Below are 259968 nucleotides of genomic sequence, written 5' to 3'. Positions count from 1 at the left end.
GTAACGGTTATAAAGTAGGCTATTTGACCCTTAAAAAAAAAAAATGGAAATATATGTATGTTTCTTGTTATGCCCAATTTTCGACCACAAACACAAGCGATGCCAGTGTTTTTCTAATGTTCAGAAACTTCACAGTGCACGTGTCATGCGGTTCTATAGCTAATCTGATATTCAGTGTGCTCCATAGGCCTATCCATAATTAGGCTACATATTTCAGTGCCGCACAATGCTCGAGCGCAACATTAGGCCTACAGCTACCAGAATGATGGCATTCTTTGAGATAATTTTATTTCTAGAACACGGATTAATTTTGAGATTAATGGATAAATAATTAGGCTACCGTCATTATTATTATTTAAAACTAATCCGCCAATGAGACAAAATAATAATTGGTCTTATTATTTTTTATTATTTTTTTCTTTTTCTTTTGGTATTATTAGGCTATAATTCGGTAAGAGATTAAGTAGTGGGTTCTCTAGCTGCAGTTTGTGAGTGACATCGTGAAAAACAATTTGTTTAGAATGGACGTATCCTCAAAATATTTAGCAAAAAATTGGATTCAGGAAACATCTTTTCTTCCGTGACTCGAACTGCTTAACATTCAGTATGTTCATGATATTAAAAGATTGCGTACAACAGTTCTTCAGAGGTCTGTACGCAAATATTATCAGTTATAGTCAAATCTGTTCACACATATCCAAAAGGAGATGATGGTATTTTTCTTCTATTGGTGCACATTCTTTTTTACAGGGTTAGTATTTTCGTAAATCTACACGTTTATAAACGGTTTATTTGATCTGGTAGGCTACTTAATTACTTTTTGCGTAGCTTACTTTAGTGTACGAAGGATCACAACAGTCCTGTGTTCACGCAAATTATTTCTCTTTTAAACAAGGTGGTAGCAATTATTCTGAAAAGGCTTATTAACCTACGACACCAAGTTTGTTGCACTAGCATTTTAAAAAACAATGTCTGTATCTCCAGAGAATTAAGTAGCCTACAATGTTGTTTGTGTCCTCTTTAGGACACAACAAATGCCTAAAAACGCTGTATGTTACCGAGTCTATGTATGCTGTAAGAGAGACGGATAGGTCGTAAAAACTTCGGGCAAAAGATGTTAAGAAAAGCTCTCTCAGTAGTGAGGCTAATACGCTATAAATGCAATCTTATACGCTGAGTTAATGCTGGAAAGCTTGTTTATGAGGAGATGACGTTTAACAGTCTTGCAATTTTGCGTTAGTTGCATTCCATCACCAGTCTCCTTCACTACCTCTCTCACTGCTTCTATCTCTTTCTTTAAATAAAAAAAAAAAAACTGGGTCTGCAACCAAATGCAACAGTTTTTTGCACTGTGACTTCCCACAGAGCTCCATTTTTGAGGGGGCTTGCTCTGTCCAAAAAAACGAATATATGCATGAAACAAATCAAACACGTTTATTGGTACATATAATATTGTTGCTATTCAAAACTGTTGCTCTAAACTAGAGGCATAAATTATGCGTACTGGTTATATTCTTTACATGTTAAAAGACTAAAAAACGACTTTCCTTTCTTCGTTGTTTTTACCTTCAAAACTATTTTATTTTAGTCAGCTTAAAGCTTTTTTTTTTTTTTTTCATTTTGCTACAGGATTTTTAAAATTAATTTTTATTAGGTAAAAATGATTGTTTTGAGCTTGACTCGAGACAATTAATTTAGGAAGGACTGAAGACTAAAGCTAAAAAGTTTCAATATAAACATATAGCCTAGCCTATAGCTATGTGTTTATATTACATTGCTTTTTGTATAATTCGGAAAACATTTTTATATTTTGGGCTTCAGTAACCTGATCAATATTAAGTGCTGCTAACCTGAATACAAGAACTGGATAGCTATAGATTCATGACTCTCTTAGTCCATAAATTAATGAATAGGAATACATTTAGGCTAAATAAACGAACAATGATACAAATACATAAATCACGCTTAACCACGGATAGCTATTCATTGTTCTGTCGCTGTCATTCTCACGAAAACAAATTCCTCGTATGTGTAAACATACCTGGCAATAAAGCTCATTCTGATTCTGATGACTCCAAATGAATGAAAGACATATAAATTAATGAAGGAATAATGATACAAATAAATAAATCATTATCAAACCATTATCATGAAAAAAATGTAGATAAATAGGCTATTACAGAATCATTCTTCATGTTTTTTATGGGGTACAGCTCGCTCGTAAATATAGCCTATGCAATGTTAGTAATAACGTCCTTGGAACACATTTTAAATTATTTTCCCCCCTAAAAATAGCTATTCATATTCATGTTAATCATTAGCTTACTTTCATTAAACGTTGCTTAGTGACATTAAACAACGTATGTCAGCAGACTAGGCTACTATATTTTATTAAAAGCGAATATTGTTTGATTTAGCAGACGGTCTGATGAAGAGTTATCACATTACGAAATTCTGTATCCAGCGTGTTCCTGTTATTCATCGGAAATACATGGCAACTGTCAACTCGGCGTTATTTAGGCAAATAATTCAGGTATGTTCATTTATAAACTTTTGAAACCAAGGAGAATGACTGCCTGTAATGGTAACCAAGGTAAGCTTTTCTGGTCCATAGGTGTCATGATGCAATAACACGTTCCTTGTTTGTCTCTATGACAAATTAGGTCGCAACTGTAGCATCGTGTTATTTGATTGAGCCCGTTTTATCCCAAATAATATCCCTAATTTTTCAAAAATAAGACATGAATCATCTTCACTTGTTTGGAACATCAAATATTATTTTACGCACATCCTGCATTGGTGTTATTTTAACCCACTATTTATTAAAAGTTCACTGTTGGCCTACTTTTATATGAAATGCTCGTACTACTTTTAAGGAAAGCATACTGCATTTAATACTTATTCAGAGGCTGAACACAATTCTATGACTTTTGAAAACACAACCAACCTCTACATAACTACATAAAACCAGAAATTGCACGTGATTTATGCAATTAGTTTAGTAAACTGTTTTAAATAACGTTAGCCTATGTGTTGGTAAGGTTGACTTATGTACTGATGAGGTTTCAAAACCAGGTTGATCAGGAATGTTCAGATACAAAGTGGCCTTGCTATTCAATGGAAAGGTGTACAGGTTTATATTATGGTTTATGAGGACACAAATGGTTACAATTATAGGTATTACAACGTGAAAATGGACATGGACACTTCCTGTGTCGTCGTAAACCAAATGGATTAAAAACGTAGAATTTTTTTTTTTTTTTTTGAAAATATTAACATGCAGAACGTTTTCTGTGATGGGTAGGGCTAGGATAAGGGGATATAATGTTTGTACATTACAAAAACCGCGTAGACTAGAGAGTCCCCGTAAACCACATATACCAACGTGTGTGTGCCTTCTTAACCATATATTTATTTATTTTTACCCAGAAATGAACTATGACAAATTTCCCAAACCTCATTTTTGGGTACACCCCCATTAAAAATAAATAAAATAAAATATATTAACATTTGTAAAAATTTGTACATTTGTCATTTGTAAAAATGCAGAAAGATTTCGGTTAGGATATGTCGTAGAATTAATCAAGGTACATGTAAATAGTAGTATAAGCCAGCTAAACTAGCTGAATATAAAAACAATACATTTTAAACAGAAGCTAAATAGACTAACTATAGACTACTATCTATGAATGTCCCCATATAGATAGCTAAGTAAACGTGTTGAGGGGGTTGCTTTGCTACAATCTACAATTTACAAACAACATTGAAAGTAGCAGGGACTGCACAGCAAAGCATGAATGAAACTCTTCATGTTGTGATCTCATTGACGCCCTCTATTGAACAAATGAGTAGCTGCAGAAAGATTGTTGACAATCTCTGAAACATAGCCTAGTTGTGTCAGGTTTACGTCATAGCAAAACGATTAATTCTAGGAAAAAACCAATAATAATAATAATAAGAAGAAGAAAAGACGTCTGTTGGCCTCTTATGACAATATATGTATGAATTTGTTTCCCAGGTATTTCATATATAAGAGTTATCCCATGGTCAGTGTTGGGAAGGTTACTTTGGAATTGTGATGGGTTACAGATTACAAATGACCCTATTTAAAAGGTAATAAGTAGTGTAACTATTTCAGTTACTTTATTAAATTAATGTATAGCTGATTACATTTGATTACTTTTTGATTTAGATTTTTTTTTTTTTTTATGTTTTATAAATTTTTTAATTCATATTTTTTAAATTTAAATTTTGAAGCACAGCCACCACAAAACCAGACTATAGCATTTCTTTTGGAATAGCAATGCATTGGGGAGAAAAAAAAACTGCTAATCCTAAAAAGTAACCCAAATAAAATAGTTATTGAATAAGCATGTATCCTATTCTGTGTCTTAAAGAGCAGTCAGTGCAATTTGGGAAATAATTCAATTAAGTGTGTGTGTGTGTGTGTGTGTGTGTGTGTGTGTGCGTGCATTTTGGGGAAAAGTCAGGACATAGATTTGTATAATGACAAAGGTATGACATAGGTATTACAAGGTGAAGGTGACATCTCAGGACATTGACCCATGTCCCCACTTTTCACAACGCTTATAAATCATACAGAGTGAGGTTTTTTTGGGAAAAGTTGAAATGCACAGTCTCATGTAAGGGATAGGGTTAGGTGTAGGGTTGGTGTAGGGCAATAGCACATACAGTCATTACACTATAAAAACCATTACGCCTATGGGATGTCCCCACTTTTCACAAAAAACGAACGTGTGTGTGTGAAAATATTCAGATGTAACCTCCTTTGTAATTATTAACATTTTCATAAGTAACTGTAATTTATTTACATGTGTTTTCTCAGAGATTAGTCACATTTATTTGTAATTAAATTACTTAATTCCATTACATGTAACTAGTTACACCCCAACACTGCCCATGATTATCCCATAATGACACATATAAAACAAAGTGTGAATATAAAAGAAATCTAAAATATGTATTCTTCCACCACCACTATGTGCCAAGCAAAAATGTATGAGGGAAAAGGGAAGATAAGACTCTTCTTTCTATTCACTGGGATAACTGTTGTGCCATCCAGAGATTGACTGGCCATCAGAGAACCCAAGCAGACCTATTGTCTATTGTGAGAATATCAGCAGTCTGAAACTTTCGGTGAGAATGCAGAAAGTGGAGGTCATTCTTAGAAAAAGAAAAAAGGCTAACTGTACATTAGAATGCATTTGAACTAATCATATATTATAAGAAGGCATATAATACCATGCTATTGAAATACTTGACAAAAAAAGAGGTACAGTCTGCCTTATGTTGAAGCTTACTTAAGAGCCAGGTCACAGGGTAAGTTGAGTGACCTGCACACTATATAATTACAATTAAATATAAATTACAGAATAAAGGACCAAAATATTTTTATTTCATATAGATATAAATCTAAAAACCAACAAATATGTTTGTTTGAAAGTGGACACAAATCTAGGCTACTTTTCATCATCAGCATCTCATCTACATCTCTTACTTTAATGAGGTAATAGTATAGACATGTTGTTGCATAAAGATCTGCTGCTGCAGCACTTCTGCTTTTCACCTTCATAACCTCTTTATTACATCTCATCTTTTCTATTTAGTGTTTTCTTTACTGAAACTAAAAGAAATTTAGATTTCACTTCATGAATTGTGAAAAAAGAAGCTTCACCATCTCATTTATTATAGATTTTGACTTTTATTGTTCACTACAGTTTAATATCAATCACCTTCAGTCGCCTTTAAAGTTTCTCAGGGAGACCTGAAAAATAAAGGCACAGCCAGTGATTTTAACGAAGTGTTCATGACATCTAGAGGGTCAGCAGCGGTATTGCAAGGGGTCCACCAATTATATATAAAGCAATATTAAGTTAACATAAAGACATTCAGCTAAATGTTTCTTTGTGCCTCCCACATTAAAAAGTGAAATTTAAAATATGATGTAAAAATAGCCTATATGATTATGATTAAAAATGCTGTTGTTTAAACCTTATCTGTTCTAACAGTAGGCATATAGCAGCTTTAACACTGTCAGAAAACATGGATATTAGGCAATTTTATATTTTATACTTTTTAAAAAAATCAGATACATGAATCAGATAGGCCTACAGAGTTGGAGGTTTCGTATAAATTTGTACTTAATCCTTACTTAAAATGTAACAGGTTGCTCAGGCACCAGCCTTTTTGGCCACTGATAGGTGTTGTTTTTGCAAGATAATGTTTATTTATTTATGTATTTATTCACTTATTTTATTAAAATTTGGCTCGTGGCATCAATTAATCTTGTGCCCAACAATTGCATTAAGGTTATATTTGCCCCTACTGTCTTTGACATTACCACAGGTAACACACGCAAATCGTGCGCGCTCTGTGGAACAACATCCAAGTCTCTCTGTGACTCCGTCCAGTATAGCTTTTCTCCCGGACCTGCCTTCATTGGTGACAGCAAGGTAAGCAGCAAGCAAGTCTGGCCTAAAATAGCGCCGAGCAAAATGCCCCCTAAATGTAAGATAGGCCTATGAATTGCCCCTGTACTTGTTTTATGTGTGTGTGTGTGTGTGTGTGTGTATGTGTGTGTGTGTTTGTGTTTATAATCATAACTATAGTTAAGCAATATTACACGAGCAAGACTATTTTCCTGAAATTTCAGCACGATTGCAAATTTGATACAACCTGAATTCCAGAAATGTTGGCACATTTTTTAAATTTGAATAAAATGAAAACTAAAAGACTTTCAAATCAGATGAGCCAATATTTTATTCACAATAGAACATAGAGAACATAACAAATGTTTAAACGGAGAAATTTTACACTTTTATCCACTAAATGAGCTCATTTCAAATTTGATGCCTGCTACATTTCTCAGAAAAGTTGGCACGGGGGCAATAAAAGGCTGAAAAAGCAAGACATTTTGAAAAGATTCAGCTGAGAGAACATCTAGCAACTAATTTAGTTAATTGACATCAGGTCTGTAACATGATTAGCTATAAAAGGGATGTCTTAGAGACGCAGAGTCTCTCAGAAGTAAAGATGGGCAGAGGCTCTCCAATTTGTGAAAGAGTGCGTAAAAAAAACTTTAAAAACAACGTTCCTCAACATCAAATTGAAAAGGCTTTGCAAATCTCATCATCTACAGTGCATAACATCATCAAAAGATTCAGAGAAACTGGAGAAATATCTGTGCGTAAGGGACAAGGCCGAAGACCTTTGTTGGATGCCTGTGGTCTTCGGGCCCTCAGACGACACTGCATCACTCATCAGCATGATTCTGTCATTGACATTACTTAATGGGCCCAGGAATACTTCCAGAAACCACTGTCGGTAAACACAAACCACCCTGCTATCTGCAGATGCCAACTAAAGCTCTATCATCCAAAAAGGAAACCATATGTGGACATAGTCCAGAAGCGCTGTTGTTTCCTGTGGGCCAAGGCTCATTTAAAATGTACTGTTTCAAAGTGGAAAAGTGTTCTATGGTCAGACAAGTCCAAATTTGACATTCTTGTTGGAAATCATGGATGCTGTGTCCTCCGGGATAAAGAGGAGGGAGACCTTCCAGCGTGTTATCAGCGTTCAATTCAAAAGCCAGCATCTCTAATGGTATGGAGGAGCATAAGTGCATACGATATGGGAAGCTTGCATATTTTGGAAGGCACTATGAATGTTGAAAGGTATATAAAGGTTTTAGAGCAACATATGACGTCTAATAAAATATTGGCTCATGTGATTTGAAATTCTTTTAGTTTTCATTTTATTCAAATTTAAAAAACGTCCCAACATTTCCGGACTTCTGTTTTTTTTCATATTTATTTTGTACTTTATTTATTTAGTTCAATAAACAAGTTTTTATAGCCTATATAATAACTGACGATTTGTAGATTTTTAGCAAATTTTGGACTGTTTTAGCTGTTTTTGCCAACAAACAAAGTTCCAAACAAAGCGTCTAACAGCAACAAAGAATGATGTTTGGTTCATCCTCAATAATTGATTGACCCATTCATAAAGACAGTCACTTGCTTCGTTTATGAATGATTCAGCCGGTTTGAAAGAATCGGATCAATAAACGATTCTATGGTTAACTTTTTGAGACTTGCCGCCACCTATTGGTGGTTTTAGTTTCATATACGGGCCATTCTACAGAATTGGTGCAAACTGCTGTCCCACAACCAAAAACACATTTAAAAAGCATTTAAGTTGGCTATTCAAATCTTAGATGTTTATTAAGATCCTTCTATTATACATTGCAACCCACAATAATATTTAAAATATAAGTAAGCTTAATATAGGCTATATAAAATCATAATTTATTGGGTACTTTCAATTGGGAGGTGGCTGTCCTGAACCCTAACCCCTATATTTCAACTTATGAAAATGATATTGAAATAATTTTTGAAAAGTTTTTAAAAGTATCTTTTTGATTCTTTTAAAAAGTTGGTTAAAGTAAAAAAAAAATATTTATTTTATATTTTCTTTGTAAATTATGAAACTATGTAAAAAATTGTCCCGCATTTTTCATGTCACTACTGAAACAGTGTATGTTTTAGTCTATTGGCCGAGACTGATTTGAACTAAACCCATAAATTTATGATGAGGAAATATTCATGTGTCCCCCTCTCTTATAGCCCACAAGGTGTGAGTAGATGGGTCTCATCATTTTGAGGTAAATGTGTTCAAAAGTCTGAAAAATCTGTGTGTAACTTTAAGGAACGTCACTACCGGACACCTTTTTCTGCAATTAAGCACACTTTTTTTGGGAGTTATTCCATAACATTTAGTTTTTATATGTATATCACTATTCAGAACTGTGCTAGCCAACCACGTGCTGATTAGCATCTTTGAGCTAGGTTCAAAAGTATCTAAAATTGTCACTACTGAAACATGTCATCATTGTTTCGGTAGTGACAAAAGGGAACACATAATCCTCATATTTGGGGGAAATAAACAAAAGTTTAGTATAGTTTTGCATTTTTAATATTTTAGTATGTTTTAGTAGTGTTTTAGTATGTGAGTTAAAATTCTGTAATGTGATGTGGTTGCTACCAAAGCGTTACTGTAACTACCGAAAACGTGCTGTCACTACTGAAACATGGGATGTTTTGTCAAAAATAAAGTATACTGAATTATCAACTATAGATATTGTGATAGTTTTTGGTACAATGTTTATTCAAACTAATGAATCCTTAACTTTGAAATCAGTATGATCAACATACTGGATTCAAAATACAACAAATCTCCTAAATTACACTTGAAATATTGTTAAACATTTAATTATGAATTTACCTCTTATAAAAATTTTAATAAAATAGCAAAAATATATATTTACAATCTAGATCTAAGCAAAATCTTAAGTCAAAATATATCCCTTCTAATTAAATTATTATTACTGTGTTTCGGTGGTGACAAATTTGGGGAGAGGACAAATATTCCAAAATTTCTGAAAATACAATATGAGAATTAACTGCACAATTACTAGAAATGTGTACCTTGGATATTATACAATTTACATACATATAATTTTTTTGGAAAAATACACTTTTTTTTCAAGATGTTTCCAACTCTGACTTTGGACCAATTCTGTAGAATGGCCCATATAACAGTAGGCTACCATTTCACTTTACCCAACATTTCTATATTTATTTGTGCAATTGTTGTTGCAGAGTAAATTAATTTAGATTAAGATGAATTTTGAACTGCACTGTACAATAATCTGTCTCCGCCCCAATCACAATGTTCTTATTATTCCCTCTGTTATTTTTGCACATTGCTCTGATATTTTGCACATTCCCTTGTACATTTCTACCTCCTGATGCCATTTGCACTGTGGCCATTGGCCATGTATAAACATATGCTATTTTACATACCTCACTGTATAATCCACCTTCTGTATATACTTCCTCTGCAGCTTACGTTGTATTTACAGCTATTTGCATTGAGCAGGTCTCTACCCTTCTACCTCATAACTTGCACTAGTTGTCATAAAGCTTAATGTATATACACATATTTTATACTTGATATATATTTATTTATATACTTTGTTATTTGCACTTCTGGTTAGATGCTAACTGGATTTCATTGGCTCTGTACTTGTACTCTGCACAATGACAATAAAGTTGAATCTAATCTAATCTAAATATGAAGATTCATTTCAAGCTCTGCCTGATTTTAATTTTGTCCACCCCTGAAATGTGTCACACCATTAACATGTCTCTCTCCACAGGAAAATCTGCAGTATGTTACTCCATATGTATGAATGTATGAATAATCATAGCCTACATTGTTAAAAACAAGGACAAGGATCTGTGACGTAGGCCTAAGACCCATTCTAACCTACCTGGATGCATTTAGAATTTCGATTTGAAGTCTATTTTGGGTCACTGATGTTTTATTTAACAAAACACATAATGGTGCTTTTACATGTGTAATGACATTATGAACCAGTTAGCCTATATTATCTGAAGCCCAATATAAGGTCTACTTTGCATTGATTTTAATTAGTCAGTTAAACTCAAAGTGACACCCAGCGATACCCTAAGCTTCATGTGTATTTCTCAGCAAATGTAAATATTTTCTTGAATGTTTGATTCGCACGTTTGGCCAGTAGGTGGCCTAAGTGACTAACGTGACAGGGTGTAGAAGTTGAATTAAATTAAGTGGATATGAAAGATATCTTTAAAAAAAAAATACTAGCCTAATGATTGTGTAGCAGTTGTAAACTGCGACAACTACCTGTATTAAATTTCTCTCTCTCTCTCTCTTTTTTAAAAAAGCCTATAACTTTTAAGACAGTGTCACTGAGAATTGAAAGGCGAGCGGAGAAAGTGTTATGCGATCATTTAAAGCCCAACCTGGAAAGGTCCAAGAAAGGTATCATAGATAGGCTACGAGTGTTTTACTCTCCTTTATCAGCATGGTTCGTCAACACTTACCTTGTAGTTTAACGTCGAAAGACCGCGCTCCAGCGGAGCCCATTACATTTTTACATCAAGTCCTCTAAGAGTATGGGTATCAGTGGTGAAAAATTAAGGGAGTCGGGATTCCATTACATTCCGAGTTGTCCAACTCTGTGATCTAGCACAAATGGAAATCCAATTCAGTTTTTAAACATCATTTGGCTTACAGCTGATTAATTATTGATGTGCTCGCAGTGCGCTAGCTCAGAGTTGTCTCCTGGTGATGGGCATGAAGTGGAGAGAGACACGACCCAAAGCTGGCTTAACTAAAACCAAAAAAAAGAGTTTTTAGAAATGTATTTTAGAGCTATACCAGTTTGAGCTCCAATTTAATTTCAAATAGGCCTACCTGATATGAAATCCAAATAGGCCTATATTTTGAAGCTTTTTCGTTCATCATTTAGTCGCAATTTTATGTTCATGTGAACTGGACACATGCAATGTATACATAACAGCTGAAGACGTGAGCTTCAGAAGAAGACGGGCGCTTCCAAACGTTCTCCACAAGATGGCGTAACTCGCCTACGAGATCAACGAGCACATACGAAAAGCGCTTTCATCCACTTGAACACGGTTGATATTGGACCTGGTTTGTGACTGCATTCACATATTTTATGTGTAATCCATTCTACTGTTTAAAGCAGAAGTGAAATCCATCTTTTGCTTTCATGATTCAGAATAGTATGCAACACTTTAAACTCAACGACAATCATGTAATTCGCCCCCACAACTTTGTAAAAAAAAAAAAAAAATTAAATAAATAAATATATTAAAAAGTTCAACTATATACTGATTAATAAAATTACGCCTACCTAGGTCGACAAGTCCGTGCTCTCTCTGGAGGCCTAAGCTATAGCTATGTCTTCACGTAGCCTATTAATTTTTAGGCGTTTTAGCAAGGCAGGTGTCTGTAAATTAGTTCTAGATAATACATTTTAATTCTATAGCTTTTTATAATAAAAAGACAGATTGGAGTATATATAACCTATTTTTCCCCTTATCCTCCGGAGTATGACTGTGGGTAAAAACGCCAGTTGTAGTTCATCTAAATGATGTGCGACCAATACACCAGCAGCTAACATGACATCTGTTTAAATGCTTTCATGCTAATACACTCCTCTTGAATGGCGTCTTTGTTAGTGCGTCAAAGATTATTTACAGAATGAGTCAATTGCTAAATGGTTTCATGATTGTTGAGCGAAATCGCCGTAGGAGGCGGTTAGGACTATTGGAGGCTGTGAGGTCGAGCTCTGGCGCGCAGCGGGGCTCCAGTAGGAGCGGCGCTAATTGAGGAGGCAGAGTCGAGGCGGGCCAGTAGAGCACGGGAGCGCGAAGAGCTGGGGCAGGGCATGCTTCTTGGAGCTGAGCGTATTGTTTAGATGTACAAACTATGAGACCAAAATTTCTCATTCCTATCCCCTCTTTTTCTCGAAAATAGATCTTTCACGATGTCTATTGGCCTCAACTAGTCAACCTAGACTCACATTATTAGGCTAATATTCTTCTGTTAGCCTATTGTTGTGGATATTTGTCATATCTCATCGATTTTGTCTTTATGTGCACATATATCATAGCCTTTTGTATAAATTGCCCTTCTCCACTGAATCACACGTGGCTATGCAGAGAGCTGTCCAGAGCTAAATATTTGTTAGTTTATGGTTAAGGCCGCATATTAGGCTATTATTATTTTGGGCTAATTAATGTTGTTTTTAGTACAATAGTGATGCCAGTACGCGAAGTGTAGTACTTTATTAAGGGCTTTTGGTAAATTAACATATTGCATTACAAATTAATAACTATAGTGTAGCTTGATACCAATTTAAAAACACAATAAATTACAATAAAAGTTTATTTTATGTTTTTATATTTTTGATTTAGTCTTTTATTTATTTGTTTATTTATTTATTTGTCATATGAGGCACTGGTAGGCTAGCCTATCTTGTGGGCTACTTGTTTTAATTTGAGTTAGAATGTGAATGCAGGTGTAGGCTATATGTTTCTCATAGTTAGGCTATATATTGTCTCCGGTATCTTTACGAGACGCATGTCTGCTCACTCATCACCCACCCACAAGTGAGAATGTTTCGGGAGAGACTTGGGTTTTCAGACTTATGTAACTTTGCAAGGTGTTGTGGTGAAACAAAATCTGAATATTTCTAGTTTTTCCACAGTTCATAGGATCTCATCCGAATTAACCTTCAAACGGGCTCTTACACTCTGATCTTACTGCTGATCCTGTATCATAGCCTCTTGTGACCTCTAAATTACTCTGTAATAGAATTACAGTTTTTAATCCTGCTTGCCAGAACGCCTCATCACAGGCTGCTGGGTCGAGAACAACACTCGCGGTGCTCCTTTATAAATGAATGCAGTCACATATTTTTATGAAATTTGTAATTGTTAACCGACTTTACAAAATGAACGTCATTGGTAATTCGTGAACTGTCTATCAAAAAATAATGTGCCTGTCTCTCCAAAGCCAAGTAGGCTAGTTTTTCAGATCAAAGTATTGCTCTTATTACAGTTTTGAACCGTGCATGGCGGGGAAAGGAAAGACACCATTAGTAATAAATAGTAGCCTATAGAACTGATACGAATGTTCAACAATAGGCTGCCAGGTAAAATAATAAGTCTAATGAAGTGATGTAACATAACATTTCAGATGTGAGAAGTTTTAATAATTAATATTTTAAAATACATCATTATTTCAGAAGCAGCTAAAGATGTAGCCTATAGTGAGGTTGGAAATTCCCGTCAACATGTTTTTATTTTTATTTTTTTATTATTATTTGTCGCATTTTATAGGCTACGTTATTTGAAACAGCTTTTTAAAAACTTTTTAAAAACTTTTTAAAAAACTGTTTATGGTTGTTGTTGGTTGATTTATTACCCCATTATGGGATAACATGAACTCTATAAAGTAAAATGATCACAAAATGTGTATAATAAAAATAATCATGTGAATCATGAATTGAAATTTTAATAACTCGTTTGGATGATGTTTGTTTGTTTATTTGCTTGTTTGTTTGTTTAATTATTTATTTATTGGGCATTTAGCCGACCGTTTTCATCCTATCATCTGCCTAATGCACAGCTTGCCACAATCGCGATAGCCTGCTAATTCACGGTTCGGATTCTAGCTTCACGTACCTTGTTCTGTGCTTTTTTTTGTGAGAAGGGGACTGTTTCGGGAGGGAAAAGGCCCGGTCTTGCCAAGAGTGGTTGCACTGACAGGCTATGCCGAGGCTCCACGCTTTCAATCCGGGTCAGAGGGAACTGACGCTCATTGAGAACTGCATGAATACACACGAATAGAAAAGTTGTGTTCAGTTAACCGATGAAATCAGAGAAAAAACAGGGCTGTACAATCTTTTCTTATTGCCGTCTGCGGTCCAATTGCGTTCATTTGTCTCTGTGCTACGAAGGTTATGGGAACAGGACAAAAAATCTATTCTGCCTTTTTGACACCCTCGCCAGTGATCATAATATACACGGGCTTCGGGACTGGATGTGTATGAAAATGTTATGTATTGTTGCCGTTGTCACGTACTTAGATTCTGTAGGTTACTTCGTGTATTCATATTGCAAGGGAAAAAATATCTGAAATTGTGTAACTGAATTATTAGACACTTTGCTACAACACTTTGAGTTTAAGAGAGCAGTGTCTTTGCAGCTCTGCGTAAAAGCTGTCTGTAGGCATGGGGCCACAAATTTCAAGATATGTTGCTGGCAAATTACTTTTTATCTTTTATTATTATTATTATTATCATTTAGCAATATCTTATGATGTCTATAAGCAATAAGTGATTCTAGTAAATTAATTTCCTTCACACACAAATTACGAACGCGCTGTTTACCACCTGTTTATCTTATTCTTAAAAAGCAGTATTGATTTAAAAGAAAACTCTTCTTCTCATAACCAGTTTATCAGTAGCCTACTAAACATATTTGAGAGGAATATATGCCAATAAATGAATGTAGTCTGAACGATAAAGATAAGTGTGAAGTGATTTGAGAGCTCTATCAGTCCATGTCTGTCACTGCAGATGAACTTAAGAGGTAAAAAGTAGTCTCTCGCGATCAACTAAATGAATGCAAATCAAAGTTTTCTTTATTTTAGCGCATTTGTGTAATCAAGTGTCATTAGAATCAATGGGTGTTACCTTATTGTCGCGCAGATTTAGACTTGAGAGGACGTACAAGACATACACGTGCGCCCTACATAATTATGAACGTGAGTGAAATAATAAACGCAGCCTTATTTAGCATTGCCGGTTGTGAGCTGAAAGTTTCGTCTAGTCTTTATGTTATCTGTCGTGAAACGGACACCCATGAATGGGAGGAATGGAGAGCGATGATAAGGGGCAAACTTAACAGGTGTATAGGCTAAACAAATCCATTTAGCCTATAAAACAAGGAAGTCTTAACTAATTAAAAAAAGAATTAGTTTTCTTGTTACAAGTATCTAAACTCATCTTTAATAATAGTATTTGTTACATCGACAAATTAAACAAGCTGATTAGGCTATTTGTCACATCTACAAGCTGTTCCTCTGTTTTTGGCAGCTAAATTAGAAGTGTGCCAAATCGGAGACGCACTAAATTAGGATATGTCTTCCAACGTTATATTGTTTAGTGAATGACTATCCTCCACAAGATTTACCCACAGTAGCCTATATTTTACGTCAGCAAACTGTTTGTGTTTTTTAAAGTGCGCTGAATAAAATTCTGGAGCAAGCTAAGTAAACTCCTAAAGGAAGTGCTTTGTACGGGTTTCTGTTTGTGCATGCGAGTTAGGGCTACTCGCCCAGAGGGAGCTTTCTCCTTGCATAGCTCAATTTTGAAAGAAACGCCGTTTCGTTGACTACAATGGGACACTGGGCCAGGGGAGGAGTCCTCCACGATTAGTCAATTTAATGGCGCCTTCACTTAATTTTTGCATTGTGTTCTTTAGCCACTGGTTATTAACAAAAAGGAAGACGAATGTTCACCGTCACAGCGAATTTTATGTGCAAAAAACTTTCTGTAGCCTACTACAAATTGTGTTTGTTGAAGAATTTTGTTGCGTATGTGGCTTATTTCATGCTCTCCGTGAATTGGAGAGAAAACTACTATGTTGTTGCATAGAAATTAGAAAATGTTTTGTGGAAATGACACACATAATGCAGTTTTATAACAAAATTGAATACTGTATTTTCAGTTTAGAAACGTATACATTAACAGAAACACGCAAGAAAGTGACATTGAATTATAAGCGCTGGACTGGAAACATGAAATAGACTTGGTCAGTCGATGATGATATCCAATATTTTGTCTTTTGCATTAATCTCGACTGATAATTCATGGTCACTAGCGTTCTTTTCATGGCATAAAACAGAGAAACAAAACGCTTAGAGCACTTAATATTTACGTTTTGACGAATAGTTTATGTAGGGACACCAAGCCAAGAAAAGTGAACAGGGATAGAAAAGAGAATGGGTATAGCAATATTATTTACAGACTTATTTCTACACATATATTACAGACTGGGAGAATGATCGCATTATTTAAGATATACATAATTCAATATAAAATCTCGAAATAAAAATAAAAATCTGATACAGTCATAACGATTCAGTTCCACATTTGACCAGTACCCCACACAGGCAGTGACAGAAGTGTAGTAAAAAGGTGCTTACGACTCAAATGATTGTCTGATGAACATAAAGGAAAAGAGGATTGCATCCTGGCTGCTCGTCGTCACTCGGACTAAAACAGAAAAAAAGGCGATGGACACCGGTTTCTGGTAATTCCCTCTTCACGGTGGTCCTGGTAGACATAAACTTGGGGCATTTCCCCATATACAAAAAAGAAAAGAAAAAAAATATATATATATATATTCAGATATATATATCATGCAAGTGAAGGGGTAGGGAAAGGTGTGGGGTCCATTGAAAGCGCTTGAAAAAAGACGTGCTTTTATTGTTTTTCTTTTTATAATAGCAATATCAATTGGTCCTTTTTCATCTTCCCCGATAATTATTAAAGTTTTTTCAGGTCCTTTTCCCTGTATAGATTTCTCTTTTGCGTATCATACGTCGCATTCCGAGTCACTTGACGTTACTGAAAGAATCGACGTGCCCGTGTCGACTCGCTCTGTCATACTCGAGACACTGGTGGTTGGACTAGCTGCAGTCGATGGCGACTCCGCCGAACTGCGTGGGGTGCAGCCGGATTCTGAAAGGGACCGCATGCCATTCTGCCCTATTGCTTGATGCTGGAGCCTATAGCAGAAAAGTGAGAGAATGGTATGCCGTTAGATATAAAAGTCGCAGGCCATTTTCACTGAAAAACGCGCCTCCATTTTCACGTATACATTATTAGGCTATGCTAGGCTATATTAACATAGTTCTTTAGATAAAAATATCTAAAATAGCTAGATGGAAAACAACATTTGCTTACATGGTAAAATAAATACTACAGCTGTTGTTTTTGTGGAAAACGATTACATAAAGCATGGCGCTACAGGATTAAGTCCTGTATAATATTATCCTCGAAATTTGATTGACTTCTCATGATATCTAGTAGCCTATTGATAGAATTAGTTATTGTAATTTATTTGTATGTTTATATGTTCAAATTAGGTGTGATTAGTTAAAGATGTCAGTTTTAGTATGCTGCATGACCAGAACGTCATAGTTCTTGTTTAACGGTATGTAATCATCCAGTCAAGTCAAATTTGTAGATTTATCCATTAAATAATATAAATCACTTACACCAGTCAAAGTGTGTGCTTAGTTTCTGCTGCTCTTTCATTCCCTAGACGCACAGTAGCCAAATATTTAGCGTTTAGGAGGAAAAATAATTTGACTAAATCACCTGAAACAACTCTCACTCTTAACTAATTTACGCCATGTTATCTGTAATATAATTACGAAGTAGCCTACACTGGGAAGTGGAACAAAGCCTAATAATTTGCAAGATGTCAAATATACCAAACGTTCAACCTTAGAATAATTTGTAGCCTAATAATGATTTATTTCTCAGTGCATGAGTGAGTGTCCGCAGAATAGGTTTACAACTATTTTTATTTACAATGTCATGTTGCAAAAGTAATTAAGCATGTCTGTCATAAACTACTTTCTAGAATTACTTTGAATATAGATGATTTGGATAGATTTTACTTTTCCAAATATAGCAACAGAGAAATTTTATTTTTTAGACGTAGCCTATCCATATTTGTATTGTTATTGCTAGTATCTAAACATTGAAACAACTGTTAAATTAAGATTTAAATACTTAATATGTTAAAAACGACAAAAATACTACTTTTTTTTTTTTTGTCACACAATAGCTTTGCTGTAAAGAATATACACATTTGATTACATGCTCTTTTTGCTATTTCAGGTTTCATCGATGAATCAGGAGAATCTTCTCCTTTGCATCATTTTTTTCACGTGTTAATAAAATTGATACCGGTATGTTTTATCTACTTGCTTTTATATTCTGGTTGAGACTTTCGAAACATCTTACACATGGCACAAATAAAATGTCGTCGTTCTCCCTCCCTCGTCTCTAACGTTTGATTGTTTTTACTGCAGTGTTTCCTACCTCGTGTTCACATATTTCACAACATTTCATTTATAAAATAATAGTAGTAATGATTAAACACTGAAAGCGCAAATGTCCATGGAAAGTTAAACATGCCTAACATGACTGACCTGTTTTTTGCTGCCGCTGCCCTGTCTCGTTGTCTCCGGTTTTTAAACCAATTTCCGACCTGTGTAGGAGTGAGTCCAGTGGCTTGAGCCAGTTCCCTTTTCTTGCTGGGGTTTGGGTAGGGGTCCTGAAGGTACCACTCCCGTAACAGACTCCGCGTCCGCTCTTTGAAACAATGCGTCTTCTGCTCGCCGTCCCAGATGGTTCTAGGCAGGGGAAACTTCTTTCGCACCCTGTACTTATCAACCGGTCCTAGGGGACGCCCGCGTAATTTCTCGGCCTCCTGATAGTGAGCCTCGAGCCACATCGCTTGTAGTTTACCATGCGAGTCCTTGGTAAACTTGTGGTTCTCCAGAATGTGATAGAGATCGCGAAAATTGCCTGTGTGAAAGGCAACAACAGCCCGGGCACGTAGGATGGATTCATGCTTGTTGATCGCCTCGCAAGCACCCGGTGCCACTGGAAGCGACCATAGGAAGCGACCCAGCCGCTCGATGTCCCCGGTCTCCTCCAGCGTCTCGCAGACGCTCGCCACTTGCTCCGGAGAGAAGTTTAGGGTCGGTAGCTGAAACATTGACAAGTCTTCGGGAGACCTGGTGCTGGGCGCACTGCTCGCCAAGAGCAAAGGGCGATCAGCAAAGTTTGGCAGGAAGAAATGAGAGGGATAAAGCTCTAAAGGCGATCTGAAAACCATGGAAATGACCTGAGAGAGAATGAAATTTGCGAAGGAAAAAAGAACGACGAATTCAGATTGAATGATTCAATAGCTATCGCCTAATGACACCAGCCTCATAATATCTCCCCCTAAATCCACCGTGAGTGTAGCATTGAAATATTTTGTTTCGCTTTTCTATTGGTCTTCTTGGTGTCGTTGTAGGGTTGTCATGGCAGCCCTGCCAATCACTGTCAAGCGTGCCAATCATTAGCCAGTACGTAGAGGCTTTCACCACTTCGGCTGCACGCACGGGGGGTTATCAGGAACTCCAATCTCAACAGCACCCTCCCTCCCTTGACTCGTGTGAAGTCGAAGCAGAGTCTCGCCTATTTGTTGAATGGAATGAGCAATTAGTGGGTGGAATATTATTGTGATCTTAACGAGGCTCGTTAAAGTTAAGAAGATATGTAGGGAGAGAAGGCAGGGGTGGGGTCTCGGGATGACAGTCACGGACACGGGAATTTAAATGAAGCGCTAAAACGGAATCTACGACAGGGTACACAGATAGGCTATTTCATTCTTTAGCGCCTTGTATGAAGCTGGAGAAGATACGATGTTGCGCCGGCTCGCTTAACCCATGAACACAGTAGCCGTAAAAGCATGTATTGAATTTTATATTTAAAAGGATCATTTGTTCGCTTTGCATATGCAACGCTGAAAACTCCCGGATCGTTTTTGTACTTCGATCGCATTTCGGTACGATATGACTGCTATTCTCGCACAGTGACAACCGTTTAGCCTACTTAGTGGACGGCGCATCTCTGTTGCTCCACAGATGCTTTACTATGCGCTCAGAGACCGAACACTGGCCCATTGCCCATGCATGTTGAGAAAAGCACTTGATCGTTGATGCATATTTGGTTTTATTTAATTAAACTGTTCGCTTTTTTAGTTACAGCTATAGGCTATTGTTATTCTGTGCGCTATTTATGGTCGTTCAAATTAGAAAGCCCGTTTCCCGAGAATGAAGGATATAATCTAGGCTATATGTCACGAGATTGGGCTTCCAATGGCATGTTGGTATAGTCTGGGTCTGCATCAAAGAGTTTGTGCTGCATTATATTTAGACAGTGCTTAGTTGGTGTTAAAAATGTACGCGTCCACTCCATAGTGATAGAGGCTAATGATACGCAGCATCCAGACTTTTTCTAAACTAATGCTGAAATAATTTAATGCATTTTCCAGAAGTGTTCAGGGATTCAGAACGTGTATGTCTCCTTCAGATATTTAATTCCATCTTTTCAAATAATTATGCATGTAAGTGGGCTACAATTTATTTGTATTAACTTTCCTATTCCCTACTTTATCATTAGCCTTTGCACAAGCTCGTGTGTACTTAGCAAAATGAGGGGCGGGGAACAGATCCTAATAGATGTATTGGGTCACGTTGTGTCTCCAGGATCAAATCTGTTTGTTCTTCTGTCACAGGAAACCTAAGTGAAGTAATTCCAAGAGGCACTTGAAGTGGTCCCTTTGGAAAGATTTATGGACTGGAAATAACCTGTGTTATTTCATTGTTGACCGTATTTTTGGCCAAGCTGTTTTACATTTAGAAAAGCTCTTGATTGTGTCGTACGATACAGGCCTCGTTTCCTAACATGATTAAAATAATTACATTTTGGAGACATCAGTGTTTGCATGACACGGCTCAAAGATGATTTGCAAAAAGTACTCGCATGTAATAGTGGAAATGACTTTAAAACAGAAAAAAAACGTGCCAAGTTGTCGTAAATTCACTTTGTTTAACATAGCCTTTGTTTTCGTTAAGCAAGTCATTAGCATCTCCAAATAAGTTCATTCACCTGGTTTAATCGTCTGTTTATCCCCTAGCTTTCATTGCTCTGTTCTATGCCAAAATCAGCGGGGTGCAAGTTCCTCAATACAGATGAACGTTTAGCTCCGTCTTTGTTTATTTACTGACAAAAACTATGAAACAAGAATGTAATAGACAGTGGATTATTTCGCAGAACATAATAATATGTGTTTCTTTAATACTTTCAGTATTTTTGAGTGAAGTGACATCAGGGGTTTGAAACTTAATACGTAATTTCGGCGTTCACTGTCTCTCTGAGAGAGCCATATAGCTTAAATAAAGCAAAGTGTCGTCAGCATGCCAGAGATCATTGGGAAGAGCTCGGTCGTATGAGAAGGTAAGCAAACCATTCTTAGCTCTCTATTCAAACTTGCTCTCACTTCTTATCACACAAAAATGTGTCCTCCCATACTCTCCCCAATGTTGGCAACTACGCGGTTAACATGCATGAGTAATTTTGTGCATTGTGTGGTGAGTCGGGGACTTGCAAGTGTTTGAGGAGGAAAGGGCACGGGACAATGCCTTCTCGTTAAAGGTTTTATTTCATTTTAAACACTTATTCTGTTTTTTTTTTTTGTTTGTTTTTTTTTGTTTTTTTTCTGTACATCCACTTAGGTCATAACACATTGCCAAACAGGAAATCGATCTTCAGGTGACGGCTGCAGAAACACAGAGTTCTATCAACAGACATCTTCTCGGAAGCGGTGTGGTTTGAGTCTTTCAGTTTTTTCTCTTTTCTTAAACTAACTTATGGGTTGTAAAACTGGAAGTGGTTCCATCGATTTTGATTCATTGCTCACTCTTTTTTTTTCTTTTTCTTTTATGTCACGTCTCTTTCTTGTCTGTCTTTTCCGCAATATTTTCCCTGGTTTCATCCAGCTATAAATTATAGGCTATTATGAGGCTGTTTTCTGGTGCTATACCGCAACAGTTCCATCCAAAATGGACTTGATTTAAATGTGGCCATGAGGTCTGTGTTGTTTGTACAAGAGTGGACATCTTTGCATCATTTGAATTGTATTACTTATTTTTAAAATAGCTAATTGTTCCGAGAGACTCACCAGAGAGTTGGCCAAGTTCTTAAGAGTGTTTAGGGCTTCGTAAAAGACACCAAGATGAAGTTCATAAAGCGAAGGCGGTAGAATAAACAAAAAGCATCGTTCAATACCAATTATAGCCATGCATATTCCCAGATTATCGCTGGTGAAGTTGTCATCCTCTGCCGGGACGTTGCTCTCACTCCGTGAATCATGCGAGACAAATGCAGCTTGCAGCGTTGTGGGGCCGTCGTAACGGGGCGCAAATGCCCCTTTCTATTCTCTGCGCAGGGTCTTAACCTCGGCTGTATTTTGAATCCGCGTGGCTTGTTAAATGTAGGTAGCACAATGGATGCGTTTTATTACTTCTGCCTGTATGATGTAACACCTAATTATGTAGGTAGCCAAGATACCATTCAGAATAAAAATATTTTTGGGAAAAAAATGTTTAGAATGACAAATGTTTGATATGTGTTATTTGTAAAAGGAAATTGGGTAATTTTATAATGTTGTTATATGCTGATCATCGAACTCACTCTGTGAAATTCTCTATATGATTGATTTGAGCATTAATTTTTTAAACCATTTAGCCTATTTGCATTGGCTATAGTATAAATATTTTTTAGTTAGGCTATTAGTTATGAGTCCCTGCAACCTCAATGATAAGTAACTTTTTTTTTTTTTTTGGCTGGGGGAGGGAGGCGATATTCGAGCACCATTTTCAACAGAGATGCCCCCCCTCCTCCCCTTTTTTTTGTGTGGTCTCATTAAGTGGGCATCCTGCTAGGTCTGCGGAGTTATACGGGAGCTGTCCAATCACTGCATTTGCACGGCTTGTTAGCGACATTTAATGAGGGTTCTCTGCGAACCAAGTGAATGGCGCTTCAATGTTAGATTTACCTTGTGTCAACTCGTTACTTCTAATGAAGCCATTGGAGGTTTCGCTTGTGAATGGAGCCGGACGCCTGGAACTGCAGGCCCTCTTTCTTCCGGTTTCTCTTAGAGCTTTGGCTTGGCCCAAATCCATAGTGTGTGGTGTGGGTGGTGAGGACGTGCACAGTATTTTGGGGGGTCGAGCGGAGTAACGGGGATATTCATAAATAGATAGCTACGTTGTATCCATTCTATTGTGCGTTACGTGATTATGTTGGTTTTAGGACCTTATTCGGGATCAACGTCTTATTCAAGTGATAAACGAACTCCTATAGTTCCCTCCTCGAGATAAATGTAGCCTACAACCACAAACATACAACGCACTTCAAGATCCACTACAATCACATTTTCCACTGTTTGGACATTTAGAAATATTTTGTGTTTAAAAGGGACTAAAGGAGTATAATCACTTACTCAAAATAATAAAGTGGCCTAATAGTGATGATTATTAATGTGTACAGTATGACGACTGTATATGGAATGAATTTCTTTTTGTATGAACCCTTTGAATGTATTTTTAGAAAATCGTCTGCATAAAGAGTGTGGTCAGACTAACTAAATTGAGCCATTTACGCCCTAATTAGGCTAGATGTTAGGTATATGATGTTTATGCTTTTACGAAACTGTACAGTTTTCATTAACAAAATAAAATATTTAAAAAATGTATATTTTTAATAATTAGAATAAATAATAGACTAAGCAAAATTGTTTAAAACTTCAAAGAACCAAAAAAAAAAAAAAAAAAAAAAATTAGACCATAGGAATTCGGCGTGGTTAAATTGGATTTTTTTTAGCCTACATCATGTTGTGATTTACTCAGGTGGGGTTGTTTTGTCAATCTTGCAGGTGCAAAATGACACGATATAGCCTAACCATTGAGGCTGCTGTCATAACGACCCGGGGCAACCCGACAATAATTCATAAAGGCTGGCAATCTGTCACTTTGCATTTACGAGGAGTTTTATATTAGAGGTTTTAAATAGGCAGAAAGTGAAACACGGATCTGTGCCTAGTAAGACAACCCAAACTGGAACAAATCGTCAACATGGGCAAATTATTAGCGCTTCAGTTGAGCTACTGCTGAAAGGGCAGACCCATTCATGAATTTTACTCAGTCTCTTCGTCCATTCCCCCTTAGTCATTCATGCTATATTATGATTCATTTAAGAGATTACTTATTCTAATTATAGGCTAGTATTTCAATAGTTTTATCATTTGTGTATCTGATTGATTTGTGGATTAGGACACTTTTTATCCACTTTTTATTTTTAAAATATTTTCCCCTCCACCATATAACTGTACTTTGGATGTATATATAGCCTACTGTAGACGTGCTGAACTTTAAACATAAGTTCGAGGTCTGAATTTTCAAAAATGAATTAAGCTACTACATTCTTTGAATGTATAATTATTCATTCGTTCATAATAATACACTACATAACATTTTGAGAAAATACAGCGACAAAGATTGCATTTTGTGTTTTGTTATTATTCGACTCACATATTAAGCGAATTTCAGTGAACACAGTGCTTAATAATGCAAAATGCAGCCTGTCCTTCCCTACTGCCTAAACTGCTGTATTTAACATAAGCCTTTTCCTCGTCCTTCATTTGACAGGGAGTCAAGTGACTGAAAAATTACACGACTGAAACCAGCATATTTAAATGGGACAAGCCCTGCTATTGTAGCTTGACGTGTTTTTGTTCCTGTTATCGAGAATGACAGTAATTGTTGCTCGAGATTGATAAATAATAATTGCATTTTGTTTTGCTCACATCAGGTGTTTTTTTTTTTGTTTGTTTGTTTTTTTGATCTGGACACTGCCTAAACTGCTGTGTTTAACATAAGCCGTAATACACATTTGAATGTATTAGTTGTGTATTGGTATTTGATTGATACGTCAAATAAGGCCGCTGGTTCTTAAATTCTGTATTGACATCGTTATATTCCCATGTTTTTGATCGTTTTATTATTAAAACTGTTTCATCATCGATGAATACTTGTTAAACATTAAATCTAAAAACATTGACTTAGTGTGTCTGCATGACCTGTGCTGACCCACAAAATCTCTCATTTGTAAAGGTTACCAGGAAGTCCTTTGGTAAACATGTCGTATTAAAAGTGCTTATCTCTGATATCAATTTACGGTAATTCCAGCTCACTTGGAAAAAAAGAAGAAGAAAAAAAGACTTAGGCCTACGCCTAAATTCAACCAATGCAAATTATTTATTATTGATGCCCTGCCCTGGGACAATTCTTTAACATTTGTAATAAAACGTTTAACTTTTCATTTAATTTTAGCAGTTTAAATATGAACTACGTACCTTCTCAGTAGTTTAAGTCAAGGAGGTGAATACTGAGATGTTTAGGCCTACTTACTTGGCATTAACTTGGCAGTGACTGAAAGTGTAGCATCTAGAACTTGTTATTCATGGGTGAAGAGCATCTGTCGAATAGGATTTCTATCTAAAGAAGAGTTTGACCACAGCGATCAATAGAGGACGTCTGGATTGCTACAGGAGATGCAATGCGCTACATCGCTGTGACAGGTACAAGGCGCTACTTTGAGGAGATCCTCCGAACATCAACAGGTAGATCTAGGCCTAACGAAAAGCTAAAGGCAAATTCAAAAAAATAAGAACACCAAGTGATTCAGGATGAAGCAAGGGGTCACGGTGGGGTGGGGTGGGGGGTATTGTAGTATGCATGTATCACCTAACACTATTGTTCTACGTAGGCCTCTTGTAAAATAACTTTGATCAAGGAAAATGTGAACTTTCTTGATCACACATACAGCAGAACTAATGTTTTTAAACGGGATATTACCGTCAGGAAGTTACAAACAAAGAACTCTCTGGCGTTTTGGTCTGTTCCTCACGACAGCCGGACGTATTTTTACTCTTTTGACGTTACGTTGATATAGACAGATCAACGAGGAAAAGAAAGAGGCAATTTCTGATCTATTTGTTTATTTTTCAAATTTATATTACTCACAACAGATGCTGCAAAATTGCCATTTTGTTTCAATTAATGTTATTTGAAGAGGTTTTGAAAAATTGCAGAATTTTGTTATGTTTGTCATCATGTTTTCCGATCTTCATAAAAGTTGCACATTTCGATAAATAGACTTAATTAGGCTAATTTTAGATTTTACGTGAATATATATGACGAAGCAAAGCTTGTGAGAAGGTTTCAGCCAGGGGTTCATAGTCTGTCTAATCAGTGTCTTATATTTGTGTGACTAGTGACTAGTGTCTTCAATTCACAATGAATTATTTCCTTTGGAAAACTGTCCATGACACCCAATGATAATGTTTCCCTCGTGTTTAATTAGCAACCACTTAAACTTTCACAGTTGCTGTTTATTGGAGTTGACTAGAAGAAAAAAAAAAAAAGAAAAAAAAGAAAAAAAACTGTTGTTCAGGCGAAATACTGAAAGACAAATGTAATTAGATGCAAATCTATAGCTTCTAAAACATTGTTTTATATAGCGCCTGTAGCCTAGCCTACTTGATCACAATTTTTTCACATTTATTTTCTTGATCACAAATTAACGCACATGCATTTTTTATTAGATCACTTAACTAAATTATTAGCAGATACTCAAGCAGATGTCAAAACGTCTTAAAAATGTTTATGAGTGAGTGACTGAGCCCAGTGCGCGACGAATTATCATGTGCCCAAATGAAAAATTAATGACTGACAGCTGTAACCTGTAGCCTGCCCTCGGTCTTTCAATAGCTGTGATGGTCATCACATCCACCGGTGAAGCATCGTCTCAGACTATTTCCTCAAATACGAGTTTGTTATTGATTTATGACCTCTTATTCCCTGATATGGATTGAGAAATACAAAGGGAGAACGAAACCCCAAATCATCTAAATAATTCTCTACGTTTTTGGATTTGGGTAGTCTCTTTTGCCGAAATAACAGCAACCATCTGTAAGGCTTTATAAATGTGTTTGTAGTTTAGTTTTGGCCTTATAGTGCAAGGGTTCTATGCGCAACTATGCGCGCGCACTCAGACAAGGTGAATCTAAAGGCAAAATGTCGCGCAGAGGTAATGGGAAGTTATTGGGAGGTTGTCCTACCATATTGTCCTGCAGGTCTGTGGTTCACGGCGGGGTTAAAGAAACTGTTGATATCTTTGTTTGCTCTCTCCGCAAATCCCTTTCCTTCCTAAAAGAGGATGTGTCCTGTCCAGCAGCGCTGCGCTCACCGGCTTGCACCCCTGTTTGTTTTTATAGGTTTACAACATTGACCAAAACAGGAACACAAATAATATTTCGACGTCATAAACTGCACGGTTTGGTCTCGTCTTTGTGAAAGCAAACACCCGTCCTCGAACTAAAGCGAATTCTTTGTCGTTGGCTATTTTTGTCTGCAATAACCCAGCAAATCCTTCTGCATGTTTCCGAGTAACCTGCTATTGTGCGAAACAAAATCTCTCCATCAGTATTTAACCTTATTTATCAATAACCCTTTCATATGAAAGTAAATGTGTTTTAAAATGTAGATTGGGTTGTGATAATGTATGCTAATGGACTACTCATTTAAAACAATAAAAGTTCACATTTCAAATCGTCTATTGTTGTTGTTGTTATATGTTAATGTAAAAATTGACTTAAGTATATTTCATGATCTTTGAAATTATGGGGTATGATCAGTTGCATACATGTTCTCCTTTCCTTACTCAGTTAAAAAAAAAAAATTCTCTACATTGCAGTTATATGTCGTCTTTGAATGCTATGGTTCATATTACTGAGGAGCTTGCAGTATTTGACCCATCAGAACAATAACATTGTTTGTCAGCCTGTCACTACTCGGATGACTGAGCTGCTAGCAGTGTGTGAGTGTGAGAGTGTATGTGAGAGTGACTCTGAGTGTATGAGATAAAGAGACAGAAGGGGAGGGAAAAATATTATGTCCTCTGTATTCCAGAACATGACTTGAGGCTCTTAACACTTTTTCATTTTTTTCTGTGTGTGTGTTTGCATGTGTTGATATTGCCTCCATTAGCCTCATTAGATCTGTTTAGCTGCAGAGCATCACAAACAAGCTGAACATCATTAGAGCTCACATCTCTCTCACTCTCTCTCTTTCGCACTTTTCCATTCTCCTCGTCTCTCTAAGTACTGCTATCAGGCGGTGTAACATGTAACGCGACCTGAAAATCCTAATACTGTTGTGCAACTTATGTTATACTGTTATGCAAATCAAGACACTGTTTTTATTAAGAACACTTTGGGATAAAAATATTATTACACTACTGCAAGGAGTATTTTAGTTTTCAAGAAAGTGATACTATTTCACAGGGACACATTAAATCGATCCCAAAAAAAAAAAAAAAAAATAAATAAAAAAAAAAAATATATATATATATATATATATATATATATATATATATATATATATATATATATATATATATGTATATATATTTAAAATAAATGCTGTTCCTTAAACTTTGTGTTCATCAAAGACTCCTGAAAAAAACACTTCCATACCATTCACACTTATTAAACAGCACAACCATTTTCAACTAGAAATAATTATAAGAATAATTGTTTCTTGAGCACCAAATCAGCATATTGATTTGAATGATTTGAAGACAGACTTATTAGCTGCTGAAAATTCAGCTTTGTCATTAAAGAAAAAATAAAAATGACAAAAAACAAACAAAAAAAAAACAGAAAAGAGATTTTTTTACATTGTAAAAATATTTTTTCAGCATTACTATCTATGAAAGTTTTGATCAACTAAATGCAACTTTGGTGAGTGTAAGATACATAAAAAAAAAAGTAAAAAAAAAAAAAGTAAATCTTACAGACCCCAAACCTTTAAACAATCCAATCTGAATGAACCATCACTGTCTACCCAGGTCAGAGTGTCCCTTAGAAACCCTGTTAAGGTCCCAGACTGTGTGTATATTGTATAACTGTTTGACAGAGGACAAAAAAACAAACAACAACAACAACAACAAAAACATACAACAATGGCATTTTATTAATAATAGTTAGTTTTGTTTTTTCAGTGGGTGGTAACTTTTTACACTTTTTTGTAATAGAATATATCTTTCAGAATTAAATACAGTGAAATATTAACATTCAAGCCTGTGATACTGAAATTCTAGTACCTGAACTGTAAATAAATGAGGCTGGAATGTGCTACATGACTCCACTGGACAAATGTGAACAATAACAAAATGTAGTGCTGTGTAATCCTGTATCTAAAGTATAAATCCTAAATGAAATTCCATAAAAGGATTAGCAGAGTGTCACAGAGGAGCCGGTTAAGAGTACCAAAGGTAATTTGTAACCTTAGCAACTACTGGAAATGGGGATTATCACAGCCATGTGGGCCGCCTTTGTGGATTGGGCCTGAGTGAGGTTGCCCAGGCTACAACCCGGATTCCTAAATCATCATAAAGAGTCACAGACAGATTTATAAATTCTCATTTATATAGAGGAATTAATTCTAGATACCATCACACCTTTATTGACATTTAAAAAAAGGTAACTAAATTGTACGGTTTAAATGTGTTGATATATGTTGTTTGTTAATTAAGGAAGATCTGTACCAGGCTGATAAGCATTGCTGCCACCTTTTAAAAATGAAATGACACGTTTATTGTTGAACGTCCTTAAAACCAGAGCTGATCTAGTAACTGGATTTAACTGGGTTTTACCAAGCTGTTGTCCAAAGCTCCAGTTCAAAGCAAGAAACTCGCAGTCTAACGTTTAATCACAGAGGCATTATCCAGCAAGTTTAACCACTTTCTTGTTGGGACTTCTCAAATGTCTTATTGCTTAATCATGTGGAAGTGACAACAGCCAAACCCTCTCTATCTCTCTCTCCTCTCTCACTCTCTCTGTCATTCTATTTTCATTTCTTTGTAAGTTTGGGGAAGCTATTAAAGCAACAGTAAAAGGCTTCACAAATGACATTTGCTGACATTCAAGGAAGTGCATTTATCAGCCAAGTACAGTTCACCTTGGTGAATGAAATCCATTTGTGCCAGTGTCTGCCTGGTGGCCTCTCTTTCTCTCGTTTGCTCTTTCTTTCTCTCCCTTTCTCTCTCTCTTTCTCTCTCTAAATTGATGCCCAGCGAATGGGGAAATGGCGAGGTGGCGCACGGTGCGGCAGCTGCTCTCAAATGTCACGCTGGAAAATCTTTAATGGGCTAAGTGTAGCCTTTCCGGCCCCAACTTGTCAGGTAATCAGAAATCTCTGTGACTCCTCTCCCTCCTCTCTCCACTTCCCACATTTCCAAGCTCCCCAGGGCCACATCCCAACATTAATTACACGTTATTCTGTTCGGAACTCCACCGCCGTGAAACAGATAGACTGCTTTTAAAAGTCAAGACACTGGAGGAAAAATCTTCACTGCTTGGTTATACATTTATTATCTACAGGGAAGCTTATCGTATTCTTCGCTTGTTTCAAAGACTTGTGCCATAACTGTGAAGGAACTCAACGTAATGGTTACAGGACAAGAGGACAGTATTTCTTCAACTTATACACATTATGCATCTTCTATAGCAGACAATACAATTCTTGAGAAAGGATTTCTGATTTATTAACAAATCATTTTTTTTTTTTTTTATTGCGGTTTGCCTGACTTTATATGTGTAGCTTGTCAATTTAATCTGTTATGTGATTTATGGTTGTATAAACACTGGATACAAACAATAAACAAGAGTATTTTCTACATTATTATCGTTGATGTGATCTTTATGAGAATACTTATCACTAATTTAAAGTGCAAGACACTATTTAAACCCCAGCTAGTTCATTTTGTGTTTTGGCCCATCTGCAATCAAAGAGGTTTAGCTTTTCATGTTTTGAGTATGATTGTGACATTTCATGTTGAATGCAACATGTATAGTATAAATTTATTGTAATGCCATTTTTGAAAACGTTTCAGCTAAATAATTAAAGAATACCTTTTTTTTTTTTTTTCCATAAGTTCACTAAAATGTGTAAACACACATACCTAGCATTTAGGCCTAGCATTAGAATATTAGCGTATAAGCTACTGTTGTATGAAGGAGATTAAAATGCTAATGCAGGAGCAGCCACCACTCTTCAGGATGCTTTGTCCTGCTCAATAGCCAGGTCAGGACAGGCGATGTACAGACACGTCAAGTCATTGTTGAAAGAGCTAGAGAGAAGTGGCTTGCCGTTGCTTAGCCACCAAACCACCAGCTCCATTCACCAGAGTTAATAACTTATTGTGAGGAGACCTTGCAGCACTGATGTATGATAACATTTATATACGTAAGAGGACGATATAGGACAGTGTTGGAGTAAGTGATTTAAAGTTGTGCATTAATCTTTCTTTAACTTCATATTCCAACCAATTGTGAACTCGGTTCCATTCTTACCTTTAGTACGCAAAACTGTGCCGTGCATTTTCAAGTTTCTCGGATAGTCTCTCCATTAAAGATCAGAACATGTAATCATAAGGACATAGCTTGAAAACAGAGGCTTCTGAATGGAGCTGACCTTTTGTGTCAGAAAGCTTTCCACAGTAATAACTCTATTTCCAGCACATTCAGGTACAAGATGGCTGATTAAGTTTCTCCTAAAGGCCGTCTGGGTGTAGGTCCTGGAGTTGTGACTCTTGTTCTCAACCTCAAGGTGGTGCTGATGGGGAGAAAGGTGGTACTGTAGTGTGAGTACAGTAAATATGCACAGAGAGAGTATAAGAATTTGAGAGCGCAGACACACATATAATGTATTGCTGGAGAGATGCACAGCACAACACAGGCGCTCTCACGTTGAGGGATCAAAAACGTGAAGAGGTTGTTGTCAGTGTCACGAGGGCTGTGTAACACACACACACACACACAAAAGACACAACTGCTGTCACCGAGGGAGTGGACAGGCTATTTGGATACGTGCAAGCTACTCTCAGCAGTGGATGTCCACACATCTCCACTGGCAGCCTGTCTGAAAAGTGCTTTTCCGTGTTGGAAAAAAAATAAGAATGATTTTTTTCCTTTCAATAAACTCCCTTGACAAGAGCTGCTGCTGACAGAGCACCGTGTCTGAAAATCTCTTGCTGTTATGATATCATGCCATGAAAATAAACTGCCATGGAGTCACTGCCTTATCAGTGCACACCTCTGAATAAACCATGTGCCTGGGACAAAGCACAGTCTGCATTATAGAATGGTGCAATCGTTGGGCATTATCATTGCTGTTAACTCTGTGCTACTTTTAAATGTTTTTTTTTTAATCATAACTAATTAATTTAGTACCACACAAAAGCACCACGCCTGCAAAAGAGCGTGGAGAACAGCAGCGAGATAAGATTTCTATTAAATAATTTGCGTTAATAGTGTCAGTGACTGTAGCACTTCACATGCCATCAAGGCTGCCTTGCTTTAAACGAGAGGACATGCAGTAATCATTATTCTTTAATTTTACTTCAAGGAGCACATAATTAATTCCCCATCTTGAACTTCGAGGGAAAAGCGGAATTCATTTAGAACCATGCAAGATAATGTGAAACCCCCTACTATGGTCTGATGTAGGGCAGCAGGGCTGTGCTATTGCCGTCCTGCTGTTCCAAAGCAGATGCTGCAACAGCAACATTGTGGAATTATCATTTCTATTTCACTTCAGGAGTACTTGATGGGGTCAAAAATATATACTGGGTCATCTGTCATAAGTTAATGCATTGGCTGGGGCATAAATAATTAGGACTATTTAAAAAATAAATTGCACTGTGATGCAGACATGTCATGTCTTGTTTATTATAGGTCACTATTGAATCATAAAGAGTTTTTGTAATGATTTTAAAAGAAGTTTCTTATGCTCACCAATACATTTATTTGATCAAAAAATACAAATAAAATAAAATACAAACAAAAACGGTGAAAAGGGTAATGCAAAGTAAAATATTAATACAACTTAAAATAACTTTTTTTATTTTAATGTATGTTAAAATGTCAATTTTAATGTTCCTTCAAAAATCATCTAATATGCTGATTTGTTGCTCAATTATTATCAATTATTGTTTGTGCTCAGTTAAATAATAGTTCTTATCAATGTTAAAGAATGTTTGAAGAATGCCGTTTATGTGGAAAAGTTTCGTTTCTTTTCTTTTCTTTTCTTTTACTCCAAACGGTTAGGTTTTCAAACATATATTAAGCAGCAAAAACTGTTTTCAATATTAATAATAATCAGTATATAAGAATGATTTCTGTAGGATCATGTGACATTTAATATTGAAGTAATGGCTCATGAAAATTCAGCTTTGCCATTACAGGAATACATTAAAAATATTTACATTTCAAAATATATTGAAATAGAAAACAGTTCTTTTCATCTGTACTGTATTTTGATCAAATAAAAATCAAATCAGATCAGATCAAATCAGCCTTAGTGATCTCATTTTGACCTTTCTGAATAAATGAAAAAATAGGGAAAACAGCAAGTGTTGGAAACTACCACGTTAGAAAGTCCCTTACTGGGATGTCCTGCCTTTCTCACGCACAACTGATAGGCTGCAGATAAATTATAGTGTAAAGACAGTGACACAAGAATGAATGCTGTCAGTTGTAATACAACACCAAGATCAAAGGTTTCCCAGGGTAACAGTCAGTACAAATCTTCATTATTGCCTTAAAAGATAATGATGATGAAGATGCAGGTGTTTAAAAAACACTAACACCTTCATTGTCTCCTGATTATGTCGGCGATTTTGTTACACATCAGATAACTTGTGAATCAGTCATGACAACAGCTTATTGACCCCTGCAATGTTAACTATGCAAATTACATGTGAATTATGAGCATAAATGGCATTTGAAAATCTTCTTTTATGACACAGAAGAACACTTTGTGCTTAATCTGACTTGGAATGTGAGGTGTTAGAAATGACAGCACACACACACACACACACATACACAGTGAATTCACATACAAGTTCCCAGGGCATATTAACCGCACAGTTTCCTGCGAGAGCTGTCAATCTGAATCACAAACCAAGTCCAGACGGGTCGTGTGCATGTGTGTGTGTTTACAAAAGTTGATCTGAGCCTGTGCACGAATTTGAGTGCCAAGTGTGTGAGGGTTTCACCGATATTTTGACATGCACAGGTGCCCTGGATCGAAGAAATTAGAGAAGCCTTGTGTTTGTGTGTGCATGTGCACCCTGAATAAGAAGCCGACGTGCCTGGGCAAAGGAATTGTGTTTTCTGCTTTTAGAATCTCTTATTGCACAAAGGCTAAGGATTGAGTTTCATCAGTCTTCAGTTTACACAGACACTAATGAGCAGGCATGAAATTGGCCGCTGCGATTACTTTCTAAACCCATAGCCTGTTGGAGCAAGACCTGAGGGCCTGCCTGGAGCCTGACTGCCATCGAACTTCATCGCAACGAGACATTAGCAATATGAATGATAATCTGACAGCCTGACACTTTAGTTAAGATCAACAAGAAGGCGGAAGAATCAGCTTTAAAGCCCTCTGTAACATGATAAATATTTCTATCGGCATGTAAGCAGCACATAACATCATTGCTATCATTTTCTCCGCTAATGATGGTTATGTCGGCGAGCGCGCATTGATGCCCGCGGGCTGATTGTGTAAATGAAACAGAAAACGTACAAATTACATTGTCAATTCAAATTTAAGCAGGCAATGCAGCGCGTTCAATGCACCGGCCCGCGGTCCCCCTAGTTATCTGTGACAGAACGACACGTCGTAGGCCTGCTGGAGGAAAAAAAAAAAGCGACAGGCAGCAGCAGCAGCGCCTCGAGTAGGCTACACCAGAGAGGAGACGCGCTACGACATGAAAAATTCATCGTCTCTGCCTGGTAAATCACTGGGCTGTTTTAATTTACGTAGGAAAGAGGCCGTGTCGAAGGCCAGTTGCTGTTCTAATTAAACTGATACAACTCTCAGAATTGGCGCGCTCGTCAACGGCGGTATCCGCGGCGGCTGTCATCGCCCGCCTCGCGCATCTTCAGACTATTTGAAAATCAATTATCTCAACAAACCAGCTGTAAGGACTGCGTGCCAGCCACTTATTCCTGAAGTGAATAACTTATTTGAAATTCATTACGGCACGGAGGGACGGAAGTCTCGGGTATTTCTTTTTTTCTTTCTTTAATTCCACTATTTATTGGCATTCTTAAACAATACACAATCTCGTTTTCATGTTCTCTTAACCTCCATGACTATTACATGATTTCACCCAGCTCACCTCCGTCATCGCCTCTGTCTACAGATTGTGGTGGAGTAACCTCACCGGCTCTTTTCATTTATTTATTACATGCAAATCAAAGCACTCATGGAGGTGCTCTCCCGTTTTGCATAAATATTTATGGGTATGGTGCAGCCTGTGTGTTTGTTTGTGCCGGGGGGAGGGCGCCGAGGGGGCCGGGCTGCTCAAAACATTATCTTTGCACCGTCAGATTGACCTAGCGTAAGAACCCACTGCACATTTTGATGACATCCTTTTTTGTCACCTCTTTTGCAGGGTAGATGACAGGCCAGGGATGAGCTTCAAACAGCGGCGTGTATATGTGTATGTATGTAACAGGCCTGTGGAGTGTTTGTGTGTCAAGGACGTTAGCGGGGTGGACAGCTGATGGACACCGGCGTGGAGGAGATGTGATAGTGAGTTGATGCAATGTCACTCGCACTCAGATCTAACCTGAGCGCTCCCTCCCAGTCGCTCCTGTGCCTCGGTTCCTCCCTCTGCAACTGCTTTCTCCCTATCACACTCCATTCCACACCCCCTTGCTATATCTCTGTCTCTCACGATGTTCGTTCCTAGCCTTGCTTTCCTTAAGCCCTTCACACAGGATCAGGTCGCAGGCGTGAAGGGGGGGCCGAGAGAAAACGAGAGAGAGCCAGAGAGCGCTTTATCAGCAAGTCTGCTCGATGGGGTTGTCAGCCGTGAGTCAAGAAGGGTCACCGTGGTGACAGGAGGTGTCACTTCCCTGCATCGCCGCCTTTTGTGCCACCAGCTGCAGTCTTGAGCACGCTTTTCACAGACCTGACTGGAGCTGTGGACACAACATGTGTGTGTGCAGCGTGTGATCGAGATACTACTGCTTTTCCATTTATTCCTCTGCCGGTGTAGTGAGGCTCTGCTGTAAAGGTGGTGTGCATAGCAACAGTGTTCAACAGTTCTTGTAGGCTGAAGAAGGTTACGGTATCACATGACCTAAGACTAAGCGTACACACTCACTTGTAGAAAGCATTTCTTTTGTATATTGATCCATGACTAGATCTTATGCACTTCTTCAGCCTGCAGTGAGAAGGCGATGGCAACAAGCCTTTTCAGAACATGAAGGATGTGTAGCAGAATGAAGCGAGCTATTGAGCTGAGCTACTGTGAGATTTCATTTTTAATTTCTGTTATTTTCAGTTTGTCAGTTTAGTTTTGTTTTCTTTAGTTGCCACTCTATTATTATTTTTAGAATTTTATACAGTGGTTTTTTATATGCCAAAGTTCTATAATATATTTTATAATATATCAAGAACTAAAACACAAATTAATTTGTGGATATTTTTAGTTAGTTTTGGATCCATGAAAGCCTAATTTTTGTTGTTTTAGTTGTAATTCAGTATATGAAAATGTTTCATTTGTTTTTCATTAATGGGATAAATAAATATTCTTAAATGTATTTGAAATAAATTTTATTTCATATTAAGTATACTACAAATACATTTACATATTTATGTACTTAATAAAAATACCCTGCAATTGTACTTTTGGTATACCTAAAGTCTGCTAAATTGGAACAATTAATTTTGTACTTAATGCATTTTAATTGTGCGGAAGTAGCACTGAAGTCCAACTGAAGATATACTGAAGTATATCTGATTGTGCTGAAGTGGAACTACTGCAAGTATACTTCAGGTACATTTGAAATATCTTGCATTTAAAGACCGATATTATTCAAAGATCATACAATCCTTAAAACACATTTTGAGCTTGACATTAAGAAATGTGCACTGTATTTTTGACTTTCATTGTACAGGCAAAACCAGAAACATTCTTCAAAATATCTTCTTTTGTGCTCTTCAGAAAGTCATACAGTTTTGGAAAGACATGAGGGTGTGTAAAGGATGACAGAATTTTTATTTTTGGTTGAACTATCCCTTTAACAATAACACTGGTGTAAGGTGCACCGTGAGTGTATGTGTACGGTGTCCATTGCGCATTCTCAGTACAGTAATGTAAGATTAAGTAAAGGTGTTCTGTCATTCAGTCTCAGGCTAGGGGCTCACAGGAAATCAAAAAGCAGAGCAGAAGGAAAATGGGGTCAAATTGCCTTTCAGCCGCCGTAATCTTCAAATCGTTGGGAAATTACCTCAGGAGTGAGCGCTAGCAATTTGTTTCTATTCTGAGTTGTGGGATGAGAAGGCCACTTGAATTACTTAATTTCAGAATTTGACGAACACACAGACATGCTATGCACCATGTGTGCTCAGCACCACTGAAAGGGAGTTGTTTACATGCAAAAAGAGAATGGGAGCTGCAATCGATGGCCAGGCCATTACAGGATATGCTTAAATGTGGCAGAAACGTTTTAGCAATTTGCCAGTGTCCAGATTCTGCAGAAGGAATTATTTGATCAATATCATTGCTGGCTAATAGACAAGAGTAAATTATATGATCAATGTTTGTGCAGGACAGTGATATACCTTTGTACACACTTTGTCCTTGTGCATGCTTGTGCATGTATGTGGCCAGTGCTTGCATTTATTATTTCTTTAATGTACCTCTTTAAGCGTATTGTGGCCTAAATGTACAATAGAGGCTATATTTGTACTGTACAGGCCATGTTGTATTGAATTTGTTCACTATTAATCTTTGATGTTGGGATTTCCATTACTACATTCCAAATCATCAGCTTAACCCTAAATATTAAGCTCTACATTGAAAAAATAAAATAAAAATAATAATAATAAAAATGGGGCACAATGTACTGTATCAATATGAAGGAATTTTTCGTATGTATTTATATTTATTTATTTCTTTTTACAAAACCTTTTACTTGTATTTTGAATTTTGCATTTAATTGGGTTGTGCTTTAGGGTCAATAGAAATGTTTAGGAAACTTACCTGTAAATTTTCCCTCCCCCCACTAGATTAGTACTGTTTTGGACCCAACTGACCTTCAATGTACAGACAAACACAGAAACATTCTTCAAAATATCAAAATGTTTTTTTTTTTTTTTTTTTTATGAAAGTCACACAGGTTTGGAAAGACATGAGGGTGAGTAAATCTCCTTAATCGCTGTTTACTGTACAGACAATGTTGTACTGAATTTGTTATTACAATTTATTTTTTCCATTACTACATTCAGTAACTCATCATCTCAACTCTAAATATTAAGTTCTGGCAAACTTGAGAAATGTTATGATGGCGTATTAACTTTCCCCTGATCTAAAATGATATGTGTTTACGTGTCTCACCCGTGGTTAGATACACAGGAGTATGTTTAGTTATCTGAGATGACATGTTAGGGACCCAGAATTTGCCAAAACAAATGCGATGATGCAACTCTGTCTGAAGTGCGCACGGCGCTTCGAGACATCACTCTCCTGCAATGAGTGATCCTGTTTTGCTCTGTCTTCAGGACAGAGGGAACGCTGAGGTCTTTTCATTAGATGATGCCATCATTTCTTTCTTTTTTTGAGTTAGATTTATTTTTCTGATTGTTCACTTCTCATATTCATCACATGACAAAGCATGGTGTGCTTGCTAATGCTAAGCAAGTGAGACGAGAGAGAGGAGGGAGCGAGGTCGCAGGAGGGAGGGTGCGAGTGGGAGAGTGACACAAAGAGAGCTTGTCATACTTGCTTAAGGATGAAATATTAAGTGTGCAGCCAGGTTGTAATTTTCTCCAGCAAGTGCAGAAAGGGTGTGGGGGAGGAATCACACCATGACTTTCCCTTTTATTCTCCAAGCTGCATATTGCTATTTAAACAGCATTATTTTAATTACAGGTGCAATAAAACCAGAGCTGTTTAAAATCCAGTGTTCTGCTTCTAATACACCGAATAATTAATCGATAAACACTGTGCCACTCTGTCTAAACAAAGGACGTTCTCCAATAAAAAGTGAGCTTTACCTGCGAAGTGAGTTGCACTTTATAGAAATCATTTAATCGACCAAGTTAATTTTATTATTAATCTGTATATTTTAATTTTTTGATTATTGTGTGTATGTTTCTGCACTTTAGACACACTCTTGAATAATGTCTTTCATGCAGTGTACTTCTTTACTTACTGGAGTGGACTCATCTTTGTGTGCTTGCATTTGTGTGCGTGTGTGCGTGCGCGTGATATTCTACCTTTCCTGGCAGGAGTGTGTGTGGAACTTTTTCCTGATGTGATAAAGAGGGACAGGTGAGGGTTTCATCTCGCTTTCACTAAGTCAGGTCGCTGGCTCATCTCACTGTCTGTGTCTCTCTCACTGTCCTGGGAATATACCCTTCTCTGACCCCCTTTCGTCATCCTCAAAACACACACACATGTTTGTTTTTGTGAAAAGTGGGGACATCCCATAGGCGTAATGGGTTTTATACTGTACAAACTATATGTGCTATTGCCCTACACCAACCCTACACCTAAACCTACCCCTTACAGGAAACTTTGTGCTATTTCAGATTTTCAATACACTCCATTCTGTGTGATTTATAAGCGTTTTGAAAAGTGGGGACATGGGGTAATGTCCTGAAAAGTCACCTTGTCCTTGTAATACATATGTCATACCCTTGTCATTATACAAATCTATGTCCTCATTTTCACAAAACCGCGCACACACACACACACACACGCGCGTTTTTCTGTCATATTGGGTAATTTTTATTCCTATTTATACTGAGGTGAGAACATTTTATGTCTTCATATTTGTAAGGACATTCATGAGAACATGAGCTCAAACAAACAAACACACTCAAGCTGTCAGACAGTAGAGGAAGATTCAATCCCTAAACTATGCTTGATTATTTCTGCACATATTATAAATAAATAAAATTGCTACACTTAGGGCAATTATGTCATTTTTGCATTTTTTCTCAACATAATTTGAGTAATAATTTATATTAATAATTTTTACACAATAAATAATATGTTTGCTTCACTCTTTGCTTAGATTATTATCATTTTAAACATAACATTTCTATTTTTAAAGATTTCATGTTTTAGGTTTGAAAGTCTGGGTCTGGGATAGACAAAAAATAAATAATAAAGGCATGACAAAAAAATGTAAAGGAATTTTAACGTGCCCTTCTTATAACATTTTATAAAATCAAATATTTTAACTAAAAAGATCTTTAAAAAAATATATTGTCCAGTTTTACAGTTTCAGTATTATTTATTTTCTTGTAAGTTATTTTATTTAAAACAATTACAAAACTTATACTTTCCTTGCATAATCTTTCATACAGTGTAGGGTACTGAAATAAATATATGATGTGCTGTATGTGCTGAAATGCACTAAAACATACAGTTCAGACTAACTAAAACAAAATTATTATCAATGATTCTCAATTAATCATATAAAAGGCGACCTGACTTGCTCAAGACAGTCAGCCTTCGCCATTTCTTTACATTTAAGAAATACAACACAGCTAAATCTAGGTGTGTTTTAGACATGTTTTATAAGATGTGATTTATGAGATTATGCATTGGCCTGATTTCTGTTTATGCCATGCAAATGATACCTAGCTGTAGAGATTTGTTTCATGATGATGATTATTGTAAGACAATCAAACATGATCCTTTCTTTGTAATCTTGTTTTACGGTAGATTCATCAAAATGAGTTTGTGTCTTATTCAATCCAGGAGCAATGCTGTCATAAGTTCATGACACATCTTATATTATTGCACTAGAGCACCTTTATGTGCAGTGTACAGAAAAAAATGAATCACAGTAAAATATTGCAGTCCATTTCCCAGGTCAAGCTGTATGATGCAAAATGTGTGTGTGCCTGATCTCTAAAGGGGATGGTGGAGGAGTGACCAGTGGAAGAGTTAACAGGATGAGTAGGGTTAAGGAGGTGTGTGTGTGTGTGTGTGGTTCAGCTTAGCACCACTGATTAAATCAACTTCATTTCTCATTCAGTGCAGAGCTATAGGTTATCCTCATCCATCATTGAGACTGAAAATCACAACACAGGATGGAGGATGAAAACAGGACATTTGTACATTCACTCATAAGAGTTTTTTTCTGTGAGACTAACATAATTCAAGCATAATCACTCGATTTCCCCAACACAGCTCATCTACCATTAATCAGAGTTGATCAGCGATGGTTTAAATTCATCTCAAAGACATTTAGATTTGTGTGACGCAAAAAGAGAGAACTTAAATGCATAATACAGACTTTTCTATACGTGTGAATAGGGAAAGTGTTATAAAAGAGGTGAGAGTAAAAGGAAAATCTTATCGTGCCTCAATCTTTCCCTCTATTTTCTTTCCCCGGCTCGCTTCTTCTGTCTTCAGTGCTGATGAAATATCGCTATTGTTTATGCTGAAGATTAGAATGAAATTGGGCTGAAACTGGTTGTTCTGAGGAGATGGAGATAAGGCAGAGGATTTGTATGGGGCCGTGTGCGGGACCCTCTTATCGGGGCCCCTGCCACAGGCACCATATGAAGTTGTTCATGCTAATTAGCCCTGGCAGGAGCCCAGCCCTCACTATGACGGCAATTCAGCGAGGCCCCCACACAAACACTCATAAATACACATCCTGTTCATTATCATGACTTTTATCCTTTCTCCTTTCCATGACATGATAAGAAATTTAATTACAGAAATTTACATTTCACAGCAATGAGTCTGGACAAACAAATAGTTTTCATCAATGCCGTTTTTGAAAGAGAATGCCAGACACTTATTTCACCAAGACATTCCACAGCTACATGCGCATTCACCCAAAACTAAAGAGTGTGAAATCATGTTTGCTCGGGTCTTTGATGAAGAATGCTTCATTTGATGAAATAGTATTTGTAACACATGAATTGATTAAAACTCTTTAGATGATTTCTCTGTTGCCATAAGACACAGGTGTTGTTTCTTAGTCTCGGAGAAACAGTACAGTCTAGTTTATTAACACTCTCACCTTGACACATCCTACCTTGTGTGAGCACCCACTAGAATCATCTGACCTTTGCAGAAAAATGGAGTGGTTTTCAATATGTGCCGACCCCAAGGACTCCTATTTGTGCTTCAAAATTACATGTATTAGGCATTTTACACATCTCCAAGCTTTTTTTTGTGTGCGTGCGTGCGTGTGTGTGTGCATTCGTGCGTGTATGTGTGTGTATTTGTGTTTTATCGTGAGTGCTTTTGGATGGACTGTAGGCCACCCATTACAGCAATACACAACTTCTGGTAACTGCAAAAAATGTGGATGTGAAGCATCTACTTCTTTTACCAGTACATTGTATATATTAAAAGAGAATGGAGGGCGGAGTGTAATATTTGGTAAATCTATCAGACAGGGTAAAAGGCTCTTTCTTCTTCCTTACCACCAAGTATTTATAAGTAGTGTGTCAGAATTTGTGTAAACATTTATATAACTCTTTTGTGTACAATAAATATGTTTGTGTCACTCATTTATGTTTTATATTATTTTGTAATTTATTTTCATATTTTAAGGTAAAAGTGTGTCTGGGACCAGGGCTAAACAATTTATACATATGGCATTTGAAAAGTAGTAAATATGTTGAAAGAATGGAAAAGAGTTTACAAGACCGTTACGTGACCTTCATATAAAAAAAATAAAAACAATTTGGGTTTGGTAAGATTTTTTTATGTTTTTGAAAGAATGCTCTTTTGCTCATTAGTAAAACAGTAATATTGTAAAATATTATTTTAATTTTAAATTATAGTTATTTTATTAATTTCTTTTTTAAAATGTTTTAGATTTATTTTCAAATATAATGTATTATATTTTGCTTTGATGACAAAGATGAATTTTCAGTAGCCATTACTCCTGTCTTCATTGTCTTAACACAATATTTCAGAAGTCATTCTAAAATATTTGGTACTCAAGACACATTTCTTACTTTTTATTTATTTTTAAATTTTTTTCGGAAACCATAATACATTTCTTCCAGGATTCTTTGACGAACAGAAAATTCAAAAGAACAGCTTTTTTTTTGTAACAAGAAAAATAATCTTTACTGTCACTTTTGATCAACTTAATGTGTCCTTGATGAATAAAAGTAATAATTTCTTTTCAAAAATCTTACTGACCCCAAATTTTTGAATGGAATATTGCAAAAGATATCAAGAAAGGAGGACAGGGTGTAATATTTGGTAATTCTGACAGGTAGACAAAAAGGCTCTTTTTACTTCCTTTTCAGGTTCTTATCTATAGTATGTTTCTTTATCTACCTGGTGTTAACAGGTCAGCCCACAGTGCATTACAGTGAGTCAGATGTTAATTTATACAGCAATTAGCACGCTATTAACTCCTCTTCTGATATGCTAATGCTGTGCTAACTGGCTATGCTAACAAATCCCAGATGCAAGCATGCTAAAGCGCTCGGCAGGTGAAACCACACTTGTGTGTGTATTTGCAGTGTGATTTGTATGAGATTTAATGGAATGTGATGCTTTTTTAGAAGGCTTGCTTTAAAACCTCTCTTCCATCAGTTGACCACATAGTAGTATGAATGGCATTAGCACACAAACAACTTCATTCAGGTAGAAGGTAATTAAATTAGCGCACTTAGCTGAAGGTTAGAGCGCACACAAAAAGAGTTGATTCCATACTGCACAAATCTTTTGGTGTCTTTCAAGAGGGATAAAATACATTTATACATCTACTTATACAGGTGTCTTAATGTCTGAAGAAGGCAAGTCACCTTGAACTGCAGCAAGTAATGCTAATTCATTTGGGCAATAGAACACACTCTGCATTCACAGGGCTGGAGCATATTGTGCCTGCTTGTACCGCTTTCTGAAAACAGCAGACAGAAGTAAGACACCAAGCGAATGAGTTTTTGTGGGAGATAAAGAGGGAAATGAAGGTTGAGAGAGAGTTTTTCCGCAGGCTTCAGGCGTACTTGTAGTTCGACGGTTTTCTAGCCAGTGACCCTGTGCAAGAATATATTTGAAATCTCAAGGTAAACCAACAGAGCAAATCAAACACAAGAGACAAATCTTTGTTAATAGAGAGAAACTTCCTTCATGGTTTCTATTCCCATTGGTAAAAAAGAAATTAATTACAAACACTAAAAATAAAGGAAAAGCCCTAGAAAAATACATAGGCCAAAGAATTTAAGTATTTTTCCTTGAAAGTGCAAAGCTTAGGTTTTGGCTCTCATTATCTTCATGTCAACATCTGACACAGTGGGCATAAGTTGTGGGTGTGGGTGTTTGTGTTCACAACACAAAGTTGGTTTCCTTCCAAGAAGGACACAGCGTTCTTCATCTGTACCGTGATATGCAGCAGTATGTTTGTGCGAATGCATCTGACAGCCATTGCTAATTAGGCTGGAATGTTTTGGCCCGGTTTGTTAATCCCCACCCTCACGCCAAACCAAAAATTGCCCAGCTGCTCTGAACAGGATCACCTCTAGATGATATGAGCGGGACTTTCTCTGATCAACTGTCACTGTTTTTTCCATAGACATAGTGTCAGGATGTCATTGGGTCTGCTTAGACACGCACACACAGATCCTCTGATCATACAAAGATTAGAAAATGCCGCACTGAGCCAGAGACACGTTTTTAAAAGGACTGGAGTGAGTTTTTAATGATAGGCTACTGATGCTCCTCTACATCATTGGTCCACAGAGACAAACTCGCACTGAATCTGAGCCTCAAAATTGGCCTCCAGGTTTATATGGAGGATGTCAACATTTAAGTGCCCTCGCTGCTGTCATACAATATTCAGAGCAAATTCCCTTAGGCAAAATCCTGCTGCTTAATGGATGGAACCGCTCAATGCATTTACAGGAATGATGGAGTAATAAGACGTTCATTAAGTGAATGTACAGGTGAACCTGACTAGGAGTCCCTTGGTGGTTCCTGGTTCGCTGAAGACCTTGTATAACAACGCAGATGAAAATGTAACTGGGCCTCTGCTGGCTTCTGTTTATCAGATTGCATCACACACTACACCAATATTCTGCTCAATATGCAAATTATCTGCAATATTTATTCTGCTTTGTCCATCTGGGAGAAGGTACGGATGCGGCAACCAATCCCACTGATTTCCCTCATCACTTAAGCTATAATGGAAGTTTCATGTACTGCGAGACACTGATCAAAGTGGCCAATGGATTGACTGGGAGGAGACCAGAGGAAAAAGTTCTGAAAAAGGTGATGTGTTTATGTATGTCCGTTGCACACTACAAACATAAAGTGGGTCCTTTTTTCAGTGTTAAAATATTTTCGACGACTGTGTCATCTGTTGATTGATTCCCTTCAAAAAGTTGTTCTGTGACACTGTCCACATATTGATCTGCTTGTTTAAGCAGACCAACCAATGAGGTGAGTTTGTGGGCAGGGCTATCTATTTGCCTGATAAATGGCAGATGGAAGTGTTTTTTTGTGCAATTCTGAGTTAACACTCTAATGTTTTTGCTGTTTTCACTGTTCCCATTTGTTTATGTATTTATTTGTCGTTTTAAATTTACTATGAATACGCAAGAAATTCCTTTAAACAAACATTTAACATTTTATTTAATTAAATGTTTAGTTTTAGTAAATATCTTTTAAAATATCCAAAGTTCGTTAAAATTGTAGAAATTTGGTGGAGTGTCTGATTAAAACACTGGAAGAAACACCAGTCCTTTGCTCTCTTTTATTCCACTGAAGTGAAGAATCATAAATCTTTAGCAGTTGACATGACATGCAGTTCACAAATTCATATGGAGCAGGACTACCTCTTGATGATGAACAGGATGGTTTTAGGTCACTACAAAGAGTATAAAAAAATAAATCTTTACTTAACGCATCCTAAAGAAAAGACTCAAAGGACATGGTTGGATGCCCATTCAAACACCCACACTTCACCAATGCAAAAGGGACAAAGGAAGGAAGTGAGGTCTATTTATAGACCTTAACCAGGGGAATATGGGTAATGTAGTGCACCGTATATGGAGTTCACCCTAAACTGTGTTGTTTAAAACATTTCATTTTTAAAGTTCATGAATTAAATAATCAAATTTGAATACACCAGTTTAATTTGATGAATTGAAAACTAGTAATGCATATAAAATTACAACACAGTTTATCTAATCTTTCAGTTTAAAATAAATATGTAATATTTTTCTGTTTTGTAGTATTTAAAATAACACTTTGCCCTCCGCCTGTGTTCACTGTGTGTTTAAAAACCATCATCAAATGTGTAAAATCACAACCACAGACTGGGTGATAAAATTCCCACTGTGATTAACTCTGTTTGTTCATTTAGCCTAGTTGAGCTGCTTGTCTTTGAGTTAATACCCAGGCATTAGTAGAAAATGTAAAGAAGGATGCGGCCCGCTATGTCCCAAAGGGCAGGTGATTGTGAGTGATGATGTCATCAGAGAAGTTTTACATAAGCATTGCAATTATGCTGATTTGTATGGATGGTGCTGGATGAGCAGACGTTGCCTGAAGCTGCCTGGCTGGATATACCTGAGATCAGGATCTGCTGCTTTCCGAGGTGTGTGTTGCTTGGGTGGTGCACCACTGAATGACATTCACACTGTTTTGACGCCTAACTGCCGATTTGACTAAGCTAAACTAAGGCGTTGTGCTGCTGTCATGGAGCATGGGTACGCTCACCATCACTGTCTCTGTGTCTGTAAAGCATCTGGCTCCAGCTTCAGGCTTCTCTGTACTGATCTCTCCCTTAGTTTAACCACAAAAATGTCACGCTGGCATATCTACAAGTAAATCCTGGTCATGTTGTGTCTTGATTTGCCTATGAAAGAGGAAGTGAACATGATTAAGAGTGAACATCAGTGCCCTAAGAGGACCGTATTTATTCAGTAGTGATCAAATAAGTCCGCTATTCATTGTGGTTGCAGTGATGCACAAGAACTTGAAATAAAAATGAAATATCATATTGTTCAACATGGACAAAGCGGTGTTCAGTAAATGTCTTCTCTAGTAAGGCAACGGTACAGTTTGATACCCAGGTTATAAACATTTGTTACAGATGCAAATAGGGAGTGACATATCACTCAGTCGCCCGAAGGCAAGTTCAGATTTTATTTGACTGGTGTTGTCTAATTGATACAACGATGGTCTGTCTGACCACAGTCTCAGGATGATGAGTGTGCACAATTGTGTAGGCATGTTAGGACAGTGCAAAATCTCACTCTTGACATATAAAAACTCATATAAATCTTAAATGTTTTATATAGCAACGTTTAACGTGTGACCTGCTCCATTATTTTGAGTCGTTTTGACCCAGAAACACGCTTTGAGTTTTATGAGCTGGATGAAAAAGGAAAATCTCTTTTAATCATTTAAATGGTAGTTGTTATGAAACTGTATTTCTTTTTGTTAATCTAAACAAAAACGGCCTTTAAATAATAGAATTTGACAAAAAAAAAAAAAAAAGGTTAGATTTTTTTTTTTTACTAACTAAAACACTGGACGTTTTATGAACGTCATGCTACATGTTGTTGACAGCAATACAGTGAAATGTCACACCTGTCACTGAGCCTCAAAGCGACATTTATTGTTTGAATTTTCTGATAAAGCTTGAAAGCTAAGATTTATTTTGATCAAAAATAACAACGCACAAACCTACAGTGCACACGACATGCAGAAGAAGAAATAGATATTAAGAAGCCAATTCGTTCCCTCATTTAAGTTAAAGCATGGTCAACGTTGTACTAATTCACTGTGATTTAGTTAAACGTAACTACAGTGAGGGAAGGAAATAATTTGCGAAAATGTAATCTTAATTTGTGACCGTCATATTTTGTTATCAAGGTTCTGTTTCTTATAATCAAACGACTTGTTCCGACTCAAAATGACACATACACAAAATGAGCACATGTGTACCACACGTCAAAACACAACATGCACCAATGTGTACAAACAAACGTGTATTGTAACATGCTTGTGTACAAAATGTAAATCTTCTAGCAGATGCACCCAGCACAGCTAACAATCCCCGCACAATGTGGCGTTGTGCACTGTGTGCTTTGGCAGCAGCTGAATGACAACTCTGAAGCCCCCATCCACCCCTCTCATCCCTCCCCTTCACACCCACCTCCCCTCAGCTAGGCTGCCAGTCTTTATCTCACTTGGTTGGGTACAGAAAAAAGCAGCATGTGTGTGCGTATTGGTGTGCATGTATTATATCGGAGGAATTGAGAGTGGCTTGTGGCCCTTATAACATGCTTGTGTCCAGTGGGGGCTGTTTACATGAATGGAAGGGTTTGCTTCTTTTTGGTGGTGGTGGTGGCGATGAAGGCGAGCAAGGCCCTACCCAGCTCAGTGCTGCTGAATGGAACGCCCTTTTACCGGACACTCCCTGCCAGCCTGCCGGGTTAATGGAACTGTCATGCGGGGGTCAAGCACAGACACCTGGGTCTCCGTTAATATGCTCACAGCGATTACTGTGCCAAATGGGCTGACCTCCTCTCTCTCGTTTGCTTTTTCTGTCTTTCTCCTTTTCTCACTCTCCTACGCTCTCTCTCTGTCTCCCTCGCACCTGCCATCTTGCTCTGGCATTGTGTGGCTGTGAAAACGTTTAACCGACGCTGAATGAGGAACCCCTGTGTTAAAGGGGAAGGGGGCAGGACACAGAGAGAGAGAAAAAGAGGCCAGAAAGGGCATGTCCTCCCTCCCGCTCTCTCTCTCCACTCGTCCCCGCCGCACGAAGGGCACGTCTTTGTTTGTTTTTGAATGAGAGATGTTTGGGATGTCTCCTATTTTCTAAATGAGCAGCACCGTCACAAATATGAGCGGCACAACATGGATAGACACACACCACTCGCTCTTTGCCCGGCTCAGAAATAACAGACGCACCTCGAACATCGGCTGGACGTAGCTTGAGGGTGTGTGGCTGGAAGGAATGTTCGATCCCCCCTCCCTTTAATTCTTCTTTGTAGCTTTTAAGCAGTTGCATTCCTGTTGGCTTTTGTTTTGGGGGTGGAGATGAGGCTGCTAATTGCTAATTGTTGTCCCTCTTTTGGCCACTCAAACGCTCTGAGAGCTGTTAAAGGATCACCTGGGTGACAGGTCGCTGTGGGCACTTCCGCTGCACATGCTTAACCCTTGTTCCCTGTGTCTTCAGCCCACCTCTGGACTTGCAGATCATGACCTCTGACCTCTTACCTGTCCCAGCATGGGGTCAAATTGAAGGCTAGCCTGGGGTCAGATCTACAGGACTCAAGTTGTCTACAATAAGTTCTTACGTGCTTTTTGAGATGAAAACTAATTAACATGTTGCACTTATCAGGGTCGTGCACTGTTCAGGACTTAAAAATTGTCTCCCTTACAATTCGTGAGTGTGAATTAGAATTGAATTTACCACAACCCACAGGAAGTTGGATTGGAATGTTAGGGCTCTGCAAAATCCATTTTATTTTTTTTCACACTAATTCCTTGTTTTCCATTTAGTTCATTCTGGATTCTGTTTTAATGGTTTCCTTTAATGCAATTTTAATAATCAAAAAGTATGTGGCAGAGGCTATTTGCACTAAGTGTAAATAGCGATAGATGCCATTTACACAAATTTATACAACTAGATGCTATTTACACTAAGTGCAAATAGCAATGGATTCTTTTTACACTAAGTGAAAATAGCAATATTTTAGCGATATGCTATTTACACTAAGTGCTAATAGCTAGATTCTATTTACTCTAGGTTTTTTCTGCTATTCATACTACTTACTGCAAATAGTTGCAATTATCTGCAACTCAGTATTGTAGTACATTATAAAACAGTATGCAATAATTATGTATTGAGTGTAAACTATAATGTTAATTCAAATTATTAAATTTATGCCACCTTATTGAGTCAATAAAGCCCCCCCTACACCTACCCTAACCCTACCCGATACTTTATTTTCAACTTTTTGGTTATTTCCTTCATTTTTGTTCAAAATAAATGCCTCTCCGATGTGATAATAGATTTGAAAAGGTCGGAAAAAAAGTTTGGCAAAAGGCGGATTAGAACTCGTGTCGATCGCGTTAAAAAGACTACAGTATATGCTTTAATATCTACACCACTGGAGCTGATTATTGATGGTCATCTCTTGTAGTGTTGACTACCCCAAACACACATTGGTGGGAGGAGTTAGCGTAAATAGCCTCTGCCAACAAGGCAGGCTATTTGCACTTAATGTAAATAGACACTCCAAATGTTTAACAATTTTATAATTTATTACAATTTTAACAATAAATGTGCCCTAAACTGCATTTTAATTGTTCTTCATTCTGTGTTTTATGAATTAATACAAATGAAATATGGTGCTAATCAAAAGAATATATAAAACTTTTACAATTTAATTAATTTTTCAAAGTAAAATCAAATCAAATTCAAACAATTCCTTTCATTTTTGGCAAACAAAGTACTATACGAAGAAGGTTACTGAAATGAAATTGTACATTCTACTGTATTATAGTAATATATATCTGATAATAGTTTTATCAAATGAAATGAGCTGCTCTGGAGATTAAGTTCATGTGTTCATGTCCTCATGCAGCGAGACGGCAGTGTCCTACATTTTTTTTCATCCAAATTTAACTGAATTCCATAATATTCTACATCAAACAGTTATTCTATTTTTATGACTGGATTTCATGATTCTGTTTATATTTTCATTGGAAATTATAGGGCCCCTGAATGTGAATTGGAATGACAGGAGGAATCATCTGCTAAATTGTAATTTTAATAAATTCATCACATGTAATTCATTCTGGAAAAGTCAAGTTGGGAAAAGTGAAAGTGTCTGGAAAGTGTCCATTCACAATGGTCCACAAAAAACTCATTTCTTAAATATGATAAGATACATAAACCACAAACAACTGTCTAATCTATCAGTATTGCCCGTAAATCTTTAAACTTCACATTTTTTAAAGCTAATAAAAGTCCTCACATTAAAATTTTAATTCTGCACCCTGTTCGCTGCCTTCAGTTCGGTTTAAATTCAATCCAGGAATTGAACTGAAAACTACAAGTCTTTTTAAATTCAATTCTAAATTGGCACACAACCTTGGCATTTATATCGGTGTAGGTAGTGAAGTGATTGTTCAAGTGAGCTAGAAATTTTGACATTACTCCTGACCATAATTGTTTTATAATCAAAAGAGTGAAAGAGAAACAAATGAGAAACATGTTATTCACTCATTGGATAAGAACAACTCTCTCACACACTCTCAGACACGGCACGTATCCATGGAGCGCACACACACACACACACACACACAAAGAAACAATTACAATTTTTCATTAAAATACTCTTAATCCTTTTATACGAAACATAGTTACACAAGTCCACACAATGAGGGGCGAAGAAAGGAGGAGAAGTCGCGGGGAATAATTACACATATCATGGAGCCAGGCTTTTATTTGGGGTGTCACTTGTGATGTCACAGGCTGCCGGCACTAATTTGAATTCAGACCTTTATCTCTGGCCCGCAGCAGATTTGAGTGACGGGCCACCAAACGCTCGCGCCACTGTCCTATTGATTTCTCTAAATCCCCAACAATGGCATTTGCATGCTTGTTTCTGTAATAATACAGATATGCCATTTGGAATGAAAGGCTGCGCAGACCAGAGGTAACTAATTGTGTGGCGTGTAATGAGTGCAGTTTCAATTTGATATAACCCACAGCTCCACTCGCCGCAGCCCCACGCTAAGTACTTTCAAGTCTTTGTGGGGAAATAATTGATTTTTTGTGCTTTGGGCGCGAGGAAAACTATTATGATCTTTTTGAATAATGGCAGCGGAAGGCCCGTGAACGATTTAAATTGGTATTAGAGGAGGAAGCCGTGGTGGGAAGATAGCAAAGCTGTTTGACTGACAGCTTGCAAATGGAGCCCAGGCTGCTTGATTAGTCATTCTCTTAAGGTGGAGACGAGGCTTCGTTTCGAGCGCCCGTGGTGGACCAGCTTAATGGAGAACAGCGACGCTGGTTTCTTGCTTCCACGAGTGCACACTTTCACCGAGGGAAGGGACATTCGAGGGGCCGCTCCATTTGACTCTGGCAGCTCCTTCGGGGTGTTTTTGTGGGCTGAGATTGTCCACACTCTGAGGGCAGATGACGGAGAACACTTTTCCACATACCTCCTTTTCAGAGTAGCCAGTGGACGGTCTTAAATGAGCTCTACCTGTGCCAGCTACAGGGATTTGAGGCAGAATGTGATTATTCTGGGTATCAGTGAGCCTTGGCACTGCTCTCTCAAGGTTGAAAAACTCATTTTTTCCCCAAGCTTTTGTTTCCTCAGGAACAAAAGCGCTTTCTTAGTTAACGCAGCATGTTCAAATTTCATGCTTTTAATTGTGCCCATAGATAAATGTGTCTGCGGCTCCGGGGGGATGTTGGCTGCACGTGTACGTGCGGCATCATTGTGAAGGAAACAGTGTGTGTGTTTGCGTTCAGAAGTATGGCGTTCTTTCAAAGGCACTTGCTCATTGCAAGAAATCCAGGGGCTTGTTTCCAGTGCGGTAATCCAATTCCACCGTCACTTTCAACAAGAAGACTTAATCTGGTTGAAAATGTGACTAGCTTGGATAGCTCCATGTACTAGTGTGAGCACAAGTGTCATCCCGTGTCACGTCTGTGAAGTTATCTTGCAGAAACACAGCGCCCGCTGACGGACCACATGTGATAGCTTTCAAATTGATGGTCGTGCGAATGTGTATTTAAGCCACAGTGTGTATGAAGATTGAGGATTTTGAATGCACGTCGTCATGACTAATGGTCCAGCGATTGAAATCCCATGCTCTACTCTTTCGATTTACTGATATGACGGAAAACGCTTTCACGCAAATCTTCACACACTGCATTTGAGACAAATATATTGAGTCTCGATATCATATCAAGCACTAAAGAGAAGTCGGAAAGAGTGAATGAGATCGAGAGAGAGCCTGAGGCATGGGGTGCAGTCAGATTTAAGTTTGTAAGGATCACCTCATCACATCTCTTGTCAGTTCGGCCCTGATGTGATGGCTTAATATGTTTAGCTCTGCCAGTGGTGACAGTGTATGTGCGTGCGCTGAGGGAAACCGTACAGATAGAGAGGCAGTGGGCTGTACAGCACTTTACCCCCCAGCCAGAGCGTGGTTATCTCATCTGGAAGCAAACACACACACACACACAGCCCTTTTTTCTGGCTGGGGCCTGCTCAACATATTGTCTCTATCACATTATTGCTTTGACCCCTGTCAAGAGCAGTGAGCTCAGACTGCAGGCAAATAGAGCCTCTGCATCCACTGCCACACTGACACGCTCACATCCCTCTTTTTTATCCACGTCTTCTGCAGTTTCTACAGTTTCCTCACATTTTCCCAGCCTCTGATTACAGAAATAGGCAGAAAATACTCCTGAAGGCAGAAGATACACACTGTATAATGCATACACAGAAAACATTATTTTCTGGTTTTGTACATAAATTACAATCATTTAAGGATAGTATGGACAGTTAATATATAATATACAATATACTGTATATAGGAAAATAGCAATTACATTTTTTTTGCTTATTTTTGCTTTATTTATTATATTCATTACATTTATTCATTATATTTATAATTATATTTACCATTAGTGCGTTCCTCTGTTTTTTTCCTCATTTATTCATTCAGTCATTCAAGGACGGATTGGATGATTAATATGATATCACATTAATGAATAAGCTACATATCTGTATATAAAGTCATTTGTGTGTGCATTTTCAATTTTTTTTTCATCTTGTTTGTTTTATGCCTTCACATTGCCACTGGCATCTTTTTTTCTGTTTCAATATATAAATGAATACATAAAACTCAGATAAAATTAATTGGAGGAAAATAAGTCAGTTACACATATTTCTTAAACTGTATAAATCAATTATGATTAGAAATATAATCTCACACAATAATTGTTTTTCCTGTAAGCATTAAGCAATATTTTAATGATTATTCCAAATCAATTTATAGAAGTACCATATAAATTAGAATTAAATGGAACTGTTTTATTTATTTATTTATTTACACAGATCTTTGTTGACTAACAAGAAACAGTTGAATTGTAAAGTATTTAGAGTATTTTACGCTTCATATACAGTATATGTTGAAATGCAAGGCAAGGAATTGTGGTTATCTATAGACATGCAAATCTAAATATAAGCACATATTAGTGAATATGCATATGCAATACAATATAATACTAATTTGTTTCCCACTTAAAGGCCACTCCTACAGCCATACACATATGAGCTGTGCATGACCGGTCCTCTGTCTCTTTCCTGCTATCTGTCTTCCTCTCTCTTTCTTGCTCTCCGTCTAGAGAGGCGAGAGCTGTTCATTTAGTTAGTCATAACTAATAGTGTCTAATCTGAGAGAGGGAGTCTCCAGAGAATATTGGACAGTGTAAAGGTTAATCACCACTGCCTGGTTAGCCAAGGAAGACGGGCTAATTCCTCGGAAGGCAAATGGCATGCGCTCGTTATCTGGACCAGCGATAAGGAGTGTTAATGTACCAGGCAGAATGGATGCTCAAGGGCCGGGTTCGCTTATCAGCAAACTTTACAACAGGAGCCCCGGAAAGCGCACAACCCCCCGCGCCAGACAATAAGCACCTCAGTTTACCTCTCAAGCAGAACTATCACAGACCCCCCCGATACACAACCTCAGCGATGCGCACACACACACACACACACACACACACAGTGCCCCCAGATCCTGGGGTATTATGAACGTGGGCTAATTGGAAGATCACTCTAATACATTAAGAGATAAAATACTTTGGCCAGTCGCCTAAAGCGTGGATCAGGACAACATTGGACAGCTATCTAGCCTTGTCACACACTCAGAGATTTCCATACAAACACAGCACGAGCAATTACCCAAAACACATCTCTGTTTGTGCTACAACATACTCCCTGCCAGTGTGGCGGCCCAAGGAAAATTAGAGGAGCTCTGTGTATGTGTGTGTGTGTGTGTGTGAATTAGTGGGGCTGTGAAGGGGAAATTGGCTCACTGTTTGTCTGATTGTTTATGTATTTATTAGGTGGGGAGGAGAACTGCCTCCAAACCTTGTGTGTGTGCCAAAGTATTTGTGTCTTCAGGGAGGTGAGAACTATCACGCCTTCTTTAAAGAAACGCATCCTCAAAAACAAAGACACTGAGGTAGAATTGTAACTGAAATAAAAGCTGACATACACATGCTTCGTTGTTATTGTCTTTTTAATTACTGAATGGCGTCTCGATCCACACTGATGTATGCATTTCATCATTAGTATCTCATTCTCTGGCCTTTAGTTACAACAGCAGGGGCAACTTCACAATACAACACTGGTTTCCCCAAAAAGAGATAGAAGTCTGTTCATATGGCAAGCATATAGGAGCATTTTCAGTTCTCACGGTAAAGGTAAAGACATTTTGTAGAAATAAGTCTAGACAAACTGCTAATTCTTTATCAATACCCGGCACACATCTTTTTGTTGTTTTGAGAGGTTACTTAGTCTAAATCCTTTTTAAACCCAATTATTATTTTTTTTCTCTTGGCATAGGACAAAAGAGGATAAAAAGAACTATTTCTGAAGGCAGAAGTGCAAAAGTCAGAAAGCTTTAGAATAGTCTGGGTAAAATTTTCACTGTCCTTCTTCTTCAGAAAGATTCTCTTAAGAACCAACTCCAAAAAAGAGAGGTCTCTTAGCAACCACCTGAACTTTGTTTTCATAAATACAAATTGAAAATATTACTGCGGAAGCTATAGTTCTGTAGTCTAGTAGCTTAGTAATGTACACCCTATTATATATTCTACTTAATAAATATGCATGAAAAATTAATCAGAAAGTTATTTAAAGGACCTACCTTCACAGAATTGCAGTAATAATTTAAAGAAATGAGAATTAATACCATTTCAAACTTATTAGGTCTTTCTTCTGTCACACAAAACTATAAACTACATTGTACCTCAGTGACTCTAATTGTATGGATGGGGAAAAAAACAACAGAATATCTCTTTTTATGTTCCACAGAAGAAAATATAAACACAGGTTTAGAAGGGTGAGTAAATGATGACAGAATTTAAGCCTTTAAGCAATGATGGGAGTCGCAAATAATGCTTATTTTCTAGTGTCTTTAGAACAGCGGTAGTCTGGATGTGGGCCACCTTGTAGCACAAACTAATTCTACAAACTGATCTCCATCAGTGGTGATCACATCACATCCATAGCATCCAAAACATGGTCAAAGAAGCCTTCCAGCTATGCCATGTTATACATGATGCAGTACCCTAACTAAACAATGGAGCCGTGGCTTTTAAAAGTCAGATCAATTTCATACTCTGTAAAGATGAATCTGTTTGGGATATTGGGCCTTTTGTGTTGGCAAAACAACATGTCACAGTGTACTCAGCTATTGTTGTGGTGATGCGCCGTTAAATCCGATTTTCTGCCCGTATGGAAATTTCGTGTCACCCCTGCTGAATAAGCCCCTTTTTACACCTCCTATCCAGTTCTTCATCCGCTACGGTGCGGTTCTGGGAGTTAATATCGCCTGGAGACACATTCTTTACACAACGGATGTCTTCACTCAGTCTGTAGGCCTTTTTCATACCACCCACCACTTCTGATAATTAGCCGCAAGTGATGACTCAGTTCACTGCTAACCCAAAGCAGACTTGTGAGGTATGATACTGTTAAGACAGCTTTGAAGGTGATCGTGTTTTATTTTGTGCATGTAGTTTTGATAAATGTGTTTTTTTTAAACAGATGAGCTCTCCTGGGTCCAGAGCTGTGCACAGCACCCCCTGCAGGGAGACACAGCTGGACAGAGCAGTTCACACATTACAAACACTGGAACATAGACACAACAGAAAAAGAATTTAATAACTATTATCTCACATATGATGATTACAAAGAGTGCAGACAATTATACTGATATCTGATGTATGCCATATGACTTCTTTCAAAAATGTATATACATTTTTTTATTTATTATATATGAGGTATATTATATATGATTGACATATATATGCACACAATATTTATATGGGTATATACAAATTATATTATGTATATACATTTTTTAAACTAAAAGCTTTTAAGTTTTTAAGTTTTAAATAATTATTATAAGCTTACATTCCTTATTCATAACTGTAATTAACAATACAAAATTAATAATACTTTATTGATTGATTGATTGATTGTCGGCACTTGTTAATATTTTAGTTATATATGCTATACAACACAGTTTGTAGTTCCAGTTGCCTGATATAAACTGATGCAAGTCTGGAAATATCTATTTGAATTGGCATTTCTAAAGCTTGTCTAATGATTAAATTGCTTATTATTATGATTATTTTTATATTTATTTATTGGCTTACACACCATTGAAGAATAGGCCCTCTATAAATATGCAATTTATACTGATTAACAACACCGATTATTGGTCTAGTTGCCTGACATAAACTGATGTAAGTCAGGAAATATGATATAATAATAATTATAATAATTGCATATTATTAAAATAATTATATTTATTTATTTTCTTGATTTATTTGATGATACAATAAATGCTTTTATCATCAAAGAATAGGCCCTCTTAATGCTCTTTTTAAATTTTGCAAAACAACACTGGAACCAGTGGCCTGACATGAACTGACGCAAGTCAGGAAATATCTATTTGAGTTTGGCTTTACTAAAGAAGCCATATCTTTATTGTTCCAGCTCAGCACAGACCCTTGGAAACGTGACTCCGACAACAGTTCCAGGAGCCAAGCTCAGGTTCATACCCCGCTGAAAACAAATGCATGGAATCCAGTACATGTGACAGGCCTTGATAGCGATGAGGAGGGATTTCAAAGAGCCTGGGGGAGTTTCTGCTCACCCTCTCCTCTCTCCTCCCTGCTCTGAAAGCACCAACAGTCGCTCTGTTAGCAAGCTTCTGCATCACTGTCCAAGAGCCAAAGCTGTCTTCTTTACATTGTAAGAAGGATGCCATATTCTTTCTTGCTCTCGCTCTCTCTCCCTCTTGTCTCCATCCTATTTTCTCCTCTTCATTGTCTTCATGAAATTGGCAGATATAACATTTAACTAAATGCAGTATCTCCTCAGGGCTGTCTGGCTGTAGTTCACTTTGTGAAGGGGGTCGCATTACAATTTGCTGAGGAGCTCGATTCGAGAACGGCAGACAGAGAGAGCAGGCAGGGGGGGAAAAAAAGGAAAAGTAATTTCTGGATCCTTGTTGAAAAAAGGTCAAATGCTTTTTAATGACTGTGTTTTCCGATAATGGCAAACGGGGACGGGCAATAATAAACTTGCAGATTGGTATCGTGCATCGTGCACTTAAGCGGCGCGTGGCATTGAGGACTTAATTTACTGCCGTAGTGCTAGGCGACTGTCACCAGGTGTTATTTCTCTATTCCAGATGCTAGCCCTGTTTGCCACAGGCCAGAGCCAATTTAAAGAGAGCAAATACAGAGGTGCGAGTGTCTGTGTGCAGATACGGCTATTGAATGATGAATTGTAACTGCAAGATATGAACAACGAGTGGACTGCATTCACTAATGAAAAACCTTGTTTTGGATCCAAAACATGTTCAATTAAAGAGAAACAAAGAGAGTGATATAGACAGGACAGCAAGAGAGATCACAACCATAATGATTAGCTATCAGAACGCACTGTTGTCTTTGTTTAATTAATAGTGAACTTCTGGTGTCTCATTGACCTAAAAGCAGTTCAAGGGCATATTATTTTTTGCATATTGCATTATGAACCGATTTGATTGGTAAGCCTAATTATAGGCTTATAAGATCAAAAACAAGTTCATATTAGAAGAAGTTAAAGTAGTATTGTCATATTTTGTTGTTTACCTCTATTATATGGACTCTTTTATTAAGAAACCCATCAGTTGTAAAATGCTGCTCCAAAAGTGAGTTATTATTTGTATTATCTTTTGAGAGCATAGTTAAATTAAATTGCATATTTTTCTTATTGATGAAACAAAATAAATAATTTGCTAAAATTCTCGAAACATGGTATTAATGACGTCGTCTTCTGCAGTTCTTAGAAAACAAATTTTCACCCAAACTAAATAAAGACACTGACATTAACATGCATTTATTTATCAGTGGAGGCTTCTTAGCATTAAATTTGTCTTCTGAGGAGCAGGCTACTAAGTGCTTGAGGGATTTTTGACTGCTACAGCTTGCGGCAGAATGTTTCAGTGTAACGCTGGGATTTTCACTTCGCTCAATGCTTCAGTGTTCAAGGGAGTTTTCATTCTACTAAACACTACAATGTCTAGAAAATCTCCACTCTGACAGGCTAATTAAAGAGAGAAATCTGTAGTTAGTGTTCATTAAGCTTCACCCATCACATTCTATATTGACTTAAGATTGCATGTACAAATTCTGCTGAATGTGTCATATGATAAATCTAAACAGATGTGATTGTTTCTGTCATAGCAATGAAATACTGTACAGTGTTACGAGATTAAATATATGAGATTAAAAATTATTCAATATAATTTTCATGTGTCAGGTTTATTATTCTAAAACAAGCAAGATCATGGCATGCTACATTTAAAAAGCTGAAATTTCGAAGGGAACATTAATTTATGTTGTCTAAAGGACAGACATGTTTAGTAAAAGATCTGCAATTCATGTAGTTGTGTAAAGATCTCATATTTGTGTTAAATGTGTGTATTTATGTATGTGTATATATATATATATATATATATATATATATATATATATATATATATATATATATATATATATATATATATATATATATATGAAGAATTTATTTGCAAAAACAGAATTTAATTTTTCAAAAATCATGTTTTTATTATGTTATCATGTTTTTATTGTGTTAGTTAGCTGTATTTCTTTAGCTATTTTTAACCTAATCAAAATAACTCAACTGCAGTTTGAGATTAATTGGAATGCACAATGAATCTGTTTTTGCAAAACATCTCTCTATAATATATATATATATATATATATATATATATATAAATATATAATAGAGAGCTACACTGTATTTGATGAGAAAGGTAAATATATATATATATATATATATATATATATATATATATCTTAATCATTTTAGTTTTAAATTATTTAAAATTGACACAGTTATAAGGATTTTAAAATAACAATTGGTACTTTAAATATTTTAATAACCTATCAAATTGTTAAAAGTGCACTATTCTTCTGCTAAACATGAATCTTTTAAATACATTAGAATATGAAAGATATATTTAAAAGTTTTATAAAAAAGATCAGTTTAATTGCTCATTGTATTTGCCATTTGCCATCCTTCACTGCTAAGTAAAAGACATTTATTACGAGCTGTCAGCCTTTTCACATCAACTCCTACATTGCATTGAACCTGTGCGATGATCAATGGTCCGAATGAAAAAAAGCACATTTTTAATGACAGCAAAACATTTATTTTTATACGATCTTAATCCTCTAGGAGCAGTTAAGTATTAATAACTGGAAAGATCTGCAAAAGGAAACGGACTGAAAATGCCTGAAAACAGACAAAGCATGACGGAAGTCTGGCTCCTACGATTGTTTTCATGACCTCTACCAAACAAGAACTACCGCATGTATTGCAGGATTTTGAGAACCATACGATTTTTACATCTGTATTAAAAAATACAGCAGAACACTGAGTCAGTCATTAGCCTTGCTATCATGTTTTAAAAATATATGGAAAAGGCTTTTGCTCTTTAGACTGAGCGTATAATGTCAGCCTGAGATTCACACCAAATATTTCTATTTTGAACATTTTGATTGTGAAGATATGTGACTTAGGAATGTGACTTATGAAAACAGTGAATGATTCTTTGTCTTTGGATCATTCTTACGAGCGTTTTTGTGAATTACTGGCAAAACACAAACACATTCCTTTTTGTCTATTTAGACCTTGTTCCAATTGCGGTCGCCTTGTTCAGAATTTTCTTCTTGTCGCCGTATGCCAAAACAAGCATTTGTTTAGCTGAGGAGGAGGAGGTTTAATTCAGCCAGTCATCTGAAAGCGTCGGGTTCCTCCTTGAGCTTTTGACAGCGTACTACACTAACATTCTTGGCGGCCTTAGAGGTCTAGTGCATTCCACAGAGAGTGAAATCTGAAGCCAACCTTACAGATCCGTCTATAGTGACGTGCAATTTTTTTTTTTTTTTTCTCCACCATTATTTTTCTTACAAGCATGCACCCCCGTCCCCCCACCCACCCACCCACCTACCTACCCACCTACCCACCTCACCCCCCCTTCCTTTAGTCTCCGCACTGTTGTTCCTGTCCTGAGAGAATTCTCAGGGACGGACAATGCATCCCAAGCAGACCCACTGGACCTGAAGGGCACAACGGTTGGGATGCAAAAGGCCCATCGCCACCCCGCTTCAAGCAAGAGAGCACTTCTGTGTCTCAAAGGTGCATTTTGGGGATTTTTGAGGACTCCAGGAGTGGGGAGCTTTGGACAAGGTAAATAGATGCACTCAGGAGGGAGAAGAGCATCTTCGCTCTTAATTGGGGATCGGGGAGGGGGGTGCTCACTTTGGCACTGTTGCAAGTTGCTAGCGAGCCTTTAGGCGCATCCTCACAATGTGAGGTAATTGGGATTTCTACCTTTGCGAAAGCTGCTAATTTTCCATAGGAAGTGCTAACAGGACCTTTGTCCAATATGTTTTCCTTTTTCCTTCCTCAGAGAGTTACAGGACTGAAGAGCTGGGAATGGCTGGGGCCACTACCTGAGTGGAGGAGAGCCTCCGTAATGAACCACTTCACATAGTGGTTTACAGGGGGAGAAAAGAGGGAGAGAAAGGCCACAGAAAAGGAAGCCTAATTCTGTGGCCTGAGAAAGGCTGGGGCCACAAAAGGTCTTGTTTAAGGACGTTATTAAGGGTATTCTTCAACCATGCTTAGTCTTCAGCACCAATGGGCCACTTAGGACAAGTGTACCAATCTCAGTCCCCAATGGAAACAAACTGACGCCATCTGTCAATGTTTACCATTATGGATTTCATGTACCACATCCCATATGCATGGCTTCAATACCACTTCGGCATTGTCTGAGACCAAGATGTGTTGACCGACTCCGTCGCCGATCGTGAAGAAACGGAGCTGAATGTCTCTTCGATCTTAAGGCGGGACGGCTTATGTTTGGCTGATTGTCTTTGTTTGTCAAGTGACACTATTTTCTTTCGCAATGTTGTCATTAAGTGCAATTCACATTAAAGTCTTACCGAACATAATCAAAACAGGTCAAACACAACTTGTTTGTGATTTCCCTATCATTGTAGTAATTCCTGAAATGGCACTTATTAGAAAAAACTAAATGTCTTAGCAGACTATTACAGTTTTGTACTCAGAAATATGTGCTTGTTGACTTCTGCATTAAAATTTGTCCCGAAGATGCAGAACTTGCAAAAGCCATTTATTTAACACAGAAAGGAGACCAAAGGATTGAGAAATACATTTTGTTCCAGAGGCTAGAGAAAGAAGCTGTTTCTTTTCTACTTCTTTCTCCCCCTTTAACCACCCCTGTCTCTCTCTCAAACAATAGCCCCCTACCCCTTGCCCTGAGTCAGTCTTTTGCCCTATAGGACATTAGGCATTCCTTAAAGTTAGCCCTTCTTCCGTTGTGCTTTTGTATCTTGATGGCTTGGCTCCAAACGAATGTGAACAGTATTGTGGAGGTTGGTGGCCTTTGGTTCTTGGCTGTATTATGTTCTGGATGCTTTTTCATACCGTCTAAAGCGGTTCTGATTGGGCTGCACGGATTCTAAAAGCCAAAACTTCAGGAACAAGGAACTTGTACAAGGTTTGTACAAAATAGCAGTAACGATTAGCGCTCAGACTGATGCCCTGATAAGGATGTGAAGTATAAAGTACAATATTGAACGTACAATTGAATCAACCCCGTATCTGGGTATAGAAGATAAAAATGGAGAAGAGAGGTAATTTTAGATTACCAGAGTAAAATTGAGCTATTATTACAGTACATGCTGCAAGCAATGAGACATGGCAGTCAGATAAGATCTTATTGTTAAAAATTAAAATACCACTCCGTGGGGGGAAAAAAAAAACGCTAATGTAGAAACAATGTTTTACTAGTAAATTGCACAATTAATTGTGAAAACAAACAAACAACAGGCAACACTGAATTAAATGTGAAATTTGAAAACATACTTCTTTGTATTATTTAATTTTTTTTTTTACAGCGTATTAAGATGAACGATGTAGCTGTGTATATAGAAAAGGCATGATGCAATAGCACTGTGAAGTAAAAAGTCTGTATTTTTTGACAGTCATGAGTTACATAGTGCTAGAGATGTTGCGGTAATGATTGTGTAGATCTTAGAAATGGCTGGTATGACTGCATGATTCTATTCAGCAGTGGAATATGATGATTGTAATTTCACACTGTGAGAGACAGACCGGCACACAGATTGACGGCCAGTGTCACGGTTCCATTAGACTTACTTCACTGTGAACTGGCGAGATGCTCTGTTCTAGAAACCACTGTCACCACGCTGCTGCAGAAATGACAAGCGCTCCAAAGAGAACACGGAGATCGGCTGTGAATGTGTGTCATCTTTTCTTCTCCCCTTGCAACGTCTTCCTCAATAAAGCAGCAGCAGAGGGAACAAAAGGAACAATGAGAGGAGAGAGAGAGCATACTGTATTATAGAGAGAGAATCTGCGTTGACATCTGAATTACATTTCAGACATGTGGAGAGAGAGAAAGCGAGAAATAACTGCGTCTCAAATGTTTATTTAACTCTGGCTTTGTCTTGTCACTCACAACTCAGAGCCACAGCTCAAATAGGCATGTATACATTCACTGGCTCACTGATAACTGACAGACTATCTGTACATATTGCAGGTTTGGACGCAAAAGTGGCATAGTTGACATTTATATCATTTAACTTCACTGACATTTTACCCTATTGCTCAGTATAAGGTACTATCTTTGTATGACATGACTGACAATGTGTCAAAAATGGCACGTTCATACATATAGAGATGTTTCATGTACACATATGGAAAGATGCTATCCATAATACCATGTGAAAGGTGCTGTATTACATTGTTTTAAGTAAACCTGCCAAAAAAAGATCATTTTTGTTAGCAAAGATAAATTTTGTAGCAAAAAAAAAAAAATGGTTTTAATGATATAAATATATATATATATATATATATATATATATATACACACACAAGTTTGATATTGTTTTACAGTTCCATTTTCTTTTTGGTTTTTATTTGAATCTCTTTAAATAAATTAAATGCTCAAAAGAGGAGAAGACTATTTTCAAATGTGGTTTTAAGTTATTTGCTAATTGCAAATTTGACATGGTTCTCTTCTGTTTTTACTGCATGAATAAAACAGATTTCAAGTTTTAATTGTTTTCTATGGTTTCTCATCTGTAAAATTGTTTTGTTGGCCTTTGAATTCATGTTTTAAGCTTAAACCTCTTAAATGTAATATTGTTAAATGATGAAAAGAAGAGAAAACTATTTGCAAACGTGGTAGGAAACGTAAAGTTATTTTAAGTTATAGTCTATACAAATAATTTGTATTACCCCATGAGGATTTGCTTTTAAAGTAAACATATCTTTTTAAGGATGGCAATATATTTGTGGAGGGGAGGGATTAAAAAAAAAAAAAATATATATATATATATATATATTATAAAATGATTTTTCTGCAGATTGTTTTCATAGAACTTTGCCCAAATTGTGCTCTAATTTTTCTTGGAATTTTAAATTTGAAAAAACATTTCCAAAAATTTGGGGAAAAAAACACTGATTTTAAGTTTTAATAAAATTGTTTTCTCACCTTTGAAATTCATTACTAAATGAAGTTGCGCATGTCAGCGTTCCTCTTCTTGTTAAAGAATAACATTTAATAAAATGATAATCTCACTTTGTGCACATATACATGTGCATGCGTCTCGGCAGTGTGAGCCACCCTGACTAAAATGGCAGGTTTGGTGACACTATATCACAGCACAGCAGGGCCAAATTATCCTCTAAATGAATAGGGGTTATGAGTGTGGTACGCTGACAGTCAAACCCTCATACACACACGTGCATGCATACTCTGAATGCCAAAAGGAAACAGAGAGACCTAATGCCTGACACCTCACCCTCATATAACCTCATTACAACCTTTCAACAGAGGTTAGAGCCCCAAAGCATACACTTAGTGTGCTTTGATGGTTCTGGATCTCAAAGTGACAGTCAAACACCCCCTCGCCATGCAACTCGCGCTTCTCTTCTCTCTCTCTCCCTTGTGCGCTTTCCCTCCACACTTATTTGGGAGTAATTTTATGTGCCAGCGTGGCACATAATACACTTTTAATGGACAACTAATTCTCTGCCATTAATTTGTCAACATGATTACTGGATCTGCCGTTTCAGCTCGCAAAGTCTGGGTTCCTTTTAAGTATATACAAGACGTTAATGTGTTTCTATTCAGGTTTACATCAAGGGACGTCAGAGATTTACATAATGCGACCATTGAGGTCCATGACAGCCTGCTTTCCCCCCCGAGTTCACTTTTCTCACTTGATTCCCATAAAAGACCGTGACGTTTTCAGGCTTCACCCTGCTGAATACTGTCATTTTTCTGAAGTTAAGATGTCACTGGAGGTTGGATTGCTGGGTTAAAAGGAATAAGGCACGAGAGAATAACCCGTTTGGTTACAACAATAGAAATAGGTGTGCATACTATTTTTTTAGGAGGTAGAAAAATTCTGAAATTCAAATGACATGGTAATTTTACTCTTTTGAAAATATGCCAAATGTGCGCTGACCCACAGTTTTCTGTCAAAGACATCAGATGCAGTTTCGGGTCTCCTTCCTCCAAAACAGTCACTGTGACTAAATGAACTCCACGTAAACACCAATTCAAACAACAGCACAGCACAGGGAAAGGTGTATATGTGACCCAGACTTCTGTGGACAGGTCACAGCTACATACATACCCTGAACTCTTCACCACCCAGCCTGGGAAACACAAGCTCCTTCTGGCAGGAAGCTGACGAGGCAACAGACTAAGAGATCAAAAAAAAAAATCCTGCACTGAAGTTCTGGCACTGCTCCATAGTCACATACTGCATGTGTACAGTAGTCTGTCATCAAAGGACACAGGATTGTTTTTGCCGGTTGTTGGACATTTCCTTATGAGCATTCTTTGATGTATGAGGGCAGTCTGGAGTTGACAGACGGGTCATACAGAGGAAAATCTCTCCCTCTTTTCTTTCAAAACAGTGGGGAAAAGTGTATTTTAGCTGTTGTTTCCCTAATAGTTTGTAATATTAAGTGTTAACCATTGGATAAGCATGCAAATGTAAAGATGTATATTAGTTATGCATACAGATACACTGTAAAAAGTGATAAGTTGACTTAACTTAAAAAAATTGAGGAAACCCGTTGCGTTAACTTGACAATTCACTTAACTTATTTTTGTAATTATCATTTACTTAAAAATTTTAAGGCAACGGGTTTCCTCAATTTTTTTTTTAAGTTAAGTCAACTTATCACTTTTACAGTGTACTTATATGTTAAAAATGAACACATTTAAGACTTTATTTTATAATTACTAAAGAATAAGTCAAAATAATTATGTATAATATAATATAATATAATATAATATAATATAATATAATATAATATAATATAATATAATATAATATAATATAATATAATATAATATAATATAATATAATATAATAAATAAAAATATTTTACTGAAATGTAGTTTTAGATAAACACTAATATGACGTTTTTAAAAGTTTTGTTACATAAAACCCTGTAAGACCATTTGGATCACAGTCAGAAATGAGCTTACTCAAAATGGTGCAAGAATTTGAATTTATAAATTAAGAAACCAAAATGGCTCATAATACACAGCGAGGTGGAGAAAACTGAAAAAAAAAATAATAATTTTATATATATATTTATTTTATTTTTTATTTTTTTTCAAATAGAGCAGTTTATAGGACTATATGTTTTACAAGAAAATACAATTTCATTTTTTCTACTTCAAAAGTTCAATGTATAATTGTTTCTTTGTAATTAATTTTGAAATTTACAAGAAATTTCTAAATGAAAATTGTTTCTACACCCTGTTTTTCTTTTTGTTTTTCAAGGTGTAGCTGTTTCTTTATGATCCCATATTTAATTTGTGATGAGATATTAATTCAGAAACGTGTATCCAAAATTGAAATTGAATTATAAGTAATTATTACTCTTACATATCATTTTTTTTTTAAATTAATAATTATTATTCCACTAAAGGAACAACAACAACAAAATACTACTAAGTTTTCACTGTGTGTGTAAATCAGAGTAATTTTGAGAATGATAGAATCATTGCTGCCAGTAAATGTGTCACGGTTATTTTGATAAATTCACACACATCTGGTCACAGGCTGCCTGATAAGAGAATCCTAGACTCATTTGTTTTTCTTCAGTCTCTGATTCACTCTCTCTCTCCTTCTTTGAAATACAGCTGTTTATTTAGGGCTTATAAATTGTATATGCCATTCAGCGCGTTATTTAAAACGGAGTTTGCTGGAAAAAATCTGCAGAATTTGGTGGAATTGATTTAAACGTGCTGAAAGCTAAGAGTACTGCCAGCTGAAAGCATAATCAGATTGGATAAAAATATCTAATAAATTAAAAGGGACAGAACTTTGAATGAGAACTTGGACATTCAAATTCTGTGAACATTTGTGGAGATCTGCAAGCACAGATTTTATGAAGACAAAGTTATGCAATAGATTATTAGGAAGAGGCAATAGAACAGTGTGACAGGCAAAAAAAAAAAAAAAAATGCAGCTCTACTCTTGTTGAGAGTGGTTTGACGTTATCAATTTGAAAAGCGGTGGGAACCCAATTAACAGCATCAAACACCTAATTAGCATGAGCTGTGTGAGTTAAACTGCAATAAGACCTGGCTGTATTTTATGAGTTAAGTCTGGATACATTTTCTGTAATCCGAGCTTCGAAGTGTGGCGTAATCTGCTTAGAAAAATACCCAAGCAGGAATTCATGAGCCAGACAAAGGGCTCGAATTCAGGATAACATTACAACCTTACGACTTGTACATCCAACAACAGCTGCAATAGAATAAAATGACACATATCTTGGACATTTTTTCCCCCCCTGAAAACGGAGATTTTAAAAAGTTGTTTTTGTATGAAATGCAATTATAGTCAGATTTAAAGCAAGTGTACTATGCGAAAAAGAAGAAACAATGCTCTGTAAGCTCTAAGTCTGAATATTGAGACCAAGTACCGTCAAGCATGAATCAAGCTAAAAACCACAAGCAAAAGCTCACGTAAACTAAAACTCCTCTAAGAGAGCTAAGTAAAGCGTATTCACAGTGTTGAATTAAGCAACAGCTTAATCCTAGTAAAGTCCACTCAAATATAGCCTACTACACTAAACTTCCTGGAAATAAATGCATGCAAAAGTGTGTTCCAGTATAAACAAGAGCTATGCATTACAAGCAGTTTCTTTTGAGAAAATACTACACATTCTGACCCAGCATATGTCATCAAAAGAGATTTCGGTCTGTGCAATATGTCGATTTTCCTTGTATACACTGTATACTGTGTGTCTGTCTGGGGGTAAGTGGTGCACATTGCTGCTTCATTGACCTCCAGTAAAGAAACTGACCCTCTTAGTGCTTAGCAGGCCACTTGTGAGAGGAAGAAGCTTGTTGACCAATCGCTGCGGTTGAAAGAGATGAGAGAGCTTTAGAGGCGTTCACACAGTCGCCTTGACGACCAAGAGAAGCCCAAAGAACTTCATGGCACCAGATCCAGTTCAGGTTGTACGGAATGAAACAAACTGCCCATTTAGGACACACAGAACCGTTGCCATACAAGAAGCCCTGTCAAAACTGCCCACCCTCTTCTTCATGCAGACTGCATACTAATTCAACATTATGTGCCACCAATCAGCTCCACAGAGTGCATTCACTTTCACAAAGACTCTACCTCTCGAGCGCTTTGGATCTTTTCCAAAAGGCTTAATGTCAAATCCAGGTGGAGGATAGGATAAGTCAGTTTGATGGAGAGCTGGCTGATTCTGAGACTGCTCTTTCAAATGGCCACTTCCTCAATAAACGGAGCCAAGAGGTCGCTCTTATTGTGCGGCGTGAAGTTCCAGTTTAGCATGATGGCAGCATGTTCAAACAGCAATCTGTGAACCGTTAAACAGTGCATATATGCTTTTTGCTTTGTAATCAGCAGCATTTAGGGAGCTGTAGGATATGCACTGATTTTTCGGAGTCATTCTCAGCTTCAAACAACAAAGTCATGGTACAATTTCCTCTCCACAGGGCATCTGGAAAAGGTATAACTGACTGATTAGTTTTATTCTTATAAGGCTGCATGTCAGTAAATTCACAGAAATTATTTAGGCGAACAATGCTAAAATCGTACCATTAAATCTAATTTCAGGCACCGCTCAAAATGTTCCTGGAACGTTCTCAGAGATACAACGTTTAAAGTGGCACCACGCCGCAGAGATGCCGGTGCTCAGAAACAGGCCGAAGGGTCCACGTTTATCTTGACTTCACTTAGCATTTCGGCTCTGTCTCTGCAGAGAGGGTGGAAATGAAAAGGTAATCCAGGCCCCACAGGGCCGGTAGCAGGTGTTGGAAGGGAAAGCATTCCAACTCCTGCTGCTAACACACTCAATGGCTCTCAGTGGAGAAAATGCTTTCAGGAGCTATGCACTCACTTCCCTTGATTTACTCTGCCCGTTAAAGGGAAACCTTTTTAAAACCCAACTGCGGAATTAAGGACAGAGACTTTAAAATCTACTTCTTCAATGAAAGCAACATGCCAAAAACAAAACAAACAACACAAAAAAAGCTTTTCTGAAGGAGAGGAATTTTAGGGGGGACCTTTTATTGGTTTTAAACTCAAGGTCAAACCATGTGGTTTGCACGTTGGTCAAAATTTTGGATGGGAAAACAGCAATATAATGTCTACAGAGTGCAACCAGCACATTTCAGAGTTTGCTATTAATGGAGTTCAGGTGGAAACAAGCAAAACATATGTGTCCCAGTCTTCACACAGAAAATTGATTTGACAAAATACTGATAAAAGGCAAGGACAGATGGCCCTGCAAAAGCTCCCCATTCAAATTAAAGTCAGCTAGAAATTAAAATTCTCTCTATTAATTTTCTAACTGCACACTGTGTTCATATTTTAAAAAATGTTTTAACCTTGCAATTTGTAATCAAAATGTCATAACTAGAGCTACTGGTGAAAACGACAGATGCCCCTCTTGTGATGTATCCAAATTAGTCCACTTAAACCCACCCTTGCAAGTTCACACTTATCTGCCCTTAACGTTTGTGTGCAACGCCCACATTTCAAAATACAATCAATACCCGATGGATAGAACTATATATATATATTTTTTTTTTTTTTTTCACAATCCGTTACACTGCATGTACATCACAATACAGATGTTTCTGTTTCATCATGATTTTAACATTCAACAAACATGACTTTATTTTTCAAAAATGCAATCTTAAATTGTATTGTCTTGAATTAAAAGAGTTGAAATGAAAATATTTTTGTTAAATGCAACTTAAAAAAAAAAGTGTATCTCACATTCTTATTATTTATTCCATGATTAACTTGACTTGAATTTTAATTTTGGGGGTACACAATCAAGAGCGTTTTTTTTATTTTTTACATGTTCCATTTACAGTGTGTTTTCTGGGTGTCAGGCCAGAGTGAGCCCCACAGCGCAAGGCCTGTGGCAGTCAAGCCTGGGCCATAATCCATCCTTGGTAAGATGAGAAAACATGCTCACCTAAAACAGCTCAGTACACCATCAATGTCAGTTCACCTCCTTTTACCCTGACGATGCCAACCAGCCTCAGGGAGATGGGCATAACCACAACAGCGTGGTGCATTCAATAACAACATGGCTTCTATTCGAGTACAAAACATGTTTTAGAGACAGATGCCAAAGCAAATTTGTGCTGTATCTTATTTCAGAACTAAAACGATCAAAACACTCTCTTCATTAAACACATTTTCTCCTGTGCCCACACACTCACACCAGCACCACAAGAACAATAAATAAATAAATAAATATGGACTATGTCAAAATTATTTACCATTACATTAATAAACTTAATAAAATTGTACAAATAAGATGATCTACTTTGTAAAATGTTTTAAAGATTACTTTCAATAAACTTATGAATAGTTGTAGCCTGCTAAATATACCATAATAATGATTATATTAGCATTAAGATAAAATATACAAAACATTCAAATATAAATACATATTTAAAAATAATATCTTACAGCAACATACAATTTGTTAAAGCATTATCATTAAAAATGAACAATAATGCTTACCGTATTAATTCTGTTTTAATGTATTTATTCATCTAGATTAATGCTAATTTATAAACATGATTATTGTCATGAATATTATTGTAATTTATGTTTGTTCATAATACATTCGTTTTAATTTATACAACTTGAAACCAGTGCAAACATATCCTACTCTAAAATATCCAGTTTGGTTCCTAAAGCACCACATCTCTGCGCTACAAAACAGCAAACAATGTATTTTAGACTGCCTGTACTGACAGACAATAAGCCAAACTACAGGTAACAGGCATGCAGTGCCTTTTAATAACTACCCTCTCCCTCCGTTTACAGAGTATCTCGACTCTCTCTCTCTCTCTCTCTCTCTCTGTCCCTCTGCATCTTGACACAGCACACTGAGCTTAATCGCACATAATTGGGTGGGTGGGACAGTGGGCCGGCCCAGGCTTTGTGTGCAAAGGGCAAGTGGTCAAGTTAATGGAGCCCTTGTAGTGAACAGGGAGCTCTCTCCCTCTACTGGGACAGAGGGAGGGGACAACGGACCTCTTTCAAATCTCAAAAGACAGAGTTGGGTTCCTTTTTACCCCTCCTACTCCTCCCCCCTCTCGCTCTCTTTTCCATAAACTGACTGACAGGATTAGCTGCATAGCGACTCTACAGCTGAGCTTCAAGTTGGCTATCAGAGCATGGGAAATGAAGAGGCCTAGAGTGACATTCAAACTGTGAATTGAGGCACATGTGAGGCCATCCGCTAGTCAAGTGACATTGCAGGACATAGTCAGGTCAGAAAGTTTTCCGCATTTAATACAAATGTTTTCATAAGTATATTAGCAGCATAATAATTTGAGTGAGAATTGAGAATTCGTCAGTGTTTGATTTGAACAAATAGCAAATGCTTATTTGATTAATGATCTATAAATGGTGCTGACTTGGTTAAAATGTCTGAAATCCTTAAACTTTCTAGGCTTAAACTGGAAAAATAAAATCATATTTTTGGTCCCAATATTTGACCCGACTGTTTCTAAAAAAAAAAAAAAAAAAAGAAAAGAAAGAGAGAGAATGATTCAATTGTACAATTGATGCATTAAATACAATGAAACAATTTTGGCATTAATCACTATAACGATGAGCCACCACACCACAAATCAATTACACATTATGTGACACAAAAAAATTTGCGGGACACAGAAGGATTCAAAACAATGATTTAATCACAGTCGTTACAAGCACCTGCAGTGTCAGTGAGAAACAATCACTTTGGACTCATCTGTGTTTTGTACAAATGTAATCACAGTGCAGAAGCACACAGCCCTGAACAATTCGCAACAAACCAAAGAGCTCTGAATGAGGCGTCAGCAGCTCACCATCAGGAGAAAACAACAGTGGGGACAAAAGGGCTATAGTTTAGGGGAAAAAATTAAATCAACCAAAGATTTATTTGTTAAAATGCATAAAATAGTTTAAGAGTTTAATATTTGGGTGTAAAATTATTTTCTTCTGAATGTACACCAAAAACCAACATCTGTATGCCCCTTAATTTACAAAAACAGAACTATTGAAGCTTGTTTCCACCATAATATTAAAATAAAAGGTAATTGTGACTTTTTATATCATAATTCATACTTTATATTGACTTTAAGTTTATAATATTGCAATTCTAAGTTTGGATCTCACAATTCTTAGAAGAAAAGTTTAAATTGCGAGATATAAACTTGAATTGAGTCAGAATCATGAGAAAAAAAGTCATAGTTACCTTTTTTCTTTTTTATTCTGCAGTGAAAAAACCTGCAGGATGTAAATGTATAGCTAAGAGGAAAAAAGTCAGAATTGCGAGATATAAACTTGCCACAAATCGCAATTACATTATTTATTTATTAACTTTTTTATTCCACGGTGGAAAGGGGCATCTAAACAGAACTCCTATGAACTGTATCTATTAATTAAATTTAAACTTGAAAATCATCATTTACTCACTCTCATGTCATTTCCAAACACATTTTCTTTCCTTCATGGAACATAAAAAGAAATGTTTTGCAGAATGTCCAAGCTGCTCTTTTCAATACAATCAAAGCGGATGAAGACCAGAGGCTGTCAAGCTTTCCAAGTCCAAGTCCACCCAGCTTTCACATTATTTCAAGTCCTCTGAAGCGTTTGTGTGCAAAAAAGACTGAAACTTAAGTTGCTATTCTCTGAAAATGATAGTTATGATCACCATTCACTTCTATTGTATAGAAATGACCAATTTGGACATTCTGCTACAAACAACCCGTTTTACATTCTATGGTTCAAAGAAAATCAAATGGGTTTCAAAAGACATGACAAATGATGACACCATTTTCATCCCTTTATGAGGCCATTAGTCCAGCATGCACAGAGAGTGTGCTCTAAACATACAGGAGAACAGTGCTGCAGGTCTTACCAGTGGTAGTGTGACGCTGTCAAGACATCAATTCAGTCTTAGTCTGGCCTAATCTGTCATATCTTGTCAGCTCTTCGATAAAAAAAAAAAAAAGCCAGGTGAGAGCATTTCACAGTGAAGCAAATAACATTCAGCGCAGCAGCATCCATCTCAACCCCTCATAACCTTTGGTGTCAGAATGAACCTTTGAATGTAGATACAGAATCAGTAGCTAACTGAGAGCTGGTGTTATTATGATAACAAGATCTCATGATCAAGACGACCCTGCGGCCTCATTTACGTCTTTGTAAAGAGGCGAAGATAGTCCTGCGAACCTGATTAGCTGTATCAGCCTCTAGAGTCATAAATTCACAACATTCTGCCCTGAAACATCATCTTTGATATCACGCATACTCACAGGCATTGAATGAGTTCATATCTGAGCGTCACATCCGCAGTGTTTGTAGGATGAGAGGGAGGGATGTGTTCTCCATTCCCATTTAATGCATTTCACACTATTGTTGCACAGTAAACAGGTCAAGTACACACACATGGCAACTCACCTACATAGTCTGTTTTCACTGCACACACACACACACACACACACACACACACGGTAGTTAAAAAAAGTTATCCAAGTTGAGGAGTGTGATTAGAGGCTGTTTAGGAGCTGAGGACACAGTGGCAAAGCCGGGGTGGGCGGTACAGAAAGGCAGCCTGGCATGAGATGGCTTTGCCCAGCTCAGATCAGGGCTGGACTGGATCCGTGAGTGAGAGTGAGGAGAAAAGGATAATGGATGTTCTCATCGTACACTTCCTTTCCTTCTCTCTGCATCTGAAAAACAAGATTCAAAAGTTCAGAAGCAGGAAAAAAAGATGGGGAAAAACAACATTACTGAATCAATAACTGAGTCACTCAGATATATGCATGGATTCACAGCATGCAAATAAACATTAGAATTAAAGTACTATACAAATAGCCATACCAATGTGGTGACATTAATTCATTTAAAAACATTTAAAGTGCACTTCAAACATACAATGACTTCTATGAAAATCATATTTTAAAAATCATTTTAATATTTTTACAAAGTATGTCAGAGTTATTATTTGAATGATATCAGGACTGATCTCATATCACAATTTTAAAAATTGTGCTCACTAAAGGAATGACATTCCTGAAAAGAAAACCTTAAATAGTTTGGCATATTTTATCATTTAATAGAAAAAAATATTTTAACAAAATTGCACTGCTTTCTAATATTGTTCTAAATGAAAGGTGTGACCAACATGCAGAAAAAATATGAAGAGATATCATAGAGGAGACTATCGTGACAAAAAAAAGTCAAGTGCAAAAAAGTTAATAAGTCTCATAAAATAATCCAATAATTTGACATTTTTAATGACAGAGCATGGGTTAGTTCAAGTAAATGTCATCTAGTGTGACAACAACGGTGCTATTTTAGTATGATCTATATAGTATTTATTAATATTTAGAATTATTTAATTTATTTAATTTTCATTTTAAGTTTTAGCAATATAATGTGCTTTTGTTATTTTTACAGTTTTTTTATTGCTATTTAGTCTTAATTTTATTTCAGTACTTTTATTTTTATTTTTTTTTTTAGATTTTTTGAAAACTTGAAAACATTAAAATGTTGGCTTACTAACTGAAATAAGTTGTTTTCACATAATATTTATATTTACTTAAATGACCAAAAACCATTTGAATCATTGTAGTGTGTTACAGTAACGACAATGCCACCCAAAAACTTACTATTGATGAATTTTACATATAAAAATTAAACATACTTTTATTTTGAGAAACATATTTAAATACTATTTTTTATAATGATTATATATGATTAGGATATGGGATGATAGGGTTTGAGGCACAGCCTCAATGTTCAAATGAAACTTACTCTACTGCTTTCACAACCGCTCTGACAAATTAGAGTAAGAACATTCTATTTCTGCTGCATTTCATTAAAAAAAGCTTTCTGCGATATGCCCTTCACTATTCATATGTGCAGTGCAAGAACTCCCTCTAACAAACAAGGACAAGCGGCAAGAATCCCACTAACTGCTTCATAATGGCCTGCTTAGAGTAGAGGTGTCTGCAGAGGGAATGTCACGCAGCCTTGCTGTACAATATGCCCTGTGGGTCTGCTTTTCTGCCACTGTCTGAGCTCTAGAGTTGTGGCAGTACACTCAGTGCACCGCCAGTCTCTTCTGCCCTGGAGATCAGCCCTGTCCCAACCAATCAGATCCTCCAAAATCCCACACACTCCGCCAGTACTTAGAAAGAGAAACGTGCAGTTCATCTATGAAAACAAGATCCCTCCAAACAGCAAACACAGCTGAAGTGTGAGTAGATTTTCAGAATGATTCAAATGTAATCAGGGCAGAATTGGTCACATACACAATCACTACCACCACTTTTTATTTTATTTGTGGGATATTTAATGCAAACGCCATTCAAACAGGACCGTCATATACAGAGCTCACCAATTCTTCCATCCGTCTAAAGTTATATCATTCACATGTGAAACTGAAGGCAGAGCTTTAAAGGCAAAGTTATAAACAGTATCACTGATGTAACTAAGCATCCTCCATTGACTACAAACTGCGAGAATAAACCATTACCAATGAATGTTAAATCAGTATGAGCACCATTAAGTGATTCCCAAATGGATACACATGCTCCTTCTGTCTTACTCTAACATTCACCTCATCATCTCTGTGGCCTGAGATAAAATAAAAACAGATAAAAGGCCGCTCTCTTGCCCTTGATGTGTGTTATCTCTCTCTCCACCCCTCGACACAGCAGCCAATGTTTGAACCCGTGACCTCTCTGTAATCGGGGCAGCCAGCCGACCAACACTAAGCCCAATGTGAGGACCGACACATTCACACCAACCCAGACAAGTGAGAGTGCAGTGCAAGAGAGGGTAAGATCAAATCACCTGACAGTACCCTGCAACATACACTTAAAACCATAGGGAGCATACAGTATATGTTCCGTCTGAAGGCCACTGTAAACAGCACACGGAGCAAGAGTTCACTGATACTCTCACACGATTTGAAGAGAGAAATTTACCAGCCACTGAGAGAAATGTAACATTTATTAGTCATTTCACATCTTATATTGTTATATTGAGCTTAATTCTCCACAGGGTTTTGCACTATTGTTTGCAGGTATAAAGAAATGCGACTGTTATAATGTCATATTATGATCAAATATCACAAAATAGTTAATAGAAGATACATACTGTAAAATTAACAAATCATTTATTTCCTTATTTATTTTTATAATCATATCATTTGGGAATGATGAACTATAATAATGTAAATATTTTTATTTAAATCTATATTTAAATATTAAACAGCGATTCATTCTCCTGACATTTGGGGATTTCAGGTCAGATATATTAATATACATAATTATACAGACATTTTACATTAACTCTACAGTTCAAGGGTTTGGGGTCAATAAGAAAGAAGGCTCTTATGTTCACAACATTTAATTAATAAACTTCAAAAACATAGTGAAAAGAGTATCATTTTAAAATTGTATTACAATTTAAAATAAAAATCTATTTTAATACCTTTTAAAAATACTATTTATTTCTGTGATGGTGAAGCTGAATTTTCAGCAGTTATTACTCCAGTCTTCAGTGTCACATGATCCTTTAGAAATCTTTGTAATATGCTGATTTGCTGCTCTAAAAAAAAAAAAAACACTTCTTATCATTATAAATGTTGAAAATGGTTGTAATGTTTAATGTTATTGTGGACACTGAGATGCATTTTTTCGGGACTCTTCAGTTCAACAGAGCAGCATTTATTTGAAGTTGAAATTTTTTGACAAATGTCAATCATTTTTGATCAATTTAATGTGTCCTTGCAATCTATCTATATTTATACCGAACACTTCTCATCTGCCATGACTGAATTACTGCAGGGTGTTCCATATAAATGAATTTTGTCAAGTTAGATGACCAAAATATATACACATGCTTCAAGTGAACACTGCATAGGGAGCTTATGCATTAGAACACAGGTTTGGAGCGTGCACGTGGAAGTTAGGATTGAGAGAGGCCAGAAGGAAAGAGAGAGTGCGCAATAAAAGTGTTAGAGAGTGATATAGCAAAGAAGCTTAGAAAGAGAGAGAGAGGAAGGGGAAAAAGGCAGCGAGCTTGCAAAGGTGAAAAGTTTAACAGGCAAAGCTGTTCCTCCTGATCACAGCCTGCTAATCAGCTTCATGGGTGGCTGGATAAATCGGCTCCTACTTTTTAATCGCACGGCTGCCAAGATGCAAGTCATTTATTTTATTGCTGCTTTTCCCTCCCTCTCCTCGTTCCCCCTCAGCCTGCTTTCTGCATCCAGGAGAGCGAGAGGCGTTCTTTAGAAAGCACAGGATGAAACGGACAACCGGATGCTCGCGCTACAGGCCCCAGAAATGGATAGATTCGGGTGTTAAACGCGCTGAGAGCAGATACGGCCAGACAGACAGCTGGAAGTTGGGAGGATGTAGAGAGATTAAGTTAATATGTGTATGTATATGTGTGGGTGTGAACGGGGGATGTCTGAATTAAAATTCATGACTCTCTTCACAACCATTTGAGTAACAAGATTAAGATGGCCGAGTAGAAAATAGCTGCATTATCAGGCGGCTTGCAGTCCTCCAGCTGCTGGTGCTCTATTCCAGAACAGTGGGGATAAGAGGATAACACACAGCCCCCTCGCCAGGTCCCCACACCGCTGAGAGCCCCATCCGCGGCTGGCCTGCACATGCGGGAGGGAGGGAGGCAGGGAGGAGATTTAGGGTCTTAAAGGAAACACTTCAATCTCCAAGACATCAGAGGCTGGCTGGAGGTGAGGAGCGACAGACGACCGTAGGTGTAAGTCCGGGAGGGGCCCGTAGATGCTGCTATAATAGAAGACTGTGATTTGGGATTCTGAAGGAGGTGGGGCATGTGATCTATTGTCTGCTGCGCGTTTCTTTGTGCACTTCCTTTCTTACGTTCTCTCGCAGGGGGCAGGGTGTTCATCAGAAGATAAGAAAGAGGAATTAATCACTTTGAGATATGATGAGGGCACTTCAGCTCGCCCCTCGTATCACACACACAGCTGACGGCAAACCGAGAGTAAAGACGCACGCACACGGGCGCGAACAGCGGGACTCTTGACTCAGCTATCTCGGCCCCTTGCTGCTCATGTCATTATCCGCACAGAAACACAGCAGGTGGTCGGGCTCAAAAAGATCCCGTTAGACTTCAGGTGCATCGGGGCAACACGAGGAAAAGGTGAATGCATTAGCTAGTTGTGTGTGTGCAAATGGGCAAGAGTGGCACCGTTTTGATTCGACTGGACAATACTTAAAGGCGCTGTGAGCGATTTCACACATTTCGCTCGCTTCCAACACTGAATACATTCACTGCCTGTAGTATCAGCCATGTGGCCAAAATGGTTCACAGGTAGAGAGGATTACTGGTTGGTTACAAATAAAATCACAGCTCGCTCACCTAAAAGCTGGAACACACTATACTAATTGGAATAGATTTTAAAACATGATGCATCCTACGCTTGCCAACTTTGTAAATGGTTACAGATAAAAACTAAGCATCATACACTAAACGAAACTACAGATTTTCCAAAGTAATTCCAATCCAAACACAACAAACTTATGTAACAGAGTAAAGAAAGGAAAAACAGAAACTAAATGTGAAGTGTGTCAAAATGCTTGTTTTAGTTATAAAATATTTGTTCTTGTTAAATTAACCTTGTTCATAGGTTATTTAAATAATGCATCTTGGAAAAAGGGAGACACCTACAGGCAAGAAGGGTGTACTAAGGGTTGAATCAGCCACCTTCTCAGTTCATGTGAGCTGTTGAGAAGGATGGTAGGTAAAAGAAAGTCTCTGGTCGATTGGTCAAGAAAATATTGGAAGATATTGTTTTAGACAAAAATAAAGTAAATTGCATTTGTCTAGAAATGTATTTGAGAGAACTTTATTCCGTATTTCCTGTTTAGAATAGTAAATCAGTGTGTAGCAGGGTCTTACGTGCCTTACAGGTGGTTGTGCACGCCACGTGCTAATGGCGTCTGCTTTTTATCTCATTTGGTATATTTGTTTGATTATTTTATTATTTTCTGACAGTTTTATGACCGGACCAGCAGTATTTATTGTCTGTTTGGTGCTCTTCGTGTCTTTTCCAGGTACGATGTATTACTTTTCTTCTGTGCAAGTTTTGTTCTATATTCATGAAAGAAAGAGAAGAGACTGAGTCATATTCGTATGTAACAAAAAGTGTTTAAGTATTCAGTTCATGTGAGCTGTTGAGAAGGATGTTTTATGACCGGACCAGCAGTATTTATTGTCTGTTTGGTGCTCTTCGTGTCTTTTCCAGATTTCCTCAGTTGCAGTAAACACTAAAGTGAATGTGCTCAGCAAAACTGCTTTCGCGTGGTCATTATTGAAATAAAAGAACACACGAATCAAGAGGGGTTACACTTACACAGAAACATGTGCCTTGTTGCTAGAAGACACATGAAAAACGGAAACGATGTTTTCTAAAATAGGCTCAATATATCAAAAATAATCATAGTCTGAAACTAGAAAATTGGAGTACACTACTCCGACTGCCCAAAATCTGCAGACTGGCTCTGACTTTTGACAATGTGTGTTCTCACAAAAATCTGTACAAATCTGAATTTAAAATGAAATTACTCTTTCTAATGTTATGCATTAAAGTGGTGGTTGTTATGCATTTAAGTGTTCCGCTAGATAAGAAGAACATTGTAAGAAAAAAATCATTGAAAAATGGAAGAGATACTGGTAATTTTCTACAAGGACATTATCTGTTACAAACATTTATTTTCACCTTATGCGTAAATCAAAATATGGGTAAAACACCTGTGAAAAATCATTACGGAAAGTTTCTTCATATTAACACAGTACATCGGGCCGCATTTTTATGGACTTTGTGTAAGGGCTTAAAACTTTCCACTTTAGCTGCTCTATTAGGCCTGTTCATGCTTATTAAGGGGAAATTAAGAAAAAAACACTTATTTTTCCACTCTATGGCTTCTATGTACACCATAATTCTGCATTTCTCTTTCTCTCTCCTTCTGTCCTCTCGATTGACGGCTCTAAATTCAAACACTCTTTCCTCGGTAGTCACAATGACCCCTCAGCGTTTTTCTGCCCAGCCATGTCCATCACCTCAGAAATAAAGTTCCAATCACTCAGCTCTAGAGTCCCGCTGACAGGCCCATTTTCCTCAGGCATGGGTAGGGCCGCCACTGTTAGGCCTGTGGGGCATAATGGGTCCTCACAGCTTCTTCGGTAACCAAAAATGGCAGCCGTGGCTGTGCTATCGGTGCCAGTTAACCAGCTGGACGGCACTGCTGCTTTGACCTGGGTACGGTATTTGTGCTTTCAGGCAGGGGGAAAGGAGTTGCACCCTGTCCCATTCATTTAGAGTTTCTCAGAAAGACAGCTTTTGAGTTCTAAGAGTCCATTTAGAGCTTAAGCTTTCAGACTCCCTGTTCCTGTTCCTGCTGACATAGCATACTGTACTTTAGTGAAACATTCAAAATACAAATTTAGAGCGCAGACAAAGGCGGCGGCAAATGCAGTCACACTTAAAACTTTGATTCTCAAGTTTCTGACACTTTAAAACATTTACACACATATACAATACACACCTTCAGGTGAAGGTCCCACAAGTGTGAGTCGTAGTTGTCATAGCGACACACTCTTAGGCCTGTGCTTTCTGCCAGTCTGCAGAATTCTGCCAGCGTGTCTCCTCTGGTAGGGGCAAATACTAGAGCCGTGCCCTAAAGAGACAAAACACAAATATACACAGTGTAGAGACACTTTACTAGTGTTTCACTTCACTGACGACAAATTGTGCATCTAGTAGCATAAAGTAAAGGTAAACAATATGTATGTTTGAAGACCACATTAAAATACTTTCTCATTAACCAGATTACTTTTTTGGTATAGAAACAATTTTCACTCAGAAATTACTAGTACACTTCACAAACAATTACAAAGGAATGGCGAGTAACACATTGAATTAAATGTTAACATTTTTAAGAAGAAAGGCTGAGATTTTTTTCTTTGTTAAACATACTGCAATAATCTAATCTTTTATTTACCTGTTTTATTTGCAATTATTATTATTATTATTATATGAAACAAATTTTATAAACACACACGCACACATGTCTGGTTTGCTATCCTTGTGAGGACTCTCCATAGGCGTAATGCTTTTTCTACTGTACAGACTGTATATTCTATTGTCCTACACCAACCCTACACCTAACTCTACCCCTTACAGGAAACTTTCTGCACTTTTAGATTTTCAAAAAACGTAATTCTATGTGATTTATTAGCTTGTTTACCCGTGGGGACCTCAATTTAGGTCCCCACCGTGACACGAGTCCCCATGAGTCTGTGTGTATTCAGGTTTAAGTCCCCACCTGAATAGAAAAACAGGTACACACACACACACGTTGGTATTTGTGGTTTACGGGGACTCTCCATAGGCGTAATGGTTTTTCTACTGTACAAACTGTATGTGCTATTGCCCTACACCAACCCTACACCTACACCTAACCCTACCCCTTACAGGAAACTTTGTGCATTTTTAGATGTTTGAATATGTTTGAATATAAAATCCTTCTCTTTTAAACAAAACTACAAAAAACAAACGGCTATAAATGGCCTAGTAAATTACCAAATAAAGAAAATTTTAGCAAGCGGATTTTAATCCTTCAAATGAAAAATTGTGGTAGACTGGTAAGCTTTTAGTGTGGGGGTTGAGCTCTTTTCTCCATCTGGCCCAGCTCATCTTCACTACGTCTCAAAGCCCACTTGCCGTACGTGGCGGTTTGCATCATTACATTCTATTTGATTTCTCCCAGGTATTATATTAGATAATAAACAAAAAGATTAAAGCTCACCTAATCCAATCAATGGCTGGAAGCGCATCCCCTCTCTTTATAGATCAACAAGCCCAGACCAACCAGGCAAGCTAAGAGGATTACCCAAAGGTTCAAAGTTTCTTTGAAATCCTTCGGTTTTAAATATTATTTCATATTTTGTTCATATTATTGCTTTAATTAAATGGGCAACGACACAAATGAAACAAACAACTACTAATATGAGAACAGGATCATCTCAATACAACAGATGTTTTCATTTTTTCATAAGCTCCATGCGGGACGTACGCTGAAAGCATACACATACACAAACGAGCATATCTACAGATGTGTTAATCAGCTGTGTATGCTGGCCGGATGGTCTGCTGTCATTTTAGAATAACAAATTAGAGTCATTAGGAGGAAAATTAATTGGTTTTAATAAATCGGCTCAAACATTTGGTCAGAAGGCTATGGGGAAAATCACAACAATAAATCTGTTTTACCCCTTCTCGACTCAACAATGAACAATGAATGAGTTTTTTTTTTTTTTTTTTGACATTATTATTACCTGATTAGGAGAATTAATACTTTAATAAAAAGTTTTAACAATTACTAACAGCTTCCTTTTTGTTATATGGAGGTCACATTAAAACTTGTCTTGGAAATAAATTTATTGCTGAAACCTTACTGCTAAATACTTTGTACGGATTTTGTGTTAGCCTTTTACAGACCCTAAAATATGCAAATCTTAAAAAAAATTATAATCATAAAACATTGTATTTTAAAAAATATATAATAATTTATAATTAATAAAAACATATATATAATTATTTTTTTTATTACCATGAGTATTATTTTCATTGGAAAAGACCAATTTTCCTGTGATGCATGTATGTCCATTTTTTTTTTTTTTTTACAGTAAACAAATTAAATAAACAAGAATTTAGTTAATCAAGATTGCTTGAAAAACACCCAAATATAATTTTTGTCTCTCACGCACGCACACGCACACGCACACGCACACGCACACACACACACACACACACACACATACAGCACAGCCCTTTACATAAAGACATCAAATATCAAAGACGATTCATGAAAACCTTAAAGATAAATACAAATCCGTTGTTATCTTTGAAGTGTTTTTCATTTGCTGTTCAGGGTCTTATATCAAGAGGGCATGAAAGAGGACTTGTGGGTCTTATGATTAGTGCAGTGCATAAAATAGATGAGATGACCCAATCTAAGTTGCACATAATAAGTATTAAAGTATTACATGATATTAATCCTGCCATTCCATTACTCGCTCAATCACTGCATGCCAACTAATTACTGAGACTGTCTCACACACACACACACACACACACACACACACTTACATCAGGTCGCAGTAATCTTCTTAGTGCATCAACCAGACTGCTTCTGTACTGGTCAAGAAACAGACTAAGAGAAAAAGAGAAAGACAGAAAAACGCGAAAGATTAGAATGCATTGCAATGATAATGGTTCCAGATAAAGCAGCAGGCTATTTATTTTCACTGTTTGCGAATAAATCCAGCAACACGGCAAAAAAAATCTAGCTGATGCTCTTTTTTTCCTCAGATGTGAACAAATCTTGTTTCAGTGGCGTGACAGCATTCAAATCAAAGGTAAAACACACACGCTAGCAGAGATGAACGATCAAGGAAGTATCAGGTGGCGTTAACATAATACAAAGCAACAGAAAAAGAAAAACCCTTCAGTGACACACAATTACATACAGTATATACAACTTACATTCAAATACAAACATATAAATACATACCAACAAAGAAATAACGGTAACACTTTACAATAAGGTGTCATTTGTTAACATTAGTTAATGTATTAACTAACATGAACAAACAATGATCAATACATTTAGTACACTATTTATTCATCTTTGTTAACGTTAGTTAATAAAAATACAGTTGTTCATTGTTAGTTCACAGTGCATTAACTAATGTTAACAAACGCAACTTGAGATTTTAATGATGCATTAGTAAATGCTGAAATTAACATTAACTAAGATTAATAAATGCTGTAGAAGTATTGTTCATTCTTAGTTCATGTTAACTAATGTTGTTAACTAATGTTAACTAATGAACCTTATTGTAAAGTGTTACCGAAATAACTTACATTTTAAAATATATTCAAATTAAAAACCATTATTTTAAATTATAATAATATTTTACAATATTAGTTTTCACTGCATTTTTAATGAGCGTAAGAGATGTCTTTCAAAAACTCTATGGAAAGTTAATTAAACAGTAAAAAACAGTAAACTGTACATATTCTTGTGCTTTTTACATATTCATAATACTACAACTATTTTTACAAGAGCAAACCATGTTCCAGACTGAATTTACTTGTAAACTTTTTAGTCCAATCACCTCTGGCCCTGCTAAAACACTGCTCTCGTTTGCTAGGGGTCAAAGGTCAGAGTTATGTTGATTAAACCTTATTTTTGTGATCTAACTGGCGATGTCTAGCGGTCACGAGTCTGATGGCTTGAAGCGTTTCATTAGCAGTTCAACTTTTGACCCTGTGTTTTGGGTGGAGTAGGTCAGTCGGGACAATAGAGGGTGAGTTTAAGGGTGAGAGTGCAGGAATGTTCGACTGGGCCACACTGGCCTTGACAGGGTACGTCAAACAAAACCCTTCCCACATTACCAGTGGTGCTTCCTCCTTTACTTCCATATATTGACCTGTCAATGATGTAATACTTGCCTTTCATTCTTTCTCCTTTGATTAAATGTATTTTCTGTTTAGTAAAAAGCTATTGACCATCCACAACAGCACCAGCATTAGGTCACAGCTTTGGACAGCAATATTTGCTTGTTGGTATTGTTGTCGACATCGTCACCAGTGGTTAACTGATATTCAAATCCCTCTCTCTTGCCTGGCCTGAGTGAACAGTGCATTTACGATGCTATAAATAGAAGTGTGGTAGCATATTACAGAAGTGCATAACTTACACAGCTCACCAGGATGACAAACACACCGCAAATGGGGCTTGTCTTGAAATATTTTTGGATGTGGTAATCTGAAGGTGATGGTAGTAAGATTAAAATATGAGTGGGTTTTTATACTTGATCTGACCTAATCCAGAGTGCATTAACTTCATCCCCTCATTGAAACCTAAAGGATTCAGTGACGGCAGATAAACGAATCATAAAAATCATACCATCAATACGAGCTTACGCTAAGATGACTGACATTACTGATGATTAGAGAGAAAACCTTTCATATGTGGAGATGTCTTCACAGATATATACTAAATTTCCTTTATGTTTCCTGGACACGTGATGGCTATTTTTTTTAATCATTAATTTTTTTAGTTTTCATTTATTTATTTGTAGTCTACGTTTTTTTTTTTTTTTTAACGTACAAACTACATTTAAAAATAAACCTTGGGTTAAAAGTTTTTTCTACCTACCTACCTATCTATCTATCTATCTATCTAGCCAGCCATTCTCATTGGTTTGTTTGTTTGTTTGTTTATTATCTAAAATTTGATGAAGCTTCAAACCTTGAAATCACAAACAACTGTACAGAAATCAACACTGAAATGCTATAAATGACCAATTTATCTATCATCTAAATAACTGGTAAATTATACCATTTTTCAGAGCTATTGGAAAAATTATTGACCAGTCCCATTTTTGTGCTATTTTTAAAGCACTTTTTTTTGTTGCATTATTTATTTATTTTTTCCTGTGTGCTATTATAGTTAAAAGGGCTAAACAATACAGCTAGGCAGGTGACACAAAATATCATACTTAGGTTTTAAGGTAAGGTGCTCTAAAAATACACAGGTGTAAATAGAAAAAAAATAAATAAAATCACATAATGAGCCGGCACGCTCAACAAGGGGCAAAGTAAACAAGAAAAGGTGACAGAAAGAAATCAGCTAAATAACACAGTTACTTCTTAAAAACTAAAATAAATAAACAAATAAAAGTAAACATGCACATAAGCTTTTATCTAGAGTCCACAGACACAGGAAGCTTAGAGGAAGCCAAGATGCCAGGCTCTCACAGTCAGTCATTCACTACGCAACAAGACCACTGCAAGAATTCACACCAGCCGCCTAAATTACACTGTGTGTGTTTGTGTAGTGAAGTGCTTCAATGTTCTCTGTGTGTGTGTGTATGTATGTAAAGAAGCAAAAACCAGGGATCTCTAAGAGACGTGCACTCTCACTTATGGTTCAGTTGCTGTGGGAGGTCACAAAACATTGCTGTTTATTAGACAGCAATAAAAGATGTTCCCTCTCATGACTACAAACACACACACACTTAACTGTTCATCTAGTAAATTCAACAGACACGGTTACACAACAACTGTTTTCACCTAAGGGAATCTCACACACATTGTTTGGAGATTCACCTGTTAGTGTCAGGCACCCATCAGCATGGGAACTGCTGGAGGGATCAAGTGGAGGATACTGATGACTGATTCACTTATCGTGGAGCACGGCTGACTGCTTCTTCACATGCTTGACCCTAGCCTGGTGTTACTGCGATTCCAACTAAGGATCTAAGTGATGGGATATGCCGTGTTTTTCCAGAGTGCCATTCCATAGCACTTTAAAACAGACTCCCTGCGAGCATGTTTACATGTAGTCACTATAGAAATGGAGCTGAACAGAAATAGGTTATACTTTAAACCTCCATAATTATTATCAAAAGAAAAAAGGCAATTATTTTATATATTATTTTACAGACATTATTGTAATTCTCAAAGGTGCACTCTCAACAACCTTTTTACAATTTACAAGAAATATTCAATATAGTAAACAAGAACACACTGTTGCAGTTACACTGATGTTTCATTTACACATTTCTTGTGGTGCAATGCTGAGAACTCAGAAACAAGGGCAAGGAAGATCCAAATTTAGTCATTTTAAAAACATAATAACAAAAGTACAAGAAACTCTGAAACAGGGAAACAAGAAAAGACCTACTGCTTCACATGGGATTCTAAAGTGCTCACCTGATGGACACTAGACTAAGAGCTGTCAATGGCAGAGAAGGTCACATGACGATGACAACATGGCAGATGTAGTGTTTAGGTTTTCATTCATACTACACACCTATACATTAAAGCTGCAGTCCTCAAGTTTTGTCTCTTTGTCGCCATCTCTGTTTGAAAACCTGGAATTGCAAGCTGCTTGCAGAATTATCTCGCTTGCGTGGGTTGTGCAGCGCCGCGGCTCCAGCATGGATGAATCTAATGTTTTGAGGAGTATGTGGCTGTCAGTCACTGCACCGGTGTGGATGTTTACTGTACTTCGCAATCACAGATTCTAGCCTACGTCTTGGAATATATGACCCAAATAAGAATTTTCACCGAATACTGTCATCTGAACAAGTAAGTAACAAGTCTGCCACATTTGTTCTGACCAACTGAGGAAAAAAACATTACAATAAATCGCGCTACCAATGGTGATTTAATCTAGCGATCAGTTAACTCATATCACATCAAACCGTGCAAATCATTATTATTGTTATACTTTATTCTCAAATTATTAATGCTAACAACATCAGCATTGCGTGACTATGAGTATAGTGTGTATTAGCGTGTAGATTTCAATTTCTGTACAGTCTTGTCATACTATTCGAATTTCATAATAAGAAATTCTTTTAACCCAAAAAGCAAATTATGCTCCCTTCGAACTGGTTTTCTTTAAAATACAAATCTTGTGTAATCCCAGGCTAACTGTAATCAGAAGCACATTTAAAACTGGAATATAATTAAAATTTCATTCACATGTGTTTCATAAACACGTAATCCTTTCTGGATTACAATCCACCATCAAAATGATACATTTAATTATTCTAGCTGCTGTGGGAAAAGGCTATAAATGATCCACCACCTGCAGGATCCTCACATGGGATAGCCTAGTAGCCGGGACAACTTCTTTATGTTTACAGACGTGACATAATGACGCAGTGCCAAGACAGAACTACAAAAGACTACAAAACAAGAGCACAGACTAGCAATACATTACATATGCAATATGAAACAGGCCCATGTGAAAGAGACACATGAAAACTTATGATTAGAAACAGCATATCAGTCTTTTACCTTCTCAGCAGTGAGGAAATATGGCTTTAAACAAAGCGTCACAAGTCAAGTAAAGAGCTGTGGGCCTTGAGTGCTAATTTAATGCTTTTGTCAACTCTTAGCGTAGCTACAAAACAGTTTTCAGACAAGAATAGCATTGACTTGTGAAGACAAAGACGAGGTGAAACCTCAGAGGGCTGTCTTTTGGAAGAACCTTTTGCTATCATAGCTGAGATTACTTCTCTATCTCTCTCTCTCTCTCTCTTCTCCTAGTGTGAGCGCCGCCGCATTACGTCCTGCCTTTCTTGACGATTGTCTGAAAGACTATAATTAATCGGAGCAGAAGTGTGGCTGTTGACCTTTTCGCAGGTGATCGTCAGCATGGCTATGTTCGTTAATCGCCGAGCGATCACTCTCCTGACGACGGCAATTACAGATGAGTTGCCAGTGCAAGCAACGGGGGGACAGCCAACGCGGCATGATTCATCCTCACGTACCTTCTTCCACTCTCTCTCTCTTCACACACACAGACACACACACGTAGTATCTCCATACTACACACAAATCAATCTCATGCTGGCCCTCTGCTGCACATTTTACCTGCGTATTAGCTGCCATTTGTCTGACATTAGAATAATAGTAGGCTGTACCAGGCTTTAGTGATCATCGCCAGAGAACACACAGGTATCATTATACCCCGCCTCCATCAGCCTCACCACTTTGTGCTAGATAGAGACAATGCCAAAGAACATCCTGTTTAGAGCTGGGCTTATAACAATGTAATAAACTATAATAGTGTTAAGGAAAAAGTTGATAAGGAAAATGTGTATGATTTGAAAATGTCTATAATTAGAGAACTAATTAGGGTTATTATAACACGCAATGAGAGCAGGAATCAGAATCAGACATGAATACAAGAACCAATACAATCTCTCTAATAATCTACTGTATTCATTGGCCATTTTCTGTGCATTTAATGTGTAGATTTAATATAAACATTACATTACTGGAACACAGTTTAACATGTAAAATGTATTAAAGGGGCAGTTCATCACAAAATGAATTTACTATCTCTCATATTGTTCCAAACCTGTATGACTTTTTCTTCTGAATAAAAGAAATAAGATATTTAGAAGATTGTTTCAACTTTTTTTTCTGACTGTATAATGAAAGTCAGTGGGCTCATAAAAAACATCGGAGCGCATTTACTTTATATAGAGAATTATACAGAAGAAATAAAGTCACACAGGTTTGCAGCGCCATGAATGAACAAATGATGACAGAATTAAAATTTTGGGTGAACCATTCCTTTATCAACTACATGACCATGCAAATAAAGAGAACTGTTCATCTTTGATCACATGATGCCTCCCTAAACTGGATTTCCCAAACTATCCAACATAGCATTCAAGCAACATTAAATTTTCTTGCATTACATAATGAAGTCTGAATGTACCAGTAGTAAAATTTACATCCGAATGATTGTAAAAGACTAGTGTAATGCACACACAACAACGCATTTACACAGACACACAAAAGAGAGAGAGAAAAAAACAATGGTTCCACATGTTCAGGACCTGGCTAATTGAAATGTTTGTATTGCTCCACAATCTCTCTCTCGCTCTCTTTCTCTCCTTGCACAGGCATAATTATTTGCAATTTGCCTAAGACATCCATTTGCTGGGACGCCAAGCATGAAAAAGAGGCAATTTCTGAAAAATGGAAATGCCTGGCGGAGCTGGCGGAGGGGAAATAATGCAGTGCCATCCGCGAGCTGATGGCTGCCATCTGATAAGCGTTACGAGCGCAGGAATATTAATGCCACATCACCGGGACACAAGGTGCACACTTTTATTGAGGGTGTAGACATATTGTGGCTGGAGATGCTAGTAAAGTGTGAGATATGATATTTATTTTGTAATAGCTGTAAGAATGGCCAGTTTGGACAGATGTAGAGAATCTCTTCATTTGCTCAGAATCGTATAGCAGTATAAAGAAAAGGCCTGAAGAAATCTATTTTGGAGGTGATGCACTACAATTGTGCACAGGTGTCATGTTTTGGGTGACGGTGAATCTCTGAAGAAGTGACAGTTCAACAAAAGGATCAACCTACCAGTCAGCGCACATCACCACGTCAAAGCGACCCTCCAGAGCGGACACATCGGCCTCATTGTCCCATCTCACCACCCTGAAAGAGGACAGAACCAGGATGATAGCTGCTGTGTCATCAACCCTGTTGCGCAATTTATCGTTCACCCCCATAATCCCTCATAATTCTGCATCCAGAGACATTTCACACACCTGACACTCGCTTTATTTGCGCCGTTGTCTGGCAGCGATCGTCTTCTCTCTTTTCTTTAAGTGCTAGGGCCGGTTTCCAGGCAAGCAAATCTGATTATTAATTAGCCATTATTAACAGTCAGTAAACAAAAATTACGTCTTGTGGAAATACAATCTCCTCTCTCAGTGGGGGTCCGCGCTGCTTATTCACTGACTTGAGAAAGCGAATCCACCCCCCTCCCTCAACCAATCACACGCGACCTTCACCCCACTCAAACCGCGCGCTCTGACAGGAAGCCTAATCTCTAAAGAAAACAATCAAAGTAATGCAGGCTAATTATACGTTTACTCTTTCACTTCATCAGCCCAGTGTAAATACACAGGGAGGGGGAAGTGTGCAGAGCAAGAGAGAGGAGAGGAGACGAGGGGGGAGAGAGTGGTTAGATCACTGAGTGCCAAAATTACTTTTTAGGTGATAATGCATTTGCGTGATGGTGTGCACAGTGGATGAGCTGTGTTTTGGCAAATGTGAGAGAGGGGTGTTAGACAGAGTGTGTGTGTGTTTGAGTTTTCTAGATGAGGGCATTCAATCACGGAGAGTGGCTCATCATCGCTCTGCCTGGATACATCTCGGCGCGTTAGAGAGCGTAGCGCTCGCTCCGCGGGCTGCGGATACCTCGTTACCAGGCCAACTGGGTTCAGGGAGTGACACGGAGCCTTGCAACCTCATTTTTGCCCACTTATTGACACTATTATGTCCCGAACACAAGTGCCGTAAAATGCCACTTTACCCAAACACACTTTTCTATACTTCATGGCATGCTCGACTATGCGAAGCTTCAGTGAATTATAACACTTGAATTTGTATTGACATAAGAGATGGACTTCATATGGCTGTAATGTAAAAGCAATATTAGTGCTCTGTCTTTCATTATCAGAGATGTTGGGAGGCGTATGAGTGATTACCTGCTGGACACATTGGTAGACAGGAAGAGCCCTTCTCGTCTGTTCCTCTCGATTACACTGCGCACATCTGATGCTCTTTGTCAAGAAATGCAACACTGTTTTGTAATTAATAAAAGCAGGACAGTTAAACATTAACTTCATGAAGACAGATGTATCCACTAGCATGTCAAAAGTTTGAACGGACCTACTATTTTCCAAAATTTTCGTAATAATAGTGAAGGCATCATAACAAATTTGTTCTGGTCCTGGAGGCTGATTGGCCAACAACACTACTATGCAACCAACCTGAGTCTCAGGTCCTGAGGTGCATCCTGGGATGCTTTTTTGAGTACTGTTAGACATTTTGTGGCTGCTTTTTCTTCACAATTGTATCCAAACAATCTAAAACAGGCAGACAGACAGACAGGCAGACAGACAGACAGACAGGCAGACAGACAGACAGACAGACAGACAGACAGACAGACAGACAGACAGACAGACAGACAGACAGACAGACAGGCAGACAGGCAGACAGACAGAAAGAAAGACAGAAAGAAAGACAGAAAGACAGACAGGCAGGCAGGCAGGCAGACAGGCAGACAGTAAAGTAATTCACATGTAGGAACAATACATATTTATCTACAAAAATAATTTCATAACATGATAAACATTAGATTCATAAATTCATTCAAAAGTTTATCTGGTATTATATTTATTTTCATTTGTAATTGACAAATGAGGAATACTACAACAAGCTGATCAAGCTTCAGAATACAGAAAAGTTAAAAAAAAAACTTTTTTTAGAGATCACTTTAGAGATGTAGGTGAGACGCTGCTAATCAACAGCAAGAGCATTTTCTTGATTCCTCTGATCAAGAGCCTTTACACCGAACTGATTTCTTGTTTAACCATGTTACAGAACTCTATTATGTCAGGGCTTTTCAAATGACGTCAACCCACAGAGTCCGTTTGCTTCCGTAACAGACGTCTCTCTCCACACCTCATCCTCAGATTACCACTGAGCTCAAAACCAACTCATGCAAAGCATCACCATTGGTAATCAATAGGGAGGCTTTTAACATGCAGCCATCTCTTCAGATGGGCCTCCACCCATTGTGGTTATACTGTGGGATTGATGTCAGCACATCTATGAATAGACCCTTCGACAGTTTTAAACTAATTCAATTACGATTTCTCGCTTTTTCTGCCCCGCTTTCTTTCTCGCTCCATGGAAAACAACCGTAGCAAATCCAATCTATAGTGCAGGGATGGAGGGCAAATCCCTCGATGAAAGAGGGGAGGGGGCTGGGTGCGCACGTTACACTGGTGAGATCCGCTGCTAAGGAGAGAGAGTGGAAAGCTTACAGTGTAATCCCATCAGGAAAAGACCACTGGGGGAGAGGTCAGCACTGGCGTCTCTCATTCTCTTTCAACAGTGCCCCAAGACACAATTTTGATCAAAAATTGACTTCCTAACACACTTGTGCATATATTGTCTCCAAGTTTCAGGACTGCTGCTTAACAGAGTTTGTAAAGCTCCAGAGAGCAGGAGCTATTAAAGAACATAATCAGTGTGTGAGAAGTGAAATTTAACAGTTAACAGTAGGGTCTCTTGATTACACATGTACGGCTTTAATACGAGCTCAGCCAGCCTTTTGAACACACAGACTGAGATCAGAACTGAATCATGAAACCACTCAGCACTTTCTGATATACTTTATTCATTCCCACTTGGGCCTGATTTTTTGATGAAGTGTGCAGAGTGTGTGTGTGTGTGTGTTCATGTAGTAATGCGTCTAATCGGTCATATTTGGTATTGGAAGTAAGAACACTACTTGGAGTAACATCTAATTGACCTATCGTAAGCCCCTCCCATTGAATGCAGATGAGCCAATGGCAGTTGAGTATCAGTTGCACGGGGAGCGGAACTCGGACATCTGTAGGTTTCAGCGCCATAGAGAAACATTAGAAGATCTGAAGCTTGCATCGTTTTTATGCTTTATGCTTCAAAAATGGAAAAACGATGTGCCTGGGGTACTTGTAACACTGATTCCAGGTATCCTGAGAGGAAGGGCAGAGGAATTTATTTTATTCAATTTCCTAAACCAAACAAAATGGAGCAAAATGTCCCTAAGCATTCACCCCAATCCCAATGAAGAAAAAAAAAAACGTTCTTTTTCTGATTGCCATACTCTCATTAATTTACGATTTTCATCTACTCAAGCAGAACATTAAATGTCATCTTGTGCTTTAGTAAGGCATCTCTGGCTAAAACTAGCTAACGTTAAAGTTAGTGAGTCCATGCTAATGTACAAACCTAAATAGTGGACTGTTCTCGCGGCTTGTACAGCGTAGGGCAAAAACACATAAACGAAGGTCTACATTTCACTGTCTCTTCATATTAAACTGGTTAAATGTAAATTAATTTAATCGTACCCTGCGATACATGAACAGTGTTGATCCTTCATATTGATCGTGACGAATGTAACATGAGGCTTCTCCCGCTTGCATTGTGATCTGTAAGCCCTCTCTTTCAAATTAACACCCACAATATTTATTTTAAAATCTTTTATATATCCCTCCATGATTTTTAAGTCAGAAAAAGATATAGGGACAAGGTTTTCACACTGACAGCGGTCATTGTAAGACAGTTAGCAATAGCAACTCCTCTTGTTTGTCTGAGTTCGCAACAGTAACTAAGGGGGGCGGGGCTTACCAATAGGTCAATTGCCCCATCTCAATCACCTGACTTAATGTCAAACCACTGTGGGCAATTTTTGGAGAGAAAAGTAAGAAACAGATTCCCTCCTCCAACATCTACAGCAATTGATAGATGTTCTGATAGACAACATTCAACTGGAGACTGTTCAAACATTGTGTTAATCTATTCTAAGGCTGAAAGCTGTATTAAAGTCAATGGTGGCAAAACACCTTATTCTGTCCAAATAATTCTGTTCACATTATTTTGTCCAACCCCGTACACTATTTAACTATATATATAGCTATATAGTTAAGTTTTTAATAATTAAAAAAAGGTCAAACCTAAATGGTGAAAGCAGAAATTGCTTTACAGGCCAGATTCGAAAATTTAAGGTTGTATGGAGCTATACAGGACAGGTCGTTTTAACCCTTTAAAACAGGAAAGGTAAAAAAAGATAAAAAAGATAAAAAAAAACCTCCATACATATATATATATATGAAACTGTAGATACTGACAGTGTGGAGTACTATGGCTCACATGCTAATACTATTGTTTCAACTTTGTAGATCCCTTCATTTTCTTTCCTCTAAAAGAAAGAAAGAAAACACCATATCGTATACGGTTCTCCCAAGACAGCTTGTCCATTCCTGGCCTCGTCCGATCATCAGATCATCTCTTGGCGTTCTATTATGGCAGAAATATTTCTGAAACAAAGCACTGCCAATTAATGCTCTATCAGCCTACTGCCAGTCTTTTCACACTCTATTACAGGAAGCAGTTTAGAGACAGACTATGAATGTTTTGAGTATGTCTTGCTCTGCTCCCTTTCCCTCCATTTTCTTTTAAACAAATCTCTTCTCAATGAGGAATTGTGTTAATTTCATGCCACAGCTATTGTTCTTGGAGTCTTGATATTCAATAAAAGCTCATTGTAGTGGCAGCACTGGCTGTTGTACTAACGAATGTGGGCACGGTAATTTTGCGGCATTTTGCTGTCACGTCTGTCGTCTCCATTTTTCCTGCCTTTGTGAGCCAAATGACGCTAATCTGAGTGATTGCGGTGGGAAGACGAGAGATGGAGAGCGGGAATAAGAAAAAGCAAAGAAAAGGAATGAAGAAAGTAGGTTCGAGCTGTGCCCTGTCACCTGTTTAAGCTTCATCCATGCTCCTGGCAAAAGAGAAAGTCAATAGAGGAATGGAAGAGGGGGGAGAGGGTGAGAGACAAGGAGCAGGTGAGTCAACACACACAGCGGTAGCCTTCAATGACATGAATATGTATTAAACATGCTAAATGCAGGTTTCGGGTGTCAGCTGGATGATTTGCCTCACATTCAGATATGCCGAGGGGGTGTGAGTGTGTGTGTGTGTGTGTGTATATTCTTTGACAGAGTGCACATTAAGAATGGCTGACTGAATGTGTGTGTGGAAGTGAGAAGAATATCTGAGGTAAATATGGGTTAAAAACACAGCAAGCTTTTCTTTTCTGTGCTACGATCTCGAAGACAGTCTACACTGAGAACATGACACTAAACCCATGGTGGTCAGCACTCCAACAGAACAAAGTGATGTTTGGATTGGTTCAGAAACACACAAGCTCTGTTCCAAAACTAAGTGAGCTGCCTCTGTATTGTTTAGGTGTCATTTTAAAACGTGAAGGCTGTTCCAAAAGGCATAGGCAACGTAATTATGCTGCCTCTTCCTGTGCACTTCATTTACAGATCCTGCCTATGTAAGTTGTTCCAGATCAGTCCATTTCAGTTCAGATGCTGCCTTAGAAGGCAGCTGCCTATGTAGGGAGTGGGTAGCTTACTAGGTATTGGAACAGAGCTACACACCAGTCCAAAATGCAAGGATACTTTGAATTGCCTTCTCGTTGCCATCAGATAGCAGCACTTCCTTCACATCAGCACAAACTGCAATCTGCAGGAAAGGGGAAAAAAAAGATGAAAAATAAACAAACAAATAAATAAATAAATAAAACAAAAGCAAGACATCCTCAGCACACTGTTTGCAAGCAGTCATATCTGAAGAGCGCTGTTTTTTAAAGCCCTACTCCACAACGACCACCCCTCTCTTTCTCCCCTGCTCCCTCTCATCCATCGCTGTCTGTCTTGGCCGTTTTTTCATTTTACGTCTGCATTATTTTAATCATTCAATCAAATCAGTCAATACTTTTATCATTCCCGGTGGCTGGGAGCCCTCTATCTTGCTATCACTCTGTTGGGTAATTGCATTGTGACAGGGGATGATGGTGAGCGCCGAGCCTTTCATTTGCAGTGTGGCGTTTATCAGGCGGGGCCATCACGCTCTGCTGTCACTCCTTACTCGGCTCGCAAGGCCTGCCTGATGCCCTTCATATAACTTTGTACTGCGAAGCTTCTGCCTTTGTGCTGCTCCACTGTCAGCTCTTTCTGTCCTCTTTTTATACAGTCTTTTCATTCAAGTAGTCGTCTTTATCAGGGGCGCTGTGTAACAGTTGTTTGGAGAGGCGCAGTGGGCACAAGCAGGGAGTGTGTGCGCGTTTGTAAAAGTGCTTGCAAGGTTTTATATTTGTGCTTTTGAATAAAGCAATTTCGAATTTCTGACATTTCTCAAACACAGGAAGCAAACTCTTTGACACTCCTGCCAAGGCAGCGTGAATTTTAAAAATGTCATTTTTTATGTTTTATTTCAATATTTCTTAGACATGAAACTGTTTTTTAATTAGTTTTATTTATATATTTATTTATTATTATTGTCCTTATGAGAATGGGAATATTTAGCAGTTTAGCGATGGGATCATTCTTAAGCAATATTAGCATGTGCTATAGTACTGTTCTTTCAAGAAATTAATACTTTTATTCAGCAAGGATGCATTAAATGAATCAAAAGTCACAGTAAAGACATTTATAAATGTAACAAAAAATTATTTTGAACTTTCTAATTGTTAAAGTTTCTTAAGCATCAATTCAGCATATTAAAATGATTTTTGAAGGATCATGTGATGCTGAAGGCAGGAATAATGGCTGCTGAAAATTCAGCTTTGCATTTCAGGAATAAAATGATACTTTAAAATATATTAAAATATAAACCGTTATTTTAAATTGCGTTAATATCTGACAATATTACTGTAAAATGTTCCTAATATATTTGTTTTGATGGTAAAACGCGGCGAATATTCCATGTCATCACATAGAGAAAGTGACATGAGAAAGAGAAGTATTTTTTGACACACATTTTTAATGTCTTTCATTTGAAACACTCAAGTCAAACAAAAAGCGTACATCAGACAATACAGCACAATCATCTGTACAGAGTGATGCAGCGTTTTCGCCCTGTGGGCAAGAGTCAGGTCACGAGGCCCTGCACCACCAGCTAGCCATATGGGCATCAAGACCTGCAGGAAACCAACCAGTCACCCAAGAAAAACATGGATGGCACTGCCAAATCCACAGCACTCCAGGGCACAGGACAGAAGAGAGGAGCCATTTTTCCTCGTGAAGGACTTAAATAAACACAAGCATCAAGAAGCTCTAAGTCAGACCTGAGAAAAGGAGGAATGCGAGTAAAAAATTAAATAAAAAGAGACGAAATCGAGTGGGGGTGGGGGGTGTGAGGAGGGCGATCCACTGGCGGTCCGTAATGTCACAACACGGGGGTATTGAGTGGAGAGATACGGGAAGGCTGGTCTTGTGAAGGCGAAATCGATAACATGTTAAGCCTGTCCATCTGGAGAGGCTACTACAAACTACTATACACCACACACAGCCAGAGCCTAAGCCACTGATGTGTATGTGTGTTTGACCAAGACAGAAAGTGTTTGCATATGCAAGCCCCTGTGTTTGAACGCTTTTGATGAAGTTAGGCCATTGGGCCACGTGTGTTTATGGTCACTGAGGTAGAAATGTCAATGTGCGCTGGCAGATTTCATGTTGCTTACAATATGCCCATGTTAGATTACCCAAGCTGATGCAAATTGCCCATTTGCCTGTGACTGTCTGTCTGTGTGAGCACTGTATGTCATTTTTGCATTCACTTTTGACTTACCATAAGCCCCGCAAGACACGTCATCCCTCCACCCAGCTCACACACCGCCGAGCCCCTGTGAGACAGAGAGACACGGAGGGGTTTGATGCACCATTTAGCGTTAACATTGAAGTACATGAATATGAGAGTAAAGTTTTTCAGCTCAAATGAGACGAAAACAGGAGGATGAGAGCGATAAAGACAGACAGAGAAAGAGAGATGGCTGTTGTGTCTTGACAATAACGCTAATTAACTTGCCCGTGTTGGGGGATGCCACATTGATTGGAATGCAATTCCGCTGGGCTCATTGATCTCAACCTTCCTCTCCCTCCTTCTCTCTGCATGTGAGCGGGTGTATATGTGTTTACAAAAGAAAGCGCAATTGTCCTTTTTCCTGCTGGAAATGTGGATTTGTGGTACAGCAGGAATGGGAAGTTAATTAAATGTACAGGATGAGTGTTCTGCTTTGATTCTGTAATGGACTTTAAGTACACTGATGCATTACAGATAGTAATTATATTTACAGATATTTATATTTACAACAGTGTTAATATTATATATATATATATATATATATATATATATATATATATATATATATATATATATATATATATATATATATATATATATATATATATATATTATTTACACTGTTGTAAATAATTGTAAATGACCCAGAAGCGATAACTACAATATCTAGTTAACACCCCAATTTAGTAGTTGGCGGTATTTGACGCTTATGCTAGATTCACCCATCACAAAACGGAAACACCCGAAAAAAAGTTAGCTTCCCAGGTTGTTTTTTTTTTGGATTTCGTAAAAAAAGACAGGATTTTAGAACTCCCAGTCTTTAGGAAGTTCTTTTTGTACAATTTTGTACAGTTATTGTTACAAATTCTCTCCCCGCGCCTCCCAACACTTGCATTTTGAGCATGATTCATTTCATTGTAGGGAAAATCTGATATTGTGTAGAGCCCTATACTGAATATTTATACCTAAATACACTTTTGGCATTTATATGGTACTCCAAAGTACTTGAATGAATTAAAGAACTTGAGTAACTTTCCCAAAAATGTTTACTTTTGTTGTTTAAGTGCTATGTCTGATTCACTGAACTCTGTTTACATCAAGTGACAAACCAACACACTAGTAATATGTACAGAAGCAAATAAAAATGGTTTAAAATTAAACATTATCCGCTGATTAACTGATTTCTTATTGTATTCTATGAATTTTGATAATTTTATCTTCTTGGTAGTCAAAAACTCACCACACAAAACATGTTGTGGTCGGTACAAACCGCTTATTCTTGTTGTAAGTGAACATACAGTATTTGCAAACATGTTAGCATCTGGCTAATTAGCCTAGCTTTTACAGAAGAGTTTGACTGGACAAAAGGCCTTTAAACCATACGTCAATAACTATAGACAGATATTAAAAGTATGTCCCCTACCCTTAAAAAAGTTAACAAGCCTAACTGGCTATCCTATCTAAACACAACACATTTATTTGCATTTTATTTTATTAACTGCATTTAGCATTTTTGCCTTTTTTCCCCTCAGAACAACCCTGACATTTTTGAGTCACACCACAACAGTTAACACACATACCTATTGTTTATATAGAGACCTACGCACCCGAACAGAATAATTCATATGAAAGGCAATTCATGTAATTCTCACAGGAATGGAGGATTTACACAAGGACTATAATTTGTATAGAGTTCATTTGTGTTTGTCATACACAAAATATACAGTAGAGAGTCCTCGTAGATCAAAAGCCGCCTAGAGCTGCACACCAGCACTGTCTTCTCTCACACACACACACACACACACACACACACACACACACTCCGGCAGCTTGACTTCATCATTTTGCCAGTCATTTCTGCGCTCCGTGACAACAGTCTCCATGTGTTTGTCTGCTCTCAGCCCGTGATCCGACACCTTCCATTGACAGAGAGACAGAGTGGAGGATGAAGAGAGAGCGATTGTTGTATGAGGGAGTGCAATTAAAAATTAATGCGCACAAAACTGCTAGTATGAGCCGCGGCGGGGACAAAGCCCCAGTGACAGGTAGCTATTTGGCTGTACATTGGGCTAGTGGAAAGAAAGGCAAAAAACCAGAGGGATGAAGTGAAGAGATGGGCGCTCTCTGTAAATTGACTTTTTTTGTTCTGCTTTATCCTCCTCTTTTTCTCTTTTTGGTGAGTGCCTGATAACAGGTCTGGAAGATAGCGAGAGGGTGACAGTCCTTGATGACATACAGGAACAAGAGCACATGTCGACACACACACACACACACACACACACACAGACACGCACAAACATACTACACACATACACATGCAAATTAACTCCAGTTTTTAATTTAGAGGTCTGAATATGCACAAAAGTGACACACAGACCAAATCACAACAGATCACAGGTCTTAACATCCTCCATACACACACACACACACACACACACAGAGACTCCTACAGAAGCATTGGCCCAAGGGCGCAAAACCCTGCTCTGTCTCTATATGCCCAGTTGACCTTCAGCTTGCCGCTGTGTGATCGATAAGCCTCTCTTCCCTCTTCTGCCTCTTGAATGTAAAAACAGGAAATCAAAGGCTTGTGTACCGCCTTGAGTGCAAATCAAAAAGTGCCCCTTGCTTCTCTGTCATATGGCCAAAGTGAGAGAGAGAGTGGGAGAAGAGAGAGGGAGAAGGGGGACTCACGTAAACATGTGACGTTTCTTCAGGCAATAGTAGGCCATCACCTCTTCAGAAGGCCAGACACCTGAAAGAAAAAGGGAGAGCAGTTAGAAGAAGTGTGCTGTACTTACTGGTGCACCATACAGTCGAGTTTGTTTACAGTACCAGGAATACTACACAGTTTTCACTATCACATTAAGTGCATATTACAGCATAATCTGGTCATGAGTCGTTCATTTAGATATGAGGGGGGCATCTGACTGGCATATTTAAACCACCAATCATAGCTCATGTGATTTACCATGATGTTTAGGGGTGGAAATTAGATTTGCAGTAAAAGTGATAGTTTGGCAAACATACAGTATACTACCACTCAAAAATGGGCTCGTTATTTTTTTAAGGCTGCATTTATTTGATCAAAAATACAGTAAAAAAACAGTACTATAGCAAAATATTTTTACAATTTAAATTAAAAGTTTCTATTTTAATGTTTTAAAAAAAAAGTAATTAATTCCTTTGATGGCAAAGCTGAATTTTCAGCAGTCATTACTGCAGTCTTCATCGTGATCTTCATCATTCTAATATGCTGATTTGTTGCTCAAGAAACATTTCTTATTATCAATGTTGAAAATAGTTGCACTGCTTAATATTTTTGTCAAAACTCATATATTCGATGAATTGAAAATTCAAAAGTACAGCATTTATTTAAAATACAAATATTTTGTAACATTATACTTTAACACTTCAATGCATTTTTTGCTGATTAGAAGTATTATTTTCTCTGATCTCGCTATATACATAATTGTCACTATATTTTTTCATTAGTTTTATTCAACATTTAGTTTTTTCACCATATTAACATTCATTTACTGCGTGCTAAATTAGTGATATAATATAAAAAATACTCACATTTCCTTGCATAACGGGTGAGAGAGATACTTTAATGTATAGATGGCCAGATCATATATATAAAAAAACTGAAACTTGATGTACATTATTCAACAAAGACTGCATAGGAACATTCAATTTATTACATACCACAACCTTACACAAGGACACTACAAGCCTACATGGTAACCTTCACATGATGCAACATAAAGACAGTGTCTCACTCTCTTTGTTTTCACACTGGCGCTTTCTCTCTGTTCATGAAGAACGCTCCCTGCTCGCTACAGTTTGCTTCCAACACACACACACACAAGATTCTGGCTACTTAGGCTTGTAAGCTGTGCACAGAGTGAGTGGGGGTCCAGCGAACGATTATCACAAGAAGCAGGCTGGTGGTCTTATCACCCACTGTCAGCCTCTGCTCCTTCTGCTAGCTCCAGCAAGAGCCATAAAGCTGCTATTGTCTCTCAGACACACACATACACACATGCAGCTGAGGAAAATAGTCATTTCAATAAACTTAGGCCCCTGAGCTGTCTGCCTTTGATGGGAGCTCTTATGTGTTTGGATTTGTGTGTGTAACTTTACTTTCGTTTGCAACGTATCTTCATGTAGAAATTTGTGAAGTGTTTTAAAAGAAAGAAGAAAGAAAACAGTGTTTTTGGTGTGTGCGCGCTGGGTCATTCTAAGAAACGCTTGTACCTTTCTGTAAGATTTTAACCATTGTGTCAGACAAAAAAAATAGTGTTTAAGTGTGACTCAAGTTTAAAGGAATAGTTCACTCAATAATAAACATTCTGTCATCATTTACTCACCCTCATGTCATTTCAAATATGTAAGACTTGGAACACAAAAAAAAGTAAGATATGGAACACAAAAGAAGATATTTTGAAGAATGTTGGGATAAATGTTTTTACCATTGATATACAACTGTATGGATAAAAACCCATTTGCAGCATTAAAATATCCTCTATGTTCCGTGGAAGAAAAATTCATAAAGGTTTTATTTTTTTTTAGGGATCTATACCTTTGATTAACAGATAATGTCATAATTTTATATATATATATATATTTTTTTTTTAATTAAATGTTATAATATAAAAATCCTTATAAATGACTGTTAACATTTCATTCCCAGCATTATGATACAAGGTCCTTCTTAGGAGAATTTAATACCAATATATGTACAAATATACACTTCTGAATTATCACAAGGTTGAAGGTAACAGGGTTGACATTTTAACAGCATCCCCTACTGATAAACGTAGGGAATGTAGGATAAAATAATAGAAAGAGGAGACTTTAAATGGTCCTGAAAGGATTCATGTCTGGAAAATGATGAAAAATTATGTCATTATGACAGAATTTTTTTTATTTATTTATGCAAGACTTCAAGTGCAACCTAACTTTTCATAACTTCAAGATTTTTTTTGGAATGGTACATAATATCAACTAAAATAAAAACATAGTAATAGTAATAATAATAATAATAATAATAATAATGATGATGATGATAACAGAGAGAGAGGAAAATGTCAAAATGCTAGCATTTATTTCAATTTAGTTATTACTAAAAAAAAAAGATCATTATGGATAAAACAGCAAGGAGGTAAAGGAGAAGTTAAAAACACATCATTATGCTGAAAGAAGAGGAAGGAAAAAAAATCTAATAAAATTAATGGATTTATCAAAAAAAACAACAAAAAAAACATTTTGTATTAAAAGAATGTCTATATTACAATGAAGCTCATCAACTATTCTGTTATCCCTAAAGTTATTTTTCACATAAGAGTATGAGGGACACCAATGATGCAGTTTTGCCGGATGACCCTTCTAATGTTTTTTGTTCAGTGCATGCAAGAACGACAGAAATACAGACGGTTAGATAGAGAGGGTGAGAAAATGTGTGTGTGAGCGTTTGTAAGACAGAGTCGATATAATAAGCAGCTTATGACCTGCCTTTCAGGAAGGCCTGTTAAAGTCTGTCTCTCTCAACCTCTCTGCACCATCAGCTTGAGATTAACTCACCCAAGCAAGATTTAATAATGTCTATTGATAAAACGTCAACATATGCCTCTGCCATTAAAAGAAGGCAGCACCTGCTTGCTATTCCACTTGCTGATGAACCATATGACATTTTGAGAGGCTAGTTTAAGATTTATCACATAAGGATTGTAGCTAGACAGAAAAAAAAAACAACTCATGACACTTAGAGGTCACAACAACAACTTCTAGGCTCATCCAGGAGGCCCTCTTGGGCCGATTAATTCGGCTGCTTGTAATCTCTGAAGTCCCAGCCTCCTCTATGACTTATATGACTGGAAATGTAAAAATCCAATAACTGTGAGTTTGAATGATGGGCTAAATCTTACCACTCTGCACTTTGATAAAACTAGAACTATGCTCAAGAAAAGTGTAATAGAGGCTTGCGGTGTCTTCATTTATTAACTGCTGTACTGTTACATACATCAAAGAACATTTCTAGCAAAAGCGTTTGAGCTTTCTTAAATAAACTCTCAGAGTACAAATGGCTTAATGACATTCTCATAAGTTAGACGTTTTTAAAAATGACATTTGAAATGGATTGATTCAGCAATTGTACAAATGGTGAGATAACACAGGGGCTGCTTAATAAGGGCAGGAATTTTTCTGCTTTTAGAGGTCTTTTCAATAATGATACGCTGAGATACAATTATGGCAATAGGTGGATTTCTTCTCCTACTCTCAGCTCAACCCATGAAGAAATACAGTATTCCTTTAAACCCGTCCCTTATTTTTATTCAGTGTGTGTTGAATAGCGAAAATGCACTACCTTCACAAATACGGTTGATGTGAAGAAAAAATTGCAGTAAATTTGCAACAAATTTTACGCCAAAAAATAAAAAAAATGACTCCTTGTGAAACTGCTTTGAACCGGTCAAAAGCGCTATACAAATAAGCATGACTATGAAACACTATGTTATGCAACAATCATCCGACAATACATAACCATAATACCACAATCAATTTCTGGGAATATTTTGTAAACATTTAAGCACGTTTATAATTTCCAGAACATTCAGAAATTAGACACATTTTGTCAGTGTATTGAATATGCAGGGTTTTGCTTAATATTTTTGTCATGACATCAATAGTTTTTTTGTGTTGTCCGTTTACGAATTTGCATGCAGTCATATAAAATGGTTTGATTTGTATAATGATATTATATTGTTTATTGATATTGTATAAAGAGATGATTTCAAAGTTTTGTTGACCATGTAAATATGCACTACCATTCAAAAGACTGGGATCAGATTTTTTTTTTTTCTTCTCGGCAAGCATGCACTAAATTAATCAAAAGTGTAAAAGCTATTCTTTTGAAATTTCTATTAAATCAAAGAATACTGAAAAAAAGTGTATCACAGTTTCCGCAAAAGTATTTAGAATATAAAAACTGTTTTAAGAAATGTTTCTTGAGCACCAAATCAGCAATAAAAGAATTTCTGAAGGATCATGTGACACTAAAGACTGGAGTAACTACTTCTAAAAATTCAGCTTTACATTTTAAAATATATTCAAATAGAAAAAGAGTTATTTTAAATTGTAATAATATTTCACAATATAACTACTGTATTTTTGATCAAATAAATGCAGCATTGATGAGCAAAAGAGACTTTCAAGAACATTAAAAAAAGTCCTACCCACCCCAAACTTTTGAACGGTAGTTTAAGTACATTTAGTATTAACATGGACACAAAGAGGGAAATTAAAAGTCTCGAATCTAAACCTTGAATAAAACAGACAAGTGTATGTAAAGGTGTGAGTTTTATTTTGGCCGGGAGTCAAGATGCACTTGAGGAAATGAAGAAGCCATGAGGTGATAGCAGATAAAACCTCTTCCTGCGGATAATGCAATCACTTCTCACCTTCAATTACCAAATGAGACACAGAGCCGTCTCTGCTACACTCTTTACCTCAGTTTACTTATCTTCAAACCTTTGTACTTTCTTTTTTCTCTTCTTTCCTCAAATTTGATTTAAAACCCATAACAAGTGCTAAAACGTAGATTACATAGCAGCTCACTATAGCTGAATAACGAAAAACAAACTAGGCATTTGGTGCCTTGTTTTAGCTATACTGTCCTCTACTGAACGTAAAGGTGAAGTGTCTTAACATTGCTTCACTGTAAAACCAAACTGTGAAATGAATTAAATGAAATGAGTTAATTTCACTCAAATAATAATGAAAGTTTATTGGACTTGATTGAAATAAGTTCTGTAAACTCAAAACATCGTTGTAGTACGCTGAACTTAAAATGATTGAGTTTTCTAGTTCCCAGCATGCTTTGCATCAGACAACGAGGAAAATAAATGTTGAAATTAAGTGTCATTTTGTGTGTTTTGCACAAGATTAACATAGGGAGACATAAGTTAGTACTTAAATGTTGTGTTATGTTAGGATTTACATAGGTTTCAGTTATGTTGGTTTTGTAGTGTTACCATTATGGTGAAGAGTACTTCAAGAGTATGGAGTAGAGCCTGTGGTTAGGTTGAGGATGGACAGCAAAACCTAAAGACTATACTGCATGTTGTATGACTAGTTACATGCAATAGTATAATGAGAGTGTTTTTGATAACTATAGTAGCATGTGCTAGTGTGATTTTGTTAACTAGCACTTAATTATAAAGATCAGAATGAATGAGCTTTTTATGGAAGCAAGTTGTTTGTAAATATCATTGTGAAGAGTGGGGTGGGGTCATGGAAGAGAGGCTTGACTTGGCTCCCATGGCTCTCAGCCCCGCCCCATTTGTCATAAAAATTGTAAGCTCTACTAACTTAAAAAAAATTGAGTTTGTTTACTCAAATATTTTGAGGCAATAAGTTCTTAACTTGTCAGGTTTTACAGTGTAGGGTTAGAAAGGGCTAGAAAAGAGTCAATACTTTTGTGATTTTTTTCAAGTGGCGAAGAAATCTCCCACTATCGCTACGCTGTTGTGGTCCTCCTGGAAACAGCACATGTGTAGGTGAACTCTTAACCTTGTGAACTTTGGAAAAGTGCAGCGCCTGGCTAATCCCGGTGGAAATGCCAGACACTAATCATATGAGCCGGGATGAGACGCACAGATGCCGTCCGGCACTTACTTACTTGCACACTATAGCCACAGTGCTCTGGAGCGGCTTGTTTGCTTGCATATGTAAGTAGAGACCCTCAACGTCATGGGTTTAAACAGAACAATGAACAAGACAAACAATCAGCTTACCACGCCACTTTATGAGCTGTTAGATACTGAGGTCACAGATTAACATGCCATACAGCTTTAGCTACAAACCTATAATGAATCAATCATCATGACATTAAAAATCTAAGATACAGGAGAAACAAAAAAAGAGAAAGTTGTGCGTTCCCTCCTCCCTTTCAGGACGTGGGGCGGCCCTGAGCTTTCTCCAGATGATCTCCACATTACCGCCGGCCTCTGATAATTCCTAAGCCTCCTCCATTTCAGATCCAATAACGGATAAGAGCGCATTTCAGCATGATCAACTGCAATCTGTTCCCTCACACCGCTACTTTACTCCAACTCAGGATTACTGAACACACACTCACTCACTCACTCACTCACTCTCTCACAAGTACACCCACAGACAACCAAAGTCACTACGTGGCGTCTCAGAGAGGATGGGAGAGTTGGGGTCTGAAGCAATCAGAGGTGCAATCTTGTCTCCAACATGGAGTACAGTCCCTGAGAGAGCTCAACGAAAGGATGTAGAAACCAATCATGGTTGTTTAAGACCTGGGGCCATATTACAGAAACTTCCCATGTTACACATTTAAGACGTTTAATGTTCTAAATGATATCTTATTCAGTATGGTTACTAAACAGATATGATACAGATATGATTCTGAGTTACAAAGGGTATCATAGATGGGCACTTTGATGATTATAAAGTTACGCAGTGATTTTGTTTTGATGCGCAATACTATATCGTGTCCACTACACAGTGCCCACTCACTGGTGTTCTGATTCCAGAACATTTTTTTTTTTTTAATTAGTTTTTTCCCATGGGGATTTAAAAAAAAAGTCTTTGTTCAAGAGCTGTAAGCCTTGAACCAAACTAACCAGCTACAAGGTGAATCACAACATTACAAACTTTGCAAAAAAGTATTTGAAAGTCTTAAAAAGACAAAAAGACAAAAGTCAAAGATACTAGACCGTGTACTTTAAAGGGGTCATGCACTGAGAAATCAAAATTCCCTTGATCTTCGAGGTCATTGTGCTATAAAACATCCTCTAAAGTTTAAGAACTCAAAACTTTCTTTTTAGCCAAAAAACAGCTTATATTGAAGCCAATCTCCCAAAAGGACAGATTGTGGAATGTGCCACTTTATGATGTAATAGTGTGCTTAAACACCGCCTCCACAGAAGATCATCAACATCTGCTGCTACAGCACTGCCTGTTTAGCCCCGCCCACCGATTCGTGCATGTAGTGTAAATAACGAGAAAGGCAAACGCAGGTCTACGAAGAAATCAAACAATAAACTTTATTTGATGAACTTTATTCTTAATGAAGTGCCAGACTGTGTCAGTAAGAACTTGGTTCTTTGTTCACTTAATTTTACCCTGGATTCGTTTACAAACAAGGCACGACTGCTCTGCCGTCGTGTCTCTTTATGTCACTGCTCTGACATATCTCTGTCTTTTAATGGCTTTAAATATACTGTACATGATCACATTTAAAATGTATTACTGTCAGTCTTTTGTTTTTCTTAAATTCGGGTATTACATAATGTGAAGCTGTTTTCGCACTCTTATTCCAGATTTATTAGTCATCCTGTTATGAATAACCTCTGGATTTGCGTCCATCAAGTTTCCAAAAACAAAATTTTAAGCCAACTATATCTATATATATATTGTTACTGTCTTATGAAATTACTCATACCATGATGTATTTGGACATACCGCCCACCCTAAAATACTCGGTTCACATTCGTCAAGCTTAATCTTTAACAACGCAAACCCACACAGGCATTCATACAGACACAAACACACACACACCCCTCAGCAATTTTCAGTGAACACACCGAGCAACAAAAAAGGAAGCCTCTAACCACACAGCTCCAGCACACCGAAATGACAGAATACAGGGGAAAAAAGACTTTCCGTCTTGCCCAGCTGCGCACACGAGTGTGTTTTCAAAGCCGCAACACTGTGCCTCGGGTAGATAAGGCCGCCCTCCTCTCTTGGTAAACAACTTTTTTGGATTAGGGGTGGCGGTGTATAATGAGGGGAGAAGAGCCATCGCTGCATTGTCACCGGCGTGTGTGGGGGCCAGGGCAACTCTTTGCTCTGCTATTTATCCGGTGGCCTGATAGCTTACTTATCTGTGAGAGAAAATGCCAAAGCTGGCGGAATCTCATCTTCGCAGCGGCACGGCGCTGACGGCAGACTAATAGATATATCAGCACGCGGGTGTGGGGCTAAGCCGGTCAGATGAGCGGGTGCAGGCCGTAGCTGATTGATTAGCATAGGCTGGAACGGCGCGGGCCGTTGACAACCCCAGATTACAGCCGCCGCGCAAACCTAAATTGCTTACTTCTCTCTGCTGCACCGTGGAACAGGGGCCCGCCAAATTACAGCCCTGTCACCTGAACAAGGTCTATTTGGGGAATGTTAATGCATATAAACAATTAAAGCGAGAGGAAGAGAAATGATAGGGATGAATAGAGAGAGAAGGAGGGGAGAGTTAGATGAGTGAAAAAAAGAGGGGTGAAGAGACGGGCGATGAGATATTGCAAACGTACTTGCTAACAAAATATCTCTCCTTCTAGGCGCAGATCATTCTTTTGTGAGAAATGAATCGTTTTAGTGCATGTGGGTAATTACCTATGAGTGTGTAACCACTTTTTAGGTTATTGCCAAGGCCTATATATATATATATATATATATATATATATATATATATATATATATATATATATATATATATATATATATATATATATATATATATATATATATATATATATATATAATCTTTTAATTATTGGCTGATATTTTTCTGTTTGGACGATGTGTCAGAAGCAGGGACTTTTATTTTGAAAATGTTGATTGCAAGAACACGTCGAGCTCCCATTCTCCATCTTCATTAGTTTACTGTCTTGGCGACAAACTTTAAGTCATTGATTTCAAAATATGCTGAGCTATTTGCAGTTTGTCGCTATGTCATATTTACATCATATTCATTGTGTGCTAAACGCTAAAATTAACGCTAACTTGTCTTTATTGGAAATTTTTTTGTATTTTTTTTTTTTTACAATTTCTTTATTTGTGAAAAACACTACAACAGAATTACAGAAACAAGGTGTTTTTATCAATTTCAAACTTTTTTGTCATATTTATTCATTTTAAAGTGTAAAAATGTTCCTAAATATTATGTAAAATAAAATACATTTAATTTCAGCAATTGTTATGCATGTGCTTTTACTATCTTTCAGTTAAATTTTGTGATGTGATATATGTAGAGCTTTATATCAGCTATCGGCCACCTTGCTTTCTAAAATATCTGAATCCATATCTGTCAACCCCTAATAACGACCAGTCGCCAGGAATAAAAGGTCTTTGAACAAGAATTACTTAGCAAAAATATTCATTAATAGTTCATTAAAAGTATCATAAACGTATTGAAAATGACAGAGTCATCAAAAGAAAATAGTGTCAGTGCGGCCCACTTCCCTTGTTATATAGCATCACAGCTATCTTAACCTACATTACTGCACGGCCCTGTAGGGGATACAGGAACAGCACTGTGAGAAAATGTGTGTGCTCAGTGGGTGATAATGTGTGAACAGTTATCCACTGCTGCAGGTGTGTGTGTGTGTGTGTGTGTGTGTGTGTGTGTCTGTGTGTGTGTGAGAGAGATTTAATGTGTACAGGTGAGAATGTGTTAACCGCTATACCAATGGACAGACCAGAGCCAGACACACACACAGACGCATCTCAAGGGCAGCATTGTCTATCATAAAGAGGGAACTTACTTCTGAACTGTAACCATGACAACGTGTCATCATGGTGTCATTCTTCTGACAGGTACTGCAACCAGTTTTTGACCCTATCAGTGAATCTTAAAGCCCTTAAATCATAAAATGAATCTTAAAATGATTGACTCATATGACAAAAGATATTACTTAAGGTTGAGGATAAAAACATTCCTGATAATTTATTCACCCCTATGTCATCCAAGATGTTCATGTCTTTCTTTCTTCAGCCAAAAAGAAATTAATTTGAGGAAAACATTCCAGGATTTTTCTTCATATGGATTTCAATGGGGATCAACAGGTTGAAGGTCCAAACTGCAGTTTCAATGCAGCTTCAAAGGACTTCAGCGGAGGAATGAGGGTCTTATCTAGCAAAACAATTGGTCATGTCCTAAAAAAAAAGAAAAATTGATATACTTTTTAACCACAAATGCTCGTCTAGCTCTGCGATGCGCGCCCACAACTTCACGCATTGCGGAGTAACGTTGGAAAGGTCATGCATGACATATGCAGATATATATATACTGTACACACACACAAAATTCAATTTAATTAAATATTATTTCAGCATAAAATATTATCAGCATGTTAATTAAATAAATCAATAAGTAAAAGTATATACATTAATTAATTAATTAATAAAAACTAAAATTAAAATGTATTTAATTATTCTTTTATTTAATTAGTGTGCTGACAACATACTTTAACTGTCGTGTTGTTTGTACACTAAAACCTTCTTGAAAAAGTTTGCAACATGTTAAAACTACATTTACATAATCTAATCAACTAAAAGAGAAAGGGACAGAGAGTTGTTAAATGAAAAATAAGCAACAGACAAGAGATAAAGGGCTCCAGTGCGTGATTGAGTTGAGTGAGTCAGTGATTTGCGTTTCACTGTCTGTGTTAAGCATTAAGGTCACAGAGCATTCCATAGGGCACATATGCTGGCTGTACCCTCAACACTGCATACAGCAAGGGCCACTGCATTCCCTCTGTATCTCTCTCGGACTCTCTCTCTCTGTCTGAGAACGGACAAGCAGGGCGCCTGCAGGCTGTGCTTTGCGTTGCCGCTTTTCACTCTAAACGGAGATGAGTGCGGTGATATCCCCGGGCCAGCTCAGGGGGCCTCTATCTAACCCGAAATGATTTTTAGCACGCCGACTCAAGCACTTCCCAGAAGCAATGTCAACCCACTGCCAGCGTCTCTCTTTTTCTGCCTCCTCCTCTCTCTTTCCGTGTGTGTGCGGTTGTGGATTTGTGTGGGGAGAGAGAAATGCAGTACAGACAGGGGGAAGTTAAAAAGCTTAGCAGCGAGGGTCAGCTCGCGACACAAGGGCTTATCGTTTTTCTGTCGCTCCCCCGCCGGCAAAAGAAGGGACCTTTTTTTTCTCTTCCTCTTTCAGGTGAAAAGCTTACTACTTCCCCTGCTCTCTCTCTCTCGTTTTCTCTGGTGCACACCCTGGCTCCTTTTCACATCTTGATGCCTTTTAAATGTCACTTATTTTACATGAGGTACTTTGTGGAGACGGGGAATCAGGAGCAATCAGGGCTATTATCCCTGTGGGGCGATGTCGGGTCCAGATGCATTACGACACCCTTCCTCCGGCTGGCCACTGCTGCAGTGTGCCACTTCTCGGGGAATTAAGTGGCATTATGGGGGAAGTGGCTGTGATGGGAACAGCATGGGCAGTGCAGGTAGAACGCTACTCTCCCTCGGCCTTAAGTGAGACCTCACCAGGGCCTAATCAGAGAGAAAGCCCTGGACAAAGCAAAACTCCGGACACGGCAAACCCCGGCCCACCAGGGGAGAGCCAAGCCATTTAGAGCCACCTGTGTGCATGTACACACACACACACACACACACACACACACACACACACACACACGTACGTATAGTTGACACCTCTTCTAACTTCCCTACCACTCTTTCTGTGAATATGTAATTTACATATTAATAAGTACATTGCAATACGTGATACCATGTTTTATGGGGTGCAATTATTTTGATGAGGCACCAGTGGCAGTCTAGGTTAACTTACCTTATGTGAGATAATAATGACAAAAATTATATATATAAAAAAAAAAAAGTAAATATTTTAAAATAAATTTTATTGTAACAATGTAACAATCAATATGATGTCAATTATTTTGCATATTTTATTTTGCCTTACTGTCATTATTTTTTATTTTTGTTATTGTTCATTAATCTTAATTTCTTAATTTTTGTTTTATCTTCTCTGTAGTTCTCTGCCATGCATTTTTTGTGAAAGGGCACGAATGGAAGTTGTGGGTTACTTAGTAACAAAATAAAATGAAATGAAATAAAACTAAAATATATATTTTTTAAAAATGATAAAAAGGATGTGCATATGTAAAATTTAATAATATATGCTGTCAACTATTTTGCTTCAATTATTATTTTTTTCAGTCTTACTGTCATTATTTCATTATTTTTATACATTATTCTTAGTTCTTTTGTTTTGCAAACTGGATACCCATTAAGCTAATACATCAAAAGTTAACTATTTAAGAACTAGCACATTATTTTCCCAAACAGAATACAAGTTCCTAACAGAAAAAAAAAAGATGATACAGTCTTAGGCTTGGGGTTTCAACAAGGTGTAAATGAAAAGACAAAAGGTTTACAGCTTTGCTAAACAACGCTACCCAAATATGACATCTCACTGTATCCCAACAGACAGACGCTAACAGTGCCAGAAAAAACATTAGCGGGAAAAGCCAAGACGCTTACACATTAAGCGGAAACAACACTTCACGTTACATCACAGTGGATCTAGAGTCCAAACACCTTTTATGGATGACTCAAAGCATTTAGATAGGAACAAAAAGATTGAATACGACATTTTCTTTGCGCCTTTCCCTCCTCTGAGCACTTGAGGCACCTAGCAAATGAGGGTTATTGTTTTAAAGACTTAGCCCACAGGGCAAAGATACACATTCTCAATCTGTGTCACTCCAGATAAACTTGGAGCAGGCAGATATTATGCCATCAGGGAGTTTTCTGAGATATCTGATGTTGGAGGACCATCTTGAAGCAAGTTACAGATAAGATGAACTGAGTGCTGAGTACGCCGCTACTCAGCAGCAGATATTATGAGAGAAGTTGAGCGAATAAATGCACTTGACACAGTCATCATCATCTCATGCTGTATAATAAAGACTGGGCTTGTAGCCGAGGGAAAAAATTATATTGAGGTAGTGCAAAAAAGTTTGGAAAAAAGACATTGTGCAATGATTCTGCAGGTGTTCTGCATTCTACAGGCTGGTGATTCAATAGCGTGACTGTACCTGAGCAGCGCTGCTCTATCGTCATTGGCCAAACAGAGTCATGGGCCAGATAAAGCCACAGGCTTCAAAGACCCTGCTGCTGTGGATGAGCTATTTCAGCAGGCTAACAGCAGCACTGCATGGGCCGGTGTGTTGTCCACATACCAAGTCATTTTCATCAGGAGCATGGCAGGACACAACAATATATGTGCAACAACTGCACAAAAAAATCAAAGACACAAGGCACTATCGATGTGAAAAAAGACAAACACAAGAACAAATTGTGAACTTCAACCTTTTTCCACCGAAAGTCAAGCTGTTATTCCCCACAGCAAAAGGACTAATCTCCCAACATACCAGCGTACAATTGAAGGGCCTCTCTGGTCTGGAATCTATTGTGAGAGTCATATTCCCACCTCTCAGAGCAGAAAACCATTGTATCCCAGCAAACCACAGTCACTGAGGAGGCATGTGCAAGGAACAATAGGCTTGTGCGAGTACAACACTGCAATTTCAGAAAGAAAGAAAGAAAAAAAAAAGAAAGAAAGAAAAAGACCTAACAAAAAAATGAAAGAAAGAACTAATTTATTAACAAAGAGCGAGATAAAAAAAGAAGCAAATGAATGAAAGAAAGAAGGAAAGAAAGAAAGTAAGAACAATAGAAAGAGAGAAAAAGAAGAAACTAACAAACAAACAAAAGGACCAATTAAAGAAAGAAAGAAAGAAATTAAATAAGAACGAACAAGAAAAAGTACGACAAAAAGAAAGAAAGATAGAAAGAGAAAAAAGAAAGAACAAATAAGAGAAATAATGAACAAGTGGAAAAAAAGAACAAGAAAAGGAAAAATAAAAAGAAGAAATGGTCCTTTTCTTGTCTCCCAGTCTGGTCAAGCTAGTCTGCTGGCTGATTTTAGAGAGCTTTGGGCACTTATCACCTGGTCAGGCTGAGAGACCAACTAAAAACCAGCCATGTTTTTTTTCAGGATGGATGTGGTCCCTTACAGTACCTATACATGAGGAGACCTTAGAAAGCAAACATCTCTTGCATTAATTTTATTAATAGGCAAATACTAATGTGTTCATTAAAGCAATTTCAGGGACTGAGGCCTGCTGAGGAGGCCTGCTATGAGACTGCCTTCGCTGTTGGCCACAAACTAAAATAGAGACCTTAAGAAGAGGTGACCTGTGATATGCCTGCTGGTGAGGGACAGCCCAGAGATCCTTATTACTGTGATGAGGCTCCTTGTTAAGACACCTCCAGAGGCCAAGGAGGGGGGGGTCAAGTGTCCCAATTTACCCCCCAGCACTACCAGGCACAGACTCACCGCATTAAGGTACAGTCAAGTTTGTCAGAGTAAAAATAGTGGTCAGTTACTGAGACAAGTGACCTTGAACATCATAGCTCTAGTGAGATAGTGACTTAGTATGTTGCTTTATTGTCTGCTGCCTACACAGACAATTATCTTCTAAGGGACCATTAACATAGAAGGCATTTTTACATTTAAAATTATGCAGTGGAATTAAAAAAATTCAAGGTCTAGAGACATGTTTTGTAAAAGCTGAAATACTTTCAACCTGAGTGACCACAGTTTTTAGTGTGCTGTGCCATGCATAAGACGCTGCACAAGACGTTAAGCATGAGCGCAGTGGTCAAACATGTCTGTTTAGTGCATGTTTACAGACAAAAACAATGGAAAAGCAGTGAAGTGAAATTCAAAACTTCTGAGAATGGCTGAGATATGCACAGTAGTGTAATGTTAGCATGTTGCTAAGCAAACAACATGGAAACAAGAAGCTAATAAGCTAACAATTTAACACTTCCAGTTCCATCATCCTGAAGTCGAGGGGTTTTGGTGGTATAGTCAATAAGGTCTGTGGTTAACACAAGGTCAACATATTTTCACCCCCTTGTGAATTTTTAAAAGCTTTTACTTTTCCTGAAAAAGGCAGTTGCTAATAAATGGCTAAATGGGAACACAGAGGTTGTTGTGGACATTAAACATCATTACATCGCACAGGAAAAAAACAAACAAACAAAAAAAACACACTACTTAAGAGTGTGGTAGACTTTTATAGCCTAATTTTTTAATTTAAGTTGTGTTCATTTGTAAAGATTATCATGATGGAAAAAAGCATAAGAATCAAAATAATTTGTTGGTTCTGCAACAGTCCAAAAGCTAACTCTATTCACAGAGCTCATCGCAATGCATTCTGGGACTGCCTTTTCTCTGAAGCATGTAAAGATGCTGCTTTTGATTTTGGCCAAAGTTAAGTATTTTAGATAGCATAAGGCTGCTGACTACATTTTGGAAGAAACTTTGTGTGCTGTCTGGGTAGGTAACCCACTACGTTTTAGATCATATCTCATACGTAATGATTTTTAGATCATTTTATATTCTGTGAATTCATGCAATTTGGGGTAAATGTAACATTTCGACAGCTTTAAAGTATGTAAAAAATGATCAAGGTACACCCACACTAAGCCATTTAAGACTAACCGTAAAAGACAGCACTTCATTCCCTTTTAAGGGGTAGATAAAATCCTTCTGCAGATGAGATATTAATCAGAGTGAGCAGGAGACACACACAGTCTAATTGGAGATGCTGATTTGTTTAAATATTTCATTCCTTGAAAAGCCATGTTTCCCACAAGCATCTCTCCATCTCTCTTTTTTCCGCATGACCTTTCTTTGTCATCTCTTTTTGAAGTCTGGTTTGAATGCAGTGTAAAGACTTGCAGTCTTGTTTTGATTTTACTCCAAGCCTCTCACTAATCTATACATACAAACACACACATCTATATCTGTACACTTAAACAGTAAATATACACACACATAATCTCCAAAGACTTTAAACCTATTTGATATGCAATGATACAAAGCACACACTGGAAATTAAAAAAAGGGTTGGGGGACTCCTGTCAGTGTGTAATTAAGCATAATTATGTACCTTGCTTTAATTAGGCTAAGTAATAGGGCCATGTTCTTGCCAAGTAAAACAGCCTTTCACGGCACAGGCACAAACAATGGCTTCACATAAGTGGCAGGTTGGATTGGTGGAAGGCCTGATCTCTGAGCGCTAACCCCCAAAACAGATTTAAATCCTATAGGACAAAACATTAACATTAACTGGTCATAGTTTTAGATTAGCAGAGTCAAAAAGTTGATGTTTTTATATACACTATCAGCTGTGCTTGAATTTGCATTAGCAATATAGATTGCTAGATTAAAACAAATTCATATCTCTAAAGTCACCCCAAACAAAGGCAATATTGCAGTGTTATTACACTTCATTTAATTAACGGTTTAAATTCAATCATTCTTCCTGACAGCTACCTCTCAGCTAGTCACTCAGAAATCTCAGATATTAGCGAAAAAGACAACAATCCAATAATACAATCAATTCACTATTGACAAAATCAAGTTTCACCCTCTAAAGCTGAAAAATAAATGGCAACTTACTTACTGCACAAAGTTTACTGCATTTTGTTCTACTGTTACACTCCATGTAGGTGTTTTGCAATAACTTTTTTCATTTAAACACGTTTAAGAAACGCAGGTTCAGGTGAACAAAGGTCTTCATGTTGATTCAAACCTGTCTGACATTCTTTCTTATGTGTAACACAAAAGGAGATATTTTGAGAAATGTCTCAGTATTTTTTGTCCATACAAGGCAAGTCTATGTTGTTTTGGACCCTCTTGACTTTCACAGCATGGACAGTTCTTTAGAAACAAACAGAAACATTGTTCAACATATCTTCTTTTGTTTTGCACAGAAGAAAGTCAGGTTTGGAATGCCATGAGAGTGATTTTTAGGTGAACTATCCCTTTAAGTCAATTGGTTGAGAATTTTGCATTGTTCAAATCAAACTTCTGTTTCGCGACAGACCAAACAGAGCGCTCCTTGCCGTGGACGACAGTGATCTGTTGTATGTAGATGTGTGTGCGTCGCAGTACGGAGAAGTACCGCGGTAATGAGTGCTCTCTCTTCTACGGCGAGAGCATCATCTCACTAACCCCGCCAGCACTAGACGGCCACGCGCTGTGACGGACAGGAGCTATTGTTCGGGCGGGCTGGTATCTCTGGGTGACGAGTTGCCTGGTGCTCTTGTCGCCCGTGACACCGATGGACTAAAATGAAGAGAGCTCATCCCTCCCACTCAATTACTGACCCTGACAGCTTGCCATTGTCTGCCTGGCTCTATCATTAACGTCACTTATGAACTAGCAAGGCATTTATATATAGAACAGCCTGCTCAGCCAGCCACTTTCCAGAACCCTTTTACACACACACACACACACTTTTGTGCTCTCTCTACAATCCATATACACATACTATTCGAAGTGGTCCTTCTATGTCTCTTGCCATTTCAACACACAAACGCTAAGGAAAAAACAAACAAAACTCATATGCACCCACACAAAAAGTCATATTGACAAAATGCACAGTTGAAAATGAAAATGGCATACGTTGGAATATAATGCAGTGGGGCATGTGCTATTCCGTGGGCTTGATATCACACAAAAGCGAAGGAGCTGAGAGATAAACAGAGGCATTGCAAGTGACAGTACAAAAAAGGAGGCAGGGGAGAGATAGGGAACAAAATAGAGAGACTGAGAATGAGAATGAGAGCGGGCCGTGATGCAAGCCATATCACACAGTCATTTTAACCAGCATGATTGAAACGAGGTGAAGGCTGCGGTGGGCCCAGCCATTCCACTGTTTGCATTCATTCCAAAGAGCAGACTAAATAAATCCCCCACCATCTTCAGACCAGAGCGGAGATTAGAATGTCAAGATAAGCAAGGACATATGGCAGCCATTCAAAGAAAGCGCCAATGAAACCAGGGCTGCCAACAATTCCCAATGTCACACTCTTTTCTTTCTCTATCTAATGCACCCACTTCTCCCTCCCTTTCACTGTCTTTCGCGCTCTCGCTCTCGCTCACACAGAACGTTAGTCACTCCATTGCTTTAGTGTGTGTTGAATACCCCCAAATGTAGTATATACTAGCAGATTTGCGATTTGGACTTGGCCTGCTTTGAAAGACAATCCGACGTCCGTGGTGTGCAAAAAAAGCTGAATAGGGAGTGATTATAAATAAATAAAAAACTGGGAAAGCAGGTTTGCTGATGTTTATTCACCTACTTAGCAGTCAATACATTTTCTCCTCAGGACAATTGTAACATTAAGTCATTAGATAAATACCAATTTCTGTTAAAATCGTTTCACTTTGTCGCAGTCAAATTCCATTCCTCTGCTTTACAAAGAGACAATACTCGCACTGGCGTCCTCCTGGGTCTGTACTGACTGACAGTGCACGGGAGGTGTGTGTGCGGAGGGGTGGAGGAGATCCTGCCAGGCCTGGTGGGGACCTCATATGAATATTTCACATCTCCATCTGAATATTTTAGGGCTGACATGCGCATGTAAACAGAGGCAGGCAAAGTGCCCAAATCCACTCAGGAGAGACTATTAAGCCGTCAGGCTCTCACTGACAGTCACTGTGCGCTGTGGCAACACAGGAAAGTCAGCAGACGGTGGGGCATCGCAGCCAGACTGCTAATTTAACTTGTCTTTGAGAAAGAGAAATACAGGAAAGAAATGCTTCACGAGGATCCCCAGGGCAGAGAGCAGAGGATGAGGTGTTTCTGGTCAACAGGCATGGGTTTTGTGTGTGTCAGTATTATATGAGAAGGTGTTTTACTGTGAATGAACATCTGTTTATGTGGTGGCTGTTGAACTAAAGGTGCAGCCATATTAGCGAAATTTCACAGGCAAAATAAAAATAAAAAAATGTTCAAAGAAACAAGTCACCCTCAAGCAAAATTGAGAATTGCCTAAAATTTGTGAAAATTTGCAAAACAGTTTAAAATGCGACTGCAAAAACCAACAACCCTGGAGGTAAAGTGTGTAAATTTTTGGGTTAAATTAGTTCATCCTATCAAGTTTTATGTGCACAGAAGTACCATTTTTAGCCATTAGCCATATTTATGAGTATTTCTATTTCTTCAAAACTCATGTTTGTGGTATGACTCCATGTCAGGGTCAGAAATTAACAGGGGCTTGTGGCAAAAAAAAAAAAAGCTCCACAAATTCAAGATAAATAGGAAAAATTGTCCCTGCACAATTGAATAATCGATTAAAAAGAAAATCAATGAAAAGTGTCTATTCACTGACTTGCCTTTTGATTCGCTCACACTGCATCAGACTGCTTTTTACGCATTGTTTTTTTTTTTTTTTTTGCAGCATTGAGTCTTACAATAAACTTAGATTAGTAAGCACTGAAAATGCTCCAAGAGGTGTCAGTGTTCAGATTAGTCAATGCTGAAAACTCCGGAGTTGCTGTGGAGTGTTGAACTCTTTACGCTCGTGAATTCCCACATCATAAACAACACAGTGCAGATACAATGTAAATAAAGTGATTTCAGTGATTATAACGGGAGTTTTATGCATAACTTGCAGACTAGACTAACGTCATGGACCAACATGTTTGTCTGTGAAGCCAGAGCCACCAAATATGATGAGCCGTTTCCCCAAAACATGGACACAAAACACAAAAACGTTTTTATGTGTATTCTATTGATCAGCATTAGTAATCATCATTACAACAATACAACATCGACAATAATGATTTTTGTCATAATATCGCAACCATATTACCTCCTGTTTTTAAAAGTATAATTTAGACACAATTTGAAAAAGTTTTAAGTATTTTGATTGATTGAAGTAGTTGGTTAAATTCAAGTATTTGACATTAAAGACAACACAGATACAATTATTAAGATGGGGATAAAAATTGCCCCCACAAATGAAAAAAAATGCCCCTGGAAATCAATTCCAGGGGGCAAAAATTGACCTCCGTGAAGTTGGCACCCCATAAAAAGAAATAATCACTAAAACTATGCCATTCGTTTGTGCTGATTTGTGCCGCAAAAACGAACGTTTGTGCTGGTTTGGTGTTTGAGATATTAAACATTCTTTTTTGACCGTGTGACATCACTCTTCACCCCATGTTGCCCAAATCGCTCCAAACCAGCACAGTACGTTTGTGCCGTTAAAACAAACACTGTATCTATTTTCCTTCCTTAGATATAACCAAAATATTTCCGGGAGCTGTGACATCACTCTCCACCCCATGCCGTCCAAATCTATCCAAACCGGTGCCATTCGTTTGTGCTCGATTTGTGCCGTTCAAATTTACATTGTATCTATTTCCCATCCTCTGAAATAAACAAATACAAAACGGGTCAGTGACGTCACTCTCCACCCCATGCCGTCCAAATCTATCCAAACCGGTAATAACATGTTAGCACATTAAGGTTCAAAGGTGGTTTCAAAACTCATGAGGTATGACTGTGTGCAATTTGTTGTATAACGGACCATATTTTACTTAAAAAACCCTTACAAAAACTGATTCCTGAGGATATTATGGAAACACTAGCCTTTCATGTTCACCTAAAATCAGACATCACGACTGAACAGTCCTAAATTAGAGTGTTTGGCAATTTTTTATTTTTTTACAAACGCATTTTTGCAATTCCATTTGGTCCCACTAGAGGTGCAGTAATTGCATCACTACTCTCCCATCTTTATATGAAACAGTTTGCTTCTTGAACATCAACATCCTGATAGGATATCTGATGGGATAGTTTTCAAAGTTTTCTGCAAAACTCGAATTGTACAAACATCCAAATTACAGTAAACAAACAAGTCTGGCATTGAGGACAAAGGAAGTGAGGAGCGATCCATAAACAACTGTCTCAATCATGCCATCTTCCTCAATCACGCTCACCATTTAATGTAGTCATTCCTTTATGTCTTCACTTTTCAAGTGGCATGGGAAATAAGCACAAACTATCAACACACACTCTCACACTCTCAATAAACTCTGAACAAGTCTTAGTTTCTCCTGCTCCTACCCACTGTCAGATCACTGGCTATAGATTCTTCTTTGAGTTTATATAAATCAACTGCACAATTTCACACTGAATTGGTATCATTTCAAAGCCTCTACTTCAGCCATGCCGAGCTCACAGTTATGCCACTATATGCACCTCTTATTTTTTCAAGGTGACAGATATGATGGTGGTAACAAGAGTGAGATGTAGACCTGCTACACGTCGGTATTACAAAGATCACATTCACGCTCTTTCTGAGTGATTTCTTGAGGTATTGCAATCAAACCAGCCACTTCGTTTAAGTCACTCCAACCTTGCTCCTGGAGAGCTACTGGCTGCATTGGAAAACTTAAAAATTTCCCACCATTCCAAGGTGGGAAGGCATCAAGGCATGTCCGAATCCAAAGTTAGCTTCACTTCCTGTCTCATGAGATACCTTCATCTGATTGAATTTTGAAGGCAGCATAGATGTATCCTTCGCTGCCTTTGATATCCCACAATCCTGGGCATTCCATTCAGTGACGGTTGAGCTAAAAAAATATGGATGGCGTCTGAACGTTGTGTTTGGTGGTTAGTTTGTGGGTTAGTAAATGTATATTTCTTATTAACTTTTTGCACTTTTGATGTTATTTCTAGTGAGAAATTAGTATTATAGTAATTAAATATTTGTTTAGTTATCACCAAAACTCGTTCTATTTTGTTTTAGATCATTAAACCGTTACGCTGCCTCAGAAGCCTGTCCGAAATCAGTTTCGTGAAGTGCCTTCTTGCAAAAAAGCTGCCTGCAAAGCCATTGCCTCATAAAGGCAGCGAGGCAGCAAGTCAGCTGCCTAAGTTTTCGGATGCAGCCACTGTCCTGCAGCTTTCAGCTCCAACCCCAATCAAACACACCTGAAACAGCTAATCAAGGCATTCATGGTTACTTGATAATTACTGGCAGGTGTATTGGAGCAGGTTTGGAACTGAAGTCTGCAAGATGGTAGCTCTCCAGGAGCAGGGTTGGGGATCCATGATCTGATATTGATCATTTCTGTTTTTTGTGGACAGTGTTGGGAAGGTTACTTTGGAAGTGCAATTGGTTACAGATTACACGTTACCCTATTTAAAATGTAATAAGTAGTGTAACTATTTCAATTACTTTATTAAAGTAATGTAATTGATTACATTTGATTACTTCTTGACTAACAAAACAGTTTTCAACTGTTGATCATTTTAAAACATTTAAACCAGGCTGAGCTCACCTTACAGTAGTACTCAACACTGATTACTGACTTTCAAAATCCTTCATCACTTGAATTAAGATTATAAAATTGTAATTAAAAAGCACAGCCATCACAAAATCAGACTTTAGCACTTCTTTTTACATTGAGATTGTTCTGAGGTTAAATACAGGTTTAAAGAGGTCATAGGATGCGATTTCAAGTTTCCTTTCTCTTTGGAGTGTTACAAGCTGTTTGTGTATAGATAAGATTCCTGAAGTTGCAAAGACTAAAGTTTCAAAACCAAAGAGATATTCTTTATAAAAGGTAAGATTCGACCACGCCCCCCTAAAACAGCTCATTCAAACACATGTCTACTTCACGGTGTGGGGAGATTTGCAAAACACCGCCCAAACATATATGCAATGAAAGAGGGCAGGACTTTTATTCTCGCTGTAGTGTTGTTGCTGCAGCCGGCGCCATGTTCTGGAGACGCTGTTTCGTTGTGAAAGCAAAACTACTTTGTTTGGGCTTCCAAACGAGGACACAACTAGAAATCAGTGGTTAACACCGTTTTGCAACTGACTATTCAAACGCGAGTTTTGAGCTGTGTACAATAACGTTAGTGCTTGTTGTTTGTCGTTTCTCTGATCACAAATGCAGACATGGTAATGTTTACGCGGCGCGATGCAACGCGGTGCGACGCGACGCGTAAAAAGACAGTATAAGTCATTATAATCAGTAATTAAGTCCCCACTGGATGCAACAAATGCCTCATTTGTAATTTGTTTTATTGTTTTTGTGTTGTCACGCCAGGACACGACATAAGAATACGATAAGTACGGGCGTAACAATTCCGTCTCACGCTTGAGGTATTCGGCCAATCACAATGCACTTTATAGCTGGCCAATCAGAGCACGCCTCGAGCTTTGTAAAAATCGGCACGGTTCAGAAAGGCGGGGCTTAGAGGAGCAACATTAATGTACAGTATGTGGAAAATAATATGTTTTTTGAACCTTAAACCACATAAACATATTGCATTACACCAAATACACAAAATAATGTTCTTTTTAGCAACGTCATATGACCCCTTTAAATTCATAAGACATAGTTCAATAGTTATGATACTGTTTTTGTAATCAAATCCTTGCATTGCTATGACAGGCATCTAACAATGGCCTTGGAAAAAACTGTTTAAAAAATAAAAAACATATACATAAACCAAAATAGGAAATAAAATAGTTATTAAATAAGCATGTGTGTCCTAAATTCCTGAAACATTGGTGTCTTATATTTGAAATCAATTCAATTTGGTAAAGAAATCAATCACATGTGTATGTGTGTGATATTCAAATGTAACCGTTACCATTTTCATAATTAACTGTAATTGAATTACGCATTTTTTTCTCAGTAAATGTAACAGATTACAGTTTCATTTATTTTGTAATTACATAATGTAATTTAGTTACATAATAATAATAATAATAATAAGTTTTATTTTTATAGCGCCTTTCAAGAACCCAAGGTCACTTTACAAAATAATACAAGCAATTGGCAAACAAAATACACCAAACAATCAGAGGGGACATTCAGACAAACAAGTGTTGACAACAAGGAACTACAGATAATTAACAACAAGAGGTCATGCAATCATATGATGAACATCGATTATGTCAAGAAAATGGTCATGTGTCATACAGACAGAAGTTGAGAAAAGGGGAAGCAGAGAGGCAAGAGTTATTTAGAGAATAAAGTGATTAGATGAGTTTTAAGTTGAGACTTAAAGGTCTGGAGAGAGGAGGCAGCACAAATATTATGGGGCAGCTTATTCCATAGCTTAGGGCCTATAACACAGAAAGCTCTACCACCCACCGTAGAGAGTTTATAGTTTATAGAGAGTAGCAAGTTATCATTGCTAGATCTGAGAGTCCGTGCAGGAACATATGGTTGCACTAACTCAACTAGGTATTGAGGTGCGAGGCCGTGATGGGCCTTATAAACTAAAACTAAGAGTTTGAACGGAATACGTTTGGCTACCGGAAGCCAGTGAAGTTGGTGAAGGATTTTTTATTAAATGTAAGGGCTCGAGCAGCAGTGTTTTGTACCATTTGGAGACGATTAATAACTTTGGCAAGTAAGCTGCTATATAAGGAGTTACAGTAATCCAATCTGGAGGTTATAAAAGCATGGATAATAGTTTCAGCATCTCCAAAATTAAGTGAGGGACGTATACAAACAATATTTCGCAGTTGGTAAAAGCATAATTTAACAATCTGACCAATATGTGAATCAAAACATAGCGCAGAGTCAAACAGCACTTCCAAATTTCACACGGTTGTTGAGGGCCTAATCTGGACACCATCGATATCTATGAAAATGTCATGCTGGGAGGAGCGCTATGATTTAGGGCCAACCAGCAGGATTTCAGTTTTGTCTGAATTTAGTTGTAAAAAGTTATCTGACATCCAGGTTTTAAGTTCTTGAAGACAGGAAACAATAGTAGAGGGTGGGCAAACTGAGCTAGGTTGAACTGTAAAATAGATTTGAATATCACCACCATAACTATGAAAATTAAGACCATGACGTCCGATGATCTGACCCAGTGGCAGCACGTAAATGAGAAATAAAAGTGGACCAAGTACAGAACCTTGGGGTACACCATGGGAAATAGTGACAGTGCGAGATCTATTCTTATCTATCCTAACGAATTAATGTCTATCCAATAGATATGATGTTAGCCACTGAAGAGCAGCACCAGTGATACCTATAGCAGATAGTCAAGAAAGAAGTACAGAGTGGCAAACAGTATCAAAGGCTGCACTCAGATCAAGGAGAACCAGGATACTGCGGGCACCTGAATCAGAAACCAGAAGGAGGTCATTAACCACTTTTAAAAGTGCTATTTCTGTGCTGTGAGAGGGACAGAAACCAGAGAGGGATGAAACTACTCATAAAGATTATGTTTCTCTAAATGAGACTGAAGTTGTGCTGCAACTACCTTCTCAAGTACTTTAACAAATGGGAGGTTTGATATTGGTCTAAAATTGTTCAGATCTGTGTTATCAAGACCAGGGCCCGTATGTATAAAACTTCTTAGAAATGCTCTTAAGAATAGTCTTAAGCTTTGACTTAAGTGTCAAAAAATTCTTAGTAAAAAGTAGAACTTTTCTAAGAGTAGGAGACTTTTATAAAGAAGCTAAAAGCAAATTTCAGTAAAGTCTAAGACTGATTCTTAAGTGTTGACTGAGGTGACACTTAAGTGTTGTGAACTAAGGACTACAATGATGTCAACACAAAATGTCTGACCTCGACATCTGAATCACCCAATAGTGAGCCTGCTCATGTGAAGTCACAGCAGCACAACACCAATCATTTAATGTAATTATAATAAAATCATTTAATTAAGACACTGAAATATTTTAATATTTAAATGATTTTTTATTTTTTTTTAAATGCTTTGCATTGTGCAAAAATATCACAAATTATAACTGATGCTTCATTTTCTATTGGCATGTCTCCTCATTTACAGTTGGAGCAATGATGTGAACATGAGTTCCATCAATGGCTCCAACAACTCCAGAAAAGCCCACAATCCTCATAAAAGTGGCTTGTTTTTGCAATATGGTTTGGCAGTCAGTTGGAAAGTCAATAAACTGCCATATAGTAGTGGCCAAAAGTGATGTCCGGCCTAGGAAATTTGACATCTTCACCCTTAATTACAAAAAAAAGGTGCAAGATTTTATAAAGAATATTGCATAATTGCTTAGAGTCAGTTGCTTTATTTGTGATAATAATGCAATGAAACATGCCTAATTGTGTGGTCATAATTTTTGGCCATGCGGTCATACAAAGAAATTATGAACACATGCAAAAACAAGAGGACCAATGAAATATTAATAACTTATGTTGTAGTCAATGTGCCAATTTAGTTATTTTGTCACTAAATTCAATGACCTCACCCCTTTAGAGACTTTTTTTCAAAAGCCTAACAACAAAATCAATTTCTTGGACAAACCTTATCTACATTCCGATACTCTCCCATGACATCATAAAGGCAAGTTAATATTTTATATAAATATAAATATAGATCAGTGAACTCATCTTTATGAGGTCATCTAGCAACGTTAAGTGACCAGTTTTAGCTACTTTCAATTGAAAGCAGTTGGCAACACTGGTCAGTGTTTTTTTTTGTCCTTTGTATTTTGATGGTTTAAATGAAATGTGAGGGGTCATAAAAAAAATAAAAATAAAACAAAATCCACACATCACTTTTGACCACTGTTGTGTTTGGTGGCGTTAGTCTTACAATATGCAAGACCCTGCTTACAGTGTTATCACCGGTGCATTCCAGCCAAAAAAAAAAAAAAATTGTAATTACTACATTCATTTTTGCAGTTAGAGCATTGACTTCTTGTGTGGAAGAGGTTATTACATTTCTTACTTTGTCATTTACAAAAAATAAATAAATCTTGACAATCAAGTTTGTATCATTTCATCAACTCCTTATCATCATATAACTCCAATATGTCATATCTTCGCTGGAAAGTGTTTGTCTCCTCCTCTTTGCTGCCATCTTGTTACACCTAACTAGGTTAGGAGACCTCTTCAGCTCTCTTAAATAATTTAGGAGCTGAGACTCTTAGGAACCTTTATGAATCACTCTTATTCTTAAGTCTAGGAATAAGAGTAAAATTATGTCATTCTTAGAAATTTGACACACTTAGGACTAAAATTTTACTCTGAGTGGCTTTATACATGCGGCCCCAGGTTTCTTAAGGATTGGGGTGATGGCAGCTACTTTTAGGTCTTGTGGAACATAACCAGTGGCAAGGGAGGTGTTGTCGTCGAGTCCAGCTCATTTGAATCAAGTCAAGTCAAGACCAGAAGAGAGTCACTTTGAGTCAAGACTGAATCCACATGTTGTCTGTAACAAGACAAAGGCCATGAAATTATAGTCTCTGACTCTTCTGGTCTCAGTCCTGACCTCTTCTGGTCTCTTCTGGTGTGAGTAAATGACGGCTGAATTTTCATTTTTGGTTGGAACATTCCTTTAAATCCCATGGGTAGGCTGTCACTAGAAACAAGCTGAGCAAATGTCCTTCCAGCAGTGGAAGCTGGGTTCATACTCACTGAGCTATGCACCAAACATCATGAAAAGAAGGACAATGGGACAGTGCAGTAGCTCAATCATGGTGTTCTGTAATTTCTTTTGACACTGATCACAAAGACACATCAACATACGACTTCGCCTGGCACTGGTCCCGTTGTGGCAGCTAGACTGTATAAAGAGCAAGAGTGACTGAAACAGATGCCCATTTAAGTGCCTGATAAAAAGTTAATCAGCAGACGACAATGTGAACACCAGCCTTAAGCAAGACCGGGGCCCTGCCAGCTGCTCCTCTCCCTACAACGAAGTCTCCAAAGCTGGGCACTCAGTGGGGGAGCAGGGCATCAGACGCCAATTGGAGAGCATGGGACAGACTTTAACTCTACGTGTCAGAGAGGTGTGTCAGTGCTGTGGTGAGCAGACCTTATGTCCTGAGGGCAATCAAAACACATTTGAATACACTTCCTCCCAAATAAGAAATAGCAGCATTTTCATAACATATAGCCATGTACAAATGATTAGATTAACTTTAAAAATTTGGGCAAATTTTTGTTTTTGATAATCTTTTGCAGCATTTGTATAATGCAATCCATTAATTATCATTTATGAACGTTCAAGAGTTTAGCATCAATACGATCTTATTGATTAGTGATTAGTGTCCACAAATACAAACCCGATTCCAAAACAGTTGGGACACTGTACAAATTGTGAATAAAAACAGAATGCAATGATGTGGAAGTTTCAAATTTCAATATTTTATTCAGAATACAACATAGATGACATATCAAATGTTTAAACTGAGGAAAATGTATCATTTTAAGGGAAAAATAAGTTGCTCAACTGTCTTAGGTCTTCTTTGTCGCATCTTCCTCTTTATGATCTGGACTGCAGGCTGGCCATTTCAGTACCCGGATCCTTCTACGCAGCCATGATGTTGTAATTTGATGCAGTATGTGGTCTGGCATTGTCATGTTGGAAAATGCAAGGTCTTCCCTGAAAGAGACGACATCTGGATGGGAGCATATGTTGTTCTAGAACTTGGATATACCTTTCAGCATTGATGGTGCCTTTCCAGATGTGTAAGCTGCCCATGCCACACGCACTCATGCAACCCCACACCATCAGAGATGCAGGTTTCTGAACTGAGCGCTGATAACAACTTGGGTTGTCCTTGTCCTCTTTAGTCCGGATGACATGGCATCCCAGTTTTCCAAAAAGAACTTCAAATTTTGACTCGTCTGACCACAGAACAGTTTTCCACTTTGTCACAGTCCATTTTAAATGAGCCTTGGCCCAGAGAAAACGCCTGCGCTTCTGGATCATGTTTAGATATGGCTTCTTTTTTGACCTATAGAGTTTTAGCCGGCAACGGCGAATGGCACGGTGGATTGTGTTCACCGACAATGTTTTCTGGAAGTATTCCTGAGCCCATGTTGTGATTTCCATTACAGTAGCATTCCTGTATGTGATGCAGTGCCGTCTAAGGGCCCGAAGATCACGGGCATCCAGTATGGTTTTCCGGCCTTGACCCTTACGCACAGAGATTGTTCCAGATTCTCTGAATCTTTGGATGATATTATGCACTGTAGATGAGGATAACTTCAAACTCTTTGCAATTTTTCTCTGAGAAACTCCTTTCTGATATTGCTCCACTATTTTTCGCTGCAGCATTGGGGGAATTGGTGATCCTCTTCCCATCTTGACGTCTGAGAGACACTGCCACTCTGAGAGGCTCTTTTTATACCCAATCATGTTGCCAATTGACCTAATAAGTTGCAAATTGGTCCTCCAGCAGTTCCTTATATGTACATTTAACTTTTCCGGCCTCTTATTGCTACCTGTCCCAACTTTTTTGGACTGTGTAGCTCTCATGAAATCCAAAATGAGCCAATATTTGGCATGACATTTCAAAAAAATGTCTCACTTTCAACATTTGATATGTTATCTATATTCTATTGTGAATAAAATATAAGTTTATGAGATTTGTAAATTATTGCATTCCTTTTTTATTCACAATTTGCACAGTGTCCCAACTTTTTTGGAATCGGGTTTGTATATTAAGTAGCACCAAATCAGCATATTAGAATGATTTTTGAAGGATCATGTGACACTGAACACTGGAATAATGGCTACTGAAAATTGAGCTGTGTCATCACAAGAATAAATTAGAATTTAAAATATACTGAAATAGACAAAAGTAATTATAATAATATTTCACAATATTAATGCTTTTTCTGTATTTTTACAAATATAACCTTGTAAAAATATAAGCATAATGTTTCAAAAACATTTCAAAAATATTACTGACCCCAAACGTTTGATCTGTAGCATATGTTAAATAAAATATGTTATTCATTTAATAGTATAAAATACTTCTGACAAAATTCATAATCTGCATTTTTAACTACACAAACACCAATCAGTAACTATTTACTGCAAACCTCACAGTTAATTATAAGCTGTGTGTTTTTGATTCACTGAAAAAAAAAGAATCGACTCAGAGTCATTTGTTTTGTAATTACACTGGGTGAGTGGCCTGCCGGTGAAAGAACAATTAACAGAGCCATACGTGACAGACCTCCTTGTTTTAAATGGTAACGCTTTACTTTAGGGACCCGTTCTCACTATTAACTTGTTGCTTATTAGCATTTGTAACATTTGTAGCATTTGTAGCATAATGGCTGTTTATTGGTACTTATAAAGCACATATTAATGCTTTATTCTGCATGATCATATTTCAGATCCATAAATCCTACCCCATACCTAAACTTAACTATTTTACCAATTATTAATAAGCAGCAAATTAGGAATTTTACTGAGGCAAAAGTCATGGTCAATAGTTAGTTAATAGTGAGAAGTGGTCCCCAAACTAAAGTGTGACCCTTTAAACATAAACCTGGTGGTATATCAGACAGTCCTTAATTAAACTCATATGGAGGATGTTTTTCCTACTGTCCACACACTTTTCTATTAGCCATCCTTTTGAGAACTGGAGTGTTCTGTATGTCTAGGAGGAGGGAACGATTCAACTAGAGGCCATAGAAAGCTCAAGGCTGGCCTTGCAGCAGAGACACATCTGTGGAGCACTCCATACATGAAAACAGCATGTGCTCACAATAGACTCCCTTCTCATTTCCCTGCAGGAGGAGATGCATGGATACTTGACTCCTGAGCTGGGAGAGAAAAATAAGCACCCATTAATTCGCAGTCAATGGTGAGGGCGAGTAGACGTCGTCCATAAAAACACAACCAAATGCTTCCTCTTACTTATTCAAATCCATTGAATGCTAATTAATACTCAGGATGCTAAATGAACAGGCGATCACACTCCCAAGTGTTTTCCATCAATCACTCCACATCTGTCTCGAGAGTGCGAATCTATACGCTTGCAAAGACGCAGTGTGCGTGGGTGTAAATAAGTCGGTGGAGAACGCGGGCTTTTGTGTGTGTGTTCGTTTCAAGGAGGTGTGAGTCCCTCAGCCCAGGTCAACAGACAAGCAGCCAATAATTTACCCACCAACATCATATTTCATCTGTCTACCGCCTCCATCCACTGATTATGCCGTCAATACTCCGCGGATGAGAGGAGCTGACAATTGACCAAGTCGGATCAATACAGGCTAATAAGCGTTTCATGGAGGAGAGAAAGAAATAGAGCGAGGGAGCGTGGGCCAACTGGAGAGACAAGTTTGATCCAATTCAGTTGTTCTGCATCTCGTGGTGTAAGTGTGATGATTGGGGCTGTTATTGCCGGTTTAATGCTAGGCAATCAAGCTATAGTGGTCTAGATATCAACAAACAACAACAAATTGTCCCTTTTCTTCTGATACCCTCTTCTCTGACTCCGCCTGCCCTTGCGGGAACAATGCCTGAACAATCGAGCCAGGAGCCGTGCTTTCAGAACCAGAGGAGGTAGAATTGATAGCCACGGATGAGGAGAGAAAGCTTTTTGTTTAGCATCTTCGCTTTTTTTTCCGGCTATCATTTGTGTACAAATGTTTTCCCTCGCTTTTCTCTCTCCTCCCCATGATACCCAGCGGAGGAACCCGACAGTCCAACTCCTGAGATAATAACACAGCCAGGTGTCGATGGAACGGTGTGATTTGACTTTGCGTAAATAACCATGTTTTTGTGCTGGTGTCATTTTCTTTTGCTCAAATTACCTTTTCCGCTGCCCCATAGATCACACAATTGGAGGTGCTCTATGGATACTGATTGAGGCCTTTTCTTGCTGTCGACACGCCGGCGTATCTCCACCACTGTTAAAGACGCTGCTGTTATTACAGGCTATTGTGCCTTAGGTATAGGGAGAGGCATAAAGGGAGGAGAATATTGACTGCATGAGTGGAAATAGCTGGGTTTCCAGTCTGGGTTTTAGGCCAGGAAATGGGTGAGCTTTTCCTCAATGGGGCGTCACAGGCAGTAGGTGCTGGAGTAGGTTTAAGGGGGGTTCTGTGGAGGAATAAACCGGTTAGAGAGGCGTGATTCGGGTTGATTGTACTGCTTGGTGTTATTTTTCAAACAACATACAGCTACAAGATATTGCTACATCAACAGAAGATCGATATCTGGTCTGAAATATGATTCGGAGGGACTTTGATGGTAAAGTAAGGGTTGGTGTCGAGATGAAGGCTGTATGGGTAGCTGTTACATCCAACCGACAAGTTCCAGCAAAGGCGCTGACCACTGCACTCGCCTGTTAAACGGTTTTCATTGCTGCTTCAGATTCCCCTGCTATCTCCAAGCAACTTCATGCTCATTTACATTTTTATAGATCTTCGGTGGGGATGGAGCGAGGACGTGACCAATTATCAGCCCCTGCTGCATGCGACAACATCCCTGTCTCCATCACCGCTGCCTCATCTTCTTCCCCGCTGAATATCCTCCACCCCTCGCTGTCTCTCTCACAGAGGATGTGATGTAGTGGACAACACTAAAGAGGCACAAATTGAGGTTGCACAGCAGACTAAATAGTTACTTGGGGCAGAAACATATTTGGAGGTCTTTTGGTTTTGGAGGACATCTTGAAGTTCTACTAGACACTGATGTCAACGACATCCAAAGATCAAGTCTTCGTTGGGATTATCGGCCATATTGTAGGGTTTTAACTGTTCCTGATTTCTCTCTAAGTCCATCTAGGATTCTATGTCTAAGCATATTAGGATCGGGAGCTGTCATGTCTACACAAATTAAATTCATTCATTCTACTTTGAACCATCTGGTCTCTCCAGGTCCTCTACGGAAATTACATTACTTATAAAAATGAAAATACAAGGGTCTCAGAGCTGACTCTGCATGATGAGGGCTGTTAGCATTACTTTATGTGGTATCACAATTTTAAGCCCTTTAGGATCACTACAGGTAATCGGATAATCTGGGAAATCCAGCCATTATCATTATACTAACACTTGTTCATTATCTTTATTGCATATAGTCTGTGCAGGCTGTGTCAGAGTTCGCTTGAAGGGCATCATTTGATACATGCACTGGAGTCTAGTACATCACAGCGAAAGGAAACCATGCAATGTTAATTCCTCTTCCATCTAGAGGCTTTGTCCCAATTAGAATACTATGCACTTCAAGTATGTACTTGACAAAGTCCACACTTTTGAGTGTGTGGTAATACAACATACCAGACGCTGTTATCATGTATCATTTGCATTTGCTCACTCTCATGTTGTTGCAAACCCAAATTACTTTTTCTTTTGTGCATTAAAAAATAATATATTTTGAATTGTGTTTCAACTGTTTTTGTCCATATACAAAATAACATTGGACCCCATTGACTTTCATTTTATAAAAAAAAAAATAGTGTTTTCCACACAAGAAAGAAAGTCATACAGGTTTGGAATGACATGACAGTGAGTAAGTAGATGAACATCTTTTTAAATTCATTATATGTATGATATGTACGCAAATTTTCTGCATTTAACAACTACTTTGGAGCTTCATCCTGGCATTGCTTATCACTTTAAAATAAATAAATAAATAAAAGAACAGTTAAAAACCTGCGTTTTCAATGCACTACGATTTGCTCCACAATAATTCTCATCTCACGTACTATTAAAAAGGACATAGGGTGCTCTGCCGCCCACTCCCCATGAAAAGAATGATTGACAGCTGATTCCTCGGCTGCAGAACAGTAGGGCTGCTGACACAGCGATGCATTTCATTAAACTCAGCTCTGTTATCATGAAAAGTAATTTAACTAACGTCTGCTCTGCCATCCTATAGTCTGTCAAAAGACCTGATGTGAGTGAGAAAGGAGAGCTGAGGGAAGCAAAGCAGAGAGGGGGTGAGAGAGAATGAGAGACCCTGACATTTGAATAAGACATCCTTCCTGCACCTGAATAACAATAAGGAGTGATTATAGACTATTACATCTGAGGAGGACACAACCTTTGGCCTACACTGGCCAGCACCGAAGACAAGACAAACAGAACCGGACATGGAAATAATAGTGTGATGATGTCAGAAAAAAATAGGGGTTCAAAAGACTGAGACCACATTGAAAATCCATGATTCAAAATAACATCTTTAATTCTGCACCATTTCTGCATTAATAATGAATAAGTAAATGTTTGGATCATCTTAATCTCAAATATTCATTCAACTGTGTTTATTAAATAATTTATTTAATACTAATTACTAATTTATTGATTGAATTATAATATATAAGGAAATATATAATACATAAGTCATATGTAACATAGCACTGATTATAACAGACAGATACAGATCCTGTCTTTCACGCTCCTCTCCTCCCACTCCTCCCGAGGGGAATAACTCGCACATTGTGGAATATTAAAAACAAACAAACAAGAAAAATTCACTTCCTGCCTGAATTACCGCCTTCAAGATTACATCTGACCTCTCACTTTGTCTGTCACACACCAATCACAGACAACACTTGAACCCTTCACACATATTCTCGCTCACACACTTTCTGCATTTCCACTTCCCTACTGTCATGAACACCACCCTATGTGTGGCCTCAGTAATGGGATAGCGACACGTGGAAGGATATGGCTGCTTTTGTAGATATACTGAGTTTGACCTAGGTCATGAATCAGGATTGACTGACAGGCTGAACGCTACTCATATTTATATACATTTGATTTATTTCTGAATGTATATGTAGTTAAGTAATTGTTTGTTTGTTTATTTATTTAATTACTTGCTTCTATTATTTTATTTATTAATTTAACAGGTTAGGTTTGGCCTTCAACTTCATGCCTGTGTAAAGTTCTAGTTTAGAGCCCAATGACTTTTTTGTGCTAAAACCACAGTGTTTGTGACCAAACAACATGCATAAAATCATTTCATCAACAGCACTGAAAAAAAAGGTGACAATTTCAACTGCCATGATATTAAATCACCTAATTCCTCTCTCTGATACGCCTGAATATTCACCAGCCCGGCACAAGAGCAGACAGAGACATAAATGGATGTTTAATTGGGCTTAATTCGTCCTGATTTCCTCTCATTACAGTGCTGCGTCTGTCAGTCAGGAGCTGGAGTGGAGGTGAAGGGTCAGGAAGAGAGAGTGTCGCTTGGTGTGGTTTTAAACGCAGAACAGCTCTCTAAAAGACAGCCTGACTATCACAATCCATGACACCTGCTGCCCAAGACCTTGAGATCGCCTCTATTATCCAGCTCAAATACACTCCTCCAGTCGCACTCTTTTTTCCCCCACAAAAAGCAATAAAATTTAAAAAAAAAAACACTCAAACAGAAATCGCTGTATGTTCACACACACACAAACACGTTATTCTGATTTAAACCAAAATAAGCACGTACACATCCACACATAGTTATATTCTGTCTCATAGGGATGTCCAGGCCGCCTAGTTGAAAAGATTATATGAATTTGACACTCATGTTAGGAATCAGATCAGGACAGACTATACCAATATTCAATCCACCTCCCCAATAAATGTATATCTAATCAATCAATCAAATAAATAAACCCCCAAAATAAAACAAACATTCACATTAATAATAATAATAATAATAATAATAATAATAATAATAAAAACACCAAATAAAAATAACAACAATACATAATAAAAATAAAAATATTTAAAACCACAAATAAGTAAAGAAACAAACAAACATTAAAAATGACACTTCTAGTGCAAAAGGTTAAAAAGTAGGGCTGTCAAATCAATTAATTGCGATTAAATCGCACCCAAAATAAAAGTTTGTGTTTACATAATATATGTGTGTGTACTGTGTAAATATACTGTGTGTGTGTGTGTGTATATATATATATATACATACATATACACACACATACACACACAATGAATTATAGGCCTATAATTAAAATATTAACTCAGCAGTCATCAATTAAAATCAATGAATAAAAAGCTTTAGCCTGTTTCAAGCACCGACTTTCAAAAGAATATGCGGCGTCAGATGCGGAAAGCTCGTCATTAATCCATTGTTCCGTTTTTACTTTCACTTTCTGCATAGTGAACTGACTAAGACGTTCACCGGCATGACTCTTGCACAAAGTTTGCACGTTGCTTGTGTGATATCCATTGGCTCGCTTTCATGGTTTAAAACAGAAATATTTCCAACATTGCGACGTAAGCAATTAGGGTTATGTAAAGAAAAACTTTTATTTTGGATGCGATTAATTGTTTGACAGCACTAATTTATATATACATAAATATGCACAGTACACTACACATATATATATATATATATATATATATTTTATGTAAACAATTTTTTTTTTATTTTGGATGCGATTAATCGCAATTAATCGTTTGGCAGCACTAAAATATACACAATGAATATTTTACGCGATTAATCATTTTGACAGCCCTATTATTATTATTTTTTTAAACAGTTGTGTTTATTCAACAAGATCCAACCAAAGAGCATCTTGTGTGATTATTTCACAAGGTCCTTTCAACCAGAAGAATTCCAAGATGTTACCTCCTAAAACCAACTAACAAACAAATAAATCTACTCTGCATTATACTGTATGTTACTCAGTGACTTTACCCAGGCCACATAAAGACTTTGATAAGAATTACCAGCACAGTATCAAGTTGTTGAAGGTCAGGGCCTTCTTAAAGATGACAGGATGATCCCTCAGTATGACACAAAGCTCAGGTGGTCTGTGTGCAGGTGAGCAAGATGATCTGAAGGCACAGCTGATCAAAGCTCAAAGCCTAATCTCAAGAGGCCAAAGTGTCTTTATGAGACTCCTCAGCAACGCCTCGCTACACAGACACTACCGGCATGGGTCACTCAACGAAATGAACTCCAGGACAGACAAATCCAATTTTTTAAGGTAAGTCGAGCACCTTGATGAAGATCCCGATCTAAGATGGCTATGAGATCATCTGCCTTGTTTAAATCTACAAGCTAAGTTCAACCAGATGCCGTCCACAAGCCTCTTACAGACCTGTGCACCAATCCACAAACCATTTAAACCATTCCGCTGTTGAAATCTCAATCTAGCCTGAAGGTTAATGGCTTTGATAACAGGTATACTTCAAACTTCAGTTCCTACAAGTCAACAGTACTACACAGGACCCCTGTGGAAGAAAGCGTCCACTTCATGCCCAAACAAACATATCGCTTCTCTCGCACCCTGAGAGCAATGTTTTTCCTGCTCAACCTCTTTCTCTCTGAGACGGTTTCTCAGCTCTCTCTCAATTTCTTTCTGTCTCCCAGATGACAGCAGTCTGATCATTCACCCTCTTGTTGAACTGCTCTTGGGTGCTGGGCTGGTTTTATAGCAGTCATGGTTGAAAGGCTTTTATACACTGAGTGAGATAGCACTAAGGTGCAGTCATCAGGGGCTTAGGGGAGCAAGTGAGATGTGTCCATCAACAAGAACCGAATCAAACCCACACACACATATACACTTGGGTGCTTGTTTGGTTCCCTTCTATACAAACCATGAGAGTATCCAAAAATATGCTTGCAAAAACCTTTCGAAGGATTCCTGTAAACAAAGCAGAGCCACAGAGAGCTCTCAGCATCGTGAGGATATAAAAACAAATAAAGCATCTAAGCTCAAACACTCCAGTGACTCTGTATATGTGTATGTGTGTGTGTGCGTGCGTGTGTGTGTGTGTGTGTGTGTATATGTGTGTGCGTGTGCGTGTGTGAAAAAGAGTCCATTTGCTTACGTCACATTGCCCTCTGTGTTATTCTGAGATGACATACACACTGACTGAGTAGACTGATAGAGAAGGACATGATCAATGACATCTTTTAAAGTCTATGTGAATTGCCATTTACAACCAGGATATTGAAACAGGATATTCAGCAAGAGAGAAAAAAAAAAAAAGGTTTTTCCCTTGGGATTTGACTGGATCATGGAAAGTGGACATTGCATGCAAGATATGGTCAAAGATAGAGTTTGCTAAAACATTGCTTATAATCACTATCTGGCCATTGATTAACATTGTGCAGTTAACTAATATTGCTAAAAAAATTAATAAATTCTGTAAAGCTGAGATAAAATGAAATGAGGCCTCGCTTACACTGTCAGTTAAATGTGACCCAATTCAAAATTTTTGCTCATTAAGTGACAGAGATCGGATGTGTTCTATGACTGTGTAAACAGGAAAAAAGAAAACGTATGTATTCTGATATTTCGAGATCGGTTTCAGGCCTCATTCATATGTGGAAATAAATCAGATATAAATCTGATACGTGCCAATGCACAATGTCACAGTTGAAGGAATGTGTAAACAGATGGTGAAAAAAATCAGATATAGGCAACAAATCAGAATTGGGCATCAAGACCTGCAGAGTCTTGATGCCCAAATGTTACAGGTTACAAAGTTACAAAGGTTGCAAAGTGATGTCAGCGGAGATTCATTTCAGTAGAAGCGCAAGTCATATTTTAAATTAAAAATTACAAACACAAACTACTATTTTTTTCATTGCACCCACCAATCAAATCAATCACAATAAGACCAGGGATGTGCATTAAGTAAATTTATGTTGATTTTAAACACAGCCTAATTCACTGACAGAGCTATAATGGTATATAGACCCAGTATGTGGGATCTCTGTGATATGAGTAACACTTTACAAAATTGCTTAATTGGTTATTATTAGTTAATGCATTAGGACCTTACAGCATTCATTAATCAAGGTTAATGTTAATGTATAATATAATATTGATCATTGTTAATTAAGGTTATTTTATAATAATTTATATAAATTAAAAACATACTAGTATATGAAGAATTTAACAATAAATAAGATTAATAAATGTTCAGTTTAAGATTAATTCAAAAGTTCATATTAACTATTGCATTAATGTTACCATGCAGAACTTCATTCTAAAATGTTGCTTATCATCAGCCTGACATAATACAATACCTGATAGCATAATACAGCACATCCCAAAAAATAATTAAAAGATTAATACACTATCAGCAGGCCAAGGCAGAATCTGCTTACATTTCTTCACATTTTCTGCACCTATTTTCCAGGAAATCATAAAATTCAGTGAAAGGTATTTAAAATGCGTTAAAGCTGAAAGAATAATCATATGATCCAAAATATTTAATCAGTAGACATGCATGTGAACGGCAGGTCTGGGGAAATCAGAGTTTTCTGTTGAGCAGTATATATACTTATGAAATACACTTATGTTAGCAATATCACATATAGTCAACTGATGATTATGAAAACTGAAAATAATTATTTTGTAACTGCATGTCCTCCCATGGGAGCAGAAGGGGTATATTTATTTGTGTGCGTGTGACTAAAAACAGGAGGTCTGATGAGAAAGTGTGAAAGGGAGCCCCAATTATTAGTGCTCTGAGGTTAGCCTTTAATAACACACAGGGATGTAAACACATCATTAACACAGTAATGAGAGGAGTGGGTTTCAGGGGAAGGAGGAGGGGAGGGAGCGAGAGAATCCGAGTAGATGGGCAGGAGGGCACGGGGCCTCGGGAGGGTAAAGAGATAGTTTGGGGGTTTTGCACCTCACCTCTCGCTGCAGTTACAGAGTCATTAGAACCACAGAGAGTGCATGTGGCATGCAACCCGATGTCACGCTACCAGGCTGGCGAAGCACATGGCACCCTGCAGAACGAGAGAGTAACCTTATACACACACACACACACACCCACAAAATTCTCGCCTGAATATTATTGTCCAATGCCTCTAGCGGGCACACAGATAAATCTCACTATTCAAACTGTTGGCAGATGCTGGAAATGTGTGGCATAGATAGGAGCCTGCTAAAAAAAAAAAAAAAAGCTCCACTGAGCATGAGTAGTCATACAAAAAGGCCCGTACATGGTGGAAGAAAAATAAATTTGCCCCTCAGACACTCTGTAACCCTTTTTGTTCCAGTGCCATGAGGAAGGCTAACCAGAACTGGTCAATTACGGCCAAATGAATAGAAGCACGGTTGTTTCAAATGGATGTGGTTCCAAAGGGCCGACTCAGGCTCTGGCAGAGGGCATCAACAGAATGGATGAGGTCCCTCGCTTTGCCCTGCTCATTTTGTACAGAGAAAGAGCCGTTTGGAAGCTCCAGATAGATAGGAGTCTATACAAACGCAGGAGTTCGCAGCTGTCAAAGCAGCCCAATCAGAGCTGGAGATGGAGGTTGCGATGCGGGGCTGGTCTGGGTCACGCTCACACACAGAATACGCTCAAACCATTTCAACTCTGCATTGAACAGGCTGAAATAGGCTGACAGCAGGCAGCAAGAGCGCCGGACACACATACTCCTCCTATGGACGCATACGTGCACACACACACAGAGCAAATTAACATCACTGTGAACTCTTTGAAGCATTACGCTAGGCTTGATCTCTGATCATTCTTCAATTGCGGAGGCGAGAAGTATTTACCTTTGAGAGCAGCAGGTTACCCATGTCGCCCCTCAACCCGACTCCGACTCTTTGATCAGAATATCAGAGCATAGCAGGAAGTTCAATCACATGACTAATGCTGGTCGTCTGAGTGGAAGAGTGTGAGGAAAGATACCATTTTAATGGTTTTAATCATTTAATAAAGACCAGAAGGATTATAAGGCCAGTGTCAAGCCCTTGTAGAATCATATGCTTGTGCCTGATCAAAAACATAAAACATAGTTTTAGCCCTATGCTAAGCTAGTAGGCTAGGCTGTATTGTTTTGTTTGCTAACCAACAAACTGAAATTTGTATTGTTGGGAATTCTGTGCGACTATTTTTAGCTTTGGAAAGGTAATGTGCTGAATATGTAGGAACAGAGGTAAAAGGAAAAATAAATTCTGGCACATACACATAAGCCAATAAATGATTTCTAATTCTGTTATGATTGGTAACCAATAAATGGCACACTACTGTGTAATGTAAAGTTCTAATATAAACATGATATAAAGTATTAAATATAACATTTCATATATTTGTGAATATAAGATTTACAAAACACATTAAAAAAATGACTAAAAGCTAAAACCAACTGTTTTAGATGCTACAAGTGAATTTAGCATCACATTACTATAACTGAATAGATTTTCATTTTTTAAAATAGTTTAAGTGTTTTTAAAGATTAAAACTTAGAGACCGTTAGATGATTGCGAGTAGTACATATATACATAATATAAATAGATCAAATTTATAGTAAACTGTACAGTATAAATAATATTCATTTTGAGATTAAAGATTACCTTTAATTGAAGGTTAGATCACATACATATGTAAAACGTACAAATAGGAGACATGAACATGTAATATTAAAGCCAATATTACAAAAAAATCCAATAAATATCCAATAATGGCCGATATATCTTCAATATGTTAAAGGGGTCATGAACCGCCTCTGTTTTTTATTTTGTACTGCTACCTGAGGTCCACTTATAATGTTTTCAAGATTTGTACATCAAAAAACATCATAATTTAGAAGTAATAGGCTATTTTCTGTCCTGTTTTAACCCCCCTCATCAGAACGCTCTGTTTGAATAGGCGGGCGGATTGTAGACTCGGAAGTAAACGCCCACTGCTATGACTGGCTAGTGTATGTTTGACAGTCTACGTCCGTCACAGATGGACGCTGCTGTGATTTAGGTTAAAAACGCATAAATATTCAGTACACATCAAACAATCTGTTTCACAGACAAAGCAATAGTAATCACGTAATTAAAACAGTTAGTCTACTCACACTTGTGTGTCCCGTCATTACTGTCGGATCTAATATTGTTTCAATCTCTTTGAAAATCCGGCATTTAATTGTGCCTTGTTTGTAAACGAATCCGCGGTAAAATTAAGCGAACAAAAGACAGAGTTCTTACTTCACTATTTTTCACGTTGGGATAACAAGGAAGGCAATGCAAATACTGATTTTTCCACAGCTTGGTATTTCACAGCGTCTTGTTGTCTTCAGAGCATCTTGATCGTTTGCTTTCTGCGTAGACCTGCACGTTCGCATCTCTCGTAAACACTATAGGTGCGAATCGTTGGGCGGGGCTAAACAGGCAGTGATGTCGATCTTCTTCTGCAGAGGCGGTGCTTATCCAAAAGCTGTCACTTAACAGACTGACTTCAATATGAGCTGTTTTTAGACTAACAACAAAGTTTCTGTTCTGAAACTTACAGGATGTTTTTATAGTACAATGACCTCTTACATGTCAAAAGATTAAGGGAATTTTGGTTTCTCAGTTCATGACCCCTTTAATCTCTCGTCATATGTTTGTAATTAAATACGCAGTTAAGAAATCTTTTATTTCTAATCAGGCACTGAACAGAGTAACCATAAAAAGTTATATTAGCCAAATGAAGTGCATCGAACAGAGGCAGTGGAGAAAAAAAAAATCTCATAGGCTTGTTTCACTAATTTGTATTTGGTTGACAAGAGCATTGGTGAGATGCTAAGATCAGTCTGTGAGGGAGTCTGTGTCCTATGGTGTCTATTGTCTGCTATTGGAAGTGGAGACAATACGCTCCTTTGAGCTGACAAATACAGCCAGACAGTGGAAGGTCGTGTTAGGAGTGGGAGAGAAGGCCTTGTCAACATGTCTGTATAACAATAAGGGTGTATGACACAGGATGTGCTCAGAGGACAGGCAGGAAGTGTCCTTTTGACGACTGGGTAACCATATTCGCTACTGAGAGAAAACAACAAAACACATTCAGACGTAAAGATAAACATTTCATGGAAGCGTAAACTTGTTTTTTGAAGCGTAGGCTACATTTTGTTAATGCACAGGTGAGAAAATGAAGCTGAGATATGAGGATGAGTAGCAATCATTCAGAGAAAAGTGGGAACCTGTTTTTCATGTTGCATTGTGTGGGAAATTGACAATGTCTGCACTGAGGCGGTGAATTTAGAAAAGATCAAATTTAAATGTGAAGCGTGTCATTTTTTCCTTGTCAAAATACTTGTTCCTATCACAGTGTTTTGTGTCTAGACAACTATAAGTAAGCCATTTATACAGTAGGTTGATTTCCCAATAGCCACCCTCTTACCCAAGCAGTGGTGTGTGTTTGGAACATGAATACATGAAACCAGTTTGAAAATAATTTTTTTTTAAAATTGAAAATTAGTTTGTTTCGTTGGTGTTTCAAACACCTCTGTGTCCCCCTCAGTACCACCAGTTATCATCAAGTATGAATATGACAAAAACAGAGATTACAAACCAGTAGCACTTTGAATAAAGGGTCAGTAAGCTTATTTTTAAAGAAATTAATACATTTACTCAGCAAGGATGCATTACATTGGTCAATAATGACATTAAATACACTTATTTAATAGATTAAAAGATTGCTACATAACATTTATATTTTCAAATAAACAGTCCTTTTGAACAAATAATCTGTAGGAAAAAAAAACTTGTCATGGCTTCCACTAAATTATTAAGCAGAACATCCGTTTCCAACATTGAATATAGTAAGAAATGTTTCTTGTGAAGGATCATGTGACACTGAGGACAGGAGTAATGATGCTGAAAATTAAGCTTTGCCATCACAGGAATAAATTACATTTTAAAATATATTTAAAACACACACACACACACAGTTATATTATAATAATATTTCACAATATTACGGTTTTGCCTGTATTTTTGATCAGAAAAAAAAAATAGCTTAAGCATAAGGGAATTTTGGTAACACTTGACAATAACGTTCAGTAATTAACTACATTAGTTAACATGAACTAAGAATGAACAATACTTCTACAGCATTTATTAATCTTAGTTGGTGTTAATTTCAGCATTTACTAATGCATTATTAAAAATCACAAGTTGTGTTTACATTAGTTAATGCACTATGAACTAACATGAATAAACAATGAACAATTGTATTTTTATTAACTAACATTAACAAAGTTTAATATATAGTGTAATAAATGAATTGATCATTGTTCGTTCATGTTAGTTAATACATTAGCTATTGTTAACAAATGACACCTTACTGTAAAGTGTTACCAGAATTTTTCAAAACCATTAAAAAAAACTTAAACTCCCATAAATAAAGTATTGAAAAAATCTTCAACATTTGAATGGCACAGTATACATGTATATCTAAAAAAAAATATACTACAGTACAGGTCAGGAACAGTCCTATTTTCTTAACAACCCTCACACATATACTGTACATGAATTCCCTTACAATCACTCGTGTGACTTTTAATGTGCGCTAGTCAGTTTTACATTATTACCTCACTCCAGATACTATTATACAGGTAGTAATATTTAATATAATAATGCCACATAATCAATTTAATGTTACAGACACCAGCAGCATGTGATTTATGCTTTAATTTCTACTTAAAGAAATCATTGTAGTGCACTGAATGGTTACCACTATGGAATTAGTTCTATAGCGGTATTTTAATGGTACTGTAAGATCAATTACATTATATTGTTTGTACACTGTAAAAATTTCAAGCGGTTTCAACTAATTATTATTCAGTAACTAGTTCCACAGAAATTTTACGTTCAGTCAATTTCTGACTTCAAAGTGTTGCCTAAATTGTTATTTTTTAGTTGGCTCAACCTTTACTGAAATTTTATAGTGCACGTGCACGTGTTTTTATTAGTTGAGTCAACATTAGCATAGCTAATTGTGTATGCATAATCTATATAATTTGTCCTTTATGTATATGTATTATTTGCATATACTATCATCACTGTGTTTGCTATCAAATAGTGTGCTTTAACTGTTTAATGTCCCTGAAATAATGAATGTTTGCACCAAGGTTTATACAAAACTACTTTATGGTGGTTTTCATACATCTGTTCCCTTGCAAAGAAATAACAACAGACTGACTTTGACTTGACATCTTAAATAAATGGTTTAAAAATTAGCCTAGCCTTCTCAGCATTTACAAAAGTCAAAATGCATCCATGTTTCATTACACAAGGACATGCTCTGTTGTGTTAGCAGAGAAAAAAATAATAATAATACACCTCTATTACTGTGCTTTAGTGCCTCTAGATATTACAATATTTAATCAATTCACTCAAACCGTTTGAATACAGCGTTTCCTTTCAGTCACCTGCATGTGCAAAGAGCAATTAATTCAATCACAACACTCACATTTTACCCCATATTGTATCTCTGGTCAAAACCCATCAGGAGATTATAATTCCCTCCTCCTGTGCAATCATCATTGAAAGGTGTTGGGCATAATTTGGGTGGATTAGGAGAATAGCTGCTTATTGTGGGTTTTACCCATGGGCCTTGTCTGACGTAACCCCACTGATGAAATGCTTTGTCTCCAGTGACTGCCAGCTATTGTTACACCTTTGTCAGGGTCGTTTAGAGAGACGTCGGCAGGGGAGGCTTTTAAATTTGCAAAGCATATTTCCAGATTTTCTCACTGTTACATTATTTCATTAATTTGAGTCTGTTAATGCATGGGGGTTTATCCCCCTGCCTCAACCAAGAGCAAGTGAATTATTTCATCAGAAAAAAAAAAAATGAATGGGAATTTTTTTAAACGAAGGCACAAACTGCAATATATACAGGAATAATGGTATAATGTAACTGTACACAAGCCAAAGATCACCAACAATTAAACAGATTCATACCTAAGGTGAGTGACCATGATGCATCTGACAATAAATTTCAAAGCACTGATAATAGAATTTATCTACTATTATGTTATTAATCTATTACACTACACTCTAATTTTTATTGAAGCACTGATAGCAAACTTCCAGCTGATATGAATTTATGGAACTACATTTAATAGAGTTATTTATTATGCGTTTGTTTACAGATCATGGGTTAAAGTGACTATTAGATGATGGAAAATAAAGCAAATACAAATACAATTAAAAATAGGGAAAATGAGCATGAACAATTACATTTCTAATATCAGTTAAAAAAAAATTCAAATTATCGCTGATATTGATATATTGTGCATCCCTAATAACACCCTAAGTATTATACATTTATTTCATAACCAGAATCTACTTTTTGAGCCTGAGGATATAAAACTTGATCAACTGTCTGTCAATATTTTTCAAAAGAATATTTTTTGTTTTTAATAATTCTAAGAACTGCAATAATATTGTACCATATATAACCCTAACAGCAAAATAACCAAATCCAACTGTCTACAGATGAAAGATTACTTTCAAAGTGTGCAAGAATGATACAAATAAAATACTTTAAAAGTTTAAATTGCCAATCCAAAGAAAAAGTTCTGTAAAGTACGTTCTGCATTTTATACCCCTTATTTAAAATCTTGAGTTACCCATCAATACATGCAATACTAGAGCTGGTGCAGTGGTCAGTGCCACACACACATATGATATAAACACACATTCACAAACACACACACCACTGTAATTAGTGAACCTCCTGACTTCCTTATCCTGCTGCTGTCCCAGCATCCCACCTATTGAAGTCCCGCTCTAGAGAAGTCCTCTCCTCCCTGGTCACAGGGTACAGGGAGGGGAAGCACCTGTCTGCTGAATGCTGGTAACCCAGATAATGGGACTACCAGGAGAGGCAGCGTCTGGTCAAATATTAACCCCCTACTGAGGAACGTCTGTCTAGACACACCTAACACCAGCCAGCTAACTTTATGCGAAAGAAAAGTAGAAGGATTATCCCGGCATGCTAATCTGCGGTAGCAGTCTCTTATTTGTTATTAAAAGAACATGGAGTCATGTTAACTAAGTTAAATGCTAACATTTTTGCTAATAAAACCCACAGCAGGAAACTAAGCAGATTTTTATACTTAAGCATAAAAAGTAGTCCCTGAAAGACACAAGCACTAGCTCTTATTTTTTTTTTTTTTTTTTTTTTTAAGCACAACAGCTTGTTAAAGACGCTCAGGACAACACTGAGTCCTCTTACACTACTAAAACACAAACACATTTGTGTTCATTCAGTTCTTATCTAATTGACTGTACTTAGTCCTAACAAAGACACCAGCTGGTGTGGGCTGGTGCACTGGGCAGGTGTCTAACACCCTCTGACACTCAGGTTCACTCATACACATTAGCAGGACGCCAGGAAAGGTGCATGGGGTATTAAATTAATGACATACCTTTCGGAGGGTGGCTAAACTGGTAGTTTGAAAAATCTAGTTACAAACTAAACTCACCAAATATTACAATTTAGAGCTTGAACAAAGTCATTCTGATGAAATCTAAAAGGCCGAATTCTACCTGTGATGAGTCACAATGGTCGATTAATCGACTATCAGTGCAACAACTGACTAGTTGATTAGAAAGATACTGAGACGCATAATTAAATATCCAAAATCAACTGATACACATTACCATTCAAATGTTTGGGGCTGGTAAGATAACAGTAAAAACAGTTATATTGTGAGATATTATTAGGATTTCAGGATAAAATGGAAACTTTAAAGAACAGCATTTATTTGAAACAGAAGTATTTTGTAACAGCTTTAGTTACTTTTGATCAATATGTGCCTTTGCTAAATAAAACTATTAATTTTATTTTATTTTTAATTACCTTACTGAACCCTATTTTTTTTTTACAGGAGTATACAGTATATCCAATTAAAAATACAAAATAAAAATAAAACTTGTGAAATATACAAATTTAGTACAACAATAATTTAGGTAATTCTTGCCTATGATTTTGTACATTGATAATTTTACACAACCATCCGATTGCAAACATGCTAGATCACCATATAGTTATACTGCCACCTGCGGCGACACACAACATAAAATGATATGGATATAACATGCTTGCTGCTGGAGGACACATTTGCATAGTGGATTCTGTGGGAGGCTGAAGTGTGTGAGTTGTGTTTGCTGGTGAGTGGATGAGGGTGGATGAGACTGTGTGAGTGTGTGTTTGTCAGGGTTTTGATGATGTGTAGGATCTGGTACAATTGAAAAATGTTACTGATTCCTCCCACTTGATTAACAGTAGGCCCACTAGTGTTTATGTCACAACTCTCCGCATAATGCGCTGGTGGAAGACAGGATCCATATTCAGTTACACACTGGAAAGTATAGGACACAAGCATGTATTAAATACGGAATTGTTTGAATCAACAGATAAAGCTATAACTACTTTCTGCAATCACTGGTCACAGACACCTCATTTAGACTCATTCAGAACCAAGTCAGTGCCAAAACCACTGATAATAGCAGACACATTTACCCATCACAAGGATAAACACATTCACACTTCACTGGATGACTATTTTGTCTTAAAAAACATAGGTGAGGTAATGCATCTTTATACACATGGCGCAGTGGGTCAAAAAGGTTGCGGATTGCCGTTTTAATGTGTGTATTTGTAAGAGAACATCAGAAATTTAGACTACAAGGCTACAAAGCATCAGAGAAGGGCATGAACAAGTTTGCAATAGTCAGGTATTCATGTGTTAATGTATCCAGGAGTATCCAGGAGTCAAGCTGGACTGCATTAGAAGAGGAGAAACAGGCTTTAGGAAGAAGAGCAGAGAACACACTCACCCTAGCCTACTGCGTATACTGCCCCAGAGAGCCAATCACGAATGCATTGAAAAGTCCCCTCACTGCAATTATTCAGCAAGCCAGCTACGATGATACAGAACAAGGTGGAGGGAAAGAGAGAGGGGGCAGAGAGGAGAGGATTACTGTGCAGGCCACACACACAATCCTAAAACGGTAGCACTCTAAAAGTCCACAGTCATGACTAATTCAAAGCTCTCCCCTGCTATTGCTATCCGAGATCTGTTTTTCAAAAACAGAGTTGCTGAAGGGGTAAATCAGTCTGACTGGCACACAAACTATGGCTCTGTTCCAAAACCTAGTGTGCTGCATTGCTGCCTACCACCTATAGGCAGCATCACTGAAATACAACCTTTTAAGTGACTAAATTTAACAACCCAGGCTCATTGGAGAACCTGGCAATACTTCTGCAAAATTATACAGCATTATAGTTACGTCTTTCATGTTTTGCACAACTTTCACAGTGAGCTGTCCAGTAAGTTGTGCTTTTCCAAAACAGATGAATGTGAATCTGGGGACGTTTTATTATGATGGTTGTTGTGCATATTGTAGCAGTTCAGAAATGAAATGTCCGGTAAGTGGCGCTAAAAGGTTAATGTTCTATTGCGTTTAATAATAACTTACCACTTACACTAAACCAGACCCTAAATCTAACTGATAGTGTTAACCAAAGCAAACATGAGACAAAAACACATTTGCGGCAGCAGCCATTTATGACTCGTGTTTCCCAAGAGCTCTGTACCAGGTGAACTACCGAGCAAGTTTACCACATCAGAAAAGACATACATATAGAGCTGGTTATGTGATGCTATGCTAACAACATACTGAATTAGTTTAGACATCATGGCTTGGAAAGTACAGTATGAAAGCAATGCTAACATTATTGTTTAATTTGCACAGTTGTAGTTGATGTTTTATTACACGTATATCCTTGTACGATTTTATTGCTTTTTAATGCAATGTGTTGTTTGTATACTATTCTTGCATTTATTTAATAAAAAACTGGTCTGACATTGAAGTATTGTGCCAACACATACAGCAGGCTTGTGCACTCCCATTTAATCATGAAATATGAGTCAGAATAGCATGACAACATTTTTATTAATTTCATCATGACTGATTAATGATTGTAAACTTTGGTTAATATGTTTTGATGAAAAATCTGTGATGAACTGTACATCAGTAAATCACAACAATCCTGTGCTATGGGCTGTGTCATTCATACAGGTTACAGCGGAAGTTATTTTACACTACTATCTTCTGTTTTTTGAACGTGGAAGTGTGGTTGACATTTACTGTCATTGTCACAATTCATTCTGGGATCGGTTGCCACCAGTGTTTAATTTGAGCCGGATCCTGTTCCGGAAAATGTAAGATTTTGGATTTTTGCGTTCCGGTATTTGTTTTTAAAGATCCGGCATTAACAAGTGCATTAGATTGTGACAGTGCGTGCGTGCATACGAGACAGAGCATTTGCGGGTTTATGTAGATGTATTTGGAACATGATTTGTAGATTATGTTTTGGTCCTCAACATATTATTGACCAATCAGCTTTCTTAAATTCAAAATCGCTCTCGTTGTTTGGTGCTACTGCTTAACCCACTCTCTCCAAAAGTTCCGCTGCTCACAAAACAATAATTTGTTTTATATTTGTTAATTATTTATGTCAGATATATTTCGCATATACTTTTTCTATATAGATTATGATTGCATTTTATTTTTATGGAAACAAATTTAATTTTTTTTTAATGTAACGTCCATATATTTTCCTTAAATCATCCTGGCGACCCATTTTTGACCCAGGGTTTGAAAACGGCTGTATAGTTAGGTCCATGCAGAAACCTGTGAACGATGCTCTTATTGTTGTTGCATCACCATTTAGTGACGTCTTTGAATGTTCCAGGAAAACTGAAGTTGTATTGTCAGTGTCGGTCACGGCACCTTTTAACTGCTTTTTTGGATTCGGTGTTGTGCCCATTTTCGAGCCCTGCCAAATTATTACCCTCTTGTTGAAATCGCTACCTGATTGCCTAATCCTAACCCCTCCCCCACACCTAACCCTAAACCTACCAATACTAGGGGGTAATAATCTGGCGGGGGTCAGAATTGGACACAACACTGGCAATGTTTTATTTACAAATTAAGCACTGGTTGCCACATTCTAGGCAAAAAAAAACAAAAAAACAGCAGCATAACATTGCTGCCTACCCATTACGCCAGAATTTTGCCTATGGTGCCTTAAAACACTATCTAGGTAAGATGCACACTTGGTTTTGAGACAGACCTTGTAAGCTTTTGTACATGTGTGAGAGAGGCTCAGTCTGTCCACATTCAAGTGTGTGTGGGTGTGCTTGTGTGGGTGCCAAGCTCCGTTACTTTGTCCAATCAAAGTCAACAGTTATATGACTGCTAATTCACAACACCTAAACCTGGAAAAGGCACACTGAACATCATAAAACTCAGACAGAACAGAGAATCCGTATGATCGTACTTAGCTGTGAGACACCTCATGCACGTGCACAGACACACACACAAAAGCAGGGAGAGGTGTGTGACCTCTGTGACATGGGTAGCAATTTGTGCTTGTTAATAGGAAGTGACATCTGCACAACCTATGGCATGTTTAGTTCACTGCAGTCTTTCCTATCCGGCCAGGCAAACACAGGGCAGCCGGTGCAGGCTTTAAGGCAAGGTGTTTGTGTATGTGTGTGCAAATGTGTGTGTGTGTGTGTCCCGAAACCAACCGTACTGAAAGCTGCACTCAGACAAGAAAATAACTGAAAATTGCTTGGAGAGAACTGAAAAAGACTGGAATGCAGGGAAGACGTTTGGCATTTGAAGACGCTTGCAAAGAGTCAGTACTCGGCACACAGCTCAGCTTTACACACTAACGCTGAACAAAACCCAAGATGATGACCGAGTGTGTTTGCTGCAAGTGTGGGAGTGTCCATTGAACCTTTTCGTGCTTGTATTCTGCTGTATGTTTTGTTATGCTATGCAGGCGGCTCTTACCACCTGAGCTGGTTTAGTGCTCAAAGGAAATGTCACAAGGGCTAGCAGATTGAGACAGTGACTAAACTTCGTGTGCATTTTGAAACTTAGTGACCCAGACTTGTCATTGAGTCAATCAAACCATACTGAAGCAACAACAAAAATGACAACTCGAATGTCAGCAAACAAGACACAGAAATGGTTTACTTGATGGTAGTGCAGATATGAGGATAATAAAAAGAAAAGAAGTTTGAAAAGGGAACTTTGAAGAATAGTTTACTCAAAAATTTAAATGAAGCAAACTGTTACCACAGAATAAAAAAAGTCACACAAGTTTGGTACAACAAGAGGGTAAGAAACTTTCATTTTAGAATGAAGTAATCCTTTAAAACAAGCAGAAGTCACTGCCAGCCTTCAGCGCTGACAGTACACTGAATGAACACAAACAGCAAGCGCTAATCCTACTATGGCTAGCGCCTACTTACCAACGTCTGCCATTCAGCAAATCAATTAGGTTTACTGAGCAACCTCAAGTCACGTAATTAATATACATAAGCAAAGCCCTTTCAGATAACTTCTACAACCCTAACACATTAAAGGCTAAATGAGAAGGTGTACAATGCATATTCACCGTTGTATGGATGGACTTCAGCTGAATATTGTATAATACCATGAATGTTGTACCGTGTTCTAACCAGGTGTGACAGGTCAGGTTTCCAAAGACAAGTAGTTACTGATCCATGATTTCTGAATTATGTCTATTACATAACTGGGACTTTTTACTTCTGCAAAACTGCTAGTTTATTATTGTGGTATCATATGCTAGATTTTGTAAGATTTTTTTTTTTTTTTATGTTTGTGAAAGAAGTTTCTCATGTTCACCACGGTTTTTACTTGATCCAGCTAAAACTGTAATAATATTTCACAATATTACTATTTAAATTGTATTATTACTGCGCTGATTCTCTGTTTTCTCATTCATTCTGTTCTGTGATGAATAGAAAGTTAAAAAACAGAAAACAGAAACTGAAATAGGAAATCTTTTGTAACATTACAAATATCTCTAATGTCACTTTTGATCCATTTAATGCATCCTTGTGGAATAAAAGTATTTTTGAATTACAAATATTATTTCAATTTAAAATAACTTTATTTTAATATATTTTAAAATATAATTTATTCCTGTGATGGCAAAGCTGAATTTTCAGCTTCTGAATTACTCCAGTCTTCAGTGATTTAGTGCTCAATGAATATTTATTATTATTATTAAATGTTGAAAGCTTAATATTTTTGCAGAAAATGAATACATTTCTCTTTCAGGATTCATTGTTTTGTTTTGTTTTTGTTCTGTTTTAAGAATGCTGAAATGCTGCTCAAGAAACATCATTATTATTGTTATTTTCAATGTTGAAAACAGTTGTGCTGCTAAATATTTTTGTAGAAACCATGATACTTTTTTTTCCCCTCCAAATTCTTCAATGAACAGAAAGTTCAAAAGAACAGCATTTATGTAAAATAAAAATCTTTTGTAACATTAAAAATGTATTTACTGTCACTCTCCATTAATTTAGGTCATCCTTGCTGAAACTATGTGCTGAACGTGTATATTTTAAATAAGACCATAAAGGGCGCATAAAAACAAAAACACTGTTTAGTCACTTTACCAGTAGGTATGATGATGTCTTACTACACAAGTGAGCGGCTTTTGGGCAGAATATACCACATAAGGAAGATACTTTATGTCAGAAATTGAAAATCAAGGTCCAGACAGTCCTCTGACTTTGGCTGGTTTATGCTGCAGTATAACAGGAAGTGGGCTCTGGTCCCCTCTAGCCCTCATCTGTACTTTCTAGAGTCTGGTCTCATCAGCAGGTGAAAAGCCCACCACCGGTGATATTTTAGCACTCGGGAGAGATAATAAAAGGCAAAATCAAATCATTTGATTAAAGTTGAACTAGGAGTGCGGGACCCCTGCCTCTGTTAACGACTGAAGCCCTTCTATCAGGAAATCAGACGGTCAATCAGAATAATTTGGCTGCTGTGATGATGACATCCCCAGCCTGAACATACCCCCAACTGTGTGTGTGATCATCAGTGAATGGAGCGGTGAGAATGCTTTCCACAAAACTGGTATGCAAACACACACACACTCTGGGTGCTGAATGTTGAGGAGGAGGGAGTGTGTTTGTGTGAATTGTGATTTGGAGTCTGAGTAGTTGAGGGCAACAAATGTGCGTGATCCACAAATATATTCTGAATTCCAGGGTGCAAATAGTGCAATCGCCTGTGAGAGGACACACACACACACACACTTAACCCCACACAGAGACAAAGCCACGGTTGAGCAGGCCAATGTGCCTGAGGATACTGTAGTTACTATAACACTGCTCAAATAAATTTGGTGAGTAGTGCCAACAGGTGCATACAGACACGCACGCACGCGCGCGCACACACACACACACACACACACACACACACACACACAGGTTAGGAGGTTTGGAAGGGAATACTACGGGAATGCTCTGCTTACTGACCACTGCACAGTGTTTACATAGTATGCAAATAGTAAGTGTAACAGTATGTAGCATGCAAAGACATACAGTGTGCTTCATACAGTAGTTTTCTACATTGCTGTCTCATGATCTCATTAAGTTGCAAGCTTAATTTGGCAGAAATGACAGAAATGAAAATATTAATAGTTTTAATAACATTTTCCTTTTTTAATCATATTTGTGTAAAAATGTCTTAAACTTTGACAGCCCAAACAAGAAAGAGATGCTAAAAATCAAGGTTGCTATTACGTCTGAATAATAGCCTCAATGAAATTTTAAAGAAAAAAATATTTTAAAACAAAAATAGCTACTGTAATTGACAAATTTCTAAATGAAACATATCCATGGTAATATAAGGATTAGACATTACTAATATAAATTTTTTTTAAAAAAGTCATATTTATGAGTGGGAAACAAATTGTCAAATAGAAACATCATGGAAACATCGATAGATAATATAGATAGTAAATATCTATAATATTATATCTTTTCCATACTTTAATTTCACATGCTATATTTCTCACATGCTATCATTTTATGAGTGTGATGTACGAAATAGCTTATAGACAACAAGTGTATAGTTACAAATTTTTTTTAAAGAATTATTTTTGCCATTTTTGTATCCATTTTGATAGGACAGTATATCTAGTACAAGAATAGTTACTCAGTCTTAATGATTTCCTTTATGTAACAAACATTTAGGTTTGATATAATTTATAAATGATAGTCAAGATGTAGTTGTTGGTTCTTTTGTCTTGTTTAGGCCAATTACGTTTCCGTCTTGTCACAGAGTAAAAAGTCACTATTTTACACACACACACACACACACACACATACATATATATATATATATATGTGATTTCATTACAGTAAAGAATGGAACTGTATACTACATGAAATTCAATCATCTTCCTGTGTCAAGTGACCTGACGCCGGCGTCAAAGTCTTTGTACCCTGACCTTGCATCCTTTAACCAGAGGCAAGAGTGTGCGAGGCTCCGGATAATGAAGGATGGGGAAAGGTCTGAGCACACTAACAATCCTTCAGTCTCATCCTTTGTTCCCAAATCTACACACACCATGCTATTTCTGCCCAGGAATTACAGGAAAAGCATTACAGGGAACTAAAAAAAAGGGCCAAAAATGCGCACGACATAGGGTGAGAGAGAGAGGTGTACTCCATATGACCACTTTAATGCACTAAGATGTTGTTGAGCAGGAATATTATTGATGTTTCTGTGGCAACACGGGCTGAAGCTGAGGATTATACTGCCAACACTCTTGAGAGAGAAAGAGAGGAAAAACAAGAGGATGAGTGAAAATGAAACAACTAAAAGGGCACTGAGGGTGAGGGGGAGGATGGAGGGAACACGAGAGAGGGGAAGAGGGGTACGACAACAAGAAACGGAGAGAGTGTCCCCTCAGCGGGGAGATGACATGTGTGTGTACTGCTTTTAAATCTTCCTAAAAATCCCAGGCCACCTTTCTCTCTCTAATTCTCCTGCTCTTTGCCACTATCAATCAAATTTGCCAGCAAAATGATCATCTGTTCAGGATTACCTTGGCTCAAGCCATCTCTCGAATTACAATAACACTACTTTTATTCATCTATCCTGAGGGTCATCCCTTAAAACCTGTGTGTGAGAGTTTGTTAATATACACTGCTGGTGTCCAATTGCATTTGCATAATTGTATGGTATTATTGTGCATGTATCCAATCCAAGAAAAAACATATAAAGATGTAGATGTGTCTATATATATGCATAATGCGATTATCTTCTAAATGTGATGAAAAAATGCCAATATCATTTCCAAAATCCATTTTCAGAATGGTCAGATAATGGTATTGTAAATATCCATCCCTCTTTATGTAGGATTTGCAAAAAGCTTTTGTTTTGCCAGACGCTTTTGAAGCTCTACGTGAGCATCATTTTTTATTTATTTGTTTTTTTGGTTCCCCTCATTTGGTCATTGTAGAAAAACATGGGGGAAAAAAACATAACTCATTTGTTTGATAAATGACATTGGCATTTCAATTATAAAACCTAATTACACACTCGCTAAAGATTGTTAAAAAACTCCCTCCCGCCCTGTAAACACCTGCTTCTCACATTACCTAAATTTAATCTCCTCGCTAAAATTGTCCCCACACTTTAACTTCCAAATAAATTTGCTATTACAAAACATACTAATATGCAGGAGCAGACATCAATAAGACAGAAAAGCTCTGGGTAGTTTTTGCTAAATAAATAGCACCATTCATTATCCAGATTAATACTTACGCCGACTAGCTTCCAATTAAAATAATTTACTCACATTGCCGATGAAATTTACAAGGGGAGGAAAAACAACACCGCAGCAGGAGGTTTACGTTTGTGTGTGTGTGTGTGTGTGGGAGAATGAGAAAGAGGCTACAGGGTTTGTTCCTAAATGGAGTCTTAAAGGTTGTCATGAGTCAAAGTGCTCTATTTAAGGCTGTATGGCCATATACACACACACACATATAAACACAACTGCACGCGCACACACACACACACGCATAACATAATCCAACCCAACAAGTGTGTGGAAAACGAGCTGATGATTGTAATGTTAACAGGCCCAATGCGTATCATTCGGTCGAGTGGGGAAAGGACTAATGTAATCCATTCTCTTCAATCGCTCCATTCCTTCCTGTCTTCCCCTCCATTTGGTATCAAAAATATCAACATGCTTCACTTCAAAAATCAAACAAACCTCAGTCTGGCTACGTGCTGCAAAAAAGTCAATTTTAGGGTTGGCTAAATAATTAGGCAACTGTAAAATAAAGCACGATTAAGCAGGTTCTTTAGGAAAAAAAAAAAAAAAAAAGATTCATTCGTATTCATATTAAAAAAAAAAACACCATCCCTCTGAATCCATGAAATGTGCTCATCCTGGTCTGAGAGTTTTTATTAACTATCTTGACCTAAAGCCTACCAGACGATAACGTTAGGCCACAGGAAAACCTTTGAGAAAGAAAACTGAAAGAAGAAAAAAGCTACACGCTTCTTCTCAGGCTGGGATATTTTGGGGTCCATTTTCTTAGTTTCCATTTCATTAAAATGTTGCAGCTGCTACCACCTACAGGTCACAGGAGGTACAGCAAGACAGAAACTTTTATATCCTAAATGTTGTGATCTTGAAGGGTTTTTCACCCCCCAAATTTAATAAATAAAGTTTCTTTCAACTTGGGACACTATGTAGGACACTTAAATTATATTTAAAAAGTAAAAAATAAACAATACAGGACATTACATGGACAAAGATTAGGCAACACTTATTTTAAGACATTTTAGGGTATGAAAATAATAAATGTATGGGTCATAAACTTTTAACCTTCATAATTTATTTCATTATTTCTGCCCTTGTCCATAGGCTATCAATTTTCAGTTTAAAATATGAAAATCTATAATAAAAAAAAATAATAATAAAATAAAAAAAGTAATCTAAACAAAGAGTCAAATAATCATAAAATTTGCCATTTGTATACAAATTCTGTTCTGTCTAAACAATGACAATTTTCTCCTTATATATAAACATACACTTTTTTGTTTACTATTATTATTTAGTATACTTGGTTACCATATAGAGAATGTTTTGGATCAAATATCATAAAATGTAGATGAAAAACAATCTTAAATTTCACTTATTTTCAATTACTAATATTTACCTAGTTATTTATCAATAGACATATTTTATTTCAAATAAATCAATCAATCAATCAATCAATCAATCAATCAATCAATCTAAATAATTGCACATCTAAAACACAAAAAAGTATGAAATTAGCTATATCAATTTGTTTTTTATCATGTTTAAAAAGTAATTTACATCACATAATACTATTAAAAACAACATGACAAATACATCTTAAAAAATTACTCAAAAACTGATGTTTCAGAGAGAAAAAAAACATTACTGAAATGTACAGGTGTCCAAAGTTAAAGAAAAATCTGCATACAGGGTTATTACACAGTACTAAGAGAATGAGGGGTTACAGAAGCCTTGAGGTGAATTATGTGAAACAAGTGATTCTCAGACTCTGTTACGGTTGTGTCGGAGCGGATGGGGAACAGGCTGTTTGTGCAAACTCATTCCTCACACAGGAAACCCACCTCAGAGTCACAACATCAAAAATCCTGTCAGACTTCAAAATAAACGGCAAAACAAAGAGTCGGATTGCGTGACTGTAAAAAAAAAAAACTGTCTCACAATAACCTCATCTTCTAAACAAGGCTTTGTCATTTTCACAAATGTTTCATGAAAACCAAAATCCATCCGCTTTGTCCCACAACTTCAGGAGATAAATTTAAACTTGTTCCCAAGTTCAATATCTTGTTGTGTCTTGGATGTCAAGGATGCTCGGTATACATAGCCAACTTGTATATATTATCAAATTAGTTGGTTGAAGTCTGTGTGGACGTTTATACAACGTCACAATCATCTATATAGACCTAAAGTGCTCAGATACTCAGCTGAACGTCTCTTATATAGATATTTAGAAGTGTATGCATGTGTATTAAGTACTTTTTATTGCTTTGCATTGTGTAAACATCTGCAGAAGCATTCAGGCACTCACACACAAAATTATCTGTTGGTTGATTGATTTGTTTGTGTACTAGACTGAATGAGCTCTCAGTACGGAGGCCTGAAGAGGACAATCAGCAAGCTTGCTGTATGTGGAGTGCTTTTGAAGGGCAGTAATATTCACCATCAAACAGCTGTAGAAAAGTCTGTTTGTGGGTTTTATGCATTATTGAACTCACTACGGAAATAAATAAAAGCAGGAGTAAGATAATACCTATGACATTTTGTCATGGTGAAATGTATACCAGGTTACAGAGTAAACCACAATTGACTTGTGCTCACTGTTGGTAGCTGGTGATCTATGGAAAAAAGCAGCTGGTGGATTGGAAACAGGCATGTTTTTGTTGTTTTGTTTTGTTTTTTTTAATGATAAAATGTAGAAGAGACAGGAAATAATTGGGTTGCAGGATGGACTCAAACCAATATGAGCACCAATGTGTCAAGATCTTGCAAAAATTACACAGTGCAACTGCTTATACATTTCCAAAAGGCTCTAAATGACTGATCCGAGTGGCAAGCACACATACAAAATTGCAATAGTGGGTTCAGAGTGGTTAATAAAACATTGCTCGGTCAAAAGACCTGGGGATTTACACCGCCCACCATCACATATCACAAGTTAGAAGTGAATGAGAGCAAAACAGGTGGACCTACAATAACTTGGGCCAGAATCTCCTCCGTTCACCAAAAACTGTGACAGATCCCCATCAGCTCCAATCCAAATTACAGCGTGTTACTTGCAAATCTCATTAATATGTAAATGTATTAAAATGGTGGAAAAAGGCTTAGTGAGATCTTTTATAAGTATCTATGATGAGTGATGATGACCATACAGAATGATAAGAGTGCTCCAGAAAATGGTATTCCATATCACCAAACTAAAATAAGTTAAACCAAACTAAACTAAAATAAGCTAAAATAAACCAAACTTAACTAAACTAAACCAAATTAAACTAAAACAAAAATGAAAATAATTAATGCTTCTTGAGCAGCAAATCAGCATATTAGGATGATTTCTGAAGGATCATGTGGCACTGAAGGCTGGAGTAAAGATGCTGAAAATTCAGCTTTGCCATCACAGGAATAAATTACATTTTAAAATATACTGAAATAGAAAACATTTATTTTAAATTGTAATAATATAGCCAATATTCTTATTTTAGTATATTTTTGTTCAATTATACACAGCCTTGGTAAGACACTTTCATATAAGTAGTATACATTTAGACTTAAACACATACAGTATATAACTTGATAAATGTTCTACACATATTTCTGTGAAAAGGAAAAGAACAAACCAAACGGTTTTGAAGGCTCACATCCCGAGGTCATTGCCAGAAAGTGCAGTAAAGGAATAAAATGCTACCCGAAATACGAAATAGAGTGAAAAGGATGAGAGGGAGAAGAGGTAGAGTGGTGGGGGTCACTAGATTGTAAGTAGATGGAGGCTGAGAGTGGAGCGGGAACACTAGAGTGCCATTACAACTCCAGCAGCAATGATGACCTCGGAGAGAACAACCGGAGTATCTGTATTGACCAGCAGCTATATGTTTCACCCATCTAAACACTCTCCAGCAAAAACGTCTGCTTGTATGATTAAGATTAGATCAGATCTCACTGTACTCTCAGTCCGTTTAGTGTGAGATGAAAGGTGTGAAGAAAGACAAAGCCAGGTTAGATGCACGAATTCTTCAGGTTAAATATCAATTTCATATACAAATCACTTGAGCGCTAAATGTGGCAATCAATTATTAATTCTTGTTTTACAATATAATATATATAAATAAATCAATTCAATGCATTTAATATAATATATTAAATATATAAATATTTTATTATTTATTAACATATATAATCATCTTGATGTGGTCAATGTGGATTTTGCTTAGCATGAGTTACAATGACTTAAAATGAAGTCCCGATGCCCCTTTTGTGTTTAATTATAATGGTTAGTGTGTGAGACATCATAATTGACAAACCGTCTCAGTAGACGTGCAAAGTTGAGGGAATGATTGGCCATATGTGCATCCGATCAATATCTGTGAGTATCTGTAATGCACTTGTCACTGAGACAGACCCCAAGCCAAATTAATAGAGTGCACGCTTGTCTTTGATGAGTGTGTACTACAACAAAGGTGATGCGCTCGGAGCGAACGATCGTGAGCTCGGGTCGCTCTTTTAATGTGCAGCGGCATGTATATATCTGTAAGAGAAGAGTGAGGTGTAAATGCATCATGTGCACACTTGTGTTTGTGTGTTTCTCTCTAATGGTCCTCGGGGGCAGGGAGCTCCTCCATCAGCAGGGCATTAGCGCTCCGTTGCCCCGCCTGGGTATCGATGGGTTGCTGTGGTGATGCCACCCCCTAAGGGCCGCCACGCCCTCTGGACCGTCTGGCTGAGTGACCTCTGACCCCGGGGCTGTTTGGCAGGGCTGCGTTGACTGCGACACAGTACTGGCCATTGATCTTCCACTGACACCAGGACAGCACTTAACACTCCGACTGTGGGAGTAATGGAGCCTGCCCGCTGTTATTACTGACCCTGTGTGTGTGTGTGTGAGATAGAGGCCAGTACTGTGCATCACTCAACCTCTCACTGTCCTTTTCTCTCGCTGTCCATCTCTATCAATATAAAAGGGAAAGTTCCCACGAAAATGAAAATTCTGTCATCATTTACTCACTCTCAAGTAGTTCCAAACCTGTATTAATTTCTTTGTTCTGCCGAACACAAAGGAAGATATTTTGAAGAAAGTTTGTAACCAGGCTGTTTTGGGGCACCATCGACTTCCATAGTAAGAAAAAAAAAAAAATACTATGGAAGTCAATGGTGCCCCAGAACTGCTCTGTTTCCCACATTCTTCAGAATATCTTCCTTTGTGTTCAGCAGAACAAAGACACTCATACAGGTTTGGAACTACTTGAGGGTGAGTAAATGATGACAGAATTTTCATTTTTGGGGGAACTATCCCTTTAATAATGAACTTCTGTATATCCAGACAAGAAGCAGCGTGTCTACTCAAGAGATTAATCTTTCCTCCCATCCAGCCCTCCTGCACCTTCACCCTTTTCTTCTACCGGTCTGATTCCTGGAGCCCAACTAGAAGGTGTCACTTTAAAAAAGCACAAGGGTATTACCATGGCTTTGGTAAACTTTTTGTGAAAAGTCACATTTAACCCCAAAATTAAATGAAATTAATCTTTTATTTGAATTATTTTGATGAAAGAAAATGGAACCTGATTTTAGAAATTTTGCATTGCAGTTTTTTATTTTGCACAAAAAAAGTAATTCTCCCTACCTTAATGCAAAAAAAGAAAAAATTTCCTGATTAAAATATTATTTTCATTATACATAATTATTCATTATGTAGTATTTGATGAACAGCCTTATATACATTGTTTGTTTGTTTTTTGCTTATTTTTTTTGCTTAAATACATTATTAAATTAACAGTATTAAATTGACAATTAATATACAGAAAATAACCACTGAAAATAGCACCAATTACAAAAAAAAAAAAAAAGTAAAATGTCCAGATACATTATGGTAATGCTTAATTATTACAAAAATGTCACAATGCAAATGTTTTTTTTTTTTTTGTGTGTGAAATATGACATGACCATATTTTCATGGAATTAACTTACTTCTTTATGTATGTTTATTAAGAAAAATTAGTACTGGTTATAAATAAATGCATAAATGACTAATTTTTTTTCTTTCTGTTTTTTTTTTTCTTTCATGGCATACTTTTCACGCTCACGTTACCATATAAATTATTGATTTTTGACATTTTTGGCATCTTCTTTGACATACTTTGGAGTACCACATGAATATCATAAGCATGCATAAATTAATATGAAAGTCATTCATTCAGTGCCATAATATACATGAAAATCCCATGATACTGCCATCAGATACCATAAGTGTACCATAATTTCCATTCATAATACTTTTTGCGAGAGTTTTAGACCATGACTGACACAAAGACGATCAACAATAGACAGCAGAAAAGAATGTGTCTTATATCAAGCCAACAATGGCAGAGGAGAGAACAATACAACTGTCCTTCCGTTCCACACCCTCTCAGTTTCTCTCTCATGGCCACAAGCTTGTGTCTGATCGCTTCATATCTGCAGCCCATCTCTTCATTATTTACAGTAATAGCCTGTCAAAGCCATGCATTCAGTCTCTCCAAATAACGCGTACCCACATTTGGGCAATGTGCATGGTGCATGCATTGGCCAGTTAGAGTTCTCTCCCGGTGGCAGCCCGGGGCTAGCTGCTAAATGGAATGCTTCACCTCAATTGAATGGGAATCATTTCTCCTTTATTTCTCCATGTGCGTGACCTTGTCTTTCTTCCCCTGGGTGAGGTGAAGGACGCAGGGGGCTCGCCGCTGGCTGGTGGGGGCTTAGTAGAGGCTGGAGAGGGACATTAGAGAAGCGGTCTTTACCAGACGCGGGCCCGGAGCCCAGGTCACGGCAGGGGAAAGAGGCTCTTGAGTGATCTGATTGCCTGGTGCAGGATGCAGCGGTCCTTAGAAAGGTTGCTAATAGCATAGCCCCCTTTTAGTGAGCAGGACAATACTGGCTAATTCAATCTGATGCAGAGCTCTTGTATACACACAAGAGTACACACAAATGTAGACCGGCGTTTAACTGAAGAGAAAAAGCGGCCGAAACATGCGTGCGCTTACGCCGACGCACACACATACGCGCGCATTCCTGCCGAGTTCAGCCGTATTCGTTCCCTACGAATATCTGCTCGCATAGCTACGTACACTGTGGACTGGAAAAGCCGATGGCACTTATTTTGAATTGATTGCTAAAACGCTGGGTTTTGTGGCACAGGAGAGAATGGACTTAAATGATTCGCATTGATTAGTGATGCCCCACTTTGGAGCACGCTATGGGTTTCAGCTCACACTCGCAGCGAGGGCAACGGCACATCATCAACGCGCACAAGCGTTAAAATGAGAGTGAGCGAGTTCAGATAGACTGAATTACCTCTTCACGCAATGTAATGTGACACTCCTCAATTAATATCTTCAGCACGAGAGGAATTAAGCGTCAATTTAGCGTGTTACCCGCTGCAATTTCAGCAAAGCAGCAACTCTTTCGTTTGACTGGAAAATACAACCTTGCAAAGTTTTCTTATAAACCAGATGTTTTTAGACCTTTTAAAAATGAAACGAACAACAGGGGAATGTTTGTCCGATCAGATAAGGCCAAACAAACCATTTTGCAAAGTATGAGAGTGCCCCCAACTGGACGCTCATCAGACAATTAAAACAGCTAAAACAATTTGAGCGCAGCCCGCCGTATAACCACCACGAGAGGTTTAAAAACGTCCGATCTCAAAAAACACCTAAATAAACATGCCTTCTCTCCACAAGTATCCCTGTGAAGAGTTTCGGCAATGTGTTTTTCTCACTGTGTCAAAACACAGAGGTCATATGAGAGGCATTCACTGCCATTTCAGAGGCCCCAGGTAAGAGAGATGCAATTAGGACGCTAGCACGATCAATTAACCAGCTCTCCAAATCTACAGTAATTAGCTTCTCCATTGTGGAACAGTTGTAAAAAGCCACTTGGCAAAGCAGCGAAAAAGCATCGACTGGATTGTTTGGAGGGAATGTGGGTGTGTGTGCTTGCATGAGTATCATTGTGTGCATCTTTGTGCGCCACAAACTGTTATACAGAGTGTGATGTGATTGTGTGCTGGAGAAAGGGTGGGTGTTGGCAGGCTCTTTAACTGGTGTACTTACAAAACAATAGTGCGTCTCTCAAACGCTGGTCAGATATGTGAAGATCACGCACGGTTTCTACCGAAACGTACAGTTGTGTTACATTTGAAAGGCTCTTTTTTTTTGGAGACGGGCTTTACAGGCACGTATCGAAAAAGCTCAGTGGGAGGCTTGGCATCATCTGGCCACTGGACCAGCACTACATCAATCCCCCATAATCCTTTTGGGCCGGATGGGCTGGGAGAGGTGGGTGAAAGAAGCAGCAACGTCACCCCCGCCACACTCCCCTAATTCTGTGTTCTGATTGGTCGGCCCACCCTCAATGCGTTTTGTGAAGCATGAACCCCTGGGCTGGGACTAATAAATGACTTCTCCTTTCTGCAGAAGATTACGTCCCCTCATGGCTCCGCCAAGACAATGAGACAGGAACCAACCTGCTGGAACAGAGGTGGGCCGCATTGAGCTTGGTGAGAAGGTAGAAACGAGGTGCAGTGGCTGAACCAGTATCCATTCACTAGATTAATTCACAACTAGGCCAGCAAGTTTAGTCATCATCATGATGTTCCAAACTTGTATGACTTTTGTCTTCTGCCGAACACTAAGACGATATTTTGAAGAATGTTTTTCTCCATACAATGAAAGTCAATGGAGTCAAAATCTGGATGGACAAAACTGGGGTCCAACATTGGCTGGGCAAAAAATACTAAGGTGTAAAATATCAAAATATCATAAATACTACCTAGAGTGTTTAGAAAAAAAAAAAAAGATAAGAGTGTACAAAAAGCAAAAGTGTGGGGCCTCTGTCCTGTCCTGAAAAGCTAGTGATGTGAAGCGGCTTGCAGTACATATGAAAAAGTACAGACAATAGGCAAGCCAAGCAATCAGCCCACTTCTACACAACTCCTCTGCGGCGCGACCCAAAAGCAGGGGGTGTGGGCTTCTTAATCTTGCTTCTCTTGCCAGCGCAGGGATCTGGAGGTGTCATATTCCTCCAAAACATTCCTGCTCCTTTCGCTCCAAATGGCCGACGTTTTGTCGCCAGTGCAGGGCCCCTGTAATGAACCTGGGGGGGATCTTCAGAACTCAATGACTGGACGTAATTACTTCTCTCCTTTTCTTCGCTTCTTTTCTCCGCACTGGCTCTCCCTCCGAGCCGTACTGGCCCCCAGCTTTCGGGCTGGCTGGTCAAATACAAAAGGCAGGCTGCACCGAGTCCAGCTGGGGAGGGCTGGAAAGGGGGAGTGTTTCAGGATCCAGAAGCCCCCGATCAGCTGTCATTGAGACACCGAGCGACTCAGCAATCTTCACCAATGCCTGTGACCTTACTGAATTGACCTTGACAACCATCAAACAAAGTTGTTTTATTTGACAGATAACGTATGCAATCTAAGCTGTCAAGGTAAAACTTACCTTGAATTACGTTTTAGTACAAATTTATGTATATATATATATATATATATATATATATATATATAATATATATATAATGGTGTGTGTGTGTGTGTGTGTGTGTGTGTGTGTGTGTGTGTGTGTTCATGCTCATTTCTCCAATTTTTACATTTAGATTACTTTTGCAATCATCTAAAATGCACTTAAAGTTAAAAACTTAAATAATTTAATTTAATTTAATATTACTGTCATGGTCTCAAAATGAATATCAACTTCATATACTGTAAAATATATTGTTGGGATGCCTACATTCACTTGCAAAATTTAAAATGATTGATTTTAGTTTTCAGTGTCTTCTTTTTTTTTTTAGACATTTGTGACCCTGGACCACAAAACCAGTCTTAAGTGTCAATTTTTCAAAATTGAGATTTATACATCATCTGAAAGCTGAATAAATAAGCTTTGCATTGATGTATGGTTTGTTAGGATCGGACAATATTTGGCTGAGATACAACTATTTGAAAATAAGGGTGCAAAAAAAATAATCAAAATATTGAGAAAATCGCCTTCAAAGTTGTCCAAATGTAGCTCTTAGCAATGCATATTACTAATCAAAAATGAAGTTGAGATATATTTACGGTAAGAAATTTACTAAATATCTTCATGGAACATTGAAGAACACTTAATATCCTAATGATTTTTGGCATAAAAGAAAAATCTATAATTTTGACCCATACAATGTATTTTTGGCTAGTGCTACAAATGTACCCCAGCGACTTAAGACTAGTTTTGTGGTCCAGGGTCACATATAGTACAGAATTTGATGGGTTATTGGCCATAAAATTAAAATACTTATCGACTAACTGAAACTCATATTGACCAGAATTAGTGCATAAAAGGAGATAAAATGGTAATATATTATAATATTAATTAATTCAAAATAAATGTGTAAACCCCTGTTATTCAGCTTATAATTAAATAAGAAACAAATACATGTGTTATTATCAATTTTCCATCATACAAGAATAAAGGATATAAGTTTTAAACTAAAAATAAATATTAACATAAATTAACATTTCTAAAAACATAAAAGCCTATTCAAAAAACACACATTAGGCATGTTAGTCCTGCTAATTAGCTGACATACATGTAAACTAACAGACAGCACTTATACAAATAAGTGTGTGAGAGTTATTACATTGAGTGCTTTGCAGACAAACATACATTCAGACAACACACACACGCACACACACGCAAACACGTCCCTCCCGGGAGTCATTTTTGGAGTGCTGCCCAAGCTCCGAGTAAGAGGTGGCTATTCACATGCCTTGTTCTCCACCAAGACGCTAATCAGATAAATGATCTATTTGTTTTAAAACATCATCAAGTACATTAGGGCTGCTGGAGACCTGGCATGGTTGCTAGGCAAACCGGGGGGCGGGGGGCTCAAAAGGGTGAATACGAACATTGAGGGGGGTCCACAAACGCACCAACGTGATGACAGAAAAGTGCACTCTGATAGACACAGAGAAATGAGAGACAAATTAACTACATTACATTAATCACTTACAAGTCCAATGGGAGTACAGAAACACACAGACACACTCAAAGAGAAACAGAGGCCTATGGGTAATCTGTTGTTCTCTGTACAAAAAATAAATTGCTTAAAAGTACCACGGTGCAAATATGGTTCTTTGGACATGCATCACAGTACAACCATAGTTTTTGCACATGAACCATGGAAGTACCATGGTATTCTTCGAAGTAGCTTGGAGTATCATGTAAATGTCATCTGATAAAAGTGGGTGGTGATGTCACTAAATGGAGAGCTCACTAAATGAGCTCATGAATATTAATTAGCCCATTCTGATTTGGCAAGAAGATTTTAATACATTACTTTTTTTCTTAATCAATAATAAATCCAGATTTTGTGCCCGTGTTAAAAAATTATGAAAACAAAATATATATCAAGTGAAAACAAAAACATCAACTAGCTTATTTAACATCAAGATACTAGTGGCATAAGTCTAAGTTTCCTTGCTGAAACTTATATTTATATTATTACTTATATTTTGAATATGCAAAATATACGTTAGACTCTTCCTGGCAACACGTTGCATTTGGAAGGTTTTAGTGTGTTAGGACAAAATTGTGCAAACTCCATAAAAAAATTCAATCAAGTCTTTACCTCATCAAAGTTTAGCATTACTTTTGAGGCTAGTTAGTTCACAGGCAAGCAAACAGTCAAAAATGTGATGCATGAGGGGCAAAAAGTGCATAAAACTTGAAAAATGATGGAGGACAGGTCTAATAATCAAGTCTGGAGTGTGAATTTCTAGGTTGTTATTACTTTCTTCATTCACCCCCTCTCCCTTCTAATTCCAGACTTGAAGGGACCTTTGCATCAAAAGAAAAAGTGTTACCTGGCTGCTGAGGTATGTTGGTAATTACTGTGGCATTACACCCCGCACAATATCCCTGCAAAGGCTAGAATTGTAATTTCTTTCCTTCAAGGTTCCCTTTATCACATCTCTTAGCTCTGAAACAGCTCGCCCCACTGCTGACCCTGTAGCCATGATTAAGAACATTTGCTTTTATACTCATGCTTATATAGAAGAGCAAATCCTTTTATAATGCCATCTTGCACATAGCCAGAAAAAGAACATTGTGTTTTATAATAATGCTTCACATAATGACTTTAATCTGGGTCAGTCATTTATCATTCAGCACAGAGTCCCGGTCAGTTCTGGGTCACTCAAATGCAGACAATATTTCCTGTAGGTGGCTTTATCATGAAAGCAGTTCTTGGCCTTTTCACCAATGGCACTGATTGAAGACACTTTCACTGTCTATGATGAGCTTTGGGAACTCTTACACGGAGCTCTTACACAGTGTTCAGAGCTAACTTTGTATAAATTGAGAAAATATCAAAATATCAAATTTTAGTGTCACATAACACATAAAACTTTTTTCCTAAAGATGTAATATTTTAATCCAAATTATGAGAATAAAAAATATATGGTATGAGATTAAAGTCATAATACTATGAAAATAAAGTCATGTAGAAATTGACAAAGTGGATATTTATTAGGGGTGTAACGAACGAATACAGTATTTTTAAAATTGTTTTTTTTTTTTTTTTTTTAAAGGAAATTCAAATAATAAATGCCGTTTAGACAGTCTTTGATGTGGCAGCACAGATCGCCAGTGTTGGGCTAGTTACTCAAAGAATGTAATATATATTACTCATTACTAGTTACTCCTTTCAAAAGTAATATTGGTACTTTACTTATTACTTTCTGGCAACAGTAATTAGTTACACTACTAGTTACATTACTTTTTCTTCACGCCCCACAGAAGTTGTAACTGTGTATCTTCCAGATAAAATTCTTCTAGAATGTTACTAACAACTTATTTCTGCCTCATCATTTGACCAAAATCCACATTGGATCGCAGTCAGAAGTTATTACAAACACTCAATAGTGACTGATAGTGGCATTCAAGTAGAAGTGTTGTACTAATCTCATTAATTATCATGTGTAGCTTGAAGTAATTTTTCGGTTACCCATATGCGATTAAATTTCGATATGTATTTTATCAAATCACATGAGTTTGTAAGAAATGGTTTAATTTTGCAAAAATATTTTTAATTATATTAATATAATGTACCACAAGGTGATCAGAGGGATGTAATGCCAGAGTAAAGTAAAGCCACAACTTACACAACAGATCTTTTTTTCCTGACAAAATCAATATAATGCAATATTTCTATCTGCTGAATGTAAATATTATTACTGAAATCTTATTAGTAATTCGTTACACTACTAGTTACTGCAAAAAGTAATATTATTACAGTAACTAAATTACTAGTAACTAGTTACTGCCCAACACTGCAGATCGCTGAATCAACGCCTTGGAGAGCCGCTTCTGGGACGGTTCAGAAACGTGCCGGTATAAACCCAACATAAGCATTGACTCGAGCAGCCACGATCAGCTCCGGTTCCCGTGTCTGAACCGCGACGCACAGCAGACGTGTGCAGAGCGGAGCACGAGTGAACGCGATCATTCTTTCCTCTGTACTACTACTAGTTTTAACGCGAATAAACATCTCATGCCTCATGTAATTGATCAATCAGTGTTTCAACCGTGGAAAGACATAAAAAAAAAAGCGTGGAAATAAAATGTCACATAGCATTTCATTTACCTCAGCAAGTCATCAGTGTCCACAGCTCGTTAGTTCACTAGAGAAATGAAGAGAGAAGCATTTCGCCAAATATTACACCGTATACTCATTATAATTTAATAAACCTGTTAGTCTTCTGTTATGAAACATGCTATGACAAATAGCCTAAAAACTTTATTATTTATAAGTTAATTTAAAAACTGCATTATGTGCAATTTACATGTTTGCATACATTTTTTTTAAAGCCGAGTGTTGATCATCTATTTAAAAATAAACAGAAATTAAATTTAAGTTTGAGTTAAGTTTTTAAGATTTTTATCACTAAGAAAATCTAAACTATAACTGAATGTATTTAAAGAAAGAGCAACTTGTTCAGTAAACCACTGTTTATTTTTTTTTTAAAAGTTTGGTTTCCCCCTCTGCTGTACCAAAATCATACGGAACCGTGACGTTAAAACCAAGGTACGTAGCCTACCAAATCGTCATATTTGTGTACCGTTACACCCCTAATATTAAATTAGACTGATTTCAATTGCTCACGTTGCTTATAACAACGAGACAGTTCCTAATAAAGTTTTTAGCCAATTGGCGAGAAAATGTTTTATTTATTCACAAAAGACAATTCTGACTGGCATTTGGTGTTTGGTAAGTGTTAATTTTGGACTCTGCCTGCACAAGTTCAACAGGCCGTTCTGCAGTAATGAGGGCTTGAGTCTGGTCAGCGAGCCGTCCTGTAAACAGTCTGAGAGCAGCGTTAATTAACTCTCACCAACACAGGAGAGCAGAATAAGGCAGAGATGGAGAGCCAGACCTCTGACCTCTTCAGGTCTAACCAGGCCTCATTGGACAGCCTCAATCTGAGCAATTAGTACACCGGGTGCCCCAATCTACATAATTGCCCAAGCAGGGGGTAGAACAGACGGGCATGTGAGTGGAGACCATTGGACACACACAAACAAACACATGATTCAAATAAAAAGACACACACACACACACTAATAACACTTAATAAGCTATGAAAAAGTCACCATCACACATGGATTTGCGATAAATGCATGGATTCTGAAGAAACCCTGCTGAGACGGAGCGCTGCCTGTTAAGCCTGAATGTCATGATTTCAGTGGGGATCAGTTCCTCCACCTCATCATGTGACCCCTCTGAAGAATGTTTTAAGTCAGGACGCAGGATAAAGACCCTGATTAGACTGGCTAAGAGTATCCAACCAACACCCAATGAGGCTTGTCTTTTGTGGTAGTATTTTGTGAAAAATGAGCGTTAACTAGTTGACCTCACTAATCATCCAGTCGGTTGTTTGATGCTTAGTCAACCATTGCAATCCAACCTTGAAAATGAGTTGGAGTTAAACGCCAAAGGTTTGGCTGGATAATAAAGACCGCTGTCACATATTTGCCAATTGATTTCTTTTTCCAGTAAATGTATCACATTTGCAGCTCAAGTAACAGTTCATTTTGTTTTTTGTTGTTACATTCACAAATCAGCACCAAAATACCAGTAATCGTTAAAGAAGAACCATTTGATCTGTCCAATTTGACAACATTTTTTCACTTCTTTGCAAACTGCAAAGCCGAAGCAATAATCAATGACGCCAAGCCATCTATAACATTTTCATAAGAAAACAATTAAAAAGCACCAGAGTTTACTGTAAACTCTGTGGAGAAATCACAAACTTAATGACTGTTCCAAAGCAGATTTCTTACATGCTTATACTGGTAATCTCACGCTTTGTTCACACATGATCTCTAAATGGCAACTTACAAGTAATTTTCTGGAAAAGACCGTTTGTGTGAAAGCACCTATTGTCTCGTTAGCACCTGCTGGTAGATGATGAAACTACATCATCTGGCTGCAAAGAGCTCCTTGAAAATAAGTATCACTATTCCAGACTATGTATACTACAACTACATTTTCTCTACAGTTTTTAACCAACTCTGACCCAAGCACATGACAGTGGAAGAGCTGATGTTTGAATCCAAACCAGTGGTCAACAAGCCTCTCTAAAGCTCTTCACGTCCACCCAGCATGTTCAGATAAGACCTTTTGTGTCCCTCTTGATCCCTGCTGGAAACAACAGCACTTAAACCCACAGCACCGTCAACCCTTCCAACCCTGACAAGTTGGATCACCGTAATCCATACATTTGGATAGCTAATCCACATTCAGTGCCTCAGAGGACATAGAGACCTTTCGGCTTGTCAAATCCTCAGACGAGGATTTTAAACTGGGTATGCGGGGTGGGTAATACATGGGGCACCCCCGTTTGTAGACAATGAGCTTGCCCAGCTGAGCTGACAAGATGTTTGGGCTTACCAATGCGTAAGATCAATTAAGAGTGGTTGAGAGGAAGGTCTGAAAAGAGAAGCGATGACCCTGCCGTAGAAGAGAGCCATGCTGCCCCTTTTCACTAATCCAGTAAAAGAGCCAAATATTTCAAGACATATCAGTCCACAAGCCACTGGAAACCAGGACGGGACCAGTCTCTTTCCTTTACTAAAACAGATCAATTGCATAAAAGTTTCTGAGCCACTGGTTTATCTACCTAAAACTCCTTTTGTGCTCAACAGAACAATGAAAGTCATACAGGTTTCGAACAACATGTGAATAAATTATAACAGAATTGACATTTTTGGAGGAACTATCCCTTCAATACTGCACTTTAACGGCAAAACACAGTAGGCCTAATTATACTTACTAAACTTAAGGAAAATGGCTTCAATTTTTGTTTTGATTTCAAGTACAATCTGAGCATAGTTGAGCCAAACCAGTCTGTCACAGTATATATCATGGCCTTAGAGAATGGATTTTCATCATAATTCAGTTTGGTCAAAATAGTAGTTACTGTGTTTTGTCTTTGCAAAATGTATCATTTGCTGCACAATATCCTGCTGTACAGGACCAACAGACATCTAAAGCTGTGTATACTGTATAAAGCATGGGGTCTGTAAAAGTTTGTTTTGTTTAAATGTTTACCAAGGATGCATTTATTTAATCAAAAGTACAATAAAAATTCTATTTTGAAAAATCATTCAAATGTTTTCTAATTTAATAAATCGCAAAAAGTAATTTACTTCTGTGATGATAAAGCTACATTTTTAGTAACCACTACTAAAAAGACAGTCTTCAGTGTCACATGATCCTTCAGAAATCATTCTAAATATGCTGCTTATGCTTTGGTACTCAATGTTTCTTAATATTTTTGTGGAATTTGTGATACATTTTATTAGAAAGTTCAAAAGAACAGCATTTGTAACATCAGAAATGCCTTTCACCATCCTTGCTGAATAAAAGTATTAAAAAGAAAAGCATTTTTTTTAATAAAACAAACATCTTACTGACCCCAAACTTTTGAACAATAGTGTATATCATGAAAGTGTGCATTTAAGTGTGTATTTAATATACAGAGATGGCATAAATATATTTACAGTACACAGGAATTACTATTCACAGGAAACAATAAATCAGTTCATTGTATCTGCTACCTGTTGATTCTGCAACTTTGTTATGATTTTGGCCAACTTAAATACTTGCTTCAAATTTCCCTGAAAAGTGCATTGTGTATTTAATTGTTCAGAAGTCAGTGTGTTGTATTGCTATACAGTGCATGTTATGACTGTCCAAACCTGTGCTGGGAAAGAAAACGTACTTTAATACCCCTGGCACAGACAGCAGGAGCCAATAAGTTGCTTATAATTAGGTGCTTCTAAGGCTCAAGTGTGCCTGCCTCTGGTGCATAATGGAGCTGCAGCTTGATCTGACCCCCTGCTGCCTGCCATAGTATATGCTCTGTTTAAGATTACAGTCAAATATTGTTCATTCATAATCATAAAGTAGGCAGACTGCATTAAAAGAGCACAGTTACCTCCATGTGATCAGTTTCAGAGGGGAAAAAACCTGTTGCACGAACATACACAGAAGGGATACTCACAGACATTTCCCGTGTTGTCAAAGCTGCTGAGCACTTCATCCACTCTAATGGGACCAAGATTGTCTCTGGAATGCATTAATAAAATTGATATAGTTATAAATATGATGAGATAATGACTAAACGTTAGTGTTAGCTAAATGATATTTGATTAAATTAATGTGTTTAATTATACTGACATAAGCAAAAGACTTAAATAAGAAGTTAAACCAAAAAAAAATAATAATAATTCTGACATAGTTTATTCACCCATTCTGCAATAAATAAAAATATGTATTCACAGAATGTCAAAGCTGCTCTTTTTTTCCATTCCATACTGAAAGGGAAGGATGACAATGGCTGTGATTATTTTCAGATAAATATTTCTGTGAAATATTTTCAGAGCATGATTTTCTGTGGTGCTTTTTATTATTATTCATATTTTTTGGAGTTTGACAAGTCTTGGTCCCCATCCATTTTCATTTAATGGAAAAAAAGCAGTGACACACATACTTCAAAACTTTACCTTTTGTGTTTGACAGGGTTCGGAACAACATGAGGGTATACGTAAAACATACCGAATTTACCTTTGTGAGAATTATGCCTTAAAAGTGTAAGTTCTTAAGAATCCTGAAGCTAAATTGCTTCATCTGCTCTAGTTAATTGAACACTTTCTCCAGCATACCTGAGTAAGGCACTGTACTGAGGAAAGATTGCACTTCTGTACTCCACCCAATGTCCTTCCGATGGCTCATCCGTCTCTGTGGGAGTGACCCTGCTCCTGGAGAACAGGTTAAAGGAGGAGAATCTTCGCACTGACACCTGCTGAACATCTGCACTGTCGAGCTGCTTCCGTTTCAGAACCTGCATTGTGAGAGATGCATAAGATTCGACTATTAAGACACGTCCATATATGTCTAGCGTGGAAAACACATTATGTAACGCATTACATTTACGCTTATTTAACCAAACACATGCAATCAGCTGCATGTTGAAGGAGATTCACTAAACGCCCCTCACCTGTCGCAGAAGAGCCCAGCGTGCACGGGCCACATCGGTTCCACAGTGAGAGTCGTGATTTTGGTGATTGTTCGCGTGCATTTCTGTCGCAGCTAACGGGGGATCTTTAAATTTATTCATGACAGAGCAACCTGCTCGATTTGATCCTGTTTCATGCAGAAAATAACTTCTCACAATATAACTACAACGACAACGGAACGCAGAGTCTGGGCGAAGGCTTATTTGGCATTTGTTTTCTGAATGTGGTTAAAGTCGCTGGTAGAATTTACTACCGTTTTTACCAATTCGCCGGTATGCGCTGGTCTCTGTTGCTTGGTAATAAAATCCCATGCTACTTCCGTACACCACCTCCCCTTGATGCAGGGCGAAAGGAAATCCAATTCACTACCAGAGTAATCGAACAGCCGGCTCTATCGGCTGTCATCTATGATTATTGATTCGATTACTCTTGTCTGGACTAGATGTCATATTTTAGCGCCGTTAGTGATGGGGAGTCCGACTCATTTCAGCGAGTCACTTCTTTTGAACAGTTCGTTTCAAATAGTCGATTCAAAAAGCTTTTTCGTGGCGTATTAGTTTTGGAAAGTAGCGCATATTTTGTTGTAGCGGTGTTTATTTTAATTTCATGTGTTCCAGCTGAGTTTGTTGCAGCCATTCAGCTCATAAAAATAGCAATTAAGAACCTAAATATTAATTGCATTCGCATTAAACAATACAAAATTGACTTTTATCAGCTAATTCGGTTTGCTAATCTATTATTTGTACAAAAGAGTCGTTTTTCGGTTCAAGTCAGTTGTTTATTCTAGAACTGTTTGGACCGACTCAGTCTGATTGCTAAATGAATCCTTCAGACAGGTTTTGTGAACCGATTCAACCGGTTCTTTTAAAAGATTCGAGTCAAACGGACATCGCTAGTGTAAATGTCAGTGCACCACTGCTCTACACGTTGCAGCACATCATGAGCAGAAAGTTAGGGAAGTTTAAGTATTTTGAATGTGATACTTGCCCAGAATCATAATGCACTGTATATTTTGACATTTAAGGTAGCAGTAATACGTCGCTAATTCATAATCAGGCTCTAATTAGACAGTGACATCCTGCTGCATTAAATGAATCTGATCACCTCCTCATGTCTGCTGCTTCTGCGATCAGTTTCACGCAATATCCATCGGAGGAATATACACCCACTTATCTCGCGTCTTTACACTGAGGTAGGATCGACTTCATACTCATTATAAACTCTATAATGTTCCGTGTATTATAAATAAACTGCAATGAAAGATACGTTAGTTACAAGTGCAAATACAGACATGGAAAAGACAAAACCAGCAGCAGACACTAAACCTGAATGCAAATTGGAAATAGATCATTTCTGCATCATTATACAGTGTCAGATGACGATACAGATGTTAAAGCATGTATTGGAAGATTTAAAAAAAAAAAAAAAAACATATCGTAAATCAATATCAAGAAATGAACCTGTTAACTGTCACTGGCCCACTTGCCATTACATGTTTTAAACAGTAATATCTTAGTCTGAACCTAAAGCAGTTTTCATATTTGTTGACTGATTTCTGAAATATTTTACAGAGCAACTGTAATTTATTAGTTTGTAAGAAGAGTACTCCTCAGAGTCAGAGAGCGAGTTCTGACCTTTACTTTGAAATAGTGATACATATATAAAATCTTGAAAAATCTGTAAAAAAAAATCTCCATTCATGTTCATGTCAAGTGTTCAAAAGATAACACTCGTTCTATTTTTGTGAAAAAAGGTCTAAAAGTGTTTCGAATATAAAGAAAAAACAATAGGTTCTCAATTTGTGATGCAGCGTGAACTATAGCGTACATCCAGGGTTCTTGTCATATGTCGTTTGTGTGTTTTTTAGAGGTTAAATTGAAAGCAAATACTGCCATACTACCCTTAATACGTCAACATCATAAACCGAGAAAAGTATGGAAAAGCATGTTTCAGATCACTCAAACCATATATGGAAATGGAGGCGCCCTTATATGGTTAATAAAGGGGTTTTATGGTCATCTAGTGGAAAAGCTTGGTACTACGGCCAAATTAAATTTCACTGAAAGCTCATTTTTTGAGATACCAACCTCAAATTTGGAACACAAATTTTCAGATTTTTGATTTTCTAGCAGTTTTAGAGTGAAACATGTTTTGTAAAATATATATTTTATGTAAAATATAAATATTTACATTTTTACATTTTATATTTTCATAAACTTAAACTTCCATAACGTTTTTGTAATATCATTTTTAGAACTTTTCACCTCTACAATAATCTGCCAAGTGTCTTCTTTAAAAAGAGACCAACCTTAAGTCTCTGCTCCAAAACATTCAAAATTTATAATAATTTAAGTTGGAAATGTCATTTTAAGGCCTACACTCAAAAAGTGGAACCGACAGTTAACAGGTTAAAGTTAGAAATGCATATATGAAATATGTATATGACTCTATAAAAGGGATTTAATTACATATATGTAATTAGTACTCTATATATATATATATATATATATATATATAAGTACTAATTACATATATACACACTAGTCAACATTTGAAGTGGATCAAAACCTTTTCATCAAAGTTGCCCTAAAACGTAAAACCAAAATGTGTTCTTTTCTTAGGACAACTTTGATTAACTTTTTGATCCACTTCAAATGTTGACTATATATATATATATATATATATATATATATATATATATATATATATATATATATATATATATGGAACTTTGATGAAACTCCGTGCTTTAGGGATCCTCTCAGACTACAGCAGAGCTGTCTAAAGCCCAACTACAGAAACTAAGAGATCAAGAGCAGCGTTTCAAAAGAAGATTGCATTCGGTTCATAGGAAGTTTGCAGATGTACCAGAAAATTCTGAGGTAAGCAACTGTATTGGTGCAAAATGTGTGTAATTCATAATTGATAGAAATTATAAATCAGTCTTCATTCCCTCAACATATTTTCAAGTTCCAGGGACAGCATCATGTATACTTTGAAGATGGCAAAGGGATTTACAGATCGACCTTGGGACACGGTAACAGATATTAAAAAGAAACCATTTCAGTAAACACATTTTATTTAGTCACAACTAGAAACAAAGCAATGTTTGCATGCAGATGAACAGGAGATGTTGGAGGTGTTCAATGCAGATTGGGGAGGAGGTGGATATGGAACCATCCAGAGGGTCAGACTCTCTCCCTCAGAGACCATGCTGGCCGTCACTGTAAAGAAAGACCACCATGAGGAGACCAGATGCGTGTTGGTTCATTTAGGTGGTCTCATCCTTCATCAAAAGGCCCTGTTAGTTTTAGACAATGTGCTCAGCTTTGGTAAGATCTACTATAATTAAAACTTTCTTGACAAAGAAACATTCTTTTCCTTCTCAAATGTCTTCTCTCTGTGCAGAATGGGCCACAGATGACGTCTTCTTCTACAGCACACAGGAGACTCTTCGGTGCCTATGTGTTTTCCGTATTCATCTCAGTGATTCTGGTGTCCAAAATACCCTTGTTTATGAAGAAAAGGATCCAGAGTAAGTGTCTAATTGTTGGTGAAGAGTGCTTTTGGCCAGCATTGATGTGTTCTGCCCGTTCCTCAGGTTCTTTGTGGAGGTCAGTTGTTCCAGAGACCATAGGCTGGTGACCATTAACTGCAGCAGTAAGATCAGCTCTGAGGTGTGGTTTGTTGACAGCAAGACTCCGCTCTCATTCCCCACCCTCATCCAGTCCCGTCAGCCTGGACTGCTTTACCACGTGGAGCACTCGGACAACTGCCTGTTCATCCTGGCTAACACTGGAGCAAACCAGGAGTATCAGGTAAGAGCATCAGTATCAGACTTGAGCAGTATTGTTCAGAACTAAATTATAACCGTGTTTATGCATGTCATTTTTTTCTTTCTCTAATCTCCAGCTGCTAAGGGCACCTTTAGACTCTCCATCCATGCCACTCTGGGTGCCATTGTTGAGTGCTGTTCCAGGAACAGTCATTAAAGATATGGAGCTGCTTCAGGATCACTGTGTGTTTACAGTGAAAGATTCACAGTGTCGACTTCAGATCCAGACTCTTTCCACACAAGAGCCTTATCAGTTAAACACTCACAAGGTGTGAACAAGAATCACAAATTCACATACACCACAGCCTAGAGTGTGTGTTTATAATGATGCTGAGTTAAAGAGACATGTTTTATTTTAGATTTTAGGTGTGTTTTACTGGATATATGACTTTTTATTTTATACATTTGTTCTTATGGCAATGTTGTATATAAACACTACCATTCAAAATTTTGGGGTATTAAATTGATTGAAAGTGAATGTAAAGACAGTAATGTTACAAAAGATTTCTGTTTTAAATAAATACAGTTCTTTTGATTGTTCTATTTATCAAAGTATTTGGAAAAATATTAAGCAGCACAACTGTTTTCAACATAGATAATGATAAGAAATGTTTCTTAAGCACCGAATCAGTACATCTGAATGATTTCTGAAAGATCATATGACATTGAAGACTGGATGCTTAATAAAGCTGAAAACTGAGCTTTGCCATTAGTGAGGATTACATTTTATAATATATGAAAATAGGCAACTTATTTTACTTTGTAATATATTTCACAATATTATTTTTTAAATGCAGCCTTGGTGAGCACAAGTTTAAATGTTGCTTATATTAATTTCTCACAATGAAAGTGCCATGAAGTATCAGCCTTAAACTTGTATGTCCAATCTCTCTGATGCATTTAAAGGACCTTGGGCTGTCTCAGACTCTATTAACCTGTGGTCTATGACCATGGTCCAAAGATGGGATCCAAAATAACAGTTTCAGCAATGTTTCTGTTTTGTTCTTAGCTTCCTCACTGGGCCTGTGATTTATCACCGCAGCGTGTTGGAACTGTGGACAGAGGGTCATTTGGTTTCCTGCTGTCCTCCCCAGTGCACCCACCTGTACACTACCTCTATTCCTCCAGAGAACAAAAGCTCTCCGTAACAGAGGACAACACCAAGTACATGTCCCTCACTGAGTTTAACACAACACGCCTGCAGGCAGCCAGTCAGGTATGAGCCATTTATATGTGAGAAGTCTTAAAGTACACTGGTACAAAAAGCAGACCGTGTGCTTTTAAAAAGCCATAATATCCCAATGTCTGTATGTTTAGGATGGTACAATAGTGCCTTTGACTCTCCTCCACATGCCAGCATTATCTGAGCTGCATAAGTCTCCACTGCTCCTGCATGTATATGGAGCTTATGGTGTTGATCTCAATATGGCCTTCAGTCCTGAGAAGAGACTGCTGCTGGAGGACGGCTGGGCTCTGGCCTACTGCCACGTCAGGTACTGAACTACAACTCTAATCATGTTTTTTCATAGGTACATTACCGTTCAAAAAGTTGGGGTCAGTAAGACTTGTTTTAATATTTGAAATGAATCTCTTATGCTCACCAAGACTGCATTTATTTGATCAAAAATACAGTAAAAACTCAAATATTATGAAACATTATTACAATTTAGAAGAACTGCTGTCTATTTTAATATAATTTAAAATGTAATTGTGTTATGTGATTGCAAAGCTGAATTTCCAGCATCATTACTTCAGTCTTCAGTGTGACATGATCCTTCAGAAATCATTGTAATATGCTAATTTGGTGCTCATTTCTTCGTCTTCTTCTTCTTCTTATTATTATTATTATTAATATGCTGCTTAATATTTTTGTGGAAGCGTGATGCAGGATTATTTGATGAATAGAAAGTTCAAAAGAAAAGCATTTATTTGAAATAGATTTTTTGTAACATTATAGATGCCTTTTCTGTTACTTTTGACCAATCTAATGCATCTTTGCTGAATAAATGTATTAATGTATTTTTTTTTTTTTTTTTTTTTAATCTTACTGACCCAAAATTGTGAACAGTAGTGAATGCTGAAATACTGCATGTGTATTAGTGAATAGTGAATGAGTATTAATACCAAAATAAGCCATTTGAAATGCATTTTTATTGTGTGTTTGTGTTGTTTGTGACGGGGCAGGGGTGGTGGTGAGCGTGGTCTAGCGTGGCATCGAGCGGGTTCTGTGCTACAGAAGTGGAGGGGAGTGGAAGATCTTGCAGCTTGCATTCAGACTCTTCATCACTTGGGAGTGTCTCACCCTGCTCTTACCGGCCTCACTGCACGCAGTGCTGGAGCTGTCCTAGCGGGGGCGCTGTGCAACCATAACCCACAGCTTCTTAGAGCTGTAATTCTACAGGTGGATCATTAGTACATCGAGTACACATTCCCTGAGCCTTATTGGCATAGTTATATGAAGTTGTAATTATCTGCAGGCACCTTTTCTGGATGTTCTTGGCACAATGCAAGACCCTTCCCTGCCGCTTACTGTAGAGGAGAGAGGGGAGTGGGGAGACCCCCGTATAAGAGAACACAGGGACAACATTGCCTCTTACTGTCCCTGTCACAACATTATACCTCAGGTAAATCATTCAGATGTCACTTCCACTACAGTTCAAAAGTTTGGGCTTAGTATGAATTTTTTTTTTCAAAGCCATTAAAAAAGCTTACCTACCCAAACTTTAGATTAGTAGTATGCAGTGTGTGTTTCATCATTCAGGAGTCAATTAATAACTGTTTCTTCTTTTTTTATAGCTTTACCCATCCATGCTGATCACTGCGTACTCAGAGGACCGTAGAGTTCCTTTATCTGGGGTCATGAAGTATGTGGAAAGACTAAAGAAGGCCATCCAAATGTATACCACTCGGGTCGGTGTTAACGGTGAGTGTATATATGCTCTAGTCGGCCTTTTTAAACATCTTTGCACTTCTCATATTCTCCTAGCACATAAAACAAAGCCATTTTAGCGCACGGGTAAGAGGTGTTATGGGGCACAAAGTAGACCATTACAAATCACAGCCTTGAGTGGTGCGGTGCATCATTACAGCGATATGATAAAAGCCAATAATGTTCAATAAGTAAATGTGTTTGTAACCCTGGACCACAAAACCAGTCATAAGTAGCACAAGTATATTTGCAGCAATAGCTAACAATACATTGTATGGGTCAAAATTGTCGATTTTTCTTTTATGCCAAAAATCATAAATAAGATAATTTTCCATGAAGATAGTTTGTAAATTTCCTACCGTAAATATATCAAAACTTACTTTTTGATTAGTAATATGCATTGCTAAGAACTTTATTTGGACGACTTTAAAGGTGATTTTCTCAATATTTAGATTTTTTTGCACCCTCAGATTCCAGATTTTCAAATATTGTCCTATTTTAACAAACCGTACATCAATGGGAAGCTTATTTATTCAGCTTTCAGCTGTATAAATCTCAATTTCAAAATTAGAAATAAGAAATTGATCCTTATGACTGGTTTTGTGGTCCAGGGTCAACCACAATATCTATAGACAGATATTAAGTGATATTAATTTAACATTGGTGTATTTGGTCATGTATCTATAATCTCGTTAGCCCATAAAGTGAATGATATTAAAAACTACTTCTAAACCAAGTGAAGTATAATGGAAATGAACTTGGAGGTCACTGGCTGTAATCCCAGCTCTCAAATAAACCCCTGGGTTTAAGAGAAGCACTTACACTCTCTCCTCAGGAGAGAAAAGCACTGATCTGGAAACAGGTGATGTGGAGCGATTCCTCTCCATATCAACCTGAGGTCACCTTGTGCGCGAGCTGCTCCGTGAGAGACGCTGTCAGCACATCTTAGTCCGGACCCCCTCTGTCAGACCTCTCCATTTGTGTGCCATTAATTATCTTTATTATACACACACACACACCTTCGCTAACACCCCACACACATACACAAAGCAAAAAAACAAAGTTCCTCTAATCTCTCCCATTCCTCTCTGGGAGATAAAACGCCGATCACACATGCTGCCAGCTCAGACGATTAACATGTTTATGAGATAGTCTATCAGGCAAGGAGATAAGGAACAATACACTGGGCTGTGCCAAGGTCAGGAGAAGGCTTGTGAAACATGCGGCCCAGAGAAGGAGCGGGATGGAGAGAGACACCGGCGGCCGCACTGCAGATAAGAGGCAGATGACAGAGTTTTAAGGATTAGGCATATGATTTTTACACTCAGCTTCACTTCAGAGAGATCCCATCACAGTGGGGAAATAAGGCAGCCAGGCAAAGGAGTGGGCCAAGTCCACCTACATGGCAGCCTCTCATCATCCACTCTGTTTCAAGAGCGTTGACTTTAAAGTGCTGGATGTGATGCCCAGGTGTTGTGATGGAGAGCCAGTGTGCCCGGATTACGCTTTGGATATTGTCAGTCTAGTCTTACATATTCAGTGCCTTTGGCCTCATGACAAACATGAACTAGTGTACTTCAATTTCTTTATTCATCTACCATATTTATGGTTCCCCAAGAGACATTTTTGGCTTCTTACATTTTTTTTAAAGGTGCTTTAGTAACTTTTTCCTTATTAAAAACGCCAGTATTGTTATTGTTAACTTAAACTATTACAAATAATTTTTGTTAACTGAAATAAAATATTAAATATTAGATAAAACATGTAAACGAAAATTTGTAATGTTGTCTGGGGAACTAACTGAAATTAGTACTGAATTACCAAATTTGAAATAAAAGTAAACTGAAGGTAAATGGAAACAAGTAAAAAATGAAAATCACGATCACATAAAATTACTTAAACTAAACTAAATAAAATTAAAGCTAAAAAGCTAATTTAAAATAATAAATGCTATAATAGTAGCATTTAATAGTTTTACAGGAAAATTAATAATTAAAAAAAAATTTTAAATCACACACTCCAGTCATATAAAATTCCTTAATCCAGACATAGTAAACAATAATAATTACATGTACAACACTGTTATGGATAGTTCACCTAGAAATTACATTTCTTTCATCATTTACTCACCCTCATTTCGTTCTAAAAAAGAAGATATTTTGAAGAATGTTCGTAAACATTACTCCCATAGTATTTTTTCCTCGTACTATAGAAGTCATTGGCTACTCGCAACTGTTTTGTTACCAGTATTCTCCAAAATATCTCCTTTTGTGTTCAGCAATAGGAAAATTCGCTCTCTGAATACATATTGTGGTTGATTGCATTTCTACCAAGGCATCGGTAACTGATGTAATTTTATGTTCAGTTTAAAAATACATGTTCACCTGTGCCTCTATAAATGACATGTTCAACCAGCAGCACGTGTCCCAGCTGTCATCCTGGACCTGCAGCCAGGAGGGGATCACTTTGGCCCTGAGGATTTTCATCTGTCCTTAAATGAGGTACAGTACATAAACACTCTATTATATTCATACTGCACCATATCAGACTGAATTGTTAAATTACCTGCTGCCTGTGTGAACACACTCAAACATAATACTTTAGCATGCTGGCTATTACAAAGCTTTGGATTAATCATTAAGGTTGTTATTATATAAACTTTATGATCATGTAAAAGTGCATTTTAGCATTATAGAGATCCTTTTTTTCCTGTAACAGTCTCTTTATCTCACAGTTTAGTGTCACACAGTAACTTATACTGCACTGTTGTTAGTGAGACTTATGTTTACAGCTTTGTGTCATGGGTGATTTTTTTATTTTTTTTTCTCTCTCACACAGAGTGCCCAACAGTTAGCCTTTCTTTACACAGAACTTGGACTAGACCACCCAAAAACTCGACGGAGACGAAAAGAACAGTCAAATAATCTGACTGGCAAGTCTCATAAACCATGAAATTAAATTGTATGTGTGGATGTGTGAGTGAAAAACAACCAGACAAAGTTTTTCAGATTTTTCTTAATAAACCAAACGTTTATTTTGTTACATAGATGCTAGTTATTTCTTTTTGAATAAAAGTTTGTCTGGCAAAAAACATTTTGCATTGCCAGGCAACTTAAACACAAACGATACACATTATCACAATAATATGGAGTGAGATTTCAAAGTGGGCGGGACTAGCCAGTATGACACCACCGAAATAAAACAAGGAATAGATAGCCTTTATCGTTTGTCACTGTGTCGCTCAAGACACGTCTTCTAGAAAGCATCTTCAACACTTGTACAGAATATCTAGTTCAGGCAAGTAGCAGGCTTTCTCAGAAACATAGCACTCAGGTGCATGGTTGGGGTGAAAGCGCTGATTGGTGGAATATTCCAGGAGCAGTCCTTGCCCTCGAGATGTTGGAATTCTGGATTTAGAGAAAGTCTTTTGACTTATTGGCACCGTACTTAAATGCACAGTTAGAGTATCTGGCAACTCACTAACTGAAGACAAGTCTGTTGTAGTATCCTTGCCGAAGTTTAGAACCACTAGGAAGGCTTTGTTGAGCCCATCCAGCTCACGCAAATAAGCAAATATGTTGACATCGCTCCAGACGAAGCAGAACCAGCCTCGGGACAGGGCCAACTCAGCCACTCGGAGCAAACTCAGAGCACGATACTGTGAAATGGTGGAGTGTGTATCAGCCTGCTGAAGCTGGAGAGAACAATATGAGCTGGATTAGAGGTTTCCCTGCTTTAACGCACGCTTTCTCGTCAGCAGTCTGAATCAACGTACCTCCACATTGACAGTGCTGTAGTCTGGAGCGATGTCTAGCCATGTGCCATTTTCACTGTCACTAAAACCAGCATTGAGCTTATCGTCCCACTGCATTGGTGTTCGCTGCGGGTCCCGACTTTTGCTCTAGATTTTAAAATAAAACATATTTTACTTTAAAAAAATAATGCATTAAGTTGATCAAAACTGACAAAATATCAAAACTGATTAAATCTGTTTACAATGTTACAAAAGACTTCTATTTTAAATAAATGCTTTTATTGTGAACTTTCTATTCATCAATAAATCCTGAAAAATGAAAAAACAAAAACTTGTTTTTAACATTGATAACTTATTTTCAAATTTAAATCATTTAAATTCAGCTTTGCCATGACAACAACAAATTACATTTTCAAAAATAAAAATAATATTGTTTAATTGTAATAATATTTCACAATGTAAACGATCACCATGGCTACATTTATTTGTTCAAATCATTTTATTTATCAAATAAATATAGCCTTGGTGATCATAAGTAAGAATGTGACAATGTTTACATGGACCAAACATATAAGTAAAAAACATAGGCTAAGTAAAGGTGATGACAATATTGTCAACATTTAAAAATCTTACCAACCAAAGTTTTATTATTAAATATTATTAGTGCTTTCAAACAATTAATTCCATTACAAAATAAAAGTTTTTGTTTACATGTGTATATTTATACAAGCACATGCATGTATATATTTAAGAAAAATGTGTTATGTTTATGTTCAATATATTTATATATAATAAGAATATAAATGTAAATATTTTCAAAATATTTACTGTATGTGTGTGTATTTATATATACACACATTAAATATACACAGTACACTTACATATATTATGTAAACAAAAACTTCTATTTTGGATGCGATTAATTGTTTAACTAAACATTATATAATATGTTTACAGTATATTTATTTTATATATTAAACATAGTATAACTGTATAAAAGTGCTACATTTTAATGTGTTAAATGTAACTATCACTTAAAAAAAAGTCCTTTTCACTTACTGGATCATGCAGTCCAGAAGGATCCTGAATTACAGATACATTTACGTTCACCATGCCAATCTCTTCTCCATAGTATGTTGTGGGAGTTCCAGGCAGTGTTAACAACAGCATGTTTATAGCACGTGTATATTCCGTACCAGCACTTGAGCCTATACGTGGCTTGTCATGGTTTCCCACCTATAGACGTACACAAACATATTTTGTGCATGTGACAAACTCAACGAACTGTATGCAATTTTTTACATTTTAAAATCAGTTTGACCATCCAAAAGGCACACAAACTTTTATTTTTCCATTTAGCAATGCTAGTGTTTCAGCATTAAATATTTGAAGTGATCTGATTCTTAATGAACAGACAGATATCTGGTCACTCACCACCCAGTTTGGCCATTTTCCCTTTGGCATGTTTGACATCCATAAATTAACCAAGCGTTTGGCTTGATTTCCTGACACATCATCAGGAAGGTACAGGAGATAGAAGTTAAAGGGGAAGTCGCTTTCAGTGACATAGCTCGTGCCATAGTACCTCATGGTTTTATCTATTTCTTCATAATCATAACACTCCATCACCATGAACCTGATTGGTAAGAAAAAAAAAAAAGTTATTTACAAGAGAGAAACAAAACGTATATTGAGGAAGAAGAGGAAGAAGTGAGGATACCTGTAGCGGCCGGGCTCTCTGCTGTAGGCGTCCAGCTCTATCCTCCAGTTTGTCAGGATCTCATGTAAGCCCGGTTGTGTGTAGGTGTAGTCATGGTACAGCTCAAACTCTGTGTCCACAGTCGACTGAAGGACACAAAAGAGGAAATAAAGAGAAGAATACTGCTGTTAGTCACACTGCACGTCCAAATGTGTTGCGCTAATGCGAGCAACAAGTTTTTAAGATTATTACTAAACATGGTTCAATGAATGAAATTAGTACTTTTTAGCAAGGACACATTAAATTGACCAGTGTCTGTAAAGCATTTATGATGTTAAAACATTTATTTTGAATAAGTGCTGTTATTTTGAACAAAGTATTACAGTTTCCACAAAAATATTAAGCAGCACAACTGTTTTCAACATTGATAAGAGTTTCTTGAGCAGTAAATCCGCATATTATAATGATTTCTGAAGGATTGTGTGACACTGAAGACTGTAGTAATGAATGTTTAAAGTTCAGCTTTGCCATCACAGGAATAAATTACATTTCACAATATAATAAATTAGAAAACAGTTATTTAAAATTGTAATGTAATTTCACAATATTGCTTTTTTACTTCATTTTTGATTAAATAAATGCAGAGAGACTTCAACGCTAGTGTATTTTAACCCATTCCTCAGCAAACAAGAAAAATTGTGTTATGTACTTACAATAGAAGTCAATGGGGTAAGGAAAGGCATTGTACATTTAGAAAATAAATTAATAAAATCTTTGTCTGTGCTGAATTTAAAAAAAAAGGAAAAGTAATAAAGGAAAAATTCAAACAGGTATTATGCTGGTAAAGCATTACCAGACTTCTATCTACCTAGTCTAGCAGTCATTCCACTAAAGAAAGAATTAAAGGACCACTAAAAGGACAAGTTATACTAAAGCAACACATTTCTGCTTTTAAGCCTGAAATGTCTTGCCCCATAGACTTCCATTGTAAGTACATTAAACGCAATTTTTGTGTGTTCTCACAAACCGAGGGATGAATGAAAATGATTTCCTGTGGTAATCAACATGTCACAGATGATCAATTTTAACTTGTTCTGAAGCCGGAACAATCCTCCAAGTTAATTCTAACAAGTCCATGAGGACCAGAAAGACAAATCACTCAAGAAGAGGGCCAGGACCATTGAGTCATTCAGCGGCCTTCCCTAGACCTTCAATGGCTTTGAAATCGTCTGGAATTAGGATAATGGGAATGACTTGCTAATAAATCCAGAGAAGTATGCACTAGTAATCCTTAAATGACATTGTGAGAACAAAGAACAGTAATATGACTCCTCCTGAATGAATTCGAAGAACATTTTTGACTCTAGCAGATGAAGTGCTTCAATAAATAAGTGTATAAACTGAATGTGTGCCTTTTCATATGATTATACAGAATAGGTCATAGTTGGGCTTACTGGATCTTGGTCAGGGTCGACCTGGGGTTCATTTCTCAAATGTGTGGCCTCAAGCATGTGTTTCACAGCGTCCATGCGGAACCCATCCACCCCCTTCTTCAGCCAGAAATGGATTATGTCCTATTAGACAGATGTGGAACAAAGATCAAAGAGGGTCCAGGTTTGTAGTGAAACATGATATGGTACGGTGGATCTGCATAAAGAGCCTTTTTGTTAAAGAGCTTGAAGGCTAACTAATATTCCTCCTCCACATTATTGAAAAATGTGAGGTCATGACGTAATGCTGAACACAATTCACTTTTTCTATAATTTATACATGCTATTTTATTCATCCTGTGTAAATGAAATACAAAACAGTCTGTTTATTTCTGTAAACGCATAACTTAGTAGTTTCAAAGAGGTTACTCTATTACCAGTGGCAGAATAAGACACTTTAACCAGCCAAGAAACTCTGTTCATAGCTCTTTGTAGCGTTTAAATAGGTGGTAGCTGCAAGCTTAGGTGGTCTAAAGCCCCCTTACATAAAGAACTTATTCAGACAAAGTCACCCATTTTCTTAATACTCTCTCGTTCTCACATTCCCAAAGCAACATTCAAACATTCATTATATATCCACCCAAAATCTTAACTATATACTTTACCATAGCTATTTATTTCTTCATTTTTATTCCCAGTCATGAAAAAGCTGGAAATACAAGGGAATTTTAAATTGTGATTTCCAGGCCTGCAAAAGTCACGCAAATTAACAAAATCCTAAAAAGTCATGGGAAATGTTTTTGTAATTACGCTCGAGCTCAAACATTTAATCTAATCAAGCGAACTTGTACTGCTTGTTCTCATCGTACCCGGTGTAAATGTCTGCATAATGTTCACAATCAAGCCGTTGTCTGCAAGCTTACCGTCATCTCCTCTATGACTCGAGGGTTACGGTAGTTCAGGTCAGGCTGTTCCTTGAGGAACTGATGGAAATAGCACTGTTGTCGCACCTCATCATACTCCCAGGTGGAATTCCCAAAGACACTCACCTGACAAATCAAACAATGTGATACTATAGTCAACCACTGGAGTTAATAACGAGTTTCATTTAATCTCGATAGTAACAAATAAATAAATAATGTGTTGTATAACAGTATGGAATGGAATATAACAGAAGATCCAAACACAGCAGCTGTCACTATTCACTGATTTGGACAATCATACCCAATTGTTTGGAGGTTTGTCTCGTGTGCAGTTAACCCAGATGTAGTAGTCTTTATAGGGCTCTGTACCATTACGACTAAGTTGGAACCAGATGTGTTTGTCACTGGTGTGGTTCGGGATGTAGTCCATGATCAGCTTTAGACCTGGGCCAAAAAATGATGCTGTTATCAAACATAGCATTTTATAGTGATATGACAATGTAATAATAGTGTTATAACACTAAGTTTAATAAAACTGTTAATTATTACCCATCACGTTACTCGTGAAGCTCATAATATGCTAAGATTCAAACTACAGTCATAAACATGGCAAAAATGATCACAGTACAGGTTTGTCAATGTGTTACATGCTGCTGGTTGGTGACAATGTTGAGTGAAATATTTCTTATATAGCATGTCCACCTTTGTCATGCATGCTTGCCAGGAGGTCGTCAAAGTCTTCCATGGTTCCAAAGATGGGATCGATCTGCCTGAAGTCCTCCACATCGTATCCAAAGTCTCTCATAGGAGACTTGTAGAAAGGGCTGATCCAGACTGCTTTGATGTTCAGGTACTCGAAATGACTCAGTTTCTCCTCGATTCCTGAAGCAAAAACCATGAATTATAAAACTGTTATGTTATCTATAAAGTTTGCACCTTTGATCTGTGTACGACATTCAGCAATACAATTAATTTATCTTGATCAAACTAACCTTTATAATGATTTCAATCTTTTAATAGCTAAATGTGAACATCTGGAGGGTCTATAAAGTTATTGTACATCTTCTTGTAGAACATAAGCTGGTGTTTTGTCTTATCCACAATGTTTGCTTTGTGTGGACATGTTTCAAAGTAAAATACTAATCATACTGTAATGTACAGCTGTAAAAACAGTTTTATGTACTTTATGGCATGTGTAGATGCAATTTTGCCCATTACGTAAGAGCAATTAAACAACCTCCTCCTCTTGCTTGAAACAGAATATGCTGCAATACAGAACCATTATGATGGAAAAACATGGCTTTTGTGTGTCTGTCCAAGCCATCAATACACTCACTTCTCAAATAACGCTACAGCTGGAGGGAACTCTCAGCTACTGAAAAGAGAATTGTTTTTCAAGGCAGCTTGATACACTACTACTAACTTTTCCCTGTCCTTTTTGTTTTGTTTTCTGTTTTAGGCCAATTTTCTTACATAATGTCTCTGAATTATTTAAAAGTTCCCAGATTGTTGAAAAATGAGCACATTATGCACACTAGGATGTGTGTGGGTACATTAGGAGTTCTCAAAATGACAAAAAAACACATGATCCAAACCAGACAGAGGTTCACATATCTCATAATTATATTACATAAGTTTTACAGAAAAATTTACTTTAATAATTACATAATTTTTATGTAAACATGGACAAAATAATGGCTATTCCCAAATATATGTTGTATTTTGAGATATGCATCAAGGAAAGGATATTGAATTAATTGAAATTAATATACACATATATATATATATTAAAACGTGCTTAAAATGCATATATATTATGCATTATATATGTATATATATATATATATATATATATATATATACATATATATATATATATGTATAGTATATATGTATGTATAGTATATATATATGTATATATATATATGTATATATATATATATATATATAAATGCATTATTAATATTAACTACTTTTTTTAAATGCATTAAAAATTGTATATAGTCATGGCCAAAAATATCGGCACCCTTGGTAAATATGATCAAAGGCGGCTGTGAAAATGAATCTGCATTGTCCTTTTGATCTTTTATTTAGAAAATTCACAAAAACAATCACCCTGGAGTGCTCAAAATTGTGAATATGAATGGGAATATACTTCAGAGATATTTTACTCATAAGAATTTCTAGGGGTGCCAATAATTGTGTCCAACTTGTGTTTGAGAAAAACATTTATTTGATAATGATATTTACCCCATTTTAAATTCTTATTATCAATGAAAGGTTAGATTTTTGAGAATTTTTTAAATAAAAGATCAAAAGGATTAACAATGCAGATTCATTTTCACAGCCTTCTCTGATCATACAGGTGCATCTCAATAAATTAGAATGTCGTGGAAAAGTTCATTTATTTCAGTAATTCAACTAAAATTGTGAAGCTTGTGTATTAAATAAATTCAATGCACACAGACTCATTTAACAAAAACCCACCAATTCTCAACAATCTCAACAAATTAGAATACTTCATAAGACCAATAAAAAAAACATTTTTAGTGAATTGTTGGCCTTCTGGAAAGTATGTTCCTTTGCTGTACATGTACTCAATACTTGGTAGGAGCTCCTTTTGCTTTAATTACTGCCTCAATTCGGCGTGGCATGGAGGTGATCAGTTTGTGGCACTGTTGAGGTGGTATGGAAGCCCAGGTTTCTTTGACAGTGGCCTTCAGCTCATCTGCATTTTTTGGTCTCGTTTCTCATTTTCCTCTTGACAAGAGGAGGTCTGGTGAGTTTGCTGGCCAGTCATGCACATCGTTTAACCAACTTTTGCTGCTTTTGGCAGTGTGGGCAGGTGCCAAATCCTGCTGGAAAATGAAATCAGCATCTTTAAAAAGCTGGTCAGCAGAAGGAAGCATGAAGTGCTCCAAAATTTCTTGGTAAACGGGTGCAGTGACTTTGGTTTTCAAAAAATACAATGGACCAACACCAGCAGATGACATCGCACCCCAAATCATCACAGACTGTGGAAACGTAACACTGGACTTCAAGCAACTTGGGCTATGAGCTTCTCCACCCTTCCTCCAGACTGGACCTTGGTTTCCAAATGAAATACAAAACTTGCTCTCATCTGAAGAGAGGACTTTGGACCACTGGGCAACAGTCCAGTTCTTCTTCTCCTTAGCCCAGGTAAGACACCTCTGATGTTGTCTGTGGTTCAGGAGTGGCTTAACAAGAGGAATACGACAACTGTAGCCAAATTCCTTGACACGTCTGTGTGTGGTGGCTCTTGATGCCTTGACCCCAGCCTCAGTCCATTCCTTGTGAAGTTCACCCAAATTCTTGAATCGATTTTGCTTGACAATCCTCATAAGGCTGCACTTCTCTCAGTTGGTTGTGCATCTTTTTCTTCCACACTTTCTGTTAACATGCTTGGATACAGCACTCTGTGAACTGCCAGCTTCTTTGGCAATGAATGTTTGTAGCTTACCCTCCTTGTGAAGGGTGTCAATGATTGTCTTCTGGACAACTGTTAGATCAGCAGTCTTCCCCATGATTGTGTAGCCTAGTGAACCAAACTGAGAGACCATTTTGAAGGCTCAGGAAACCTTTGCAGGTGTTTTGAGTTGATTAGCTGATTGGCATGTCACCATATTCTAATTTGTTGAGATAGTGAATTGGTGGGTTTTTGTTAAATGTGAGACAAAATCACCACAATTAAAAGAACCAAAGACTTAAACTACTTCAGTCTGTGTGCACTGAATTTAATACACAAGTTTCACAATTTGAGTTGAATTACTGAAATAAATGAACTTTTCCACAACATTCTAATTTATTGAGATGCACCTGTATTTACCAAGGGTGCCGATATTTTTGGCCATGTCTAATTATGAAACTATTAAAAACTATTACAATTTTTTTTTTGGTAACTGAAATAAAGCTGAAATACAATATTAACATAAGATGAAAATTAGTAATGTTGCCTTGGTAAATAACTGAAAAACGTACTAAATTTACTAAAATAAAATTAGTAAATACATTTTTTTTTAAAATATGATAAAAATTACAAAAGCACAAAATAAAAAAAAAAGCAATTAAATGAAAACTTTAATACCAAAATAACACTGCAATAACTTTTACATTACATTTTTTTTAACCCTATTCACCTGTAGTGTTTTACCTTAAGGATCAAAAATTACCTTTGAGATCTCCAACACCGTCTGCATTTGAATCTTTGAATGATCGTGGATAAACCTGATAGACCGGAGACAGCTGCCACCAGCTCATGCATCGAGGTGACAGCGCCACGATCGTAATGGTCATGGCAATAAGGGCCAGGGTGCATGCGACGATCAGCCAGAAAATAATCTCTCGAGGTATGCGGTAGCATGCTTTGCTGGAGTATAACATCAGGACCTCTTTGGGCATCCCAGCGTACGGCTTGATCTGAGTGTACTCATTCTCCTCCGGCCTGGTGACGGACACGCTGGTGGCCTGCTGCTCTCGAGAGTTTGATGCATCAGATGTATTATCATCATCATCATGCTCACAAAAGGCTGCGTTCTGGATGCCTTCTTGCAGCTCCACCGCGTCGATGTTGGTGATTTTGCTCATCTTTCTTGCTTCATTCGGTCCCAAGGAACAACACTTATGAGAGCCGACACAGCAGGAGTCCTGTTAAATAGAGGCATTCACAAGTCCATAGTGCACAACACTCATTCAGTCTCCATCCCTCTCAACACACAATAAAACCCCTCCCAGAGGAATGTGGCAAAGATTAGCAGGACCAATCACACACTGCCTTGGCTACATATTATTGGAAAGTCAGGTAACTCATCTTGGCATTGGCCATGCGACAAAGTGACAGTTTACAATGTTTTAGCGTTGCTGACGACTGTCTACACAGGATTCTTACACCCCTCTGGATATAACCACAATGTCCTAAACTCTTAATATATAACACTTTAATTAGAAAACTAAAGCCGGGTAGTTAGCCAACTAGCTTTTTCACTTTATGACAAACTGGCTGGCAAACTTTTACCTTACAAACAACATTTTAGTTTCCCAGCTGACAGATTTCCCCTGTAATCAGATCTCTACAAAAATTAACAAATTAAGAATCCTGTCCAAATTGTAATGCAACTAGTGTAAACTGCAACTTGAGCATTTAATTTAATTGATGTTTATGCATAAAGAAAACGCCTGATCACATTAAATATTTTCAAAATATATTTGAACTAATAACCATCACCAAAAATATAGATTTTTTTGTTTGTTGTTGTGCCTAATATGCATTGTTTTTGGGCAACGTCAAATACAACACAAAATATTGCAAAATATTGTAATAATCAGTAGTTATCATTAAAACTAAAAATGTTACTTTTAAAAATAGTTTTTAGTGATTGAAATTAAATTGGTTGAAATAAATATAAATATTCTATGAAAAAATAGCAATGATTCCTGCAAATACTTAAATAAAAAACAATAAAAGCTCTAAAACAAATTTACTAAAATACTACACCTTAAGTCAAAATGAAAACTGAAATATAAAAATTGAAAAAAAATTGAAAAAAATCAAAATATGAATAAATACTATAATCATAATAAATAATACCAAAATAACACTGGTAAAAATGAGAAAAACAAATAACTAACATTTTCACATCATGACAAAATCTAATTCTCATAAAAAAAAAATACTAATCACTGGTGCAATACCATTGCAAAAGGTAGTAATAAGTACACTTTGAGGTACTTTATACAGTAAGGAAAATAAGTATTTGAACACCCTGCTATTTTGCAAGTTCTCTCACTTAGAAATCATGGAGGGGTCTGAAATTGTCATCGTAGGTGCATGTCCACTGTGAGAGACATAATCTAAAAAAAAAAATCCAGAAATCACAAAGTATGATTTTTTAACTATTTATTTGTATGATACAGCTGCAAATAAGTATTTGAACACCTGAGAAAATCAATGTTAATATTTGGTACAGTAGCCTTTGTTTGCAATTACAGAGGTCAAACGTTTCCTGTAGTTTTTCACCAGGTTTGCACACACTGCAGGAGGGATTTTGGCCCACTCCTCCACACAGATCTTCTCTAGATCAGTCAGGTTTCTGGCCTGTCGCTGAGAAACACGGAGTTTGAGCTCCCTCAAAGATTCTCTATTGGGTTTAGGTCTGGAGACTGGCTAGGCCACGCCAGAACCTTGATATGCTTCTTACAGAGCCACTCCTTGGTTATCCTGGCTGTGTGCTTGGTCATTGTCATGTTGGAAGACCCAGCCTCGACCCATCTTCAATGCTCTAACTGAGGGAAGGAGGTTGTTCCCCAAAATCTTGCAATACATGGCCCCGGTCATCCTCTCCTTAATACAGTGCAGTCGCCTGTCCCATGTGCAGAAAAACACCCCAAAGCATGATGCTACCACCCCATGCTTCACAGTAGGGATGGTGTTCTTGGGATGGTACTCATCATTCTTCTTCCTCCAAACACGTTTAGTGGAATTATGACCAAAAGTTCTATTTTGGTCTCATCTGACCACATGACTTTCTCCCATGACTCCTCTGGATCATCCAAATGGTCATTGGCAAACTTAAGTCGGGCCTGGACATGTGCTGGTTTAAGCAGGGGAACCTTCCGTGCCATGCATGATTTCAAACCACGACGTCTTAGTGTATTACCAACAGTAACCTTGGAAACGGTGGTCCCAGCTCTTTTCAGGTCATTGACCAGCTCCTCCCGTGTAGTTCTGGGCTGATTTCTCACCTTTCTTAGGATCATTGAGACCCCACGAGGTGAGATCTTGCATGGAGCCCCAGTCCGAGGGAGATTGACAGTCATGTTTAGCTTCTTCCATTTTCTAATGATTGCTCCAACAGTGGACCTTTTTTCACCAAGCTGCTTGGCAATTTCCCCGTAGCCCTTTCCAGCCTTGTGGAGGTGTACAATTTTGTCTCTAGTGTCTTTGGACAGCTCTTTGGTCTTGGCCATGTTAGTAGTTGGATTCTTACTGATTGTATGGGGTGGACAGGTGTCTTTATTTAGCTAACGACCTCAAACAGGTGCATCTAATTTAGGATAATAAATGGAGTGGAGGTGGACATTTTAAAGGCAGACTAACAGGTCTTTGAGGGTCAGAATTCTAGCTGATAGACAGGTGTTCAAATACTTATTTGCAGCTGTATCATACAAATAAATAGTTAAAAAATCATACAATTTAGATTATGTCTCTCACAGTGGACATGCACCTACGATGACAATTTCAGACTCCTCCATGATTTCTAAGTGGGAGAACTTGCAAAATAGCAGGGTGTTCAAATACTTATTTTCCGCACTGTATGTGCCATTTAAAATAGGGTACAATAATATTTGTACTTCAGGGTACCAACTCAATGACAGATGTAATCTGAACTCTACAAATTTAACAAAATATTAATCCTGTCAAACTTTTAATGTAACTAGTCAACTGTTAGTATGTAAACTGCAACTTGATTATATAATTTTATGATATTTGAATTTGAATGAACAGCTGGTAATGCAGCTGGTCTTTCTTTTTAAATCCCACAATGCATTCCTTGTTACAGGTACAGAACTTTTTATATCTTTACCATATGTCTGGAACTAAATAAATTACAACTAAAACAAATGAACCAAAACTTGTTCCGCGATATTAAAAAAAAACAAACAAAAAAAACACAGGCTTTCATGATACCCTATATACTGTAGCATAACACTAATTTTTTGCCATACTGCATATTTTTATCCTTGGCCGGAGTTGGCATGGTCACATACCGCCCACAGTCTGCTCACTGACCATTGGATGCATATTGCATTAAAAAACTTGAAAGCACTTTCTCAATCTGATAAGCACTAATCTAACCTAAAACACTTTTTTTAATCACTTGACAACAAAGTCATGTTTATAAGGTATAAGGTTGATACAATTAGTACTTTGATTAAAAAAAAAAAAAAATCACTACATTTGCCAACTTTTGCTGGGGTAGAGAGTAGAGACCTCAAATCTTTGAAATATGCTCAGGTTTGTAGCACTTAGATCAGCACTGTATATACAGCTTTGTTTACTCAGAAATACAGATCACATCATCTATACATATTTTTGTGTGATTTATGGGTAAATTTTCACTGAGAATACCATAATTTGAAATAATTTCAGTCCATTATTGCATTATCATCCCTTAAAATGCATGTAAAAACAAATCAATCTGCATCTGGTTGCTTTACATTCCGGTCAGTCTCTTCCTGTCCAAATGGGCGTCTCTTGGCTAGAACAAGCTATAATGTGCATACAATAAATTAAACTACTGCTTACTCAAAATGGGTTCTCTCTCTGCCATTAGGCTCTTTCCAATGTGATTAAACGAACGGCAAGACAGCTTTTTCCTTTATCTTTATTGTTCTGCTCAATATCAACTTTCAGGTTCTGAGTACTTAAGTCCATGGACTGCTGAAAATATATCTGAGCAAAACCAACATTACACTTGCATGATGAATCAGAAAATAACTTTTGAATTCATCACAAAGCTAGTATTCTCGTGACCAGCTAACCAAAACAAAAACAAAAACACCACTTTACAATATACTCTGAAGGGAAAGAAAAAAAAAAGAAGAAGAAAGGCAGGTTGCTGCAAGTTCACATCTGCATTGTGAAAGTGAGGGCCAATAAGGAGAGAAGACAGAGATATAATACAAAGGGGGAGCTGAGAAAAGCTGCGTGGCTTTGGTGGGTACTTACAATCCCTTTTAGCCAACATCACCCACAGTCCATGGGTGGCTGGGTTACACAAGTACATCAATAATCTCAGTGTCTAAAGTATTCACACAACGTGGCACGCTCATCGGGCGCCACCAACACAACTCTATTGCTTCACACGTTAAGCCACAAAGAACGTCAAACTTGGGAAAAATAAAATATATATATATGTTATATATGTTATATATATATATATATATATATATATATATATATATATATATATATATATATATATATATATATATATATATATATATATATATATATATATATATATATATATGAATTTATATATATTTATCTCTATATATTCTATATTCTCTGAAACAGCAGGATTAAAACGCTTTTGACAACCAATCAAGTGATAACCTGCAAAACGAAGCAGAGTCGAGTCCGAGGTTCTACCTAAAGGTCAGTCAGCGCACATGAGGAGGGAGGGAAGGTGCAAAAAGCAACAAGCTTCAATCCTTTCCACGCAGGTTATGTAGTAATGAAGCAATTCTTTAAAACACGATCCACACGCATACATCAGTCAAATATATCCTCAAATAAACCCAGTGATGATCCATAACCCCATAACAGGGGCTGCAGTGGTCTCACATAACCAAGTTTATCAACTGTATCCTGGGCTCAGGGCATCTGGCGTTAGCAAACCTCTTTTCCGACTTGAAAAGGCACCACAGCACGTACATGGGTCCATTCCACAAAACATCCTCTGTTTCAAAATGAACACCCACAGTCACCACAAAAAAGTGAGAAAAACAGTTTTTTTTATTGTATGATGTGTATTTTGTTATTTTCGTGTTTGTGTTTTTAAAACTGGAACTCCATTCTTTCCCTCATATATTAGAAAAAAAGTGTTTGTAATGCTTTTGGTTGTACTGTGTTTCCATTGTGTTGTGATTCTTGAAAGACTGTCCGTTGAATCTCTTGGTTTCACTGGAACAAAAGAAACATGACTGATGTCTTGTGTGGAAAAGGTGCTCTTTCCTCAGGCGGGATGACTACCACGGGTCCTCAAGGTCAGCACCACTCTGCAGAGAAACACCACACAGAGAAGACCATCAGCTAAATTATTATATACACTACTGGTCAAATGTTTGTGGTTTGATTTTTTTTTTTTCATTAACAATGATGCATTAATTGTTTAAAAGAGAAAGGTAAAACCAATGTTACAAAATATTTCTATCTCAAATGCTGTTTTTTTTAACTTTCTATCCATCAAACAATCATTAAAAATAAAATATACATATAACAATATTATTATTATATGTTATAATATTAAGCAGCACAACTGTTAATAATAATAAATGTTTTTCTTGAGCAGCGACTCAGCATATTAACATGATTTCTAAAGGATCATTGGCTTTACCAATTATTTGGCTTTACCATCAGAGTAATAAATTACATTATAAATACATTAAACTAGAAAACAACTATTTTAAATTGTAATACTTTACAATATTACTATTTTTGTTGTATTTTGGATCAAACAAATGCAGCCTTACTAAACTCATACTTGATGGAAAAAATAAATAAAAAACTTGGACCTACAGTTTAATTATTTAAAATGGGTAAAATCCTTTTTATTAAAATATACACTGTTTCAGCCTGTACAAACAATTATTCAGAAAAGTGTAAGATCTCTCAAATGAGTATGTGAATGTCTATGAAGTCTTAAACTTTTAAACTACTTTAATGAAATAATGTACTTTACACAATCCAATTTTAACAAGTCCCCCCAACCTACTGTATCCAAAATTCTGTAGAGTAGCTACCAGTGACAGTTTGAGAAAAAAAATGTATATAGAACTTAAACAAAAAGAAAGCAAGCATCACAAAAAGCACTTGGACAGTGAGAAAATGTATTACAATTGCCCTTGCCTCCCATACTCCATTACAGCTAACCATTACAGTGATTACTGAACCTTGAAACCAGAATTGTGTCATTCTTGTTTCTCTGTCTAATATTTTATTTTCAGAAGTAAAACTGTGATTTCATCTCTGATTTAATCATTTCTTCACATGAGATCAAAGAATGAACAGGCACAATTCAGAGAAGGAAAGGCAATGGGATAATCATTTTTGATCTGATGTTTTTTCCTATTTTACTATTTCCTGCTCTCACTTCCCAGCAGCCAAAGTTACACATCTGCATCACAGACAAAAAAGATGCATGTGCAAAGAATCAACATGAAAGATTATGGAAAAACTGATCCAAACCCCTGTAAAATGGCTGATTAGAGATTAGTTAGTAATATTTTTTAGGGGTGGCTCAATACCACTTTTTCAGAACCGATCTGATACCAAAAATTCTCAGTATCTGCCAATACCGATATTGATCCGATACCTGGGCAGTTTTTTTTAGTGTTCAGTGTTGAATTGTGTTGACCTGATCATGACTTTGTGTTACACACAATCTACTAAATATAGACAACTTTATTGTAAAGAAAAACAACAAATGATGATTATAATCTAATGACAAAAAATACTATTATAAACTACCTTAGTGGATAATTCAGTAGCAAAAGTTACTCTAGAAAAATCATGAGTGCACAATTATATAAAATCTAAAATTAGTGGGGAAAAAAAACATTTAGTGGGGAACAAATAAAAGTAAGTGTAAGACTAAATCTAAAATGATATACATTGCTCTTTGTATTGTTGTAAAATACATTCATGAAAAACAAGTAATATAATGTGCCTTGCAAAAGTATTCATGCCCCTTCATTTTTTTCATGTTTTATGTTGCTGCCTTGTTAAACTGATTTAAATTACTTTTTTCCCACAACAATCTACACTCCATACACCATATTGACAAAGCAAAAACTGAACTGTCCCAACTTTGTAAATTTATTAAAAATAAAAAACTGAAATAAGTATATTGCAAGTATTCATACCATGCACTAAAAATTTAGTTAAAGCACCTTTACAGCCTCAAGTCTTTTTTGTTTGATGTGACAAGCTTGCACATCAGCATTTGGCAATTATCTGCCATTCTTCACCTCACCTCTCAAGCTCTGTCAGGTTGGATGGGGCAGACACACATTTTCAGGTTTCTCCAGAAATATTTGATTGGGTTCAAGCCTAGGTTGTGGCTGGGCCACTCAAGGACATTCACAGAGTTGTTTATATGCCACTCTTGCTGTGTGCTTGGGGTCATTGTCCTGTTGGAAGGTAAACCTTCTGTCCAGTCTGAGGTTCTGAATGCTCTGGACTGGGTTTTCATTAAGGCTCTCTCAATATTTTGGTGCATTGAGCTTTTCTTCTACTCTGACGAGTCCCTCAGTCCCTGCTGCTGAAAAACAGCCCCACAGCATGAGGCTGCTACCAGCACACTTTACTTTTGGGATGGTACTCTGCAGGTGATGAGCAATGCCTGGTTTCCTTCAAACATGATGCTTGGTATTAAGGTTCATCAGACCAGAGATTTTGTTTCTCACAGTCTGAGGGTTCTTTAGGCACTTTTTTGCAAATTTTCATGTGTCTTCACTGAGGAGAGGATTGAGTTTGGCCACACCACCATAAAGCCCAGATCGGTGAAGTTTTGCAGTGATGTTTGTCCTTCTGTAGGTTTCTCCTATCTCCACATATGATCATGGAGCTCAACTACAGTGACCATCAGGTTCTTGGTCATCACTCTAACCAAAGCCCTTCTCCATCAATTGTTCAGTTTGGCCAGGAGGCCAGCTCTAGGAACAGTCCTGGTTGTTTCAAACTTCTTCCATTAACGGTAACAGAGACTACATGCTTCTGTGACTCTTCAATGAAGCAGAATTTTTTTCTGAACTCTTCCCCAGATGTGTGGCTTGACGCAAACCTGTTTCTGAGCTCTACAGGCAATTTTTTTGACCTTAGGGCTTAGTCTTTGCTCTAATATGCATTTTCAGCTGTTAGATCTTTTATTAAGATGTGTGCCTTTCCAGATCATACCCATTCAATTGAATTTGCCACATGTTAACTTCACTCAAAGTGTAGTAACATCTACAAGTAATATGAATGCTCCTGAGCTAAATTTCAACTGTCCCAGATACGGGTATGAATACTTATGCAATGGAATCATTTACGTTTTTTATTTTTAATAAATTTGCAAAGATGTTAAAAACCTGTTTTTTGCTTTACTATTATGGTGTATGGAGTGTAGATTGATGTTGAAAAAAAGTAATTTAAAGCAGATTAACATAAGGCAGAAACAAAGACGAAGGGGTATGCATACTTTTGCAAGGCACTGTATTTTTATATATAAATATATATACTGAAAAATTAAAAGACATTTCTTTTACATGTATAGCACAGTAATGAGGCAGAAACATATGATAGATAAGACGAACAAGAAAGGCTATTAATAATCTTGTGCAAAAGTATTATGATACGAAAGGCTCCAAATACAGAGCAGCATAAAGCGCTTATGCACATCCCGTGCGCAGAATGATGCGCTTGAAGCAACACGGAGTCACAGCGCGCAGCGCTCCGCAGTCCGCATAGAAAGGTTCAAAGCACAAAGTGAAGAGATAAATGCGTAGTGTATTAAATCTGTGCGATAGTTTATTGAGCCTTTTCTTTTAACAGTTTTAAATTTCAGTTACTGTGCTCATTAAGAACATAGTGCTCTCTAGTCCAGTGTTGTGATCTAACAGACACCAACACGATTTTGAAAATAGCACGAAGATAAAGTACTTTTATGCAAAACCATTTATCTTTATTTACAGATCAAGTATTATATTAGGAAAATGTTAAAATCTTGCAGAGAGTTTCATCGTCTTGACTCGTATCCGAACGCAGCACGCAGTTTGAATGCTGAATGGAGAATGACAGACAGCTGCAGCGGATAGAAGAGTTTACGTGAACTTGACTTAAATATTCATCTGTACCTCACAATGACCTATGTAACGGCTTCAGAACACTTGAAATTTAGTGCACGAAAACTTTATGGTGTTTTATAATGTGTTTGTGGCTTTTGTGAGGCTTAACAATAACACAATAGTATACGCACAATATCGGATTTGGATCGGTCTCTTCTGACCGATACCCAATCCGGCAGAAAATGCCAGTATCGTAGCGAGACCGATACTGAATATCGGATCGGCGCACCCCTAATATTTTTGGTCCCTAATATGATTACTTTTCAAGGACGCATCTAGGTAAGCCATTTCTTGACACAGAACATACACATTCAGGACTTGAATTGAAAGCCAAGTTAAACAAGCCATCTGCATTCATTGACAGGACCACTGTTGCTTTGGTAATGTAAAACACAAATAAAGAAGTGAATTATCTACAGGGCTTGAATATTTAACAGGTATAACATAACTATACTTTGACAGTTTGGTCACACTGCAAACCGCATAAAACAAACATGGACAGCCACAAACCAGCAGTTAAATAAATGGAAAATTCCCTCTACTGCTGATTTCATAAGATCAGTACATATGGGGTAGATTAGGTGAGCTTCTGCCGCTATGTTCAAACAAACTTGAGTCACTCTTTCTGTAGAAAACATTAGTATTAATTAGTAATCAACTTACCAAATAAAACAGCTGGGCTGCATTAATCAAAGGGTGAACACAAATCATTAGTTCTGTTAATATGTAGTATCCTCTTAATGTGCCTCAAATATGTTTATTCTTGATATGAATACCATCCTTGCTTTATACATTTAATCAGGAATATTGTAGTCAATCACAGCAGCTATATAACTGCAAACTGTACATCTGGCTGTGAAAAAACATGTTATGGTACTTTAAAAATGACTACACACTGTCACTGGCTATCACTGAGAAACACAAGGATCTAGTCTACTCCTCACAACAAGCCAACAAAACATCACTCACTGATGAGGCCTAGGGAGGGATGTCAAAAGTACCAAGTTGATACTTGTATGATGTATATGTATATGTATGAAACTAATGATGACCTTTTTTTGTCAATATTGTGGTTTGATTAATTTTACTAACATAATAGCAGTTGCTATTATGTTAGTAAAATTAATCAAACCACAATATTGACAAAAAAAAGGTCATCATTAGTTTCTTTATTAATGTTAACGTAAATAATTACTTGAAAAATCTAGACTGTCTTTGAGTTATACTTGAAGGTGACCATACTATTTAAAAGTTTGGGGTTGGTAAGACTTTGTAATGTCTCATACTCACCAAAGCTGCAATTATTTGATCAAAAATACAGTAAAAACAGCCATAATGTGAAATATTACTACAATTTAATATATTTTAAAATGTGATGTATTGCTGTGATGCAAAGCTGAATTTTCAGCAGTCACTACTACAGTGACATGATCCTTCAGAAATCATTCTAATATGCTGATTTGCTGTTCAAGAATCATTTCTGATTATTATCAATGTTGAAAACAGCTGTGCAGCTTAACATTTTTGTTGAAACTGATATTTTTTCTGGATTCTTAGGAGAACAAAATTCACAAAAACTGCATTTATTTGAAATAGATAACGTTTGTAACATTATAAATGTCTTTAGTGTCACATCAAATTACATAAGTAATACAAAGTATAAAAGCAATGAAAGTATAATTTCTTTAAAACAAATCTTACTGACCCCAAACATTTTAAGGTAGTGCACATTCCATTGTTTCAATTTAATTTGTTAATATATTAAGTTTAAGTATTTTACTTAAAGTTTTGATTTCTTTAGTATTTTACTCAAGTTAGTTTTGCTATGGTATCAAACGTGGTATCAAGAATCCTGAAATCTCTCTGGCATTGGTATCAACTACTGACATTTCGGTATCGTGACAACCTTAATGAGGAAAGTCCAAGAGCTTAGAGAGCACCATCTCTCTCATACACACACACACACACACACACACACACATCAGATATCTCTTGGATGTCCAGTAGGGGAGACGGGAACACTTGGATCAAAACTCCAGCTTTGTCCAACTGGTGTCCAGATCAACACATGAGAATGTGTCACACTAATTAAACATACAAAACTGACACATTCTTCTAAACCTCACACACACAAACAAACGTTTATGTTCATGGGTACAATAACAGGACAGGTAACCATATGCAGGCTTTATAACATGCAAACCCTAGTGCAGTTTTGCAAGATCACACATTGAGTGGTGACATCATCATCATGAGACATGGCTGAAGAGTTCATAATAGCATAAAAAGCTAATGAAATAACATTCTTGTGTGCTCACTAACCAAGTCTGATTGGTCTTGCTTACAGGCTGATAGATCTCAGCTCATCTCCTTGATGGGATGCATTAGGAGTGTTTGTGATGTGGTGATCTCAACCGCTGTGCTTTGGGGCAGAGGATCATTTGAATGAGCTCATTACAGCTGTGATTTGAGCAGGATGTTTTACTCTCAGCAGTAAATAAATGAGCAAAGTAGGCGAGTGGAATAAAGAGAGCAAACACTTGGAGTGAGAAAGTAACACTAAGTGACTCTGGGTTGATGGATGTTAATACCAGGTATAAATGGGTTGAGTGAACGAGGTGCAAAACAAGGCAAGGTCTCATGATGAGATGAGTCCAATAGGTCAAGGGGAAGTTAACATCTCCACATTTTTATGGTAAGACCAGGGACTAAATGTACTGCTGTCATCATACCAGGAGGTTCTAGACCTTTAAAAAGCCAGACTCTATTCATACTCACACCATCCTCTTCTCTTTGGGGGTTCAACCGGTTGTACACTGCTTCAACAACACTGTGCCTGCAGAGAAATACAACAGCCATCATATTAAAAGATAAAGATTTTTTGGGTGAAGTGGTGTAGAGGTTATAAAGCCAAGCTGGATTCTGGGTCAAGAGCACTTGGGACTAAACCTGCAAACTCTGTGTTAGCATTCCAGATTCTTAAATATTAAGCATGTTAAAATGTTTGTGCAGGTGTGAACCTCTGTGTGGTTTGTAACCATGATATTTACTTACTTGCTAGCAAGGCCGCCCCCTGGTGGGAGATTGGGGATGCTTTCTTGGGACAGGCTGCTCATGACATGCGCCAGCTCAGGCACACCTTCTTCCCCTGCTTTCTCAATGAGCTCTGATTAGGAAACAGAAAGGATAAACCACTAGTTAAAGCTAAATACGTGTTTGACTGCTGCATTTAATGGAACACTACAATGTATGCAGAACAACTTTGTGTATATGTGAACTATTGTGTGTGTATGAAGAAATGAGCAATGCATTGCGGGTACTAGTGTAGAGCATTGGTGTTAGCTAGTATTATATTAAAAAAAGAGAAATGGGAGATAAAGACATAAGAAAGAAACAAAAAACAGACACTGAGAGGCAAGAGTGAGACTCTAGAAGGAAAGCCTGTGGCCCAGTTGGGCTGCTCTGGGCCGGTCTGGGCCTGTTGCCAGTTAGATGTTCAGCCAGCACATTCCTCACCAGAGCAGCAGTGCCGACGACTCCCTCAGGCCCTCTCAGCACCCAGCCAAACATTACAACAACGTTAACCCAACCTTTGCCCAAAGCTCAAGGCCAAGAGTTTACATAACCCCCAAAACCAACAACCACTTGCCAGAATACGTCCAATGTACAATACAGTGAGGAAAGGCCAATGGGGGAAAAAGTAAAAAGAAACAGTGTCAGGCTATCAAGAGATATTAAAATAGGAAGAGAGAAAGATTAAAGGGGGTGGAGACAGGATAGCATGTTCCAGACCAGAAGAGAAAAGATGTGAAGGAAGGGGACAGTTCTCTTTAATAAAATGCTTATTTTCTGAAATTGATTCAATAATTCTTTTTAAATTCTTTGTTTTTTAATTTGATTGCACTGTGTTTGTTTTTCCACAAATGCATGCAGCAAATCAAAAGAAAAAGGTCTTTTGTCATTGCTTATATATGAATTGATGATTGCTGCAGGAAAGTGGTGCAGGAAACACTGATATAGGGAATCTTTTTGATAAATTATAAAAATAATATTTTTATTTTTAAGGGTTCAAACTGTGTAGCTGAATGAGTTTAATAGAGTAGAACTAATATCAGTTTGATGATTAAACTGATATTTTATCCAACTGTGATATAGGGTTGTGACTGAGGACATTTTCCCACAGGTTAATTGACGTGTGACAACACCGGTAATACCGGTATAACCATGGGGTGGGGGGGCAGGGTTTGTTCATTTGAGTTTTCCCTCTTTTTATCGCTTTCCTTCGCTTCAATAGTTTGTATACACGCCGTACGCATTTTACGCCGTACACGAATTACCGCCAATTTGGCATCAATTAAAAAATATAACATCATACTCACTTATATATAGGAACTTTTTTTAACGAAACAAATAAAAATACACCATGCTATGCCTAATATAAAATAACAAATAATTTACCCAAAGTTGAAATGGGTATAGGCAAGGCTACGAAACTAAAAATCAGCAAACACTGTGGAACCAAATAAATAAGAAATGAATTAGAAACGCAAAACGAACAAGACAGCTTAACGGCACAGCATGAGCCTTGATGTAAAAAAAATAAATAAGTTACAAAGTTTAAATAAAGTAAAATCAGCAAACACTGTGAAATGAAATGAATGTGAAAAAAAAAAAAAACTTGCAAAATCACCTTAGATAAATGGCAAAAGTCAAGAGGCATTTAAAAATCCAAAATACTGCCAAACAGGCTCTTTTGATCCGACTCTTGCTCCTGATCTGTGATGTGACTGTCATTCGGCACACTGCATTGAGCAGCTGCATTCAGTTTTTAAATTTAGTGTATATTCTCTAACTGAACTAAATTATTTCCTATTACTATAAGAAAATCAAAACTACAGTAGGGGGGCGGTGCCACGGTGGGCAAGTGACGTAACCGGTGTCGCGGTTTAACAACGGTATCATCATCATCATCATCATCAACACCGATTATCAAAGCAAGCCTACTCTGATACTAAATATAAAGATTACACTAATAATGTAAATAGTCTTGTTTTTAATTGGACCACTATTTTCAACATATCAGTGACTGCTTGAATACTTATTAGAATACTGCAAAACAACTATTTAGGGCTGCACAATTAATCGAATGCGATTGTCATGCACATCTTGTCAGTAAAGCCGGTTCTGTGATTAGTAGTAAGTCTCCATCACCTGCTTTCAGATGTAGCAGCATTTACTACACAGAACTGTAGTTCTCTGACAAGCTACACATAAAAAATAAAATAAATCGCAGACGATATAATCGTACAATTATGAAATCGAAGAAATCCTTCGCAATGATGACAGCTGTTTCCGTAGCTTCTCCGCGAATTACGGCTCTGTGTAGTAAATGCTGCTCCATCTGAAATCACGTGAAAATACCACATTTAAAGGTTTACTCCACCCCAAAAAAAAAAAATGTCATTAATCTCTTACCCCCATGTCGTTCCAAACCCGTAAAAGCTTCGTTCGTCTTCGGAACGCAATTTAAGATATTTTGGATGAAAACCGGGAGGCCGGTTGACTGTCCCATTGACTGCCAAGTAAATAACACTGTCAAGGCCCAGAAAAGTATGAAAGGCATCATCAAAATAGTCCATCTGCCATCAGTGGTTCAATCTGAACTTTACGAAGCAAGGAGAATACTTTTTGTACGCAAAGAAAATAAAAATAACGACTTTATTCAACAATTCGTCTCATCTGTGTCGCCGTAGCGCCATTTTGGAGAATATCTGCTGGACGCAAATAGTGTATGCTGTTCTATGTCAGCTGCGTCTTCTGCAGGGCATATTTGGAGTTTCCGCGCGAGAGCGCCCTCTGGCCTTCGGATGGAGATTTACTACTGATCACAGAACCGTGCTTCACTGACAAGATACGCATGGAGAAGAAAAAAAAAGAAAAAAATATATATATATAATAATAAAAATCGCAGCTTCTGCCTAATCGTGATTTCGATTTCATTTTGATTTATCGTGCAGCCCTAACTCTATCGCATGCAAGAATGTAGATATAATTTCATTAGACGAATGAATGCTCCCAAACCTATGGTGGAAAAAAGTAGGCGTCGTGGGCCAACAAACTCTTCTATTTCTCACCTTCCACACGAGACTCGAGGTACTTGTCCAACTCAGCATCTCTCTTTACCGCCTCTTCTGACACCTGGGGTGCATTTGGCAAACAGACTAATACAATACTCATATTATCTCGACTTCCCTGAATGAGAAAAAGAAAGAAGAAAAATGGATATAGTCTCACCTGAGGATAAAAACAATCATGCTATGTAAAAAGCTGTCACAGAAGTTAGAGTAAGGAACTGTACCTTATGTAGACAGGTATTCACAACCTCATTGCACACTCTCTCCAGGTCATCCGTCACCTCCAGCCTCGATCGCACAAAGGCACACAGCTCCTCATTGCTCATCACATCCCAAATACCGTCACACGCCAGCACCACAAATTCATCCTCCGCATCTGACCGAGCAATTTCGAATACTTCAGGCTCCGGTGACACAAGCTGCTCTGTGGGGCCCTTGCCCTCAACACACTTGTAGTCATAGTCACCTAGTGCTCGGGATACAGCCAGCGATCCGTTAACCCTCTGGATCATCACAGAGCCACCTGCATTCTGTATACGCTCCTTCTCTCGTGGGTCGCAGGGCTTATGGTCCAGCGTGGAGAAGCAGACATGAGCATTGCGGCAGAGAAGGGCCCGTGAGTCCCCGCAGTTAATGAAGTACAGATGTTCTGGAGAGAGCAGCACAGCCACCGCGGTGGAGCCACTGCGGTCCATGCCATTTCGCAGGTCTGTGAAGCTGCGCATGTGTTCGTCGATCCTCAGGAAGCCGGCGCGGATACCCCTCTTCACCGCTTCTATGGCTGGTGTCTCAGGTGCTGGAGCTCCAGCCTTCCGCAGTTCATCTGCCGACCCCGCGGCAACGATATGTTCCAACAGGTGTTTGGAGCAGTAGTTTGCAACACGCGAGCCGGCATGCCCGTCGTAGACTGCGAAGAAGGACCAGTCATCCAAGCCATGTGGCAGGCCCAAGGCTGCTGTGTGCGCATCCTCCATCTCCACCCTCCATCCCTGCATGCTGCTGAGGCCAAAGCGCAGGCCATTCCCTTCCCCGTGCGCATTGTATTTCTCTGTTTTGGGCTTATCTAAAAACGCCCCCATGCCTCAGGCCACGTTCTGCAGAGACAGAGAAACAACAAGAAACGTTGAAGAAAAGACATGGAGAGTGGGTTTGTATATGATCGTTGCAGCTTAAATGCATATAAGCTAACATTAAGCATCCTCTCTCACTCGATCAGTGCTGTAAAAGCACACCAAGAGCAGCTTCAGACTTGAGGATTAGAATTAGAGGGGGAAAAGCACATACGGTCCAAAAACGCCGACTGCAGAGTGAACACAAATGTGGAAGGTTTAGTCTTAGTGCTCAATAGACGGATTTCTATTAACAACAAACTTTGAGTGAAATAAACATGTAGAGATTCTTGGCCCTTTAGCCATAGAGTGGGCGTAGCTTCTGAAAATCAACAAACCGCAGCCCAGATAATCCAATTGCCTGCGTAGGGCTGCTTTACTGCTCTAGCAGCATATCCTGCAATGCTATTCAACTGTTAGCCACCTGAAAAATATATATTACACGGCTCTATGAGAACAGTGTAGTGCTGCTACATTGCTGAGGTGAATAAAACTGCTGATGAATCAAATTCTGCAGTCAAATATTTTTGTATATTGATAGTTAAACTGTATATATTTGATCAATTTTATACACTAGGGTAAACTTACCTATTAAGCTCACGTACCCAATTAAGCACACTTCCATTTTTGAGTTCAGATTATAAAAAGAAAAAAATAATAATTTATTATCCTACTTGATGTCTTAACCAATTGATATGTTTGTTACTATATATCTCCTGTAATTTCAAATCAATCAGATCATTGCACACTGAGATATGGGTCTCCAAATGTTTGGCTGCCATTTTGAAAGTTGTCTAAAAACTTTCACCAAAAGAGGAGCCCCTTAAATGTGCGTTTTTTTAGATGTTTAAGCCTTTATTTTGGATAAGTTTCACTACTTATTGTAAAATTAAGAGATTAATGTTCAGACTTTTGCTTATTATAGCCTGGAACTTGGATGTGGGAAATAATTACATTAGATCCAAAAGATAGTTTTAGCAACATAGCGCAGATGCTACAGAACACAGTTAGCTGACTAGCTGTATAAGATTGTGTGCTACACTAACATATTACTTCACAGGCATTACTGGCTTGTACTTTTACATCCATAATATTATAAATTGACTTTATTGCTGTTCTGTGGTTTTACAGTGCTGTAATTTTGAAAGATTTCATTTTTTTTTTTTTTAAGTGAGCTTAAAGGGTACACTACTATGAAAATCACACAGCTTCAGTGTGACATCAGTAAGAAAAAGTATAATTTCATAGATATTGTTAATAATAGTTGTTCATAGTAAAATATGTATGAACTTAATACATGACCTAGACTATTTATTTAGTGCAAAACCTGTAATTTTAATAAATATTACCTGAAATTTATTAAAAATTGTTGCTGCTCCAATTAAGCTCAGTGTGCTCTATTTAAGCTCTTCCACATTGAACGTCTATGTAAATACTTCATAAACAGACTTTAAATATTAACTGATGGTTGTCACTAAGTTAAGTTAATCGATTTTCTATGGATTCCGTCAACTCAAATCTGCAGGCTGGCTCTGATCTCTGGCAACTAGCATCAACTTCCTCGGACTGTAAATCTGTGGAAAATCAGGACAAAAATTGTGTAGTGTAGTCCAGCCATAAGAGACTATAGATAAGTTGACATCCATTTAAATAGAGGTTTCATAATGAGGCTAGTTTCTGTGTTCATCCCCATGAATTAAATGTTTTATTGGTTTGTTTTATTTGATTTTTGAATGTGTTACTTAGCTGAACGTGGACCAGCCTAGATGTTGCAATGTGCTTAAATGACACTTCACTATGAATATATAACTGATCAAATTGAATGCCTTGTTGCTTGATTTTAGTGTTGTTGTTTTTTTTTTGTGATTGACTTTGTACCTTCAAAAATATATATTTTTACAATTATTCTTTAAAAATTTTCCTTAAAATAAACAAGAATTTTTTTATAAAACATGATGTGAGCTTAAATGGGAACAGGGGTGTGCTTAAAGGGTACAAAAATGTACCCATTAAGCACAGCCGGAATTTTTGAATTTGATGTATATCTTAATTGGTTTTGTCATTTAAAATAAAGTTAAATATTTTTGTGTGAGAGATCAATATTTCATTTTAACAACTTTTTGTACTGAAACCAATTTCTTGTGCACTAAATATGTCTCAATGTAGATTTGTTTTGAAGGCGTGTAATAAGGTGGATAACACATCAGAGCTGGGCGATAAAATAATGACAATTTTCGCAATAAATTTCCTTGATAAAACGATAACGAGTTCGATAAACGCTCAATATAAATGTTTACGCACCAAAAGCGGAACGAAACAGCGCTACTCATTTGAACCACACCACACGGACCATTTATCCATGCTGCTCAAAGTTCAAATGGCAGCGCAGCGCGAGCTCAGAAGAGCAGATGTGTTTTACTGGCTGATGAATCTCGGTCATGCAAGCACTAAACAGCGCTGTGAGATCCAGTGTGAAGTGCTTTAATACAGCAAAGAACACAAATCACTCAATGATATAAACTAGTTTAAAGGCAGATAAAACAGCGCTGACAAACAGGAGAAACACTGTGTGCAACGGCACAGTCAGAAGGCTTTTCAATTTCAATTTAGACATGTATTAAATTTATTAAAGGAGTAATAGAATATGATCACAATTTTTTTTTTTGTGATTAAGCTACAGCGTTTCTGCGTTATAATTACCTATATCGACTGCTACGAAAAATTATCATGATCATTTTTTTGGCTATATCGCCCAGCCTTACACACATCTCTCTGCTTCACATCAGTGTCCTGATCACCCAATGAGGGTTTGTTTTGTGATTATGACCGGCTGACTGAACATTATCATACATTTCTAGCTGAGCTGAGAGCACCTGCACTGTATGTGCTGAGAGAAAAAGAATGCTACAATATAACATTGACAAACAGTCAACAACATTCCATTGTGTTGTCCACACTGACAGCACAAAAATGCAAATACAGTACAATATGTCCTTTTTAAGAACAAATCACTCAACCAGTGTGATTTTTAAAATATGAAAATACAGAATACATGACAAAATATGGAATTATAGAACTACATGAAAAGGAATAAAAGAAACTTCAGTGTTGTCGTATTACGTTTTATTTTAAAATAACCAAAAGACCCTTGAACATTTAAATATAATAAAATAAAACACTAAGATTTTGCTTAAACCCTACTTTTTCCTTTAAAACAAACAGTATAAATCAAATCACACACAGGTGAAGCATTTAGGATGCTTCTACTATGTCTCTAGTGCTGTCATTCTTCTGTGATCGCCTTAATCATTCATCACATCAGTAGTGTAAATGCAACTGAAGTGATTGCAGAGATTAAACTTCTCACCCAGCAGGAAGACAGGATTTGTTCTCCTCAGATGAAACTGCCTGTTAAAACTCAAAGTCAAGCTGTGACATGTAGCTGTCTGGACTATTTCTACTTGCCAGATGAATCACACTAGACAGTGGACACACAAATCTAATCATATTTGTTTTTAAATCAAAACATAATTCTGTTTGTCTGTTGCTGAGATGAGGCACTTGGTTACCACGGTGAGAGTAACAGATATATGGAAGCTCCATTCAGAACCTATGCAACCAAAACCACACATGCTAAGAAACGGGTTCATCTCTTCCTCACTAAATCAGACCTCAGGATCTATTTACAGGATAGAGTGAAAGCGACCCTATTTACTCATGCTGCGGGGACCTCAGTATCACAGGTTTAATCCAACAGCACTAGCAGAGTTCTGGAACTCAGAGCTCACAGTCAGCCAACAGTGAAAGGAGGGCAGCCACGCTGCCAGATCAGTCACACGACAGCTCTTTTTGTCCACAGGTTACAGCTTTTATTCACAGCAAACATTACATGAGTACACAAATAAATGTATAACAATTCTAGGTCCATTTGAAATGAGGACAGATAGCTTACTTGCACTGTGAAAATGTGACTACTGTTCCCGAAAAATAAGATGTTCAGGTGCAAACTGATCAAACTAACATGCAAGTATTGTTTTTGCAGTAGAGTAAATAACCTTTATAGTTTAAAACATTAACAACATGCTGTTCTATGAATAATCACTCAGTAATTTCACTGATTTAAGCCTCAGGTGCTTTAACACAATAACAGCTCTTGGTTCAGTTTAAATCATGCATCACAAAGCAAGGGCTTGCAGTTCATTCAGTTCATGGATTTCAATCACTGATTCATAAGACTGAATCAGGTCAGTAATCCCCAAATTGTAAACACACAAGAATAGATGCTGTTGTGCAGTACAGCTCTATATTAAAAATTAAAGCAAAGTTGAAGTTGGGGGCGAGGTTTTGTTTTAAAGATTGAAATGTTAAGGCCAGCTTCAAAGAACTAGCAGCAACGAAAGCCGATGGTGTTGTCACCTCGCGTCGGCAGTGTCGAACCAAAAAGCTGCACGTGAACACACAGGACTACAGCCGACTGCAAACTAAACATGTGCGTTCTGCGCCTGCGTGAGAGAAGTTAGCTGTCTATATCAGCTATCAATAGTAAATATGTGTCACGTAAACAAAACACTGCTTGCTTGCTATTTTGAATATCAGTAACGTTGATAACCATCATAATTTTAAGCGTCTCATGTTATGAAAATATTTGCATATTGGAATGCTTGGGTAAGATCATGTCACATCAAAAAACAGCCTTTTGTCTGTGCTGCCTTCATTTACTTGCCCGTTTTCATCACTTTCGCTTTAATTCTCCGGCACAGACTCGTTCGCTAAACTCAACATCCAATCAGAGTTCTCTCTCTCATCAACGGTCCCGACAGCCCCGAAGCCGATTCTCGTGAGCCCGACAGAGCCCAAGAGTGGAACACCTCAAACAAAAGTAGCCCGACGGACGCTCACCGACTGGGTGTGTGAGGACTCGTCCATTTGCATTCATCCATGGTTGAATATACAGGTGCATCTCAATAAATTAGAATGTTGTGGAAAAGTTCATATATTTCAGTAATTCAACTCAAATTGTGGAACTCGTGTATTAAATAAATTCAGTGTACACAGACTGAAGTAGTTTAAGTCTTTGGTTCTTTTAATTTTGATGATTTTGGCTCACATTTAACAAAAACCCACCAATTCACTATCTCCAAAAATTAGAATACTTCATAAGACCAATAAAAAAAAAAACATTTTTAGTGAATTGTTGGCCTTCTGGAAAGTATGTTAATTTACTGTACATGTACTCAATACTTGGTAGGAGCTCCTTTTGCTTTAATTACTGCCTCAATTCGGCGAGGCATGGAGGTAATCAGTTTGTGGCACTGTTGAGGTGGTATGGAAGCCCAGGTTTCTTTGACAGTGGCCTTCAGCTCATCTGCATTTTTTGGTCTCGTTTCTCATTTTCCTCTTGACAATACTTATGGCGCTTTTCCACTGCATGGTACGGCACGGTACGGTTCAGTACGGCTCACTTTTGGGGGGTTTTCCACTGGGTACAGTACCTGGTACCGGGTACTTTTTTAGTACCACCTCGGCCGAGGTTCCAAGCGAACCGTACCGTTACCAAAACGTGACGTGTGAACTCTGCTGATCACTGATTGGCCGGAGAAAATCGTCACTGCCTGCGTCATTGAACTTGCGGCACTAGACACAACAGACCCGTTAGATTTAAATCAGCAGCCAGCGAAGGATCGAACGCGACTGTTTTGAATGAGTGCACCTTTCTTTTAACAACCAAAAATCGTCTGTTTCGTTGTCAGTCGAGGAAGTACAGACTGTCCTCTCATTGATAGCCGAGGAGCGGATCCAGCGAGAGCGTGATGGAGCGACGCAAAATTAAAAAGTTTTTCAGGAGTCACGGCAGTAGAGGCAGCGCGACTATAACGACACGCAAATAATCCCGCCCACTCTAAAGCGGTACTAAACTGCAGTGGAACGCAAACCGAGCCGAACTGAGCCGTGCCGTGCCGTTCTGAACCGTGCCGAGCCGAGTCGTACCACGCAGTGGAAAAGCGCCAATAGATTCTCTATGGGGTTCAGGTCTGGTAAGTTTGCTGACCAGTCAAGCACACCAACACCATGGTCATTTAACCAACTTTTGGTGCTTTTGGCAGTGTGGGCAGGTGCCAAATCCTGCTGGAAAATGAAATCAGCATCTTTAAAAAGCTGGTCAGCAGAAGGAAGCATGAAGTGCTCCAAAATTTCTTGGTAAACGGGTGCAGTGACTTTGGTTTTCAAAAAACACAATGGACCAACACCAGCAGATGACATTGCACCCCAAATCATCACAGACTGTGGAAACGTAACACTGGACTTCAAGCAACTTGGGCTATGAGCTTCTCCGCCCTTCCTCCAGACTCTAGGACCTTGGTTTCCAAATGAAATACAAAACTTGCTCTCATCTGAAGAGAGGACTTTGGACCACTGGGCAACAGTTCAGTTCTTCTTCTCCTTAGCCCAGGTAAGACACCTCTGATGTTGTCTGTGGTTCAGGAGTGGCTTAACAAGAGGAATACGACAACTGTAGCCAAATTCCTTGACACGTCTGTGTGTGGTGGCTCTTGATGCCTTGACCCCAGCCTCAGTCCATTCCTTGTGAAGCTCACCCAAATTCTTGAATCGATTTTGCTTAATCCTCATAAGGCTGCACTTCTCTCGGTTGGTTGTGCATCTTTTTCTTCCACACTTTTTCCTTCCACCCAACTTTCTGTTAACATGCTTGGATACAGCACTCTGTGAACAGCCAGCTTCTTTGGCAATGAATGTTTGTAGCTTACCCTCCTTGTGAAGGGTGTCAATGATTGTCTTCTGGACAACTGTTAGATCAGCAGTCTTCCCCATGATTGTGTAGCCTAGTGAACCAAACTGAGAGACCATTTTGAAGGCTCAGGAATCCTTTGCAGGTGTTTTGAGTTGATTAGCTGATTGGCATGTCACCATATTCTAATTTGTTGAGAGTGAATTGGTGGGTTTTTTGTTAAATGTGAGACAAAATCATCACAATTAAAAGAACCAAAGACTTAAACTACTTCAGTCTGTGTGCACTGAATTTAATACACGAGTTTCACAATTTGAGTTGAATTACTGAAATAAATGAACTTTTCCACGACATTCTAATTTATTGAGATGCACCTGTACTTTGACCATTGTGGACCAGGAAAATGAAGTATACCTGGGCCTTGACAGACCAAAAACTGAAAAAGTGCAGGTTTACAATAGTAAACTTTTGCATGCTTTCCCTGTTGTACTCGGAGAAAAGCAAATTTAGAAAAATAAAAATTATTCTAAGTTTGTAAGTTTGATCATGTGTCAAATGTTGTTCACTCAATTTTTAAACTACAAATGAGAAAACCAGTGAATTATCAAACAGATTTAATATCAACTACCACAATAAAAAATATGTAGATATCTGTAAAATGAAATCTCCATTTATCAGGAGAATAAAGAGCTCCGCAAGTCCTACAGGTACCAAAGAAGACTCAGGTTAACCAAACACAAAAACACTTCCTTCAAGTCAGGCAATTACTCATGCAAATGAGTTTCCCACAGTACCGGTCAAATTTATTCCTACGGAAACTTTCATACAACTACTGCTGTTGGTGAGTCAAGGAAAATCCATTCAGTGATAGCAAAGTTGGAGAGTGTGTTTGTGTGTACAAAAAACACCCCGATTTCACATTTAAGGTGCTCATGTGCCAATTTGTGATCTCACTGGTCTCAACATTTTGATGACAAATTCTGCTATTCACCTTTATTTCTTAAAGTTGTGAAATTAAACTGTGGATCCAAACAAGAGATTTATTACATGGTCAAGTTGACCTAACAAAATGCAAAAGATGACACATATTTGGGATCCTGGTTTGTACCAGAGACCCCGCTATTGCTCAGCAAGCTGCAATCCAGTCATGTGGCATGCAATGATGTCACAGAACAGCATGTCTGAGCGTCTGAGCTGGCCACACCTCACGCCTACTGCACTATAAATAAACCCAGATAGGATTGCATGCAAACCCCCATCCATTTACCCAGATCCTGAGCCTTCAGCTAAGATTCAAACTCTCAAGTTTTCATCAATGGGAAGCTAGGGCCATGTTCACCATAAGAGCTCACAATTAGGTTATCTGAAGTAAACATGGGTCACTCCATCTCAAAATGAAGGGCAATAGGTTGTTTGCACATGACGTCATTGTTGTGGCGCGAAATGCAGCTGGAGGGCAGGGAGTGATTTCTTCTCCAGAGGAATCAGCAACAAACTCAAGATGCCTGTGTTTAGCGTTGTTTATGGATGCTCAAAATCGGTCAAACCGAGAAAACACAAGGAGCTTTTATCGTGTACGAAAATGTGTTGTTCATAAGGGGGGAAAAAAAGTCAAGAAATTGACTGAAAAACGCAGGAAAAAGTGGCTTGTAAACCTGCGTCTGCGGTCGGCAGGAGCCGATCGGATAATGCTCTTGTGTGCAAATGGTTAATATAAGCTATAATATTAATATATTAAAACAGATATAATTAGATAACCCAGGGCTGCCACCTCAAGTATTCAGCGTGAGACAGTCAGAAATGCCACATGTAGACAAGATGTAAATAATATATTATTTGCAGTTCAGAGAGCTTCTTTGAGAATAACGGAACATTGTGAGATTGCAATAAATTGAAGTGAGTGACAGCTTTTTAGTGATTATATAGAAGCGCTATTAAGTCACTGTCTAGGCTGTAAACAATTCAGAATTTGAATAAGTTTTGCTTTACGTGCTGCTAGGACCAACGTAAACAAACCCTGTATGCAGTCAGGAATGACTGAAAAAGAGAACTGATGAGATAGAGGAAAGTCTGTACTGTACTAGTTTAGGCGCTATAACAAGAAAGAAAGGTATAAACAGAAAATCACAATGTTACATGATCCTTATGTTATAAAGAGGAGCGATTTTTGTACTAAATTGAAATACTTGCATGCTATTGAAGCGGTGGATATAGGCTAAGCAACTTACCCTGACTGCAAACAAGCTATTTTGAAAGTGAATCCCTTATTTATATGAGGGATCTGGGATATGTCAACTCCTGAAGCTTTGCTGCATATAGGTTTTGTGGCTATAGGTCCTGTTAGCAGCACAAAAACAGCTTTTATTTAAATTCTGATTTGATTATAGCCTAGAAAATGAGCAAATAGCACTTCCATGTAATCACTAATGCCGTTTATCGCAATCTCACAGTTCCTTTATAATCAGTGAAGCTCTGTGAACTGCAAATAATATCTTATTTACATCGTGTGGCATTTAGCACTGAGTGAATCTGGACTGGATCATCTTGTATCTATATGTCTTTATTAATATATCATTATATCTTATATTAACCATTTGCACACACACATGCATTATCCGATCGGCTCCTCCCAATCGCAGAGGCAGGTTTACAAGCCACTTTTTCCTATGTTTTTCAGTCAATTTCTTGACCTTTTCCCCCCTTATGAACAAAACATTTTCGTACACGATAAAAGGTCCTTGTGTTTTCTCCATTTGACCAATTTGAGCATTCATAAACAACGCAAAACACAGGCATCTTTAGTTTCTGCTACTGATTCCTATGTAGAAATTTATTTATTTTTAAAATCACTTCCTGCCCTCCAGCTGCATTTTGCGCGTCATCATAATCACGTGTTTGCAAACAACCTATTGAGAAGCCACATTGTCACCCCCATTGAAATAAAACACAACATGAAGTGTTCCACATGCATACTAAATACCTACACTATACATGCACACTATACTTACCCCCCCTAAGAAATTAGGGCTTAGACCTGAATCCTTCCCACTGTTAACTGACCCTAAATGTGGAACCATAAGCAACCCTGATCATTACATTTGAGTTTAAATGATAAGTATAAAAAACAAGAATGGGCAAAATGTTGTCTAAAGATACGTTTTTGTTCCAAGGAGCTACGATTTTCCTGCATTTTTAAACTGCCCTGTATAAGCAAAATTTGTTGCGGGCCATATAACCAAGACAGCAGCTGTGGTTAAACCAAGTAAAATAAATGTATATTTCCTTTTGCAATACCACTTCATAAAGGTAATCACTCACAAAAAAGGAATATGGCCAAGCAACTTCCATTGGACCACTTGGGATGAATTAACCCATATAAAAGTACATTATAACAGTTAAAAGAAGCCCACTTTCTTGAGCACTAAACGATAGTGTTTCATTGGAAACAGCTTCCAGCACCTGTGCCTTGACTCCAGATCAGCCACGCTTTGATCATGCGCTCTGTTTAGCATCACAGTAAATTAAAAAAAGCTCAGATGATAATAACTCATTGCCTATGAATGTGCATGGAACCAGAGGGCACTCTGTGCCAAAGCACTAAAACAAACAAATAAAACCCATCCTGAAGAGACAGGAAGTGGGCTAAACCTTTGAAGAGTGTTTCAATGTTGGGACCCAACAAAAGAAAAACAGCCCGGTCCTCATCGACTCTATTTCAGACCACCTGTGCCCAACAGTGACTTTCATCCACCATCACCCACGTCTCCTCATCACGATGAATCATGATATCTTCATTACAGACAGGAAAAAGCCATTGTGGCCAATGAATTTTAAAAGGTCAGCACTGACCAGGCAGTTCAGGCCAGAGTGCATTTTCATAACAACCACCTCTTATCTGAAGCCTGACAACAGTCTTAGGCTGACTCCAGGAATTCTATTAATATCCAACATTACCAGCTCGGTCCGCTAACATGGTGAGTCAGTTTATGACCAAAAAAACGATCCTTACCTGACCTAACGTTGGCCTGCATTCAAGAGTTACACATCCAGACGACAGGTTGCTCATACAAGATTTCCACATTCCAATGAAGTGAAGAGAGCGTTTCAACACACTCCTGAGATCTATGGCACTGCAATGATGTAACCATTGGACCACTGTCATATGTTCCGTTTCCATGCCTACAGCGCCTGGAGTGGCAGCTAAGAGTGGTTTCTATGGTAACAGAGAGCTTCAACAGGGCACTTCAGTACATCTTTCCTGTGACCAGTCCCTTGGAATTGCAAGTACAGCGAGATACCTGACAAGCAAAACTAACGGTGAATTTCATTCATTGCACTGAAAGGAGAAGCTGACAAAGCAGAGTTTGGAGATGCATGGCTCCACATACACCATGTGCTTCTTGCATGTGAAATTTTAAAGGCCAGTGTATAGTGTAGGCAGTGAGTTGTAAACTGCTGAACTGGTCTTGTGTTGTCTTGTTTATGAAGCCCTAAGGACAAACACACTTATTACATCAATACAAGAGCAGCTGCATCATTACTGTGGATTCACAGCCGAGCAAAAGTGTATTTTGGATGTATTTTAAGACTCTGAGAAGACAAGACGTGCCTCCAAGCAATGACAAAATCTATTACCTAATAACAACAGAGAAGAACAGACCATTTCATGTTCTCCAGGTATTCTTGATTCTGTGGACAGAAGTGAAGTTTGTAATGGTACATGCAGGAATTCTGAGTATCTGCCGATACCGATATCGATCCGATACCTGGGCAGTTTTTTTTTAATCAGTGTTGAATTTCTATACCTCAATGTGTGTTGACCTGATCATTACTTTTTTTTGTGTTACACACAATCTACTAAATATAGACAACTCTATTGTAAAGATAAAAACAACAAATGAATGCATATATAATTATAATCTATGACAAAAATACTATTATAAACTAGGTTAGTGGATAATTCAGTAGCAAACGTTACTCTAGAAAAATCATGAGTGCACAATTTTATAAAATCTAAAATTAGTGGGGGAAAAACATTATTTAGTGGGGAACAAATAAAAGTTAATAAGTGTAGGACTAAATCTAAAATGATAATGTAAAATGATATACATTGCTATTTAAAAATTGTTGTAAAATACATTCATGAAAAACAAGTAATTATATATACTGTAAAATTAAAAGACATTTCTTTTAAATGTATACCACAGTAATGAGGCAGAAACATATGATAGATAAGACTAACAAGAAAGGCTATTAATAATCTTTCATTGTGCAAAAGTATTATGATACAAAAGGCTCCAAATACAGAGCAGCACAAAGCGCTGTGCGATAGTTTATTGAGCCTTTTCTTTTAACTATTTTAAATTTCAGTTATTGTGCTCATTAAGAACATAGTGCTCTCTAGTCCAGTGTTGTGATCTAACAGACACCAACACGATTTTGAAAACTTTATGGTGTTTTATAATGTGTTTGTGGCTTTTGTGGGGCTAACACAATAGTATACGCACAATATCGGATTTGGATTGGTCTCGTCAGCTTCTAGTCGAACACACCTGGTGCTGCAAGCTTACTGATGTTGACGAGATTAACCTCTTAGGTACCGAATGGCAAGACGTTTTTCGACTCAATATCGAGGCAATTCGGTCAGTGCCTAAAAAGTATCGAACTCGATACCCAGCCCTAGTTTACAGACTTATAAATGTGATCCTACACTTAATAGAAGTGTCTTAAGATAAGGAATTAAAATTGATTAAGCAGCTCAATTACCTACTGCCTTTGTTACATCAGATCAGTCTACATTCATTACCCAGGACCCATCTCTCAAGCCTACAGGACTGTAACATTTTCTACTGATTCCTTTTAGTTAAACTTGTAGAGCAGAGGTCAGATCAGCCAGCGTGCATCAGAATCAAAAGGCAAAATGTTAATTAATCAATGTGGTTTTTGGGTACAAGGTCATGTTAGATATGGATCCAAGAAGTGCAACATGACTTTTAAATGTAATCTTACTATCATTAATCAAAGAGTTTGCAAACATCAGCAGGCCTCCTAAAGGTTCAGAGGGATTCAAGATAGTGGGGTTAACAAGCTAACTCAATTTGTTAATCTACTCATGAGATGCATGCAGTACTTGATTAGCTACTGAGCAAAGGCTTTCAAGACAGATAGATCCAGCAAACAATGGTACTCCAATCAATCATCTGATACAAGGTAAACCACAATCAAAGCTTAGCAACATTATATTTGTTGTTCTAATCACCTACAAAAGATGAACTATTAAGTTCTAAGTTTTATGATGAAGTTCTCACATGTCAGTAGAGGTGGGCGATCTTCACATATCACATCTTATTATCTTATAACACCCAATCACGATCTGAAACACAATCTTCTTAAATTTTAGATGCACTATCAAGACTGGAACAAACCTATGGATTTATTGCACAATTTAAATACAGTATTGCATTAAACCAGCGGTGCCCAATCCTATTCCAGGTGATCTACCTTCCTGCAAAGTTCAGCTCCAACCCTGGATCAAACACAATTGAACCAGTTAATTAAGAATTTCAGGAGTGCTTGATAATTACAGACAGGTGTGTTGAATCAGTGCTGAAACTGAACTCCGCAGGTAGGTAGCTCTCCAGGAACAGGACTGCGCACCCCTGCATTAAACAGCCAGAGTCATAATGGTCATTAAAACTGGAGTTAAACTTTAACATGCTGCACAGTCTTCCCTGTATGAATTAAATCTACATTGATTCTTATTAAAGCTGCTAGTTATCTAGATAAGATCAGTGATTTTCTCTTTGTCTCTTTGCTGTTTGACACAACATGGACACAAACAGCAACAGGATATTTTGACAGTTTTGTGTAGGCCTATTTGACCATTTAGGTGTGCACCTGAAACCCCAAGTATACTTTGCTCGTGCGTGTACAGCTTCATCTCAGAGCACACACCAAAAACGCAGTTTAATGCACTTCTAAAACCACTTTTTCAAAATAAAGCACGTCCCGCATAGCCTGCATTTTATACGTTATGTTAAATGATTTGACTGTTTGGACATTACATTTAGGCTTTTAAAAAGGAGCAAAAGTACTTTAAAGGAAAGGAATGGCATGTGGCACACTGGTACTTTTTCTTAATTTTCACAATTTCATAATCACTGGAAGCCAAAATCACTACTGGAATTGAAATTTGAATAATTGCACAGCCCTACTGCTAGCTCATGCAGAATTTTTTTTCAATGCGTCACCATGCATGAAAGACACATGATAGAGACAGAAGGATAGAAAAGACCTAAAATTTCCATGATTTTACAAACAAAATAGATCGTGGACATCTTTAAGGTAGATAATGATGTAAAATCATTGGATCACAAAGCTCTACATGCCAGTGTTTAAGGTGTTTAAGTATGTTGGCCAAATGGTCACAGCTGTGTTCACATACAAGTTTCTGGATTAAATCCCATAACCATAGCATACAACACTGGTCAAAAGACTGCCATAATTAAAGATTGTAATGTAATTTCAGCACCCAATATAAGAAAAAATTGTAAAAAAATTCTAAGCTAGGAAAGGGCACAGGTGAAGCCGTTTGTTTAGCTATGTTTATATGAAGAGATTCCTTTTATCTGCATTATTAATTTATTTGTAGGGTTGGGTACCGAAACCCGGTACCAATATGGCACCAGTACCTATGTAACCGGTATGTACTAGAACCGAATCAGAATGCAGATTCCGGTGCCTCATTTCGGTGCCATGCCTGAATGATCGATTGAAATATTTGTACTTTGTTTCTCCAAAACGAACGTAAGAAGCATCATCACCAGCACCTCATGTGAAAAATTATTTCCCGACTGAGAAAATGCACGTGAACTCAAGTCGTAAAGCTCTAATAATACACATCCAACAAATCTTTATAGTAACGCGAGTGTGCGGTTTTCACATTCCAACTTAAAAGCACAACTCGGGAAATGAGAACATCCGAGGAACGCGTGAATGCAGAAATTACACTTGCTCTGACGGCAGCAGGTAGCCCTCCATTAACTAGCTACGCTAAACATTCTTAAATTAAAATATGCCTAAAGCTAAAATGATCTTGTATTCACATTTTTAAACCTGTTTTCCAACAAAAGAGAACATTATAACCTTTTTAGTCCACAACTCCAGTTAAATCCTTCCTTTTGTGATCTGATGTAGCTTCTTGTCACAGAATGAGGCAGAAAATATGTTCCATAGGCTACTAATACATCGATTGGCAATGGATTATAAATATACTTAATTATTATGAAAATACCAGAGATGGCTTGAATAACACAGACAAACTATACATTGTCGTAGTCGAGTGTTTATTGTATTTGTTTTATCATTCAAAACGTTTATATCTTGTTTACTCAGTTACATCCATATGTCCATATTGGGGATTTCCTGGAGCTTCATGAGTTCTGCTACTTCTGTGACTGGATATGTGGATTTTTTTGTGCGAGGGCGCCCTCTGGCATCCAGTATGAATGAAAAAGACATCGTGTTTAGTGCTAATGGCCAATCCAATTTATTTTTTATTATTTTTAAGTATCGGTTCAGGCACCGGTACAGTTTTAAAAGTATCAATTTGGCACCGGTATCGAAAAAAAAACCAAACGATACCCAACCCTATTTATTTTACTTTAATTTTATTTTATTTTTATTTGACAAAATTTCCCAAAGAAATTTGCAGCATTTTGTCTGAGAAATAACAAAAGGACACCATTTCATTTTTAATTTGTCTTATATCATTTTGTAAAAAAATTTATTAAAACTTGAGAGAAAATCGTATCATGAAACCAGTATTGTGAATCGTATTGCATCGTGACTTGAGAGAATCGTTACATCCCTACCGTTTTTACTGTATTTTTGACCAAATAAATGTAGCCTTGGCAAGTATTTCTTTCTTCCACTTTCAAAAATATAAAAAATTTTTAATGTAGGTAATGTAGTCCACAATGCATCACATTCTGGGGACATGGCTTTAGGGTAGGGGAAATCATATCATATCCATTACAAGAAAAAAAAAAACTGACCAAGGAAAGCCTACCAACGACCAGCAAACTGCTCATAAACCATCCCTATTATCAGTGGCCAAGCACTATAAACTTTCTGGGTTATTTTAGGTCCTCACATCATCTGTGCCCTTGTCAATGTCTGTGTAAGGTGCCATTAGGGAATGAGGCAGGAGAAGACCTTTGCGTGATACATGGGGGCAAGCTGCACAGCCTATAAACTAACGTGAAATACAAAGGCCTACCCTAAAAGCCTTTTTGATGAAACCATCAGTACACAGCAGGCAAAAGTCCAAAATCCCAGTGAAAAACAAACTTTACTGCTTGGGCAAACATGAAAGGAATTTCACTTTGACAAACATGGAGCGGCGCTCATCAGTGGAAGTTTTATTCTACTACAGTTACATGAAAAGACGACTAGCTAGAATCAAAGCAGAAATTGAAAGCCGATTCACTTATATTTTTCACTCAAATGGAAAGAATTAAGTGAGACAAATACAAAATCCTCCCAGAAACGGTGTCTGCATACTCCTATTTTGAGGCGGTGCATTGTTGATGACTGCAGCTCTGGATAGAAGCTTGACAGTATTGCAGTTATTAAGATACTAACCAGGAGTTGTACATATCTTTAACATGCCAGAAACCAAATAAAACACTGGCAATATTTAAATATTAGACTAACTTAATAAATCTAAAGAAGATTATAGCAATCAATACTAATATTACATTATACATGCCTCTACAACAAAGCCCTACTTTTCAGCTAATTCATCTTTATCTCTGAAATTGACCCCCTAGATCAAACTACAATGTTAGATTTTGTTTTCCAGATGCAGCCTGCATAGTGAATGAACTGTGGGGGAAACAATCACATAAAATGAAAAAGACCAGTAACTGAAAAAGTAATTAATACAACCTCAAGCTATTTTTGCTTGACCTATTCAGCTTATCCTATTATTTTATTATATTATTGTCCTACCCTTTTTGCCAATGTATTAGTGTTAGTATAGGCGATATGCTCAATTTTCATAACAGCTTGTGTTAATCGCCGACACACGATAAAAACACTCCCGTTATAATCAGTGAAGCTGTCTAGATTGTATGATGAATAAATCTCTTATACTTACATTGCACATACATCTGAGAGAATTCACGAGTCAGAATTAGTCAGCGTGCGCTGAACAAAACTCCACCGTTTCAGCGATGACTCATCTGAACGCCTCTGATTGGCCTCATTCATAAACTCAACATAATCGTGTGTGATTGGTTATAACACATTAACACTGTAAAAACGCAGAAAAAGAAATATAATGGAACAAATAAGCCCTAATATTAATTAGCCTAGATAGTATTACTAGCTAAATAATAATAGTAATAATACTCGTTTTAAATAACAGTGGTCTTGCTATCGTCAGTGGCATCAGCCACAAGTGATATCTCTGACTATCGTTGATACACGATACTATCGTCTATCGGCACAACCCTACAATGTATACAGTCTTTCTCCCAAACCACCCAAAAAATTTACATCAGCTTTCTTTTTTTTCCCAGTATTTTTCAACTCCAACAGACTCTCATGCAGTGGCCCTCTGATCCTATGACTGACAGATGGTCTTCTAACTTCTAACACTGTCACTGATGTTAATGAATCAATCTCCATGTACAGTAGCTTCTGACTAAATTTCACAAGTTAGCACTTGCTTACTAACAGTCAGACCCAAACAAATCAATCTACTGTATGACTTAAAAGTTAACAATTTAATTTCCTAAAATGTCTCTGATTTTAAATGCATTTCCAAGATCAAATGCAAACACTTTTAAGTGAACTACTATTTACTTGCTCATGCATATGATCAAGTTTTTGGTAAACTGAATTTTATTCTATTTCAGTGATAATGCACCACAAATAGATTTTTTCATAATGTGTTGACTTCGTTGAATAAACATGAGCACTGCACGTTTCAAAATCGAAACCCGCTGCGGGTGTTTTTATTTCACTGTATTTATGAAGGAAACCAACTGTCTTCAGGAAATTTTGGTTGACATTTTCATTTCATCTTGCATGTAATGTCTGATGTCAGAAGACCTCCAAGTGGGAGGGACTTATGCCGCAAGTAGGTTAGGACAGCTCCAAGTGGCAGGGTAGGTTTAGGGTTGGGTTTGGTGTAGGGCATATTAACAAGGCTCAACCCATTTAGAGCTGGCTCCGACCTCCATTTATACCCATCTCGAGCGGAGCTCTGGTTTGTGTACAGCGTTACCGGGGAAACCGCTATCTCCACGCTCTAAAAGCGCCTCCCGCTAGCAGAAAATGAATTTGCATATATGCCGCCACAAATAGAGTCCAAGTCTGTGGGAAACACTGCTCTATATTTGTAAAGTCTAGCAAAATAACCCAGAAAACAAGTTTAAACAATAGTTTGACTGCATTTCTCTTTACATCCAGTCAAGCGGTACAACCCCTAAAGCTAATTTCAGGCAACATGTGTGGTCCACAGTTTTTTTGTTGCTGATTTCAAGGCATGGAGAACTTGAGGAGTAAGCCAATCAGACAACTGCAAAAAATAAACAGATTTTAAACAATGAATTGGGAGCTGGGCAATAAATCGGCGATAATATCACACTCATGATGAGGCCAAAGCTGCGATAAGTCCATGCATATCTTTCAGTGAAGCACGGTTCTGTGATCAGTAGTAAATCTCCATCCAAAGGCCAGAGGGTGCTCTCGCGCAGAAACTCCAAATTCGCCCCGCAGAAGAAACCCTCTGAAATCACAGCAGCTGAATAAACAGAAGATTTAATGGCTTTCATTGATTCAAGGTGACTAATAAACACACGACTACAACAATATATGGTTTATCTGAGTTCTTCTTACTACAACTTTCTTTATAATAAATTAATGCAATGCCTTTATCACCGCTTAGAATACTATGAAAAATCATCTCACAGAAGGATTTATTACAAACTCGACTGACGTTATGAAGTGAATTTGGAGTAAAAACATGTTATCAAACATGGTATTTTCACATGCTTTCAGAAGGAGCAGTATTTACACAGAGCCATAGTTCACTGAGAAGTTACGCAAACAACTTTCATTATCGCAGTGCGATTTCATAATATCGATGTACATTATCGATGATATCGTCTGCGATTTTTTTTGCGTAGCTTGTCAGTGAACTACGGCTCTGTATAGTAAATGCTGCTCCATCTGAAAGCAGGTGATGGAGATTTACTACTGATTACAGAACCAGTTTTACTTTACTAAGATGCACACGACTATCACATGCGATTTATCGTCCAGCCCTAAAATGAATCTCAATATTTTCATGCCTTATAGTCAGAATTAGCAGAGTTGTGCAGTAATATATCTAAAATTTTACGATGATATAAACAATCAAGAAGTTAGAGTGGCGAGTGGTGACATCTTTAACTGGGTACACCATGTAATTTATTAATGGTGCACTGATCCGATATTCAGTATCGGTATCGCTACGATACTGGCATTTTGAATATTTAAGTCAAGTTCACGTGAACTCTTCTCTCCGCTGCGGCTGTCGATCATCCTCCATTCAGCGTTCAATCTATCATATATTTCTGCTTCATTACTGCGCTATACATTTAAAAGAAATGTCTTTTAATTTTACAGTACATGTATGTATGCATGTATGTATGTATATATATATATATATATATATATATATATATATTATATATAAATAACTTGCTTTTCATGAATGTATTTTACAACAATACAAAGAGCAATGTACATCATTTTACATTATCATTTTAGATTTAGTCCTACACTTATTCACTTTTATTTGTTCCCCACTAATGTTTTTCCCCCCCACTAATTTTAGATTTTATAAAATTGTGCACTCATGATTTTTCTAGAGCAACTTTTGCTACCGAATTATCCACTAACCTAATTTGGTATTTGTGTCATAGATTATAATTATACATGCATTCATTTGTTGTTTTTCTTTACAATAAAGCTGTCTATATTTAGTAGATTGTGTGTAACACACACAAAAAATAAAAGTCATGATCAGGTCAACACACATTGAGGTATAAAAATTCAACACTGATTAAATAAAAACTGCCCAGGTATCGGATCTGGATCGGTTCTGAAAAAGTGGTATCGAGCCACCCCTATAATTTATTAGAGACGACAAATAAGAAACACCATGGCAGGTGTTGTTTTAAAAGTAGGGCTGTTGTCAAGAAGGTGGCACATGCTTACACGCACATAAAAGCAAGATTTGTCAAGCATGTGAAAAACAAATGGAACAATAAAAGTCCACAGAAATGTTCACGCTGATTAGTTTGCCCAGGCATATTGGAGCTATGTATAGAACTGTGAGATTTACATTTTGCTGAATATAAACAATCAAACAGTTGAGACTTGCTATATAGAACACATTGCCTTATGTGTGTAAAATGTATTTATTATGTGGGTAAACATAATCCATACATAACAAGTGAAACTTGTCATAACAAGTGAAATCCACTGCTACAAGCACACAGCACAAAACCAGCAGTTGTCTGTTCACTGTGGAAGTCTTATTCATTTCTATAGTAAATTACAACTACCTAATGCTTACAAACCACACAATTTTTTTTACATTTTAAAGTACCTCGATCTCTAATAGCTGTCAGCAGAGAATTCCAGTGTTCTACTGCTTTAACTAAATAGGCTGACCTGGCAAATGTTGTTGATCTATATTTATTATAACAGTCACTTCTAGAAGCCGACTTAGTCATCATAGTAACAGAAGGGTTTACATTTTTTAATTATTTGTGCCATGTAGTTTCCATCAGCTAATTTCCATCACACTAATAACCAACAGGGTCAGAAATAAACCAGGGTTAATAAAAATCCTAACAGGGACAAAAAAGCCATCAAAATCCCAAGCTTCAGCAGCTAATAATAATAATAATGAAACCCTACATGTATTGCATGTAATATCTGATAATACAGTATATCATAAATGTCACACATATTATGGGTGGATGTTCATTCAATTTATAACAACAAAATATTTGACACAAAATGATGTATATGTTTAGAATAAGGCCCTCAAAGTAAAAAATAATTTCTGACACTGATAACCAGCTAACATTGGCTTGTTTTTGCACTGATTGGGATGAATTTATATATAGGCCAGTGTTTACATTTTATACAAATAAAAACAGCCACTCCATAAAAACAATAACAACTACTAAATAATTAAATGCCAGTTCTGGTGTTGTCTTTGGAAAGAGTGTTTACTGCAGGAATTAAAATGAATGGTGTCAAAACCAATTTAGCTACCAACGTAGGCAGCATTTGAAACATTGCAGGCAAATTATAACGTTCAAATTCAACACCTATGATACTGAAAATGCTAAATTAACTGGCAACTCGTTAGGTTTGGAGACACATCCATTAACAGGTCGGTTTCCAAGAGCAGGCAGCAGTACTGGCCCTCAGTACAGCAGTTACAAAACACGTCCAGCCCGGTAGATAACGCTAGCCTGCTAGTTAGTCTGACAAATGTGGTGTAACTTACTTTTATTATGTCCGAATCACCCTTCCAGTAGACGCCACGTTCCAGGCGGCCGTCAAATGTGCCTTTCTGACGAGAACCCACTCGCTAAACATCTAAATATTTGGACCGTTATTGATATCAGCGCGTTTCGACCAGCGCAGCTAAAGGTAAACCCAGCTAGCTGGCTAGCTAATGCGGTTAAATTCACACGGTCAGGTCTGCCCTCAACGGCTCTCGTCTGGAATTACGAGCTGTAACAAACATCTTTGACATGCTGTTTCACTTCGGCTCAACGAAAAAATAAGTGCGACCTGGCTGGTGGTCGTCTGAGTTGAATTTCGAGCCGTGTTAGCGTTTCTAGCTACATGTTAGAGACAGGTGACGTGCCATTGACGGCCGCGCGCTGGGGTTCTGTGTGATGGGAGGGGCCTCGCCTCTATCATTGACATCATTGGCCGAGAACTGCTTGTGCTGAAGAGAGGCTCAGAATAAAACTCATTTATTTTGGGTCATGCATGCTTGCTTGCTTGCTTACTTACTTACTTACTTACGTATGTATGTATGTATGTATGTATGTATGTATGTATGTATGTATTTGTTTGTTTGTTTGATTGTCTGTCTGTCTGTCTGTCTGTCTGGGACTTTTTTTGTTTTGAGACTTTACTTTGAGACTTCATTTAAATATTATTAACCAATATGGATAGATAGATAGATAGATAGATAGATAGATAGATAGATAGATAGATAGATAGATAGATAGATAGATAGACAAACAGACAGACAGACACCCTACCCTTGTGAAAAAGAAATACAATAGCATATTCTTAAAAAGAGTAGAAGAATATTAAGTGTCAACAGATGTGAGTTTTTCAGACAATTGCATGTTATTTCAGTTAAATGAAAATGTAAGCCTATTATAGATTTATATTAAATGCAGTTAGCTAAAGAGTGCTTTATTGCATTTTAAGTAAATATTATTTAAGTGTTGTTTAATTATTTTATTGTCTTTGAAGTATGGTTAAAGTACAGCGAATGTACTGACAAGTATTTATAAACTAAAAACACTTTAATGTAATTTTATTGAAGCTTGTATGAGTTGCAATTTAGTAAAAAGGTTAAAGGTATAATCAAGTATTTTGCATTAGTCAACAGATCAAAATAAGTGTTCTTATTTAAAGCATGTAAAGCATAATATCATAAATGCAATTTAAAATAAAAAAATTAATTTGACATTTGAAAGTGCATTTTTAAAAGTGTACTTAAGTGTTAAAAACATAGTTAGTGTGCAGTCTTTAAGTACACTTAAGTGACCTTTTATCAAGTCAAGTCAAGTCAAGTTTAATTTATTATCCCCGAAGGGCAATTTGTTTCACAGCCAGCAGTAAACCATATACAACAACAAACAAGCACCACGACACACAGACAAAAACAATCACTTCTATTTCACTAAAATTACAATATTTGCACATTCAGATTTTTATGTATTTTTAAGATTTGAAGTGTACAAGTTCACATTTAATACAATTAAGCACACTTCTTCACAAGGGTATGGTGATTGTTTTTGAATCATTGACTTGTAGTCTTTGGAGAAATGTGTTTAAGTGCTATATTCTAAGGGGCATTTATAGACTGATAGTTTTGTCATTAGTTACACTATTCTATAGATGAAAATGTTGTTACTTCATGAATTTTAAAACTCATGTTTACTTATAAACACGTTACCTATAAACTTACTAGCTGCAAAGTTTATATTTTAGATAACTTTTGACCCGTGGATTGCTACATCCTGCAGCTCTCCTCCGGCCCTGGATAATCTTTGCACCTCTTCTGTGAGCTTGTCAATTACCTCACAGGTATCTTCATCAATTATTGATTAGTATTGGTAACAGAATCTGGTTCCCACGGATAATCTTACCCGAAAGATAGCTGGATACCTCTGTGACAACTTTAGAATGGGTTAATCAGCATTTACATGATTCATTTCAGATACATTTAATCAAATACAGGATCACACTAAAATGTTTCTTATTCAGATTTAATAAATAAATAGCCTATAGCTGTAAAAGTGCAGAAAATATAAGCAAATTTCAACTCAAGTTCTTAAAGTTGTTGTAAGGAGAATAGAGATTTCAAGAAGTCTCCTTTGAATTAGACTTAAAGCATTTTGAGCAGACTAAAGCTTGAGACTAATGCAACGGTAGTTGATGCAACATTCCAACTTTCAAGGTTGCTGGAAAATCTAAAATATTGCTCCCTCCTTGCATTTACCCCAGACTTCTGAGGCTGCAGACCACAATGAGGTTTTCTTTTTGTTATTTTTTTATTTTTTATTTTTATTGAGTTTCTTAGCTTTTAAGTTTCTTAACTTCTTAAAAATCACCTTAACAAATTAACCAACCAGGAGATCTGAGATGTCTAGATTATCTTTCTCACTTGGAGGTATTTGTTTATGATTTATGTACAATGTGTTATTAATAGCATTTGTGATGTGCATGAAAATGCTAAAATAATAAAACATACACAGATAGTGGCCTTAAGAGCAAATCTTAAGAAATATCAACAATCAACAAACTTGGTTTAATAAGTTAAAAAAAATAAATAAATAAAAAATTTAAAAAAAGCTTTTTTAACATTAATATTTTGAGAAATCCTGTAAAGATTGTAAAAATGAAGATTCATGAAACACAACGAATTTTTGTTGTGTTCATAAATCGTTCATAAAGCTGTTCTGACGTAAATTTTCGGATTCATGAAAATGTTGGTAGGAAAGAAATCTACACCTGCTCCCTACCAGGTGTAAATGGTGCGTAAAACGTTCTGTGTTCTTTTTGGCAAACTGGTGACACTGAATCTTGATACACTTCCATTTTCCGTTTGCTCTGTTTTTTGTTTGGTTTTTGGTTTTTTATTTTATTTTATTATTTTATTTTATTTTTTTGTAGCTGAGAGTTGATCAACTGTTTAGCTCCGTTTTAGCTTTGGGTAGAACGCAGCACTTGTCATTAGGCTTGTTTGAGATGCGCCTCGCCTGAAATGTAGACGAGAGTAGGCGGTTGCAGTGAGGGGAGGAGTGAAATAAGACGGACAGTTCTGCCCTCTCGAAGTAGAACAGATACCTACGAGATCAAAGGTGGATATCGCGTTATTCTCACTCATATGCTGTGCTGCTGATAAACATGATATAATTTCAGTTCTGTTGCTTTTATATGAATATAAATATGATGAACAAGACACTCAAAGTGCTTGCTATTTAATTCCATACGAAAAAGGCGTATTTATCATCCATTTTTATTTTTATTCAAACATGTATTTTAGATTTTTATAGAAAATATGACAACAATCACACATCTCAGACAGAGATCGCACTGTCATAGTGTTTGGGAATATTCATGCATAATTTAAATACATAATAGCATGAAATCAGATTAAAAAAAGAAAACATTTTAGAAGAGAACGCAGCGTCACGGTTGTCTGAACCAATGAGCATTAAGCTGTGTCATCAGCAAGTTGTTTCCCATCATGCTTTTGATCAGTGCAGTCGGTGGAGAGCAACTGCGTGCGACTGCTCAATCCAACACAGCCGCCTCGCTGTTGCGAGAGTTTTTTGGCACACGTCAACATGACATCAGAGCAAGGCGGAGGTAACTCGGACACTTTTATGTTTATTTCTATTCTGTATACAAGCAAATATCCTGATCCATACTCCATTCCAGTTGGTGGCGGTAATGCACCAATAAGTTAGGTTGCCAACCATCAATAAACACCCCTTTGGTGTTCCGATACGGAACCATTATCATCCTTATCATCCATTAGCACCTCATAGGCTAAGGATATAGCCTCAACCTGCCAATGGGACATGCGTTGCTTTGTGACAGCACGACCCTTATTCTTACTCCCAAAACAGACGAACAGCTGGTCGGACTCATGCCATTGGGCTGTATGATCAACAAAGATCCTCAGCGCCCTCACAGGACAAAGGCTTAGATTTTCTGACCCCACCTCCGTGGGGGAGAAAGCTTCCAAGACCACCTGCTGGAAGCGAAAAGGATTAGAAGCGACTTTAGGAACATAATCAGGCCTTGGTCGCAGCAAAACCTTCACCAATCCTGGTGCGAAGTCCATGCACGAAGATGAGATAGAAAGAGCTTGTAAATCCCCAACTCTCGAGGGAGGATAAAGCTAACAATAGGACTGTCTTTAGAGTCAGGATTTTTTTCAGTCACAGTTTCCAAGGGCTCAAACGGATGTCCTGATAGCCCTTGTATTACAATGGATAGATACCATGATGGAACTCACGCAGGTGAGATCTTCGAGAGATCAGGGGATGACAGCCCACCGAAACACCGTCTATATACGCGTGGTTAGCGGATATGGCTGCCACGTGTACTTTAAGAGTGGCTGGCGTTACTCCCTCTGAAAAACGGCTTTGAAGAAACTCTAGTACTGAAGCGACGGGGCGATAAGCTGGATCCATAACACGACATCTACACCATTTAGTAAACAGTTTCCATTTGAAGGCATATAAACGTCTTGTAGAAACCGCTCTAGAATTAATTATAGTCTCGGTAGCCTCCACCGAAAGACCGGGACATATTAATTCACTCCGCTCAGAGGCCACACCCACAGTTTCCATAAATCTGGCCGTGGGTGCCAGGTCATTCCCCGTGCTTGCAACAGCATGTCCTGAGGGGAACCTCCCACGGAGAGCCCGCTAACAGACTGATCAGTTCCGCAAATCACGGCTGAGTGGGCCACCACGGAGCTACCAGCAGCAGTCGCTCCACTCTGTCCGACCGTATTCTGGATATCACCGCTGGAATTAGCAGAATCGGAGGAAAGGCATACACACTGGTTCTAGGCCATTCGTGGGCTAGAGCGTCCAGTCCCAGGGGCGATGGGAGGAATAGGGAGAACCATAGCGGACAATGCGTAGTCGTACTCGACATGAATAAGTCCACTTCTGCTTCTCCAAACAATCGCCATATGTAGCTCACTGTTTAGGGGTGCAGCCTCCATTCCCCTTCTTCCAGGCCGTTCAGCAGTCTTGAAAAATGTTGGAGAGCTAGAAAGACCGCTAGCAGCTCCAATCTGTTTATGTGCCACCCTCGCTGTGCCTCCGTCCATGTTCCATAGGGCTGGGCGTCCTTGACAAACAGCCCCCCAACCTGTCAATGACGCGTCCGTCGTGACAGTCTCGCGGCGAAAACAGGCCCCCAGTCGAACTCCTTTTTGGAAATATTTGGACGACGTCCAGGTCTTTAACGTCAGAACACACATCCGTGTCACCAAAATCGTTCGATGCGGATGACAACGGGGAGAAATCCTCTGGCTTTTTGTCCACCATTGAAATGGGTGCATGTGAAGTAAGCCTAGACGGATTACAGGGGACGCTGCCGCCATTAAACCCAAAAGTCTGAGGCACAAATTCACTGTCACTGTACGGCCAGCTTTCAAGTGGCGAAGGCATGACGTGAATGACTGAACACGTGGGGGAGACAATTGTGCCCTCATCGCGCGAGAATCCAGATTTATCCCCAAAAAGCTTATCCGTTGGCAAGGGATCAAAACACTCTTTTAGAGATTCGTGCGTAAACCCAGGCTCCTTAGATGATTTAGCACGAGATCTCGGTGAGAGCGTGCTTGAGTCTGTGATTGCGCTAATACCAGCCAATCGTCCAGGTAATTTAGCACACAAATGCCCTGGAGCCGCAACGGGGCCAGAACTGCGTCCATGCATTTCGTGAAGGTTCGTGGAGCCAGGGCTAATCCGAAAGGAAGAAGACGGTATTGATACGCTTTGCCCTCTAAAGTGAATCTGAGGAACTTCCTGTGTCTCTTGATGATCTGGATATAAAAATATGCATCCTTCAGATCGATCGTGACAAACCAGTCGTTTGGTTGAATCAGACAGAATAGATTTTACCGTCAACATCTTGAATTTGCTCGTTCTGAGTGCAAGATTCAAACGGCGTCAATCCAATATTGGTCGTAAGCTGCCATCTTTTTTGGGCACAACCAAATATCGGCTATAAAAACCTGACTCCGTCTGAGAGGGGTGTACTTCTTCTATAGCCCCTTTCCTCAGCAGAGATGACACCTCTTGTCACAGCACTGCGGTTTCTTTTGAACTCACAATCGTGGGAAGAATCCCGCGGAAAGAAGGCGGGCCTTTTCGAAACTGAATGGTGTATCCGTAACAAATTGTGCGTAATACCCATTGCGGAATGTCGGGTAAGCGTTCCCACGCGGCTCGAAAATCCTTTAATGGCCTCAAGACCTCCGTCTGAGGCTGTGATGCCTCCACATGCGTTAGAATTTCCGAGCACGGAAAACTCACGGCGTCCATAAGAACAGGAAGTGCATGTGTCAATGTCGCTGTGTTTCGTTGTATAGGATCCTGAAGCATGTTTACGGCAGGATTCATTCCAACAGGATGCATATCGGGCCTCGCTGCTGGCAACGAAGCGGCAGTTTTGTGGGCCGTCATAAACGGGCCGTCCTAGCCAGACCCTTGGGCCGTACCTCGAACCCTGAAGGCTGAAGCACGCAGATAGTCTGAGGGGGCGCTCGGAGTGGTGGCTCGCTCCAATGCTGATCGAGGCGCGTTCTGCGGCGAGACAGTCAATGTTTGAGCCTGGAGACTGCAGTGAGAGGGTTGGATATGCTTTAGTGATCCAACAGCGCTCTCTAGTGGAGGGCACAGTCCCCGATGAACAGCAGAAGGATCAGGAACTGCTGTTAGGGGCCTGAGGTTTTCGCCGTCGAGCTCAGGTCCAATCTTTTCCGCTGGTGCTGGCGAGCCGGTGGATAAGCCCTAGGACCCCAATCCTCTTACCGTTGGTGGTGTGAGGACGACGAGCGTGAGCGCGCCGGCGGTGGATGACGTCGTTCTATTTCCCTGGGCCTACGCGGAATCAGCTGGCAGAAAGCGGCTGATTGCTGCTTCGCTGCCCTGAATTTTTCCACCACCGTGGTGACTGAATCTCCAAACAGTCCATCCTTGGAGATCGGATGGTGACGCTCAACCATCACCATCCCTGCCATCGAACGGCCGACTGCTCGGGCGGTGTGCTTGGTGGCACGTAGCGCCAAGTCCGTGGCCCGCCACAGTTCCTTCACAGCCTCAAGTGTGATGCCTTCTCCCTCGTCGAGCTCCTTCAATAGCTCGGCCTGGTAGGCCTGAAGCACCGCCATCGAGTGGGGCATGGCCGCCGCCTGACCCGCACCCGAGTAAAATTTTTCGACGAGGCTCGATGTGACTCGACACGGCTTCGACGGGAAGAGGGGGCGAGACTTCCAAGCTGCGGCCGAGTTCGGCGCGAGATGTTAAGCCAAAGTCTCTTCCACCGGCGGCATCGTTGCATAACCACGGCCCGCCATGTCAGTACTGGTGGCGAAATCTGCGGCCGCGGCGTTTGTGATGCGTGCTGAAAACAGCTGCTTCCAGGACCTTGAAACCTCCTGGTGGAGGTCCGGGAAGAGGGGGAGCGGTTTACGGGGCTGAGCAGGTGCACGACTAGTTAGGAAACCATCGTCCAACTTAGATTGGGACTAGGCCTGGGCCGCCTCTCAATCCAGCTCGCTGTAGGACAGGGAGCTGCGTCTCTCCTGTCCGCTAGGAGGGAGATATCCGCATGTGTCGGCCAGTAAATCCTCGGTGGACAAAACGTCGTCGTCATACAGCCCGCAGCCGAAAGAGATTGTACTGTAAGCCTCCGTGGCGGGTCGTAGATCCTCGTCGGTGAAAACAACGGGTTCCACGAAGTTTCTGCCAATCTCTTGCACTCGAGTGGGGGAGAGCAAGTGAAATGGAGAAAACTCCAGCGCAGCACCGTTCTCACGGTCCAGGTCGCACACGTCGCCCCAAGCCATCGCCTCGTGAGGCGCCTCGGCAACCGCAGAAGCAACACAGCGGGGGTTGGACGCGGGGGCGACCTCGGAGAAAACTTCTACCCTCGAGCGCAGAACTTTCATTCAGTCACAGGCTGTCACAGTGGGGACATGTCGATAGGCCGCTAAGCGCCGACTGCGCGTGATGCAGGCCCAGGCACACAAAGTACCTATCATGAGTGTCCCCCGCCGTGATAAACCTGCTACACGGCTCCTTACATCTGCGAAGAGGAGTTAAACACTGCTCGAGAAAGAAAAAATATCGCTGAGAACGCGGGATGCTTTCTAGGGCACAGAAAATTCACTTTTGCTTTCCTGAAAGAAATGAAATCTGAGCGAAATAGCGCACGGCACGCAGGTATTACTATGCTTACGCATGTGTAAGGCGGTGCCAAGCGCTATTTGGCCAATAGGATTGGCGGGATGGTACAGGGCTTCAGACATTTTTTACACCAAAGGGTGTTCCCATACGGTGACGTCACCGCAACATTGAAGTGACCTATGAAAGGGAAACTCGGACACTTTTCTAACCTGCATGCATCTCGCGGTGATCACCGGTGATCGATTCTGTGCAGATTTTGCTCATCTCAAACAAGCCTATTGTCACTCTTTAGTATGGCAAGCCGTCAATCAATGGAGGAGGCGCGGGACAAATACCACACCGACCAATCATCCTACTTGTACAACAACTGAACAACAGTTAATATTACTGGTTACTGCTTTTTTATTTTTCAGTAATATTCTTCAAAATGAGATACTAGTAATACGTTACTACCATGGATATTCTACTTCATAGCAACCAAATTGACAGCTGGAAAAAACTTTTTTTTACTGTCAATGGGAAAAACGCTGTGCCACTAAAGCATTTTCAAGCACCACCAGCTGGCCGTTTTCAGAAGAGCGCCTGTCATTTTTCAGTTGGCTAAAAACACTTTGGTGGACACACGTTATTGAATATCTATTGTTAGCCATATGGCCTATTAGTCTTTTTTGCATTTATGCAATATACTGGAGCCAAACTTGAGAAAGTGAACCAGAATATTCCACTGCGTTCCTGGACACGAAATTTGCGTAGTTGTCATAGGCCGGGATTATGCTAATTGTGAATGAGAGTGAATTCATTATGATTGGAATTCATTAACATAAGCATGTTTTACTGTCAAATCGGACGTTTACGAAGCCTTTGTGAATCCGGAGGAGAGTTTTCGGGAATACCTCATTAGTGCACATACTTATTTCTCTTTGATGACATCATTGATTAGATCATAGCAGACTGATTAGATTATTGGAGAGCCATCTGATGAACTCCTCAGTGATGAGTTTATATGGGAGGATAAAGATAGGCACTGTTGTCAGATGGGTCGACCGTCTAACCCATCAATTTAACTACAGTAAACAGTAGGCCAAGTACCAAACCTGCACCTAGTAAGTGCTGATGAAGCATTACTATGGAGACTGCAGAGTGGTTTTCATCACCATGGAGACTAGGATTGTCTGAACATTACAATCTTGTTATTCAGAAATAGGATAAATGGTAGCTGTAGCCAAGTGGCTATTGAGGAAAACCACCACCACTAAAGTTACTGGTTTAGTCTTTAATTGTGACCAAGTACACCATATATCCAAGTACACCTACAGAATTGCCTTTTAGGGAAAAAAAAAACAAAAAAACTCAGATATATTAACATATGTTTTACTAGTAAGTTACTGTTACTGTAAATTTAGCAAAAGATTACAATTCTTGTATTCCATACAGAGGGGAGGAAAATATTAGGATATTATTGTCACATTTGTTTCATCTTCTAAAGAAACGTTGTGAATTAGCTATTTAAGATTTCTCTGAAAAAAGAAAAAAAAGAAAAACACATTTAAATGTCATGACCTGAAGATCAAGAGGGGTATGGATTGTAGGAAATTATCACGGAGTACCAGTAAAAGGTCAAGAAGCAAAAGCGGCAGGTGACTTGAGCACCTATACAAATTATGTCAGAGGTAAGTGCTCTTTTTGACAATTATTGTATAGAACTTGGATATATGGTAAATACTTAAATGTATGTGCCATTTAACCTCTGACTACAAGCTTAATTATGTTCCACTCAAGACAACACATGACAGAAGTAAGGTTTATAACAAGAGGTAATTGTCCAGCAGGGTGACAAAATACAAATATAAACTATTACTGCAAATATGAAAAAAAAATAAAAACATAGAAAAAAACATAACATTTATTATTTATATTTACAGAATTTTTGATTTTTTGAATTTTCATCGTTGTTGTTTTATATTTCAACAATTTTTAGTTGTGTGGTTGTAATAAACAAATGTTTCATTCAGACGGTTTCTATAATATTGCTTTCTCCAGTGAATAAGTTGTCTTGTCTGAAACAGGAGAGAAATATGCACAGATCAAGCACCATTTACAAGCAAAAACAGTCCAAAACCCTTAAAATAAACATGGTGGATTTAGTGGATTTTGATTTGAGAGAACAACAGGGGTTTGGTTTTTCACTGGAGGAAGTATTATGGATTATACATTATAAACTTGCATTTTGACCACAAGATACAACAAAATTAACAAACACACATATTTTGCCTCACAAGATGTTAATTGATGGACTGGAGTCGTGTGGATTACTTGTGGATTATTGTGATGTTTTTATCAGCTGTTTGGACTCACGGCACCCATTCACTGCAGAGGATCCATTGGTGAGCAAGTGATATAATGCTACATTTCTCCAAATCTGTTCCGATGATACAACAAACATAAAAGTGAGTACAATATTTCAGTAAATAGGACCTAACTGACCACTCAGGTCATTAGGTTCAAGTCAGTTAGAAACAGCAAGGGTTCACTCAAAACAAGGGGAGTCCACTTTTAGCTATTATACCACCCACAGTTGGAACCAGAGATAAGATTGTAGTAGTCGTACTTAAATCCAAACTCAAAACACATCTGTTTAGTTTTTTACTCATTTCCTGAATGAACACTGCGCTACATCTAAACTGATTGCACTGTATTTTACGTGTTATTAACTGTTTTAATTTATTTTAAATGCATTTTTAAATCATTTAAAAATGTTAATTCCTTGCTTTTATTGTTGTGATTTTTATGATTATTTGAGTTACCATTGTAAATGAAATGTGCCATATAAATAAACTTGCATTTCCTTACCTTGAACTATTCTTTTAATGTTGTTAATGAAAGTTATTATGAAATGTAGCATTTTATAATAGGTGATCCTTGGGTTGTGGCTGAGAGTCTGGATAGATGGACTCAGTGCTGGAAAAGATTGGAAATGTCTTAAGTGGTTAAAGATCAATTATATATATAGGCTTTCTGACTGCAGTAAACACAAAACAATGAAGTATGACAAACTGACTGTTTGTCACAAAAAGTGTTTAACACAACCTCTCTTTTTGTTTTGTTTTTTCAAGTCTTGTCATTTGCAACAGGGTCAATTGTACTGTATATGTGTAAAAAAAAATAAAAAAAATAAAAAAAAATAAAAAAATAAAAATGTATTATGAAATAATATTCAGAAATTATACCATCCCTCAGGTCAACACATCCTCCTTGCTTTTTCTGTATCCTGAAGGAATGAGGCCATATCTGCATGGACATCCATTTCTATTACATTTACAGACCACAAAATCAATTAAGGAACATATTTTTCTCTGTGCACCCATATGCAAATGAAAAACATGCCACACTGTCACTCTCTGTAATTCTCTGTAATGCTCTCATTAAACAGCTGCCTCTCAGAGGTTTATTTTTCTCTCACTGTCATTTAGAAATGTTAAGACCATTTTTGATCTGTGGCAAAGGATAAGAGCCAGGTGGACGAGAGATAGTGGGAACCACCCCAGCTGCAGAGAGACTGCTTGCCTGATCAAGACTAACCCACATATGACCCTTCAGTCTCCACATATTACAATGCATGGCTTACAATATAAAGACAAGGACATTTTTATAATCTGTTTCTGTGTAAAATATTAATTATGTTTATTTCATCATTATATTGCTATCAACCTAAATTATAGGAAATCATCTAGTGACATGTCATAGAACTTTAGAAATGTGACTTGTTTAAAAATAAAACAATAATAATAAACTTTGGCATTCCAAGTGAATTTGTTGCACTTTTTGTTCATGTTTTCATACTTTATATTTGAAAGTTACTCATAAACCAACTAGACAAGAAAAAAAAAACACTTGAAAAAGTCTTGTTTCTTCACATGGGCAATTCCTGAATATATAGCCACTTGACAAAACAGTTCACAGTGTCTTACTGAAAGTGGCTAAACAGACTGGCTTATCTTAACCCATTCTCTCCTGCCAAAATGATTTAATGATTGAAGACGCAGACAAGCAGGCATCTTCAGGTGTGTAGTGTTGTATTTATTTCAGATCAGAAGCTTATAGCACCATCTAGTGGTTCTTAGTAATCCAACTCACATGAGACTCCCATACCTGCACTATACTTTGACTCAAATACCATTTTTTTTGTTATGAGAATTATTAGACAACTTAGATAATCCATTTTCTAACTTAACATTAGCCTAACACGAAAAGTAGCTAGTTTAAAAGACATCAAATATGTCTCACATGTCTTAACATCAAATTCCACAGTTCAATTATTATCAATTATTATAACAATGTTTAGTTGATATTTATAAACTGTAATTTGTTAATTAGTTTATTAACAAAAATAAATAAATACATTTTAAAAATCTAATTTATCTGTGCCCTGTAACAATGATTTACCCCATTATAAAAAAGCAACATTCCTTAAAATTGTGACAAGGAACATCATTTTAATTAAAAAGAAACAAAAAACTCTGTTCTATTAAATATATTTAGAGAGAGAGAGTTTATCTGCAAAAACAGATAGTTTATTTCTTATAAATTGCAGTTTGATTGATATTAATTGGAATTCAGGGTAAAGAAAAACATGATTTTCGAACAAAAACATCTATTCATTTGCAAAGAGTTCATATATATATATATATATATATATATATATATATGACATGCTTTTCAAGTTATTGCAAGAATATTTCCTTTCATTTCTATTCTATAAGTTTTCCATTGTATTTGAGTTTCTCAGTCTTCCTTCAAATTTGCATCCACCCTAGCTAAACTCTGACAGCTTTTAATTTAATACATTTTGTCATTTTATTTATTTTATGTTTACTGCTAAATAACACAAATCAAATAATAATGTAATCACAAATCACATAAAAGTAATGAAGAAAATAAAACAATACAACAAGCAAAACACAACAGCTAATTTACAAACCTATTTTGTATCTAAAGTGCCACCTAAATGTTCTTGAGGCATCTTTTTGTGTTTGTATATTTTCTAAGAGAAAGGTTAAACAATGCATTCTTCAGAAATAACATTCCATGTGCGCAGTGAGTTATTTATTTATTTATTTTGTTATCAACTTTTTATTTATTTTCAAACACGACATCATAACATCCATTCAAAACAAACAAAACAAAATGACAGACATATAATCAATACTTTAAAAATCCAGTCAAAAAGGAGAGAGAGGGAAAAAAGAAAAAAAAAGAAAAGAAAAGTCATTCCTTTATATAATTGAGTACGTTAAAGAAATAACCCTGCCGAGCATCAATAGTAGAAGGCTTGGGCCCATTAATTCACGCTGTTGTACATTCACAAGTCACTATTTTCAGGAGGCTATGGATCCAATGTTTTCCCACACATGTGCGATGTAAACCAGTTCTGTATTATTGTCTTCTTCGCAGCAGTAAAACCAGCAAACAACATTCTCTTTTGTATTAAGCTTATACAGAGACCAGAATCATCATTTAGAAGACACAAACTTGGGTTAGCAAAGCAATCAATTTGTAGTAAGGAGGATAAAACCAGGTTTACATGTGTCCACAGATTAATGACGATAGGACATTCCCAACACATATGAAGAAAAGTACCTGATGATGCAGTATTACATATATGCAGTTAAAATTTGGTTGTAGTTTCATTTTGAATCTTTTGTAAGGAGTTATGTATGCTCTATGAATGACTTTGAAGCGAATAAGATGATGAGCCAAGTTTTAAGATGTTAAGCTGAGGTTAGACCACACTCTCTCCCAGTCTCCCAGGTCAGATAATTCCCGATTCCAAATAGATTTAATAGAAAGAGGTTTTGTAATGCAATCAATCATTTTATTATATATTAAGGAAACAGATGGCCGACCAGAAGATGGTGCAATCCAATCCCGCATAGGATGAGAGGAAATGGGAGATGCCCAAGGAACTCCATACACTTTGGGAGCAGAACATAATTGAAGAAAGACAAAATATGCAGATGCTGATAAACAAAATTTAGTTCTTAATGTCTGAAATGAACAGAGGCCCTGGTTATCATATATATCACAGCAAGTGTTTATGCCTGAAGAAGACCAAGAAGGTTGGACAAATGGACGATTTACACATACAAAATTAAAATTATGCCATAAAGGTGTACTGTTACCAAATTTGAAGGGTCCTCCTATCAAGACGTTCAACTGTTTTCCAGATTTTCATAGAATTAGCCACAACCGGACCAAATTTATAATTATCACGTTTTTTCCCTGTGCCAGTAAGTAAAATACCTTGGATTCTGTTTGGTTTAACTTTGTCAGCTTCAATCAATCACTCTCCATGAAACTTTCGATTGAGGATCAACACAATTATAAAGAGCCTTAAGTTAGAACAACCAATAATACAATTCAAAATTTAGTACATTTTGTACAAGTTTGATTCTGGGGCATTTATCATTCCAGATAAATTGAGAAAGTATGTAGTTGATCTCCTTAAAGTAACCTGGAGGGGGAGAAAGTGGTAGCATAGAGAAAAGAAAGTTAAGCCGAGGTAACAAATTCATCTTAACTGGAGATTCTTCCTTGAAGAGACGCAGTGAGTTATTATTGTTCTTGGTTAGCAACAAAAGTTTAGCAGTACAGTATGCACTACAGTGAGCTACGGTATGCTGCTACTTTCAAATCTCCAAATAAAATGTATGTGTGCAACTCCATCAAAGTGACCCCCAGAACAACATCATGAACCTTTCATCCTTGTATCACATTCCTCAGAGTGTTTCTCGGAAGCAGTTCATCCAGAAGAAATCATTTAATGATTGAATGCTGGCTCTTTCAGGAGCATCCACCAGGCTACTTCTGCCTCTGCCTGCCATTTAATGCTCATTGATTTCCACAGGAGAACAAGCCAGATTTGTTTACTGACCAAACACAGTGTGGACTGATTTTATTTTTTTATTATACAGTTTATACTGAATTTTTATTGTCAGAGTAGAGGACATGAACTGCAGTTTGTGTTCAAGAAGATTAGAGCATTCCTAATCCATTATTATAAGATACAAATGAACTGATTTTAATTGTCAATTATTTAGAGCAGAAATAAATGTAAATGTTGATAGTTGATCATAGTTTAGCTTTATTTTGAGGGGGATAAAATCATGCTAATCCCCAGCCTCTTTGCATAGAATAAAATTTGTATAGTAAGCATTTAGCTAATGAGGCAAACTAGGTTAATGAGGCTCTTCTTTAAATTAGTGATGCAAATCGCAGACTGATCTGCAAAATGTGTGCATGAGCCTATATCAGTGTAGCATGGGACATAGTTAAGATGTTCCCTCTTGCATGCGGAACTGTCTCTGATATTTAGCGTCCATTATTGATGATGTCATTTAAATATGTATCAGGACAAAAGAGGTTACCAAGTATCATAAGAAGAGTGTCATTTTATGTTACTATGTTTCATTATGAATTAAAGTAACTAGTTCGGGATAATGAAAATTATATGTAATATTTTCTTTAGAGTGCAATCTAAACTCTAGCATACAGAGGAGTGATGGATGTTTTCCCAGATGAACAAATACATACACACTAGCATTCAAAAGTTTGGAAAATTATTTAGAAAAAATAATACTTTTATGCACCAAGGATGCATTAAACTGATCAAAGGTGACAGTAAAGACACTCATAATGTTACAAAACATTGATAATAATGTTTCTTGAGCAGCAAATCAGTATATTAGAATGATTTCTGAAAGATCACATGACTCTGAAGACTGGAGTAATGATGCTGAAAATTCAGCTTTGCCATCAAAGAAATAAATTTAAATATTAATGTTTTACTGTGCTTTTGGAGTTTTTTTTTTTCTTTTGTAATTTACAGTTTTTTCAACTGCTTACACACATTTTCAAAACTTTGCCTCTTTTTTTTTTTTAAACTTTACACACAAATCCAAGAATTGTACACACAAAATGAAAAATGCCTCACATCTCTTGCAAAATGAAGCACTGCATTCAAAATATCACAAACATATCTCAAAAGCAAACATTTGCAAACACCTTTGCCATAATATTAATTCCCGTTGGATTTTTGTTTGTGTTACATAGAGAATTGTGTGTTGTGTTTTGCAAAAAGTGTTTTATGAAATTGAAAACTGAGTCAAAGGCTGAGAATTAGGGTATGGTTTTGCAGATTTGGAATGTGGTTCTGGTGTTTGAGTGTCAGGTTTCAGAAATTGTGTGACAAGAAAAGATTTTGTGTGTAAGCAGTTGAAAAAAGCTGTAATACCAAGGCCGTAAAACAAAAGTATAGTGTAAAATAAATGTACTGTACATTACTGTAATAAAAATGTAGGACAGATCTCATGCACAACTTTTTTTCTTTCTTTTTTTTTGAAAAGTTGTAGAATCTCTTTACACTTTTTTGTGACTTTTTTTTTTGTTTGTTCTTGATTTTTATTTTTATTTTTTATTATTATTTTTTATTTCCTTAAGCTGTGTCACATTTAAATTAAGGTTGCACATTTTTTTTATAATAACAATAAAAATATATATAACCTTTGCTACATATTCAGTGTTAACTGTGGAAACACATCAGTCTGTGAAAAGGGTCCATGATAGCAGTACCAATGTGTGTGTGTGTGTGTGTGTGTGTGTGTGTGTGTGTGTGTGTGTGTGTGTTTGTGTGTGTGAGCTAGTGAGAGTGTTTGAGTTAGTGTTTGCACGCTGTCTCAGTCTGTGACCATGGATGTGTGATCTAACAGTAGCTGACAGGGAGGTTGGAGGGCACTCTCTAGGGTCCTCGGTCTGGGAGCACTCTAGACTGCATACAGCAGAACTGTTCCCTGTCCCACTGAGCTAACAATTAGCACACACACCATAATGCAGGGCCCAAGTGTTTCATACAACCTACATTTCTCTCTCCATTTATATGTGTATGATGTCTTTGTCTTTGATGGATTTTTTTTGTGTTTAATAGCATTTAGTCATATGTATGGTGTATTTCAAACTGTGCGTCTACCAATGTGTTCGCACACCTAAATGGCTCAACCAGAGGCACACTGGTGAACTGGTGGCTCGATCTGTTAGCCCTTTTACATTTAACATGAGGCCAGTCTGCTTCTTCTTGACTTATTCATCTAGTTAGGAGCTCACTAGCACTAACGTGAGTGGACAGCTATGTGTCTGGTGAAGACCTCTCCATCTCCCCTCAGCCTCGGAGGAATCCACCCCAGAATTCACAGCTTCCAACCCACACACTTCACAACATGATCCGCAAGCCTTTGCAAGTGTAAGTAACTGCCCGTTTAAATAGTATATTACTGCACACATTAAAGCGCAACACTGGATGGTGTCTGTGAAGTTTGAGGGGCAAAAGTAAGGTACGCAGGATGTAGAGTGTGTGTTTTTGAAGCCAAGGTCAAAGGGTGGTTGAGCGAGATCGATGCCATGATTGCTGGTGTGTGAGATGGATATTCACCAGTGACCCTTTGTCCCCAGACGTCTCATGCAAGGAAGTTGTCCATCCCCTGAGACACTCAAACTGTCTGTATTGTGAACATGACATGCTTTACCCAATCTCTCTCTCTCTCTGTGTGTGTGTGTGTGTGTGTGCGCATGTGTACTGGTATATATGGTTTATGAGGGACACAAATGTGTATAATAACATGGGTATTACAACGTAAACATAGTTTATGAGGACACTTCCTGTGTCCCCGTAAAACAAAAGGCTTAAAAAACATACAAAACGGTGTTTTATGAAATTCAAAAATTGCCAGTAGTTTCCTGTAAGGGGTAGGTTTAGGTGTAGGGTTGGTGTAGGGCAATAGCACATAAGGTTTGTATGCTATAAAAACCATTATGCCTATGGAGAGTCCCCGTAAACCACAAATACCAGACTTTGTGCGTGTGTGTGTGTGTGTGTGTGTGTGTGCCTATGTGTTGTTTTAGTCAAAGCAGGTGAAAGGCACTTCAGCAAACTCATTGGGCTTGGCAGCAATTTAGCAAAGCAGAATAAATTTAAAAGTAAGCTGCCTTTTAAACATGCATTCTGAGTGTCATATAATTTCATAACAGTGAAATATAATTTTCATTGTTAAAAATAAAAATTCTTAGATATTCTTAGATAAATTCTTAGATAAAAATTTTAGAATTGTTAGAATTTTCATATATATATATATATATATTATATATACAGCGGGTAAAATAAGTATTGAACACGTCACCATTTTTCCCAGTAAATATATTTCTAAAGGTGCTGTTGACATGGGATTTTCACCAGATGTCTATAACAACCCAAGTAATCCATACATACAAAGAAAACAAAATAAATAAGTTCAGAGTTATGTGTAATAAAATGGAATGACACTGGGAAAATGTATTAAACTACTGAAATTTATTGAATACTTTGTACAAAAGCCGTTGCTCAGGTGTGATTTTGGCCCATTCTTCCACAGTGTCTTCAAATTGTGAAGGTTCCGTGGGCCTCTTCTATGAACTCTCATCTTTAGTTCTTATTTTCTATTGGATTCAAGTCAGGTGATTGGCTGGCCATTCTAGCAGCTTTATTTTCTTTTTCTGAAACCAACTGAGAGTTTCCTTGGCTGTGTTCGGGATCATTGTCTTGCTGAAATGTCCATCCTTGTTTCATCTTCATCATCCTGGTACTGTAGGTGTTGGGACTGAACCAGCTAATATTAATTTCCACTGACTAGGGGCAGGATTGCTTTCTAATTACTGATAGATTTTAGCTGGTGTCTTGGCTTTCCATGCCTTTTTGCACCTGCCTATCTTCATGTTCAATACTTTTTCTTTGTGTCATTCCATTTTATTTACACATAACTTAATTTCTGAACTTATTTGTTTTGATTTTTTTGCATTTATGGATTACCGACATCTGGTGAAAATTTCAAGTCAATAGCACCTTTAGAAATATAATACTGAGAAAAATTACGACGTGTTCAAAACGTATTTTACCCGCTGTATACACACACACACACACTTTATTTAAAGTATATATACAATATAGTTTAAGTTAATTGCAAAATACACACAAAAGTCATACAAATAAAAGTCTAAAAAATAAAGTTTTTTTTTTTTTTTTTTTTACAATAGATTATGGTATGGAGCACCTAAAAGGATGCGGTGCTGGAAGAAAAAAAGAGAGATCGGTGTAACGGAGCCAACGAGACATACGGATCCATGTGCGAGCTTTATTACAAAGGCGTGTTCAGAAAACAAGCAAGGGTCAAACAGTGGCAAACAGGTATATCATAGGCAAGGCAAAGAGTCATCCAAAACGGGCCAGGGTCAGTCGACAGCAAACAATATCCAAAGGGGCGGGGCGGGGCGAGGCAAGGCAGGGAACAGTGGCTCTGTAGAGTAGCTAAAGCTAGGGCAGCGATAAGTGCATACAATACTCGGCAGCAGGGGCGCCGTAAATTAGGACGATTCTAAGGGCCCGACGATGGGGTGGGGCCCCCAAGGGGGAAACGTGATTTCTACCGAGGGAAAGGCTAGAGCCCTGCATTCCCTGGACTTCGATCGGGCCAATTTTCACGTCATAGTTCAGACGCGGGCCGGGCCTCTGGCCTGTTTTAGGCTTCTCCTTATTTTTATATTTTAGACATCCATCAATTAGTAATGAAAAAATTGCCGCGCTGGTGGAAACAACACGAGACCGTGCTGCGACTGTGAAGAGCGGCTCGACGGTGTTTAGAGTCCCGCAGCAGCAGCAGAGAGCGCGCCGTCAGCGCAGATGATGAGTTCTGCTTCAAGTTCAAATACACGCAATACGCTGAAGCTTGCTGCAAAGCCCCAGCAAAAGTAATTACCATGAATGTGTCAGGGGGAAATAGTAAGGAGATATTTGAATTATTTACTAATAAACTAGCGTTTTTTGTGTCAGTGTCGCAAAGATGAAGATGATGACCCTGACTCTACATCTCCTCATTAGACGCGCCTTTAGAGAGAAGTGCATCTTCACGGATTATAATGAAAGAGTTTTTGTTTTCGATTTGATTTATTTCGTTAAGTAGTAATTTAAAGCTTTCTAAAGATATATTTATCATGTCTGTGAGGCATGTATTGACTTTCGGTTCATTTTTGTGAAGCGCTCCTGCTCAAGACTAGACGGCTCATTATTGTTTTCTTTATTTTATCAAATTATTTTATTTATTTTATAAAAAGTTTTTTTTAATATTGTGAGTGCACACAAATAAAAGTAGACCCTTTACAATTCCGAATGATGTATTACTTTTACCTTTATGAGCAAAAATTACGGCGTAAGTTGTTTCCACTGAAAACAATGCAATTGATTGCTGGCGCCTCCACGTCCTGCGCTTTAGCTTCCGCTCTCCGCTCAAACTACTGGATACAGCGCACATTTATCTAGGTTTAATGTTTAAACATTGTTATATGCTTGAACTGTTTTAGTATATCTATAGATTGTATTTTAGGCAAGTCGTGATGATTTGAGAAGGCTAAATTAATCAAACATAAGCTATGATCAGCCTGCCGGTCTGCCGCTTGGTCGTTACTTTAAGAAAAAATAAACTTATTTAACGAACAAAAAAATGCTCCAAACGTTTTTCTAAATGAACTTAATAAAAATACGAAACGAAATTTCGAAAATTTGCCATTACATACAAAACTGAACTATTTTAATAGCTGAAACAGTATAACCCCTGATGTACACTGCACGCGTCCGCGGCGCGTTACGGCTCCGACGCGGCTACCGGAGCTGATCGTGGCCACTCTAGTCAATGCTTGTGTTTACACCAAACACGCCGCGGCACGTTTCAAAAGCGTCCCAGAAGCGGCTCTCCGCGCCGCTTCGCTAAATATAGGCGCCTAGTCTATTTTTGACGCACGCCGTGTCTAAACCGCACAGCAAATGCAAAATAAAAGTAAAAAGAAAATCCTATCAATTTCAAAATAAACACCCTGTGCAGACTCCCGATCGTATTTCACATCACTATATCCTTGCTAGGAGGTCAGAAATGGATGAGTTTCATCCTCGAAGTTGAAAAACACACATTGTTATGACACCAATAATCCTTTTTTACAAGGATAATTCCAAAAAGGACACTGCGTGGAGTTTAATTGCAGGAGCTGTAGTAAACAATTTTTTATTTTTATTTTAATTTTTTTTAGTAAAGAGAATTAAACCAGACAAAACATAAATATTCAACCATCCATGTTAGAACACACACACAAAATCAAGAAAAAAAAAGAAAGTCAGACTGGCAAACACGTGGTCACGCGAACCCTGCCGCTTCGCTTCTGAAATGCTCCTGGTGTGAGTTTGCACCGCGTGGAGGACGGAACAAAACTTTGCCGGAGCTGTAATGCGCCGCAGATGCGTGCAGTGTACATCAGGGGTAACGCGATCGCGATTATAGTTAGTGTAGTGCAAGAGTAACTGTGGTGAGTGAGTGACCTCTGGTGGTGAGTGAATGGAAGTTCACAGACTGGATTCGTGACAATCGGAGAATATTTTGAAATAAAATTATAAAAGTGGCATGTTGTTGTTAGTGTTATTATTTTTAAATTTAATACATTTGTAATTAATGGGGTCATTATTTAATTTCCAACATCTTCACTTTAATTACATCTACAGGTTAATTGAGTAAAATCTTTAAATTTGCATATTGCTATATTGACATATCTTTAATTAAAATATGGGAAAATAATATGTAAATATGTATGAGTCATAGAATGATTTTTTTCTTTATGATGAAACTTTTCCTGGGATTCTGCTTTATTTTTCAATTATTCAACTAAATACATTTTAAATAGCATGAATGACACAGAACATATGAATATTACTAAGAATTATATCAAAAATTATTTACGCATTCTGTAAAGTTTGTGAACGGAGGTTTCTTATAGGCAATTGTAATATTTCACATTTTATAACAACTAAATAAGCAAATGTTTCTATTTATTTTCATAATCATCATCATCCTGCACATGTTATAATATATACATATACATAGTTACACAAGTGTCAGAGATAACAGCTGATTTTTTTTTGGTAGTTTGAGTTTGGATCATGAATGGCTCTCTCAAGAACTAGAGTGTGAAAAGTTCTTTCGGGTGGCCTCAGTCTGTAAAACCTTTTTTCATTTCAACTGGAACCTTGAAGCATGTGCATATGAGTGGAATGAGAGTAAAATCTCTCTTGCTCTTTGACAGAGCAGAAGATGCTCTTTAAAGAGTACTTGTATATTTGGGAACGTGTGACTGAAGGTTTTGCGTTGCTCAAGGGCAGTGAGAAGGTGACACCCAGCATATGATCCTGAAAGCCCGTGACGGCTTCGGCATCACCCCTCCCTCCCCTGACTGACAACCGCCCGTCATAAACCCCTGCCCCACTCCTGCAAGTAGCCAGGGGCTACACAAACAGAGAAATCCCGCAACGGATGGATGGATGAGCGGACGGATGAACTGGAGGCCAGTGCACAGACAGATACAGAGACAGACAGAGCACCAAAGGGCAGGTGGCTTAGCAGACAGCTGTCCACTGTCGTGGCCAAGTCACTCAACTCAGGGGTCAAGAGATCTTTGTGACAAATATAAGAGTACGGATGGAAGGAATGAAAAAGATGAGGGCTGATAAGGTTTGAGACCTCCCTTAGGAGAGGTTGATGGAGTGAGGAAAGGCCATGACAGATGAGCGAGGCAGTTTGGATCAACAAAGCCAGTCCAGGCCCTCAATCTAATGTGATTCTTGCCACGAGAGCGATATGAGGATGTGGAAACGAAGGGCTGAGGGAGAGAGAGGGGACAAGAAATGGGAGAGATGAGAAACTGAAGATGAGTACATGACTTCTGACAGAGAGTCAAGATGCCAAGATGAAAGCATCTGGAGGAACCAACCATGACCTTGTTCACACTGCACACAAATATAATTTGGTTTTCAAATATTTAGGGCTGACTCATTTCGCAAGTGATGAAATCAGATCCTTTTGTTCTGACAGCATAATCAGTATTTTCTGTATATACATTCATAGCTGAAATAATGATTTAAATGTACTGTAAGTGATATCTCTGAATTGGGTTTTCTGAAATATCAAGCCTATCTTTGCGACTGCCTTCTGTAAGGTTATTTGTTTAGCCAATCGGAAAACTTTCTGCTTTCAGTCTGTCAATCATATTGTGAGTTCACAGTAGAGTCTGTGTATGGGAGAGTTGACTAAATTTAAAATGAAAACTGAACATATTTAAATATTAAGAAAATGACTATTATAGTGTCTTGATGATGCTAAAATGTCCATGCAAGGCACATCACATATATTCTATTTTATAAAAATCATTTTGTTTATTCTTATTTTATTTTTGTCTGTTACGTTTTCTGTTATTTAGACAGTGTTTATTTAAATATTTTAGTGTCGAGTGTGATACCCTGTTGGTGTTTTTTCTTTGTTTGCATGACACTGTCCAGTCCACCATCTGTATTGATGAGTATTTTCTATGTTTTATGAACAGATGACTTACAGTGAACTCTGATTCATTTTTACATAGAGAGCATGTTTTGGTAATTTAAGTGGTATATTAAATCACTTAATAAACTTAAAGGGGTCATGAACTGAGAAACCAAAATTCCGATTTCAAAAGATGTCAAAAGATTTTTTGACATATAAGAGGTCATTTTGCTATAAAAACATCCTGTAAGTTTCAGAACCCAAAACTTTCACGTGAGCCTAAAAACAGCTTATATTGAAGCCAGTCTGCCAAAAACGACAGGTTGCCACTCTATGACGTAATAGTGTGGCTAAACACCACCTCCGCAGAAGAAGATCAAAGCCTGCTGCTACAGCACTGCCTGTTTAGCCCCGCCCACCGATTAATGCATGTAGTGTAAATAGCGAGAGAGGTGAAAGCAGGTCTATGCAGAAACAAAATGATAAAGATGGATGAAGACAAGACACTGTGCAGTGCCAAGCTGTGGAAAAACAGTCTTTGCATTACCTTTCTTCTGATCCCAACGTTAGGAAAGAGTGGATGAACTTTATTTTAAATTAAGTTTCAGACCGCATCAGTAAGAACTCAGTCCTTTGTTTACTTCATTTTACCGTAGATTCGTTTAGCATTTTTGACCTAAATCACAGCATGAGCAATCTATGAGAAGCAACTGTTAGCCAATCATAGCAGTGCGCGTTTACTTCCGAGTCTACAATCCACCATGCTTATTCAAACAGAGCGTTCTAATGAAGGACGTAATAAACACGACAGAAAATAGCCTATTACTTCTAAATTATGATGTTTTTTGATGTAAAAATCTTGATAACATTATAAGGGGACCCCAGATAACAGTACAAAATAATAAAAAAAATGTAGTTCATGACCCCATTAATATTTACAGTTATAACTTGTAAATTATACAAACACCAATATGTCATGCTGTACTAAATTAAACATTGTTACCATATTTTTTTACAGTGAATTTCTAGCAATGACAGGTGCTATTATTTTACTTTACAGTTAACATTATATTTATTTATTTTTATAGCATATGCGGTGTAATTATCATTACAAATAATTTTAAATAAAATATATTCTAATTTTTATTTTTAATATTCTTTTTAAAATATGATCAAAAATTTAATCTGAATACTAAAACTGATGAATTTTTTTTAGCTAGATAGGTTTAGCTAGATACCATGGCTCTATTAACCCCTGCTGTATTCTGACATTTCTTCCATCATATCCTTCACTAATATTTCACTTTTGACGGCTTTTAAAAACATAGACTTATATTTTTCATGTTTACTTCTTGTAAATCACAGTTCATGATAGTTGAACTAGTGAAGTACTTTCTTTTAATGCTGCCATCAGCCAAGCAGAATTGTCAGGATATCACTGAAATGAATGGAAAAGGATAGCATTATCCAGGTACTATAGACCTCGTTGGTTCAGAGCACAAAAAACTGAACAGATTTGTGTTGGAAACAAACACACATAACAAAACAAACAAACAGAAAGAATAATTTTTCTGTTTAAAAAAAGGTGGCACATGGACACATTTGAGTCAAACAACACACACAGCCTAATTCTCTGATTTTCCCTCTGACTATCAATCAAAGTTAAAATACATTAAATAATACAAGTAAACAAATAAAAATCACAATAAAAAAAAAAAAAAAAAAAAAATCATGATCCTCTCACAGCCCATGCTGTCAAAAGGCCCGGGGGCTTTTGTTGGTGATGTGCAGGAAGGTAGCAGCATCATGACAGTAATCTCTCTCTCCTCAGGACACACGGACTCTAACTGATAAGTGCTAGGGAGCAGGGGGAACCTATTCCGTTCTGGGTGTCTTCAGCAGAGCGCGAGGCCATCCGGCATCCCCTCAGAGCTCAGCCCCGTAATCTGACACGACATGGCTGACATTACACACTGACGTCAGTGATGGAGAGCCTCTCAAACTAACTGCAAGAGAGGATGAGGAGGAGTGTTTTTGGTGCCCTGGCATCCTGTGATGAATTGTTGTGTTTGGATTATGAAACTGAGATTGGAAAAGTTTCAACAACTTGAGCAGACAGCAGTAAGAAAACATAAAACATAATTGTTATTGCATTAACATTAACTGACAATGAGCAATTATTATTATTACAGTCTTGGGTATGTCAATGATTAAAGGGTTAGTTCACCCAAAAATTAAAATTAGCCTGTGTTTTACTCACCCTAGAGCCATCCTAGGTGTATATGACTTTCTTCTTTCAGACGAATCCAATCGGAGTTATATTAAAAATTGTTCTGGCTCTTCCAAGCATTAATATTGCAGTGGGCGGGTGTTTCTGTTAAATATATGCCTATATTTACTCTATAGGCTGAACTGAAGATGGTGCTATCAGGTGGAAAATAGTAAAAATAAATAAATATATAAATAAATAGTAGTAGTAGTAGTAGTAGTAGTAGTAAACATTTTGAAAACTTGCCAATAGCTGATTGAAAGTCTGATTGAATGCATGATTTAAATATTAAATATTTTAGTGGGTTTAAAAGGGGGCATTTTTGTCCTTAAGGTACTGACTATAACTATTTTTTGTAATGTAGTATAAATTAGATTTATGAAACAAAATGAGGGTGAAATATTAAAATTCCAATAAAGATACACATATCTGACCAAATTTATGTTGGTTGCAATGATCACTGAAAAAACAGAAGTGAAAAAAGACAAAATGTCCCTAAGGACGCAAGGGTTAAGAAACATGAACAGATCCATCTTTCGCTTTTAATAACATATTAGTAAATGTTTAAATACTTATTATTACCAAAGATGCTTTATAGATGCCGAATGTGCACAAAATCAATAATATCCCTTCATCTATTCAATCAGTTTGTGTGTAAATTGTAAATGACCATTCTGTGTAACCTATCTTACGACAGCCGTGGACAACAGATGAGGAAGTGATGGAATTGGAAAGGGCATCATTTTTAATGATTGAAGACAGAAGGCATGTTACTTCAGGCTGTAAAGTAGAGAGGAAAAGGTCAGGTCAGATTGAAGTCTCCA

At 37.5% G+C, this 259968-nt stretch overlaps 5 protein-coding genes across 7 annotated transcripts; 1 reads left to right on the top strand and 4 right to left on the bottom strand.

Annotated features, from left to right (window-relative positions):
* Positions 1-16208: 16208 nt before the first annotated feature.
* six3a (SIX homeobox 3a) lies at positions 16209-19467 on the bottom strand. Its single transcript, XM_058796185.1, has 2 exons — positions 18673-19467; positions 16209-17235 (listed from the first exon to the last, which is right to left on the bottom strand). Exons 1-2 carry the CDS (start codon positions 19362-19364, stop codon positions 17043-17045), a joined length of 885 nt encoding a protein of 294 aa, XP_058652168.1. The 5' UTR covers positions 19365-19467; the 3' UTR covers positions 16209-17042.
* Positions 19468-72874: 53407 nt separating this feature from the next.
* On the bottom strand, positions 72875-176781 carry camkmt (calmodulin-lysine N-methyltransferase). Its single transcript, XM_058795329.1, has 11 exons — positions 176464-176781; positions 176129-176307; positions 175468-175532; positions 101765-101825; positions 99062-99116; positions 96892-96955; positions 92356-92422; positions 91223-91297; positions 84400-84463; positions 81794-81925; positions 72875-74914 (listed from the first exon to the last, which is right to left on the bottom strand). The coding sequence occupies exons 1-11, from the start codon at positions 176581-176583 to the stop codon at positions 74822-74824; spliced, it is 975 nt and encodes a 324-aa protein (XP_058651312.1). The 5' UTR covers positions 176584-176781; the 3' UTR covers positions 72875-74821.
* A 558-nt stretch (positions 176782-177339) lies between these two features.
* prepl (prolyl endopeptidase like) lies at positions 177340-186220 on the top strand. 2 transcript variants are annotated; one of them, XM_058795325.1, is made up of 14 exons: positions 177340-177674; positions 179236-179364; positions 179453-179519; positions 179602-179814; positions 179891-180017; positions 180084-180300; positions 180395-180586; positions 181327-181533; positions 181635-181810; positions 182502-182718; positions 182795-182941; positions 183114-183240; positions 185662-185747; positions 186085-186220. In XM_058795325.1, exons 1-14 carry the CDS (start codon positions 177573-177575, stop codon positions 186196-186198), a joined length of 2121 nt encoding a protein of 706 aa, XP_058651308.1. In that variant the 5' UTR covers positions 177340-177572; the 3' UTR covers positions 186199-186220. The 2 variants fall into 2 exon arrangements, with proteins under 2 accessions (XP_058651308.1, XP_058651310.1); XM_058795327.1 differs by having other exon boundaries at positions 177341-177674; positions 185665-185747.
* A 26-nt stretch (positions 186221-186246) lies between these two features.
* slc3a1 (solute carrier family 3 member 1) lies at positions 186247-196511 on the bottom strand. The gene is made up of 10 exons (XM_058795328.1): positions 195243-196511; positions 191755-191934; positions 191354-191496; positions 191053-191178; positions 190154-190273; positions 188721-188845; positions 188435-188636; positions 188060-188236; positions 187022-187147; positions 186247-186940 (listed from the first exon to the last, which is right to left on the bottom strand). The coding sequence occupies exons 1-10, from the start codon at positions 195655-195657 to the stop codon at positions 186515-186517; spliced, it is 2040 nt and encodes a 679-aa protein (XP_058651311.1). The 5' UTR covers positions 195658-196511; the 3' UTR covers positions 186247-186514.
* A 4061-nt stretch (positions 196512-200572) lies between these two features.
* Positions 200573-233679, bottom strand: ppm1ba (protein phosphatase, Mg2+/Mn2+ dependent, 1Ba). 2 transcript variants are annotated; one of them, XM_058796042.1, is made up of 6 exons: positions 233257-233679; positions 211040-211909; positions 210816-210933; positions 207736-207847; positions 207460-207517; positions 200573-200853 (listed from the first exon to the last, which is right to left on the bottom strand). In XM_058796042.1, the coding sequence occupies exons 2-6, from the start codon at positions 211892-211894 to the stop codon at positions 200824-200826; spliced, it is 1173 nt and encodes a 390-aa protein (XP_058652025.1). In that variant the 5' UTR covers positions 211895-211909; positions 233257-233679; the 3' UTR covers positions 200573-200823. The 2 variants fall into 2 exon arrangements, with proteins under 2 accessions (XP_058652025.1, XP_058652026.1); XM_058796043.1 differs by lacking the exon at positions 233257-233679 and adding an exon at positions 222682-222800.
* Positions 233680-259968: the final 26289 nt, after the last annotated feature.

Source organism: Onychostoma macrolepis, chromosome 13 (assembly GCF_012432095.1).
Source record: "Onychostoma macrolepis isolate SWU-2019 chromosome 13, ASM1243209v1, whole genome shotgun sequence".
Lineage (NCBI taxonomy): Eukaryota > Metazoa > Chordata > Actinopteri > Cypriniformes > Cyprinidae > Onychostoma > Onychostoma macrolepis.
This window is presented reverse-complemented; position numbering and strand designations above follow the sequence as displayed.

What these genes read in the sequence shown, in the direction of transcription:
- prepl (XM_058795325.1), top strand. Translation starts at nt 177,573, where the DNA reads ATGAATCTGATCACCTCCTCATGTCTGCTGCTTCTGCGATCAGTTTCA. An exon ending in ATCAGTTAAACACTCACAAG is followed by an intron (nt 180,587 to 181,326) that starts GTGTGAACAAGA and finishes TTTTGTTCTTAG; the next exon opens with CTTCCTCACTGGGCCTGTGA. An exon ending in CTGGCCTACTGCCACGTCAG is followed by an intron (nt 181,811 to 182,501) that starts GTACTGAACTAC and finishes GTGACGGGGCAG; the next exon opens with GGGTGGTGGTGAGCGTGGTC.
- six3a (XM_058796185.1), bottom strand. Translation starts at nt 19,364, where the DNA reads ATGGTTTTCAGATCGCCTTTAGAGCTTTATCCCTCTCATTTCTTCCTG. An exon ending in GCAGCGGCAGCAAAAAACAG is followed by an intron (nt 17,236 to 18,672) that starts GTCAGTCATGTT and finishes TTTCTGCTATAG; the next exon opens with GCTCCAGCATCAAGCAATAG.
- slc3a1 (XM_058795328.1), bottom strand. Translation starts at nt 195,657, where the DNA reads ATGAGCAAAATCACCAACATCGACGCGGTGGAGCTGCAAGAAGGCATC. An exon ending in CGGTGTTGGAGATCTCAAAG is followed by an intron (nt 191,935 to 195,242) that starts GTAATTTTTGAT and finishes TTTTTGCTTCAG; the next exon opens with GAATCGAGGAGAAACTGAGT. An exon ending in CTTCTGGACTGCATGATCCA is followed by an intron (nt 187,148 to 188,059) that starts GTAAGTGAAAAG and finishes TTTAAAATCTAG; the next exon opens with AGCAAAAGTCGGGACCCGCA.
- ppm1ba (XM_058796042.1), bottom strand. Translation starts at nt 211,894, where the DNA reads ATGGGGGCGTTTTTAGATAAGCCCAAAACAGAGAAATACAATGCGCAC. An exon ending in TGAATACCTGTCTACATAAG is followed by an intron (nt 210,934 to 211,039) that starts GTACAGTTCCTT and finishes TTTCTCATTCAG; the next exon opens with GGAAGTCGAGATAATATGAG. An exon ending in CCCAAAGAGAAGAGGATGGT is followed by an intron (nt 200,854 to 207,459) that starts GTGAGTATGAAT and finishes GTTTCTCTGCAG; the next exon opens with AGTGGTGCTGACCTTGAGGA.
- camkmt (XM_058795329.1), bottom strand. Translation starts at nt 176,583, where the DNA reads ATGAATAAATTTAAAGATCCCCCGTTAGCTGCGACAGAAATGCACGCG. An exon ending in CGTGTCTTGCGGGGCTTATG is followed by an intron (nt 96,956 to 99,061) that starts GTAAGTCAAAAG and finishes CCTTTCCTGCAG; the next exon opens with ATTGCAGTTTGTGCTGATGT. An exon ending in CAACGAGAAGGCAATTCAAA is followed by an intron (nt 92,423 to 96,891) that starts GTATCCTTGCAT and finishes AAAGAGCATCAG; the next exon opens with ATGTGCGCAGTGTAATCGAG.